Source organism: Semicossyphus pulcher, unplaced genomic scaffold (genome assembly GCF_022749685.1).
Source record: "Semicossyphus pulcher isolate SPU_LCO1_2020_fin unplaced genomic scaffold, fSemPul1.0.p SCAF_12, whole genome shotgun sequence".
In the NCBI taxonomy this organism is placed as follows: domain Eukaryota; kingdom Metazoa; phylum Chordata; class Actinopteri; order Labriformes; family Labridae; genus Semicossyphus; species Semicossyphus pulcher.
In genome coordinates this window covers 15,579,629-15,867,986 of record NW_027211626.1, presented here as the reverse complement: position 1 = coordinate 15,867,986, position 288,358 = coordinate 15,579,629, and the positions used below count along the sequence as shown (strand labels likewise).

Sequence of the window (288,358 nt, the reverse complement as noted above, 5' to 3'; positions counted from 1 at the left end):
AGGACGACATAATTCGCCATCACAAATCACTGTTAAATCTATGAATGTTGGGGCGCTGGTTTATTGGCTCAGTTGGTAGAGCAGTCTCCCCCTATACAGAGGCCACAGTCCTCGACGCAGTGGTCGCAGGCTGGACTCCCGGCCTCGGCCCTTTGCTGCATGTAATTCCCAGCTCTCTTCTCACCATGTTTCCTGTCTCTCCTTACCTGTCCTATGTAATAAAGGCACAATGACCAAAAAAAAAAAAATCTATGAAAGTGTTTTGTGATTCAACAAAGCAAATCGTCATGGTGAAAAGAAAAGCTGAACGTCGGTAAGAAACAGGAAACAAACTATGGTCTCTTGGTCACAATCTCTAGACCTGTTAGAAGGCTTTGTACACTTTCCATCAAAAAAATAATCCTTCTTAATACATTTTATAAGATCATCCATTTCTTCAGTTTAAGGTATATTTCATTCTTATTGAACATTACATCACTTAATCAACCTTTAAATGACAAGAAACATCTTCATGTTTTGCCTTCATTTAATGCTAAATTTAAAACTACATCTTAAAGTAAACGACCCGAAGGCCCTGTGACAAAGATAAGAAATCCACCTTCCACAAACAATCCCTCTTTCTACCTCCCAAACTGAAATCCTGGAACAAAATCAGAGAAATTCATTCAGCCGAGAGCGCCCTTTCCTCCAGCTCTTCCATCTCGATTTCAGTCTTTGTGTCTCACCATAATCACTCTACCCCCATCGCTTCACCTCGAGTGGCAGCTCTCACTCTCACCATAGCCTCTATTCAATCATCCCCTTATTCCTTATTCATATGCTAAACCCCTATAGCAGAGCCCCTTTGGCCAAGCGCACTGTGAGATAGATGTTAACATGTGTAATCCCCCATTAACGCATACGAGACAACCTATCCTCCGCGGACGCCCACTCTCCCTCTGGGATTAGCCCTCTGAGAGTGGAGGGGCTGATGGGTAATGGTTCAGAGAAGCTCCTCTCACTTTCAAAAGGCATCCTCCCTCCCGCCTCCTTCCCCTCCATCCCTGGAGTTTGGGCTGAGATCACTGAGGGTAAGTGTGTTTGCCTGAAGGATTGAACTGATTGTGAAGACTGATGGTATTTATACAGCATTCATTCATTTCTATCCAAAGCACTACAGGGGCTGCTTTGACTGTACTGATACAACAAATACAGCCAAACAAATGCTCCAGGTTAAAGAAAGCATCAAAAAAGACGCACATTGTTTTCCGTAGAGGCCCGCACATTGCCAGCATCAAGATACAGGTTACTCAAGAGTCTCTCCCTTTATCTCCTAAACCATAATCTTATATTAACTTTATTTTTCATAGCCACTACCTTTCCCGAATCTTCTGAATTTTAATGTAATTTTAAAACCTTGACAATGTTCCTGGTTTTTGCAGAACTATTTAATATTAACTGTCTTGACTGGCGATAGGGAGCCTGAAGTACATTCGAGTTAAACAAATCTGCTCTCTATAATGGCATTGTCAGACTACTTTGACAACTTAGGCAATTAGGCTACACATTTTTTTTCATGATGAGTGTAAAATTCTAAATTCTAAACTGAATTCTGTTCATGTAAGTAAGGGATAATGTACAGTGAGCAGGTTGTTACAGCGGAATGGAACCCCAACAGTGTGAGTAGGTCTTGTCTCACCCTGAAGGGGTTCCCCCACTTATTTAACGGCTATGTACTTGAATATTAATATTTTGATTTGAAACATTGATTTGGAAATGATTTTAATAATTTAACAATGATAACATTTCTGTTTTCTGTTTAAAAATAGTCCTAGCTGTTATTATTCACATTAAAATGAGCTAAGCTAGCTGTTATTACTCACATTAAAATAAGCTAACCTAGTTGTTATAACTCACAATAAAATAAGCTAACCTAGCTGTTATTACTCACATTAAAATAAGCTAAGCTAGCTGTTATTACTCACATTAAAATAAGCTAACCTAGCTGTTATTACTCACATTAAAATGAGCTAACCTAGCTGTTATTACTCACATTAAAATAAGCTAACCTAGCTGTTATTACTCACATTAAAATGAGCTAACCTAGCTGTTATTACTCACATTAAAATGAGCTAACCTAGCTGTTATTACTCACATTAAAATAAGCTAACCTAGCTGTTATTACTCACATTAAAATGAGCTAACCTAGTTGTTATTACTCACATTAAAATAAGCTAACCTAGCTGTATTTAGTCACATTAAATGGAAACATTCCCACTGATGGTGAAGTAAGACAATTTGAACCGGACCGCAGGAACCAGCTCAGCACCTGATTGAGGTTTACTGTCTCGTCACCGTCAGAGTGTGTTGCCATTTTCTTTTCCATTCACCGCTTTTAAACACTGCTGTATCCCGTACTGTGTTCCGTTCACTTCATGTTCACTTCATGTTCACTTCATGTGCCGTCTTTAGTTTTGTAGATCTCTCTGTCGCAGCCTTCAGTTTTTGCGTCTTTTAACTTTTATTGCTTTCTTTCCACTGTTTTCCTCTCTTTTCTTTTTTTGGTCTGTAAACAGGCCGACGTTAAATTAACCGGACTTCTTTCAGTGGATTGATATGATTACAGTTAATCCTCTGGATTGTGTGATTAGAGACAAATCCCTAGCAACAGTCTGTTCTTCATAACAACGGTCTGCTTAGAGAAATAGCAAACCTTAGAATGCCTTAAATTACCAATCAGAATCAAGTATTTAACACAGCCGTGTAATATAATGAAATAGCATGAAACAACAAAATAAGATTCTTGGTTTTCCTGCTTGTTTACAGTTGTAAGAGAACAAACCTTCATTATCTAATTCACAACAATTAAAATAAGGGGGTTATTGGCAACACACAACATTAGCAATGTTTTGGGTATGAAGTTACAGAACATGACCTCACCAAAAGTTGTGGTGTCCAAAAGCTAATTGCAGTTTACCTTTCATTACAAGCCAAGTTCTTCACACATGAGAGAATCTGCACCATCTTCAGTCAGAGACAGTTCAGCCCAAACAGCCGTTACATCATGTCTGTGGATGGAGACGGCCTGTTTGCGAATGGGACCTGCGAGCACACCTCATTGGGTTTCACATTATGTACCCTAATCCGTCCAAAGACTATCAAAGGAAACATTAGATGGAAGACCTTGAAAAGTTTTGCGACAGTGTAGGGCGCTGCTCCTCTTGGACTGGCTTCAAAGTGCAGGCCTGTTTCTGAGAGGAGGTGCTCATTTTCTGGCTGATGGGTCACTTTTGTCGTGCCGAAAGGAACTGGAAGTCAAGTCTCATGGTGGAGAAAGTTTAAGTATTATTTCTGTAAATTCAGCTTTTTGATATTCAATCTGATTTAATGACCTAAAGAAGCTCTGAGTGAATGCAAAGCAGGCTCTAAAAATGATACGGTGAAGAAGAAAAAAAGGGCCAAAAAAAATGATGACAGTTTTATTTTGTCATCGGAGAGCAGTTTTGGTTTGGTAGAAGAATTCTCAATTAAAATCCAACAATAACACATAAGAGATTATTTAAAAAGTGGTAGAGAAGTGCCTGAATCCTCAGAGGTTTTGTGGCGGAACCACCCTGAATCCTCCCAAATCCATCCAGAATGACATCAATATAAATATGAAAGTCTGAGGGTGTTACTCCCTCAAACTGCCAAATTCCCTCCCTCCCTTTATCTTTCCCTTACTCTCTCTGGAAATGTGAAATTAGCTGAAACATGAGGACAATTACAAGAAGGCCTAGCATAAAGACCGGGGGACTGGGAAAATAAACTGATCACAGACCCCTGAACAAATCTGGTTTACTTTACAAAGCCTCCTCTGAACTCCTGCCAACGTTTCTCCCCGTCTGGATAATTCCTCCCTGAGCAGTTTCATGTTTACACCTTGGAGTCGCTGGATGATCAAGCGGGAAGAGACTCGGACGCATTCCCTTCCTTTGTTCTGCCAGAGGACGCTCGGCTGAGCATCGCACCTCAAAAGTAACATTAGAAATATCTAATTGGGTAAAAATATGCAGGTCATCCTTTTGAAGTTTTTTTTCCCTTTGTGGTGTGTGCGCCCCCTCCCACTAACTGTAAATCTGTGGGAAAAAACCCCAGTAAGCTATCTCCTTTGGTGTCTCTCATTCAACACTGGATCTAGGTTTTTTCTTTTTTTTTTTCAGCAGCAAAGACCATCGAGGCGTTTTATAGCTTTTCTCATTACTGCATTTTCCAAACAGTGTGCAAGGACCAGTGGTGCATGGTTGAATTATTCAGGGGTACTGGGGATAACGGCGCAGGGCTGATATGTTATACTGCACTGCTGTAAAGGGTCCTGCGAGGGACATCAGAGGACTGCCATGTCAGATTGTAAACCGGCTTTTATAACATACTGAGAGATGGAAAAGAAACAATAAAGAGCTCCAGATAAAAGCTTTATTTAGTCAAACAGAAGCTGGAGAAAGCAGCTCTTGATCTATTCAGCCGAGCTGTTCTGAAATATTTCGTCTAAGCGAGCTGATGAAAGCGAGAAGCCGATAAATATGAGTTTTATGTGAGTTATGAGGCAGGTAAAGGTCAGCAGGAGAGATCAATGACGGCTAATATCATTACTGCTCCTATTGCCCAATCCGTCAACACTTTCATACCAATTGCGACCAATTTGACACGATTACTCAGGCTTCTCGTACAATACGCCGTTATTCTTGATGGTTTGAAGACCACCTGTCACTACTTGTAGCACCAGTAGGATGAACACTACTTGAGCTTCCCTGTTTCATCCTCAGGCAAAATTCTCAACTTTGCATACAAGATAAATCTTCAAACAACAGTGAGGTTTGAGATGAAGCAGCAGCAGTTACAGTTACACCTTCGCATTATGTACATATGCAAAAACAAACCCTCAAAGGTCAAAGTGTTTTTGGTTCGTCCCTCAAGCTCGGTAATGGAACATGAATAGCCTGCAGACACACGGTGCTTTGACGTGTGTGTGAGTTGGGGTGGCAGCATATGGCTTCAGTGCATCACAGTACCTACAGTGTACGCCATATGTGAGTGTATTTTGTATGCTCGGTGTATACAGCCTCAGAGCTTAATGGCTATAACAATTATACATACCTCCTCTGATCTTGTATCACAGAAGACTTGGTTTCACTCCAGCGTGATTCAATCAGCTGCAGCGTGTCTGCCGTCTCTGAAAAGACAGATTATGCCATTAGCGCTCTGAACAGGGGCTCTGTGCGCTCAGAAAACAGTGCAGCTACATTGGACTTTAAAGGAAATGTCACTAATTACCCACTTTTGTTTAGGATAATATTGTTAAGTCATTCATCATTGCAAATGGTGCCACTGCAGCTGAAGAGTTATGAATAGCCCTGTTTTTTTGCCTCGTGGCATTATACACCCTGGATATTTGCCCTCTGTTAAATTCCTTAAACTGAGGTTACACTCCACAATGAGACGCGCACCATCTGTAGAATCCAAAAGCTTCACTGACAAACGGCTATAACAGGAAATCTAATCCACCTTGTAATGTTATTGCATGCGTCGAGTGTTTTAACCTACTTTTCCTTTCAGCACCGTAACGTTTTATAGGCAGCTGTTCAAGTGCTCATTCTTTAAAATAAGATGCAGTATCAATTACAGAATTGGTATTTCAGCACAGTTTAGTAATGGCTGCTACAAACTGTTACAACTGCTCATTCATAAATACGTCGCGTCACTTTACATGGCTGTAAAAGCCGCTTTGCAACATTTTACTTCCCCCTTAGTGGTTGTGGATATCTCCCCTGACCGGGACTACTTTTTTCACACCCCTGCTCATTTCATTTTGATGCTAGCGTGTGATGGAGCCACAGCATGACAGCGCTCACATTTCCAATAAGGTTGGCACAATGTGGCTCTGGACTATTAATATCCAACAATGCCATGGCCGCAGTGGTGGCATCTGTCTTCTTGGGCCTCCCTCCCCCCTTTTCCTTCACCTCTCCTTCCTTTGCCGCCTGTCTCATGCTCCTCACCTCTTCTCATCCCCCACTCCTCTCCTCTGCTCTCCTCCTTCTTCATCCCGCTCAGATGGGCTGTGCAGCCTTGCAGTATGACGCACAGTTTGGTGAAAGGCAGTTGAATTGTTGCCAGCAGCCACATGCTGCTCTAGCTATTTCCATCTCTGCAGAGTAAATGAGCAGAAATTGCAGAATATATGTTAAATTCCTTCAAAATAAGAGCAGCTGGGAATCTGAAAACTTTTCTAAAAAAGAGGAAATGTGGCCAAAATGTTACCTGTTGCCTCCAATGGATGTAAACTGATATATATATTCATTAACTGAAGGTCAAAGCGTTTCCGGCTCACGCTACCCACCCAATTGTCCATCTTATTTGTGCATCATTTTTTGAGCGAAAAAATGTTGTTGGAAACATGTCATGAAATCATCAGGCAGCATATGACACGTTGCTGATTATAACTGTGATATAATTGTGGAATACATTAGCTTTCCCTTCAAACAAATACCCCTTTATATATCCCATCAACACCAGTGTTTTGTGTTCGAGCCAGCACTTCATACAAATGCCATCCTAGGACTCAGTTTGCATTTATTATGAGAAACATTGCGGACAACTGTCCGGCTGCTCATGCCACTCGCATTTCATTAGTTTCACTTGTGCTTTAATTGATCTTTATTTCCCTTGATTATGATCATAATTAAACACCAGAAAGCTGTTCAAGCTAGCAGCCATCTGCCAGGTTGGATGATGGGCACCATCAGTGTGGGTATATGGGTACAATGCCACCGTGGTGCACTCTGCCAAGACCAACGCCAAAAAATGCCCCCTTGAATGTGTCATCATAAACTCCACTGGATATTTAAATTTATCTTAACAGCAGTGCCATTTTATATTTTTCTGCAGGGGACCACCGGTGGTCCTGAAAATATGCAGTCATGCGTATGTATGTTTGTTTTTTGTGCGATTTCTTTGAAGGGAACGAGAGAGAATTATAGAAAGTTTGATTTGTCATGTACACAGCAGAACTGATGTACAGGTAAGTGCTTCATGTCATTACTTGGTATTGCAACTTTGCTTCTCGGTTAAATGACTGAACAAAGCGGTTTTCTAAATACAGAACACAAATTCCTGTAGCCCTCTACAATACTCATGGGCTGCACGGTGGTACAGTGGTTAGCACTGTTGCCTCACAGCTAGACGGTCCCTGGTTCAAATCCCAGTTCGGACGCAATGGGTGTGAGTTCAGTTTCCCAGTGCATACGTGGGTTCCCTCTGGCTTCAATTGCCCGTATGTGTGAATGTGATTGAGTCGGTCGTCTTTCAATCGGAAGGTTGATGGTTCAATCCCCGGCTCCCTCAGCTTGTTGAAGTGTCATTGGGTGGCATAGCCATCGGTGCATGAATGTGATGACTGATTGACAGTTGGGCACAGTTGGGTGAATGTGACATGTAGTGTAAGACTAGAAAAGAGCTATATAAGTGTAGTCTATTTACCATGTAATATTGACCATTATTTTCACTGTCTTTGAATGATTATTTTCTTATGATGACCAACATCCTCACCAGAACGTCCTTCTTCTTTATACTTCTCAGTCTCCATCTGCTTATCTGAATACTTTGGTTTCTTTAAAAGGCTTTGCAACATGGAGCATATTTATCTGAAATCCCTGGGCAGAATCATCGCCATCAACTCTTGACCTCTTTATTTGAATAAGTTGAGGCAGTCAGAGTCTCAAGGTTAGGTGAGCCTAATTTCAAGAATGGGGCTGCAATGCAAACATATGGCTTGGATAATGTTGAGAGGGTTGATATCACCCCCCTGAAAGCTCAAACAACCTGACTGATTACTTAGTTGGGTTTCACTGCCATGGATTTGAAAAGGATCCGATAAGAGCATGTGATCAGATGTGACCTAAAGTAACAGGATGTAAAACTGCACCACTAGTTTAAACTCCTCTTTCCAACCATCTAATGGAACCTGGTGGAAGCTGCCTGGTTGTGGATCAAAGATATCAATAGTCATCCAGCCAAAAGGCCATATTCTCATGATGAAAAAAGACGCCATTAAAAACATCTACTTTACATTTTGATTTTCTTCGGATTATGCCCTCGCATTAGATTTATACTCATTCCGATTTTTATTGTCGGCGCTCCACGCAGCTCAAATCGAGTTATGAACTTAATCAATCTGTGCTCTCCTGCATTGACTGTTTTATGATTGGCCGAGGTCGGCAGGTTTTATTGACCCGATAACCTTAGATGAAAATGGCTGTCCGTATTTGACTGGGAGCGGGAGAAATGGGCAGGGCAGGAATATAGAGCTGCACCAATCCGTCTCCTCTCAGTAGCGCCTACTAGTTAAACGCATCATAAATGAGAGCTGACGTGAACTAATTTCTTCCGGTGCGTTCTCTGATCCCTTCACTGTCGCAGGCTGACAGTGAAGAGCAGTCTATAAAGACAGTCGTATAGGATAGCTGCTGTGTAAATCTGGGCTGGGGCGCGGAGGCAGAGCCTGCATGAAGAGTGATGGATGAGGTAGGAATCCTGCCCTTTCTCGCTCTCTCACTCCCCATCTCTGCGGCCTATTCCATCTCCTTCCACGGGGATGAGGAGAGACATGCGTGCATTCCTGACCTCCATAAGGAAACAAGGCGCTGTTGCCACAGCTGCATGCTGAGCAGGCCCTCACCCTTTGGGAGCAGGCACGGCTCTGCGGCAGGCTTGGGGAGGTTCTGTATCGGCTGACACATCATCGAGCAGCCGCTTCATTTGGTGGATTGTGGAGGTGAAGAGGTGGAGGATAGGAGAGGCAGCATCTGCAAGATACAACAAATGAGTACATTAAGAGTAACTCAGATGAACTATCACATGAATAGATTTATAAGAATTAACAATGGATCTGGTTTGTAGTCTGAGGTTCATTTTAAAAAGAGAAACCTGAATTATAAAGTACAATATGTACCAAATATAAAGAATGACATGTGCTATATATCATTCCCGGGAACTAACTCGACACCTTGCTTATTCTGTATACCAAGATTTATCCCTTCTATGTTTGGGCAATAAATAAAACATTTGGGATTTTCCAATAAGTAAACAGCGAAAAGTCAGAATGTTTTAAAGGATACAATGATTCACCTCCATGCTTAACTTTTTGCTGCACTATAAGCAGGGTCGGATCCAGAGGGGGGGCCTGGGCCCCCTTTGAAATCTGTCCGGCCACCCCAGGTGCCACCCCAAAATTCTAAATTATGATTGGCTAATTGTCTTGTGAGAGGCGGGACTTATGTTAAAATCAACTCTTTGGGCTGTGTGACAACAGAATGTTGGTACATTTCCTTTTGTTAGTTCTTGTTACTCTGGACAAACATCTTCGCGGCACCCCTGTATAAGTCAGTGCCTGTGTTTGGCCACCCCATTCAAAGAAGTCTGGATCCACCCCTGACTATAAGGACCTAAAACTACTTCCTGCCTCGGAAATAAATGTTAACACATTTCACCAGGTTTAAAAAATCCCTTTGAATAGATATTTGAACTTCCTGGAAAAAGTGGTCCAGAATCCCGAGTTCAACCCTTGCTTCAGCTTTAGACATAAGACCAATCTGGCATAATCAATCTTTCCTAACCCTAACAACTATTTAGTTTGAATGTTAGAGAGTGAACATGAAAATAAGAAAAATGGTGGCATTGGATTTAAAACATTAGGTGGGGTTTTGGTGAATCAACGCTGCAGTTTTAGGATAATGCAGACTAAGGTGGATAATACTGTATGTATTAGGCGCTGCTCCCATGCTAGCCTCCATACTGCATAAGGACAGTGAGCCCATCATACAGTATTCTGCTCCACTGCTGCCACCACTGTAGCCCCTTCAGCATTAACACATATGGCTTTCCTTAGATCATTACTTCCATTAAGTCATTAAGCTCGGGCCTAAGCGAGGCCTGTTAGTTAGTCACATTAAAGAGTTAACACTTTCCGTCTCCACAACCCGATGGGCTGACACGTCTGCCGTAGCATCTGACACATCGCTCCATCCACATAATTAGGAAAATTGCTCTTAACAGGTCCACCGTTTAGTAATGGTCTCATTTCTTCCATCTCGCCCTGACGAGAGCAAACTGCAAGAAGATGTCCCCATTAACTCTTTGCACCGAGGCTAAACCCCTCCTGTGTCCATTCAACATGTCCTGATCCGTCACCGGCCCCCCAACACACACACACACTCACACATTATTGTAATGGTCTTAATGAGCCAACCCATGGCCTGTTCCCTTACAGATCTTTACCATATTTTTGGAGACCTTTGATCGAACAGCTATCATTTTAGACTTTTCGGGGGGAGTTAATGCTGTATGTGAGGAGGGGAGAGGGCAATTTGGGAAGAATGAAGGATGGTGAGACGATTCGGCGGAGAATAACACGCCAAGCTTTCATCTTGCCCCCCACCCCCGACCCCCTCCAACAAGCACCCAGTCCTCCATCCCTTCATCTCATCCCCCCATCCCTCCAACTCCCCCCCCCACTTCTCTGACCAAATTAAATTGAAACCAGATGGAGCAGGGCCTGGACTGTGCGTTGTGTCAGATTGTCATGGCGCATTAACCATGATTTCACATTGAGACGGTCTGCCTGGCCAGAAAAAAAAACGACGAGAGAGAGAGAGACAGAGGGAGAGAGGGAGGAAGATAGAGGGATGGAGAGGGAGAGAAGAGGAGCTTGAAAGACAGAGAAGAGAAAGAGAGAGAGAGAGGGGACTGATGAGTACGGTCGTGCTGCCAACAGATCAATCCCACTGATCGCACAGCTGGCACAGGCTGATGATATGAACACCATATGACAGGGAGACAGGCCTGCTACAGGGAGGCTCAGGATGGTGCCATACCTTTACAGATAGGGTTTAACATAAATCTGAATCCAAATCCAATATTCACTTCATTAACATCTGCACGTTAAAGTAAATCTCCTTTGGACTGAAGTTTTAATTTTTCTCTACTTGCTCACCTTTGGCTGAGGTTGTCTTGGAAATGAGGCTGTGTCACGGTCGTCAGGATTTGTGGTCTCTTTTGTTTGGCTTAAAACGGTGGCAACAGACTCAACAGAGATCAAGTATGCAGTTTATGAGTGCATATTAATTTCCCTTTAATTTTTAAAGGGAAAGCCATAAATCGAGTCACTACAGTTGTCTAGCTGTTTCTCAATGCTGCATCCTTTGAAGGACGCGGTCTACGGAAGATGCGTCATTTGCAGTCTGGAGGAGGATTTCCTGTTTGCGTCACCAGCTGTTCCCGCCCTTAACCTTGCGTCACCAAACGCTTCTCCTGTCACCTAGCAACAGGTAGCTCGCAGGCTAACTAGCTATCATAACTAGTATCACGTAAGTAACATTTAACATTTGTATTGCTAGCTATTTGATTTGAGTTGAAACCAAAAACTTTTACATTTATTCCTCGGCCACTTAAGAGTCCGCCATCTCGGTTGAATTGGTGCGCAATGAATCTTGGGATACGTTGGCCACAAAGGAAGCACCTGATGGATCATTCGTGGCCCGGGAAAAGGAGGACGCGTTGGTCGGCCGTATCTGAAGGGGCCTTCGAAATGGGACAGCTTTCGACGCACCGCTGTGATGCAATCGGCCTTCAAATAGTCGTTCGAAGGATGAAGCGGCTGAATTGGGACACAGCTTCGGAAACAAGAAGCCCAGAAATCATTGACCTCTGTGTTCACAGGTGTGGTAACCCCTTTTAAGTTTTGTTTTTTGAGTATTTTTACTCATAATGCTGTTGGAGGTAACCTTCAACAATTTAGAATTTCACTACATCATTAAGTTTGAAGACTCAAGAGGATTATGCAGAACATTCTTCAAGCTCATGTTTTTAGCTCAGACAGGGGTGTCTGGTCACTCTTCCATTCATACAGATTTCCATCAAAACTGCGAATTGAATAAGAAGTTTAATACAATAACTGTACGGACCGTTAACAGGGGCAGCAACAGTATAATATATGTTAACATCCAAGATGGCTGCAGCTGATGTGGAACGTTCTGAATCTGCTATTGCTTTAGTATTAAACAATCAGTTAATATTACATGCAAATGGTACGTTTTGGATACTAAATGAAGTTATGCCAAACATCCATGTATGATATTGGAATAGAGGCCATATTTCATGGACGACAGACCTAGCTACCCTGCCAAGCAGCCTACTGTTACATCACACTGTCATTGCTCTGATTGGTTATGGCGTTGAAAGGCATTTGGGTCTGTGCCGGTTTGATACACCCCTTTACAACTGAAAATGTAATGAGGTGCCAGATTGATACATATTTGCTTATCAGTCTCGCGATGTCAGGCTAGAATCAGGCCCCCAAAAATAATGGATCCTACACTTCCCATAATGCAACGGAATAGCATCTTTCACAGGACACTACTTTATGGTAGATGACCAAACACTTAAGTAAACACTGCAGTACGTCAGGCTAAAGTCCAATCCAAGACAACCCTGATGACATCACTATGACACAAAATAAAGATCATCAAGGCTTTTTGTGTGGGAATTTGGTTGAATATCTCCTCAAGAGAACTGGATAGTTGCAAAAATGACACAGACCTCCATTCTCACCACTTTGTTGAAACAGTTCCCAGCATTACTCTAAACTTCACTTTCATCTCCTTCTAACTTTCACCAACCGACACCAGCGTGCTCACAGTCTGAACCAGAGTGAAACATTCATCTTCAATTCGCCACCCGAGGATCAACACTCCACTTAACCTCTCAGGAGATGGAATTACAAGTTTGACTTCAACCAGCGATATCATCTCATTGCAGGTGTCATTACCCCAGCTTATAATTGACAGAAGCATTAACATGTCATTAACACATAAGCTTAGACTTATATTTGAACCTTTTAATGAGGCCATCATTCAACATTAATAGATTAGTTATCATGGGTAATGACTGAGGTGTCTTTGCCTGTCCCCACAGGTCGGCGTACAGGAAACTCAGCATAATGTTTTTAGATGGGGCTGGGGGGGTGCTCCCTCCGGAAATGAGAGGGGAGGTCGTTCAGGGCAAACGTAGAGAGACAAGAGTGGGTACTGTCGTCCATACTAAGGTCTTTAGGTGAGAGATAATGTGCACAGTAGGCTAAAGAAGTCGGGCAGAGACTCAAAGTTTTGTCCTTGTGCTGTTCACGACATGATCGAACGGGACACCTGCGCTGAGAAAATAGTTGCTGGCATGATCATAAGACCAGCAGTCCAATGTTCTGTCCTATGTTGAGCCCTTTACTAAGTGTCCATACGTAGAAGCTAACGTTGGGCCCAGCTTTGTTATGCTGAAATGAAATAGAGATTGGAATATGTGTACATGCCAAGACCAAGGTTTATATTTGGTAAAATATTTTCCCCACCCCAAAACAAATCAAGCCGTTTTCCTTACCTTCATGTTCAAGACACACTAGCTTAAATATTCCAAAGCTTGTACGCTTTTCCAAACACTTTGAGCAATTACTTAGCTGCGAGATAGATTGTAATTTCTAAGGGTGCGTTCACACCTGACAGCTTTGGTCTGGACTTTATTCGTTACTCATTTGGACAGGTGAGAACATGCGGTCCAACACGGTCCGTTTCCATGGTTCTGTTCAATTCAGGTGTGAGTAGAGTACAGGACAAACGTGGGAGGGTGACTTGTTGTAAGAACTTCAATTGTGCAATAACCCTAGCAAAGGGTAACATTTTTCTTGAATAACAATAGCCTACATCTTTGTTAAATCCAGTTTGGGATCTTATTTAAGATAAGATATGAGAAGATTATTTAGGGTTAGGCTGTAAATCTTATATCTAATTTAAAAAATAACAACAGGAGCAGACTGACAGTGTTTCAGTAGTTAAATCACTCTAATGTGGCCCTTAAATGTGCTTTTGTATCGTATCAGTAGTTTCCAGCTATTAGCTCATCTGCTCTCTAAGCCTCAAACTACAAAAACACCCACAACCCTCCTGTGCCACATACTAATCACACCGAGCGAGAGTCCTTCCTTGTTTACATCGGGCCTTGAATTAAAGACCACAATTAATCTCCCAGAATGCCTCCTCTCACCTCAGCCGCAGCCCATGATTGATTAAAGCTGCCTCTGACGTGGCAGCGGCTGAACCTGGCTAGAGTTTCACCAACAGGAGAAGCTGTGTGAATGGCTGGGTCCTTTCAGTGCCGGACTCGTGACCCCCCACCCAACCCCCCAAAACCTCAACCTCCCTCCCAAAACCTCTCTGATGTGAAAACCAGGTAGCCTCCATAACCCCCCAACCCGACTCTTCGGCCTCCTGTGTTTCCTCCTTGGCTCCCATTTCTGGGTCCTAACGGAGTTGGTGATGGATTGTATTTTGCTCCTCAGAAACACATTGTTTTCTTTAGCACAGCAGGGTATTCTATTTGCAAAGGTCTGGCCAGTGAAGTATTGTGGGTATCTATCACTGCAGAGGTGCCTCTGGTGAGCATGCTGCTTCCTTTAGGAGGAGGAGCAGTCGAGAGGAATGGACGGCTGGAGCTGTCTGGTCCCTGCAGTAATCCATATTGATACAAGGCTTAAAAAATTACTATTCAATGATACTAAAGCTGTCGGTCTGAGGAGGAACTACAGTCAGATAGAGATTTGTCAGCGTTTGATACAACCTTGTAGCAACTGAGATGATATCAAGCAAGTTTGCAAAACTTATAATTCTTCATGGGTAAAAAGGGGTCGTTGGAAATAACGGAAAGAAGACAGATGTGCTGAAAAAGGGAGCGTTTATCCGAAGCAGTCGGACCTTGAAACCACAAACTCATTCGAGTCTTAAGCTCATGTGAACCAGACTAGTGACAAAAACAAAAGTAGCTTATTGTTTACCGGAGAAAAGTTGCACGTCATTGATAGACAGGGCAGGGCAGTTGATCAAGAGGCAACAGATAAACTCATAACCCCAATCTGCGCTTAAGCATCAGTGTGTAACCAAAGCTCCTTTGTGTTTCTCTCAAGTAACCATATCACAATCACCCGAATGGACGCGTTCCAAAGAGGGATTACGCACTCTGACTCTCCTTTTAACACCTCCATGTGAAAGTCAAACAGAGGCGGCGTTTCAGAGACGGCGACAGATGACAACCTTGAACCCACACATAAGCGTACGTCGGGCAGCGCGTTGAAACGGTTTGAAAGGCGGGCTTGCCTCATGGCGTTTTCACCGCGCCGCTCACCTCGGGAGAGGCTGAATACATATACAGAGGTCCTGATATGTTTTACATGCTGTCCTCCGAGGGAAACCAGGGGGTATTTGTGACGGAGCGATTTCAGCAGAGCGATGATGTACACAGCACAGCCATGTTGAAATAGATTGGAGATGATGTGAAACGCAAACAGGACCACGGTCTCCGTGGAAAGTGAAATAAAATATAAACATAAAAGATTGTGCATCATAGATTTGTGTTTTAAAAAAGGGTTGTGGTAATCCAATATATGCTTGATTATTGCTATTAAATATCACACGCTTTCTTCAACACACACACACACACACACACAAAGGGGGAGGCCGGGGGTTCCTGTGTGACCAGCAGACGAGGGAGTTGAACTTGTGACCCCTCCCTGGGGCGTGAGGCCCCGGGGGGTGCAGTATCACAGGGCTGATCCACTCCAGCCTGCCTGCCTGGCTGGCTTGGCTTGGCTCGAGCTCACCGCCCACCCACTCCCACAGCTGGCACGTAACACACAGCACTCACTGTACGGCACAGCGCCTTGCAGCACAGCTCGAGCAGTGATGCAGCATTTATACCACTGAGTGAAATGTACTCAGAGGATTTGATATGAAACGGAAATTGGAAACTACATTCAGATGTTTTACTCAGAGGATGTGCTGCAAAAATGATGTCACTTTTTTTTGTTTTTTTGTACTACAAAAGTATTGATACTGCTGTTGATTATTATGGGATGCTTTCTAGTCTGCTTTCTTTTATGCTGTAATTGCTGCTGATTTCTAATAATTGCAGTATAATAGATATATATATATATCATCACACTGATTATATTTGTAACAGAACGCAGCTCTTATTGTGAAAGCGAATGTGTTCCAGTCGGCCTCTGATAAACTGACACACATCATCGCAACAGAGCTTAAACTGTGAATTTCACACATCAGAATAAATGCAGCTAATCTGTCACCTGACACAGAATTCACCTCAGAATTAACATTTTTAGATTAGCCCAAATTACTGCAGGAATATTAAAAATATGAGCACAGAAATATAAATTCCTCACATTTAAAAGGTTGTTTAAAATACTGAAACGACAGACGAACGCTTACCGATGTAATAACGTGAGGGGCATATGTATCGAGGCGAGCAGGAATCATTGTTAAAATGTAACATAAATCAATCACCACAAACTATAAACAATTAAATTATCAATAAAATGTGACTATATTTTTAACACAGAAATTTTAGATTTATTGCAGAAAGAAAACGGAAAAATTCCTGTTGTTTACTACGATTCAAAAACTAAATGTTAATGACACATTTGCTTTTCAGAGTTATAAATGAGAATCGAATTAGATGTATACTTTTCAAAATAAAAGCTTAACGTGAATCTACATTATTATTTTTGCTTCCAACACTATCATCCATCAGTTTCTATATCTCTGATTTACTGCAACAGTTTCAATTATCAGCGACATTAATCTTGTGTTATATCTTATTAAACGTCATGAAGGCTCCCTGGTTAAAATAATTCAGACCGCCGACGTGTCTCGCTCTCTGAAGCCTCGACTGGGTAATAATTAGAATATTAATTAGGGAATTATTGGTGGAACAGCAATCCTACTTTAATAATTAGGGCATTTCAGATGAATAATTATTATTTCATAATTAATGGAATGTTTCAGATGTGAATATGTGACCTGATATTTCGACTTATTAGCACATGCTGGCTGTGCAATACAGGAAACAACTTCTCAATTATATTATGACGTCTTAAATAAGCAGCTTTATTGTGAATGGGGAAGAGTGTGAGACATGACAATTAATAAATAAAGCAGATGAACATTATGCCAAATTCTGTCAGGAAAATTAAACAGAAATCCTGCATCAAATTAATGAAATCAGCTTCCACCTTCTTATTTATCCAAGTTTGGAATATTTGTTTATTAGAAGTTCATTAAAAAAAATGCTTTTTTTTCTTTCTTTCCCTATACCTCCGTGCTCTGTATAAACACTAAACACACTGCACTCAGTCTACACTATGACAACCCGACAAGCCTGAATATCCACAGATTCCCGGAGCCAGAAGAGAAGCTGTGGACCACAAGCCACACTCACAGAGGACGACGAAGAAGAGGAGGAGGAGGAGGAGGAGGGGAGTCAGCACATGGTTATCAGGGTGTCAGCACCCCCTGCTGGCTCCGGCGGCATGACTGGGACATCTGCCCTCCCCTGTTGTCGACCCCCTCACCCCAGGCTTTCACCAAATCCTCTCCTGCACACTGTTCTTCTTTATACACCTGCAGCACCGTGATGCAACTCTTTAAGGATGAAAATATTCAATGCAAAAAAGTGCAAAACACACAGTTCAGCTCTTATCTTCTCATTTGGTTGAATCTATTTACAAGTGTTTAATCTGTGTTCAGAATAAACAAGTTTCTGTGTCAATAACACACAAGTGCAGTCATGTTAATGTCAGTTTACAATGGTGCGTCTGCTCCCATTTATCACACTACATTTCTCTATATTGTGATAAGTGATGAGTAATCCAGTCTCTGTTTTGTGTCTTGGCGAAGGTCATGTTCGAGATAAGTTGTTTATTAATGCAGCTTTAGATCACATTTACACAGACGCCTTTCATCATTACAGAATACAGCGAATACAACCTGGGTGATAAAACTAACAGAATGTAAAATATGAGGGTTTATTCACATCAATATCCCAGAAAAGGTGTCGTATTGTCGGTTTAGTTTTACTGCTTCTCATAATTGGGAAATTAGTTTCGTCTGCGTCAGTGTCATGAAGAGAATTGGAAAACTAAACAACTATTTGATTGTGTAATTATTACAAAACTTGCGACGCTTTTAATACGTTCAATCATTAAGGTTTCCCTCAGGCTGCCTGTATAAAAATGTATTTGTTTTGCTTTTAAACAACAGAACTACAAAGAAGAGTTTAACCCAACTGGCTCAGGTGAACTCATGACTAAAGAGGAGTAAATGACGTCTGACAGCTAACAACAAAGGTTATCACATTTTGTGTCCTTCTGTGGAAGGAGAAATGAAGCTACACGTATCTAAACACAGAAATAACCACCTGGAAATAATTTAATGTGAAGCCAGAACTGATAAAGAAAAAAACTACCTGTGTATATCCACCGCATATCTCTCCGGCCTTTCCAGTGCTGTAAGCTCATATGACCATTGTTTGTTTTTATCTTTCTACCGAGTCTTAATTTGCCCCGAATACGTAACAAAGTGGTCTCGCTTGAAATAGTTAAAAACAGACTTGTGAGAAAGCAGTGACGTGGAGATCTGTCTGAAGGCTGTTCTGAAATCACAGTTTTTGTGTCTACAATGTCCACAATGAAAAAAAACACCTTCCACACACTTTAAAAAGAGAGAGCCAGGTGATCAGTCACAGTGAAGGGAATCATTAAAAGCTCTGTACACAAACACAGGTGTTTTTAGTTACACTGGATGATTAAACCGACTCTCAGAACCGTCTCTGAATATACTGTACGGACTGCGCCTGACTCTCCTGTGTTATCTTTGTTCACACATTAGAACCGGGCAGGTAACACCTCTTTGGTGTTTGATAACCTCCGTTAGCTTGAAGCATAGCCTAGCCAAAACTTTACGCTAGTTTCTTACCACATTGGATATTAAAAATGTGCTTTCTGAAGCGTAGCTCTGTTGGTAGTGCAGGCGCCCCGTGTTTAGAGGCCACAGTCCTGGTCGCACTGATCGCAGGATTGACTCCTGATCTGAAGATCATTTGGTGCATGTCACCCCCCACTCTCTCCTCCCCACGTTTCCTGTCTCTCTTCAGCTGGCCTATACAATAAAAGCAAAAGCAAAAAAAAAACACATTAAAAAAAGGGCTTTCTGTTAATCATGTGACACCCAAATGAGGAAATGAATGTCTCCACCATGAAAGAAAATCTTCAAAACTAACTACTAAGATTTTAGCTTCAGAATTTGAAACATTAAAGTCTGAGTTTATAAAAGCTGACCAACTAAATATTGTAAAAATTAATCCAATTGCTTCTGTCATGAATTGTAAATCTTCCGGGGGGAAATTGTGTCTTGATTTAGCCAAAGTTAAATGAGCTACAGCTCAAAATGACACCTCTATTGTCCTCTAATCTGCATATAAAAACTCTCACATCTAACTGTCCACTTGCTCTTCTTCCTCAATGGAAAGATTTACCAACCACAGGAATATCAAGGTCTCAAATCAAACCGAGGAATGTGAAAAAGGAGACTGGAACAGCGCATTACCGTGACACCGCCGTCTCCCATGTGGACGTACAGGAGAAGGGTGACACTACGGGGGGCTCTGGGTCTTGTCGTTAGCCAGCAACGAGCTGCTCTCTCTGGGTTATCAGGCTTCTCCCGTGACCCCCCGGTGGAGCAGCAGGGCTGTTCTGTTGTTTCATTATCACAGAGGTTCACGTAGCAGGGAGAGGCGCCATCATTATCCATCAGGCTTAATGAGACTATCTCGCTGCCGTAAAAGGTCAGGCAATTACTGCTGGTGCAGTTTTCAGCCCGGAGACGCGAGGAGGGTGGAGAGGGATGGAGGCGAAATAGATAGTACACACCGATCCACACGCACACAACGACAAACAAACACACATGAAGTCGGCTGGCGTGTTTTTTACGTAGTTCCAGCATTTTACAAAATCACTTTTTGGTCAAATTAAGTGGGTTCTACTTTTTTAAAAACTTTTTCACGAAAACCAATGTCTTGTATAAAAAAAATAGCTACTACTACAGCTTACTTGTTCATGAGGAGGAGCTCTGTAAAACAGCAGGTGACTTCACAGTAATCTGGATCATGTGCAGTATATGACCAGCCTGTAATTGGACCAAGCACCTAACCTTTGACCTGCGGCATATGACATCACCTAGAAGCTGTTTATATGTGTCTCCTACACTTCTAGCCAGAAGCAACCTTGGCGTCAAACAACAAGGTCTCAAAATAAACAGGACTGTACCAACAGTAACCGTCACCCATTTACAACCAGTGGATGAATGGAAATGGAGTTGTGTTACTGTTTTACATCCTCACAGAATTAGCAATGACGAATGATAACTCCTCCATTGCTGTCAAACCACTCCAGGTTTAAAAATGACCCCCTTCTATACTGCCTCTGTTTCACCGTCCAATAACTTTTACCCCAACTCATGTCACATCAATGAAAAGATACCTGCAGAAAATGCTGAAGAAAAATATCCCCCTACTTCGTCTCTGTGAGCGTTATCTTTGCTGTAGAGCCACAGGCGATCCTGGGACAGGTTTATGCTCCTCTCGCACAGAGTTTGAGCCACTGGTTACAGTGTTTTAACGGCTGGATTAATGGGGTGGCAAGAGGGGCCATAAATTGATAATATAACCACTGAACATACTTGCCAAGACAATTAAGATAATACAACTGGAAATAGAGGCCCCATGAATCGCCATGGTTAAGAGCAATGGCTGCCTTACGATGATGCGCACCCTTGAGGCCTTTGGCTGGGGACTGTCGTCTGTGTTCTTCCAGATGTGAGAAGCGATAAACTCCTTATGAGTATATCTGAATGCTGGAGAGTTTTAAAAAGTAAGAGATAAATTTAAGCAATTTGTTGCAGAGTTTTAGTTGTTAATATGTGATAATACCATTACAGGTATCATTGGACGCTTACATGTCAAAACAATCGAAAGCTTCAAACATCTCTTTTACGTTCCCTCCAGTAATTTCCTGTCAAAACACCATCTACAGGCATATCCATCGTTTATTACACGGGGGTTTGACATTTGAAATACTATAACATTGAGTAGAGTGTCCAAAGGTCAATGGTCTTGTCTGTCATTAACTGTGAGGCTACGTTAAGATGGAGAGCGTATGTGCTGAATGATATGAACACAGTTTGCTTAATACCGACGTCATTTCTATCAGGCTCGTTTTGAGCCTGAAAATACAAAACAGGTTGTGTCAATCCGTGTGAAAAGATGAGTACCCATCCATTGCCCCTCTTGGGCTGAGATAATAAGTACCGTATTAGTCTGAATATAAGACGATGTTTTTTCCCCTTGATCTACATCGGAAAAAGTGGGGGTCGTCTTTTATTCGGGGTCTAGACTTTTAAAGGCCAATATAGGTTCATATAATTAGGCGGCGCCACTTATTTGTAAAGTGAGTGTACCCCTCATGACTGAGGCCAGCCGTCACTCACAGTGCCAGGGAGATGAAAGATCGAGAGACACGCTGATCAAACTCAAAAGGACAAACTGGCTCAAAAGTAGGGCCAAGTTAACCAACAACTGAGGCGGAGTTATAATGCCAATTTTAAGATAACTGCTGTCACAGAGCGCAATTTCCAACAATGGCGAGCCCAAAAAGATCACGGCCATCGTAGCTCCGTGCCCAGCGGGCTTAGCCCGGCCCTCCACACATTGGTTAAGCTCCTGGGCAGGCCCATAAAAACGCTGCAACAGGCCGCCGTACCACCACATCTTAAAAATGCTAACAATCCTAGCTTACAGATGCTAACAGAGAAAATAGTACTGCGATCCTTAAAGTCGAGGTGAAATGAATAATGTCATTTCAATCCTTTTAGATCACATCCCCGGTAATATTGTGCATTTATCTGACAATATAGGCCAAATTTTTCTTATATCAAAATCCGATAATTTTTTCTTCCTGTAAAACAAAATATCACGTGTGCTTACGTAAGCTAGGACCAATCACTTTCAACCAACAATATCGTGACATCCACCTGTCAATCAATCTGCAACATTTAGCCGCAGAGCACCAAGAACGCTCGGTCAGTTAGCTAGCTACTGCACTGTGGAGAACGTCTACGCCCACTTCTCAACGATCAAATCAAATCCCTCTAATGATATGTCCCGCCTGCACGTCCTGTTTCACTCAGAAATACGTCACGATACGGAAGCTAGATACTCTTGAAATGCTGTTTCAGCTCGACTTTAAAGAGGCCGTTTCCTGGAGACTGACAGGAGTGTTTGAGATTATGTTACTGAATAAAATCATCCACCTGTTTCAAGACTGCTCTATAAATAGACTTCACTTCACTTTAATGATTAATGATTTATAGAAATTGTAAAAGGCATTTAATTTAATTTAAATGTGACTGTTTAAACTTAAAGATACTGAAAATGTCATTTTATTTAAAAGGTAAAATAAAATAGTTTTCTTTAAAAAACAAAGTTGGTCTTCAAAAAAATTTGTCTTGAAATGAGGAACGTCTTATATTCGGACCAATAGGGTAGTTTCAATGGCGTCATTATCAACATTTATTGACATTAAACATGAACAAAAAACAAATCAGCTGCCTTTAATCACAGAATGTCACAATCCTTGTAAAGTTTAAGGGGTCGATTCGAGAGCGTCCTTCCTGGATCGTTTTTCAACTCCAGTAAAAGACGGCCGTGTTTTTCTTCCAGCTCCTGTCGCCGTCGACCACCACCCCGCTGCATAACGAGCATGCGGCGACAGGAGGGTAACAAAAACAAAGGCGTAATAAGAGAGTGAAAAACGATGCGGAGCGGTTATAATGAAGATGAAAAGACTTGCTCTGATGCCTAATGAAGATACATGCCCGTATTTCTCCCACAAGGTACTAATTACAAGCTGGGGTTCCATTAATAGCTCATGAAATATTAAGTTCCATTAGCTAATAAAAGCAGACTTGACAAACTAACGCAGGCTTTTTGGAGCATTCTGAGGCAGGTGAGGAGATGCAGTGTGAGGTCTTTGGTTTTATTGCAGGGAGCAGAAACCAAGAAATGTTCCTCTTTATTATTACAACTTAACATCTCTCTCTTCTACAAACACATACATATCTGCGGTGTTAATAAAGATTCTTACTGTACTTGTACTGCAGCATTAAGCTCCTGTAGCCGCATTGAAAAAGCATGGTACCGCATCTCTATTAAGTCAGCTCACTTTAGCCAAGATAATACAGATACATCCTCATGCCTGCTCCTCTAGACCTGAATCCAAGAAGAAATTCAGGGACAATAAGGGAATTAATCATTAATGCTTGGCCGGTAATGATCCTGGGACTTGGCGTTATTGGTAAATTATAATGAATGGTCATAAAGAATGGCTTCGCCGAGGCCCCTTCAGCTCCAAGGCCCCTACAAATGAGAACAGAAAAGACCCGTAGTCGGTGAGTATGGGCTTGCCCTGCCAAGCGCCCGATTGATTTTCTTATTTTCGTGCCGGCAGCCTGGCTCTGAGGAATGAGTTTTAATTCTGGCAGTGCATGATTAAGTCTGCTTGTGCTTAACGCCGCGCTGCTCAACTGGAAAAGTGGATGCGGTAGGAAAAGCGAGAAAGAAAGTGGAGGTTGTGATAGTGAGGAATGTGTGTTGGCTTTATGTTTGTGTCTTAATGGATGCCTGTGTGTGTGTGTGTGTGCTCTTAAATGTGTGTGTGTGTGGGTGGTGGGAGCTGCGGTTGTTCAGAGGGCCTGAATGGCACCTGTCAGGCCTTTGATTAACGAGGCCCTCTGCCCTTCAATTCCCCAGCCTGTCACTCAGAGAGGATGCATTAATCTTCATCGCCCGCTTGTCAGGTCAGGGCCGGTCCAAGACACCCACCAGTGTGTGCGCAGATGTTTGCGCGCGTGTTTAATGCGTGTCTGTGCGTGTTTGGATGACGGTTGCATGTGTTTCAGTGTGTGTAAGTGCATGTATATTGCTTTGCTTGTGTGTGAGATTAAACGCATGTGTGTGTGTGTGAGATGGAGGAGGTAAAAGCAGGAGGGGGAGGTGTTTGGGAAGAGGAACATCAGGCTGGACTGAAGTACAATGACAGGACCACAAGGGTAAAGTGTCAGCAATAAGGAAACACTAAAAGACAGAAAATGCTTATAATTAATATTTGGCCCATCAACAGTAGGCATTTGCATAATTTATTAAGATTCACAGGAGCATGTGCAGTCTGTAACACCCACATCATTCCCCTGTGTGAGAGGTGAGAAGAAAGGCTGGGGTGATGGGGGAAGGTTGCTCATCACAAGTAAGAGTGTGTGTTTGTGTGTGTGTGTGAGGAGACAGATGGAGAGTGGAGCTGCCACTCCTGCCAGCCGACACTCGCACCCAGCCAGCCAGCCAACCAGCACCCCACCTCGAGACCTACGATACGCTCCATCCGACCAATCAGGCCAGCCGAGGCCCACAAGCGCCGTCCAATCAGAGAGCCAGCGGTTCAATTAGAGCATAATAAAGGGACATTCATCATTCAATTAGGCATCTGTCACCGCGCCACAAAGGGGGAGAAACTTGGAGATGCAGAGAGAGAGAGAGAGAGAGAAGGTGGGGTAGAAGAGAAGACAAAAAAGGAGAGAGGGAGAAAAGCAGAGAAAGGAAAATGGAAAAGAAGAAGAAACAGATAAATAAGCAGACCTCAGAAGAAAGGGACGGATAGAAAGAAAGATTGAGGGGGGAGATTAGTTGGAGGGGGAGAGACATAAAGAGAGAGTGAAAAATGTAAAGGGTGCAGAGAAAGACAACAAGGCGGGGATGCAAAATATTCATAATGTTAATTACAGTGCCATCGTAGTGACATTGTTATGACTAACAGCCGGCTCTGGTGTAATGATGAGCAGAGAAGGAAAACATATCAGGACATCAGAGACAAATCGGGGAGATGATGTGCTGCTGTGCGTGTTATCATGAAAACTTTTACCAGCGAGAAGTACTTCTGTAATCAGCCTCCAAAAAATGTGTTCAATTCTCATCCTTTTTAAATGTAGACAGAAATACATGCTGAAAATATAGCAGATTGCACAGTAAACATATGCTGCATAGGTTTCATGATATAGAAAATAACAGATAAGACCAAGACGACAGGAAGCTTCTTTACCACACTAGTGGTATGGTATAGTTTATGCTCATTAAAACCATCCCTAAGCTGAAAGGAGGACGTCTGTTCTTTAATCATACAGGAGACAATGAAACAGACCCTGGAAGCCTCAACAGTGTTTACTCTGGATGCATCCCAAACCTAATTTTGTTGTGATGTAACCCAGCATTTTTTTTTTTTAAAGCTCCTGTGAGGAACTTTAGGTCTGTGTTGATTTTGGCGACCCCTGTGGACAAAGCCATGCTGATTTGTGTCCTGTATAATAACTATATAAAAATCCTATCGCTGATGGTCTGGTTTGCTTTTGTAGCTCATATAGAGTAATCAGAATTATTTCTGTCTGTCTGTTTCATAGCCAGTGAAAAACTCCTCACAGGAGCTTTAAACCAACAGCCCACAATGTAAAGGCCTGTACTAGCAACAGGCTGTTCCTGGTGATCAGATTGATCGAATGAATGTGATCATAAATGATTGATATTAAGATATAAAACGTAGCTCCTTAATCAGCAATACAATAGAAGCTTCATTCATTTTGCGAGCATGACATTGTTTGATTTTGTCTATGGAAAGCTGAGAAGGACAATACACCTTAACATAGTTAATAATGATCAATCAAAGCACGTTAAGGCAGCCAGTCACATTCCTTTCTCTACATCTTGTATCATGCAGGTGTTATAGGCTCCATGGATTGATTAGCTGTTAGCTAGGTTATGTCAATATGCAGTTAACTGGTTGGTTAGTCATCTGAACAACAAGACGAACATGTTCATTGCTAGTAGTGCCTTAATAGTAAAGTCTGAGTATATTGTATAATATGTAAGCAGAAATTATTTTATTAGCCAAAAACACTTCTTAGACGTGACCTGCAGGGACTAGTGTTTCATGAATGGATTACTGTTAAAGATGCAGTTTCTCTTCTGCAGCCACACTTTGTGATTTTTATATATTTTTATATAAAATCGCCTGGTGCACCCTTAAATAAATACTTTCCTCCCTTAAAATCCTCGTCATTTCAAACATGCACATCACATTGTCTCCTTCTCCTCTCTCCTTCTCTCTCATGCCAGCTGTCTCCAAACCCCTGTGGTCCTCCCTCCCCTCTCCTCTCCTCTCCTCTCATTCCTCCTCCCCTCCGTCTCCCTCACCCCCAGTCCCCAACCAAGCAGGAAAATGATCCCTAGTAAATAATATATCAAGATAAATGATAATTGCTGCAATTTTTGTGTGTTGCCCGTCACTTAATGAGCGCCATAAATTAGCAATGAATACGGCTGACAGCGTTTGTCAGAACACAGTGGATGCAAATGCGGCTTGGCATCCCGGTGGTTAAAACTTCTTCTCTGTTTTTTCAGCCTTGAGACACATCTTAAGTACATGAAAGTTCATGCAACAGTTCATCACAGAGTTCACTTACTTGTGTTTTGCAGCAGCAATGAGTTGGCTGTTATCTTCTTCGCTGGATCCTCTGAGGATGCGGGCCGGGAGGAACTCTGAGAGTCGACAAAGAAAAATAGTTTGTGTTGAAAAGGTCTAAAGAACAAAGATTGACCTTTCATTAGAAATAAAGGAAACTAGATTTTGTTCATTAATAAAGCTCATTATTCCTCATTACTTTAATGAATAACTGAAAAATATGTGCAACGTTATGTCACTCTAACAGCCGCATACACACAGGCACATCCTGTACAGTAATTGCAAATTGGCCGTGGGTGAGCACCCGTGCTTCATCGCCTGTCCCTCCGTCCCTGTCAGACATCAAACGGGGGGCCTTGGCCACAGATCGCACACACAGCCGTCCCCAGAGAGCGCCTGATTGAAACCTGGCAACAGGACCAAACAGCTGCTTCAAACAAAAGACATCTGCATATTTCAGATTTGTTTTTCATAAATTAACACCGCAACCTGCCAAAAATCTGGGCGAGGGAGTCCGTCGGCTTGTGTATAATTAGATAAAGTTTACAAGCTTTGAAAGTTGGAAATTAGCATGAGGTAAAGGGGCGCTCACCGGGGAGAGGAGGGGGACCCGGCTTACAGGCATGTTCCTGGCTTTTGTATTGACAGGGAGATGGTGAGGGGATTTGGTAGATGTTCAGACTAAGGGAAAACATACAAACAACTCCTCTGGTGTCTGTTGGAGCCACAACACTAGCTTGTTCTCTTCAGGGATTTTCAGGTTGAAGTTTTAGCATGTCAGCAGTGTCCTGCCTGCAGCCAATTAAAAACTCTGTCCTTTTTTAAGGCGCCGCCTTTGACCTCACGACACCTACTGCGCCTTTGTGCGCACATGCATGTGGGTATCACTGTTCAGCTTTGATAAGGCCCCGTGTGTCGCCTTTATGGGGTCAGATAGCGAGCTGTTCCACTTGTAAAAACCCCCTTCAATTATTCAGTGAAGTCAAGTCTCCCCTTTATCTGCTGCTTGTCTCCTGGTGCGTTCGGGGACCGGAGGGAGAGAGTGTGCGAGAGCGAAGTAGAGGGATGGAGAGAAGAAGAAAAGGAGGGAGGGATGGATAGATGGATGGGTAGGAACGGATGTCTCCTCAAAAGCATTGCTGCCTAATTACTGGCTCATTTAGATCAGCAACCACAGTTATAAATAACCCAACAGCTGGCGCGATGAGACCAGACAACACCAAACACGGAAACGCAGCACAATATCGCAGTCAGCTGAAATGAGCGCTGGAATGATAATGGTGTCTGTGGTGCACGGAAAGAGACTGATGTGTCTCAACATGGTAGTGCTGTTTACAATGTGAAAACCCTGGAATTGGCTCAGGGTAAGGCTGAGGTTACGTTATAAGAATAGATGTTAAGCTCGAGTTTCGTTCCAAAGCGCTTCATCAAATAGGAAAATATGATGTAAGTGGACGTACAAATTCCCACATCCTCCTGCCTACTTTCTACATAACTCCTTCATACTACATTTTGGTTGTGATTAGGGATGCACGATATTGGATTTTTTCCCGATATCCGTTATGCCGATATTTTCCAACCCTTTTTGCCGATTTCGATACAGATATATTAGGCACATGTTTTGTTCCACCCAACTGCAGAGAACATCAAGTCTCCCCTGTAGTGGAATTGATATAATGCCTACTCCTACTGTAGTGGCAAAAAACTGCCAAACTGCAGAAATCTTGCACCCTTCTACGTTGTACAAAAGATCGGGTGTCTGATCTCCCGTTTCTGAGCGTACCTGAATGCAGCATCCCCCTGAAACACGGCAGTGAGGGAGACATGCCCGGACTTGTTTACTGCACCAACTACGGAGACATCAGTGATCGCTAACGGACTCTTTTTATCGTGTGTGCGTCCATGAATATGTAAGTTAGTTTTGCACTGATGTTTATGTTACTCTCTGTTAGCGTCAGCTTTGGCCGCGAGTGCATTTTCGGCGTGTTTGATGTTGTTAAGTCCGGTAAAATGAGAAACTGTGAGCTAACTTTTAGCTAGTTAAGAGTTGTGAAAGTTGTTTAACTTCTATTCATTGGCTCGAGTTTCTGTGACTTTTTAGTCTTCATTTGTACATTGTTGGTAACTTTGCGCAGGCTGTGCACACGCATACTCGCGCCAAGTTAATGTCGTAGCAGTACGTCGAGTTTTAATTAGCCTTGTTTTATCGCCAGAAAATATAGGCAGAAAAATGACATATCTGCCGATGCCGATGTCATTTTCAAGCTACTATCTGCAGATACCAATAACGTGCCGATAATATCGTACATCCCTGGTTGTGATAAAGTAGATTTCTTTTTTAATCTTGTATATGGAGCATGTCATGAACCCCCTCAAACCAGGCTAGGAAAGGGATCCGTACAATATGGCCGAACAGCAGCTCATATATTCCTGTGATTTTTTGTCCTCTGTGTGTCCCCGTGGCCAAGGAAAAGCTCTTCTCCGTTTGTGTCAAAGCTCCCACAAATGTAGGGCTTGCTTCTTCTGTTAAGTGATTATACAGACAACTTGGGAGTGATATAATTACCTCAAACATGGCAACCCTAGCGGTGGAGCTTGCGGAGGTGATAATATATGGTAATTACCGGTTTCTAGGGCTGAACAATCTGGAAAGAATGTATTTAAGATAAAAGCATGAAAACAACCCCGGCAGCGCTGTTACATGTACAGCATGGTGTTTGCACTGGAAGGGGAGACAATGGCTGTAAACATTTAAGAAATGATAATGAGATAAATGCTGTATCCCTTCTGGAGAACACGTGTATTTTTGTTCTTAGATGTAGTGTGTAACAGCCCTCACCAGGACAGGGTTTAACAATGGAGAGATTAAAATCTTTATTCCCAGAAACCAAGTGAGTAAAATGACTGTCTAGACGGTTTTAATGAGGTTTTAATTGTAATTAAAAGTTTATTATTCCACTACTTCATATTTGTCACTGGAGAGGACTGTAAAATCATTCATGTTTGTTTATTTCAGCCCAAAAATACTGTCATGTGTCCACAGCAAAAAGTAATCTCTTCAAATGAAATGTTTTTTGCCGTTAATTAAAGGTGTTTTTTCTCCCAATTAAGCCCTGAAATTTCATTATCCGTTCCGCGGCACCCGGAAACATCTATGTCCCGTTTACCTTCACAGGGGAAACACAACCCTCAGACTCAACCCTCCGCGAGCATCGGGGGAACTTCACTTTTCAAAAGGTATCCATTCAGTCGCCGCTCTTTCACCAAAAAGCCTGTGATACGGTGGATCTGCTTTGGTCGTTGTCTCTTGACGGACGTTTTGGCAGCACATGACGGCTCCTCGGTTCGACATGAGGAGCCCAAAAAGACTGCGGCTCTGTGTTAGCAAACAATGAGCAGGTTTCTGTTTCAGCAGAGTGAAAGAGCAGAGCGAGAAAGGCGATCTTCACGTCCCAGAACACACTCGCAGAAGTGAAAATCTGACGGTTAAATCCAGTTTCCACCTTAATATTAAAGATATTTAATATTGCAGTGTATCATATTTAAAGTGATGTGTCATCTGGTGGCTCACTTGGATGATCGGCTACATAGAACTTGGTTCGGAGGAAGAGGAGAGGTGGGTGAGATCGAGATATCAATTTACCACATTTATCTTTATGTTGCTCATTTTTCAGGCTCTCAGACACTCCCGTGTTTAAAAGCCTCCAGAGTATATTAAAGTAAAAAAACTTTGCCTTGTAAGCATCGCAGTCATAGCTACACCAGTGTAACCAATTTCCAACATCTCTAAACCCGGAGTGATGGAAGGACTCTGGGAATAGGAGATGTTAGGAGTGGGCGGTCCCTCCTGTTGTAGGAAACTCCGGTGAGGGGTGTTCGCCATATGCTCGCCGGGTTCCGAGGGAAAAGGGCTCAGAGGATAAAAGTGAGCGCGGCAGCAACGGCCCTCCATCAGTGTGTTCAAAGCCTCCATATGAAAATGACTGTGTACAAGACTTCTGCTGAGGCCAAATTTAGATCAAAGGCAACCCGGGCCAGGAGGGGAACAGAGGGAAGGAGGGAGGAGGCGGGAGTTGGTTTGGGGAAGACGGGGAGTTGTGTGTGAAATGGAAGTTTGTGCAATGTGATGAGCAAATCTGTGTGTGCGTGGGAATGTTAATAATAACAAGTGGGGGAAATTTGTCAATTTATTTTTCCCCTTTACACTGAGGATGTCAATACTAAATTGGAGCTGTTAACTTGTGAAGTGACTTCAAGCAGGGGAAAAGAGTTGTGTCTTTTTCAGGGCACCAAACTGGGACTTTTACTGTATAGAGTCTGTACGGGATGTTTTGAGAAGCATGTGCATGTATAATACATGTAACTTTGATATAACACTTCCCAGAGATGTCAGTCAAGCAGTGGGGATGGCTTTATAATGTGTGTTTATAAAGGTTAAGTCCAAACCAACAATGTATTCATCCATGTCTAAATACTTTTGTCTCTTATTGAAGATGTAAGTATTGAATATACGTATACGTGATATACACTCACCGGCCACTTCATTAGGTACACCTGTACAATCTAATGCAGCTCAATACAACAGCACTGTGTAAGTGTGTAAATTCAATGATGTTTGTTACTGAGGCTATAGTTAAAGGTGGTGTTGTACTGAACTCAATTATATTAAGATGTGTCTCTAATTTTTTGTCCTCCCTACCTACGTACATGAGGTGGACAGAGTATTAGAAACACCTCACAGCTGCAGTATAATGCAGCTCAGTACAGCCCCACCACCAATTATGACCTTGACACCTAAATGAACACCTCTATGACAGCTTAGAAAAAAGCCTGTACATTACAGGCGACATAAAGCAAATCTTACATCTTACAGTGTATTGGATTACATTAGATTTTTCAGGTGTATAATGCAATGGCCAGTGAGTGTAAATATTGCTATGAGAAATGTCTAAATATTGGGCATTGTTTAGTTTTTAACAATAATACTAAAACATAAGTAAACGGTGTGTTTATTAGGGACTATTTTCAGTTGTGGATGGATACGTATTTGGTGTATTATCGAGCATTTAGAGCACCAGGATGGTGTATGAGGGATTGACTCAAATAAATGTAGTGTTAATGGTAATAAAGGAATATGGTAGATGGGCCCAACTGTCAATCATATTTACACACCAATGGCTATGTCACTGGGAGCAATTGGGGTTCAGTGTCTTGCCCACACTTCGAATTGTACACTCAGGGAGCTGGGGATCGAACCACCATCTCTCTGAGTGACAACGGCTGACTCTACCACTGAGCCACAGCCACCCCTAATGTGTCTTCCTGTTTGTAAAGTTGCTTAACAGTGAGTTTTATGGTCAATAATGAAGCTGGACGACGCGCAGGAATAACAGGCTCTAACGCTACACGGTGAAATTTTTTCATGTCATTGGTCTTTTTATGGGAGTTGTTGACAATAAGAATTTTGAGTATTACCAGCGTCGTCGTATAACCTACATATTTTCTATTTCATCACTTCCTGCTCACCAGCAACTTATTTTCCCCCTGGAAGACCCATAAAACACTTGTTCAGGACAGCCCGTGTAAACGCTTTCAACAACTCCGTGCTGAATCACTGCGTTATATCATTCACAGATATAAAGCAGAACAGTGCAGAAATATTTAGATATAAAATGTTATTGACCTCTGCTTTAAAACAATATATAAATACCATAAATCACAAGCTTTAAGCTGCTGGTCTTACTGGTGGAACGAACGCTAACACTGATATATGAGAGGCTCAGTCGGCTCCGCTCCTCACATCTTTCTTCCATCTCTTCACCTCCTTTGCTTAAGCTCACGCGCCCCCTCCTCCTCCTCCACATCTTTTCCTCTCCCTCCTCTCCTCCTTGCTTCCTGTCTCTCCAGAGAGGAGGTCACATGCTGCAGACCTGCTCTGTGCCATCTGGCTGACTTCCTGTCATCCTTACCCCAGGAGAGAGTGGCTCAGCGGGGTATACGACTGGAGAAATCCCGCCATCCCCCCTCTGTTCTTCTACCTCCTCCTCTTCTTCCGCCTCTTCCTCCTCCTCCGAGCCCCCGCACACCTGAGCAGAAAGGGTGAGAAAAACACACAAGGAGAAAAACAGAGAGGGGAGAAAGACAAAGAATATGGCGGGAAAGAAAGAGATAGGGAGGGACATTAGAAAAGCGTGCCAACAATATAAAAAAGGGGAAAGTCTTTCTGTTAATCAAATAAATTTAAAACATTTGGTTTGAGATGAGAAAAAGGTCTCTACTATACGTTTGATAATCAAAATGAAGGGAAACAACGGCCACTCTTCCTTTAATCAGAGACGATCATGCATATTAAGTTCTGGAGCTCCACATTAACCGTGAAAACTAAGAAACATCATTAAAGCAACTGCCGTCGACTTCCAATCGAGGTCCTTCGTGAAAGCACACCCCGCTCTGTTCCGCTCGCCACCCTCTCACCTTCCTCTCACACGTCTCCTTCCAACACCAGAACATTAGGATCGGTTAAAAGTGCACGCGTGCCAGATTAATCTTACTTCTGTCCCACCCATGGTCTTGCATATTCATATAAATATAACATGACTGCCGCTCACATCTGAATTTATTGGTTTTCCTCCTCTGCAAATTAGGGGGCCTCCAATTGATGAATATTTTAGCACATGTGCACTCTGCGGGACATTTATCATCGGCTTTGCTATTATAAACAGAATAAATGAGCAGTCAAAGTAGGCTGCTGCCACAGCGTGCTGAACGCAGCCACACCGCCCCTCCGCGCTCTCTTGCTTTAGCCTTCCTCTGGAAAATGGCTTCCTCTTCGGCTTTCCTTTACATGTTCGACGGCGTCTTTAAGAACATATAGATACGGGTTTAGCATAATGCGGTATGTTGCGGGTTTTTTCCTTAAAAGTCGATGACAGAAAGGTCTTGCACCTAATCTGTAACAGAGCTGCAGTCGAGACAACCTTAGTTGAATCTATGTTAAGTGAAGCCCTAAGGGGGTCGAGACAGAGGTTAATTGGATATACTAAAATTATGTTATTTCATTACACATATTAGGTTTTGGAGGTTAGCCTAATAAAGAGGGTGAAATCGTTTAAATAAAGGTATCGCTTAACTCTTCTTCATTCTTGTTCCCATCCGTGTTGGCAAGCTAATCATCTCTGGAGATCATCTGTCAATCAAATAGTTTGGATAGTACGCTCGGTGTCTTTCGTATTCTGTTGGAGAAGTTTGAGTTTCCTTCTAAAAGTCACAGCTTCTGCTAAGAAACAGTAATGAATATCCAAGGTCAGTATAGCCTAACTCTACTGTGACGAATTATGCTCTTATTTTGAAATGTTGACATCCTACTCTGATCATACTCCCTGTGCCCGATCGTCCCATTCAAAACAACTTAGAACTGGTAAACGTGTTCAGTAAATGTTTGACTTGTTCATAGCCCTGAAATCAGGAACAGAATCCAAATGAGGCCACAAGTGTCCTGCTTTGATGTTCTCTCCTCATCTTTCTCCTCTTCATCTCAAACATCCACTGCCGATTGATAGCGCAGTTGGACGCCCTTTAGCACTTCCTTTTTCGCCCCATGCGACCGAATGGGGCTGCTGGGATTCTTTCAGACGGACGCCAAAACCACCTTAGGCTGCATCAAAGCGCCGCTGAGGCCCACTGGTCTGACAGTGCAGAAGCAGGCATTGTTTCAAATGCTTTCATTCACAGTCCCAGTCTTTGGCAGACACTGTGAAATGGGTGAAATCCCAGCTTGGTGAAGCTGGCACACAAACCCAGCATCCTGGATCCCTTCCACTTCAGAGAGCTCTGCCACATGCTAACTGTCATCCACGAGGCACCGCTAGCCCAAAGGGGGGTCTGGCAGAGCGGGTGAGGAAGAATGGGAGGTGGTATAAACAGTGGGATATACCCTTCACATACAAACACGGAAGAAAACATGGCCTCCTTGGAGATACAGCACCAGAGGCCATGAGAGGGGATCATTATTTATGCAGACGATATTCCGAGTTGAGCGTCAGATTCTCCGGCTCATCTCGCTCACCTGGCATCCGCCCAGTGCGATGCCATCGCTGGGATCCACAGCTATGATGATACCCTACCCCCCTACTTCACACACACACACAAGCAATCCTCCACGTCCTCATTGCTGTCTACGCCTGGTAGATCCCCTGGCATGTTCGCTCCTCCTTCATAAACACTAGCAGCTGCTTGGGCAATTAGCCATTAGCTCTTTACTTTTTACTATAATACCCGCTCCTCAGAAATCTCCACAATTAGCTCCTTAATTGCTTCTAAACAACCCAGGCGTAACCAATAAATAGAAGAAGGCGGTAGGTAGTTAGGTAAGGAGACAGGCTTCTGGGAGAGAATCAAGCTAGCTCAGAGATTTCAAGCTAAACTGCTCCTCTCTTCTCTTATGCAGCCTTTGGCCATTTTTTTTTGTCCCGTGACACGTCTTGGAAAGGCTTGTGGAGGAGGAAAGACGGAGCGGGTAAAAACACAAGGCAGCGGAGGGCTGATGCCTCATATTCAAATTGGAAGTGACACATCCATGCCCTTTATTCTGTGGTCTAACTATCACTTCAGAGAAATGCTAACATTCAGTGTGACAGAGGGTGTTACGGTGACTTTTAGACGGGCAGGAGACGGCGCCCCCCAGGCGTGGATTTGCGTGGCAGCGTGATATGACACAGCTCGCTTGACAGAGCAATGGGGATACCCTCAAGATTAGCTGAATGCATTAAAGGGAGGCATGAAACGTAGCTAACTGTTGATTAAACCGCTGCTACATCCAAACTGGCAGTTCCAGTTAACCTGTTTTACATTGACGACAGCTACGCCACTAACATAACAATGGCCTATGGGCCTAAATGTGCATCACAGCAGACGTGCTCGTCAAAGGACAGACATGGGGGATATGTCTTTTAAAGATGACAGGGCTAATGACCTTTTACTTGATAAGTCAAAAGATACATTTAATTGACAAAATAAAATAAAAATAATAAAAATATTTTTTATAAAAATGATGCTTTTCTCTGTTATTTTCCCTTTAACTAAACTTCCCTGATTTACAAGATGCTACTTTAAGTTTTCAGGACTATAAAACATAATTTATGACATTTTTTGATTGCAACACTTTTGACTGATTGAAAAAGAAATTATTAAATTTAAATATAGATTTGCTGAGAAAAACAACCAAGGTCATGGTGGGAAGACCGATGAACATTTCAACCACTACACTACTCTACTCTACACTGTTGATTTGTTGGCCTTGTGCTAAAAGTCGATCATGTAGTTTCTTTCTTTAACGATGAACACATCTATATCAACCTCGAGAATCTGGGCCTCCAAAATTCCTTCCCTGCGACATTAAATGAGCAAGATTTTGCCCAAAACATGACACAGCTGAGTGTCAGCTGACCTCTACTACCAAGCATTAACTATTGGCAGTGGCTAAATATCTGATAATGTTTGCTGATTAAACGAGAATCCTGCTTTAACCAGGGAAGCTGAAGCTCCGACTACCAGTCGTCTGTTCATAACTGTTTCTGGCGTTCAATCAAAGAAACACAGCTGATTGGCTTCCCCAAATCTGCACATTGATAAAGTGCTTCCAAATGAAAACAATCAAAGCAGAATCAAGTATAATCAAGGCTAGTAATTCACCGCAGCTTGTGTGCACGCGCGTGTGTGTTGTCGTCCCTTCTAGCAGCTTCAAAAATCCCTGTTCAGCTAGACTGACTTTACTTGCTTTAACTCTCTCTCTCTTACACACACACACACACACACACACACAAGCGCACACACACAATAGCAAGGAGGTATACAAGCACCATCTAGTGCTTTATTCTGGAAATTGCTCTGCAGAGTGTCAGAGAGGTGCTGAAGTCTTTTCAGTTTTGATTGTGATTTGATTTTACATCCCATAATAGACGATGCAGAGAGATGATACAAATAATTTTGCATCGTATAATGAGAGTAAGATAAAATCAGGACTAAACCCATCACATTTGAACAATCTTTTTATATGCACAGCTGAATTACATTTTGAATCTTTACTCGCTCTCCCTACCAGTCCAGGGTGTGACCCGACCTTCGCCCAATGACAGCTGGGATAGGCTCCAGCCCCCCGTGACCCTGAACAGGATAAGCGGTATAGATAAGATGGATGGATGGACTCGCTCTCCCTGACCCGGCTAGTGAGCTACATGTGTTTAACAAGGAATAAAGGCCTCGAATGCATAACAGCACTATTAACATGGGACATAATGACTGAATCTCCACAAATGTCTTGGTTCCACTTCAGGAGAAACAGTCTAAAACTTTGATTTACTGCAATCAAACAGCCTTCTTTCATTCTTGATAAACGAAGCCATAGAGTGCTTTCAGTGGAAACTCTGAATAAAGAACATCAACATCCGTCATGTGCCTCCTTCCCTCGGCTTTCACAGATAAGAGGATGACGATGGAGGAAACATGGACGAGGTTCAACTGCATAATCATCAGCTCACGTCACTAACCTGCTATGGCTGAAGCAATGATTCATCTAACTAAGACGCATGCACTCAAAAGGCCAAATTGTTCAACATTGACTCAGTGAAAATGTCAGTTGAGTCCAAAAAAAATCAACTCTCGTGATTCAGACTGAAGACCAAAATAGGGAATAAAGAGAGTTTATCCAAAGCAAAGTAACACACAAGACGTTTGTTAAGCATAGATGTAAAGTATATCTAAATGCAGCAGCTCTGAATTAACCTCAAGAAATATTTAACTTGGAGCACTTTTCTTTAACACACAAACATTAAGAAAACAAAGAGAAAAGTCTCAGGGGCGGCTGTGGTAGAGTCGGTCGTCTTTAAATCGGAAGGTTGGTGGTTCGATCCCCAGCTCCATCACATATTCTATATATCAAAGTGTCATTGGGCAAGACACTGATTCCAGAACTGCTCCAGGGGGGCATAGCCATCGGTGTGTTAATGTGATGACTGACAGTTGGGCACTTTACAAAGCAGCCTCTGCCATCAGTGTGTGAATGGGTGAATGTGACATGTACTGTAAAAGCAGCTTTGAGTGGTTGGAAGACAAGAAAAGCACTTTATAGCCAATTTACCTTTAAGGCCCAAAAAAGGTCTGAAGTCAGAGACTGTGATCAAACTACTCAAACTAAGTGTGTCTCATGTTTGACAGATGTGTTTTACTTACAAAAAATATATGAGATTAGTAGTCCAAACTGATCCCTGAACGCAGCAAAAACAAAAGATTAAAAGACCTCTCTGACAAACTCAAGTACAGTGTATTAATAGCTTCCTTGACCTTTGATCTAAAGGCTTCAAAGCAGGTATCACTTTAGATTAGATTGGTGGTTTTTAAAATATTCTTGCCTTAATATACGGTAGTGGCTTGCAGTCAAGACTCTGACATGTACCACTGATAGTGTATCTAGTGACCTCTTCAAAGTTGCAACACGTGGCTGTTTGACCTCGACTGTGCAGAGTGATGCCCGTGCACATATTTGTGTTAAAGGGAGAACAGTTTTTCTGCGCTCACTTTGAATTTGAGTGAAGTGTTTATGTTCAAGGATACTTTTATGTTGACATCCCAACAATTGGAATTTTGGTCAAATATGCAACAGACAAAATGTCAAACTTACAGCCTCCACAGCACAAACGCTGAGGGTGGACTTTGCAGTGAAGGAGGAAGCATCTTGTGTCAATCTGTAAAGCTTTTGAAATACACAAATATTTTTCAGCATTTTGCCACGAGGGAGAAAGCGCACATGGGAATTTAAAGACTTTTAACAAGGTGGTGGAAGTTTTTTTGTGGAAAAGAAATTATTATTCCAAACATAGAGCTTTTTGAAGCCCTCAATCATGTCTCAAGGGGATCCTTAAACAAAACAGACATTTTGAAGCCTGGATGTTTATGATAGAAGAACGCCAATAGCTGATTCTGTGTGCCAGTATTCTGCACACTTGAATGACAAAGATGACAATGGCAAGATGGAACAGGAATTTCAACTGAAGCAAATGAGAATCTTATGCTATAACAACTGTGAAGCACATGAGGTCATTTTCCTCACACACTTTCCATTCACACTCATTTGGGGGCGTTTCGCCTCGGTTTGACTACATTAAATTATATTTACAAAAGTAAAACATATTAGACCTTAGCGAGGACAGAAAGATAAAGTTGTGCATTGTTTCTGTTGTTTACAGTCCACCAATGTATGACATTCCACTGTGTTATATAAAATAAAAGGGAAAGAACTGTATTATACTTTTCAGTAAATTCATTAAATCACAGTCTATATTAGAAGTTGATTGTTATTGAAAGGAAAATATTGACTGAACATTGGAAATTGAACCTCACCAGTCTGATATTCATAAAGGGAAACCGGTTGCAGACAGTTATAGCCTTATTATTCAACATGCAATATGAATCGCGCCTATACATTTGTGTGCGCTTGATTTATTTGACACTAGGCATGCAAACCACACAAACAACATACTTCACAATAAGGCTCTTAAAATCAAGCAAGCTTCAACTTTATCATATTGAAAGACAGATTGCCTACAAGAATCCTACAGTAATACAATCTAAGAATTAATGACTGCAGAGCATTAAGTTAGTTGAGTAAAAAGTAGGCCTACAGTAAGCTATTCCTCTCTGCATTGTAGGGAAGTATAGGTATGAAGTAGCATAACTTTCAAATACACAAGTAAAGATACCACAGAATTGTACATCAAGGAAAGAACGGAAACTGTGTAGGCTTTTGGCTAGCTACTCTCCAACACTGCTATCATTTTGTGGGCAAATTTTCTGAACAAAGCTATGTGGTGTCCAGGAACTACCTTATACTCTAACATTATAAAGGTAGTAAACATCATTTTTTATCGCCAAAATTATTCAGCAACGGACAATGAAATTGTAATTTTGACTTTTTCTTTTGAACATACCAGCTCCAGCAGCTCGTTTTGCTTCTTGGAAACGTCTGGGCCAACCGCCGAATATCCTCCCCGGCATCCGTAGGTCGATGACGTTGCGAACAAACATGGCGGCTTGCTTCGAGTGAATGAGCGGCTGGTGAAACAACAACAACAAAAGTGTTTGCAAAAACATGAACAAAGTTTGAAAAGAAAGTATCATTTGTGCTCTTCCACGCCACGAAGCATCCGCGGAACCGTAAATGTAAACATGTTGAGCAGACGTTGCTCCGTAACTGCTGTTTTATGGAACAATGTCCGAGTCTTCAGCGAGCACACCTGAGTTCACTGAGCTGTGGAGGAGTGTTTCCAAACTTTGTCACAGCAAAATCCAGGACAAAAGCACAGGAAAACAGATGCCTGGGAATACAACATCACCGCTGCGTAAAGGTGAGGTCGCGGATTGATTAAAATTATCAACGATCTGCACACTGGACGTTTAGTAGACAAACGGAACAAACTGATGCTTTGGAAACATTAAAGGCTGCAGACGTGGAGGGAGCAGAGGGGAGGGGGGAGGCGGCCATTAGGCCATCAAACCGAATAAGTGATAGTGACAACATGCTAAATTACGTTATTTCTTTTTTACTTTGAACTAATTTCACTCTACACACCACTATTTTTTATAAACTACAAGTAGCCAAAAGATTTCCAGTATATTATCATTTGACATTGTGAGAAGGACGGAGATAACAGGCCTAGAAAAAAAACTGTGTCTGAGTTGCATTCGGCTTCCTTTGAGGCTGAAAGTTAGAACACTGCCGTCACGTATTACAGTTTTTCACAAGAAAAACAACAGAAAATAGAATCACAATCATATTCAGCACTTGCAAACCCAGAGGAAACTCTAAATGAAAAGCAAATTACAGTACACATTCACAAATGTTGTGCAACTGCAAAATCAAAGTCAATGAGGGAATCATTCATCCTCAGCATCATGTCTTTGTCCTGCTTCCCTCATTGTCATCCCATGAACAAGAACATGGTCGATGATAGCTGCTCGAATTACATCTAAAATGACTGTTCTTGATCTAACTCTTCCTCGTCCTCCTCCCCCTCCTCGTCCACCACCTGTAATACGTACTCCACCTCCTCTGCCTCTCAGATTGATTCCATCCATTGTTGGTATCAACATTAAATGCACTCTAAACTGGCTTATATGTATTCTGTACAATTGGTTTGATCACATCATTAGAAACAAGTGTGAGCAATTTTACCTGTTGTGTGTAAATCATGACATCTGTGTTGTAGTTGTGTTTAACCTTTGCCACCCATTTTGCAACACATGTGTATCACAGTGCAGAATGTGTTGAAGGTTTTGTCAAAAGAGTGGTCAGGCCACTGAGCATTTGGTTCAGAGAGTGAGGTTTAGTGTTTTAGCAATTGTGAAAAAATGTAAAAAATAGAAATTAAAAAATTAAAAAAAACTTGGGAGAATGTTAAGATTATGTTTTAGGATTACATTTTGCTGTCAATGTTATTAAATATTCTTTTAGAATTTATTATAATCTAACAGGACTGTACTATTTACTGAAGCTGCTAGAAGCTAATGCTATGTGCTTATTGCCAGAAGCCTTCAATCCACCATTTTCAGACATTAGAATAACTAAAAAGTGACTCTCTTCGACAGACATTAATGTCAACATACACAAACAGTATTTAAATCCTATTACACAGGAAGAGAACATACCAAATACAGGTTTTATCAATGGATCAAGATAAGCTAAAGACAATAATAGAACTTGACTGTGGATGTTTTCATTATCTGATATAATATGATCCTTTAAATCTGTGTGATGTTCAGATTTACAGAGTCCTACGCGCAGAGGCTTCAGCAAATACCACATCTTGAATAATGGGGACTCGCCGGGTGATGTGGAACCAACGCAAGACATCGTCTGGGATCCCACATCTCCCACTCCAGTTAATCCTGGTAAACACACTGACACGCAACAGATGAACCACATTTGAATGACAGTTTTTACACTAATGACACAATGCACATCTGCTGAGCATGCTACTTGTCCCTCTTCTTTGCTTTAGAAAAAAAAAATGAAAAAACTGCATTTAATGTTCGTAATACAATAAGTATTCTGTGTATCTGTTTCTGCCTCAGGGCTCAGGAACACCAGAGTTGTGGAAATATCCGACATTGTAAACCGGATTGCTCCAAAGGTCAGTTGTTTCTTCAGTCACATTGGACTAACCACTGAATCAACTAGCTCAGTTCAGATTTTAAAAGGAATATTTCAACTTTTTGCTTACACAGGATGTGAAACGGAAAGGAACTGAGTCTCCTCTGCTGCAGTGGATAGGTGACAGTGCTGTCCCTTGCACACCAGACATTCCAAAGCCCAGAATGAGGAAGAGGTCATCCCGGTGCGTAATTAATTTTTGACTCTAATTCTCTCTGGGGACTTGTGGTTTTATCCCTTACATTAGAGAACACTATATGCAAACATTATTGCTGATTTTTGGATCTGATGTTGTTTATTTATTATTGTTTTTTTTGTCTCCTCTCTGCAGGCAGAGCAGTGTGGAGGACCTCATGAAACTGGCCCGGCAGTTTGATGAAAACATGCAACAGGACAGGAAGGCTTCGGAACAGCTAAACATTTTCAACAACAACCGCAATGAACGTGTGAACACTTCCAAAACAAAACTGACAGAGACGTCATTCTCCAGTAATTTGAAGGACATAAAGTATCCGTCTTCGTCGGCCCAAGTGGAGGCGGAGCTGCACGCTCTCTTCGACTGCTCCACTCAGAAAGTCAGCGGCCGGCTGAGCCAGGGCTCCTCAGCATCAGCCTGCTCACAGGAAGTTAAAGTCCAACCTGCGACTTCAACTTCAGATGAATCCCGTCAATCAGAGCTCAAGTCATCTGACATGCCCGGCCCAGCTGCACATCCTGTTGAAGAAAAAGGCTCTTGTGGTTTTAGCGATGACTTTGATGACGACTGGGAGAATGATGACCTGCTGAATGACTCTCTTGTGCTGGCGTTGAGCCAGAATCCTGACCAGCAACATGACGCAAACCCTAAAACCACCTTGCAGTCTGACACTAAGACAAACACTAATCAGTTCACCTCTGTTTGCAAGCCTACTGAAGCAACAAGCTCTGGACATCAGCCTTTAAACGTGTGCTCCAAGCCAAGCAGCAGTGCACTGCAGGAGCTGTGTCCAAAACCAAAGACTACCAACCAAAGCACTTTCAGGTTAGAGTCCAACCCTCACTTCAAGCCCAAGATGGCTGCCAGTGAAGTTTCGAAGTCTAGCTTCACTGTTCTACAATCTAAATCAAAGATGTCTGACCAGAAACCTGCCTCCTTGAAGACTCTTTCTACCCCTCAGCCCAACAAGGTCTCTGTTAAAGACATTTCAGACAGCCTGTGGGATGACGGGGACGATGACGCGCTGCTCTTCCAGATCTGTGACAGCGTGGAGAGCATCTCCAACAGTCAGCCACAGCAAGTGAGCCCCAGCAACTGCCAAGAAAAACAACACATCGGTGTGGACAGACAGCGAAAAACCACAGCGCCTCTTTCAATCAACACAACCAGGTCCGTGAACGCCGATGCCAGCGCTAATAGAAAGTCTTCATGTGCTTTTGTTCGTTCTAACTCTCTACCGGGGACCAGCTGCCAAGCTGTGAACTACCAAGGATGGAACATTCCCATGAAAGGTGCCAACAACAAATCAGGGATGTCTCAGAGCCTCCCAGGAAGCCGTGTGAGTCTGGGCGCGTTTAGCAACTGTAAGGATTCCTCTGGAAGTTTCCAAGCCGGGAATGTGGATATGAAGCCACATACAGTGACAGCCAGGGCAACGCAGAACTCCAAGTCCCATCACACAGCCTTTAAGAGGAATGTATCCGACTCAGCAGTTACAAACAATAAAGGTAAGCTCTCTGAATTTTGGTGTTTGAACCTAGACTCTAATAAAGTATGATTTATATTAGTGGATCATGTTAATTACACCTTTTTTGACTGTAGATATCTGCCTGAAATGTAGAGAACAAGGAGAAGTCAGTGCATCTTTGCCGTTTGTGTATTCCATCTTCTGTCCTCAGTACTTTGCTATAAGACAGGATATTGAAGTGAAAGCTCTTAAGTAAAACAGATGTCACATGTTGTTCTTATAATCATAGACAGTTCGGTGCAGTGCACATGAACAATTCTCCCAAAAGCAAGTAAACACAGCGCCATGGCTTTAATTTGTAATGCTGTCAAGAGTCCAAACCTCAAGAAGCTCCATCGCCAATGAATTGCAGACTGATTTTCCTCTAAACATAAAAGGATCTCTGTTTTTTTTCTGCATATCACCATGGGTACCCACTGGTCCGAGTTATGGTAGCAACTTTTTTATGTTAACAAATTTGAAACTCAGATGTTGATGGTCGTAGAAACGACTCCCAGGTTCTGCTTTAGGTTGGAGTTCCCCTTTTGTCTTCAGGTCTCTGCGAAGTGTTTATTTCACTGTGTATTTAGTGTTTCATTCTTTTTTTCTGTCCTTTCCAGTTTTTGTCACAAGCCAGATGACAGGGAAGTGCTCTGCAGCTGAGATCGAGAGGAAGAAACAGGAAGCGTTGACCAGGAGGCGACTGCGAATGCAGAACGCTCAGAACCAAAGAGGAGCGCCACCATGACTGAAGGGATTTATTCTACTGTAATACACTCCTCATTCCATACCAGTGTATAAGCCACCTCTTTATCAGGAGGTTATCAGTGATGGTATCATGTTTGTGTTAAAAGTTCAGTATTTCATCACCAGGTTCTGGTAAATTAGCTTGACTCTTTGCACAGAAAGGACCTAGTGTCTGTGAAGGACAAGTGAATGCCTGTTGAAAAAGCTGCTGGAGGTTTTTTTTTTTGCTGCTTATGTAAAAATGTAAAAAGAAAAAAACTTTAAAAGAGATTTCCTAAACTTTTTAACATTTTTACAATGAAAAATTGTTTACAAACATATCGTTTAATATGTTAACATTTCAGACTGCAAAGACAATGTGTTTGACTTATTTTGGCTTTGGTTTAAAAGGAATTAGTTTCATGTCAGTGTTACTCTTCAAACCACAGATTGTTACTTTGTAATGCCACAGACAGAAATATGATGTTAGCAATCAGAAAGTTGTAGTAAACACGGGGACTGCTGTGTACTTAACTGTATGTGTTTGATAAGAGAGACTATGTGATTACAGCTACTACTGATGCGTACTTTTGTCTGTTTCCCTAACTGTTATCAAAATAACATGTATTTAGTTGGACTGAATTGAGACAGTGTTTTAGCACAATCAAAATCTTTTTGGGGGCCAAATTACTAATTTAATAGATGTTAAGATTTAATAGCTTTTGTTTTGTAAATGTTTCTTGTTTGTTCCGTTTCCGTTCACGTTTTTATCCTTTCAGTTTTGCACAGGTCAGATTGCAAAAAGGTTGCAAAGTCAAAGGCCTTCCTCTGTAGGCAGTTTATAGTAGTAGCCATGCTATGCACCTTTTTAAAAGTTGTTAAACAAACAATGTAATCACAACCATGGTAGTATAAGTTTGATTCCCACGGGGTTGAAATGAGGAAGATGGCATTATTAAAATTCCCACGGTCTCTGATCGGCTGTGTTATAAAAGTAGATTTGTGTTAAACAGGTGAGACAGCGATCTGATCTAGTGCCTTCGTGTCATGATCCATTTGACGCCGCCTATTGTAACTTTACAGCAACATGACTGACTTTGCATTCTCCTAATTTATTTTTTTATGATGTATCTGCCTTTCATAACACAAATAAATATCTGATCACAGTTGGCTGCTGAAGTACACTGTTCTGTTTCTTTGAACTGTAATGCAAGGCAAGTTTATTTATACAGCACATTTCATACACAAAGGCAATGTGCTTTAAGAGACATCCAAGGGAAGATATGAACAACATGATTAAACAAATAGAAGACTAAAACACAGAATAAAGAAATAAAGTACTCCACAATTACATAATTACTTTCAGTGCAATAACACCAAAAATAAACTACAGTATGGTAAGAATAAAGTGCAGGTTGTAGGGTTCTTTCATTCATTTAAAAATGTCGACATTTGGAGCACATCTAATCTCTAATGGCCGTTTGTTCCAGTTACAAGCAGCGCGGCGGCTAAACACTGCTTCACCTTGTTCAGTCAGGACTCTGGGCTGTACCAGCTGACCCGAGTCAACAGATCTAAGCTTACTTACATTTTAAACATGTCAGACATATATTCTGGGCCTAAACTGCTCAGTGTCTTGGAAACCATAGACTGGTAGAAACATTATTCTGTAGTTAACTGGAAGTCAGTGCAGAGATTTAAAGCCACAGTAATGTGCTCCATGTTTGTAGTCCTGGTCAGACTTCTAGCAGCAGCACTCTGAAGGAGCTGCAGATGTTTCATGGTCTTTTTAGGAAGTATGGTCAGAAGATCATAACAATAATCAACCCTACTGGAGATAAAAACTTGGACGAGCCTGTAGTTTACTGACTATTCTCCACATCTTAAGGTTGTTAATACTTGCTATGTGTGTCCTGTCGAACCCAAAATCAAAGGAATACCAATCTGTGACTTTTAATGAACTACTTTAATCATACTTGCGACGGACACACCTTAAACACACATTCAAGACCTTTAAGTGTTTTAAAATTTCAGGTCCTCTACGGTCAACAGTTACGTAAGAAATATATTTGTACATTTTTCCAAATACTTAAAACTTAAAATAGTTCAGAATACTAATTTTGCTTTGCTGTTTCTGTAGCCCTCACTACATGTTTAAAGCTGCCTTTCTGCACTGTCTGAACATGTGACTTCTGTGCTCAGACTGCAAGGTCACAACATGGTGCACAAAATAAATGTAAGCATGGAACTCTGGTGACCATTTCAATAAAGTTTATTGAAACAAGACAGCTGATTACTCAACATTGACATAAAAGAAAGCCAGCACTACTTTGTGCGATACTACTATGAAAGAAAAGTAAGAAATATGGAGGAACAGACACCTGAAAAGAAACAGACAGTGTGATCTGCTTAGTTTAGTTTTACATCTCTGCAGTCTTGACTACAATTTTAGCCAACACCTGTAAAATGCTAGTCTACCCCTAAATCATAAATAAGCTCAAAACAGTTGATGCTAAAAGATGATGGATTTTCTGACAGCAGACATTAGCTCCACTGAACCGCTCAAACTGTAGTTAAAATCCTTCTGATCGTCTAACAGCCAGACTGTTGAGCATTTACGTTACATTTTAACCTCTCCTAACTAAACATCATACAAAAAATGAGATGCAGAAATTCAGCCTGATTCTAAAAGGAGTTGTAGGCAACTATTTGTGTTAAAACTTGGCTTAATCTATACAGTATCTGCTGGGCTTTAAAGGTGCTCCGTAATAGGTCAAAATTCAAAATGTGTAGAGGCCAATGAATTCAGCATTTAGTTCCTATTGTTGTGTATTGGAAGAGAGGACAGTGGATAGAGCCGGAAACAGGGGAAGAGAGAGTGGGGACGACATGCGGCAAAGGGCCGAGGGCGGGGCCGCCGCACCGAGGACTACAGCCTCCACACATGGTTGCCAATCTAACCACCAACTGGTGCCTATTTAGTCCCTATTCTAACTTAAGTTTAAACTGGATCCTACATTTTCCATAATGCAACTGGGCAGATGACCTCTCCAGCCTCAGACCTGCCCCCTCTCTCAAACTGAAGCTGAGACAACACTGCTGACATCATCAGGGTTGTTTTTCAGACTTTGAAAAACTCCCCTCAGATCTGCAGAAGACAACAGGACCTTGTAGTTTTGTGTTGCATCATTCGCCCTGCTCTTATATCAAACAGCTGTTCCGGATTTTTTCAGTGTACACAGACTGCCTCCTTACTGCAGCTATTGGCACACATTACGCTAACCTCTGTGTATTTCAGGACTGCTGACAGGTCGAGCAGATATGACAGGTCCATTTCGCGAACACTCGAATCTGTTTTCAACACGTTTCAGACTAAAAGGACGACCATTGTGAAGGTGCAATAGCCTCAGTGTGGAGTGTATTATTGTTATTAGACATGAGGGATTATTTTAATATGACGGCTAATTTGTCCTCTGGCCTCTTATCACTCTACTCACCTGCTGTATGTGTGTGAGAGGAGGACAGTGCTCCTCTTTGTAGTCCCAAGAGAATTCCTCACTGTTCCTCCTTCAAGCCCATTACATGCCTGTGAGTTCCCAGGTGTGTGTGTGTGTGTGTGAGACGGGTGGTCTGCAGGTGTGTATATCTGAGTATTTATCCCATTCCGTACACGTAGAGGGCCTCATCCTCCTTCCTACCCTACCTGCTTCCCCTCCCCCACCCGGTCCGACTATAAATCAGCTGGCAAGGCAATTTGGCAACAGCATAAAGGCCCCTGGTTTTTATGACTATGATTATGGTTATGATGATGACTAGTATTTATTTCAACTATCTGATGAAACCCTGGGCTAAAGCTAACAGGTGTCGAGCAGGTACAATATCGTGCTCGCTGAAGGATCCCTGTAATGTCGCCATAGAGAGCGGAATATCGTCGGAGAAACAGAAGAATGGGCTGTTTCAGCGGCCACTCGTCACGCCGTACATGGAGCAATTTCTGATTATTGGATGGGAGTGGAGCGCCACAACGTCCTCTTTGTAGAGAGGGAATGATTTATGGCTGTTAGTCAGGCATAAGGCAGTAATTGCCTCAGTGACGATTATGTTACCATGGCACCTGTTTAAACTGTCTATTCTTATGTGAATGTTTTCATTTTTGGAAGAGGGGAATTTGCAGCTTGAAAGTGATGTGTGGAGACATTAATTGGCGTTGGGAAAGGGTCTGCGATGGTGTGGTAACTATTAAGGGGGAGAAGGGTAGCATGTGATGGACAGATTTGTGTTGTGTTATCTGATACTTTAGCGAAAGTTTGTTAGAAACCAAAACAACTCGGGTTGCTCAGTCCTTTGATCTGTTAAAATTAGGTAACTTGCATCACAGACATCATTACGTGAGATCAAGTCTGAATCAGCACAAGTAGTACAATCAAACAGATGTTTGGTTTTTTTAATAGATAAAAAACATGAACAAACTTTTCTCTTTAAATGTTTCATTTATTATTAAATCACTATTCCAGAAAATGTATTTAAAAGATCATTTAGAGATGGCAAAATAAATAAAGCTTAAAAATGACCCAGACTAAAAACAGAAATGAGAAATTACAAATATAGCCTGAATCAAAAGAAAGCCCCTTTTACACTGCCAGTTCAAGGAATTGGAGGTAGTAACAGATGTGAAACGGCGTCAGTGTAGTGCAGCCGGCAGGGAGTAACAACACTGTGTGTGTATGTGAAGCATGCGCTGTATGTTTACACCTCGCACACATTTTGCTTCCGTAACTCTATGTAAAAACACACTGGGGTGGCTTTATGCTAGTGTTGCTTGGTTTAGTGTAAAATGGCAAAGGCTGCATGACGGCGGAGCTTCGTAACGGCGCTGTGGCGGAACCGCAGTGTAAAACGGGCTTCAGAAAACAAAGCATCGGCATTGTTAAGAAAAGCCACAAGATTATGTCCAAAGCTTTCAGCTCATCGTCACAAATAGGCCTACATTACATCCTAAACCAAGTGTTTTTTTGTTTGGAGGTGTGTAACTTCTAACTGTCTCCTCTCCACTGGGAGGTCAGAGGTCAGCAACAGAACAGCAGATCTGGAATCGGAGGCCTGATCACATTCCTGCCACCATTACCTCACCTCACCTGCCACTCTTCTTCTGTTTGATCAGGTGTGTGGAGGGTTGCCACGTTAATGACTGTGCCAAGCTAATAAAAGCAAAGGAGAAAGTTGACTATGAAACCCTCTGGCATGAAGAGGGCTCCAGTATTGACTTGTGATTGTCAGCTACCCAGAAATGCAGAAAAAATCATGATCGGTTCGGTCTTGCTTGCATTCTGTATCTTAAATGGTTGAATGACTACAATGATCAAATAAAGTCCAATTTATTTTGATCTTACTAACCTCAAGTCTTCTTACTTCCAACTGCTCCAGAGAGAAAATCCCCTTTTCTTTAAATTGCGAAAGCAGAGACAAACGGTGTGAAAAGAGTGTTTTTCCAAGTATAGTTACTTCTTAAAATCATGTAATTTTGGCAATCTCCTGTATAAATCTAAGGTCATACTGTTTTAGGAACCAACGCTGGATTTCCACTAGATTTATCCCCCTTTTGTTGCGTCTCCTTGCCTACTCTCTACACTCTTCCCAGTGTGGGGCTGAAGTGGCGGAAGTGAGTAATGAGACCTGGAGGCATACTTGTGTGCTGGATTACCGATGCATTTGCAGTAGATTAATATGAGCCAAAATTTTCCAAGGGCATCCACTGTTCCGCAAAGCAGACTCCAAGAACAGCAAACATAAATTAAACGTCTTTAGAAATATGACCTGAGGCAGCTATTGCCTCCTTAACCCTCAGTGCAGAGCAGCCATCAGAGATAGCATCGCTAATCGCTTTCCCATGCTGTGAGGCTGTGCTGCAGAACGGCTAAACACAGCTACCTCGTACATACATCAGCTTCTTTTTTTCCACTTTTTCTTACTCTCTCTAGGTCTGGCTATCTTTCATCTGTTTGTATATCTGTCTATGTCTGACTCACACACACACACACACACACATAGAGGAGGAGGTGTGCAGCGCTGTGGCAGCAGCCTGTCAGCAGCGTAAATGACCTGTGAAGAGTTTCACGGTGCGTGTCATTAGGCAGCTTTAGATTTGTTTCAACAGCGCTTTACCTGAGGGCTCCATTCATGGGCCCCCAGGTATGACCGCCCTCCCCACCGGGAGGGAAGTCAAGTGGGGGGATATTGCCAAATTCCCCTGCTCTCTCCTCGGAGGACAGTGATGGAAAGCCCATGAGCATGATGGGGCAATGCTTGAGTGTAGAGTTCAGGGTATTTTGGGAGGAGAAAACAGCCGTTGTTTGATAGTTGTTTAGACACATTTTTGTTTCTCTGAAACTACTTTACTGTAAGTTTTTATTTTTATTACTTTAACATGTTCTACTCATAAATGACCGAATAGGAAAAGTGCCTCAAACATTTAAGTAAACGCCATACCGTCTGTGGTTTCAATGGTTCCTAAAAGACATTCTCTTTAGTTTTTATGTCTCTAAACATGAGATAAACAGTGTGAGCATTAATAATGGGATCTCAAAAGCTGCGTCCCAATTCAGGGGCTACATCCTTCGAAGGATGTATTTGAAGGCCACAATGGCGTGTCGAAGGCTGTCCCATTTCGAAGGCTCCTCCAGATGCGACTGACAAATGCATCCTCCTTTTCCCGGGCCACAAAGGATCCATCGGATGCATCGTTCGCGGACCCACGTATCCCAAGATTCATTGCGCGCCAGTTCAAACAAGATGGTGGACCTTCGAGCGGCTGAGGATGTAAAAGTTTTTGGTTTTAAACTCAATCGAATAGCTCGCGATATAAATGTTAAAAATAACGAAAGGGGCCTTGAAACAAATTATCTTTAAAATAATAGGTTGAGTTACATGATGTTAGTTATGCTAGCTAGTAAGCCCGCTAGCTACCTGTTGCTAGTCGACAGGAGCGGCATTTTGTGACGCAAGGTTAAGGGGCGGAAACATCTGGTGACGCATAAAGGAAATCCTGCATAGACTAGACCGTCTCATTTCAGCTCGGCCTTAGAGATTTACGCAGGCTATGAATGACTTATCCTCCATAGAACGCGTCCTCAGAAGGATGCAGCCCCTGAATTGAGAAACAGCTAATACATTGCTTTTGTATAAAAAAACGATTAATCTAAAGACTAAATGCATTTTTTTACCCTGAGGACGCTCGTGTCCATGAAATGTACAGCTAGTTAATCAGTAGAATATATTTTCAAGGAAAATGAGTCACGTCTAGGTCAAAGTCAACCAGATGTAATAGCGATAAGGAGTCTTGTTATTTTAATCTGAATCACTGCTTTGGAATGGAAGGAGTAACAGAAAAAACACCTCTTCTGAAGGATTTATTAGCACACTGAAAGCTCTGCAATCAACTTTTTTAGGCTCTGTCCCTCCCGGATTATCACAATGTTTTTTTTAAATCATCTCCATCCAAACAGATCCCATATTGATATCTCGGCATCGACACGCTTTATTAAGCGTGCTGATAAGGGTCTGCAGACTTACCCGTGTTTTGAGAAACGAGACTCTCTTGCACACAGCCAACAAATATCCCTGTTGCCACATTCCTCCGGCCTATATCTGCCAACACCTTTGCGCTACAATGGCTTTGGCCCTTTTTTCCCCCAGCCCGTAATAGTCAGCGTGGGCTGTAATGGTCTGTTGACAGGTTTAGGCTGAGGTAATTTTGTTGCTGGGCTTTACAGTGAGGTGCCAAATCTTCCCCTGAGGAAAAAAACGGAGCAGCAGATGCAGGGAAGCTAGCTATTAGCTTCCTGAAACGCACTTTGTTTTGATTGTAATGTAAAAGTTTGGGAGGAAAATGCCTGCAAGTCGTTTTTATATCGGTAACTTGTCAATATATATGCTCATCTTTAAGAAATCAGAGGTAATAGCGGGGGTAGTTGTTGCTTTGTTGTACTGTGAGAGTTAATATGTTAGCAGGGTGCTAAAATGTTAAGTGGTGCTAGCTTCTGTGAGTTGTGTGCTTTTGAGTTAAAACGGCCCCTGCTGTGCCGAGACACACTTCATTATTTGAAGCAGGACTGAATAAAGAGAGGCCAGCTGAGTGGAACTCCAGCTGCTGCGCTAACACACACACACACACACACACACACACACATACAATGTAACACACCATGGAAAATGCAAGGGAAAGCAAGACTGGTGAGGCCAAGGGGTTCCCTTAGCAATGTGCAAAGCAGATCTTCCGTACACACACACACACACACACACCAAGAATCCACAAGCACCTGCCAGCTGACCATCTCCTGTGGGATGGAGGTCCCAGGGTGCCACAGTGCTCCTACCCCGCACGACACACACACACCTTGGTCCTGCCTGCGCCTGCATGCTGATGGTGAGGCGCTAATGACGGTCCGTCTTTGTGCTGTTGCATCATCTACCTCTCATTTAAGATGGTGGCAGGGGGAAATCGAGGCCGAGCTGCAGCGTACAGAGAATCTGGATGTGTGTCTTCTGTTTGAAAGTTTTTCAACCAAAACAATTCAGAATACCGTGTTGCCTGCACAGATGAAATACTATTGTTGTATTGCTATGTTGCTAAATGACAATCTGCAAATTGTTACTGTTTGAGTCTTTTGATTTTCTATTCAAGGAGCTTGAGTTTCTCTCTGTCCCTTTTCTGTTTACTGCTCATGCTGACTAACTGCTCAGTCTTTCAAAACAAAATCCTGTTGTTGCCACACGTATCCTGTCCTGTGTGCCTGGAAACTCTTACCAGCAAAATGCTACATGGATACTGAAGCACAGTTGTATTTTTCTAACCTTTCGTCTAGTCCAATCTTGACCCCTAAAAATGACCTCTGACCTTAACAAGGCCCCTAGAGTGGCAGAAATCGTCCTTATTTTTCTTGTCTTATGAGGTCATTTTTCAGTATACGGATACAAGAAGAAACAAGAGCCAGAGCTTGGTCCAGGTCCAGAGCTCAGCGCGGTCTGCTCATTGACAGTAATTCCATTTCTGGCTCTGATGAAGTTTGACAGATAGAAGAGGTGTAAAGAGGCTCATATGGACAGAAGATCAACACGCTCACACAGTTATAAGACGATAACTCATTGTAATGTTCACTAATAAACACCCTTTTCCTATCTTACACTCACAAACACAACGTATGCCAAGTAGAGAGCAAAGGAAAGGAATGCCAGCGCACAGCAAACCAATGTTTGCAGCACAGTCTTCTCCTCAAAGGCAAATTGGGAGTCCCCAGTCAAATTACTCGAGCTGTTTCCAAATGCAAATATGTGTTATCAAATCAACAAAGCAACTAAAGATGCAAATCGAGAGATCCGAGCTGCTCGTTTAGCATCTGTTGGGAGGAAAAAGAAATGAAACATTTCCATCAAGGCTTTGCTCTGTGTTTTCTCCGCTGAGAGCGCAGAGAACAGATTTGTATGTTTTTGTTTGAACATTCGGTTTTGAAAGTCTTCACAAGGAAACCGGGGCCCTGTGGCAGCGTGGGAATTCACAGCGCGTTTAGTTTTCTGAAACAGGCCCGTTTTTGTTGGGTTAGCTCGTCGCCAAGTCTGCAGTTTGCAAAGAGAGGTTGGAAACAGTGGAGGCGTATGAGCCAAAATGGAGGGTTCATCCCTGCAGCTACAGTCAGCCCCGGAATTGAGGTTGATATTAAAAGTCTAGGGTGAGTATGACTTTGCATTTGAAGGTTTATGAAAGAGTGTGTTGCTTCCTTGCAAATACGCTTGGCTGCTTTTCTGTATTGTCCTCATATGAATCAAGGAAGAAGCTTTATTTATGAACCGTTCATTTACCCTAAGACAACGCTGACTGCAGTAATTGGTTGTAACTTTGAGGTTCTGTAATCTTTAATGTAATTACCTTGTCGTATGGTCAAATTAGTGTTGTGTTATTTTCTGGCTGCACAGTTTGGGGGTTGATGGAGAAGACAGAAGTGTCTGCAACAAATCCAACAAAGTCATGAATCAGTTGTGGCCCTACAGCATCGCAGACACACGAGAGGAGACAAGATTATTTACAGAGTGCTTTCAGGGGGATTATCTGTGAGATTTCTGTTTACTTTTATTTTTATTTTGGCCGCAATTTTGCCACTAATCATCGCAGCTGTGTTGTCTCTCCACTGGACATCTTGTTCTTAGATTTGAAGCTAAGGAAGTGAGACGGTGCTTTTTGCATTTGACGAGCGGATACCAACTTCCAACATGTTTTGTTTACCCCAAACAAGCTGCTGTTGCTGCTGCTGCCGGCAACTTCAAGGGCATCATTTCAAGAGCCTTAGAAATGTTTCCCAGGAAGGACTAGAGACGGAATTTGTTGTGCATTGAAAATTGTCACTTGTTCTTTGCAGAAATGGAGGGACACAGAAGAAAATCATGCTTCCAGCAAGGAAATATGGATGGATTTAAAGTAATCCCAGAAAAAAAGGAAGACACTCATTTAGGGTGAAATAATTTTACATTTGAGTTTTCTTCTACATACATTGAGGCCCTGTCCTTGCTTATCTGAATACTCTTCCCCACAACATGTGACCATGTCGCCTCGACGCTGCTTTTGTCTATCAATAGTGTCAAAACATGCCTGTCCTGTGTCACACATGCCACCTTGACATATAAGGCCTGTTTACATGCTGCTGCTAGCCCCCCCACACACACACACACTGCAACCAAACCGCCCACACACAACCCACACTAAAGGTTACCATGCCGGGATTTTAATCTACATGTGAAATGTGCTCTCCTACGCTTCTTCTTCTGTCTTGTCAGCAATCTGGCTATTGCCCCGTGATTCAGAGAGCCTCACTTTATTGATTGAATGGGTTTTAGTCTGGAACACACACACTGGAAAACATACATCCCTGCACGTACACACACACTGGTGACTTTGTTGCAAATGGAGGGAGGGAGAGGGATGAGTGTCAGGCCTAGCGTGATGGGCGAACATCAATCATTGCTTGTCAGCCTCGCCTTTTTTTCCCCACCCGCACCCCTCCTCCACCTCCTCTCACTTTTCTTCTGCTTCACTGATCAGCCTTTGTTTTGAATGGCAGTGTGTGTGTGTGTGTGTGTGTGTGTGTGGAGAATGCTGTCCGACCACATGGACAAGACGTTGGCTGTTCGCAGGTGTTATCGTTCTCAGCTGCCAATTAAGTCTTGTGTCGTTTACTTTCGTACCTCCAGGTCATGACAAATGCAATGAATTCTAATATGTTTTACATGTGATAGGTATTAGGCACCTGTTCAGTCCTAAAAGTAAAATGCAGTAGGCTACCTACTATTTGGTTAAACTCAGTTATAGCATGTGACTTTCTGACTTTCTTTGCTAATTCAAAAAGTTAAATAGCTTTTTGAATTAGCAGTATAACCACAAAACAGACCTAAAGACGAGTGCATTCTGGCTATGTGTACCTGCTGGCTGGATTCACTGATAAAAAGACAGCTATCTAGCTTAATTAAGACAGCTAGCGAATGTGAAGTAAAAGCTAGCTTGTGAGATGGCCCCAGCTAGCTAGCTTGAAGTAAAGTGTATTTCGATTTTCTCCTGGTTGTTTCCTGTAAATATTAAAATTTGATATAAACTTAAATTTTGCTTATTCAGTTTTTTATATCAACATTAAAGCCAGCAGGTAAATCAATTCAAGAAAGAGAAGAGATTGAAAAGCTAAACTCTTAAAGTTGTCAGTTGCCCCAGCTAGCATATGTCAGGATAAAGCTAGCTTGTGATATGGCCCCAGCTAGCTAGCTTGAAGTTAAGATAAGTTTGGTTATACACTTCCCCCTGGTTGTTTTGTGTAAATATTAAAAATTGATAATAATAAACTTAACTTAATAAACTGAAATTTTGCTCATTCAGTTTTTTAATCAACATAAATAAGCCAGCAGCTAAATCAATCATGACAGAGAAGAAATGAAAAAACTCAGTTCTTAGTTGCCACCATTTTTGACTCAAGTCAATTTAATGTTTCTTGGTCTGATTAAGGTACAATCATACTGTAAACTGTAATGTATAAACTATAAGTTACTCTCATAATTAATAGTATTAATAGTACTTGGACAGTTGTACTTTGAAAGAGCAAAGACACACCTAAAAGCACAAGAAAGCTAAAAGACATTGCCTCAAGTGGTGTAGTTCAAGACAGTGTCTGTTTGGGCTACAAGTTTGAAAATTAAAAAAATCTAGGGGTGTGTGTGGTTTATGAAAGAGGTAAGTTGCCAGACCTCTGTAGTCGCTAGAAATTTGAAATGTATTGTGCTGCATATCTATGGATTGTTCTTATTAGCCTGACAATGTATCCATGTGACCTTCTGTGTGCTTCATGCTTAAAATTTCAGAGAAACCAGAGGATAAAGAGACATCCGGAACTAATAGACTTTCCAAAGAGTCCAGCTCAGAATATGACGATTTATGAATCGACCCGGGACAAGAGCTGCGTCTGTTTGTCAGGGAAACATATATTTCTTCTTTTCCCTTTTTGGAAATATGGATTTGGCCGTCCACCAATCACTGGGAGCGTGTTCTCTTCATGTTCTGCCAAAAACTACAGCGTGCTTCTCTTTCTCTGCTGGTCCTTCTGACTCTATTTGTTATTATGCTTTGTTTTGTGTGGAGAAAGCCCCAGTGTGTCTTATTTGTAATGGGTGCCAGGGGCTGGGGGAGATGTGTTTTCAATTACCACTTGGTAGAATGACTGATGGTAAGACAATCAAGCACAGAACTGCAGCTCAGTGTGTGTGTGTGTGTGTGTGTGTGTTCATCCAGGCTATGCTTGTAGTTGCAAACGGCTTTGTGCATGTCTGTGTGGGCCTGCATCTGTGTTTTTATGTGATTTGTGCTCTGATTTTTCCCATATTCTGCTTTCATTCTGCATTGTTGGTTCAGCAAAGAAATTGCCACCACTGCTTCGAAAATATTGGAAAATAAGAACCAAACTTGCGGGATTCTTCCAGCCAAAACACAAAGCAAGAAGAAAGACCAATCCTTAAATTCAGCATTTCATCTATTCAATTCTCAAAAGATCCTCTGGGCTAGCTCAAATCGTTTTGTAGTTCTTTGGTCTTGTATCCAAATCTCATCCGAAACCAAAATCAGCAAAGACTTGATGAGGAATATGGAACTGAAACAAGTCCAATCATGTTGAATAGGTGGTCTAACACTGAAGGTTCGTACTCACAGAACTCAGAAATCTCCGTCTCTGTATCCACAGAGTGGAGCAAAGTAAATAAAGAAAGTGTCTTCTAGATTTTTTACACAATATTTGAGGCATATTTTTTGTGCCTGTCCTATACGTCCCTTACTTATGGACATGAAAAGTGTGTCCCGTTGTATTATAGAGCCCTGGAGTCTGCTGTTGACTGAAACGTCCTGGACACAGATGGAGCTATGAATGATTAATAACAGGTGATGTAGTTCACAGCCAAGCAGTCACAACTCCAAGGTAATAGGTAATGTGTGAATAATGAATTATGTCTATGATTTTATAAGAACTTTGTATGCAAAAAATGTATTTATATTTACAAAGGCACGCTGGATTTTCTTTAATTTTCTGCTTGATTAATGAGAAACACCCTGTTAGGATTAAATGCATCATCTTAAGCATAACACAGACGCAGACACAAGCACACACTCACATAAACACACACTGTGAGAGAGAAAGGACATATTAGAGCAGCGTGTTGTATATTTATGAGGCCACGTAATGCATTACATTTACTCCATATTCATGTAAAATATTAAAGACCTTCCTCTTCCCTTGCTGGCATGAAACCACAAAATGCGACCGCACAAGTTTTTGGGGTTGAAAATGGATGAAAATAAGAATGTAACGCACGTTGTCGAGGAGCAATACATAAGAAGAGATCATTTGTGAGACTAAGTTAATGGATTTACTCAACATTAGGCTCATCATGATTAAAAATGTCACATGCATACATTGTGTTTAATATGCAGACAAATATTATGTGGCAGCAACAACTGATAAAATGAAAGAATTTAGCGGAAAAAACTTAAAGCATGGCTCACATCCTCCCTTCTGTGTCTCTCCCTGTCTCTCCTCTGGAACGACAACAGTGACCTCTAGTGTGGCTGCTTCCCTGAAGACCTGAAAGAGAGGCTTATTCTGCAGCAGCACAGGCCCACAGCACAGTGAACATTATATATCTAAGTCAGTCACATGCACCTCAATGACAGAAACGTATCTTTTTGACAAACACATTGCAACTTTTGTGTAAAGACAGAGCGACGTGTTTAAACGGGATGCTGTGTTCAGTAGCTGCACGTGATTCTGCTGCAGCTCCACATGAGTCAGAATTTCAAAATAGTGTTCCATGTTTGTTTTACTCAACTTGCAAAACCAGATGGGTGGAGTTAAACACCGGCAATGAATACCAGGAAGTTTAGACAATGTTTGTAAGGTATTTTAAAACAAAACAGCTCGCAATTCAGCGTGTGGAACTTACCAGGCATTCAAAAAAACCAAGCAATTCAAAATAAAATACTGTTGAGGGTGCATACTATACAAGTTAGAATCAAGTTAGTTTTTTTAACGCATAAAAAAAGAGGGAAATATGCACTTAAGACAACAGACACATACACACTCTGCCTTTACCTGCAGTAAGAAATGTAGGAACTCCGATATCATCTCCTAAAGTATTTTGTGTATAATAGTGTTGAAGACTGAATTTCCTCCGAGGCAAATAACAGGTATCACAGTTAATAATAAATCTTGCAGGCTGGGTTTATTCACATATACACACATGCATTCATGCATACTGCAAACACCTGCACACATATATGCACGCACACCAACAACACCCATGTGACAACAAACTCCCCAACACTACAAATGTCAACCAACCCCAAATCACTGCATCTCAGAAACTCCCCTCTCTCTCTCTCTTTCTCTCTCTCACACACACACACACACAAACACACACACACACACACACACACAAACACACACACACACACACACACACACTTGTTCTCCACTAGCGAGGCCCTTTAGCCTCAGGCTCTCCACAATGAAATTTTCATGCAGCCATATGGAGGAGTATCGGTGATAGAGATTTACTGTCAGGGCTACACGTCCCGCTGGAGAAAACAAGGAAGCCAGAACATATTGGCTTCTGTAAATCAGAAGGAGAGAGGAGAGGAGAGGAGAGGAGAGGAGAGGGTTCTTGAGTCTCACCAATGCTACTGTTGACAAAAGAAGTCTTAGCAGTAAAGGAAGCCTTTTTCGTGCGTTTGTGTCAAAGTTCAGCTAAGCAGGTACAGGAGCCAAACCGTGCCAGTGCTGACCCCTATTCTCTCTTGTGATATTATGAAGGAAATAGAGGAAATGGAGCTCAGAGGCTTTAAATTGACCGTGAACTTTAGAAAAACAAGCCGCTGTGAGAGGAAAGGTCACTGTTATTGGAAGACAAAGAACGTTGAATGATTCCATGTTTGCAGTGATGCAATGCATTCTCTTTGGCTGTGTGTGTATCTGTGAGAGTGTGTGTGTTTGTGTACATTTTGTAGGCTATAGCAGGCGTAACTATCTCTGTGCAGTTATTAGCATTGAGTGAGATGAGGCAAGATACAGGCTGTTGGCACTGTAAGATTCTTGTCAATAAAGTTTAACTTTGACGATTTTTTCATCATTTCAGAAAAGTCCTTACCCTGATACATGGTTACTAGTCCAAACGACACTTAAAGATCACAATAGATAGTTTAAATATGCATCTTAGGTAATGATTTATTTCTCAACCTGTAACATGTGTACTCTGAATAGAATTTTTAATAAACTAGCAAAATGCCAACTTTGTTTTGGAAAAGTGTTCCTTTGATCCCTGAATGCATTCCAAGTTTGAACCCAAACGCTCCAAGTCGGGTCAGTAAGCAGCACAAACGTGATCCAGTTCACAGTTACATAGCCGGAATGTTAAAGGGAACTGTGGCACATGGGCATCCTTTCTGTTAGCCTTGTTAGCATGCATACGTTGGTTTAGAATAGATCAGAGTCATGTACACTCAAACTTTTATCACAAAGGCACCAATCACGCCTCCTTCTATCAGGAAAGTTGCAGGAATGTAGGCTGTATATCTGTATATGTCACTGTGATTGTAGTTCTGCCCTTGCGGTTAGCTTGCTAACAAATCAGGTCTTTCAGGCAAAAAGCGCCTGCATGGCATGGCTGTGCGTTTTTCTCTCTCCCACATCTGTCTGCTAAATTTTACAGCTATTGGCAACTCCAGTCAGCTTTGTTAAGCAGCTAGCATAGCATGGCGCTAGCAGCTGGCTGTAGCCACAAAGATCAGTGCATCATTTTGCGCATGCAAAGTTAATTAATATATTCAAATTGAGAAAAAAAGGAAACTTTGACAGATTTGTGGTAGGAGGAACAAAAAATAACTGTTGAGGTATTTTTCCACAAGCCACTGAACCCTCAAGATGCACATGTGCATTAGTGCACATGTATGCACAGGTTTCAAAATAATACAGACAAAGTTTCTTACACAGTTTATAATTTCTTAAACAATGCTCAGATTGATCAGTTCCATCGCTTCCTTGTCCAAATCGTCTGGTCTTCATGTCCAACACTAACAGTAAAGGGACAGTTGTTCCCTCTCTCTCTCTCTCCCTCTCTCTCTCGCTGAGTTAGACCTGAATCAGTGCCAGAGTCAGGAGAGCAGTGTAAACATCCAGGTCTCCGCTCAGGGCCCGCCGGTCCAGACCGCACGAGGCCCCCAGCCCTCAACCTCAGCCAGCACATTCCCCCCGCGTCACTCAAACACCACAACAATCCCGTCTTTGTCGGCCGGTGATTGATGACACACAGGAATTTCATTCACGACCGCCCCGTGTTTTTTGGGTTACCGTGACGACCAGGTGAAAACAGAGCACATCGGGGGTATTGAGTTTCCCGACCTTGATCACAGGGGAAGAGGTAAGAGGGGGGGAAAAGGAGAAGCGGGAGCGGAGAGGTCAGCGTGGAAGTTAAACAAACAGCCATAGTTGTTATCTTAGAAGATAAGCGCTGGGAATTATCTTGTTGATTGTTCACAGGTCCAGTCGATGCTAAGCTAACCATGTGACGGTCCACACAGGTGACGTGAAATGGAACATTTCAGCCTCGTGTTTCCTTTTTTCTGCCTTTTTTCTGTCACTGAAGTCAATGGAGATCATAAAGTTTGTTTAAGGTTGAACCATTTCCTCATTTTTGGTTGCGTCACGTTTACAAAATAAAAGCACACAAATGAGTTCATAGACCCAAGCACAGGGAAAGCCGAGCACACATCGACATAAATAAGGGCTCTGTCTTTACCCCCACGCATACACGCACCATCTCTCATGCACATACATTCACATAGAGCACGCTCATTTAATGGATATAGCTAGTTGGTAAAGTGCACCATTAAGAGAGACGAGAGCCTGAGCATAACAAAGCTCTGATGCAATATTCATGCCTCCTCATTCTGGCCTAATGCTGTTTTCCTCCATTCCAAAGCAATGGATTTGCACATAACATGTCCCTATAAAGAGTCTTAAAGTGTACACGGAGGAGACTTTTTTTCTCCCAGCGCTCCATCACTTTATTCCACAGAAGCTAATTAAGAATTTGTTTGCTCACGTAGCCGTCTGATAGACATGAACACTTTAAAGAAGAGAGGCCGGAACGGCGGAGAGCGAAGTTAAGTGGTCAGTTGTGATTCTCGAGGGCATTTTGCCAGAGATGGACACAATGGGAATCAAAGTTTAAAAAGCATCTTTAGTGCTTGTTGTAAAAGGAGGTATGGATTTACTTAAGTTAAGTCACTGCAATGACCGAATCACAAAGCCATGGACCGGACCGACTGTGGAGAGCAAGCATGTCATCCAAATGTAGTTAACTGTAGTTCAAGGTTAGCCTATGCAAACTCAAAGAACCAAACCAGTTGCATTTGCATGATAACTTGATTTGCACAAACATCCTGGTAAATAAGACAAAAACTGCCCCCTTAGTTCAAACACTGCATGCACGCAAATGAACAATCTAACACCACACTGCAATCTTACTAATTGTGGCACTTAGTGTCAAGTTCAGGAAGACTTGAGCAGAGCAAATTCTCATCATCATTGCTTCAGGAACCAGGGCCTTTATTTTGAAGGATGATCAAAGAGAGCATGACAGCAACAAGAAGCCCACCAGATATTGGAACATGACTCCATTTACCTCCAAACTGGAGCCTATCCCAGTCTGTGAAGGTTCTCAGTCATCCAGGTCATGGTAATTCTAAGCTGAATCCAAAAGGCAACTGGACTTGGTTGAAAGTCCCTATCCCAGCTGTCATTGACTGATCACCGGTCAATCACAGGGCTGATACATAGAGACAACCATTCATGATTACCTTCACACCTACGGGCAATTAAGAGTCACCAATGAACCTGACGAGCATATCTTTGGACTGTGGGAGGAAGCCGGATGGAACCTACACACGCTCGAGGAGAACATGCTAACTCCACACAGAAAGGACCACATTTTAAGAACCGAGATTCGAACCAGGAACCTTCTAGTTGTGAGGCAACAGCACTAACATTGCACCACAGTGCATGGCATACGACTATAATAGAAACTTATTCCCAAACAGAGTATATTCATAATAGATCATAGACAATATTCATCTTTCCCAGCATTATAGGACATTTCAAAGAGGTGCTGGGTATAAGACGATGATAGATATTTTGTTTGGTTAGTGTTTTGTTTTTAATTTAAGATATATCATAGTGGGATGATAATAAAGAAGAGTAATCCTAGCATTCACACCTGATCAGAACAAATAGATTGTGGCTGTGATCCAGGAAGACAAAGGAGAAGAAAAAAAGCCATCAAGCTGCCAAACTCACGGGAAACAAAGGCCTTTTAGTGACATAGATTTGCAGCTAATAAAGCACTCGAGCATATTTTAGCCTTCATCTGCCATGCAATAAATTCATATATAAAAAAGTGGCTGGATATCCTCATCCGAGCTCCCATCAGGATATAAATTATTCACCTCAGCATGGCTACTCCATTATGTGGCTGCATTAGGCCTCTCTCTCTCTCTCTCTCTCTCTAACACACACAGCTACATACAGTGCATGTGCACAGACACGCTCATACATCACTGACATCTGCATGCACGTAATAAAGTTTATTTATATTGATATAGCACATGAATAAAAATATGTGATGTAAATACAGTACACACGTGTGCGCAGAGGACGTCAGTGCATGCAGAATGATTCAGGCGTTTGATAAAAACCTTACCCAGAGTGTCTCTCTCTCATGCGCACACAGAATCCAAACAGTGTCCTCTTTATCTTTTGTCGGGATCATCTCCACTTTCCACAGAGTACACACTGTAACCTATCATTCTGAAAAACCCAAAGTGTCATTATCGACTTCCCTCTCAGTTTAGAACAGCTCTCCTTTATGTGGAGTTAGTTGTTATCAGTTGTTTGTTTTGCACACAAACCACAGGCAGCGCAGAGGGAGACGTGAGGAAGCGACCTCTGGCAGCACAGACTGATGATGACAGCTTTACAGCCCCTGATTGGAATACAACCATCAATTATGGCTCACTGTACGTAAAAGGAGCTGGAATCATGATCAAACTGCAAACTAGCCACACTGGCAAACAGTTGAGAATAGTAGACTATATATGCATGATATCTGCCTTTGCTTAGTGTTGGATTTCTGTGTATCTATGTGCAGCTACTTACAACAGGATGCATAAATATAACAAAATCTGCATCTATTCCCTCCGTTTTTCAAAGAGGGCCAAAACTTTCAAGACTAGCCCTTAAGTCAGTGATTAACTTTGCTTCCTTCTGCTGCAAGCCCAGCATGCCGTGAGTTCCAATAGCGCCGGCAGTGTGATACATTACACTGCGTTCTCATTATGGCTACCTAGGGTTTTCCAACAGCTTGCACGGTCCGCAGTGAGTCTGCTCTCCCGTAGCGCTCAGACGGTCGGGCACTGCTGCTAGCTAGCACCAGGTGTGAGGAGAAACTAGAGCTCCCTTCCCTCCTTCCTGTACCACCGCACGGATCTCCGAGCCAGAATCACTTTGTTTTCATCAGGTACAAATGCACGAGGAGCTAAACTGGGCATATGTACTTGCACCTGTGTAGGTAATGAGAACAAAAACTTCTGTAGCCTCGCTCCCTGAATGTGATTACTGTGCTAAAAATGCTGTCGTACATGGCCGATAAAGCAAGAAAGGAACTTTTGGCATCTTAGAGGGAGCTGTGGTTGTGATGATTGCTTTCCTTGGTCACTTGTAATGCAGCGTTGGTAATAAAGAAAGTTCATGTTGGACCAGAGTGAATGTTATTTAGCCAAAATATGAATGACTAAAAATAGAAAAGTGGCCCTATACTTCAATACAACACTTTAGGTACCCAACTGGGGCTCCACAGTCAAGTTAGCACTAATACCATGCCAGTTCACCTATATGGAGCCTGAATGTGATACCCAACTGGGGCCATACCAACTCTGTGTTTAGTTTCCATGGTGGCTCCACACGGGTATGCCACGATGAGTTGATAAAAGGCCCTTTGTGGGATACATACAGGGCCCATATGGGTAGAATGTATCCTACTTGGGTTACATCCATGTTTGCTGTCGATTACTAGCTTGTTTTTTGGGGTTCCCCATGAGGGCCCCAACACTTGGAGCACATGCCCAGTGGAAGCTCACCAGGTAAGGCCAATAAAGACCTCACTTGATTGAGTTGGCTGGGTAAATGTGCTAAATCTGTTTGAGAAACTTTTTCAAAATTTTGGATTTGCAGTGATGTTTCGTCATTCCATCCATTATCAATACGACTTATCCTGTTCAGGGTCGCAAGGGGCTATCCCAGCTGTCATTGGCCGAGAGGCGGGGTTACACCCTGGACTGATCGCCAGTCAATCACAGGGCTGACACACAGAGACAGACAACCTTTCACGGCCACATACACACCTATGGGCAATTTCACCAATTAAACAAACGATTATGTCTTTGGACAGTGGGAGGAAGCCGGAGTACCCGAAGGGAACCCACACATGCACGGGGAGAACATGCAAACTCCACACTGAAAGGCCCACTTCCTCCGACCATGATTCGAACCAGGAGCTTTCTAGCTATGAGGCACTAACCACTGCACCACCGTGCAGCCTATTTCATGATTACATAACAATAACAAAAAACGTGGTTAACATTAAGCTAGTGTTGCAGTTTGGTTATGATTCGAACAACTTCTAGGAAAGGTGTCAACATTGACCACTAGGTCAACATGGGAACAACCCCTAAGACTCGACTTCCTCCCTATGCAGACTTCTCTCTAAGGACTTTATTACTGGACTTCAACAACACATAAAACGTTATGCTTGATAAAAGAGTCCAGAAGTGACACTAGATGTGTGCCTACATGTCCATAGTTTGAAGTGTAAGGCCGCTAACCAGGCAGCCATATTTGATGAGATAGGATTGGGAACTGCTCCAACAGAAAGACTCTATTGGTAGGGTGTAACAAAAGTCAATTTAAATGAACCAAATGTTTTGTCTTGTTAATATATATGAATTCTTAACCCTTTAGATTTCCACTGCAAGCATACTAAGTGGAGTACTAAGTGTGAGCATTCCTTTACATTACACTTCACCTTTAAAGCAGGTTTGATTGTATCAGGAAAAGAGCCTGCAGAGGACACCGTACGTTTCGTGTGAGAGGGGAGCCATCGCCTCAATCCACAGCATCACCCCATGAAACATGCATGCAATCAACAAGGTCATAGCTCCAACGCCAGTTTCCAGCCAAACTCATCCATCACGGGGAAACTGGATCTGCAGGGGCCTCCATTCTGGCTCTGCACTGACCAACCGACCCACACAGAGCGCTCCATCAGCAGCAGGCTAACACTAACAGGGCTACAGAGCAGCCATACGATACATGATAAGCTTTCTCCTAACGGCTCTTGGACTGGTTTCAATACTTTTTTCATTGTTTTCACTCTTTCTTTTCACCCCCTGGTTTCAAACCAAAAGCATTACCTCAGCCGCGGTGAGGTGATGACTGAAATGTCAGTGGCTGTAACATTAACGTGACATGGCGTAAAAATTCTTAAATGAAAACCAAGGAATGGCAGTCGGTGGGCTGTAATGTTTCAACATGAAACCCGGCTCCCATTAATGTGGTCTGTGTTTTTGAAACGAAGAGAGCGGCTCATTTGATGTCCGGCTCTCTCGCTCGTTCGCTTTAAACGGGTGGAAATCAATTTTGAACAGTAACGCAGGCGAGTCGGTTCAGCCTTTGGAGGATTTTTTTTCAGGCCACCATTTCCCTGCGTTTCCATGTGGTCAAAGTCACAGCAAATAGTACGGTTGCTGATGATGGATTTTAAAAAAGTGATGGTGGTTTGTCATCTTTTCCTGCACGTAATGAGAACGTCTATTTGAGTTAAACTATATAAATGTTCTTAAAGTAAAAATGGGATCCATCTATCCGTGTTGCTCAGAACCAAAATCCTGCACTCTCCCACTTTAATTACATTCCCGTCTTTGATGCAGTGCGTATATCAATCTCCTCTTTTCCCCTCCGTCACTCTCCCTTCGACAGCTTTATTCGCCTTGTCGACGACCTCACATAATAAATTTGTGCCATCTACGCTTAATGTTTATTCTTTGTAAGAGAGCTCCCTGGGACGAACCAATAAAAGAACTAGATTTATTGTTGCTGAAAGCCACACGGAGGGTTATCACGAAATTCCAGCACCGCTTTCCCTCGCCCATCTATATGCAGTGGACGCGGACGCTGATGGTACACGCGGCGCACGGGGTAATACATTTCAATACGCCGGTTAATCCTCTTTTCCCCAGCATGGGAAATGGCCGAGACCTTAAATCAGCCACAACACTGGACTGAGTCGGAGGAAGAGGAGCTGCCGTATCCAATGCCCCTGGCTGACCCTCTTTAAATAGGATGTCTGGATGTGTTATGGGGGCTATTGTTTCCTATAAACATCTAGCACCGGGGCAATAACAATCGCATCAGGCCAAATGAAGTTATCTGAGAATGGAATTAAACTCGGTGTGACCCCGCTGTCTGCTCGGCTCACAGGCCCTCCATTAATAATGCCTAATCTAATCAAGGAGCTAAGATGGATGGATGGGAGGCCTGTTTGTGTGTGTGTGTGCATGAGAGTGTGTGCAGGGGGTTTGATGTCTGCACATATGCCTGTGTCTGCACTTTTATGCATGTTTGTGTTTCTAAGCGCTTGTATTTCTTCGATATGTTCGTGCTGGCGTGCCTGCAGCTTTTTGTGCGTGCGTGCATGCCTTGTGCATGTGTGTGTGTGTGTGTGTGTGTGTGTGTGTGTGTTAGAGAGGATCAGGGCCAATGCCAGGCTCCATGCCAGACCAGTGTTCTTCTGTTCAGGCCTAAACCAGACCCACGCCTGCTGCAATGGGCTAATGAACACAAACAGAAGACAGAGGGGGAAAAGAGGAGAATATGCGTGTGTGTTCGTGTGTGTGTGTGTGTGTGTGTGTGTGCATGCCCTTGCAAACGCGGGGGGAAATGGGGGCTGATAAGGAGGGATGAAGAACAGAGACCAGACAAAGAAAAGTGGAAGACAGACAGACAGAGAGAGTACCAGAGAAAGAGGACCACCACATGGTTTCATCCTCTGTTATCTCACTCTTGGCAAAGACGTGCCCTTGTAACTGATAGACAAATAACCCCACTGTGACTGATAAAGCCTGGTTACAGATGGAGAGAGGGAGGGAGGGTGAAGAAAGGAGAGAAGAGGAAATGAGGAGGGAGGGGAGGGAGAAATGGTGTGCAGGAGCAAACGGGGGAAGGAAAAGGTAAGAGTGAAGGAGAGAGAGGAGGGGAGGGGGCAGGGGGAGGGAGGGGGAAAAGATTGTGGGAGTGTGGAGGAAAGGAAGGAACAGAGCTGGGACGGGTGGTAGAGAAGGAAGGAGAAAAAAGGTAAGGAACAAGAGATGAAAAGAGAGATTTAAAGGACGAGTGAAGAAAACATAAACAGGAAGTCTTGGGAAAGGGAGAGAAAATGCATTAGCTTAAAGACAGAGAGAAGCAAAGAAGGGTTCAAAAGCTCCTGGAGAAATATTTCATTTTAATAATAATAATCTGCTTCCTGTTCTATTGATGGAGAGAAACATGATGATTCCCAACATCTGAGAGATCCAGACATGTGAATTTCTAAATGAGAGCCAGACCCTGCTCATGTAGTGTTTGCAAACACTAGTGATGGTTTGTTTTAACCCACTGTGTCTGCCAGATGGTGAGGTTTGCCACATAAGAGAAAGGAAGAACTCAACATGGTCCTCTTCCAGCTTGTTTCTGCCATTCAGTCAGTCTTGTTTCTGTTTTTTTTTTTGTTTCTTCTGTGAACAGTAGAATATACCCTCTGTGCTTATTCTGGGCACGCATTCCTTCTACCTGCAAACTATTTGGGGACCCACTGATGAAAGCATTGCTCGAAAGTGCCAGTAGTAGTCCAAATTGAACTATAAGGGTACCAGCTGATTTGAGTCACAGCACTTGATCCTTTAGGAATCCACTGTCCAAACACCAAATGTTCAGTTCTGGCTCCAACAACTTAAAAAGGGCAGCGGCCAAAAAACAAACATTAGGCTTGAAAATTGTACCACAAACCAATTGTGGTCATGTAGAGAAGCATATACACAGATCAGCCATGACCACCTGTCTAATATTGTGTCCCCCCCTTTTTGCTGCCAGAACAGCCCTGACCCGTCGAGGCATAGACTCCGCTAGACCTCTGAAGGTGTGCTGAGGTATCTGGCACCAAGACATTAGCAGCAGATCCTTTAAGTCCTGTAAGTTGCGAGGTCGGGCCTCCATGGATCGGACTTGTTTGTTCAGCACATCCCACAGATGCTCGACTGGATCGAGATCTGGGGAATTTGGAGGCCAAGTCAACACCTTGAACTCGTTGTCAAGATCCTCAAACCGTTGCTGAACCATGTTTGCAGTGTGGCAGGACGCATTATCCTGCTGAAAGAGGCCACTTAAGGAACATCATTTTCATGAAGGGATGTACTTGGTCTGCAACAATGTTTTGGTAGGTGGTACGTGTCAAAGTAACGTCCACATGAATGGCAGGACCCAAGGTTTCCCAGCAGAACATTGCCCAAAGCATCACACTGCCTCCGCCGGCTTGCCTTCTTCCCATAGTGCATCCTGGTGCCATGTCTTCCCCAGGTAAGTGACGCACACGCACCCAGCCATCCACATGATGTACAAGAAAACATGATTCATCAGACCAGGACACCTTCTTCCGTTGCTTCATGGTTCAGTTCTGATGCTCACGTACCCATTGTAGGCGCTTTCGGCAGTGGACAGGGGTCAGCATGGGCACCCTGACCGGTCTGCGGCTCTGCAGCCCCAGACCGTGTGTTCTGACACCTTTCAATCAGAACCAACATTGATCAATTTAGCTCTTCTGTTGGATCGGACCACAGGGGCCAGCCTTTACTCCCAACGCGCATCATGAGCCTTGGTTTCCCATGACCCTGTAGCCTCTTTTGGTAGGTACTGACCATTGCAGACTGGGAACACCCCACAAGAGCTGCAGTTATGGAGATGCTCTGACCCAGTCGTCTACCCATGACACTTTCCCATTTTTCCTGCTTCCAACTCATCACCTTCAAGGACAAAATGTTCACTTGCTGCCTAACATATCCCAAACACACAGACAGGTTCCATCGTAACGAGATAATCAATGTTATTCACTTCACCTTTCAGTGGTATTAATGTTATGGCTGAACAGAGCCCAATGAGCAACCACCCCAACATCTCCTAAGATGCTGGTGGTCTTGTTTGTCCAAATAAATACAATGTGGGGTCAGGTTGATCTGCAGCAGTAAGTCCACATGGTTACAGGACTGGGTGTCATGCATCATGATTATGTGATCATGATGCATGTGGGTTGAATATTGTTGGAGGAAGTGATGGCATTACAACACTATCCGTGTTTTGGAGATGAGAACAAAATCATATGTCAGTGTATACACCGAAGTGCCAGGTGTAAATATAATCCACCTACAGAACATCAGATCCAGACGCAGTCTGGATACAAGATTTTATTTTAGGTAGAACAGATGCCTCCAGCTCTCAGCCTGTTTATCTGTTGGCCTTAGACTTCATACCCATGTTTGTCTGTACTCTTATAAAGCTCTCCCTCCATTGTATTTCTCTCTCCCACTCCCGATATGACGCAACATCCAAAATGTTTTATGTGTACTGAAACTCAGTTACTGATAAAGATGAATTACAACTATTCGCATGGCTGGTTCCCATGCCTCCTTACAACATTACATACAGTTTGAAAAGCTGATTTGATGATGAATACGTCCTTTTATTTATATTTGCTTTATTAAAGATTATTTTTTGCTTGTTCATTCCTTTTCTTTGATTTGGTTTCATGAGAGAAAGAGTGTTTCAAATGTCCAAAATAAAAAGAACCAGGATAAGAAACTATATGCAGCCCTACTTACTTGCAACATTAGATATGGGCCGTGCAGCTGGAAGAGGTAATCCAGTGATGCTTACAACCGGGGCATGTATTGGTCATGACATAAAGAATCAGATGAGCTCACCAACTAGCTTACCTTGCTGTCCTGTGTCCTGCACTCAGCCTCGTCCTCCCCTCTCTGACATAAACAACTCTCTAATTTACGACCAATAATATCCTGATTCAATCACCCGATTGATTTTGGACTTGTGTCCCACTAATAAATCTCAGCTCTTCTTCTCTTATTGAGTCGTCCGTCGGATCTCCACACTCCACCCACACACACACATACATATATATGTAGTCTAATGGTATTAGAAAATCAAAGTCTCTCCTTCTGTCTCAGTATATCTGCAGGGCCTGGTTATAGATCTTGCTGTGCTTATATCCGGTGAGGGAAGGAGGAGGAGGATACAAAGTAGGGGAAGAAGTGGAATTAAGAGAAAGAAGATAAAGAGGACATAAAAAGGAGTAAAATGGAGAGTACAAGAGCAGCAGATATAGAAAGATAAGCAGGATGTGTGTGTTTGGACTGATTTTAATCTGGTCAGCAGCAGAGCGTCAGTAATACAGGCGTGGTCATAACATGTATTGCTTTTAGATAGGCCTTCATCTGCTGTGAATGGCCTTCTTAAAGCGAATATGATGTTAAAACAAGAGCTCATTTCAATTGTAACGTTTGGTGTCCTCTACGGCTTTAAGTCAATGGACACCTGAGCACAACACCCTCATGAGCTTGGGGTTGGAAACCACTTTGCTGGAATTACAGCGGACACTCTTCTGGGACGACTTTCCACTACATTTTGGAGTGTGTCTGTGGGAATTGGTGTCCAACTAGCCGAAAGAGCTTAGGTCAGGAAAACTTGTGGCTCCCAAGTTGAACTCTAGTAACGTGAAAAGGTGCACTCATTGGCCCCACTTTGAGTCTGCGTTGGCTGAGCTGTTGTTGCCCTTGCACTTCCAGTTCACAATAAATTGCACTCACAGTTGATCTATTGAGGAAAAACTTCCAGGCTCTGGCTTTTGGCAAAGGTGGCACATGACAGTGTCAAATTTAAAACCACTTAGCTCTTTAAAAATGGCAGTCCAGAAACCATTTTTAGCACCTGTTAGTGATGGGTAATGCTGAATAACCAGAACTCAAGTATGAGTAGGGTCGTCCACTTTTGGCCTTATACTTTATCATTTAAGGAAATTATAGGAGACAATAGAACATTCAAATATATAAAATTAAAGTGAGAAAATACAGAAACATGTTGTTAAAGTTAAACTATCATCGACAAAATAAGTGACCCACTGCAGTGATAGAAAGGCAACAACTATACCCATGAGAAATTTTTCAAGTATACACCAAGCAGCCATAACATTACGACCACTGATAGGTGAAGTAAATAACATTGTCTATCTTGTCACAATGGCAACAGGCGGTAGTGGGATATGTTAGGCCACAAGTGAACATTTTGTCCTTAAAGTTGATGTGTTGGAAGCAGGAAAAATGGGCCACCATAGGGATGTGAGCAACTTTGACAAGGACCAAATTCTGATGGCTAGGCGACAGAGCGTCTCCAAAGCTGCAGCTCTTGTTGGGTGTTCCCGCTCTGCAGTGGTCAGGACCTACCAAAAGTGGTCCAAAGAAGGAAAACCGGTGGACAATCAACAGGGTCATGGGCTGGGACAGGGTCAAGCTTCATTGATGCATGTTAGGAGCGAAGGCTAGCCCGTGTGGTCCGATCCAACAGAAGAGCTACTGAAGCTCAAATTGCTGAAAAAGTGAATGCTGGTTCTGACAGAAAGGTGTCAGAACACACGGTGCATCGCAGTTTGTTGTGTACGGGGCTGCGCAGCTGCAACCCAATCAGGGTGCCCATGCTGATCCCTGTCCACTGCCAAAAGCATCTACATTGGGCATGTGAGCATCAGAACTGGACCAAAGAGCAATGGAAGAAGGAGGCCTGGTCTGATTAATCCTGTTTTCTTTTACATCATGTAGATGGTGTTGCTTACCTGGGGGAAGACATGGCACCAGGATGCACTACTGGAAGAAGGCAAGCCGGCAGAGGCAGTGTGATGCTTTGGCCAATGTTCTGCTGGGAAACCTCGGGTCCTGCAATGCATGTGGATGTTTTCCAATCGAGCATCTGGACAAACAAGTCTGATCCATGAAGGCCCCACCTCGCAACTTACAGGACTCAAAGGATCTGCTGCTGACGTCTTGCCACCAGATACATCAGCAGACCTTCAGAGGTCTAGTGAAGTCCATGCCTTGATGGGTCAGGGCTGTAAACAGTGTGCCTTGTCAGAACAGAGGTCAATGGTCGTTACAAATCAGCAGCATTGTTGCACTTTTTTAACTTCACTGTTCTCTGAACTTAGTGATATCAATTATAAATTTTTAACATCAACATTTAACAGGGGCGGCTGTGGCTCAGTGGAAGAGTCGGTCGTCTTTCAATCGGAAGGTCGGAGTTTCGATCCCCAGCTCCCTCAGGCTACATGTCGAAGTGTCCTTGGGCAAGACACTGAACCCCAAATTGCTCCCGGTGGCATAGCCAACGGGTATGAATGTGATAACTGATTGACAGTTGGGCACTTAAGGTAGCAGCCTCTGCCATCAGTGTGTGAATGGGTGTGTGAATTGGTGAATGTGATATGTAGTGTAAAAGCAGCTTTGAGTGGTCGCAAAGACTAGAAAAGCGCTATATAAGTACAGTCCATTTACCATTTACCATTTCATATGACAACTAACTCTATAATCCTTTGTAGTCTATAGACTAACAGAAATGTTTACATTGTTCTACAGTGTGTGTGTGTGTGTGTGTGTGTGTGTAAAAACACGCATGCATGAGCACAGGCAGAGTCACATACGTGGCCTCACACACACATCACCAGTGTAATCACATCTGAGTTTACATCTGTGCACACGTTTGCCGATCCTCTTGTTGTGCACCTTGTGGCCTCCCCCCCATTAATATAATTAAATTCTCCTACAAACTTTCCCTTTGAAACAGATTAATTAAGATGCTATTATTTAGCCATTGAGAGGTTAATGACCACCATTAGCAGCAAAGGCTACATCCACCATCATCAGCCAAACTTGGTTATTTGGTCCATTTTGGTTGTTTAGTGAGGCTGAGATTGATGGCTGCTGATACTGCTAGTGACGCTAATTAGCTTTTAAAACATAACACACTCCATCACTGCTCAGGACCCTACAGCTACTAGAGAACAATCCCATCATGCTTTGCTAGAGGACAGTGAGGGAAATGTAATATTCAGAGGGCATTCAGTTCTGTATGTTTTATGTATATACATTAACTTTTAACGCATTGTGCTTTATTTCAAGGTTATTCTTTAGCAGCATTCAAGTATTTTAGTCTTTTTAATGCTTTTATGCCTTTTTTTTACGTTGCCTTTTTTTATTGTAATAATATTCAAACAATATTGCGGATATGTTTCTATAAATTATTTGATAGTAGATCTTTTTTTTTAATTATGGGAAGAGACATTAAAATTTAAAGCTGTTATGTTCCAGTGGAAATCTTCCAATTTTGGTGATTTCATGTTTAAGAGCACTTGCTTTTTTATGGTTGGAGGGAATACTACAAAATAAAAGCATCTCAAAACAAGTTTATAAAAATTAAAAAATATTGAGAATGAAATTTTCCAGCAAAAATATTTAGATGAACTAGTGTTTGTTCCTAATAAAAGCATATTTTTGTGATATGTGGGAAAGTCAATAACATGTTGAGTAATATTTTCAAAATAAAAGAGAGGCTTTTCTTTAGATAGCGGAGCTCCTTTTCACACCACATCCCTACCAGTCCCACACAGAGAGTATTATCGATGCACAGATTCAGTACCGCATTAAGCAAAGCAGCTAATCTACAGCAGCAGCAATCATCTCTGTTCTACAAACACAAACCATCCCACCCATAACATATTAAAGAGACAATAACATTTTCTCCCCCTCTGTGTCACACTTCACAAACTTAAATTAACAACCAGGCGTCATGATGTCATCCAAGCGACAGCCGGGGTCTGCTGGATGTTACACCCGGCCCCATCGGGTCGCCCGATTGGAGGACCCCGGAGCCGCAGCCAATGGGAGTGCTGGTTGAAATCGCAGAGAGGGCCGGATGAGTAATGGCCTCACCAGTAAAGGGCACTCAGATGACATTGTGGGGATAACAGAACTTATTGTCAAGCGTTTACACTGCGGGCGATTTACGGTCGCTCCATAAATGTTTATTAGCTTTTCCTCTATTTATAACTTCTGAAAATCAGGATGACTGCGCCCTTGTGTCTGTGCACTTTTATGATCTGGGAGAACACACCTTGACGAGCAGCACTGAGGGATCTTTGTGTGCATGTGTGTGTGTGTGTCCATAGGATTAATAGCACCTACAGTATATTTGTGTGCATGTATGTGTTTTAACAGGACTCCTATGTAAATGCCTTTTTGTCTGAAACACACACACACACACACACACACACACACGGCCTCTTTTCCCACACACGTGCAGCTGTTCTGTGGAGGCATGTGATTTAAGATGGATGGCTACGACAGGTTTTTATCTGCAAGTGTGTAAATCAGCACAACTTTACATCAGGAGGAAGTAGATGCTGTAAAACAACCTGAAAGTCAGAGTGCCAGAGGGGCTGCGATTCTAAAAGAAGAAGAAGACAAGCGGGAAAAACCTTCTCACACATGTCTGCGAGAACACTAACAGATTGTTCATCTTTCCATTTAATACTTATATCGAGCATCATTTCTTTTTACAGCTGGGAGTTTCTACTCTATGGTGAACTTATTTCTTATATTCCTGAGATCATATTTATGGTCTATTTAATTATATTATAAAATAAATCAATATTTTGCCACACAACATATTAACAGGTGTCTCTATAAGACAAAAACAAAATAACATTTGTATGTTTAAATGTTTAACAGCAAAGAAACTCCTGCTAAAATATAACGTTATAAATATAAGGCAAAAAAAACTAAAAAGTATAGAAAAATATTTCATGTGTAGTATTTAAATAAAATTCTAAAGCTTAAACACAACCTGAAAATTCATAATTTTTTTACTTCAAACCAGAGTGTCTACAGTGATTCATCACTGGGTGTTCAACCCCTGGGCACTGTTCATTTTTCATGCACTAGATTTGCATGCTGGTGTTTTCACTTGAATTTTAAATTCAAGCATGATAAATTTCAAGCTTCAAACTATTTCTGAAAAAAGAAAAAGTCAAAAAACAACAAGTCAAATATTATAAAAAGATGGTAAAGAAGGTAAAATGCAGTTGCCAATCTATAGCTGGACAACAATATCCAGCAGCACATGGAACATACTGCATTATGTAAAGGTTGATGTAAAAGGTCAAGGGTCAAAAGTGCAAATGCATTTAACAGCCTATAAACAAGTTAAACTGACCATCGTTGGGGTGCTGTTTTAGCTCAGTGGGTAGAGCAGGCGTCCCATGTACAGAAGCTACTGTCCTCGATGTCATCACCCACTCTCTTCTCCCAATATTTCCTGTCTCTTATCAGCTGTGTAAATAAAGGCAAAAATGGAACAAAAGTAATCTTAAAGAAAAAAAAAACAGCGTTATTGACCATAAATATTGCATACTTTTTTATGCAATAAAAAATACTCCACTCCACTATATAGAAGTTTAAGGACAGTATGTGTGATATGTACAGTCACATCTGTTGCTGTTGTTACGTATGGTGCAGCCTTTGGCTTTCAAAAAAAGAAAGAAAAAGGATTTGAAATTCCTTTCATAGATGAACTTTCATTATTCTTATTACCGATATGAGAAAAGTAATATTCTATGACCAATGTGTGGAGGGGACAACTATGGCTGCGAACATGTTCAATAACCATAAAAGAATCATTCAGTTTTAACCTCTGAGTTGTATGAAAGTTGTGAACATCAGTCACAGATAGGAAGACCTTTTCTTTGAATGAAATACGGAGTAATTAAATGATTTGCACAGGCACATGAGGGTAAAGTGTTCCTGCGTCTGACGCCCTCAGCCCCCCCTTGTCTACTTGTCATGCAGAAGGTACTTGTACAAATTGAGCTAGCTGTGCTATCCTCCCTGGCTGCCTGCCTGCGAACGTTAATCACTGGCTCGGGCTTTTAAGTGCGGGCCAACTGTGGTCATCTGTGACAGCAGAGGTGTAACTTTATGAAATAATTACTTCACAGGCCTTCCGAGTATGTGGAGGGCTGAAAATAAACAGCACTAGGGGAGAGGTGGGGAAGGATAGGAGGGGAAGGGAAGGCAGAACAGAGACAGCCAGCGAATGAAATGCTAACGCTAGCTGCTCCCTCTCGCTCCGGGACAGAGATTTATGGGAGATGTACATGACATGGCAGCAGCTCAGAAGATATCCCTCTCTCTCCTCTTCTCTCATCTATCTCTCTCTGTCTCTCTACCCCTCCCTTCATCCCATCGCAGCTGTTCCAGCCCTGGCCCACTTGCTGCACCTACCCAAAAAGGGCCTTGATCAAGGCTAGCAAGAACAAATCTAACAACTCTTAAAGGGATACTGCTACGCTTTAAAGCAGGAAGTCACTGTGATAAAAAGAAAATTGAAAAACTGGGATCCAATAATGTGGTCTTTTTGCGTTATACTGCTGTTAAACCCAGCCGGAGCATGCATGCTTAAAACCGTATGCCTATTTTCTCCCGTGCTATAAAATCCCCAAACAGGGAGAAGGGAGTCCCCAAATTTACAGCATCAACCTTTAGCCCTAAGTCACATGACTTCTCCGGGCTGTAACCACTCCTGGCGCAGTCCGTACAGAGGTCGTCTAGTGTTAGTCCCACAGTCTGGCCTTCCTGGTTGATTTATACGACGGAGAGGCCGGTGGAAATCATCACTGACTCCTCGTCCCAGACAGGAAATCAAAAGGAGAGAGACAGAATAATCAGAGGAGCAGCCTGACCTGGATACAGAGCTCTTAGAACCTTCATGGCAGAGAGCTGCTATCAACTCCGGCCTGGCCGGACTCTGAGATCAAAATTTACAGATGTGAATTACAGGAAAATGTCTCAGGAGATCAAGCGTGCATGCACAAGGAAGGCTAGTTGTGAGGCCTGTTTAAACCCACTTCCTTTCGGGCGACCCGATGCAGGCCCAGGTGTTACATCCTGCTTCGATGACATCACGACGCCTGGTTGTTAATTCAACTTTGTGAAGTGTGAAAGAAGAAGAATAAAAATGTTATTGTCTCTTTATTATGTTATGTTTTCTCTCTGCTATCACTGTAATAGATTCCCAGTAACTCATCACTGTTATTAATACAGGGAAACACACTGATAATTATGTATATGAAGGTGTCTGCTGGTAATGGTGAGTGCGTGGTCCTTCTCCACTTTGGCTGCATTAACTAAGAGTGATGACTGTATGTCTCATGAGTGTGTTTATGTTTGTGTTTCTATGCCTGTAAGTGCACACAAGTGTGTGTGTGATGTGGTCAATATGTGTGTGTGTGTGTGTATGCAAATGTGCCCGTGTGCTCATGTATCTTAGTGAGGAATGTGCCTCTAATTCTCGTTAGAGCTCTAATTCAGCCGTGAGCTGACGGACTGCCTCAGCCGGCCGCCGTGTGCATTAAAGTGACTGAGGGAAGATGAATGCACAGTACCCAGATTAAAGTGACAAATAGACCCTGCATGCAAAGTGGCAAAGGTAAATTGTGTTGCTAAATGCGAGGGGAGACAGTTTCTGTGACTGCAGCGCCCGGACTCGCGGTGATAAACGAGGGATAAGTGCTAAAGCACCCGAGTTAAAACCACTACATTTCACACTGCCCTCTGACCGCTTACTTCCCTCCAAAAACATTTGAGGCAAAGCAAGGCATCGCTGTAAATCAACTAAATGCACTGAAATGCAAAAATGCATGATGCTTTAAATGAACCTCTCTTTTTTTTTTTTTGCAGAGAACACATCTGTCATTAGGACTATTTTAGGGAGCACGCTGAGGCTCAAGGCGGCCATGATGACAGCTCAGGCAGCATTGGCTTCTCTCTGCCCTGCTGGAGAAAAATAAAACAGTGTCAATACCTTATAGATTTAAGAATTAACATGGCCATCAATCTTAAATTATTCTGTATCCTCTCACTGTATCAAAGGACGAGGGTCTGCTGTATCACTACCACGTATGTCACTCAGTGAAGTCCATACATGCTTCACCCAACAGTTGTCTTCATAGCCACACATTCGAGTATGACAGGCATGTTGTAACCTACATGATACTTGTGTAAGTTGCAATGCCGTGCACACCGTACACCCAAATCATGTCTGCATGTTTTCACTCTCGAATGACATGTCATGTAAAAACTGCCACGCCACAGCAGTGGTAGCAGCAACTATAATGGTAAGTCAGTATGAGTTGCCAGCAGAGACTGGGATGTGTGTGGCTGTTGTCGGGGAGCTTGAGCAGATAAATGTAACTGTAGGAGCAGATTTAACACGCAAGTAGTGATAAACAAGATCTCACACCAAGAAGGATGGCAGTTATTTTGCTGTAGCAGGCAAAGCATTCTTTTATATGCAAAGTTTTCACTGAGTATTTTGTAACTGCTTTCCAATAATACCACAAAACAGGGGGCGAGATGAGAGTGGCAAAAAAAATGCTGGATCCTACCTTTCCCATGATGCAATGTGATACTACTTTATGTTACATCCACATCTTAAGCTGTGTCCCAATTAGGGTGCTGCATCCTCCAAAGGACGTATTTGAAGGCCGATTGCGTCACTGTGGCGCTTCAATCCGCTCGATCCTTCAGATGCGGTTGACAAAAGTGCCCTCCTTTTGGCGGGCAACGAAGGATGCATAAGATGCATCCTTCGTGGCCCAACATATCCCGAGATTCATTTCGTGCCAATTCAAACGAGATGGTGGACTCTTAAACAGACACTTTTTAACGTAACAGTTTTTGGTTTCAACTCAATCGAATAGCTAGCGATACAAATGTTAAAAAATAGATAAGTTACGTGATGTTAGTTAAGCTAGTTAGCCTGCTAGCTGACGCAAGGTTAAAAGGCGGGAACGGCTGGTGACACAAACAGGAAATCCTCCGTAGAACTGACCGCCTCATTTCAGTTCAGCCTTAGCGTCTACACAGGCTACGAATAACTCATCCTATGTATAACACGTCCTTCGAAGGATGCAGCCCCTGAATTGAGACACAGCTTATGTAGCTGTATACCCAAAATCTTTAACTCAACCTTCCTGTTACAAGTCTTTAGTAGCTACCCCCTGTGACTTTATTTTGAGTTCCTCCTTAATGTTGAGCAACTATAAAACTTTTTACGTTACGAGAGGACGGGTCACATAACATCATTTACAGGAGGGATCTCTCTCGCACGTGATTGTCAGTTGGTTCTTCTGTCAGGTACCAGAGGTGAAGCAAGGAGAGATTGTCCACTAATAAATATTGGATGGCATCGTTCACTTTGATGAATAAAAAATTTAAATAAACCAGATATTAGAAGTTTCCTTCAGGCATTGCTGAGATGAAACATTCACAATAACGGGACGGGACATGAGGTCCCTGTGACCTCTAACCCCCAACATGTAATTGGTGTGTTCTCGAGTCCAAGTCCACATTTGAAGATAGTCGGTCCAGGCGTAAAAAATTGTGTTCAAGAGAATAATTGGCACAGAAGTTGAACTTTAACCTTTTTATAGAAAAATGTCAACAAGTCAGAAGCAAATCCTTGTGTTATGGTCACAGTGACCTTTGACCTTTGACAAACAAATCAACTGTGTACATCCTTGAGTCCAGTTGGTGTGATTATAACTAAAAATGTAATAAAATTCCATCCAGGTGTAGCTGAGATAATTGCGTTCACAAGAATGGGACGTATGTGAGGTTAGGTGACCTTTGACCTCTGACCACCAAAATTTAATCAGGTCGTCCTTGAGTCCAAGAGGAACTTTGTGCCAAATTTGAAGAAATTCCCCCAAAGCTTTCCTGAGATATCGAGGAACAAGAATGGGACAGACAGCCTGACTTTTCACACTTAAACTGGACTGTCTTTAGGTACAGTCTTGACAGTAACAGTTTGTAACAGTAGCAGTAGCGTTGGGATGATTACAGGTAAGCGTGTGTGAATAAGTGTTAGTCAGCGTGAAGACAGGTGGCTGATCACAGATAAGGGCACCGCAGGAAGTGTTGATTTATTGCTTCATTTGCATCTTTGTGTTGAAACAGATCTCCGTTCAGCTGCATGTGAGTCACCTCGACGCACCGTACTCCTCCTCTGCACCTGTGCCACACTCATTCACACTTACCAGAGAGAAAGAGAAAGAGACGTGTCCAAACATTATGTTGGCAAGAAAATGTTTACAAAGTTTTACATACGACAACAAGCGGTAAGGAGAGCTGTGCTGGTTTCCAGGCAGACGTTAAAGGTGGAGATGGAGGATTATTGATGATGAATTGTCTGGCTGTTCGGTTTAGGCACTGGCTGCCAAAGAATACAAAAGAACTGGATGAGCACAATTATCAGATACAGCAGATTAACATTAGGAATGTATGTTGAAAGGTGAACCAAGTGTCACGTTGGATTCGCTGCAGAAATTAACAAGTTTGGTGGAATGCTGGCAGATAGAAAGAGCCCTTTAAAACTGTCTTGAGTTGTTGCTTCTTATTAAATAAATGTTCAATATTAAACTTAGGAAATCTGTTGGATTGATACATAAAAGGCACTGCATAATGGTACTTTTAATGCTTCTCTTACTGTCATGATTCAATGTGTTTGCTTATGAAACACAATGTCGTAACTGAATGAATGAACGAAAGTGATTTTGTAGTTTCATTATTTTAGTTGATGAGGCCTGAACAATGCAATTTACAGTGGTAAGACAGTGTCTCCACAAAAATCCCCCCCAACATGTCCTCATACCTATACCTAAACAGAATAGTGTTACTGGAGGATACCTCTAGAAGGCACATCGGAGAGTTCAGGCTCTATGCAACTACCATATGTGCGGGATGTAAACAACAGACAAGGCGACACTCTAGGAGGTTACTATGCTAATTATGAGATCAGTGCAGAAACAGCGGCAGCTTTTGTGTGTTCGGTGGACAGAACACACCATCAGCACGTTGCGTAGTGTTAAGCCGACGCTCCAAACAGACACAGGGAACGTGCGGCAGCCATCATGCGGACACGCATGCGCAGTTAAAAGAAAGGACATCTCCGGCTTAAAGAATACACGTATATATGGGCAGAATGTGCTGCTTTCACAGTCAAGTACAGCTGTATATCCATGTATATTTTCTGACCCTACATTGCAAATTAAAGGGACTATTACAACCAAGATTCACAAATATTTAAATAAACACAAGTGAAGCCATCAAAGCAGTTGTTTTCAGAAATTAAGTCATGCTGTTCTTGCCTGGCAATGCAGTGACAGAGCAGTAAACACACTCACTCTGATGACATGACCCACACCTCACTTCTCTACTCGTGGTCAGTGTGTCCGTGTATGTCAAAGTGGATATGTGTGTGTGTTTGTGTAGAAGAACATTTGGGTCCGAGCATGGCCTGCTGTGTTTGCGCCTGAAGATGTGTGTTGTGTGTTGGCCCGAGAGTGTTTATATGTTTCGACACAGACCTGCCACTTTGGCCTTCGGGGCTGAAACATGAACCAACAGAGTGGAGTTTACGTCAGCACACAGCAATCACAGGAGCCAGCTTCCCAAAAGACTCGCCTCTGACCACATCAGTGTGGCCTTGGAAACATAAACACAGTTGATTTAAGCGCTGATACAGAAGTAAAAAAAACGTGGATGAACTTAGTTTTACATTTGCCCTTTTGGGCATGCGGCTAAAAAATCGTTTCCAGAGCGACGTTTGTTTGGAGTTTCTCTTAGTGATGACCGGAAGGCGAAAAGCCATCATGCTTTTATACTTTATGTTTTAATAAGCAACTTTGTAGTTTGATGGTTCTTAAAGGCAGCAGGAGATAACTGTTAGAACTGTGTGTGTTTAATACAATTTATTACTTTTAATTTACGACTTCGTACAGTGAATTAAATTACATCCAAATTTGGTGATTTCAATGTCTTGCTTTGTGCACAAACTTTGAATTACAACATCTCTTTGAGAGGGAAGAAGAAGCTCTTATCTGTTGAAGACACTTGAAGATTTAGGCATAAAATACTTTTTATACGCAATATGTGTTTTTCCATGAAACTTCATCACTCTTGTATCTGCTAAAACAAATATTATTATACTGCTAGCTAACGTCATCAACATTTATTCTAGCTTCAAATCAAGTAAACGGGGTCTCCCAAAGTGTAACTTTAACTCTTGGTGCTAAATAACTAATTGTAGCTCCAAATAAATTGCATACAAGCAGGAAAGATGTTTTAGGGTCCTGTACCTGTGCCTGAAGCCGCCTTATGGTGGAATCTTGAGATGTAGATTTTTGAGTGCATTGAAAGAGCAAAACAACTCCCTCCAGCTGCTGCTGGTCTAATCTGTTGGGAGATTTACAGCATAAACTAATGGATACGTTTTGAAGCAGGGAGAAAAGATCAGAAAAGAGGAGGGGATTTCATCTCCAGTATTTTTTTTCTTTTTGAGGAACTGTAATTTTCCCCCCACTTGTAGTTCAGGAAAATAGGAGGATGATATAAATCAAATGAAGGGCCTCCATCCTCGGGGCCCAGCAGAGCTGAAACCCAAACCAAGCCGAGGTTAATGGAAGTTCAGCTCAAGATTTATTTTAATTGTTCCATTGTAATTTCTGTAACTCAAACAGAGTGTCTCCTTTGTTGAAGTCACTCGTTAAATTATACCACATCTGAGGTGGAAAATATAAAGTGTCAAAAAGACTTCTCCCGGGTTATATCAACAGAGCGAGACAGTGTTTAACTCAGCAGAGTGGGAATACTGGAAGTCTGAAAGGAAATGAGAAAATATGATAAGAGGGTAAGGACAGACATTTCTTTTAGCTTTAGTGTGAATGAAATGAAACTATATTGAGCACTGCCTCCCAGTGGGACGCTCTAACACGGGCCAGTCTCACATCTTTCGTTAGCTGACAAGCAAATTAATTACCCAGCAAGAGTTCCTGTGGAGTTTCACTAACTTGTAACAGCAGAAATGGTTCTGTAGAACAAAGGGCCGGTCTGTAAATAACCATTAAACAGGTGCAACACTGTCATCACACAATGAAGGCTAACTTCTGCCCTTGATCAGCCTGCCAGTGTACGTCCTTGATCGCTGCCAGGGAACTCAAAGCACGGTTAGCATGTTAGCACCCAGGAAGACACCGCATGAAGCACGACAACTACACAAGCTAGCTTTGGTATGAGCGTTAGCCAACAGGAACTAGCTGGTAATCCGCTTCTCTCTCTATACCAGAAGCCCCAGCTGTGCAGGGGGCCTATTTTAGACACCCACCAAACTGCATGCTGGGATACACGGACGAGCCAAGAGCAGTGATAAGCAAGTGTTGCCATGAGGAAGTGTTTGTGTGTGTAGCAGGGGTGGGAGCTGATGATATTATTATTAATATTGAAATAACTTGCCACCTGTCTTTCTGCTGCCCGGTGCCAAAGCACAACACATAGTGATGAAACTGTTTAAGGGGCCTCTACAAAACAGACAGCTGGTGTGGCAAACTGATCGGCTCTACCTCTTTCTAGGGCTGTCACGGTAACCGCATGACCGCAATACTGCGGCGGTTATGTGACGCCAACCACGGGGTGGACCCAGTGAATGTCATTACCTCTATTTTTTTTTTTATCATAGACCAGTGTTGTTGCTAGGTACTTCGTCCAGCGTCTCTGACACATTAAAATATAAAGGGATGCAGTAAACTCACTATCCATGCTTCCCAGGGAAGCACCTCAACTTTCCCATACAGAACAATACATTGTGAACAACAAACTCATTTTAAAATCAGGAAAAGTAATCAGTAAAAGAAACCTGTCCGAGCACCGCTGTTTCAACCATTTGTGCATCCAATTGGTGCAGACGAGCCCGTGTGCAGTCTTGCGACAGGTAGCTCGTCTCCAACAGGTAGCTCGTCCTCGTAGATCCACAGACTCTGTACAAAAAATCCAACAACAATAAATGCACCTTGAAAGCCTCTTCCCACTTCAATTCAATACACAGATGTCCCAGCCCCTCCAATACAAAATAATAGGATAGGCCTATCAGCTGTCAATGAAAAACAGTGATGCTCGTGGCAAGTTTGTCACCGTCTAAACCTTACCAATCACAGCAATGTTGCAGCAACTTCCATCGACAGGTCGGGTCAATTATGCTGTACGCTAGTTGAGCTAAAGTGAGGAGTTTGGTGCTATTAACCTGTTTAGCCAGATCTATGATGGACAATGAAGGTGGCCACACTAAGAAGAAGCAGAAAACATACTATCTCCACGGGGAGTGAGAAAGCTAGTTTTAATTCACGAATGCGAAGGACAAGTGTGTGTGCCTCATCTGTGGTTTTAGTCGACAAAAGAATCAACATGGGCCACCACCAGCAATTACAGCGATATAATGCAAGTAGGTCTTTGGCCACTTTCATTTTTTCAAAGTAGTTCTCACATGAAAAAAGGTTGGAGACCCCTGTGCTACGAAAACAACTAGCCTGTCACCACGGATTTAATTTAAACAGTTATGGATACAAACCTAGTAGTGGTTAATAAACCCGCATTTCCACCGCTCACGCTTTGATCACTCATGTCGATGAAAATTTACCGTCTGGGGGACGCGCTAAATAACATGACGCACTCCGGCAGCAGGCTGGGGAAAAAGTACCGTGACAGCCCTACCTCTTTCAAAGCTAAAATGGCTGTTTGACAATATTAGTCACAACTTTTCCTTTATGCACCACTTGTCCCTCATATTTTCATTTTAAATATCATATAAGATTTTCTACATGTGCTTCTTTTGCTACAATTTGTCTTGTTTGTCAGCATGATGCTGAAGTCACGACAAAGCATTTTAAACACAATACTTTGTTTGTTCCTTTGTTCATACTCACCTTTGTGTGTTCCTTTATTTAGACCCACAATGCAGTCCTTTTGTTAGGAGAGGCCAGCCCAGCATTTCCTGATTTTTATGGTGTTGGTGACGTCTTTGCTGACATCACTGGGTCATACCACGTGGAGGGGTTTACTTTTCTGGAGAGTGTTTTCTTTTGTTCATGTCATGCATCCTGGAGTGATCTGCTAGAAATGACTTACCTGTCAAAGACCAATCAGCATCACTTGTGGCAAACCCTGTAGTTCTTGTAGCTTTTAAGCCTCGTTTCTGAAACTGTTTGAAATCCTGAAGTGACACCTGGAGGATGTTCATAAACTAAATTCTGTGTCACAAATCCATCTTGAGTCATCACCCTTGCCCCGGATCATTCTGCTCCTACTTACATCCAAATCCTCAGCCGCACTAAGTACCAGAGCTCATGTAACTCACGCCAGCACAGATCTGCCTTCCCTCTTTAACACCTCTTCCGACCAGCGAAAGCGCTGAGTTGGCAGAGCTGCGCTGACATGAGACCGCTTTTAATGTAGCAGAGTTTTAATCTCATAAATTGTGCGGGAAGGTTGATGAAGCATGGAACATTTATTAAATATTATATATAAAGAGTAGTCTCTGTCAGGAATTTTTCTTGTTTAGTTTCGTATTTCATTTGTTTCATTATTTAGATATTATTTCCTATTCTACTTTGTCTCTCATGATGTTTCAATTCCTGCCTTTGTGTGTTTTCCCGCTTGTTTGATTATGTGCCCTGCCCTTACTGTTTTCAACTGCTCCTTGATCGTCTCACCTGTGCTTGATTACCCTCGTCTCCCCAGTGGATTCAGTCCTTAGCTGTGCTTTAATTCAGGGGCTGCATCCTTCGAAGGACGCGGTCTACTGAGGATGAGTCATTCGTAGCCTGTGAGGAAGGTCGAACTGAAATGAGGCGGTCAGTTCTATGGAGGATTTCCTGTTTGCGTCAGCAGCTGTTCCCACCCTTAACCTTGCATCACCAAAATGCCGCTCTTGTCGCCTAGCAACAGGTAGCTAGCGGGCTAACTAGCTAACATTACTAACGTCACATCACTGTATCTACTATTTTAAAGATAATTTGTTTCAAGTCCCCTTTCGTTCAATTTTAACATTTGTATCGCTAACTATTCCACTGAGCTGAAACCAAAAACTTTTACGTTTAAAAGCGTATTCCTCGGCCGCTTGAGAGTCCGCCATCTTGTTTGAATTGGCACGTAATGAATCTCGAGATACGCTGGGCCACGAATGATGCACCCAGGAAAAGGAGGACGCATTTTGTCAGCCGCATCCGAAATGGAACAGCCTACAACGCACCGCTGTGATCAATCGGCCTTCAGATACGCCCTTCAAAGGATGCAGCTCCTGAATTGGGACACAGCTCTTGTCTTCCCCTGTCTATGTGCCAGTCTTTTATCAAACCCAGTCACATTTGTTTGTTCCTGTGGACTTAGTCAAGTCTGATACCTCTTGTGGATTCTCTTGTGGCTCCTTGTATTTTTCTCCCTTTTGTTGGATTTTTTAAGACCTGGACTCTTTAAGGGTAAGCTTTTGTGTTACCCTTAAAAAAAGAATCCTAGTCAATGATGGCAGACACATTTGCTTTTAAAAATAGATATGTGCAGGTATTTCTGGTACTTATTGCCTCTGATTGTCCTCCATGGATACTTTTTCAGTCCTTCCATTAAAACCTAAAAACACTGACCAGAATTGGATAATGGCGCCGTCATCAGCAAGACTTGCAAAATGGTTCTTTACCAGCCTGAGCAGTGTTTGTGTTGGGAGGTTCATTTCTTTAATACTGCTTAATTAGCTGGTGACCAGCTAAGAATATTTTTGCCATAAGTCTGATCTAGCAGTATGATTTACGACTTTACGACTCAGATGCATCTAAAGAGCAGCGGCCGGTTTTAGCTGCTCTCGGCCAGTTCGGCCCTCTGCAACAGCCCCAGCATGGTTAATCTAAGATTTGTGACTCAGATGCTTCTGTTATATGATCACTATTCTTGTTGTTCTCCTTTCCTGTTTTAGATATGTGCTCCATAAAGTTTTATTGATATTATTATTACTCCATTACTCATCACTTCTTCCATCCATTTTTTCCAGCCACAGTGCTGACCCTGCAGGCCCGCTGTTACGTCTGTCGCTGTGTCGCCTTTACAGCTCTGTGTGCTGGAAGACAAACGGGTATAAGTGTACTTGCTACACTTCCTGGTATGAGGGGACACAGTGCCAGGCATACCTGCCCGGACCACAACTAGACCACCACTCGCTTAAAAAAACAAGATGGCGGCGTTTAAGCAGAGCAAAGACTGAGACACCAATACTTCACACCGTCTTGATTTCCTCCCAGGCCACACGATGCCGGGCTGGCGGCCATGTTGGATCTGTAACTGCAGAGGGGGATAAGTGTCATGACTCCCAGGTTTCATTACCTCCCGCACAGCTTAGCACTGGATAGCATTAGCTGTTAATGGCCCTTCTAACTAAAAGGGGTGATTCAGACGGACAGCATTCGGCCCATAAAGCCACCACAGAGAGCATCCTGCTAAATAAGGACACACTCTTAAAACACAAGGTGTCGTTTTCAACACTCCCTGTGTCCACTTTCAGATAGCACGCATTTGTGTCACTTTTTAGTGTTATGTGTTTAACAGCTCATACTGATACAGCAAGTTATTAATGGTTGTTGAAAAGTAACACACGCAAGTTAAGTCTCAAGATAGATGGACGCGGACATATGCTGAAAGAGCCATTTATTAAGGCTCTGAAATGCTAAGAGCATTAGCATGCTAACAAGGAATACTTAAATTTGGGGATTTGTGTATAAAAATTATGATTTCAGCTTCACTTGTAGTCCTATAGGCAGAAATAAGCCATCAAGAAATAAACTAATATTAGCTTTAAGAGTTGCCTCGATGGTCATAAGATGAAAGCTGTACCTCGGCTCATCTACAAGTATGTAACAAGGTTAGCAGGATTCAATTACAAGGAGTCTAAATTTAGCTGAGCAACTCATCAAATCAAATAGGAAAAAAAAAAAGATGTACAATCAGAGTTTGGGGCTGCTAAGATCTATTATTTAATAAGAGAGCCCCGACGTAATCTAAAGTGTAGCCATGAAATTTGCTGCTGTGCACTGATGTTCCTGAAATTAGATCTGTCTTATTTGCTTTTTATTCATACGCCTAACGTGCATGTGTGTGAATAAATGTATGACATAATTTCATTGTTCTGCTTGACTCTGCTCAATTTGTGGCTGTAAAATGAAATGAAGATTGCTCGTGTGTTTGACCGTGTGCCAATGTAATGATTCTCAGCAGGGAACATGTGCAATACAACAGCGTAATGCACCTTTATTCCATTCGTTTTAACCGCATATAGTATGTCAGTGTGTAAATATGTGGTCATGCATTACAGAGAGGAAGAAAGAAAACATTCGATATCCTCACTGTGCCAATATTAAGGGAGTAAAAGCCCTAAATCTTCAATTGAGATGCTTAATAAGACTCCGACTTGGCCTTTTACAGGGACGTACAAGTATTATAAGCCAGTGTATGGGCTGCTGTATTCTGCCTGCGTATGGGCTGTATGGCTTAGTTTTCCATGCTGTTAACATGTGTATTAAAAGGTCAAGGGGCCGTTTGGGCATGTCGAGTGGATTTGGCAGCACATAACAGGCATCTTGTCTCTCTGATAGGTAATAAAAGCTAACAAATTAAAAGCCCTGTGCAGCTCCCAAGACCGGTGACATTTACACACTGATCAGCCTGTTTATGGCGATGGCGTTCGCCAAACACCGGCTGTTGTCTCGACATGTGTCACTGACCTATTTTTCTCCCAAATATAGTCGGTTATGTTGGCGTCTTTGCAATTGCGCGAGTGTGCAGCAGTGGTGGCGTTTACATCCGGAAAGGTCAGATGTATATTTGAAGTTATCTCTAAGGATCTGCAGTAAAACTAAGAGGGCAAAGACTGTTTTATTTAATTGCTCACATTAGTGTCAGTCAATTGCGGCCACAAATGTCTCCTTACTGCCCATGAAAAGTCATAAAACAAATGTTCAAAGTAAGATTTCTTAATGGTTTTTCTCCAAAATAATGAGCTTCCAACAACCCATTTTCCGTTAAAACAAGCATACCGTCACGTGACATTAGCTTCATACGCTCCCTTAACTCTCTGTTTCTTAAAGGAGGCTTCTGACGAGGCCTGATCTCACCCACTGCCATTCCATGCCTCTTTGATACGTTGATATACGACATACGCTCTGTAAATGTTAAAACATAGCATGTTGTCGGCAGGGGATACAGACTCAAAGACTGTTTGCGCGGGTTCACAATGTTCGGCGGCCCAATCATTCCAAGGCTAATCCAGCTTGTTCGTCCCTGGCCTCGCAAACGGCAGAGTCGGGTTTCCAGCCCTCCTCAGTCCACTCTGGGAGTGTGATGACAGCGGACAATCCCGTAATAGAGTTCAGCTCCTATTATCAACATGCTGTAAAAGCGTATGAAGGTGATTTTCATGGACTAACGTGGAACGTCGGCCCATTTATCACATGATTGATCTGACACGTGCTGTATAAACTGCCGTGCTGACAACGGTACGGTTTTATTCTTACGGTTCGTCTTATAATTAATTTGAGGTTTAAACAAATATTGGCCGTCGTTCACAATCAGTTGGAGTTAAAATCGATTGAGTTGTGAGGCCTCCTTCAAAAACGTGTCATCAAAGAGAAATCTTTGCTTCCTCAGATCATTAGCTTCTGCATCCTTCCCACTACCATCTTTGCATGGATGTATCAAAACTCGTATAAAAATCAAGATGCAATAAAAGTAAGTGTGTTGCCATGCTCACCCCAAAATAGTTTTCTGCCACCCTCATACAACACTTAGCCCCCCCCTCTGCCCAACACATTTGAGAAATCCTGGAGCCGCCACTCCTCATGGTCTCTTGCTGCCCTCTAGAGTACTATTACACCTCCCTCTTACACAAACACACACACTTACAGTCACAGTGGGGTTTCTGAGCACTTCCAAATTAGATCGGTGCAACGAGGACAGTCCAAATAAGTCAACCTTATTTGACTCGCAACCTTTAAAAGAGGATTACCACGCTTCACCTGGAACACAAACTGAAGGTGTCAGTCTACAGATTTGAAATGCATCCCCTTTCAGGGTAGCAAAATTAGCAGCAGTGGATGGATGAAAAAGTAAAGTAGTAATATTAGTTATATTATCTTAGCAGAAACAGTAGCAGTAGAACAAGTGGTAGAAGAAGAGGTAGCTGCAGTATAATAAAAATGTTGGTTGAGGTAGTAGAGGTCCACGAGTGCCTCTTCAGCTCTGTTTCAATAGTTAAACCAACTCTTAAAAACATGACGGTGCCTGCGGTGGGGGGATTCATCTCTCCCTTTGCATAGCTATGTGGTGATGTCTTTATCAGCGAGGCGTGTAGCGAGCTGCTGCCCTGATCCGTTTAGTGTCGGCAGAAGTCCTGCACGTCCCCTCAGGTAAGCCTCTGTCAGACTCCAGACAGATAAAGCAATATGAAGAATAACAAAGCGGCGGACGCTTCCCAGTGTTCCTGCTCGAGGCGATCGGGCAGTTTTGTTTTTGCCCGGGACCTGTCAAACTGTGAGGAAAGGCTTAAAAAGAGGGGAATAACCCCGGGAGATGAGCGAGAGGGCAAGACAAAAAGCAGACGTTTCAGTGGAAAAATGCACAATATGCTCTCACTAAACCCCTGACAAAAATATTCATCAATCAGTCTGTAAGTCAGTCCTCCTACTGATCTGGCAAACCAGTTATCAGACGGGAACTTTTGCAGTGATAATGACCTTGTTTCAAGTGGGATGGTGTTGACGGGGACACTGTGGACTGGCCTGTTTAATGCTTTTTTTCAACTGGCTGCTGAGTGTCCATCCAGGGCGGGCAAGGTGTCAGACGGCCTCTCGGGTCCTCAGGCCATCTGTTTGGGGTCCTACTTTAGCAGGGGGAGATGTGTGGCCGTTTTCTGCTTAATTAGGTCCAGTAAACAGGCACTCATCAAAAAGCAGCTGCTGACGTCCCCATTAAGACACAAACACACACAGATGCACACGCACGAGGACACAAAAACAGACGTGCCGTGGAGATAAAATCACACAAACACATCAGTAATGGCTGCGGTGATGATTACGGTCAGTTACGGGGGGTGAACTCTCTCACCTTGACCCACTCAGACGGATATTTGGCCATCCTGTGCGTCTTCTTGTTTGTTTTTTCTCGCCTGCAGTGAATGTGTGTGTTAAACATGTGTGTAAAAACTAAATAGTTGCCACATTATCACCTCAGAAATATTACAAGGAGCATGAGAGTGCAAACAATCAAACGCCTAATAGCACAATAATGGAAGCTGCGTGGATGGCCTCCAAACTAAAGCAAAACAAGCCAACAGGAGAAGCAGCAGCCGCATACCCACATCCAGCCTCCTTGTTTGTGATTTCACACAACAAAGTTGTAAACTGGAGGGAAATATACTTAACCACACTGGACGGTTGCCAAATTTCCATCGGGCATTAGCAACCAACTGGTGCAGGCTCATTAAAGAGCACAGAAACCTATAACCATTAAAAGACCATTAGGCAGCATGTAATTTTGTGGAACTAAATGGCGGAGAGTAATCAAAAGCACATGAAGCCCAGCTGGGCGACTGGGCAAACTGTTTCGATTAGGGAGGAATCCATCATCCACAATGGCAGCTTTTTGGGGGGTCAATTTTCCTGCGCGCTCCATTCTTCCCCTCTGTCACTTCCACTCTCTCTCTCTCTTCCTCTGTTTGCAGTTTTCATGCTCTTTGTCATTAGGATCATTATTACAGTTACAGTTAACGCTGCAATAGACTGTTTCTATGCACAAAATGCACCTGTATTGCCACACTAAATGAGAAAATGAGGCTGAAATTCCATCTGCCTATAATGTAGAGGTAATACATAACATTAGTTGCATTTACCTACATTAAATTCCCATATCCGACGTGGACGTTTTCTCCAGGAGGTATTTGGAATTTAGGAGAACAGTACAAACTTTTTTTAACAATCCAATACTGTCAAAAACTGTCCAATAAATGTATTAAATTCTCTAAACAACAAGGTACATTTGGTACATCGTGGAACACTGGCATTTCCTTAGGGCATATTTATTTCCTTCAATGTTTCTAAGAGATAAACTTTGTACTTTATTTTGAAGGCAGCACCTGCTGTGCATCTTTTCACTGATTATCAGACACAACATGAAAAGTGCTAAAATGAAAAACAAGAGTAATTTAAAAGCATTATATGTCTATCTTACTTCTTTCTCAGTAACTACACATCAGCCATACATGCCCCATTGACGGTTCACACTTAAAAAAGGCTTAATCATAAACTTCAGTGTCATTTTCACCCCAGGCAGAAGCAGTATAGTGAGAGCTAACTACCTTGAGTCTTGTAAAAGTCGAGTCAAACTGTCAGATACTACAGCTCCCTGTAGTGCTAAAAGGTGTCCAAGAGTAAGTTTATTACGTGTAAAATGTCATTAGGCCGGTCAAGGCACATATTTCTCATGCTGTTCTGGCTTTGCAGGCCATTGTGACAGGCCAGACTCTGATTAGTCAAAAAAGGTTGGAATTAGGGCTGACACGCCATTCAGGGGGGTTAAATCAAGTGCATACCACCTTGTTTCAATTAAACAGTCTTCACACTCAGAGCAGAACTTCAGGAACATTCAGTGTCTCTTTAGTGTTGTAAGGTTAGTGTTGAAAGAAATGCACCAGGTCACTTTTTTAACATTTGATATACTTTTACTAATTATACTTTAATACTACAGTGGAATATTAGTTTTTAATAATAAATACAAAAATATATATACACTCGCATTGTAACATATCATATGGTATCGCATTGTAAGGTATTGTATGGTATCGCATTATAACATATCGCATGGTATCGCATTGTAACGTATTGTATGGTATTGCATTGTATGGTGTGGTATGGTATCGCATTGTAACGTATCATATGGTATCTCATTGTAACATATGGCATGATATCACATTGTAACGTATTTTATGGTATCTCATTGTAACATATCACATGGTATCGCATTGTAACGTGTCGAATGATATCGCATTGTAACGTATTGTATGGTATCTCATTGTAACATATCACATGGTATCGCATTGTAACATATCGTATGGTATTGCATTGGAATGTATCGCATGGTATCGCATTGTAATGTGTCGAATGGTATCACATTGTAACGTATCGTATGTTATCGCATTGTAACATAGCGCATGGTATCGCGTTGTAACGTGTCACATTGTATTGCATTGTAATGTGTCATATGGTATCGCATTGTAACAAGTCGTATGTTATTGCATTGTTACATATCATATTGTATCGCATTGTAACATATCGCATGGTATTGCATTTTAATGTATCGCATGGTATCACATTGTAACATATCATTTGGTATCGCATTGTAGCATATCGCATGGTATCTCATTGTAACATATCGCATGGTATCACATTGTAACATATCATTTGGTACCGCATTGTAGCATATCATATGGTATCGCATTGTAACATATCGCATGGTATCGCATTGTAACGTATCGCATGGTATCGCATTGTAACGTATCGTATGATATCGCATTGTAACGTATCACATGTTATCGCATTGTAACATATAATATAATATCGCATTGTAACGTATAGCATGGTATCGCATTGTAACGTATCGCATGGTATCGCATTGTAACATATCGCATGGTATTGCATTGTAACGTGTCATATGGTATCGCATTGTAACCTCTCGTTTACAATACATGTCTATAAATTGTATTTAAAAGTAAAAAAGCTCAAAATGAATGAAGCCATTGTTAGGGTAATTCGCAAGCCCTTCATTTAAGTGGTCACAGTTTGGTAGACTATATAGACCTAATTTTAAAATCAAACACATTGGCCAAGTTGCTTCTAGTGTGTCAAAACAATACGAGCAAAGGAGAAAGGTATTAGAGATTGTGCATGACAGCAGGATCATCAAGTAGAAGAAGTAGAGGGAGGAAAGCAAAGGAGGATCTAATATGTCAGAGGTGGAAAGTAGAGGAGAGGGGGACATGAGGGGTTTCTTCTATCAACACCTCATTTACTACAGCTGCACATCTGTCTGTTTAACCAGTCTCAGCACATAGAAGCATTAGGGCTTCACACACTGTCCATCCTTCACAATCAAACTATGAAGGCTATGGTGGTGGAAGGGGAAAACCAAACCTTACTTTGGGTGATGAATTCACTCACTCATAGGTCTCTTGATGCACTCGATTTAAATGCATTGTTCAAGTTCCTCAACCTTTAATTTGAAAGAGTGAGCAGAATAATTAGTACAAATGCAGATTTACTCCAGCAGAGCTTTTTATTTGTTCATTTTGTAGAGGACAGATGTTGTGAATCCAACTCAATTTAGTTGATTTCATTTATTTTACAGAGTCATTGACATCAAGCCAACACTTTAACAGGCGGGCCAGTTAATCTGGGAAATGAAGGCGAGAAAGTGAATGGGTGTCTCGTAAAGGTAAAGCATGCCTTTGCAAAAGAAAGTAAAGTTGGAAAACAATTCATTACCCTCCATTTTACAGCCTTCTGAATTTACTGACAAAGCTTTTGTTTTTTGTATGAAGCACTCTTAAAAGTTTTTTATTTTTACAGGACTAAGTGCAGAGTGCCTCCCCCTTTATCCTTTGTTTCTCGTTTTCAGCCTTCAGTACTGCTTTCTTCACTAATAAATACAAAAAAAAAATTAATAGATAATACTAATAATGATAAATAATAATTAAGAACATCTTGTTCATATGAGGATAACTTAATAACTAATTTTATAATATGTCTTACTCCTTTATCAATGTGTATCAAAGTGCTGCAACATGTACAGATATTGTAATGTGCAGATTCTAACGCAGACGCCCCTTTTAATGCAACTACAATGCACTGTATTACATAATGACAGCCACGACTCATACAGTATGTCCTTTATCAGACCCTATCATTTTTAAAGAGAGGTGCAGGTTCACTATGACTGCGGGGCCCAATCAGGTGATGCAACCTCTCTCGCCTCTCTGATGAAAAGGCCGAGCTAATTATCTCTCATGTTCCACAGGTAATAAATAGTGGGGAGTCAGGTGAAAACGGCATCTCTAAGCTCATTAAGGACTCGGTGTTACACAGATTTTGGCACTTCAGACGCTTTCTGCCCATTTGAAGTTGGGGAGGAACGTGGTAAGATTTATTAATTCCTCGCAGGAGGAGAGACGACCTTTATGGAGGTGGATGAGTCAGAGGTAAAACTGAAGCGAGCACGACTCTTCACACAGGTAGCCAATTAAAAATGATCATGTTAGCTGCAGGATGTGTGTTAGTGCATGAGTTGTTAGCTATGATGTTAGCATGTCTTACAAAATACAAAATAGGCTTACACTGTCCAACCTTCTATCTGGATTGTAGTTTTAAGTGTAACAGGGCTATTAAATCCTTTTTATAGTAAAATGTAAAGGATCAATTAAATTAAGAATATAAATGAATATGTATTTGGCAATAGTTCACGATCTTAACTCGACATTCTGCATCCAGCCAGCTCTGAAGCACATTAATTTGCCCCCTCACTGTCTGAAGAGAAAATAATTTAAACATCATTACACTGATGAAGAGCTTTGGATCAGGGTCCAAAGTTATAACTCTCCAGCTGAAGCTAGCTAATGTCTGTGTCACTTTGACCCAGTACACCACCTGCAGCACATTAACAATGATAAGAAGAGTCATTATTTTGGCTCCCTTTTGTCTTAAAATATAGACTAACATGACAGAAAGGAACTCAAACTCAGACCTCCTCCTGTGTTAGGGAGTGGGATGATGTCCGACTTAGATATGCTTTAATCATTTCCTAGCTGACTTCATGCCCAGTAACACATGCAAAGGTTGCCATGTTTTAAATGTACCATGGATTAAATTAATGAATTCTTAATTACACTTCATAAAATGGGTATAAAGAGGTGAGGAAAACTTTTTATCGGAATGATTTCCTACAGCACTTTCAGTGCAACCTCTTAGCTTCGTCTGCGTATCTTTATTTACATATGTGCCAGACAGCCTTTGCTTACAACTCAAATTTAACAGCAAACAACAGATGGAACAATATTTTAAACTAAGAGAGGGGTATTTAAGCTATTACTTCTCAAGAATTGCCTTAAAATCGCTTATTGCTTATTGCTTATTGCGTGCTTATTGTAATGTCTGCAATTTGGTCACTTACAGGCAGCTATAAGCACACTGGGATAAGATAAAGAGTACATCTGTATTGAATAGATGTGCGTGTGTGCGCGCGTCTGTGTGTGTGTGTGTGTGTGTGTGTGTGTGTGTGTGTGTGTGTGTGTGTGTGTGTGTGTGTGTGTGTGTGTGTGTGTGTGTAATGTCTCTAAACCTTCACAGCATATAAAACTACCTCCAATTTCCTTATTCTCCAGACTTTCATTTATTCAGTGTTACTGTAACCTTGACAGCTGCTATGATCTCACTTGTCATCATTTGGAGAGTCCATCCATACACTAGGCCACCATGCCACCTGCACATACATGAACTCATTTATAAGGGCGTAGTCACATCCCATATAAACATTACAATACATATTTAATATGTTGCAGTATTAAGAACAATTTTTTTTTTTCCTCCATATATTAATTGTATATTTTACTTTGTAATAGAAAAACTATCGTTTCGGTCCCTAAAGTACAGGGCGAACATCAGTCAGGTTCCTCTGTTTATATTGGGTCAGTACTTTTTTCTCAATCTGAACAGTTATTTTTTTGATGACGATATTTAAGCAAAAATGCTTTGGTAGCCAATGGAAATCTGGTTGAGTTTTCATCTTACACTGCACCCCTGAGCAGGGTCAGTGTGGTTAAAAAAAAACCCTCAGGTTTTTCCTCGTGTTGCTTCCCTTCGCCCACCCCCAAAGTCTGACTGGTGTGTCCCTCGGCTGTGTCAGCCACTTAAGCCCCTGACACGTCTGATTTACAGGGATGAAAAAGGGGAGTTAAGATGTTAGTGGATGAACTACAGCTATGCTAGCTCTCAGCGCTGTCCTCACTCCACTTTAATAGTATTTTACCGCCCAACAAATCTACCGCTGCATCTAGCTTGGAGGCTCGTCATGTGGGGGAGCTGCAGGCGAAGACGGAGCGAAGCCAACAAACACAGACGGGCAGTGCAGACACAACTAACAGCACACAGACGAAGCAAACAATTTGCATCTGACATGAACCAGAGCTGTGATGTTTTTGTGTGTTTTTAACAAGTTGTTTAACAAGTAACAAGCTTCCATTTTCATTGTAACTCCTGAGGGCCAGACTAATACCTGAAAAAGTAATTACCATCCCATAGTGTTCTAAAGAAATGGCATTATTTAGTACTCCAGGAAATCTCCAGGAACAACTTGGCATTAGGAGATATTTCTAGTCCACAGTGCAGCTCATGGACCACCTTGACTCAGCTATTAGCAAGAAAGCTAACGGTATATGCTAGCAGGATTCAAGGAATAACATTGTGTGTAGCTGACATAGAGAAAATATAACTGGACTGTATGTTTAAAAACACGACTAGCTAGCTAACCAGCAGTTTCATTCAACTCATTTACAGGTAAGACCAACTGCTAACATTAGCTGCGAAGAAATCCAGTTAAAAATGTTAGCTACGCTGTTGTCTTCTACTACCACTGAAAAATAGTGACTCTGGTGATGGCCATGGCCGGGATGGTGTGGGTAAAAACACAAGCCCCAGAGTGGAATACGTATAGCGGTTTGAGTGTGGATAGCATACTTAACAAAGTACATTTAAATGTGCATAATTAATTTAAACAGGCACTTGCACATTACAAAAGTAATTAAACTTATTTTCTCTTGTCTTTATTTGCAGATTTTGTGTTGAAGTAATCCAAAAGTAGCTGAAAGTAATCAGCAATCTCAAAATAATCCTCCCAACCCTGCTCATAGATGTCCAATTGTCAGGATTTATTTGACACCCAGCAGCCAATCAGAATCCAGTTTTCAACCAGGCTATAGTTAAAGGTTTAAGCATCAGTTAAAGTGATCTCTGTTCTTCTATATTAAAGGTTACGCACACAAATGTTCTGTAAAAACACGTTACGTTCTACATGACGTATCGTTGCTACAATAGCATCTCCCTGCTGAGTCCACCCAGCATCACCACAGATTTATCCCATATTTCCACACAGACCTCACCCTGCGATGAATGTCTAGCACACTGAAAGGCGCCACTATGCACCCGTACTCACACTCACTACATCATATCTGGAGCTAAGAACACAGTAACCCAATATCTGCAGTTTCTCCTCGGTTTGCTGGAGTTCCCATCCACCCCTGAGGTCCACCCTTGGCTTCAGCCCCATGATTCACTGAGGACAGGAAAGGCTGAGTGGAGACATGTAATCCATTACTAGAGGGAGATGGAGGAGGAAGAGGAGGGGAAAGAAGGTGTGGGGGTGGAAGAGGAGTGGACAGGAGGAATGGAGATGGAGTGAGATGGAGTAGTGGAGGAAAAAGGGGATTTTGCTGGTTGCTGGTCTTGGACAGTTTATAACAGGACTCCCACAGGCAGGGAGGAGATGCTGGGGCGAGTTAAGGCGGAGCAAAGAGTAAAATATGTCTTTAATTCTTCGAAGGAATCATTTCTCAGCACAAAAAAAAGTGAATTACGCAATGCAGCTTCTTGAAACAGTGATCTGAGGTGCTTCCTCTTCCTAGTTTCTGCATGCAAGCATTCCTGTTTTCTTTTTACTTGTTTTCTAGCAATCACATGTGGCACTGTCACGTAGGTTGAGACAGGAAATGTGCAAATAATGACAAAAAACAGAGCTATAAAAACAGACACAAGACACCAGCAGATCTAGCCAATAAGATTAGTTTAAAATGAAGTTCTTGTGACACAGAAACTGTCTGGCTGCTGGTTTTGTAACTCTCAAGCCCTTGATATTGTCCAAACATGCATTTGGTCCTTGTTTGCTTTGGATCTGTGTTTCTCTTACACATACACAAATCATCTTGATCTATTTTTCTCTGTTAAAGTGATGCTGCCCTGCAAAACAGGATTCTGTTTAATGTTTGTAAAGGAAGGGTTTACTTTTTCTTCGAGAGGCGGGTTACACCCTGGACTGATGGCCAGTCGATCACAGGGCTGACACATAGAGACAGACAACCCTTTCACGCCTACAGGCGATATCAGAGTCACCAGTGAACCTAACGAGCATGTCTTCGGACTGTGGGTTGAAGCCACAGCACCTGGAGAACATGCAAACTCCAAACAGAAAGGCCCAATACAGAAAGGCTAACCACTGCATCTCTGCGCCACCCCCTGCCTACACAGCTGCTCCTAATCATAATCAGTATTTAGAGTGAGCAGCGAACAATCTGGCAACCTTGCCTTCAAATCATAGTATCCCTGTGGTTTAATACCAGCCAGCCAATTTGTTTGCCTGGTTTTTAATCTGATAACTAAGTTCTGAATACAAAACAAACTACCACTTAGAGTATTTGCCAATGCCGCACGTGTGGTTTATGCTTTTAGAACCATAATCATACCCAGCAAACAAAACCTCAGTATCATGAACATCATGTCTATGTTTGAATTAAATGAAACCACATTTTGTTAGACTTCAGGAAGCAAAGAAGTTACAAGTATATCTAATGGTTTAAAGTAGTGGATTGTGTGGATACTTTAAGTTCATGATAACAGTGTGATTTCCCACATTAAACTAAATTTGAGTAAAAATGTCTAATCAGAACGACTTGCACCTCCTTGTCTTCAAGTGTCCTCACATAACCACCGAGATTCTCAAACCGACACCCTGCAAGACCTGCAATGTCACCCAAAATGTGTCTCCTCTGCTCCAGAGGACCCCTGCTGCTGTGTGGTGAGTTGTCTGTTTTTATTTATATCGACAGGGAGGAGAGGTGGAGAAAGCTGAGCTGATGAGGAGGAGGGATACCACCCACCCACCCAGCACATACTAGGACACGGCACTCCAGAGACGTCCTGCACCTGCTGCGGCCCCTGGCACGCAAAGGCTCATCTCCACAAACACCTCATATATTATAGACACACATGCACAGCTACAGACACACACACGGCAAACTTTATTCTATCCTTGTCTATGTTCATTTCTTTACTTTCTCTCTTGTGTCTTTATTCCCAGTCTTCATCTAGCACATACACTATGTCTGCACTGTTCTACTTTAAGTCACGATTGTTTGTAAGGTAATTTTGTGTCTTTTCTTATTCAGAAAATCTCACTGAGATTAGGATCGGTTTGGAATAGAGAGCCGAGAAAAGGGAAGCAAGATGCCGAGGAGAATCCACTCAGATGTTAAAGAAAAGTAGGTCCTAAAGACCCAGTAAAAGAATAATGTTGTCATGAGGTCCTGTCCTGTCTTAAAGACCCCCTCTAGTGAAAATCAAGTGTTTAACCTTGTAAACATCTCCATGTGGTGTTCTTCATGCGCTACAAGACATATCGGGGACAACATAAGCAGTCATCTCCACGGCTGGGCCTGTCTGCTTTTAAACTGCAGTGTACCAAGGACAGGCTGAACAACACGTTTTCAGATTGGCAGGGTTTGTGATGTCACAAACCTAAGGAGCCAATCCCGTTAATGGACGGGGTGACGCTATGCGTATCATTATGTGCAACCTATGGCAACCGCATTGGCGATGAGCGAGCCAGCTGTAACCGTCATCATTACTTTTGCAAACTCACTGACTACTAACGTTAACATTACTACTACTAATTACTACATTTCAAGCTAGCTAAGTTGCCACTAAACGATGGCAGAGACGCGTTTTGTTTTCGCGATGGAGGAGCTGGTTGGAAATTTGCATAGAGGGCGGGGTCTATGCAGATCGGGGAATTTTCAATGAGAGAGAAAGGAGGAATTGTACAAGGTAATTACAAGTTTTTTGCCGAAAAAAACCAATTCGGACACAATTTATTCTTCCAAGCAGCGCATTTTATATGTCTTAAAATATGACTGGCACTGGTCTTTAAGACATTATGGTAATGATAATTTTAAGCAGCACCTCAATCGGCCTGTGCTATGTTTTAACACTGAACAACACTGGACCCAGACGGTTGCACCAGAGGCTCCATCGCCATCGCTGCTGTAATGCTGACAGCTTTATCTTGAATCTCAGATTCAAATGATGCCACATCCTATTTTAGTTCCGCCCCTGTCATATAACCAGTCCACAGCTGCCCGCATTACAAATAAAAACCAAATGGACTATGATAAGGATCTATGTCCACATGCTGGATTTGGTTACATGGCTAAAACAGAGATTTTTTTAATTCATGTATTTCTTTTTCTGGCCTTGGCATGTGGTCATTTATGTGGTAATTACCTGTCTGGAAAGCTCCAGCCCCTGAGCAGGATCGGGCCAATTCAGTGGGATTGAGGCTGCAGAGACGGGGGGATTGTTTATTTATCATACAGGGTTATTACCTCTGTCAGGCCCCCCCTTTGAAATCCCAGCCTTTTAAATCACTGATGGCCATGTAAAAGCGAAAGTGTTTTCTTAGTCAATTTAAGCCTCAAAAAACTCAAACAATAAACAATCTGCTCGGAAAGCTAATATTTTCTGAATCATATATTTATTTAAAAGGCAACAGTTGGACGAGCTGCGGATTATTTGTGTGATCAAAAAGCACTTTTTCGCTGCTCGGCCCCGCAGAGCTTTCAAGTCGGACCACGTTCAAATAAATATGGAAAACGGCCTGAAGTTTAAAATCACACACAGATGATGAGGCCTGATGTGTGCAGTCACACGCCGTGGGAGCCCCATGTGCTCACTGCGGGAATATAAATGGAGTTTTTAATTGTTTCTGACTCAGGTCTGTGGGCTGGGTCTGCGTAAAGCCAATTAGGGGAGTGGAGGAAACAGTGAAGGATTGTCTGCGGAAAAAGGCTGTGACTCTCTGGTAGGCAGGCAGACAGTGTATGCAGTCTGTCTGTGTGCACTGTATGTGAGAATACTGGAGCATACTTTGTTTCTGCGTCCGTATGAGTCTGTCTGTCTGTGTGTGTGCGTTTGAGAGAAAGTGCCCTTTGAGTTTGTGGAAGAAAATGTCATATGGCATATCTGATTACGTGTTGCAATGTTTTTTGTGCGGTATTTAGCTTTTTTTCCCCCTCCAGAAACTGAAAGCCCAGGCCACTGCGAAAGTATCTGGAGATTGAAATCAGACCCAGAACTCTGGTCAGACTTGGAACCAAAACAGAGAGAAAGAGCAATGCCGAGAAACCAGCTCTTCGGTTTTATGTGACTTATGTGGTGCTTGAATTTCACCCATTGTTTTGCATAGTCAAAACAGTGTTTCAGGATGAAGAGGAAAGCGGTCAGTGAAATTTACAGTGCAGTTCACCGATGTGAAACTTCATACAGTATGTGAGGTTGACTTTCCTTGTAGCATGTGTATCACTGGGTACTTTGTCACTGAGACGTGTTCCTGTAGTTTTATTGTATTTGGCATTTCAAGTAATTCTAAATCTGAAGTACAACACTCGAGAGGCAGACAGAAACAGGCAGTAAAAAAAAAACATGCTGCCTTCATGGTCAGCAGCAAAAACACATTTCTTTTTGTTCAACTCATGTTATGAATTATATGTTCCCCTTCCTCTCTGTTCCCACTAAACAGCCTTTTATACTTCTCCATGTGAATATGTGGTAGCAAAACCTGTGATTTACCATAAATTGACTCGCAAACTAGCTTAATTTGCTTTTTCCATAATCCCGAGAAAGAAAATTATTCCGCATCTCATGTGACACTCCAGCCTATGACAAAAAAAAACTATTTTTTAAAACATTATAACTTAAAGTTACTCTTGATAATGGTGCTGAAAAATGTTAAAATGCTGCTCCACTAAAAGCTGCAGAGCTGCTTGTTTTATTGAATTTCCAATACCTATTTATACCTCATATTTTTTACAATGCAGTGTTATTATAAATAATTAGGTCCCTAAGGTTTGCATGCTGACAGTGTGGTAGTTGTTACCAGCTACCATTTAGCCACACTGAAGTCCCTGGTGGCTTTTAGACTCCGAGAAAGAGAGCACTACAGTACCACACTCAGTCCACCACTGCTCAAAAAGCATAATATCCACACAGGTGAAGTATGTGAGTATAGGTATGTTTGGTATATACAATGCATTTCTGTAAGTGCAGACTATGGGTGTTGTTTACGTGTGTTTCTATGAGTACTCCTGTGTGCTTCGTGTTAATGATTGTGTACGCCTGAGGATGGGAGCAAGTTTGCATATATGTGTGTGTTTGCCACGCATAGATTTATATATAGGTGTGTGTATGTGTGTGTGAAGAGGCAGATGAGCTGATTCTATTATCATCTGATCCACAAAAGAGGTAATGTGTGTAAGACAATCAATATTTCAGACGATTGGTTTAACTGCTCTCTTTGCATTTTCCGTCTACCCATAACGTGCCACTGCTTACCTCCTCTTATCGCCGCCTTCTGCGGATCCCTCTGATTACAGACATTTTAACTCCATCTCTTAGCCTCCATTACTATCAAAGATTTCAAATATTAAAAAATATAACTCTTGTTATAGACAAAATGGACCACAATGTCTTTTTTAGGGATCCCCCAGGGGTCTATTCTGGGTCCCCTTTTATTTAGTATATATGTGCTACCAATGTAGAAAAATAATGTATTGGGAGCCCCCTAATTATATTGCTATGAGATGATATAAAACTGTACGTTCTGCTAAAGCCTGGTACCACTGATGTGTCTTTTATTTATTAATACTAATGTTGAGTATTAACATATACCATACACAAAATATATCTTTATCTTTCAGGACCACAGCCCACTCTCCTGTTTGTTCTTTTTCAGATTAGCTTTCTCTCTCACCTCACATATCCAGGCCAAAGATGACCCCTCCCCTTATTTCCACTCTGCTGTGCGCATCTGGCCGTGGGCTCGCTCTGGTCTGACTCTGGGCGAGGCCGGTCTGCCTGGGGCTCTTTGGAGAGGAAGCTTCTGCTCACCTGCTGCTGCCTAGGTAGGATGAGACCAGTAGAGGCAGAGCAAAAGAAAGAAGCTTTAAAGACAGAGCACAGCCCGACACTTTGAGTACCACTTATTGTTATAGTTAATGTCAGTAGCTAAGTCTCAGACAAATAAAAACTAAAACAGAGATCCGAGTATAGAGAGAAATTAGGCTATACCCAGTCACGTAATTACCTGCCATGCTATTCTTAATCAAAAAGAGACCGATATGGGATGTTGTAAGTAAAATGTCATACAATGTACCAAGTACCATGTTCCTGATAAGCTGTGACCGCAGAGAACAAATACAAATCCCTGTACTTTTGATGTTAAGTGAAGTATGAGAATATAAGAAAGTCAGGACACACACCAAGAATAAAATAGATGAACTGCATGCACCCACCCAAAGACCCCAGCGTTGTCGACTTTTACGACAAAATGGAAACTCCACTTTTGCTTTGATTTATTGCCTGAAGTGCAACACTTCTCTCCTCCTCTCTCTTTCGTTCACGTTCCCAGTTTTAATCTAATTTGTTGTGGTCAAGTTGCCGACCATAAACAAAGCACGCAGCAGAGATGATGATGAAGCAAAGGCACACCCTCCCTGCCTATTGTGTGATCATTTTTTTTGCAAAGCCATGAATCATCAGTGAGTTACGCAAGCGATGCAGCAGTGGTAGGATTTTCCCGAGCAGAGAAAGGTAGGTTTGTACTTGGTTTCATAGAGAGCAGTGGGAACTGATGAAAAGTCCTTGGGAGGTGTTTGATGATGTGATGGCAAAGGTAAATGTCAATGCATTCATGGGACACACACTCACACACACACACACAACATAAAAGGCCTCTCATAAACTACGATCAAAAACAATATAACCACGAGTGTATAGAGAGTAAATACGCATATCCATATGTGCCAATAAAGAACTTACTCGTAAAACACACAGACTAAACTCTAAACCACTTTCTTTGTCCCTGAAACATCCAATGCTGTGGTAGACCCACTGAATGACAACACACGCCAGGGATTGCTGACCTTCACCACCACAGACACAAACATCACTTCATCAGCCACCTTAAACTCGCCGCAGGCCGGCTGGAAGGTTGAGGGAGCTGCAGACAGACAGAAAGCCAGCACAGTAATTTTGCTAACCATAACCTGAGAAAGGCAAGGTATTGTTAGCATTGTAAAGTAAAAACCAATATAGTCAGTGCATCAGTTGTGTAACTTGTGTCCCTCTTTTTTCTTTTGTGTGTGTGTGTGTGTGTGTGTGTGTGTGTGTGTGTGTGTGTGTGTGTGTGTGTGTGTGTGTGTGTGTGTGTGTGTGTGTGTGTGTGTGTGTGTGTGTGTGTGTGTGTGTGTGTGTGTGTGTGTGAGAGTGAGGTTTTTTTGTGCGAGCTGGATTTCGGGCCCTTTGGATTACTACTCAAAAGAAGGATATCATTTAGCACCATTGATGCAAAGGAACCTGATCAAAAAAAACCTTGGCCAACCAGAAACATAAATTTGACATAAACTTCTCACCTCAAGGTCTTACAGTAATGGGATTTACGCAATTTTTTCAATGTTGATTTAAAAACTGACGTTCATTCTCTTCCGGTTTCATATTAAACCATTCCGGTGAGGACCCAGAAGCAGACTTAGATATGAGGTTTAATTAAATAAAAGGCAAAATTGCACAAACAAAATCTAAACTCCAACAAAAGACAAAAAAGGAAAATCAAAAGACACAGCAAAAAACTTACAAACAAAACCAGGAAACAGGTAATCCAAGGAGCCACAAGGAAATCAGGGGAGGCACGAAGATAATCCAAAGTAGACACGAGTAACAAAATCACAGAAGGAAGGTCAAAGACAGACTCAACTCCACAAGATGGAGGACAATGAACTGGCACAGAAGGGTAGGAACACAGAGACTAAATACACACAGGGTAATCAGGGACAGGTGAGACTAATTAACACAGGTGAACACAATGAGGGCAGGGCACACAATCTGAAAAGTGGGAAACAGAACAAAGGAGGGAAGTAAAACAAGACATGACATACAAGGGGCAAGGACTACAAAATAAAACAGGAAACACTAGAAACCAAATGCAGGACTACAAAGTAAAACAGGAAATTCTCTAAATGAAATGCACAACTAAACCAAACTAATACAAAGACAGGAACACAATATACAAACTAAACAACAAGAACTCATGACAACAAGAGACAAAGTGACTAAAGAAAACAGGAAATAATATCTGAACACCAAAATACAAAACAACATAACTAAACTAGAATGACTCATGACACATTCTTAACCTTAAAGCTCCTGTGAGGAACTTAAGGGTTTGTGTCGATTCTGGCGCCCCCTGTGGACAAAGCTGTACCTCTTATCCCTGCTGATTTTGTCTCGTACATGCTTAAGTGGTGGTTTTAACAAAAATCTCATCCTGCTTTCTTTAACAGTCATATGTATGACTCACTTAAAAATTTTTCCCTGGAAAATGTAAACAAAGGCAGCGTGCAGTTAATCGCTTCATCTGACTCCTACCCCCCACCAGCAGTTTCAGCCATTAAAAATTACTATATAGAAATAATCAATCTTGTCGCTGATAGTCTGGTTTGCTTTTGTAGGTCATAGAGCGATCAGAATTAATTTCAGTCAGTTTAATAACCAGTGATCTCAGTGACTCATCACAGGAGCTTTAAAAAAGAGCAGAAATGAAAAAAAAAAAAGTTGCTGTTAAGAAGATTGTCGTCATAGTTTAAAAAAAGCTAATATTAAGAGTTAGTCTGAGAAAAGATACTTACTCCAGGTTGCTGGCTTCACAATAACATGGTCTTGGTCTCTTCACCATGGTACTTAAACACACTTCCATATACTTTCTGCATTGTCATTAAACTCTGGCTTTCACCAAATTCTCACGGTTTTCCTCTGACATTATGCTCAGGATGGGAAGCTCAGACGCTGATGTTGTACTGCTGTATTCTAGGTTTGAAAATCACATAAGCATAGGAAATCACACAAATAGCTATGATTTGGCCACTTCTCCATTGATCAGCTATACAGACAAAATAAAGGTACAGATAGTAAAAATTGGGCCATATATTTCAAGGTAAAACGACAAAGTTAAGCTAACGTTAGCAAACGACCAATTCCGAGCTAACAATACTAACAAAACTGTTAGCTAGCACAGTACTTTTAGCTCGCTAACATTACTTCTAGCTAGGAATGTTTGCCTTTCCTATCATTTCTTGTAACACTTTTATACAGTATAGCTTAGCAAATGTAAGCCATCAACCAATTCCTAGCTAACAATAGCCTACTGGTAGCTAACAAAACTGGTAGCTAGCAGGGTACTTAAAGCTAGCTAACATTACCATTAGCTAGGAATTTAAGCATTTCCTATCATTACTTGTAACACTTTCTAACAGTATTAGCTAAGAAGTGGTTGATTAACATTATTACATTAATGGTGACTAATGGTATCATATATGTTTTCACTTGAAATATAGCCTGATCAGTCCATTCTCTTTCTACAACCACAGCACAACATCGTAAAATCATTTGAGATTTCCACCCAACGTGTCAGAGGAAAATGGCCGCTGTGTGGATATGTTGAATTGCATGTTAATCTACAGAAGTCATTAGAGACTTTGCAGTCCCCTTTTAACACCTTTTTTAATGTATTGTAGCTACCTACAATCTGAAAAGGTTCAGACACCAGAATGGAAGCAACCTTCAAAAACGTTTTGTTTAAACGCTGCAACCGTCCTGCTTTCTAGACTTTTAAAGCCTCTTGCTCTGTGCTCATACTTTCCACCTTCACAAACTATAAAAGCCACAGTAAAAATGCTCCACATATGGCTGCTGAAAGTCACCCTAAATTATCAACAGAAGTAGAAGTAAACAATGTTGATTTACAGGGAGGGAGCTAAATTAAAGCACGTCATCACAAAATAACTTCTTGAATGCGTTGACCATCACAGATTGATGATGCAGAATAAACTGTGGCGGTATTATAGAGTGTCTATAAAGCCCTTATGGGTGGTTTAACACCCAACTGGGATCTCTGTGTTTAATAATCACAATGTCCTTTAGTAAAATCCAACTGTGATTGTGGATAAAGCGGTCAAAGCAATGTTATGGACATATTGGTGCGTCTTTCCCTGTATTAATTGCATGCTGGTCAATTACAGGAAATTACATAAACATGGTCTTTCTCTGTACTAAATAACACTGTATGCAAAAACAAAGTAATAACTTCATGTTATTTTTTTACATGTGTTGTTTGCGATGTTACAGCCTCCTGGACTGACCGTGATGCAGATGACCTTGTGATTATTTGATGGAAATCCAATTATTCTGTGTGTATTTTCTTGTTAAGAATCCAACTGGTATCATACTGACACTAATGGATCACTTGACCTTTCATATCTACAGCAGCTGCATTCTCACACACACACGTACACACACACACACACACACACACACACACCACAGTGTAGGGGTGGACTGTCTGGTTCTCCAGGGGGCCATTTTGCTGGTCACGCCTTTCCCTCTGTGCCACTGAGGCCATGCCACTGTCTGTTTCACATTTAGCATGCCCCCCAGCCCCTTGAACACACACACACACACACACACACACACACACACGTAAATGCTTACACTGACATTGCCTGTTTCACATTACAAACACATGCATGTGCATGCATAAACACGTACATTCATCCAATATTAACTGACAAGCATGCAGAAAGACACACACACATGTACGCACACACACACACATGCACACACAATGCCTCTGTCCCTGTCTGTTTGACATTACAGTGTGTGAATCCCTCTGCACCAGAAGGCAGTTGTTTATGTAGATATAAACTATTGCTCTAATTACCCCATATGTAGTCCTCCAAAAACAATGACACTCTGATGAATATTTAACGACTGAAATCATACACACACATATGCATAATAACGATATGTGTGCATGCCATCAAACACTGCCTGATTAAAGTTTATCACAGGCAATCAATATAAAATCTCTCATTGTCTTTTCTCCTCCAGTGATCCCAAAACATCCCTCTTCTCAAACTTCCCAATCAGGCATTTACTGGATGTACCTGCCGACCGTTATTTCTGATGAAGTGACAGGCAGCATATTATGTTTCCTTACCCAGCAGAAACCAGTGTGACATGGTTAATAAGGAGACCTTACAGAAGTGTAACCCAATGATTGGGGACTGATATTTTAGAGGATTCTTGCAAGCTGCTCAGTCAGTAATTAGCGAGCATCAAAGAGGCAGATGACAGCTTCCTGTGGAGAGGGGAGAAGATAGGTTTCAGTCAGACGTGGTAAGTATGGGTCAAGATATGCTAGATTTACTCCTGTGCGTGCAGACACATCAACGCACACACAGATAGACAGGGATGCATACTCAGGTGCTTTAGTACGATGGAGTATTAGGGCCACATTGAGGGACAAAAGATTCGAGATCGAGATTTCGAGAATAAAGTCATAATATTACCAGAATAAAGTCGTAATTTTAGGCCATGGTTAGCCTGTATCTTATTTTGAAGGGTAATATCAGAAGAGCAGCCAGCCGCCTGCGCTAAACTGACTAAGATCACGAGTCATTTTCAAATACAATCACTTTTCAGAGTCCTGACAGTTATGACAAAGTGGTGCTGATGTTCCGAAATATTAAGTATTTCGTAATTGTGAACCCTATGCTTATGTATTGATATATAGCTGTTTAGTGTGCTTGCGCATTACTAGGCAGGAGATCTCGCATGTTCTCGCAAGGTACATGTATGCTATGCTTCCATGCTAGCGGGTTTGTTCAATAAATACAATGCAATCATTTACAAGCAGAACTTCACAAGATGTTCACAAGATGTTCACTGTGAGGTTATACTTCACACGTTCCACATTATAGTGCAGGCGGCTGGCTGCTGTTCTGATATTTATAATATTTAGGCTAACAATAGTCTAAAAGTACGACTTCATTCTCGTAATATAACGACTTTATTCTCCTATGACTTTATTTTCGTAGAATTACGACTTTATTTTCGTAATATTACTTCTTTTTTCTCTAATCTCTAATCTCTATTTTTCTTTTCTTTAAAGTGGCCCTAATACTCTGTCATACTTTAGTGTATGAATACCACCTGCAAAATAAAGCTAGAGATTTTGTCATTTTGTAAAGTTACTTCTTAAAGTCACATTTCATTAGAAATCTCAACATATGTTGTTTTATGACACACTAAAGACAGAAAATGTGGCAGACTGTTCTTACAAATAAAACACTACTTTTCTTTAGTTATTATTTAGAGTTCACTTTAAGCTAACTCAGGATTATAGCATTGGCCTTATCAGTGGGTTTTCAATTATTCTCCTTGCTCCCCAAAACAACAAAGAGTGTGAGATTGTATCACACCCCTTCCTGACATACAGCCACCGAGAGAACTACGGTAAATGGATTGATGAAAATTCATTAAGATATGAGAAATATTGTAGCCTTCGGGGGTATTGAAATCGTTTTGGCATGCTTTTGGTTTATCTCTGTGTAAATGTAATTCAGGTTGCAAAAACTTACAGAAATAAAACTACAGCAAGGACAAGCAACAGGACACTCTGCCTGCTCACGGATATATTCTGTTTTTGTTCATTAAATACACCAAATGTGTTGATGTTATAAGCAGGATAATGTTCAAATATAAGAAAATAGTCCCTATGAACTCAATCTTTGATGTTGTAACTGAGGTTGTGGCACAGGAAGGAAAATCAGAAACCTAAGGGAAAAGAAAGTGAAAACCTTGAAAACAAATGTTGTACATGTGCTTTGATGAGGAAAATCTGTCAGCCTGGACGCTCTACAAAGCTGTGATATAACACTCGCAATGTGGCAAAATGTAAACCTGTGTACTCTGCTCACACAAATATGAATGCACATTCCGACACAAACGCTCGTATTTCAAGGCATACTTACAAACCCATGTTTATAAACAAGCACATGGCGTTGGTCAAACATACTTTTATGTAAGTAACATGTATTTTCCGTTCACCAGGACACATGATCCACAAGTGTTTGTCTGAACCGGTTAAGGGGTCAAAGAGGCCGAAATATTATAGCTGCAATCTCTCTCCTGCCGGGATAAATCAGCTCTAATCAGAGCGCAGAGAAGAGAAAATAAACTCCCTTTTGTATACGATGAGTGAAGGAGAAGGGGAGAGATAAGTCATGCTTTTAACTTTGTAATTGGTTTAAGATTAATCACTTTAAATATGTGGGAAAATGTACGTGTGCCTGCTCATACATTGTGTACACATATACATTAACAGTTTTAAACTAACATGCACTCATATTCTTGCACACAACTGGTCACAACACCAAACAAAAATGCATAGAAACACAATCATCATGTTTTTATTCACCAAACTTAAAGCTACTTTGAGGAACTTTTGGTTTGTATCAATTTTGGCGCCCCCTGTGGACAAAGGTGCTTACCTAGACTGAAGTCAAGTATTACAGTAATGTAATGGAAATGACAAACATGCACTGTGGAGCACAAGTAAATCTGCCTCTTCCCTGTTACAGAAAGTGCGTTAACCAGGGTCAGAACCACTAAGAGAGAGAAATGGGAATCGGAGTATTTTATTCATCAAACTGGAATTTGTCATGACAACTGTTGTAGCGATAGTGTTATCGTAATCTATAGAGAGAGACAGCCACACAGTGACTGAATCACGGCCGAATGACTTCAGCTGAGCCCTCCAGGTAGCAGTCAGTCTTTTGTGGTTATGATATTGCTTCTGGATGAAATTCAATAAGAGGAACGACCCTGAATTGGTCTGCTGGAACTGAGCCAGGCCTACACTAAAACAAAAAATGTTAAGAGCCTAAGAGGAATAAGAAAAAGGCACCTCATGTTTTACTGTAAAAGTATCTAACACAGTTAAAAAATAAGTTAAAGAATGATGCATTTGACTTTAACCTAGCAAATGAACCTTTAGCTTTAGCTTATGTCATGCTAACAGTTGTTACGATTGTTAGCAAGACTTTATTTAGCTTATTGTTAAGCAGGTCTAAGTTTACACTAACTAGTAGCTAGCTAACTGACCGAGCGTTCTTGGTGCTCTGTGGCTAAATGTTGCAGATTGTTTGTTGAATTTGGTTGGTTCTAGCCTACGTAAGCACTCGAAATATTTTTTTTTACAGGAAGAAAAAATGATCGAATTTTGATATAAGAATACGAAGAAATTGATTTTCTGTATTTTTTTTGGCCTATATTGTCAAATAGATGCACAATATTACCGAGGATGTGATCCAAAAGGATTAAAATGACATTTTTCATTTCACCTCGACTTTAAACAAAAACTAGAATTCAAGTCTTTATGCATTCAGTTGCAGAACAGTTTTTTTTAGGTAAGATAGGTAAGGTAAGTACGATTTAAGGCCTCCTTGCTCATAATTTTTTTTGTAATTTGCTTTGTGTAAACCTGAAAATTAATGAGTGGGCAAAAGATTTCTTTTGGTTCAAAGGGAGAAAGCACAGGAGACATTTCATTTACATGCTAGCTTAGTTTTTCCAGCAGGTGCAGAGGTAAAGGAATATTCAACGTTACACAGAGGCCCTCATCCTTGCCAATAAAGCACAATCACACAGAGGCCACTGATAGTGTAAAACGATAGTGAGACAGTGAAATCCACAGAGCGGAAGGACTAAAGAAACCCTTCACAGACCTATTGCTCTGATCCGTCACCTTGTAACCCAGTTCCAACAACACTACAGAGCACTGACACGGCTCCTCCGGTGTGCCACCTCAGGCGTAGAGGCGCTACGGTCTTGGTGGATTTGTAAAGAAGGAGAAGACATGCTGTATTGAGTGAAGTCTGGCCCAGAGGGAATAACAGGCCTGCCCTCCCCCTGCACCTCCACCTCCCCTGTGACCTTTCACGGAATACAGTACAGGCAGATATTAAAGCTCAGCTCCTATCTCACCAGGCTCTTAAAGGATCAAATAAGCCCTGGACCTGGAACACACAGACTCACAACATGTGCTTGTACAGATACACATACTAGTATTACCCGTGTGCATGTATACACAAGCCACTGCTGACACTTGCATGTATAAACTAGCATAATGTTTAAGCAAATGCAAAAAATACTAATCTATACCTCTGTATACACAAAACATCTTTGCAACTGCACACATACACATGAGTAAAGTAAAAGAGGCCCCCACACACCACACACAGGCAACTTATGCTCCCTCACACACCTGCACAGACACAAAATCACTCCAATTACACGGCTTCTTTGTTTTACCGCTCTCCCTCAGTGCAGTCCTGAGGGGCAGAAGATGGGAGCGATAGAGAAGAAGACGAGGATAAGAGGATGAGAAGGGTGCCTGGAGCCAAAAACGAGTTGGTTTTCAAGAACAGAGTCATCTAAGCTGCCAGTCCCTGTCTGTTCTTTTGGAACAAAGTTAATCCCCATCCCTCTCCCAGCAGATATGATCCCTCGTCTGCAGGAAACGACCTGCATGAATAGAGGCAGGTGAACTGTCTGGGGATTCTATCACAAGAGGAGCGATTGGATTCCACAATACAGAGATGAGCCTCTTTTTTTTCACGGGCGAGCAGAGCTATCCTTTCCAAAGCCGGTCCAGTGATCACAAACGTACCTCTGGTTGTACCGCTGTAATGTTTGTGCCAGGGTGAAATGTGAGCAGAAGAACATCTGTGTGTGTGTGTGCTCGCTTGTTATAAGCTTACAGATTACAAAGCTATTCTTTGCTATGTTAAGTAGGCTGTAGGAGTGAGCCAGCCACTACTTTTACATGCGTTTATAATGGATAATATGCTTGATGCAAATAGCCCCGCCTGTGCGCAACTAGTAACCAAAGGAGTGAGCTGAAATGCTTTGTTAATACTGACTCAGCGTATTTAGCTTACGGCCATTGACAAGGCGTGTATTCTCTAATAATGTTATAATGATACTTGATATATTTGATATAATACATGGTCATTTTTTACAAATTTTCCCAAATATTGTTTAGCAGGTTAACAAATAGGTCATGATGTTTACAGAGCTTAGATTTCTTCTTTATTGTTTTAGAACAAAGAAAGTTGTACTTCTTGAATTCCTTGAGGTTCCCAAACAGCCCTTCACATAACAGACATAATCATTTCTGACAAACAAAGTTCTGGGGACTTCCTGAGAAGAGCTGCCGACAGGAGAGCTCCCCCAGGAGCTACTTACGTTCCAGGGCGTTTTTCTTCTTATGTTGGCAACACCAATTGGTAGGCTGAAGTTGCGAAATCCGACTGGTTGGGATAATAAGACTAGGTCAAAACCTAGTATGTGGCTGACCGCATCAGGTCAGTCTGCGCTTTTGTGGGCAATGTGTTACCAAGACTGTCCTTATGAGGCCGATGACAACGTGTTTGAAAACAGGGGTAGGGGAGGACAGCGGACGAGCAGCAGAGAAGCAGCCCCGCCTACTCCCCGAACAAAGCATCCAGAGCTGTATGGACAGAGAGTCGTGTCAGTGGAGGTCCAACATGCTCCATGACCTGCCATTGCGATGTCGCAACTCTCTCTCTCTCTAACGCTGTGACAGTACCGTCACTCAGTCCGTCAGACACTCACTCAGTCGCTCAGTCAGTCACGCACAGACCCATGTGTAGGGCTGACTCCGGCCATCAGCCAATAATGTCTGGACAAATCAACGTACACTACGTCGCTTATTACATCCATAAGTGATACAATGAGGAAGGTACAACTATTCCGGTCATGGTTTAGTCTCAGTTTAGGGATCCTTGACATAAAAACTTAGAGAACCACTGCATTACATCACTCATGGTTCCTCTTGTGCTGGGCGAATGCTCTACTTTGGTGCACCTGAGCAGCTTACTTTGTGGCACAGTCAAGGCTGACTAGTACCACAGTGACACAAGTTTGATCCCCCCTCTTTTCTGTAGCTCTTCAGTTGTCTGTACTCAATAAAGCACAAAACAGGGCGCCGGTTTAGCGCAGCAGTAACATCATGCTTCCCATGTAGAGAGGCCACAGTCCTCAATGCTGCGGCCCATGGGTTCGACTCCCACCCTTGGTCCTTTGTGCCGTGCCATCCCCACTCTCTCTTCCCCTGTTTCCAACACGATCCAATGTTCTCTCTCAATAAAATTAAATGTAAAAATAAATATATAAATAAATGAAGCACAAAATGAAACTTAAAAAGAAGGAAGGAAAAAGAGAAAAATCTACCCCAAAGTAGGAGCTAAAAAAAGTCCCTCTAAACGGCATCAGAAGAACAATGACGTTGGTTTCCAGTTCTTGCAGTGCAAACACATCAAAGAGTTGTTCTCCAACTGATGTCATACTATGAAAAAGATCCATAGCAGGAAATGCATTGGTGTGGTTAATAAGAATAACAAGTTTATTGATTCCATGGCCAGACACTGGCAGGGCATTTGTCCACTGAAATGCAACAGGACCATAATAAATGATCATTAACTACACTTGGGCTGTGATAAGTCAAAATGTGCACCGAACATTTCCACCACACATACTTACATATTCCAGCTGCTCAGTGTTGGGAGATGGAGCCACAGCTAACTAACATCACAACACATTTAAAATAAACTGTAAATATCTGTTCACTGTGGTGTACAAGTAACCGCCCTGTTTGTGTTACAGGTTACTCACTGCTACTACTGTTACAACAAGCACAGGTGCATATATGTGTGTGTGAGTGTGGGCATGTTTAAAAATATATACTTGTATCAGCACATATGATCATGGTCAGCAGCTGTGGCGGGGGCCTCAGTGTTTGGGAGGTCTCACACCCTCGTACATAAATTATGACCCCATACCCTCCTGCTTGCTGCTCTTGTGTGTGTTAGGGTTTGTTTAACACGCTTTGATTGAGCTTCCACGTCACATAACCTACTACCCTGGTTGGGTTGAATAAGGTTTTTCCTGATTCAGATTTTGTTACTCCAGTTCTAAATCTGTTTATTGATTGTGGTTGTAATTAAACGGTTGCTTTAATTTAAGATTAAGGCCTTAAACAGTTGTTGTGTAAATAAATTGAATTGAATTGTTATTTTAGTTGTTTTTCTTTAGTTAAAAAAAGGGACCTGTTATCTTAAAATTAGCTATTTTTGAATCTGTCTTCCTGTGAATTGTATTTTATTGCAAATCTTCTCGTTTGTTTGGTGGCAATTACTCAAATAAATCTGGAACAAAATTGACTTGGTCAATAAAGTTTAATGCAGTGAGACATCATTGCACTCCGCATTGCAATTGTGCTGCGTTATTTTGTACACATAATTAGCAAAAAAGTACTTTTATCCGCGCATAAAGCTGCGAGTTGTTGTCAGACTTTGTGTCTCTGACTGACACTTGAGACGACAAAGAAAACACATGCTGGAGTAAAGCACACAAACAAACCGCCACATGCTACTTAAAACATAATTCACTGCATATTTTGCTGGCGTTTAATCTTTCCCGTAAGTATTAAAATTGCTGTTATTATCTTTGGCTATTATATCTAATTGTTGCCATAGCTCTTATAATCAGAGGCCAGAATCTGTGCGTGTTTTGAAGGGTTTGTGTGTTTCTCTGTGCGTGTGTGTGCACTAAATAAACATGCTAATAACTGTGCATACACTCATATCTATGTGTGCGAGCATGTGTGGGCCTATTTTTGTTCATGCATAAGTCTGTGTGTGTGGATATGCATGGTGTGTCTGCATGTGCATGTGACTTAAACAAACAGAGCATGTTGGGGAGGAATGTGGTGTGTCTGGAGATTGCAGGTCTGTGAGAACACAGCGCACTGGTGCACTTAACATAGTTGTTCATCAGCAGCAGCGTGATAGGCGGCTCTATTTGCAACATGCACAGGTGTCACATACACAAACACACAACCGCGCAGTCTGACATTTCCATTAGGACACACTGTGAAGGGTTAACTGGTGTGTTTAGGAGACAGTCGCACTACCACAATTGTCATTTGAAACCTCCCAACGGAGTTGACTGATGACTCTGCAAACCAGTATTAAAAACCTTCTGTCATCATCAATCACTGTCACATTCTTTTAAAAACTGTTTTCTAGCCAACTTCTGCTAAAAGCCACAGAGTGCTTCACTGAGAAAGACAAAATAACAGATAAAACAAAGATGTGCAGTGAAAACAAGTAAGAGTAGACATTTGACAAACCTCACCGAAGCTAATTTCCCGGTCACGGCTAACCGCATGCTAACTCAAGTTAGCCCGCTCACATGATAAAAACAATGACTCTTTGAGCGGCTTTTACCGCCGTTTCTCATGAGCTGACATCAATTGTTTTGACTCCGTCTGAAATCGAATGGAACCGTGCTTTTGGCGTCTCGCTAAGGTTAACGCCGCAGCTTCGGGGCCAATTCAAAACATGGCTCTCCACCAAGAGGTCCGCCGCGCTGCTGAGTGTTATCAAATTCCCAGCGACACTTCCCTCACCGCTTCGTACGCAGAGAGAGATTGGAAGTAATACGCTCAGCTGTGTTGAGCAGAGATCAGTTTGATACTGCGAAAAGATTGGGAAAGCACAGGGGACGCACAAAAAGACTCTTAGATTGTATAACTTAATCAAGCATGAAAGAAGGCGATGCAGAAACATTCAGGCTGATTCAAAAACACTGGACTTTTTTTCCCTCTCTTTGCTAACCCTGTCCAAGTTCTGAGCCTCATTGGGAGTGATAGCAATGTGATGAAGCCAAGTTTTTTATGAGCTTTGGTCCGTCATATTTATGGTAGCATCCCTTTATAGCAGAATGGCTTGTTTTTCGCTAACGACGTCTGATTGCTTTAGCGTTAGCATGCTAACCTATAGCAGAGGGGAACAGATAGATACTTTGAATCTTCTTGGTTTGAAAGCGACTGTGTTACAAGAAAATTAAATAACTATAATAATCCGTCAGACATCATTGAATCACAGCAGAAAGAGAGAATCACTCCTCGTGCTTGTTTTCAAACCCCCGTCTCAGGGAACAGATGTTGCTCATTCTGCTCGGCTGTGCTGAGGAAGAGCAACCAAATCGTGCTGTTTTCAACCCAAATAGCTCATGCACAATTACTCTGCCGGGGATCTGTGTGTGTTGGCATGTCGCTGCAGTCTCCCCCTTTGTTTTCTTAATAATTAGCTTGTGTTTTCACAGGGGGTTTATATGTGTGTGGAAGCTAGCCGAGGCAAGGCTACTTAATGCACTCCCTTAGTCTGTCTCCCTTCCTCGATCTCCTACACACAGCTCTCCTCTCCCGTCTTACCTTCTTCTCTGTGTCTCTCTCCCATTGCCCAGGGCTTGCATGATAAATAGCTGAGAGTTCAGGTGTTTTTGGCTGCAGCTCATATTTGATCTGAGGAGCAAAGGAAAATGATGAAAAGTGGCACCATTTTTGCGTCATTGGTCTTCTCTTCCTGGAAGGTCTGTGAGTTATAGAGAGGATCAGAGCCGCAGTCATGCAGACTGTTAGGTGACATAAAGGCTGTTATCACTACTGAATTTACTTGTAAAAAGTTCTCACAATGTAAAATATTACCTAATTTTAATAACGGACAACTTAAAAACACATATCCGGCTCCAGAACATCTTTAAAGACAACAGAAGTCGTTATCTTTTAACTTTGTACCACTTCTCTGTCTGAATCTGTACCTAACGTGTGTTCAACATGATCTCCACTGTTAAACACACTTCCGCTGTAAACATGTCAATCAATAGTGCCTGTGTTTGAACAGTGGTCGATATGCTCCATGTGAGCCAATCTCATCGATTTTCCACCTGCTCGGCCGCTTCGATCACCTTGACCCTGTGGGATCTTTTCAAATGGCCTCTGTTAATTAAACTGGGCCGAGGACGCGCATTTGACAAAGCACACAGACACGGATAAAGACACAGTCACTTACACAGACTGGAGAGCACAGCTGGAGTCAGCTGGCTTAAACAAACACACACACATCCGCACGGACACGTTTTAGATACAGAAGAAGCACTGTGACTGGGGCAAAATGTGGGTAGGGAAGGTGAATGAGTAACACCGCCATTAACAGCGGCTGCACAAGTTCCCTTAAGAAAATCATTTGCTGGACAAATGTTGTCTGGATTAGCATTAGTTAATGATTAAAAATAAAAAGTTAAAGTAATATATTTCTGCTGGTTTAAAAGATCAACATGAGGTCCAAGTTACACAATAGGAGTTGCACTCAACAGCCAAGTTTTCGTTGACTTTTCGGCCTAATGACGGCCGTGGTGCATGGATCTGATTCATCGAATAAAACAATGCCTGTGAAAGCCAGGTGGCTCAAAACCAACTGCTCCCGTAGAGCTGCTCAGTGTCTGACAGCATGAGGCTGTGCAGAGCACGGCCCAGGTGTGAATGCATAAGACTGTGTGGATGTGGTGTTTACAGAAAAGGCTGTGCAGACTTAGTTGACTTTCAATGTCAAAACATAAACTATTATTCTCTTTCTCTCTCTCTCTCTCTCTCTCTAACACACACACACACACACACACACACACACCACACATACATAATAAAATGAGTCAGATCAAAAGCAATGCTAAAGACCCTATTGTACAGCTGAAAACATGCTGAGGTGCCTGTATGTTGCTTACTCAGTCAGGTTGAACATTCCTGTTTTCACTGAATCCAAGATATATTTGATGGAAACTTACGTCACTGGCAAAGACTCCATTCCTCCATAATCTCTCAGCTCTCTACACTTCATTGTAATTCATGACGCTTAAGTAGTAAAACATGGGACTGTAAAGTAGGTAAGAATTGTTTAACTAAACATACCTATGGAAGCTCTCAGCGGACATTTTTTCTGTGTCTTCCCGGTTGTTTTCTCAAGATCTCGACTTTATCACATTATCTCCAGATAACAACGCTGCACCACCGTAACGTAAGATGATCTTAACTGGTATCCCCATGAGTTGCAAAATCACAAAACAAACATAGAAACAGGTGTAACGTACCTCATTAGTGTGGGCAATGACAGCGTCGAGTCCTGGTCTGTGACATCGCAGTGACCGGCCTGTTGTTTTATTTTCTAGATCGATGGAAAATGATCCTGTTATCTCGAGATATTGAGATAAATTCATCTGTTATAATGGGAAAAACCAGCTTTGTTATCCCAAGATAACAAGAAAAATACACCAAGATAATATCGTTGTAAAGGAAAATGGAGTAAATTAAATGTATGGATGCATGTCCGCTTAGGGCTTCCGTACATTATATGCCTGTTTGGGTTGATGACGAATTTGTGTCCCTCCTGCATATCAAAAACATGGGTGCATCCACACGTGTGACTAAAGAATTAGAGATATTAATAATAATCCAACATGATGAGATGATGTGAGTAGAAATGAGTAGAAGCCAGGGACTGTGTGGAGATCTATTACTCGACTCGTTTCAACCTGAAAAACGATCTAACAATTAGCAAACTTATTTTCTGATGTCATTTCTTTTTGGTTGCGTAACATCCAAACGTTTGTATCTGACAAACATTTATGTTGATATGTGATATGTGTGAGCAGAGTGAGCGTATTGTTGCTGTTAAAGGTGTACTGGTTGAATGGCATGCACAAAAACACACACATGCGTGCACACACACACAGGAATACTATTTCCACCCTGGCCCGGGCTGTGGTGATGAGGCTGTGGGAATGGGGTCACACCTGCAGTGGCTGGCAGGGGTGATAAACGATGTTGCTTTAAACTTTCGAGACCGTCATTTTTGGGAGCCGCTGTTTACCCTCCATTGAAGTATAATGGGGGCCTTTGAAGGCAGGAGCGCCGGGGACAGAGGCTGCCCTCTGTCTGCTGTTTTGAAAGGAGGAGAAACTAGCCCTCGATTAGCTAATGACACATTCGGCTTCGATTTGCCGTAATAGGACTGAGCAGGCCTCTGACATTAGGACTGGCATTTCCTACTCTGGTTGCGTTGGAAAGTTTCTCACAGCTTTCACCGGTCAGATCAAATAAATCAGTGCAACGTGGTCTTTGCAGATTTCTTGCTCTTTTATGATGCATATTTTAACAGACGTACATGTTTACGAGATGTCTTAAAAAGTGTAAACGCACGTGTAAAAGCCCTCTGACCTTTCTCCGTACGACACCAACATGCACGTGTGTGCACGTATCTCATACACTCGAATCCGGACAGCTCGCGCTCTTCAGTCGTCACCTGCCCAAAAAACCCTCTGACAGAGCTCGCAGTATCACGACACCAGAGCTGCCTTTTCATGCTAGTTTGGAGAAGTCATCAGTAGATCCTCTTACCACCTCTCTTATCAGATGAGGCTGCATATCTGGGTGCTCCTCCGTATTTGTCTTTTAGGCCCCGGAGCGATAAAGTGACGCGAGAATGACAGTCTAGACTGCAGCTGTCTCAGCGTGAAGCGTTCCAAGGCTTCACTGAAAAGCACTGTAATCTCACACACACACACGAAACATGAGCAAAAACATGCATTCAAACACATACGTACACACACACACAATTATATGGTCATGCACACAGCCACATGCACAGAAAAACAGCCAACTGATGTTAATCCAAGCATGCAGTGGCTGTGTATTAGATCATGATTAGCCCGTACTGCCTGCAGCAAGCAGAACGCAAAACATCCCTTTTTTTTGTTGTGGGATTTATGCAGCTAATAATAGCAGCAACTTTTATTGAAAGTCTTATATCAACTGTCATTCAGCTTTTCAGTTTCAACTAAATGCATTTTGATTGTGCTTTTCATGCAGCTTTACAGCCATGAATAGACAATTTAGGATGAAGTAGAATATTGAATGGGGTAGCTTATGTCCTGTAAATACACTTAGATTAAAGTCGCACATGATTCTTTTAGGATCTGTATTTTTTAGGGGGAATTATTGGATTTTTCCTGGTATAAATTAACACTTAATGTATGTGTATGGCAGCATCAACACATGCTGTTGACTTTCACACACACCCCACTCTTTCATTTTTTACCTTTCATCAACTTTTTTTTCTTCATTCTAAAAACTCTCTCCTTCCACCTCCTCTTTGACATCAACTCACTTTCCTCAGCTAAACAACCCCAGAGGAAAAAGTTGCACCCATAACAAATGGGTTTAAATAACAACCATGCAGCAACAATCTCCTCACAGCGCGGCGCATTGCGGTCGTCATTCATCACGCCACCGCAGCATAACGTGGGACTTCCACAACAATTACTTCTGTCATTAAACTCCCAGTATTGTTGTCGTTTTCTCGTGTGATAAGGGTGATTACCGGCCAAGCGAGGGCTAATCTTCTCCAATCTGCTCTGCGGTAGGAAGAAAAAGCAAACCTCAGCTTGCCACTCAAGCCTGACCGGAGAAGAGGACTGTACTGCTGTGTTGGACTGCCCCCCTGTGGCCGAGAGGAGGAACTTCTGGTTGTACTTTGACCCTCTGTATCGTGTTACACTGAAGGCTGAATTAAAAACGTTTAGAACTCTAAAGAGGTTTTGCCTGTATACACACTTATTCCTTGAATGTAGTAAATTAGTAGTAAAATTATTAGGGACTATACAGCCTGTGAATAATATGGAAAGATGCATGTTTTTCCACTGATATTGCTATGTAGTTCCTATAAGGTCCTAATATTAGCATGAATCCTAATGAGGCATTTGCTTAATTTAAATACGCTCTTTTATTATATATATATATTTTAAAGTAAAAGGTTTGTGACACTATTTTTTTTTAGTAGATCAACAGTGCGTTAATTTGTCGATCATGTCCAACTTCTCGAGCCCGTCTGTGGCTCCCAACTCCAAGCCTAAAGTATTCATCGTGACTGACGACATGAATCTTCAGCATCAGTTTAAAAGAATACATAGTTGCTTTAATTTTTTTTTTTTGAAAGGATAAATTATTTCCCAAAAAGCTGAAGTTTTTAAAAATAGTTTTTTATTTACTCAAAGAGTGTAAAGAGTGTATTTATATGGGACTATTTTCAGCTGCGGATTAATAAACACTATTCAGGAAGTATTCATGGCAACAGTGTGCATTAACTCAAAATACACTACATTGTGTGCTCATTCTAATGAACGGACATGTCACCCAGTGCAACAGCGTGGCTCATTATTGATTTTTAATAGTATTTGGACAAGAATGTTATATTACTCCCTCTGAGTGTCTGACACTAAAACACGTATTCTCAACTGTGCACTGAACACTGTACATAGCCTGGATAACAACTTGTGCCAGAATCCGACTGTGCAATAACTCATCTGTGCAATAATCTTTATACTGTTAATTTAACAATGTTGTGTTTCTGTACTTAACTAGTTAACTGTGTTTACTCTTATTCTGGCAATTATATTTAATTCTTCTGCATTTAAATCACCATAGAGCCAGTTTCTCAGCATTTTCATATTGTATCTTTATTTCTTATTTTATTGTATATATACTGTACATACTGTTCTTACTTTTGTTTATATTTCCTATATTTCTTCATGCTTCTCTCTGTCAGAGCAACTGTAACGCCCAAATTTTCCCCCGGGGATAAATAAAGTATTTCTGATTCTGATTCAAGTCATATCTACTGTGTTGTTTACACAGTCAATATGTGCAGTTGGGATTTATGGTTGTAAAAAATGTAAAATAACACTTAGCTTATCCATTAATCTGAACACATGAAGAACACTGACAATGTTCCCTAAATGTGTAGTTTTATCATCATCAGTTCAGAGTCATGAGTGTTATTAGATCAGCTTTTGTTGACTGATAAGTGAAACATTAAAGTCAGTATAGCTCAATAGTTTGATTACCTCTGATGGATTTCTATAAAACAGGAATGATGATGTTTTAAACCTCATTGGCTCCTTTTAATGTAGCTAATTCCTAAATTTACTTGAGGTTGTTACAGCTGTATAATTTGGCTTAGAAGCATCTGCACAGGTCTTAAAGTGGGCGTAAATATTAAGTAGCAGGGGCGTATAATCCATCCAGTTCCCCTGCAGTCCAGTCATGTACAGTATATGGACACACCGCTGCTCTCACAAGCTCTTTTACTCTCTCAGGCTACATCATTCACATCATCGTAAAAAAAGCAGAGGCCCTTCATCACTTTACAGTACCCAGCGCTACCGTTAGCCCAGGGCTCTCACATCAAGGCCCGCAAGCCTTCCGCCCCCACGCTAGCTGTAAACCTGGGCTCTGAATGGGAAAGGAAAGAGGGATGAGAGGGGTTATTGATGCGCCGTAAACCCCGTTATTTTATTGAGGAGGAGAGGGGAACTAGGTGTGCGGTGAGGAGAAGGAGGCAGTGAAGCTGTCCATTTCTAGCAGGTGTGTCTCTTTTGAGGAAAACTGAGGGAGTGTTGTTCGGTTGTTTGTTTTTTCTCAAGCGCCTCGTAAGCTGCAACAAGCAGGAAATTCAATTTGGACAAACATGTGAATATTTCCCCAGTGATTTAAATTATTTGATTCAGATCAGCCACTAACCCTCTGTTCATGTTGGTATTGTACCCATGAAAGCTGAACACGCTACGCTTAAGCTGTAGCAAATATCCATGTAGCCTTGCATTATGTACAAATGAAGACATATAATCCAGGGACATGTATGATTGAGACTTTCCCTTCATAAAGCAATATCTGAATGCAACCTAACCTACCTCAAATATTCCTATAAACTCGCACACTCGTATGCTAACATGAGTCCTGCATTAGCTACTGCTACAACAGTGAGATTCAGACTTATGTTTTATGAGACCTGGACAGCTGTCCTCATCTTCTTCCACAGCTGCTCTTCCTGATACAACAGAGGAGGATCCAACCCAGTCTGCACGCTATTTCAACCTGCAACACACACACACACGCAAACACACCCGTAATCACTTCCTGCACAGGTAGGTACACACAGACTTGTGCAACGTAGAAACAGATTCATGCATCCAGTGACCTTCTGCATGCCTGCACAAGAAACATCTCTCACACAAACACACACACACAGCAGTCCTTAGGGCGATCATTTGTCATCTGGAGAGGAATTTACAGTCATGCTCTTTATGCTGAAGGCTCGGACTTAAGGCATTCCTCTGAAAATTTATGTCCAAACAGCTGTGGTCTCATCCGCCTCTGTGTGGACCTTGAAGACAACGCTGTCCCAGGAATTATGAGGGGGATCCAATCCATTACACACCTCAAGCCCGCTGTGGGCTGCGCGTACACGCATGTGCCTGTACGTCTTTCAGCATGTGTAACGGTGAGCGTTTTCCTGCTTTCAAAGTGCGCTTGCAGCTGCCTAACTCCCTGTGTTTGTGTGTGTGTAGAGGATTGAGGGATGGTTTTGCGTTCAGCTCTTTGATGGCTGAACGGTTATCCTGCGGCTTTATGCATCGGAAGCTCATAGTTTAAAAGGGGGGAAGCCCTGATTTCACATTGCAGCCATATGGACTGGTATGTTTCCCTCTCAAAGTGAGGTCAACATTAGAGGTAAACACCGGGCCACAGTAATAGATGAGGTCTTTAAATGGCCACAGATTTAGCAACAGAGTGACATCATCATAAAGCTGGTCTGCACATGGAGAAGGACGATGAATAATCCCTGTTTAATATGGGTAATTTCCAAGGCCGCATTCATCCATTGAAGTGGAAATTTCCTACTTGAATCTCAGACACAATCAACAAGAACGGCAGCCATTCCCTGGATTTCAACCTATAACCCTCCACATTTACTGTTTTTATTCCTAATAGTTCGTTTGATAGATGGAAGGCCAACCCCAGCTCATTCAGCGAGCAGTATTTCTGCGCTGTTATTTCTTCCCTCTGTAGATTGGACACACTGGCAGGAGGAAGGTAACGTAAAGGATGGAAACTCAATAAAGTGTGATGATGATGTGATGTGTTTAGCAAGGAGGGTTCAAGGCCTCGCTCGCTGCGTCTTTGCAGCATGTCGTCATTTTCTTATACCGCCAAACCCCAGTGGGATGTACAGTATGTGGGGGAGACGGGAAAGGGAGAGAAAATATGAAAGGTGCAGGAGGACCTCGTGTTCTTTCTGACTGCTGCTGCGTTTGCTGCTGATTGTTGAGGACTTTGTCAAATCTCCACGGAGTAAAGGAGAGAAAATCAACACTGATGGATTAAACAAAAGAAAAGAGGGGACAATAAGCTGGCAGAGAAGGTCTGAAAACAAATGAAACTACAACAGCAAGATTTAAAGAGTTAGGAAGAAGAAGAAAAAGGGGATCCAAGCCCAGTTTCCGTTGGACACCCTGGTGGTCCGACCTTGAGTCTCACCTGCTGACTCTTTACAAAACCAATTTGTGTCTGCGCAGGGAGGTGAGGGCTAAAATAAAAGGAAAACATTGTTATCATGATTAATCAGCGGCTCTGTCAGCGGGGCCGAGGTGAATAGAAAGCGGCACAAATGACTGCATGGAATTTTTCTGGTGTGTCAGACAGAATAAAGCTGCAACGTCCGTCCTTCACTCACTCTCAATTTCACCCACTTATTCAGAGCAGAAATTGTTCCACTGGGCTTTTATAATGGGGGGGATGCACTTCAGGGTTTGTAAATCATAAAAGATCTCCCAGTTTCAGGATTACCGGCTATAAATAGGATGTTGAATTTAGTTTTTCCAGACTGCTCAAGTGTTTTGGACAAAGGAGAGGGGAAACTGTCGAACTCTGAAAGGTTTTCATTAAAGGGGACGTATTCAATCAATGTTCTATTATTCTAAAGTGCTTTTTAATCACGTTGGTAAAGTTTGTCTACATATTTTAATTTAATCATTTTTTCTGAGTCTCTCCTGAAACGAACAAGCCGTTTTGCCATTCAAAGGTCAGACCTTAGCCACGATTGGCTGACAGTATTTGGAGTGACCGCATAGCCCCTCCCCAACGTGTGTGATCCCACGTGGGGGAGCAGCCGCACTGCACTGTCAGTCCAAACTTGTACAAAACATCTGTACTTATATGTACGAGCCAGAATCGCCAGGAGGTATCGGAATGGTACGTTGAAATCTTGACGATGACTTGACTACAAGCTGGTGCGAGAAGGCAGCCTGAGGTTAACGACGGTGAATGACGATTGGTCAGTTTCAGCGAAAGCAAGGCTACCTTTTTCAAAAATGTAATTCTGGAAAAACACGGAACAATGCAGTTTTCACTTTTTTACTGTGAACAATTAACACGCAAAAATGTGAAACCCATGTGAAATATGAGAATATCCATTTAAAAGATATGGCCCCTTTAAAGCGACGTTCTGACCTCTAAGACGTTTGTCAAAAACGTTAACACTGTTCCTCTGTTGTCTGACTGCTTCTCCTTTTCCAAAGGGATTAGAAAAAACATAAATTGGAACATTTACAATTCCTGACAACTCGTTCAAAGTCTTTTGAATTTTCTTCATTTAAAAAGAGTTTTGCTGCAGGAGTTTTCCATTTCTTACCTGGAACACCAGCATGACCTTAAACACTTACCAGTGCTTCTTCCTGATTCTTAAGCCGCTTTCCCCCTGGTCAAAAAACCTACTTACACCAAACTTTTTGGCTTAATGGGAAAGGTTACAATCGGCATTCATACCCAGGTCTAATGACTCTGAAGTAGACCCCGGTAATTATCGCCTCGGCTCCGATCGCCATTGATGGGAACGCCAAACCTGTGTCGACGCGCCATCTCCGCCCCCTCTCCGCCCCCTCTCCGTCGGTAACTTCTGCGACTCCATCTCGGCTACAAATTCAACCCGTCTCCGTCCAAGCAGCGCTCGAACATCGTACTAAATTTATCAGCACCAAGTTAAATAAACAGACTGAATGAGAAATAGATACAGTAAAGACCTAACCACCGTAACATCTTCACTGTTTACTAACCCAGCTTCAGGCATGTTTGTGACGTCAGACGGTGACGCAGCAGAAAAGAGACCGACAGGAGTATACTTCACTGGCAATGGGAAAAGAGACAATCGGCATCTATAAGCGGGTCTTCTCGGGTCTGAAAAACCCACGTCAGCGCGCTAAATTTAGGTGGGAAAGGGGTATATCTTAGCGCTTTGGTTTTCCCTACAAATGGATAACTACTTCCTGATTGTATGTGATGGGAGTACAGAGCTCCAGGAACTACTGGCAGTAACACGATGGATGAAAAGCCTCTTCAGTGACTAAATACTTTTAATACCCTTGCATTTTAGCATGCTGTGAGTATAGTATACAATGGCAACAAATATTTGAAAGTGCCGTAAAACTGTATTCTACTTTTCATTATCAGGTTCCCCACGTTTGTTGACAGCATCTACTTCGTGCAAACTTACATCAAACTATCCAGTACTCAAAGCAAGTAATGCAGTCTGTTACCAGCACCCAGCATCTTTCTGAGATAAAGGAGTGTGGAAAGACGGCTGCTTCTACCTCCAGTGTGCCTGGGGAGGTCATTTGGTCTGATGCCTTTCACTCCATGTAATATAAACTTCCTCACCACAACTCTGCTCACAAACAGCATAAATAAACAACCGCGGGACAAACCCGGGCTTGGAGCTTGTTAGGGCGCACAATTTCAACATGAGTTTGTTTGTTCAAATTTGCTCGCGCAGTGACCTAACTCCTTTATACTGAGCACATGTGGGGAGGAGGGCGGAGGAAGGCGAACATTACAGAGAGGGGAGGGAAAAAAAGTGGAAAAATCCATATTTTTCCAATATGCAGACGGGGCTGTTCATCAGGCGGAGTTTGACACATGTCTTTGAACAGTTAGAAACAACAACTTGGCAGAAGAATGCATGGAGTCGAGCGGTTTGGCTAAACAAATGTCATTTTTGGACGCTGCTGCAGGGAGGATGAGAAAAGGCAAGATGATGAAAAGAATGAAAAGATACATTCCTGAGAATCTAACTCACGGCCTCGCTGTTTCCTGGGCTTGATTAGAGGGATGCAGCGACTTGCGGGTACATTAAGATTAAGATCTCGGCTGTCCTGAAGGAATCACAGAAAGGAAGGAATATGGATGTCTTTATCAAAAGTGACATTGGCTTTTATAAAAGGAAGTCTCATTACTGCCTATGCTTACACTGTGCAGCCATGCAGCCACAGCACGGTTTGTGATAGTTACAAAGGGCTATGTTGTAATCAAAAGGTCGCATGTTTGACCCACAATGAGTTAAGTAATGCTCTGCATGATTTGTATTTAGTTCATTAGGGCAACTTCTCAACTTTTGTGAACTTCTTGTATATGTACTACATTTTTTATAATTCAGTAACATAAGTTTTACATTATTTCCTCCTCTGACCACTGAAAGCGCTGCACGCACGCACGCACGCACGCAGCTAAAAAGTGTCCCAATTCAGATTTTTTCCCCCCTATGTGACACAGATCGTATTTTTCCAAATCAATGTGAACAGCAAAGATACATGACGCATTTTTTCAATTCAGAACTGAGCTACTTGAATATGTGGTAGTAAATTGAAATCCAAAACATGCAACCTGCATGCGACTTGTATTGGAACACTCAAATTGGAATTGGTCCGTGTTGCCTTGGTAATACACAATGTTTCCAGGCGTGATTCTAAAAAAGAAGACAACTTTCTTTTTCTGCTTGACCATGGAGAACGACACGCAGCAGTGGAGGGACAAGAAATAGCAGATTTAATTGCTATTTGGGGAGATGCCGAAGTGAGTTTGAAAATATTTTGCCGCTCTTGTCTGTTTTGGCCGTCTCTGATAAAGACGTCGCTTACTTGCACAAAAGTTCATGCACACCCCAACGCCTGAGAGCCATCTATGTTTACGGAAAATGAATGTCAGTAGATGTGACGTCTTTTGTCATTGTTTGTGCACGAGTGTCTTTTTTAAAATCATTTTAATTCATAAATGATTTTTAAATCATTTTCTGTTTACATCGATATCTTACCTGAGTCACATTCTAAAATAGACATGAACAGTGAACTCCAAAATTCTGATATGAGCCCCAAATTGGAATTGAGCATGAAGGCAGTATGAATGCAGCCTTTGACATGTGGACGTGAGGAGCCGGAATAAAATAAAGGCACAGTTGCCCAGACTAATCACTTCAGAGAAATAATAAACTCAATCTCATCACATAAGCAGAACAGACGCACTCTTAAGGATAATAACATTTAGTAAGTCTATTACTCATGAAGTCATTTACAACTCTTTGTACTGTACTTGGTGCTGGATGGGAGGTCACGTAAGTATATCAGGATACTGCAGAGAAATAACTCTTAAGCACATCCCTCTGCAAAGGGATTTGGTAACAACGCTGTTGAATAAGTCACAAAAGGAAAAGCATGTGTTACTATTAATATTATCCTGTTACAGATTCAACTAAGTATAATTCAGTCTTTGTGTATTTTGTAACCTACACCTGTGCTTTTTCTACTGTTACATGTCTAAAAAGGCCTACAGAGGAAAGTCAGACACTTATATCAAAGTGATCTGTGTTGATCGCAACACAATGTAAACAGACAATAAAAACGCAAACATCATGTCTAGTATAGTATTTTTTATAAAGGAGACAACTGTAAATTCCACATATCCGCACAAACCTTTTATCGATACAATTTTTAACACATTGAATGTGTGTAAAAACATGCAAACTGCAAAAAAGTTTGATTCACAGAATCATTTTCAAAGTAGAGAGACAGAATCTCTCATATTTAACTATAAAAACAGTCTCCATAAAATAAAACACATTTCATGACCTGGATGGACTCAAACCACTTTTACTGACAGATTTACAAAATAACTTCACCACGAAGTGAAATTAAAAAATGGATCATATCAAAGTCTAAAGCAGTTGCCGGAATCCAACCCAAATAAATGGTGGTGTATATTTTGCTGTGTGAAATGTCGTAACTCAAACTTATAACATACTTTGTTGCCTTGTGAGCAAAAAGTGTTTGTTGTCCTTTAAAGTTGTTCAAATTGCTGTGTGACCCGACTTTGAAGCTCCTCTTTTACCTCAGCTCTGCTTTGCACGCTTTGTCTGTGGGCCGCCAGATGTTGTGTCAGCTGCTTTCTTGGATGCTACTTTTTTCCTCGACTCTTTTTCGTCCGGTTCATAGAGAGCATTCCTGAGAAAGCGTGCAGCAGCCCCCTTATCAAGACGAGAGGCTTTCTTCTTGTCTGTGATCTCTTTCACTTTGTTCATGTAAGTCCTTATTCGCTCCTAAGGATCAGACCACAGCAACAGAGGAATAAAAAAATAAGGTTGTATGTATATGAAGAGCAAAAATATAAATTGCAGTAAGGAAAAAACAACAACACACACGTACCAATTCCTGTTTGATTCCATGTTCCCTGGGATTTACTCCTTGTGTTACCAGGTACACTGTAAACAAGAACACCCCAGGTTATGACATTGTATGTGCAGTCATTAAAACCAAAAAATGCTTTTAAATTGTCTGATTATATATGTGAATGTGTTAGTAAGTAGATAAAAAGTGATAGAAGTCCATAATAAAATACATTTTTTTCTACTGCAGGTGAAATTTACTGTTGGCTTTTCTATCATAAAAGAGACATAGGTTTGACAGGTCTCCTTGGAAACCCACCACATATGAAGACAGCATTACAAATATGATGGAGAATATTAACTAGCAAACCCTGGGTCATTTTGAAAAACACTCAAAGAACATTGTTAAATTAGTTTTGTCATACTACCTGTCTTTCATTTATAATACTCAATCACACAAAATAATCCCAATGGATACACAAAAACTTACTCCAGAATAATGAATTAAGGGTGTAGGCTGACATCAGATCCAGCTTTGCTTGATCCAAAGGGTCCAGCTGTCGATAAACATGATTGACAAAATAGAAGTCAAGATTGAGTTTATGTGCAAAAAAGCCCTCAATTGATCAGAGGATACTGGGGATACCGGATCAAGTATCATATTTGTATTATGAGATTAATGCATGTACAATGTAAGTCTTCAAAGTAACTGGCAAATGCAGGTGCGAAAGGTTGTCTGTCCAAATATATGCTAGCCCTTTGACGGACTGGTGATGTGGGATACAGGCAAGCCTTGAAAAGGGTAGGTACAGTTTGAGTCATGGATGAAAAAGATACTATTTTCCTATGATGTTAGCAGTAGCAGAAACTACGTCTTACGAAAGTAAATATACGTGTCTTTGATACCTTCTGCCTCTGCTTTACACAAAGGTAACAGGTAACATTCGGACATGGCAGGTGGATTATTGCTTGTCTTTATTCAATCTCCGTATTTGACAAGTCGCAATGTCCGCAGGGAAAAAAAGCTTTTAAAACGAACGTTACCTTTTGAGTCAGCTCGTTCCTGGGCATCGACATGAGCTTCTCCAGCATGGTTTTGACAGAAGAAACTGAAGAGTCGAAGCCTGTGAGCTGTTCGTCTATCTCGTGAGGGTAGTCCTCAGTCCTGCCGTCACCTGCCATTTTTCCTGTTAATAAATATTCATACAATGTTATATAGCTCTATTGTAACATGATTACACAATAAATGGCATAACGCTCCCATTCAAATGTGTACCGTTAGCTAGGCAACTAGTAAGATAGCTAGCACATGCTGCTAACAGGATAACTGGCGGACGTGTACATGAGAAGAAATAGGGTGATACCTATACATATTATTAGTTAAGCATTTTTTAATTACTTAAAAGGCAAAACATGCTCACCCGAGACCGAATCTGGTGTTATTTAGCGTTAGATATTAAGCCCTACTTTACTTGTTTTAGCATGAAACACGCTTTAGCCGACCGGAAGTGACGTTGAACAACAAATTCTTCTTCGTCCCCTACTGCTTCTTTCCACTCTACTGCCGTCTGCCGTTTGGAAGAGCGACAGGAGATGCTGCTTATTGCATTTTAACTTATAACTGTCTGTATTCGTTGAAGCAAACACAAGTTTCAGAGTTTTTTTTGTTGGTCATGAAGCATTATAACGACTTTTTTATCTCACAGAAATTTGTTTTTAAATACCAAACTGCTAATAACACTGAGGAAGCTAGTCCTCAGTTAGCTCGGAAGTGTTCTCGTTACCATGGTAACCAGGGGCGGCAGTGCGGTTAATTAGGCTGAGTGTGCGACTAGGATGTCAGACAACAGTTTAAATGCGTTTAGGACTTGGACCGTACACAGCAGGTGAACCCAGTCGTGAAGGAGGTTTAAGACATGGACAACTGTGATTTGGAGAAGCTCTCTGTCTCTGTTGGGAAGCTACATCCAGCGTTCACACCAGAAGTATCAGACTACCAAGTGACAGTGGAAAGCAATGTAGACAAAGTAACTCTGGACCTGATCACTAGTGACTGTGGGGCCTCATACAGTATTGTGAGTACTCTCATGCAAGTTGTATGACATTTTTACCCTTTTAAAGACTTCACTTAGAACTTAAAGTTTTTGTTTTTTTTTATATTTCAGCACTTTGGTGATGGTTCCAGCATCATTAAACTAAATGATGGCTTAAACAGAGTGGAGATAGAAGTGGTAGCTGAGGATGGTACCATAAAGAAATACTGTGTAGAAATCACCAAGCTGTCTGCAAAGATTGCAGAGCTCAGTCATCTCGCCTTGGAAGGAGATATAATAATGTATCCTGCCTTTTGTTCAAAAATCTATGAATACAATGGTGAGTAGAGACTTCACATGACAAAGTATGTAATATAGCCTGACTGTGGGTCAGCTGTACTGAAGTTACAATTTGTAACATTAGTTATTATGCAGGGTATTTTCTGTATTATGGCATATAAAATACTTTGTTTGCTTGGTGTTTTTGATCCCTGTCCCTCCTTCTGCCCACTCTTTGTTTGCAGGTATTGTTCTTTTTCATTGTAATGTTGTGATGCTGCTTGCCGAGGTGCCAGACAAAAATATTAAAGTTAAAGTAAATGGAGGAGACAGCACACAACCAGTGCCTCTGAATTTTGGAGACACAGTGGTGGAGATCTCAGTCTGTTCAGCAGATGGCAGTAATTCACAGGTAGGGTGAGACATGAGAAGTGGACTTGCCGATTTTAATCACAGCTTTTGATCTGTTTTTGTCATTATAGTAAATCATGTTATAAAATATAACACATTTCCAATTTATCTCATCTTAACTTATAACTTCCCTGGTAACTTAAAGTAATTACATTTCAATAAAGTTTCATTCATAGCAGTTGTAGCTCCATGTTCCTCATTAGGTGTATATGTATAAATCAGAGTAAAGTTTGTGTCCTTTTCCGTCTTCGTAATGCTGTGTCACACTTTTTTTCTCACCTCTAACTCTGCCAGGTGTACACAGTGTTGGTGACTCGTGAGCTAATTCCCATGGCTGTGACCTTCACTGATGAGAAAGAGCAGCTGGACTATGAATGCCCAGTATCTCTGACTGCTTTTTATAGACCTGTGTCCATCAACCACAGGTAAGACTTGCATAGGAAGATACTTACTTTTGCAAAAATATATTCAAAGTAATTTTAAAATATTTCTTGCAACAATAAAACACGTATTAAGTATATTATCATTATTATCATATAAAAGGCTATCAGTATCAGAGTACACAATCTCAGTTAGCCATCCAAAAATGTCTCATACCTTGATTAAGGTAATCAATTGCCCTGGTCAATTATAACCATTAAAGCCAATCATCTTGGACTTTTTCTTTAATCTAAATATTTAAAAAAAGCAAACACTGTTAAGGTCAAACTGGTTCTCCTCTTATTTTTCAGTGACCCAAAGCACATCTTCTCAAGGCCTTACATCGAGATGCTGGCACGCAGATCAAAAGTAGACCCGCTCAGCGATTGTCCTCTGGGAGACGCCTGGAAGGCTGTAGAGCTGGACCTCGACAAAAAGATATCAGCTGCTCCGGTCAAATGTTTCTTTACTTACCGAGGTGACGCTTGGAGTCCAAGCTCCTCAAATTGATTTGTGTGAAGCAGAGCTGCTGTAAAGCAGAAGCTCTTATTGGTTGAGTTAAAGGTCAGTCGGTTGAATGATAAAGCCACCATTATTTCTACTTAAAGCAGAGCAAAAACAAGTCTATAATGGAGGACGGCAATGGTTTTCTAACCTCCTAAGATCATGAATGTCATATTAAACAAGAGAATAAAAAGGAAGTGATTGCCATTAAATAGTTCCTTAGTATTGTTTTGGCATTGTATGTTCTTACCTGCACTTGGAGTAAAGCAGCTATACCTCTAAGAAATGCTTATTAACTACATTGTAAATATGCCAGGTACATCCTACCTGACCTCGCAGCTGTCCTGATTACACTACCTATAGTATCACGTAACATGATGTTACTGTAGACAACAACTATGTTGGTGTAATGAGGGGGATAGTGTTACTTAACTAAGGCTTCATGTATCTAGCTGCTGTGGGCTGAAGGCTGCTTTTTATGCCAGGCCTCCTTTGAGTCCTGCAGGATTTCCCCAATACTCGGTTAGATGAGTAGGTCAGGGTAGCTCTGGAGAATTATACAGTGCAGAAATGGCACCGGGACATTTAATAGGCTTCTTTACATAATAGTTGAATGCATTTATTTAAACCAAAAAAAGACATAATTACTCCCTTACACTGGTTCCCAATGTGTGATTGAAATGGACCATTCTATTCACTACTCTCTACAACCTTCCTGTCCACTGCTGTTGTGTGATTTATTGCATCTTTGATTTTTTTTGACAAAGGATGTGACACTGTGATGAAACTGTCCGAGCTGGGGTCACACTCCCTGGACTGTCCACACAAGCCCACAGGAGACCTGGATGCAAAGGTCAGTGTGAAAGATTAAAGAGTGGCCTGCATTGCCAGAATCACTGCTATCGACCTTGACTCTGCTCATCCTTTATTTACAAGACAGTGCTCCCTTTAACAGTGACAAAGTGCCGGTCCATCTGGCACAGTACAAGTACATCAATTTTCGTGCATGTGTTTTGGAAACACAGATTTGTGAGCAGTTTATAGAGGGTGAGGTTTAGATGTGTGTCTGCATATGATTAAAATGCAGACACAAACCTAAAGTTCCTCACAGGAGCTTTAAAGAACTCTGGCTCTTTATATAAACAGATTGACTAAGTCAATCCAGTTGAAAGCTTTGATCTTTTATTGATTGACTCTGTTAAATTCCTTTCCCCTGTGCTTATGTTCATTTTCAGGATGTCACAGAGACAAACTGGTATAAGCAGCACTTTGCATCATCGGGTTGTTTGGAGGTAGAGACAAAACACAGTTTGGAGGTAAGAACCTTTATTTTACTTTGTTTTATTCGTGTACAAGTCTTAAATTAAACTGCATTACAACCAAAATCCTCACAATTCATTCAACTTAAAAGGCATTTTTTAAGGGTTATTTATATTTATTTACTGATTCTCATAATCCTCTATGTTACAGACAAAACACTTTAATTAAATCACTAATTTGCCTTAAGGATTCTGATACTGTTAGACACCCACGTCAGTGTTACATAACACACATGGTACTGATTTTATGTGTTAAAAAAAGTGAATAAAGTTATTGATCAAATTGAAATAAAATTATACTGCAGAATACACTGTCCCAGGCAGTGGTTAGCGCTGTTACCTCACAGCTAGAAAGTTCCTCATTCGAATCCCAGGTCAGACGAAGTGGGCCTTTCTGTGTGGAGTTTGCATGTTCTCCATGTGCATGCTTGGGTTCCCTCCAGGTACTCCGGCTTCCTCCCACAGTCCAAAGACATGCTTGTTTGGTTCATTGGTGACTCTGAATTGCCCGTAGGTGTGAGTGTGAGCATTAAAGGTTGTCTGTCTCTGAGTCAGCCCTGTGATTGACTGGTGATCAGTCCAGTGTGTACCCGCCTCTCATCCAGTGACAGCTGGGATAGGCTCCAGCCCCCCGCGACCCTGCACAGGATAAGCGATATAGATAATAAATGGATGGATGTCTCGTTTCATATATTCTTTACATTCCTTTTATACCAGATCATAAAGTGAATGATTTGCTTTGCTGCTTGGCCTGTTGTACTTTAGTGCTGGATGATTCTTTTCTTTGTCTACCACAGCTGCGTAACTGGGAGGAAAGACTACAAATGACAGCTGGAGAAGACAACGTGGACAAACTGTGTGCCTTAGCCCAGGATCACCTGAAACACTACAGGCAGAACCTGCCGAAGCCAGGTGTGTAGCACTTTGTAGAGCGTAGAACAAGAAATGAAAGGGAAGTGAGCTTTTACCTTACTTACCATCCAGTTTGACATGGACTTTCAGAACTTTGTTATGTATTCCACAGCTAGTTAGATAACAGATCAGTCTGCTGAGTATTTAAATGCACTTCTTGCCTGTGGAGAGACGAGTCATTTTCCCTGCCCTGCCTTGGCACAGCAGCTCAGGCTTCAGCCATTAAAAAATACATGAAAATGAGTAAGCAGTGTCCTCTGGAGCTTCCTGCTTTATCTAACCTGCCAGGCACTCAAGTTACTTCTCATCTTTTCTCAGCTACTTGTGCCTGGCTAATTGTTTGATGACTCTGAGAGGTGACATTTGAGACCGATCCCAGAGGACTGAATTAAAGTCAGTGAAACTGAACCGAATAGTAAGAGAGAGCGAGAGAGAGAGAGAGAGAGGAAGAGGGAGATTTGATATGAAATAGGGAGTGAAAGAAATGTAATAAAATGAATAAAGAAGTTAAATAGCTGCTGATGTTTTAGGAGGAGACATGTTTTGTGATTCTTTCTAGAATAAAAGAAGCTGTGACGTCGGTGCAATCTGACAGAAAATGGGCACTCATGCCAGAGGAAGCTGCACTCTATGAATATTTTATGCAAAGTGCACATGCAATCATTCGCAGTTGAAAGGGAGAAGGTGGTTAAATGTGAGATGCTTTTCATCCTCATTATGCAGTGAACTGTGATGTGTTTGTGCCTGAATGAAGGTGGGACACAGTTTCAGAGGAAGACTTTTCCATGAGAACAGAAGAGTTGAAGGTTTTGTGGATTGTGAAGCTGCTATTTGTCTACTCTGATGGTCACTTAGAATAAAAGTCAAACTGTGGTCAACCTGTTAATTAAAATAAAATACTTATGTTTTGTGGCCATACTACATATCAAAAATATATATCTAAATACCCTCTGGCCTTGTTATCTAATGTGTGCATACCAAACACCACAGTATATGTTTTTCTTATTTCTACAGGGGACATGTTGCAGTATGAGGACGGTCAGTCACCTCTGCTCAGCCTGGAGGAGGCTGCTGTTCACTATGCGTCAGCTATCAGACTCAGCTCCAGAGATGCCAGACTTCACTTCCTGCTGGGTGTCGTTCTGGAGGAGCAGCATCTCGCCAAGGCGATGTACGGCCTCCAGAGGAAGGTTGTAACAGGAAATGTTGTGAGCAAAGATAAACTCGGGCCTTTCCATTCTAACAGTTTAACATTCAACACTACTTTTATTACGTTGGTAAGAAAATAAATTAATGTGAAAACGTTTGAATTGACACTGCAACGTCCCATCTTTTTATTTATCCATCTCCAGTCTGGGAGAAACAGAGATGAATTAAGCAATGCCAAATCAACAGCACGTCAGGACGACATCCTGGCGGTCTGTAAACTCCACGGTTTCCAAGGCACACCCACGGTCCAGAATCAACTGCAGGCCTTGGATAAAGAGTTTCAGCAGCTCAAAGAGCAGGGACAGTCCAGCAAGGCAGACTATGTTCAGACACTCTACATCTGGCTCTCCAAGAAAACTGGAAAGGTACTTATTTAAGAAGTGACCTCAAAAGTTGCTGACAAGAGAAACAATTTGGTTTTTAGTTTTAGTTTATAAAGCTGAAAAGGGGTCGAAAAGTTGCTCTCTACTTCTCTTACCGCAGAGGATTAAACCACAACTTAACTACACAACTGCTTTTTAAAGCTGTTCGTTTAAGAGCCCACACTTCCTTGATGGTGTTGCAGGATAGCAGTGCATCAGTGCGGGATGAAGACAGCTGCATCCATCGGGCCCTGGTGAAGTACCTGGACGCCTGGTCTCTGAGCCCTGACAGCTGGCAGTACAACCTCCATGTAGGGAGGCTGCTGCTGCTGCTGCAGGGGAGGAGCAGGGAGGCCCTCCGGCACCTGCAGAGCGGCCTGGCGCTGCGCCCCCTGCATCCTGCACTCAGGTCTGGTCTGGTCATATAAGAACTGTCGGTCAAGGAAGCAGAAATGGTTTTGTGTAATAATGATCTGAAATAAAACCTGTTTCTGTTATTCATCCAGATTCTTCACAGGGTTGGCTCTGGTGCAGCAGGAACAGAAAGCGTCTGAGGACACAGAGAAGGAGGCCGCTCTGTTCTTACAACAGGGACTGGAGCACTTTGTCAGCCAGCGCTGCAGGAAGAGGTGTGTGTGTTTGGTGGAGGCGGATTCATTCAGCAAGTGTCAGTGTCACAGACAGTGTGAGGGTGTGACAGGTTCAGTAATGTACCAGGATGTTCTGTTTAAGACTGCAGTAGGGGAACAGGATAGTGGAAAAAGACTGTCACAGTCACAGTGCAGACATTGACAAATGATCTGCTGTGTCTCCCATACATTACATAAGTCTTTTTAAAGTCTAGATTTCTGTTACTTGAGCCAGAAACCTCAAAACATGTTTAAAAGATTTAGAATTTAAAGTTGAGAAAGTTTGGGTGAAGACCGATTCTTTACTAATCTAAAATTTTGGGGTTTCATGATCACTTTGGATTGTCTGTTTTGTCTCTCATGTTTTATGTTTTCCTCTACAGCCTGGTGGAGCAGGATCCTTCAGACCCCCTGTCCAGCTGCAGCACACAGTTCCTGCGAGGCCTTCTCACTCTGGGTCGGCTGCAGCAGAGAAACACGCTGTCTGGTAGAGCCATGAGTGCAGAACAAGTCTATCACATGTATGTTACAATCAAGGGGTTTTGTTAAAGTAAACATTTGAAAGATTTTCAAATTTGCTTTCTACTTGTGGTACATTTCCAGTTAGCTGTCTCACTCGTCTCAATCATGAAGGTGTTATTCAAAGAAAAAGACAACATTCACACCAGTGTGACCCACTTTAAGACGCACTTCATAAAAACCCGTGTCTGCTTGTCTCTGTGCTGGAATGCTTCAGCGTTGCAGTGCTGGCTGCCCAGAGTGTGAGTCAGTGTGTGTGTCGTGGCGAGGCGAGCGGGCAGCTGGAGTGGGTGCTCCTGGATGCTCACTTTGCCCTGCTGCAGAGGCTCATCCAGCAGGGTGAGTGCCAGGCCAAAGCTGGCGTAGAGAGGAAGTCTCTGGTGGCAAAGAGATGCCAGGCCCTGACTGCTCTCATACGTGTCACAACTATCACCCCCTGCCAGGAGCTGCTGGACATGCAGGAGAAGGTAAAGTGTTCAGGAAATATAAACTACATGTTGTAATTTAACACTCGATTTTTAACACTTGTTTTGGACTACCTCCTCTGCTGCTGTGTACAGGTATGCCAGCTAGCAGTAGTGACCACGCCGCGGGACAGCCACGCCTTGTGTCTCTTGGGTCTGGCACAATTGGCTCAATATGACAACAACCCAAATTCAGACATGTCCAAAGAAGCGCTGACTGATGCCTGCCTCAGCTTCCAGTCCAGCATCGAGCTGGAACACAAGACTCAGAGTGGAGCAGCTCCTGAACAGCTGAGCAGTGAGTCTGTTTAGTGTATTTACTGTGTTTGATCTCACTCCGAATCAGAGCTGGCTAGCAGATCATTATGTAACAAACACATTACATTAAAGAATTATGAAAGCCTTTTTCGGAATGAAGTCGTCAACCTTTCCCCGTTTGCTCAGAACAAAAGTGGTGGCAGGAGCGACAAGAGGCTGAAAACCCAAGAGCTGCCAAGCAATCCATCACCAAAGCAGCAGGAGGGAAGGCACCTTCTGTGGCTAACAGTGGAGCTAAGCAAGGCAGGGGAGGGCCTGGTCCAGGCCGGGTGGCAGCAGCTGTAACTAAAGCTCCTGCTCGTACACCTCCAGCAACCATCAGGGGAGGGAAAGCTGCCCGGCCTCCAGCTAAAACCCCCGCAGCCAGGTAGGTCATGCTTGCAGCCTGAGCGAAGCGTTTGGACGATCTTTTATGTCTGTCGATGTTTTTGGAATTTATTTATTCCAACTAGCATCCTACTTGTAGCTGTGGCTGCTTACTTTCCCACTTATGTCCTGCTTCATATTCATTCTTTAACTGTTTGTCAATCCTGGCAGCTTCACTGGAACTGTACATTTCGTTTTGCAAGTTTGCTCTGCACACAAGCCGATCCCAGCTGTCATGGAGCGAGAGGCGTGGCACACCAACCCTGGACTGGTCACCTGTCAATCACAGGGCTCTTTAAGGGGAACAGAATTATCTAATTTTGTACTTCATTTCATGCTTTTGTATTATATTTTCTCTCCTGTAGAGGGAGAGCTGGAGCAGTAGCCAGACCTGAGAGATCAGCTAAACCCTCCAACAACTGTAGTAAACCCCAGGTCTCCGCCAACAAGTCTAAACAGGAATGTTCCCCCACTACTGTTGAGACAGCAGAGGGTAAGGCATGACGGAAGCATCCAGAGTGACATGCACAGTGAGGGGTGGAACTTTCTTCTTTATAGTTTTTAGTTTGTTTTAGCTATCCTTTATTTTATGTTGCATGTCCCAACTTAAAAAAAACCCCAATCCTAATAACTGTTCAAATGTAGGTATGTGACACACTGCATCATCACTGCTTCTGATGCAGAAACTTTCTTTACATCTTTTGGCAAGAATTTTCCAACATCAAGGACTTTTGATAGTATGAATAACATGTTGCAGTTCCACGTAAAGGACCAACTGTGTCATTGTGAGGCCTAATATATAACACGCCATTAAATAAAAAAGCAGCTGACTTATTTCTCTTCTTTGTTAAAAGAGGTGATTCTACTTAAAGTGTGTATTAATGGTTGTTTCAGAGCCTCCTGTGGCAGACACAGTGGGTGGATCTGGTCCAGTGAACCGCACGTCTCATATCTCACGGCTGGGTCTGGCCCGCGCCCTGTCTCGCTCTGCAGACACACAGGAGCAGGCAAAGCAGCTCTACCAGGACGTCATCTCCATGGCACCAGGGGTCAGTTGTTATCTCTTATCTCAAGCATTGTTGCAGTGCTTTTACAATGCAGCTCATATAGGATAACGCAACAAAACTACCCTCAAAACCTATTCTGTACACGGTAGAATATGTGCTAATCAATCAACACAGGAAAGCAGTTCCTGGATGGTTGACCTCTGACGGACAAGAACTTGGCAGACGTCTGGGGTTGATTTGGTTCATAATTACCTGACCCTCTAGGTCCACGATGCCTACATTGAGCTCGTGCAGCTGCTGGAGCCATCAGATCCTCGGGCTGCGGTGGAGGTTTACCGCAGATTCCCTCTGAAGCCGGTGGCAGAGCAAAGCTTCGATGATGCCTTCATCACGGGAGAGATTGTCCGCATGCTGATGTCACTGGAGCAGTTCGACCATCCGCAGCTGGGCCCCAGCCTCGTAGCATACGGCAAAGTCATGGGCCTAAGTGATTACTGCTACTACTATTTGAAATACCATTGACATAGTGACATAAGTCTTTGAAGGTTGTCAGGTACAGAAACATATGAAACCGACTATCATGTTCTTCTTTTTAATATATATGTATATTTAATTATTTTACTTTGATTATATTTAACAATTGTGCAAATAGTGTTGTATTGGAATCATGCAGTCGGATCCATGTGACATGCCATGGCGTTCTATTAATAGAGATGTATTACATTCAAGTAGTGCCATGCCCAGATAGATGGCATGTTACATAGAGGACATACATGATCTCAGATGACTGACCGACTCTGGAAAGGGAAAGTCACGTTAAATATCAACTTTGATGTAGTAATATGTGGTTGTGTTTTCTAGGTTGCATAGAAAAATTCATCGACGTCCTTGATCAAAAGGGCATGACCAAGCTGCTGAGGAGTGTGTACGCAAAGATCCACGACCGAGAGGAGGACGATCAGGACCTGCAGGATTTCTTCAGGTTCAAGTGTTGGTTATGATAATGCTTGTAATCCTTTAACAAATACCTGTATTTATGTTTCTAAATCATAAAGTGAATCAGAGTTTGGTTACTGTATCCCTTAACTGTACTTACACGTGTTATAAATACAGATAAAAAAATTCATCTTTTTTCCAAATGCACCTTTAATTTCTCAGAGTTTGCAATAAAAATGACATATCAAAGTGACAACTTCAACAATAGACAAAACTCCAGTAAAACAATGTTCACCAATAGTGCAACAAAAGACGATTGTTTCAGTGAGCATCCTACAAAAATGGAAATAGATAAAGAAAATAAATGTTGATCCCAATGTGTTATTCCGAACCAGAGGCTGTATGACTAATTTCTTCATGTGTATCCTGGTGTTGAAGGGGGGTTTCTGTGCACTGCAGGACATCAAGAACTATATATTTGTCAGGGGTCATTTACGAAGACCAATCAACATAACAAAGTCAGTTTCCTCATTGTATTCAGATAAATGGATTTCTGGCGAGATTAAAGTCTAAAGATGAATATCAAATGTTAAAAACGCCAGCTGCCAAGACTAGAAAACTGTTGCCTGTAAAAATTCAGCCTCACAAAAGGGCAGTGATTTACACAATACTGGTGCGTCTCTGCAGTTGTGACTCATTTCCTCTCAGGCTGCACAGCTCGTCATCAGCAGTCTCTGTTGTGGTTTACTTTTTCACACCACGTTGAGTTTGGTGACAATGAGCACTCGGACAGACTGGTCGAAGCCCGAGCACACACACAGGCCCTGCTTGTCGGGGCTCCAGTCCAGGCTGGCGATGGGCTGAGTGGACAGAGTGACATTCTGTAAGAGGTTGACGGAGCCGGCTACGCCGACATCCCCGTCATCCGAGTCCTTCTTGCTTCTCTGAGCAGGATACTCGCTGGAAAGGACAATGAACATATGTCAATGCATTAGTTTATAGAAAAGTAGGAAATTTGATTGTTACAAAATAACAACCTTCAAGATGAGAATTTATGTATCTGTTGTACCTACAAATGCATTACTTACTATTTCCATAGATGGAGGCTGCCTGCTCCCCCTGCAGTCATAAAGATATCTCTGTTTTGAGGCAAATGCTTCACCTGCCAGACGGTCGACTTATGAGCCTAAAATAAAGAATAGGCGTCATTCACCTGCCGAAACAAGTAAATTAGTCATGGCAACATTCACTGCACACATTGTTAACCTGTGTGAAAACCTCTCCTGCACTTTCATATGCTGAGGGTCAAACAGTGCGGCCTTAATGTGTAATTTTTTCCAACATTTAAACAGTCTTGACTATTACTGTATGTTGACTTAAATACTAAGCTCTGTTTAAAGTTACATCACAGATGGAAGAGTTTTTTTCTTGTGTAAACTGGCCACACTGCATTTAGGAAAGCAATTACTTTATTTATAAAAAAGCTATATTCATTTATTAATTATTAACGAGTCTTGCTTCATAAAACAATGTGTTAATGCAATACCTTAATATACAGAAAGGAAAAGCAAACTATATCCTAATTAACAAAAACAGCAAATGGTGCCTTCAGGATCCACTAGCCAGTAGTTCGTACAGTTTGACACTTATTGTGACAGAAAATGTTCATCTACAGTTTCAACACGTTAAAGTTATAATCTCGAAGATCTCAGCTTCGTTCTCTTTGGCGGCACCTATGGTGATAATCGGTAATTGCGGGAGCACACTTCCCAGATATCCAGACAGTGTTTTATGTGTGATGTCCTCCGTTGGCTCCGGTTGTAACTCTTGATTTTCCTCGCTGACAGTCGCTTTCCTTTTTAGACTGTTTGCTTCATCTGAGCATCGAATTTGTTACTTTTTCTTTGGATTTTAACTTATTTTTGAAGTTGTATCTGTAGTCAGCGATCTTTTCTTTGTTTGTTCAGCCATAGTAGATTACTGTTTACTCGCAATGCTTGCAGAGACCGGAAAAGCAGCCGCTTAGCTCCACCTACCCTCTCTGGCAGACCAACCACTGCTGGGTGATGGAAAACACGTCACTAACTGGGCGCCACTTGTAATTTTTTCCGTGAAAGTTGCGCCAGACACCCAGACCATAATAATGCTGTAGACTGCAAATACAAAGGCTTTCATCAGTGGGCCATAGGCTCAGTCACCATAGTGTTACCTCATTCGGCGATAGATAGCGACTTTACAGACATTTATTTAAATAAAAATCTTCGACTACTTTAATATTATAATAATATAATTAAAACAATCTAAAGTATACCTTGTATATAGAGCTATACTAATATCTGATTTTGGACTAAAATATCTGGTGGGACTCTGATGTGGCAGCTGTTGATGTTTCAGAAGAACTGGACAAATATTTAAAAAAACCGAGGCCTCTGATCTCCCAGACCCTGCAAACACTTGGCGAGGCGGCCTGTGCGCTAAAGCAGATTTAAGTATGTTTTTCTAAGATTTTCCCCCCAAAAGCCACACTTCTCTCTCCTCACCAGCCCAGTGTCATTTTTGGCCAATGTCACAAAGCCACAGAAAATGTTAGACAAACACGACCCCAAACATTTCCAGCTGTGAAAATGGTCAAAACGACGTGCATCCCATTTCCCTCTGTACCATACAAATGTAATAATAACAATAATAATAATAACCTTTTGACATTTTTCCCATACATAGGAGCCAAACTTCCGTCTGTCTCGCTCCACCCAGGTCAATTACCTTTTCGGAAACGGAGGCGAAGCCCATGGTGGGGTGCTGTGTTCTCATGTCAAAGACGTGGAATTTTCCCTCCAGTGAGGTGGCCACCAGTTTGTTCATGTTGATGTCTTTCCTGTCGAACTCCACAGCACATACCTGGCAATGATGTCAGAAAAAATAACAGTCACACCCTGGATTTTTCACATGGGACGGCTCCACCACACAATATTTCCCACACACCGTAAATGTGTTGAAATGGACATAATGACCCCTGGCTGGCATATCTACATTCAAAAGGTGACGAATTAGAGATGACTGTGTATAAAATCAGTGAAGTGCTTTTTATATGGTGTGTGAAGGGAACCTCAGACTTCCCCTGTGGTTTTATGTGCAGTTTAAATGATGCTGGGAAGTCATTTCCAGCTCCAGTCCCTGTTTTTTATACGTTCTGAGTCAAGTACAGGTTCAGTGCAAAAATAAATAGTAGAAGTTTGGACATTTTGTCCTAAAAAAAACATCAGTTCTACATTCAATCCTGGTCAGTTTGATTTCCCATTTTCTTCCAAAATGTTTGTAATATTATTTCTGCGGTTCCACACAAGCTATATGAAATATTAAACATCATTAACTTCACAAATATCCCATGGGACCACAGAAGCTGCTGTAACCACTTCTTTGCATATGGTTTTCATGTTGTTTTACCATTTCAAAGAGTTCACCTTACCCCATTTTTAATGTTGGTTTCCCAACGTAGAGACATATTCCGCAGGTCGAAGAGTTTGATGTCCCCGTTGTCATAGCCAGCACACACACAGCGGTCCTGATCGTTGAAGGCATGACCTGTAGTGAAAGGAGCAAAGGAAAATGAACACTGTTATATTTTGAAAAGGAAGAGTTTAAAGGAAGGTAGCATTTTTAAAACAGGCATGATAACTTTCAAACTAAATATTTTACACACCAAATGCAACAGTCCAGCAGTCCCTCTTGGTTTCTCCCTCCACAGGCTCCATATTGGCTACAGGTGAATCCTTCTGTCTGGGATCCCACACCTTTACTGTCCCTGAAACACCCAAGGGGATATAGTGTTTAATTGAACTTCTTCTTGCACTTTATTTTCTTCAAGTAATTACTTTTAAACTAAATTTAACTGTATTAATGTTCTTACCATCTCTGCTTCCAGTGACTATCTCAGGAGCGCCATCACCAATCCCCAGACCACCGACACCATCTATACCATTCACAATCTCTTTGTGGGCTTTTACAGTGTACACAGGTACTTCAGGCATCTCCAGATTCCTGTGGACAAAAAAGAATTTGCACTCAACGAACCCCAGTAAACACTAACAGGGTCAGAGTGAACTCTCAATTCAGTCCCACATACTTTCATCTTGAAATTATTGAATACATTTTCCATTAAAGCCTTTAGAATTAAAACAGCTTTCAATCTAGGTACTTCAGTTAGCAAATATGTGGTTTGTGATTAAAGTCTTGCATTTAATTTCATACCATTACTGGCTAGACATAAATGTAGACATTGTGGATGAAGATAAATTACCATATATTAAGATTTCCGTCAAAATCCCCAGTTGCTATGTGTCTTTGTTGAAGAGAGGTGGCCCCAAACGTCCCACACTTTATGGGTTTAGGTTTCTCAACCTGAAACACGAGAGATAAGGGAAAAGGAAAATACAAGTAGTGAAACAGCAATTACCGTACCATACATAAAAACCATACATTTGTTTTTTGGTTTAAACTTCAGCGGTGCATTGATGACAAAAAGTGGAATGAGAGATGCTTGTGAATGTTTCTTAAACAAATATTGACCCACTTATCAAACATGTATATGTGATACACATTTAATCTGACATGATTTAATATGTTTTGTTGCAAGTATGACACAGTGCAGACAAACACTTAAAGCTTTGTGATGTTTTTCACTGAGACAGGTGTAAGACTCATCCTGCACTGCCTTTTTTAACCCCACTGGTGACAGCCCGTTTTACCATAGGGCCATTAGTCTGAGTACTGAAGGGCTTCGTTGTTGTTGTTACCTTGTAGGTCTATCACTGCGTTATTAGGAACAGGTGCAATAGTCAGGTCAAGAAGTGAAAGCTGTTTAAAGAAAGCCCCTTTTTTGTAACACTTCCAACATCATCTTTAATTAAAAGAAAGCAAAATTAATCCAACTATAGATAAGGGTTTTTCCAAAAACTTTCATTTGAGTTCATTGTCTTAATGTTGCCTGTTGCTATGGAGACAACTTAGCGAGGCTTTTCTAGAACAATTGGATGAGCTAACCAAGCTAACCCTAAGACAAGCAGTTTACAAAATGAATTTCTAAGAAAAAAAAGGACGAGTGCAAACAAAATGATATAATGTTTACATGTTATCTACCTCCTTGATAAGCTGAGCCTCCCCGTGCTGCACCTCGTATATTTGCATTACTCCAGTTCCTCTAGGAAAGTTCCCCAGGCAGACAAACTTTGCGCTGCAAGGAATCCATTTACTGTCAAAGACTGTGTAGTTCAATCCCTTCTGAATATGCGCAATAATCTGAGGCTTTGCTAGTGGCGATGACATATTTGCTGTTTGTAGGTTAATATGTAAAACCGACGGATTCTTATGAAAGTAACAACAGAACTGTGCAATGTAGCTTGCTGCCAAAACAAACCACGTCGAGTCCCTCCTACAGCTGAGCTGAGCGTGCTGCTGCCCGCAGAGATGCCTGACAAAATTAAAAATTGTGATGTCAATATTTTACGCATTTGACATACACAGACATTTTTAAGGGTATCTTGCCATTTCACTTTAACTCTGGTAACTCAAGAAAATAATATAGTCAATTTACACACGAGTATTCATTATTTTTTCTCTACAGGCTTCGGCGATGTGGCTGCATGGGTCCTTTTCGTTGCACGAGGACACCCTCATGCCCAAGTCGCCGTCGTCTGCCTCAGTTTTGACTGTTTAATTGGATATAAAACTATTTCCCAGGATGGACAGTGATAAAAATACAACACCAGAAGCTGGCTCAACTACGGAGAGTACAAATGACACAGATTCTTTCACAAAGGTGAAGTCTAAAAAGACTCAGAAACGAAAACGTGAGCAAGATGCGGCGGACATGGACACAGAAGAGCCCGTGGCAAGCAAGCGGCCGCAGTTTCCTCCAATTTCAGGCGACAAACTAAAGGTAAAGGTCTCTATGTGAACATTTTGGCTGTGATTTGACTCGATTGTATCATATATAAATTGTAATATGTTTATTTATTGTTATATGTGTATGTCACAAATTAGCCAGTCCCCTCCGTTGAAGGGAACTTTTTGCGCATGTGCAGTAAAGTATAGTGGCAACGCTAAGTAAAGCTACTGTCTTTTAAAGCTCATGATTGAGAAAAACACTTTGTTACTGTAATATAAATTTTTTTGTGGTTATTTTCTTGGGTATTTTTTTTTTATTAACACAACACACAGCAGAATTATGTAAAAGCTGCCACCAGGAGCTAATTTGCAGAATAAGTGTTCGAATGCAAAACATTTGATAAGCTAAATACCTAACTTTTATGTCTACCCAGCAGTATAGGAATTCGTTGGCCCACGCACAACTGCATACCGGTATTACAACTTGTGTTAAAGTCCTTTTAAAAAGGACAATCAGTCACAAGTTTTTATTTCTAATGACATTGTTACATTACATCATTATACCACTAGTTTGTTATGGTTTTAACACAGTGAGATGATAGTTGTTTCTTGTGTGTTTCAGGGACCAGATGAGATGCGCAAAGTTGCTGTCCCTGCTAACAGATACACGCCGCTGAAGGATAACTGGCTCAAGATTTTCACCCCAATTGTAGAGAACTTACATCTTCAAGTTAGATTTAACCTCAAAACTAGGAATGTCGAAATCAAGGTAAGTTACAACAGGAATGTTGATATGATTTAGCCTTTTTGAAATAATGTACACATGCAGATGTGTATACAGATAAGAAGATAATCCTTTATTGATCCCCAGGGGGGAAATCCAGGTGTTTCAGCAGTAACAAGACAAAGTAGCAAATGTATTTAATTTGTGTTATTTTACCTTCTTTCAGACTTGCAAAGAAACACAGGACATCGGCTCACTCACAAAAGCAACAGATTTTGTTAGAGCGTTTGTTCTGGGATTCCAGGTCGAAGTAAGTAAACAAATAAAAGGTTTAGACTACAGTTTATAGAGCTGACAGATATACGTGTGGTCATATTTGACCTTTAATGGACAGACATGTAAATCTAAGTGTTTGATTTTGGACAGTGATTCACACACCCTCACTTTCTCTTTCCAGGATGCCTTGGCTCTAATCAGATTAGACGAACTCTTCCTTGAGAGCTTTGATGTCACAGACGGTAAGAGGTCACGGACCTGGTACTTCTGTCTGTTCTGAAACTTTTTTTTGTCCCTGCTGCAAAAGAAACTGCATCATATCTGACTAAACATGCTCTCTTTTGTCCGTCTTGGCAGTGAAACCTCTAAAGGGAGACCACTTATCGAGAGCCATTGGAAGAATAGCAGGGAAGGGAGGAAAAACCAAGTTCACCATTGAAAATGTCACAAAGACTCGCATTGTGCTTGCAGACACGTGAGTACCCAATAAGTAATCATGATAACTTTGGTGTTAGTTATTTAGTGTTTGTGAATAACAAGCATTCAAACCTCCTTCTTCTGTCTTTTAACAGGAAAGTTCACATTTTAGGATCTTTCCAGAATATCAAGATGGCCCGGACAGCGATATGTAACTTAATCCTAGGTAAGAAATATATTGTTTCATTACAACAGCACAGCAATCATGATCAGATGGTGGATCTCATATTTGGAACAGGACTCTTTGAAACCATGTTGAGCTGAGAGATGACCTTTAAACACCTTTTTGCCCCTACAGGAAGTCCACCTTCAAAGGTCTATGGAAACATCAGGGTGGTGGCTAGCCGAACAGCCGAGAGATTCTGAAGTCTCATTGGCTGCTGTGTGTATTTATCCCTTCCCCAGCTTTGCTCTGTGGTGATGAGATGGGACTGTTTTGGACACCTCAGGATCCTCTGTTATGGCCTCATGGTTTAAGCTGTCAGCTGGTTTCATGGTAACACGTTTTTGGATCAGGGGACCCTAAAACATAAAGCAAAGTCACGATACTTGCATGAACAGAGTGTAATTAACTGTAAGGATGAGTTTTTGTAAATAAATCATTTCAATTCACATTGAGGAAAGACTTCAATTTTTGTCACTGACGTGTAAAATAGAGGTGCTTTTCGACAGCAGGAACCTTTTTAGGAACTTACCCCCTGAAAAGTCCCTGCTCGGGGGTAGTACTTTCCATAAGTCCAGGAACATTCAGGGCAGGGCCTGCAGTGTTGATCGTTTCCGATTGGTCAAGTACTCGCAGCATTTTATTCACCCGCCATGTTTAAAAGACTGCACCTGCAAGCTCACTGTTTTGTCATCATGCTTGGAGATCGTCGGTCGTGCTTTGAGATGGAGTCAGATGAAAGCCTATGCAGATGGTCCGACGACAAGGTGCAGGCCTTGCTGAGCGTTTATGCGGAAGAGGACATCCAGAGGGAATTGGAAACGGCGACCAGCAACAAGAAAGTGTAGGCCAGGATAGCTCTACGGTTGTCCGAGCCCAACATTGTCCACACAGCCGAGCAAGTCTGAGAGAAGCCGAAACAGGACTACAAAAAAATAAAGGACCACAACAACCGGAGGACCAGGAACTAATTAATATTTAAAGAAGACATTGCAAAAAAGTGATGAGAAATGTATTACTTTCAACATTTCAAAGTTTATTTAAATTTTATTTAATTTTCATACAGTATCAAGTTTCCAACAGTCCCACAGCATAAGATGCAGCATGCAGAAAAAGAAAAAAAAAAAAAAAAAGGTTCTCAAACTTAAATCTTTTCAGATCTCCCCACACAAACTAAGAAGAACCCAAGTCCCTCAGAGAAAAGAAGCACTTACAAACTAAAGCGCGGTCTGAACTATACAGAGAACAGAGAGCCAGAACTGCATTTAACAAATACTTATATACAAAAGAAAGAAAAAAACATCCAATTTTCCCCTTTAAGCTGAGTACAGTGTGTGGCAGTTTGAGACAGGATCAGATATGCAACTCTTACTGGAATAGAAGCATCTGGCTGACCCGGGTTAAATACAAAAAGTTACATGTAGTTCAGTTCATTTGGATTACCTCTCATAATATGTGTACATTTACCAAAGTTTGGCAACATCCATATTGTATACCATTAAATTCTTAAATATATTAACATCACCATCCATGTGTAAACAAGAGGATTATTTCAAAAAATTGTTCTACATGCACAACAAAAAAATATATTTCCATGTCATGCAAGCACAGGGAGGCCCAAGCCGTGCAGAGCTTTGGGATAAGGGACGGCGGAGCGCTCCAGAGTCACGTCTCTGTCTAACAACTCCTGTTCGAGCCAGCAGTCGGCCTCCAAAGCAAAACAAAAAGCTTTCCCGGTGCTGCTCATGGTAGGAAGCATGTTTCCCTTAAAAATTTGGTTGAATTTGAGTTTTTCTCCCCGTTGGTAAATGTTGGTGTGAGGGGGAGAAAATAAGGTGATAGTGACAGAAATAAAAAAAAAAGTGGGAGAAGAAGCCAACTTTTGAAATGTACACTTTCAAAAAATAAACTACAATTTACAGCCTATCCCATTGCACACTGATCATGCCAACGTGTTAAGATTTTAAGTGTTGCGTTAGAGAAAACTCTGACCCGTCCTGCGCTGTACTGAGAAAGGTAAGTATTCATGTGAAGCAGAGGCAAAGCCTTTCTCCTCCGGCTGTTAGAGAGGATGAGCACACATTGATTACCTAATATACACATATTGGTTACAAAAAAACGCTGCCTGCAGATAAGTCTCTTTAATTGCTATACACTAGCACAAACGGTGTATAATCTCACCATTATTCACTCTCAAACTATCCCCCTTAGTTCTTAGCCAAGTCCATCCAGCCTCTGTTCTTCAGATTCAACAAAAGTCTTGAAATTAATTCACCATCTTCTATTTGTCCTTGCGAGCGCAGAGCTATTCTGTGCATTACAGATTGTCTGTCTTATGGATGCACACTGAAATGCAAGATGCTTCATCAAGAGTAAACCACGTATCAGTTTGCAACCACAGATTCTTTTGGAAAGACATTTTCTTGGCATTTATTTATCTAACTAGAATTTCATGACAGGAAAAACAAGGATAATCTCGAACAATATAAACACATTCTTAAGTATGAATAAAACTAGCAACCTTATCACAAAAAAACAAAACAAAAGAAAAGCATGAGTTAGCGAACTTAGCGAAGAATGACCGAAGCTTCACTGGTGTATTCCAAAACAAGTTGCATGGAAGCTAAAACAGGACAGAGTGTTAGAAAATCTGAATTTTGTTTGCAGTTGGAAGCGTCACAGGCCGGTTTGTCTGGCGTGATTGACAGCGGTGATGATAGGTAATAACTCGGACTGGTTTCTGGATATGTTCTGGTTGGCACTTCATACCCTACTTTCTAGTTGTACTGTAAGTCAAGTGTTAAAATACTATACACTTCCCCTCACGAGACAACCAAAGATATACTTGTATTTTTTCTTCTTTATAAAAGACAAGAACAAAAAATAAATATCAAAAATAACAATTACCAAAAAAAAAAAGAGGATGAAATATGAACAAGCCAACCAGGCTCTTCACCGCGCCCCCTTTCCCCGACCGTCCTCCCCCCTCATCCACAATCGGAGATGCTCTTGCCAATGACAAACAGATGTCCTTCAGTCTCTTAAAGTGCTACGACCGGGTTACTGAGAGGATTTACAGTTCGATAACACTTCAAAGTTGGCTTCGCGAGGCCCGTGGTTTTTTGTAAAGAAAAAGTGGCTTCACAGAAAGAGAGAGAGATAAAAGAGAGAGAGAGAATACTTCCATTGAGTTACACAGAGAGCGTTTTGCCGGACGTCTTGAGCAGATCTTCAGAGACGGTGGAGAAAGCGAGTGTCGAGGAGGAAGGGAGGGAGTCAGCGAGCGGAGAGGCGCTCACACGTCCACCACCATCTTTTTGTGTATATCGAGACCACCGACCACCTGGAGGGAGAGGAGACACACATTCATTCATGTTATAGGGAGCTGTTAAAGGAAGCAATGGGATATGTGGGTGAAAAGTACATTGCCAAATCGCTAAAATCCAGCAAGGTGCTTCAGTGTCAATGCCATGGAATGCACCTTTTTTTACAGTAAGAATTTTGCCTCGTCATAGCAGGAAAAGGTGGTAGTGACAACATAATGATGGCTCAGTTCCATTAAGTGTCCCCGTAGACCATGACAGGCACCAGCATGCACAATATTGGGGCCCTGAAGCTACTAATCTACATGTAATGCACTTGTTATTATTGTGTATATACCTGTGTTTTTCCTACTATGAGAAGTCAAAATGTCTTGATGATAAGCGTCAGGACCCACCACCACATCCTTACTGACAAATCAGCACCCATATTTCTTAACATTTTTAACCACTTATACATGGAGTGTGAATAAACTACACTACTGCTACACGGACGTCATAGGAAACCCATAAAATAAAAGCGCAGCATTGACCTTATGCCACAACTTTCTTTTTTTCAAGCACTCATCAGCGACACACTGAAAACAGCTCTGCGACCCACTTTTGGGTCCCGACCCACCAGCTGAGAACCCCTGTCTTATACCCCTTTCCCGCCTAAATTTAGCACGTTGACGCAGGTTTTTCAGACCTGGGAAGACCTGCCTATAGATGAAGATTGTCTGTTTTCCCATTGCCAGTGAAGTATACTCCTTTTGGTCTCTTTCCTGCTGCGTCACCGTCTGACGTCAACAAATGCGCCGGAGACAGGGTTAGTAAACAGTGAAGATGTTATGGTGGTTAGGGCTTTATAGTCTGTTTATTAAAATCGGCATGACAAATTTGGAACGATGTTCGAGTGTTAGTGGCGGAATTTGTAGCTGAGACAACAAGGAGTCGCAGCGACGGAGCATAGTATCGTGCCAGTAAGGGGGCGGAGATTAGCATGTCAACCTGGGTGTTCCCATCAATGCCGATCAGAGCCGGGGTGATAATTACCCGGGTCTACTGCAGAATAATTTGACCCGGGTCTGAATGCTGATTGTAGCCTTTCCCACTAAGCAAAAAGCCGGATGTTAGCGGGTGTTTTTGACCAGTGAGTGACTTTAGGGTCACTTTATTCAAATTTTGCAAAGATCCTCCAGAGCCACAACAACACATTCGACCGTTTCCCGTTTTTAACAGGCAGAGCAGTTCTCACTCTTTAACTTAGCCAAGGTAGCTTCAGCATCCAGCGTCTGTTCTTAACATCAAATAACAAGTGAATGAGTCTTTGTGTGTAAACTGCACAACAGTTACATTTAGACGCCAACATGTGGTGTTATACTAGTGAAACTTGCCGTAGCTCTGGAGGTGTAAAAACACTTTCCTTTTTTTACTGCAACCCTATTACAAAATCTGTTTTTACATCCATTCATTGTGTTATTTTTACACCTTCTTTGTTTCAGTCTCTCTTAAACTGCTCAGAACAGAACCAGCCAGACTGAAATCATATCCCACAGTCTCTCTTCCCTGAACCTCGAAGTGTTTGAGCGGCGCCACATTGTTAAAATCAGAATCCGATATTCTCCTGCACCGCCCGGGAAATACACCCCCACAAGGACGAGAGCCTTTTTAGTCCCGGGCTCCAGAGAGACAGCCGTCAAATGTGGGCCTTGTGTCTGTCAGAGAGAGAGAGTGGGTGCCATTCATTTCACAAAATGTCTCTGAGCAGAGCCGGTTCCTCTGGGGTCCAACAAGACACGAGTTATGTCGCTGATGTTTCGACAAGCACCTGTGTGATTAGATTATTATTCAATCAGATAATTAAGGTGTACTTTTGGTTAAATCAATATGACAAAGAAAAATGCTGTCACAGATCAGCAAAATCTTTGTCCTCAGTAAAAGACTTTAAAGAGCTCATCTTTTGGTGATGTGCAAAAGATAAGCTTTGTCTTAAATTACCTTAACACCCTTAGCTACTAATTACTCATCCAGAAATGCAGCGTCTTGGCTCCTAGCAGGAAAGTATCACTCTGCTCCTTCTATCCTTTGGCTGCCTCTTTTATCCGCTGTAGATCACACAATTATTACAAAGCTTTGAACAGTCTTCTACCTCAGTCTGATGGTTCTTTCGATCCTTTGCTAACCAAGTCCAACAAGCAAGGATCTTATTCCTGTAGATATTTAGGGACGTATTCTCTTAATGTCCGCCCAGTCACCTGGATGTCAAATAAGGAGAACTTCACAACAGAACTGTGAAGGTTCCTGGTCCCTCTCACTGCAGAAATCAAGCAAATATGAATCTTTCTAACCCCTTGTCACTCACATATACTCCACCTGTTCTTATCTTCTCTTGTTCTTACAAAGCAAACCTCTACGTCCGAGCCTTTATGTCCCATTTTGCTCTCCTTATATTAGTATTCACATGATCCAAGGTTTTAAGACAGATGTAAAGGCGGTATGCACTTTGACGCCGATTCCAGCATGAAACAGAAACCCAGTGCATCCAGCCTTTGCAAAAAGCTGTTGTGTTCTTCCCGATGTCTTTTGCCCTTTTGACATTTGCCTTCACCATAACAAGCTGCATCAGCAGAAATGTCACCGCCCCCATAACATCCCACCAGGGCTTGTACTTACTGCACAGAACTCTTCGAAGGATATCCTGCCGTCTCCGTCCTTGTCTGCGTTGATAATAGTCTTGTCCACGATCTGCTGGAGCTGCGTGTCCTTCAGGTTGTTTCCTACCATCATCTTCAGCACCTGGAAGAGCTCGCCGTTGGAGATGTAGCCGTCTTTGTCCATGTCGTAGATCCTGAAAGCGACTGAAAGCCAAGCAGGAGACGGGAGTGTCCATCAGTCGACACAACAACACCATGACAGCACCAAATGTAAGGAGAGTTGTCTTTGATAAATTCATGTCTGACAGTTGACTGTGCACAGTGCTCAACATTTACGGTTTATTACCCAGGGGAGTTTTGGCTGCAGCAGAACGGCAGGGTGACACAAACAGAACAAGGGACACACAGGAGACCAAACCTCAGATGATTTTAGTCCCAAAGCAGCAGAACAAGCAGACCTTGAACCAGCAGTGCTAACTAAGAAAGAGGTACACTCACATCGAAGCTTCTGTTCCTTATCTCCCTTCACGCTGAACTGTGAGACTCCCTCGATGAACTCTGGGAGAGGACAAGGAGAACAATGATCAGTCTGTGAAATCCACAAACATGCATCTAAAACCAGGTAAGAATATATCAGTGTATTAGAACTCATTTCCCAACGTTTATTTAATGCTACGACACTGCGCTTAGTGTGTTCTTGCATGGAGGCTTATGGGGTGGAGGTTTTTTTTGCATACCTTTAAAGTCCACCTCTCCGTTCCCGTCCGTGTCGAATATGTCGATAACCCTCTGCACCAGCGGGTTCTGTTGCAGCTCGGGCAGCGACATGAACTCCTCCACGCTGAGCGAGCCGGAGTTATCTAGGTCGAGTTTCTTAAACCTCTTCCCTAGCCTCTTAATCTCATCAGCATCGACTGGACAGAGAAGAATAAACAGAGAGAGAGGGGGAGAAGATATGAATGAGACATTCATGATTTCTTTTGCGGACATTCAGCTGATGTTGTCGTGCATCTCCTCGATCATGAAAATGGGATGAAACAAATCAGGGGGTCAGATACACGGCACCGCAACCTATTAAACTTAATTCAGCTGATTAACTACTATGCAGGATCAAAGATGTTTACGCAAACACTTGCTTGAAAATGATAAATTTAAGCAGCCACCATGTGCAACTAGGTCAAGGACAAGTTTTGGGCTGCACAGTAGTTAGCTAACCGCTCGCAGCTGCAGACCTACAGTAACCATATTGTTCCAGAGAGACCTGAAATGGGTTCAACTATTGCAAAAGCTCAAATTGGATTAAAGACTGCAAACACTACATGCAGCCTGGTGCTGCCCTCATAGCACAGCTGTGAGAAGAAGCAACAGAGGAATGAGCAGCTTTGTACAAACTCACAGTTTTTGTTGCCTATCGGTGCTTTTTTATCAGACGGCCTCTGGATCTTTCGCTGCCCTGCCATCACACACAGCCCTAAATATCTCCCTGCCTCTCCCCTGAGCGATCGCATGGAGTAATCCATAAGCAATAACAAGGCCAGTTGTTAATTACTATATAAGCTCATTCACACATGGTCATGTGATCACACCGGCCAATCGCAAACTACTACCTGCCTGCTTAAATCTGGGGTCCTAAATGACATGCGCCACCTATTCATCTCAATACAAAGCTCACAGAAAGAAGAAGAGAAGAGATGATGATGTATCCCACTCAGTTAATACATGTGGATATTTGAATGTCTGCATTCCTAGTTGAAGTGGGTTTTGTTTTGGGTTTTCAACATTCAGACACACTGTCCTACATCCGTTCCATGACTAATCAGAGAGCTATCCAGGTGGAGGAGCAGAAGAGGAATGAGAGAGAGAGAGAGGAAGACAGTTCAAGAGAGAAAAAGTTGCTCCAAACACAACCACAGCAGCACACTGCTGGGTTGGTCACAACTAGAGAACTTATAAGAACAGTATGCCTCTGTAAGTTGTGCTTGAGTTCCTGTCGGTGTACACTCTGTTCAGTCAACACCAACGTTCCTGTCCTTGTCCTTGCCACAGAGCACAGACATGATGTAATGCTTATCCAGTGGAAAGTTTGACAAATAAAAAAACAATAAAACTCTCAAATATTAAAGCTGAGTTGAATTTGATAAAAGGTGCTTTAAATGAATGAGGGTGCACAAATCAAACAGCTACAAAATTAGATGCAGTAAACGTTTCAACCCGAGGTTTTGAACTCAGTAACCTCCTCGAGCCGACAGTGGAGGTCTAGAAGAGGAGTGAGAATGCTAGCTTGTTCACTTGTTTAAGGAAATCTGAAATAAAGATGTACCATATGTCAAACTTCCCAGGAAAAAAACAAACATGTATATTTACATGTCAAATACGCGGGAAAACAAAGTCATGTTATAATATAAAAATGTACTGATCAGTTAGTAGACTTCATCAGGAATCACTTTAATAATCTTTGAAGAAATACATTTTTCTTAAATGTGATAATTTGCTGAGTTTTTTGTTTTCAATGAGAGTAAATACTGTATCTTTGTTTTTAAACAGAAATTTGAAGATATAACATTAGATCCGAGGCTGCACGGTGGTGCAGTGGTTAGTGCTGTCGCCTCACAGCTAGAAGGTTCCTAGCTGTGTGGAGTTCATTCATTTTATGCTCGTTAGGTTCATTGGTGACTCTTAAATTGCCCTTAGGTGTGAGAGTGAGCGTGAAAGGTTGTCTGTCTATGTGTCAGCTCTGTGATTGACTGGCAATCAGTCCAGGGTGTACCCCGCCTCTCGCCCAATGACAGCTGGGATAGGCTCCAGCACCCCCGTGACCCTGAACATGACAAGCGGTATAGATAATGGCTGGACATTCAGTCTGTGGTAGACATTTTAACCTAGTGTCAAAGTTTTTAAAATCAGCATTTACTGTGTAAATTGTGGTCAGAATAAGCGGACTTTTAGCACAACGTTAAAAGGAGAATCTGATTTTCCAGCACATTGATCGTTAGATCTTGATTGCAGTTCTGACTCATGCCCTGCTGGTCCCTGATGGATAATGCTCTCAATCATGTTCTGCATTAATATCAGCCAATTGTAAATAGTGTCTGTGTGATGAGCTGCACCTAGTAAATTTAATTTGTTCCACAAAAGCCAGTCAGCATGTTGATTAATAAGCAGTTTGTTGCATCAGAAGGAAACAGCCCTTCATCAGTATTCTCTGTCTCATATCCATGATCTCTGCAGGTAGAGTAGTAGATGTTGCGCTGGTTTACAAGTTTGTTTATATGCTCCTGACAACTCCCGATACACGATGAATCTGCACAAAGTCTGATATTTGCCACAGGGTTTATGTGTCCACAAGGTGTGAGCTATCAGAGCCGAGCGTCCGGCTGTCCTCTGACACAAAACACTTCCTTATCAGCAGCCTCCTGTTTCCTGTTCAGAGCGCACGGCACCAGCTGGGCTCGTAGCGGTTTCAGCTATGCAATGGGGCATCAATGCTCCAGATAATCAGCATACAGGTTTAACTGCGCTGTGGGACCTCCTTAAATCAAAGCCCTTGAATCAATGCAGCCTGTGGTGCAGATAGATAAGGATTTTTTGGTTAGGTGTTGTTGTAGATGTACTTGGGTTCAGCTTCTTCCTGTAGAAAACACACACACACCCGACATTCTGCAAGTGGGTGCAAGACCAACGACAGAAAACGACAGAGAAAGCAGCTCTCCCTTTTTGTTCGACAATGACTTCTTAATTTAAAAAACACTTGTCAGCAAATGATAGGATGGAAAAGTCTTGTAAGTCTTTAAAACTGGCCCCCTGTCACAGTTTAACTTTTGCTTCTACACTTTCAGGTCAGGAAATAAGATGTCAAGTTGAAATTCAGATTGAGTGCTGTCGCTGAACCGGAATCACCTGAACACTCCTGCCCGGATCCCTTCTTGATGTCTGGAGCTGCCAAGTGAGTACATACATGTACATAGTATTTAAGTCCCGGTCTGCCAGCTTCACAGGCAGTGTTGGCGCTGAACTAAAAGTAGAGATAGACCGATATGGTTTTTTCAGGGCCGATACCGATTATTAGTAGTCAAGGAGGCCGATAACTGATATTTGAAGCCGATATTCATTTGTGGTAAAAGTGAAAATATTGGCGTCAAAATTTTGAATAATACAAACTCCAACACTTAACTTTGTTTAAATGCCTTTAAGCATATGCATCAGAGCCAAATTAACCCAGTTTTAAATTGATCTCTTATCGGCCGTCAAAAAAAAAAAAAAAAAAAGCCGAATATCGGCGCCCATAATCGGCCCGGCCGATAACTGGTCTATCCCTAACTAAAAGCTTAATAAAACTCATGATTAAGACTTTTACCACTGCAGTTTGTTTAACTGACTTATCCGACACAAAGCTTGTTCTGTTAAATCTGTCACGGCAAAGAGGCAGAGAGGTTCATGAAAAGCAAACAGTGAACTATTGACCTGCTCTGATTTATCTCTCATTTTCTCATGCTCCTATAAAAACTCCCTGCAGTAAAATAAGCTTCATTTTTCGACATCAACAGCTTTACAAACACCAAATGCCATCCTCCATTTATGGCAGCCAAAACCTCCAAAATGCAGTGTGATGACAGGCGCCGAAACAGTCGAAAAAATAAGCTAATAGCGAGGATGGTTTGCTTACAAGAGGAGAAACGGCAGAAACAAAGTGTTGCTGCATTTACAGGACAGTGTTCCCCTGAAGTGACCGTGCTTGGTGGAGAAGTGTCAGGCGCAAATATGAGAGCCAGGGAGGCTCTGCAACAATACAATTACAGAGAGGAGGGGAAATTACTGTTACACAAGTATATAGTGTGTTAGTTCCCTGCCTGGTTTATGTTTTTGCACATCTTCCTGGTTTCCACATAAAAAAAAACAAGATATTTAATAGGGGTTTAGTAGGAAAGCTGTAAAACAGAATCTGCAAAATGAACCCTGCTCCTGCCGATCACAATCCCTGCAGAGGAGGAGGAGATGAATGTGTTTTTAACCTCAGCGCCGGGCCATGGCCTTTATGTTTGAGTCTGTGGCAGCAGAGACAGCTGCGATGGAGTGGGCGATGCTGCAAACTGACACTCAAATGCACACCTCTGTCCCCCGGTGCTAGTTAGAATATAGATGGAAGGTACAGTTGAGCTGCAGGTTCATCCATCTGGATATACTGGATCTCCATTAAACCTATAGGAACATTTTGTATGCAGTCCGCCCTTGAGTGCAGGATGATTCAGCAGAATAGAGGAGGATGAGGTTTAATATAATAATACAGAAGCTCCTGCTTTTGTGTTACTTTTGTTTGCTATACAACAATAATAAATCTAGGGATAGATTTTTTTTTAAAAGAGCATCCAAGGGAACATTTTTTAACAGTTTTGTGCGAGGACTGCACAGTCATAGAGGCTCCTCACACCGCTATGCTAATGAGACGCTCTGAGGGAGACCCAGTGTAACTGTGAGATGATTATGATAATCTCATATACTCCACAGCAGAGCACAACACACACTTTCATAAACGCTGCATGCACCCTCAACTGTGTTACTAGGCAACTGGAACCCGTTAGCCCCCCAAAGTTGCCCACACAAACAGACAGACCCGCACAAAGACACGGACACAAAGACGCGGAAGGAAGGAGGAGGAATATTAAAACAATTGTTCGTGAGGCGGACACATAGAAACGCATGCATATGTATGTCATCAGGTTGTGAGCGCACACAGGAGGCTGTCACACACACATAATAATTAATTAACATAAAAATACTGTGATTGTGGCTAAATTGCCTTCCTTCCTGGTGCTTGGTCCACAGTCTGGCATGCTCTCCGGTGCTGTTTGTGTTGTCCTTGATGTCTGTATAATCCTGTGTGTGCGTCAAACACTGACGTTGAATTATTATAACGGTTTAAATCATCAAAATATATCTGCCTTTTTGGACTTAGCCATTTTAAAAGCAGGGCTTTCCTCCCTTTGTGTAAATGTCACATCGTCGCTGAAACCTTGGCTTCATGCAGCCAAAAGTAACAGTGATGGTTTAAAAGAAATTGGATGAGTTCAGCCAAACAGAGTGGAGATAGGTCTGTTAATACAAGACTACAAACTATGATGTATGATATTGGATTTTTTGGCAATATCAAATATGCCGATATTTTCCAACCCTTGCCGATTTCGATACCGATATATTAAGCATGTTTTTTTTCCACCTAATTGCAGAGAACATCAAGTCTCCCCTGTCGTAGTATGGATATCATGCCTGCTCTTATTGTAGTGGCCAAAAACTGACATAAAGCAGACATCTTGCACCCTTCTTCACACTTGACAGAAGAGGCGTTGTACAAAATGTCTGATCACTCACATTTCTGAGTGCACCTGAATGCAGCATCTGCCCCCAAACACGGCAGTGAGGGAGACATGCCCGGACTTGTTTACTGATCCTACTACAGAGACATCAGTGATCGCTGACAGACTCTCTTTATCGTGTGTGCGCCCATGAATATGCAAGTTAGTTTTGCACTGATGTTTATGTTACACTGTTTAACTTCTATTCATTGGATAGAGTTTGTGACTTTTATAGTCTTCATTTGTATATTGTTGATAACTTTGCGCAGGCGGTGCGCTCTTACTCATATCTGCCGATGCAGATGCAATTTTGTTACAGCATGTCATCATGACAAATTCCTGGTCAAATACAGCTGAAAGGACGATGAAATAATACTGATTCTGGTTGAACTTAAGCCAGAGTTGCTACATTTATTTCATGTATCAATATTGTAATTATTGCAAGCTGTAAACATCCCATTTTTCGGGTAGCATCTCTGACCGCACATTAAAATGTTCTGCCTGAACCTGCAGCTGTACTGATACCACGGTGAACAGCCAGATAGCTTAACCTATCCATTAACCACCAGCCCAGCTTTGTGAACAGAAAATCTGCTAAGTGCCACTGGCTTTTCCCTCCCCATTTCTGTTTAATTATAAAAAACACAATGTTCCCAAAACGTCATTAATGAATCTGTCCTCCTGAGCACGCTCAGCCCTGCACATTAATGGAGACATGTGACTGCATTAACACAGAGAGCCAGAGCTGAGACGCGCAGGGGAGGAGGGGAGGGATACACGGAGAGAAACTCGGCTGGCATGTTACTGATAATTATAGCCGAGACCCCGCTGTTCATCGCCCCCCATAACACACATGATAAGGTGTGAGGGTTGGTAAACATGAGAAGGTTACATGGCGGCTCAGTGATTACATGAGTTTGACACATGACACTGTGCTGTTAGCATAATGGGGATGTAGTGAGCCTGTGAGGGTGGAGTGTCGTCTCGGCAAAGCATCAGAGAACAACAGCTTATCGTATCTTCTGCTGCTCTGTAGAGTCTAACAAAGAGACATTAGCCAATATTTAAGCATGCTTATGGATCATTACAGCGCTCTAAACTCTGCAAAGGTACATTTTTAACTGCCGTTTTCTTCGCTAAGAAACAGCAGCTCTTTTTTACACATGGGAAAAGTCACAGCGAGAGAGTAAATCTGCTAAAATTGTGCCTAGGTCATGTCTAGGACTGAAAAAAAGAGGTGCTTGCATTATCACACAGACACACAAACTCTGTCTCTCACACACCGGCCTCAGCCTTATCTCATTTAGCCTACTGGCAGGGGAGAGTGTATGTACTACAGAGGAGAGCTCTAGCACTCGGTGCATTAGTCCGATTGCTCTGGCTGCTCTGATAATGTACAGTTTGCCCACATTGACTACACACCGAGGACGAAGCAGGCCAGCGCACTGGCGGTGCGTATTTATAGCGGTGCCGTCATGAGAAAACCCCCAACTCAACCCACCGAGAGAGGCCCTGGCTCCCGCCCTCAGGGAAACCCCATAGCAACAAGGAACTCCAGCGAGCCGCCCGCCGTTTATTTTTGGCGGCTGCAGACAGGCCTGCGACGGTTTCAGGATCACGGCTGAGTTTCTGTGAGAGCGTGATGCGTTGGGGGGGCTGTATGTGTGTGTGCGTGCAAGTGTGTGTGTGGGGTGAAGAAAGTGGTGGAACAGAGTGCATTTGCTAAAGTGCAAAATGCACTCTGAATGGAGGTAAATGTGGCGCGGTGTGTGGTTTTCGTGTGCAATTGTGCACACTCCCACAAGTTGGCCGTTCATTTTAGCCTGAACTGAGCCCAGCTAAGGATACAGGTCTCTCATCCTCAAGTAGAGCATAAAGAACTCGGGTCACAATCCATCTTAACAAAGTGTTTCTAGGTGATAAACTCCTCAAACAAGTCGTTCAGACGTCAGCAAACAGAGTGCAGGAGTGTGTGGAGGCAGGTGCAGGTGAGTGGGTGTCAGACTGTGTGGGTTGAACAGGGCAGTAAGGTTAAGGTGCAGCAGGCTGAGTCTATCTGGCCGGCAGGCCAAAGCTAATTTCTTCACAGCTAATGCTGCCTGCCTGTCCAAGCACTTGATGAGCTGAACAGCTGCTGTCAGTGGAGGGTGAGGGAGACAGAGGGAGGACACCAAATAGAGTTCAAGTCGGAGAGAAAATTAAATCAATGACAGAGAAACTAGGAGACAGAGGAGGGGAGAGTACGAGCACTTTCTGCTCATTTCTCATTTATTTGTCTCAATTTAGTGGCCGATAAGTTTGACTTTGTTTTATATTTTCTGCCTTTATTTGATTACATCAAGTTATTTGATGGTTTCTGACATGTCTTACATGTCTTTAAAAATAAAAAGCAATCAGGACAGATCAGACAGGCAGTCAGAGAGGGGAGAAAAAGACAGACACACAGACAGCGGTGAATAAGGCAAAGCAGCTACAGAGACCGAGAGTGAGAGAGACACAGGCAGAGAAATAGAAAGACTGTAAATATCCCAGACTGAATGCAGAGGTCCTTGATGGGTTCAGTTTAGGGTCATGCATCGTCCAAAACCACCTCCCCTCACCAGGGTGGCATAGTCCTGGGGGAGGGAATGCCTGGCAGGCCTGGCAGGCCAAGGTCCTGTCCCCCTCGTGATGTTACAATTGTGCAATCTAAGTATGGCCGAGCCTCAGTCCTGCCCTCTGTAACATTTTCAATATGTTTGTGGAAGTGTGTCAGTGTCTTGGTTGGGTTACTTTGTAGCACTATGTGGCAACACAAGGACACAGGTCACATTATGCTTTAAAGAGCGCAAGTATGCAACAAGCAAGTCCTCTGGTGTTGCACAGTCCCTGTAAGCTACAATGCATATCAATGATTGACAGGAAAAGCAGGTTTTCATTTGTAAGAGGATGCTTTAGAGAAATTCCTCTTTACCGAGTCTTAAAAAAAAAAGCGACATGGTCCCTGAATGACACCTACAGTAAAGAGGGACCTGTCGCTGTCTCATTTCTCATGTAACACAAGCAGCAGTGAAACCATTCTGGGCTGCTTCCTAACAACCGTGCGGCGCACAATTTTGCACCAAAGCAAGTGAGAAATCTGCATCTCTGAGGACGTTAACAACACAGTGCTTAGATATCATGTTGATGTATCAGCAGGTAGGGAGGGTGATGGAGATGGACAAAAAAGAAAAGTGAGTCATATCTCCTCCTCCTGAGAGCTGAAAGATGTCTTCAGGGCAGACATCTTGTAAACATGACCATGGACATAATAACAGTATGATTCCAAGATGAAACCTTCACGATTCCAGAAACACATCACTTACAGATGAATAACAAAATAGCACACAAAATGAGTGAAAGCAAATACACTTTATAAGAATGTAATCTTATTAGCCTGATTGAGATTTAATAGAGATAGATGGTCTTATTCTTTGAACAAAATCGAGCTTCGTGCAAGTAGAGAAAGCAAAGATTTAAAATACTTACAATGTGAGCACATCTCCAGGGGGTAACTGGCTTCATTTCCCTGCAGAAAGAGAGAAATGCAGGAGTCAGTTTATGTTGAAATATATCAGTTTCGTTCTCTTTGGTGGCACCTATGGTGACAAACGGTAAATGCGGGAGCACACTCCCCAGATGTACAGACAGTGTCGCATGTGTGACGTCCACAGTTGGCTCCGGTTGTAACTCTTGATTTTCATCGCTGACTTTCCTTTTCAGACCGTTTGCCTTCATCTGAGCGTCGAATTTGTTTCTTTTTCTTTGGATTTTCACTTATTGTTGAAGTTGTATCTGTAGTCATCCATCTTTTCTTTGTTTGTTCAATCATAGTAGATTACTTTTTACTCGCAACACATGCAGAGACCGGAAAAGCAGCCGCTTAGCTCCGCCTACCCTCTCTGGCAGACCAACCACTGATGGAAAACACGTCACTAACTGGGCGCCATGGTGATTTTTTTTTCCGCGAAAGCCACAGACACCCAGTCTGTAATACTGCAAATGTACAGCCTTTCATCAGTGGGCCATTGGCTCAATCACCATTGTGTTACCTCATTTGGCAATAGCTAGTGACTTAATAAACATTTATTTAAATGAAAATCTTCGAGAGTATGACATTAAATATAAGCGACAAATTTGGAGGTTTTAGCGAAGAAAAAATCTGTTGACTTGATTTAAGATATTTAGTGATTAAAAACCAAAATGAAACTAAATGTTAACCCTTCACACATCAACTCTTTAACGGGTTAAAACTGGGACAAAAGGACAGACATATTTTTTTAGATGAATATCTTTAGAACCCACAGTTGTTTCCTTGTTCGTCAGACAAACAATGACACCTACTAGCAAAGGTAAAAGATGATCCTAGTGATCTGTGGTGGTGAGCACTGCATTTATCTCATACCACATATTTCTAAACAACAGGAATAATACAGACAATACAGAGCAAACAGGCTGATATAAAAGAAGGCAAAGGAAACTATATATGTGTTTTTCTTAAATTACCAGGAGATTACATCCTGCCAACCTTCTGCCAATGTGTTTAGTTTTACATGTTGAAATGTTGTACGGTACATTTCCTGCTTTAAGTCATGGTCCTCTGGTTGTCTTTGCTCATGTGGCAGCAGGTATGCGCAAGGACGTCGCAGTGCTGGTGTTATAGAAACAAAACACTTAAGCTGAGTCACGCTAAGCCTTTTTGAGACTCCGTGTGAAACTTCAATGTGAGACTTCTTTGTTTTTCAAGGTAAAACATCACGATTGTTTCCGAGCTGTGGATGTGAATTCCTCACATAGCCTGCACGCAAAAGTGTCCTGCAGCACCTTTCAACACAGGCAACAATTCATCATTTATTTCTATGCTTTACTATGATATTAGACTTTTGATTTTCCACTGTTTTCGCTTACAAAAAGTTTATTATGGCATATTTGAACACTTTTTTTCTGTGTTTACTTGCATAAATTAAGGGGAAAAAGTTTATTCAGTGCTTTAAAGCGTGGCAGCAAAACAACACAAATAAAAAGTTATTTGAAACATGCAAATTTGTTCACCACAGATTGCACACTTTCTGTGAACTCGAACCCCTTGAGGCTGCACATGTGCTGCCTCTTTCAAATCACGCATCATGTAATGCACGGCATCAAATCTTCAACAAACGCAAAGGCTCTTTAAACGAACAACACTACCCAGAAACACTGCATGGTCGTGTGTGTGTATGTGCGGTATTGGCTAATGTTCAGCAGTCACATCCGCATATCTCATCCCGTCCAGCACTGCGGTGTTCACTGAGCCGGAGTCTGATTGCTGGCAGGGAGAGGCTGAGCGCCCACATGGAGCCAGGGAGGAGTCCCTGCATGCAGAGGGGTGGGGATGACGGAGGACAGGATGGGGATCCTGCAACTGAGAGGGAGAGAGAGGCCCCGGGCCAGTTAGCAATCGACCGGAAATGTTCTGTAGCTCCATCGAGGAATACCAAAGTGTGACTGTACTAGAAAAACTCCCCACGCAAACTGGCCTCTCGGTTAATGTGTCCAGAGATGGGACACATACAGAGCAGAGCCTAAGGACTGCAGCTGCTAACTTGCATGGCTCATAATAAAATCTCCCCTAAACAAACTACAATACATCATGTGCATCAAGTGCTTGTTTATGGTGTGAATGCAACAAAAACAACCTCCCTGCAGAGTTTAAGACCACAGAGGAAGCAAAAGCCACAGCACGAGAGCAATATTAGTAACGCATTATGACAGTGACACACAAATACACTACACACACTGAACCGTATTGCTCCAGTGATGTCATCCAAGGGCTTACCTCTGTGCTGCTGCACAACAGCAGACTTACATCAGAGAAGTAGTGGTATTTTAAGAGCAGTGAGGAGAAAGAGGTGACAGGATTAGCCAGGAGAGCGACTTAGCATTTGACACCCTATCAGGAGAGCAAAGGCGGCGTGCGAGTGCAGTGATCGGTGATGTTTTTTCTGTGGAACAACAGGTTGATAGTGAGCGCTCTGACGCTCAGTGCCGAGCACATGACTTCAGAATGAGGGGTTGGGTGTCCCATTGACTGTGACATTGTAATACTTTATCGATCCCTCTAGGGAAAAGTCCTTTTGTTAGCCTTCCCACAGAGCTAACTCTGCTACAGAGCAACATAGCAGGAGAACTCACCAGGGTTTTATTCAAGGCCTTGAGCCAGTATTCTTAAGTTCAAGGACAGGCTCTCAGTGCACTGTAAGCGTACTATGTGGAATTATAGTTTCCCTGAGTCAGGATCAACAAAGAAACAATGATTCATTTTAGTCCATTTAGGTTCCATGGTGACTTTTTGCAAAGGAGCCAAAGTTATGAGCATTAAATCATGAACACAGGTGTGGTCAGTGCTTCACATGTAGCACACTTCATTGCATTTGAGTTTTATTTATCTTGGCTGGCTGCCAAGGTGAGGTCAGCAGAAAGAGCTGATTCAATGACACGGCACAAGCCCATACTGTAACTGCACCTTAACTTCAGCTGTCATAAAGTAAGTCACACAGCTAGAAACAGAGGAAAAGGCCACTAGGAGTGTTGATTTTTATCTATAGCGCTTATCCTGTTCATGGTCGCAGGAGGGCTGGAGCCTATCCCAGCTGTCATTGGGTGAGAAGCAGGGGTACACCCTGGACTGATCGCCAGTCAATCACAGGGCTGACACATAGAGACAGACAACCTTTCACGCTCACACTCACACCTACGGGCAATTTAGAGTCACCAATGAACCTAACCAGCATGTCTTAGGATGATGGGAGGAAGCCGGAGTACCCGGAGGGAACCCACGCGTGCACGGGAAGAACATGCAAACTCCACACAGAAAGGCCCACTGGGTTCGAAGCGGGAACTTTCTAGCTGTGAGGTAACAGCGCTAACACACTGCACCACCGTGCAGCCGGTCATGTGTCATAACCATGTCAAAGAGGGTTAATTTAAACTACACCAAACACAGCTTTAGGTCTGATTACAGCCGTATGGTAATCAATGAAAATAAGTGTGTATTGTTTTTTTTAATACATTGTTTTTGGGAAACTACGACATGAGCTTAAATAGAAAAGAAAGCTCAAATTGAGCTAATCATGTAATGACTCAAATACACCAATCACAAGAACTAACCACTGACAGACAAAGTACTGAGTGTAATGACTCATGATCATGTATTTTCTCAAAAGAATAATAGGCAGCAGGTGATACGTAGTACAGAAGATGTGGGTTTTAAAAACCCAAAGCAGCCAAAGTAATAATCAGACGACACCTTCATGAATAACTGTGAATGTTGAGGCAGCCTTAGAGGCAACGTCCCTGTTTCGTATTTTCATTTATACCCAAAGTAACAGATTTATGAAACAATAGCAGAAGCAGTAATATTGGAAAATCCAAAAATATTAATCAAACTGGAAAAAAAGAGGAGGAAGGAGTAAAAAGGGTCCATATGGATGGATGGACATCTAAAAGAACGTGTGGATTAATTTATTTTAGCTTACAAAGGTACATAAAATAAGTATATTAATAAATACATGTTGGGTAATGTGTGGGGGCATGGGTAATGTCTGTTACATCTCTGACATACACGGTTGTTTATGTTGTTGTAGGGTCCCTGGAGGTAAAGAGACTTACAGCAAAGCAGATTTGGTGTTGAGGATTACAGGTTTACTGACTAAGGCCTGCTTTAGGTCACTGTGTGGCTAACGTGGGGTCAGAGGTAACTCTTTGTCATGTCTTCTGGAACAACCCACTTCCTGTAGCTGCCCCCGACGCTAATCATAACAGATGGTTTAATAATAAAAAGGGGTGAACAAAGTGAAAGAGCATCTTACATGCACAGAGAGGAATACAAGCAGAAAAAAGCAGAGAAGAGAGAGGGGAGGGAGGGAGAGAGAGAGGCTCGTGTTGGCTCATCAATAATGTATGCTTCATTCAGAATCAATTAGGCCTTAGCACACAAAACACGTTTTGCATAATGACAAGTCTGGCACCGTCGCTGGTTCAGCAGCCACGCTACGGCCGACCCAAAAACCCGGCTAATTTTAGACCTGCAGAACCCCGTCATAACATGAGAGACAGGGAGGTGCAGAGCACGGGGCTGCAGAGTCCGAGGACTTTTCTGAGGTGTCTTTAGAAGGTCATGAGACCGTATCTTGTGTTCACTGAAAAAAATAGCTAAATCAAACGGCAGCAAATTAACATTTAGTTAGTAGTAAGTGATCCATCTATCGTAAATTGCTCACTACACCGGAGATAACAGTTTAAATCCTCATCTCTTTCCATTTCCTGTTTGTAGAACATTAGAGTCTATCGCAGATAAAAGCTCATCAGACAAATGTTTTTAATGGACCAACTTAAGTTTTCAAAGCTGCACTGACACACTGCTTTGCTTACTTTCAGACCGCTGCACTTTGGCACAGTTTACTCACTCGTTATACGGAAAGACTTGAAGTTTGAAACAAAAAAGTGCAACAAAATCTGACATTCAAGATACTTCACATAATGTGGATATTGCAATACTATGGCGCCCTCTGAGAGCAGTCAATGCAACCTGGAACATTCTGGGATGGATCAATGACTTGCATATATTCCCTAAAATAATAACAGCAGCGTCAGAACCATAGACTGTATAAAAAGATGGACGACATGACAGCTCCCATTTCGAGCGCCCCCTGCTGACTGGCTGCAGTATAGCTCATAAAGCCCGCCTCCTCCATGTTAACAGACGGGACACAAAATCAAAATACATACCAAATAAAGGTTTCTCAAACATGGTTTCTGATATCACAGTTAGTTATTATGATGCTGATTTACGTCCAAGTGTTCATTTTTCTGACAAATTTATTTTTAATTAGTTATTTGATGCTGTCAAAAGGATGATTGACAGCTCTGTTGTCAAATACGGCTCCTGCAGACCAACATAAAGAGGGATCTTTGCCGTTTTAGCGGTGTGTTTTGGTTAGCGGAAGGGGCGGCTCCACCTGCCGATCTCTGTGGCTCCAAAGGCGCAGGATGGCAGCGCTTGACTTTTGTAACAAGAGGAGATAGAGACGTGTCGTCCAGCTTTACATACAGTCATTGGTCAGAACAAGTAGAATATGCACAGTGTAATGGAGCAATCGATGGACTGTCCGTATTCCCTACCTTGATTTCATCATGAAGACAAAGTTGGCAGAGTGTTTATTCATTGTCTCGCTGTGCACAGTAGCTATCTAAAACCCTGTTATGACTATACTTAGCATGGACTCTTACACTACAATATGTCTCGGCACCAATGCCAAAAAGTCCAGTTGGCATGTCTATCCTACTCGAGTATTAAAAGAAATATGTGAAATCAATACAAAACCTGCTGCTCAGACACAGCTGAAGGTGTGAGGCGTCGATAATGTTTTATATGATTGTATGAAGGCCAAAAACTCTCCCTCACAGTTCTTGCCAAACGTACAATTGGAAGCACATTATAGGCCTGTTCAGTCATAACGGCTCATTCAGCTGCTCGCTCGACTCAGACTTTTGGCAGCGAGCGAGATGGGCAGAAAACGTTCAAAAAGCTGTTGCTTTATGGCTGAAATTGCATTTTTAACCTTAATAAATCTCTGCAATCACTACAGGAAACCTCAGACAGTATAAAGAGTAGTGGACAAGTACGCAAGTCCTTCGAAAGAGAGAGTATAGAAAGAATTTCTAAAGGTTTCTTAGGAGCAAGTACAAGGCCACATAAAAAGCAGAGAGCGCTGGTGTGTGTATGCGTGTGCCATTTCTAACACACGTCTGCGTCTAGCTCGGCATGTTGACACATTAGGGAAAAAGTATGATATGTGTGTGTTTTCTCCCTGCTTGATGTCAGGTTCAGGGGTCACAACACTCCCCTCCTCCACACAGTATCAGGCTCGCCATATAGACGGGCTTTATGATAAACACACTCAAACCCCCAGAGTCACAGCAGAGTGCAAAGCTGAGCTGTGCTTTCAAATTGGTCTTTAAATAGAATTCAGGGCTTCATTTTCAGCCTAACACTGTATGGCAAACAAAAGCCAGGGTATAACGGCCAACACAATATCACTAATAACCTATTACATTATTACACAGATGAGAGGCCACGGAGAATATGTGTGAGGATTTAAATAAGCTGCTTTAACATGGCAGTCAGCTTTCTCCTTGCACAGCCATCAGTGTCTCTTCTTTCTTTCCTCAAAGCATCATCTCTTACGAGTTATGTCTCTTCCGTAATATTGCCTGTATAGGTGTGCGTGCATGTGTACTTGCTTCACTCGTAATCTGAGCAGTCCCGTGTGGATGTGTGTGTGTCAAGGATCTGAGCCAGATTAAGGAGTCAAGTGCAAATATGAAAATAATTACCAAAATCTTTGCAGCCTGAAGGAACTCTGGCAGAGCTAATCCTCTCAGCCATTTCTATCCCCGACTCTGGCTTACCTATAAAGGGTTTTTCAGGCCCCATAATGCTATGTAAACTTACAATGCCTAATCGTCTTATGCATTAACCCAGTGGTGATAGGGCTATACTGTATAGCAAGTGCTGAGAACATGAGAAATTCTGATCTGATCTTCATCTAGGTGTCACTTCTGCAGGAACACTCTGATTAATGCAGTGATATAAGAAAGTCCCAGCAGAGGGAGAACTGAGGTTAAGCACAGTTCAAACAGCAAGTGGGTTTTATGTATAATTTAAGGATGCTCTGAACCTCAGGTCAAGACTGTCAAACATCCCAAAGACTGGCAACGTTTATTGAGAATGTGGCTGGAATAAGTTTAATAACACTTCTTCTATGTGGATTTATGCAAAAGGTTGCAGCTGTGGGTGCATGTGTTGAAACAGGAAGATTAATGAGGGCAAAAGATGCCCAAGTTTTAGGGGTACAATGCTGATCACTACATGCATCATCAGTACAATGCAGAATTATTTTCAACAGTTATTTACATCATGTTTATATATTTATTTTTAAAGATCACTACAGCTGATTTGCTTCATTCTGTGTAAGACACTGCAGGCTCAGGCCATCAGCTAAAGGAGCAATACGCTGCTTGCAAATACTACTGTCAGTCAAAGCTGGTGTTCTCTGTAATCGATAGAAGCAATAATATTTGAAATTGGTGCCATAGCTGTGGAGAAAGTCGTACAAACAGCTCGCGGTTTTGCCAATTCTACATTCCTAAAACACCCAGCGGGCATTGCGCCGCTCCCTCCGAAAGGAACAGCCCAGTGAGAGACGCTGGAGTGAAATACTACCATTTTCCAGTAACGCGCATCGACCGCTGCAGGCAACGGCTCAGAGCGGTACAGAATCCGAAAGACGACAAGAATATACCGGTGGATTGTCTAAAAAGTCTTCAGGTCTGCAGTCTACATTTCAAACCTGACGATTTTGAACGAGACATGACACCGGAGGCGGGCGTCCTAGATTGAGGAAGTGTAGTTTAGCGAGCTCCCTGGCCTCCGCCAGGTGATGTGTTTTGCGTAGTCTGGCGGAGGTTTTCCAGGACCCATTGGAGAAGCGGATAGCGTCCTCCAAAGGCACAGAGCCAAATTGCATTTTTTTCCTACCATAATGGCATTAGCTCCTCATAATAGCATGATAGGACTCAGGTTGAAAATCGGCGAACTGGCCCTTTAATAAGGCCCAATATCATTGCTTCGATTGCAGCTAGAGCTGCACAATAGAGCTGCACAATCAATCGTCAGTGGGATATGGACATGCACATTACATACATTGCATAAGACACACTGAAATGCAATGAATGTATACAACTATTCAAACTGCAAATGCCATGCATTCCCACTCAACATTTTACCCATCAGACGGAGCCCCGGATACTTGGGCCACGAATTTAAACCATTTGCCAACCTGATGAAGTCCCAGTAAGCCGTCAGCTAGCCTCACATTAATTTGTGTCAATTTGTTGGCAACTGCTAGGTTGACTGGCACAATGGCTGAGGACGGAGATAAGAGAGAGGAAAGCGTGGTTGCCAAAAACATCTCGTCTTGAACAGAACATCACAACTAAACACAGGTACTGTGTTACATGGGACAAACAGCAGGAAGACAAATAAACTCTGAGTTACAGCTACCAGGCACACATTATAGTTTACTGATTTATCACACATCATATTGTCCTCTCAATAGTGAGTTATGTTAGAGCAAATAGCCAGTCTTCCTCATTTTATCCAGGCATAATTGCAAGTGTGCAGAACAGGCTTTTAGAGGTTATTTATATGCAGCACATTTGATGCATTGAATGCTGAGGAGGCAGAATTACAAAGTGATTTATTTTGCAGATTTAAATTGAAAAAGAAGTCAGTCAGATTCTCCTTTTTGCCAACAAGTGATGTATTTGTCCTAGAATTGACAAACCAAGACAAAAAACAACCACTTCCTTCTACATCAATGTGATCGGCTACAATCCGTTGCATATGTTCATCCACTATGACCTTTTTAACTTCTGTGCACTACTGAACAGTCTCTCATGCATAATATCCCCTGAACATCCTGTTCCAGCCAGTAATTACAATAACAAGCTCCCCTCAGCTTGCCATTTGAGTGTGAAACTTTTCTAGTCACTGCTCACAGACGCTGACACACCAGAGAAATAGACGCTTAATGACAAAATTGACAAGAGTTTGGCCTGTGCCAGTGACTGACTGCTGGCTCCAGCGCGAGCCAAGCGCCGCGGCGGTGTGCGATGGCCAGTGAGGGGGAATAAATCCAGATTGAGTGGGCTGCACGGTGGTTGGAAGTGCAGCGTGGATCACCGAGTGTTGATCATCACTCCTGCTGGTGGTTGGCCGTGGCTTTTATCTCTTTTACATTAGCTCCGGCTCGATCCTTATGTGGGTGGCGCTTGATTGCTAGGCAGCATATGGTCCCCTTAGCATCAGATCATTCCACTACATGCTTAAGCAACTGTGCGTCCCTGCCCCCAACCTCCCCCTGCAGCTGAGAAGAATACATTCTGACAGGCCAGAAGTTGGCACACTGTCTGTATGACATGCATGCCCTGAGTGTCTGCCCTCTGGCTGAGAGTTGGGACTGCAGGGCAAATGTAACAAGGTGGTCTGAGCAGTGTTAGCCTACCTGTAAGTAGTCAATGTATTGTTAAAGGACAGCAAGAAGCAACTTTTACTTGTATTTTGTTACGCTGCTCCTGATTCTTGGCCTTTGTATCACTTTGTATTGACAGAAGCACTTTATACAAACCAGAATACACACCCTAAGGGACAGTAACCTTGATTCACAATGAGCACCTGTTGTAGCAGTTAACCAACCAAGAAGGTTTAGCTTTACCGAGCAAATATGTCCAGATGTCGCAGTAAACTTCTTAAAACAAGACCACAGGTGGGCTGACCTGCTGTTTTAAGAGCTTTTTTGAAAAGCTGATTCTTGTGGACATTTGTGATTACACTTTAGTCCTGGATAGATTGAAGATTGATGTTTGTAAGGTTAGAAAATGTCCACTATACACGATACAGATATCGATTCTAGAGCATATGATTAATACGGCAGGTGATATGAATCAAAATGCCTAGATTGCGCCTCAATATGACTATGCAAAGATACCCAGAAGGATCCTTTTTTAGGCAAATTACTATGATAAAAGAATATTTAACATCTTTATAAATTGTCAGATGTGCAGAACACCCTCTGCTCAGCTGTGACGCTCAGCTATATGTGATGACATCATTATTAAAGTGATTCAAGCATTGTTTTCTACATTATAATGTTCTGTAAAAGAACATTTTCAGTATCAGCACATATCTGACAAGCATAAACACTAAAACAATACATCTATAAAAAGTCCATAGCGACCCAAAATATCAGATGAAGAATATTTCGGTCGAGCTCTAAAGCAGACAGCTTGACAAATGAAATAAACGTATCACTGTTTCCTCAAGATGACACAGCAACTACGGTTTTAACTCCAAAAAGCTGACACAAAGTTTAAAATATGGCCTTTAATTATAGTCCAGACAACAAATGTGCAGATTTTAGACATCGGACTGCTAGTTAACAAATGTCTGCTCCTGCTGCTGTATGCTGGACATCAATAACTGATCTGAAAATTGATGTGTGGAGGTGTGTTCAATCTATGGTTGAATAGAAAGGAATTGTGGGTATTAAGCGGACAGTGTGGGGAAGGATAAGAAGCTCCTGTGTTCATAACCTAGAATTCCCAGCTACGCCCTTACTGTCAACATGTCACTTTTAAACCTCCTTCAAGTTAAGTATGGATCCAGGCTTGGACAGTGCTGACCGGCCAGGTCCACTCCTATTGGCCAATACATAGATGCTTAACGGTTACGAAGCAACTCCCACTTATATATAGATAAATAAATATAATGTCAACTGACCAGTTAATTAGGACAGCACGAGCTAACCCTGTGGCCTGCTATGGCAGCCTCTTTTACAACCGCTGTAAATAGACAGAAATGTCGCCTCGGACTGTTCATCAAAGCTTCTGAGCTCGAATGAAACAATGTTGCAACTATCAACACACTGACATGCTAGCTACAAAACATAATGCAAAGAGTGTACAAGTGCAAACTTGAGCAGACGTTACATTTTCCTGCCCTGTGTGTAAAATGTGCCACATTCAGTCGCACGCCTGGGCCGAGTAGGCGTGTATTTTTGTCATGAAAACTAATTTGCACAGGCCTCGTTGCTAATAAGAGTACCGAGAAGGGATAAGAAATATCTGGGCCACAGGCTTCAGGCTACTGTCAGCCCCGGGGTGTTGCACAGAGCGCGCGACAGGGAGCCAAAAGTGGGTGAGAAAAGCGTTTCCTTCTTTACGGAGCTCTGCGCTGTCGACTGTGAACTCACAGCAAAGCGCTCGCCGCGAAAAACAACCTGTCCAAACGCAACATTATTCGACACATTGAAGCGCAGGCCTGACCACTGGTGTGTTTACCAGTCGGCGGAGGGTGAAATTAGGAGCTGTGGCTGCTTACCATCTTGCAGGTCGGATGATGAAATCCAGGCGAAGTGAGCGGAAAGGAGGTTCAACAGGGGGGAAAGTCGGTAGGCCGCCCGAACTGTGGCGAGAAATACAAAAAATATAAAATATAGTTGTGGTGCTCTCAGAGGTCTCGTCCTGGCTTTACACCCAGCTTCAGGCTCTCTTCTCCGTCTCTCTCTCTCCTTTACAGAGGCTTTCACTGCAGTGGCAAAGGGAGGGAGACCCGCTGGGAGGGGACAGTGCGCGGAGGAGGAGGCTCGGTTTGACAAGCAGGCGGTGGCGGAGGGAGGAGAGAAGAGGCGAAGGGGGGAGGTGCAGAAAATACTGTACATCCGGGACCTACAGGTTACACTTATTTATTTATATTTATACTACTGGATAGGTTTGTACTTGTGCTCCACCTACTGGTGGTGTGGCTGCACTACAGGAAGTCTCCACCCAGGCCTTTTACAGTATGTTCTGACTGTACACCCTGAACCTAACTGAACACAACCGGCAGATGGACTTCATTTTATGTAATCTCTATGGCTCTAAGTCGATTCAACAATAGTACAGACTTTTCCTCATGGTTCTAAATCCACTCTAAGCACTGTAAACCATTGTGAGATCTGAAGGGGTTTTAGAGGCCCAGTAGAGCTGTACTGGAAAAAAGCAAATTTCCTGAAACAAAATGTTTGGACTGGAGCAACATATTTCTACTGACACTGTTAAAAAACTGCTTTAATGTATTACCAGTTTTAGTAACGGTCTGTTTAAATACATTTTTAATAATTTTGCAGCCATAGTGGCAAGTCTAGTCTATGGCCCATAACAGAAATATATGGTATATTTAAGGGGTGAAATGTCTGGATTAAACCTAAAGTAAAGTTGATAAGTAAAATATTTTTAGACATATAGGGAATTCGGTTTAACTTCATTTCAATAATTATATTTCAACAGGCTCTGCAAACAAACATAAAAGCTTCCAACATTATATTAAAAAAAGAATAACTTTGGCAGGATAAACAAAACATACAGTATAGGGCCTTCAAGTAATTTGGAGCACTTTGCAGGTTGATACCCTCATACAATATTAGCCAACTCCTCCTTGATATTATATTTAGCAGGATTTACTAAGAGCATTATCTAAAAGTTCATCCTATTTTATCATGCTTCCTGCAGGACCTCATTTGTGGGTAAACAGACAAGATACCATAACAAACAGCAGCTTTGTGAGGGACACAATGTTCAGTTATTGTTAGGAATGTCAACTTGAATGCTCATTATTATATGCGGTAGTTTAGACTGTTTATGTTCTGTTCGGTGTTTTGTCAATGTGCTAAAAAAGCTAATTCAGGACTCTGTAAGATATGCTGTGAGTATGAACTTGATATGATACATTTATGTTTCATTTGTAACAGTTACCTTCAAAGTAGTTACTCAAGTTGAATGCGTTTAAAAATCTTCATAGTTTACAGTAGGTGTAGAATAAATTAGTAAAATAGAAACATTCACCACAAACCACAAATTTTTCAATTTTATTTACTTAATAAACAAACAACATTTTGACAAAAAGGTCTCAATGCTAAGTACATTTCACCAGAATATTGCACCATTTCATTGTTCTTTTGTTGCTCTGATTTATTGCATAGTTAAATTTAGAATTGCAATAAAAATATCTAGCAAAATACTCACGAGAAAACAATTTAAATTCACTGTACAAAAATACTTTACTTTTAAAATAGTTTAATTTACCACAAGAAACTGAAAATAAAGTTTTATATGTCCAGTGTAAGTTCTGAATGTTCCAAATGCATACTTTTTCTTTCATAAACAAACATATAAATGGATTGGTCCTTTAGAAGAGGTAGTAAAAAACAAACTGTAAATAGGGTCACAACTTTACCCACACACAAAATCACTACTTCCATAACTGCATTGTACTGTACACAAAATGGTACCACAATAAAACACTCATACACACAGCTACACAGAGTTTCAGTACAAAACATATGGGCCACTTTTTGCTAATCCAGGAGCAGGCAGTGGTGGAGGTTTACTTAACCTTGACAACGGGATTATGGGTAATTTCATGGATTAGAGGTACTGACACAGAAGAGATGCTGACATGGTTCAGTTTATGAGGCTTCAAGCTAAATCTCTCACAACTAAAAGCTGCGGCAACTAGGCTGGAAGAAGTGCTGTGAGTTAGTGCACTTGTTGACGCAGCTAATATAAAACGACTTTTATAGAATATATATGCAACAGTTTTATAGTTTTGAATCTATTTGATTTAGTTTGTGTGGAGATTTTATTTGGCAATGTTGCCCTGCTCTGTTGCATCCTGTGACATTACACCCGTAATTTTAGAGGCTGTGGTAAATTTCAAAACAAGGACAGATGAGAAAATTCTGCCTGGGGCAAATTACATAATAATCTCCCTACTTCAAGAACACTGGCCTTGGTTTAAAAATGGGTAAAAACCACATTCATGACAGCAATAGCTTTCTAAGAATTGCTTTGACATGCATTTCTTAAAAAGGGTTGATTGTCATTTTAGAATAAAAGCCTTCACACAAAGACATTGCTTCAAAGTACATCAGCACATCTGTAAAAGCACCATTTGTAAAGCACACACACTAACACACACATACTGTAGCTAAACACACAGACAGATGTGCAATCACACACATACAGCACTGTACATAGACGTCTGAACACACTTGAGGGTTACCAGATGCCACAATTGAACTGCACATGAAACATTTGAGCTTACTCTTTCATAAGTATACATAATATTATTAAAACAATTTTAATGTTAAATTTAGCTGCAATAAAATGTGCCAAATTAACTTCAACACATTTGTATAATCACCATAAACTAACCGTGAAAACACTGGCAACATTTTTTATGTTCTGCCATATGATCCTATTTGGCAGTAAATCTGATGCTTTTTATGCAACGAAAAGGAGAGAAAAAGTGTCTTTTTCTTAAAGACAACATTTTCGAACATTGGTAGATATTAATGGAAAGTTAGTAGGTATAATAGGTAGTCTAAAATAAATCTTAAGTAAGGTGTAGGTGTGGTTGATTGACAGTAGATAGGGGAAAAGAGGACAAAAACAGACATGACAGGAAACAATAAAAAAGAGTCTGTGATGTCTTATTTTCATCATAACATACTGCTGGTTAGACAGCTTGAACGCCGTGTTATTGCAGAGCACACGTTGTGTTTCTCCATCAGAGAAACATCTCCTTGTTGACCCACATGAGCGTGCGCGTGTCGTTGGGTTTGCACTCGTACTCGATGCTGTTGAAGCTGTTTCCCCACTGGCAGTGGTCCCTCTTGTTGTAGTTGTAGAACTTCACCTGCCACACGGTTTCAAAAGACCCCGCCGCTGTGAACTGAAGGAGACGCACGCAGTATATCAGCATGTGAAAAGATTATTTGAAGATGAAATGGAGAGGAAGCAGACTGACGGGGCAGATGGACACATGCACACGCAAACATGCAAACGCACGGCATATCATCCCAGAGGCCCTGGGGAGTGAACTGGGCAGATGGGAGGGACACAAACGTACACAAATATTCATGTCGAGGAAGATTGGATTATATGTGCAGGAATATTTCCGATCATCAGTGTATTGCTGCGAGCTGAAATGACTCCACCACTGAACTATTTTTCTGGTTGATCTCATGTTGGAAGATTAATTGATTTGACAGTGGTATGGCTGGAACTACTTTTTCAGTCCACTGTTAATTATCCTGCTTGTTACTTGCTCAATAAGGAAACAATTCATTTAAATACATGAAGATGAGAGTTGAAATGAGCAAAAAAATTATTTTACAACAGGACTGATTATCCTACAGTTGAAGAACACAGTTGATTATACTGATTTTATACAACCGTTAGTTCAAGCATTCTGATTGGACAAGAGGCATTCCATGAGCGCTGATGTAGAGAACAACATCACTGGGACTTTTCACTCTGTGTATCACACCGCCTCAGCCAGGTGTTCTGAATACTGTTAATTAACATTACAGCTGATCTGTGGTGACCTGTACGCACAGAGTGCAGGAGAATGTTTGGGTTGCTTGGCAACAAAAGTCCTGTTTCCGCTCAAGTGGTTCTCTCGATAAGCTCAGTTTAGCTCTCTTTGGCGGTGGGGTTGATGAAGCAAAAAAGTAAACTTTTATTTATTGTTACTTTTTACTACTATTTGTCGATTGTTTGACTGTTCTATTGGCCCGTTGTGTAGGCCTCTAGCTCGACCAAATCACAGCTGTGATGATATTCAGCATAACATCACTCCCTCTCGTGTGACATTGCTTAAAAATTGCGAATTTTTAATAATTTCTGGCATTTTATTGAGCAAACTACTTTTTATATAAATCACTGAGGAACATCATCCTTATCAGCCTAAAAATGTTACATTTAATCAAATATCTTACGCCGTATTTTACTGCAGATTTCACTCAAACTGGAGTAAAAAGTACATTAGTCCGGGAATACTTTCAGCCACAGTGTGAGTGTTTTCTGTGAGCTCTATGGCACAGAGGAATAAGACGTGATGGATTTTACTCCAAAAATAATACTTTTTTAGAACCAATTTACCCTCAGTTTTGACTTTCTCAAAGAATCTGTTATATTTAAATCTATTTATTTGGTAAGCGGCGACATACAAATGAAGCCTTTGAGAATAAGTGCCTCAGGACTCAGTCCAGTGTCCCACCATGCACAAGTCTCACAAGGCTTGAACATGAAGTAACATTAAGTTCCAAACCAATTAGGACAGAGAAGGAGAGGAGAGCATGAGCATAATAAACGAGTAAGTATTCCTGGTAGGCATTCAAGTAAATTAAGTCATGTGACTAGCTGATGTCAAGCAAGAGTAATATCTGTATACCAAAGCTCTCCTCTGATCCTGACTGTAAAATAATTTCTCTAATGTTTACCTACCCATACCTGTATGTTGATCTGAACAGGTTGCCTCTCTCCACTCTTCGTGTGTGCCACTCCTTCTGTGTCATACTGGCCAGAGTACACGACTGACTGGGGGTCTTTAGACTGCTGCTCCAGAGGGAAGGTCACCCCTCCCACGCTCATCGATCTGCAGACAGGTACACGACAGATTCATCAATAAACATTTGAAAATGATGCTCAGGAAACACAGAAATAGTGTGAAGACAAGAAAAGAAAATGTAGAAAATGCAATTTAAACGCACTAATTATTAGATAAAATCAATGATTCCTCGTGATAGAGGGGCCAGTAAAATGCTCAAAACATGGATCCTGCTATAGTGAAACTCTAAGCTTCATGCTCACTAAACCATTTTTGTTCCATCCAGCAATTCATGTTGACAGATCATTTAGTGAATTGGGTCCACAGCTGTGTCTCATGCCCTAAATTCAATACACCTCCTATGAATCATCTCATGTGTGACCTATTTTTATACCAGGCTGCTCATTCAGGCATGTTCGACAGCCTGTTATCTAGGTATATGCAAAGCTAATCCTTATTTGGACATGGAAGTACAACATGTATTACATAATCATGAAGTGTAGAACAAATCACAAGAGGGCGGTGACACAAAAGCCAAGCTTTGAATCCTAATCTGTGAAGGATTTGACATGCAGCCAATTGGGGTTTACGCTGCCTTCACGTGTTTCTCGTAAAATCCTATTTCGAGTGCTAGCTTCTCTTACAAATAGGACCTTAAACGTTCACAAGCACAGGACTTTTGAGTATAAATTCCCAAAGGAGTGCAACGATATTTCAGTGTGTTATTTATGTAAAAAAACAAAAAAAACACGTAAGAGTGATTTATAAGTGATGTTGTGTTTTCTCTGCTGTCTGCTTTTTTAAACTTTATATCTTCTACCATATTCCCTACTGTCTATGAATACAGCCTGAGAAATCGGAACTTGTCTTCTACGGATGCCTGCGAGGAAGGAACATAATCATTGATTCTCTTATTAACCGTCAAGACGTTTATTTGTGTTATTAAGAGTAACACTGTAGGGCAACTATAAAAAGAAATTCATAGCAGAGCGGGATATAGGTTCCCGTTGTGCAGTAGCCTTGTTGTAGCCTAAAGAAAATATATTTTACAGCAGCATTTTAAAGGTTACGTTTGACCAATTTAAAAACAGCCCAAATTATTATATTCAACCTCTACCGAGAAGAAGGGACATTATGTATGGGTTGTCAACATTTTGATTTTTTTTAAAAATACAGTATATCTCCATTACTTGAAGGACAACATGCCATGTGCCTTTCTATTTGGAGAAAAAATAACATATTTCAGCTACATTTACCTCACAGACAATAAATGTATCGCTCATTAGGGCATAAAGGCGTTTTACAGAAGGAGTTGATATAATGCCTCTGCCCTAATATTTGTCTAAGTATTAAGAGGTTTAACATTTAGGCTAGCAATTTTTGTAATGGCATGTCAGGATAATCCACGCCTGTAATAAAAATCAAAGGGGCTACCTACGTGGCCTCGACCGCTCCTGGTTTAACAACCACCTCGATTTTGTACTTGGACCCGGTCAGCAGCTTGATGGTCCGGGTCTGCCCGAACCTCGCGCCGTCAGACTTGAAGTACACCGCGCTGTTGTTGGGAAGCATCTTCAAAGAAATCCCAATTTTGACGAGCTGAGGGACGTCGGCCATGTTTCCATAAAGCTTGTATCTCACAAGGATCAGTGGGATTGCGGGGTGTTGGTGATAGGTCGCAGATGTCTAACAGTTCAGGCAGACGGACAAATGCCGTGCGTACAAGTCCATAGCAGAAGCGCACAGCACAGAGAGCTGCGCCGCGCTGCGCTCCGTAATCCCGTCCAACCTGCAGCACAAACCTAATCCCGACCAATGCTCTCTCTCTCTCTCTCTCTCTCTCTCTCTCTGTGTGTGTGTGTCTCTGTGAAAATCTGTCACTCCCTCACACTAGCCTCTTTCCAGCTCTCCCCACCCACCCTAACCCTTGCTCTCTTTTCGCTTGTTCCCCTTTTAAGTTCTTCATTGATAGTTCAGCTCTCTTGTTGCATTTCTGTCCATGTTGTCGCTGTCCAAAAATCTGTCATAAAGACTCCGTGGATTACATGGGATTGGAATTATTTCCAAATCCTATAATTATGAGCCTATAAGAAATGTAACACAGCCCATACTTACCTAAAACAGACAGCAGGATTACAATAAAGAAAATTAGACAATAGGGAAAAATACAAATGATAATATATAGAAATGTTTATAAACACACAGCATTAAGTCAAGGGGTCATGAAAGGTGAAAACCTCCATATGTGGAGGGTTCTTTGATCTTATTTAAAGGTTCTTTGATCGTATTTATTCGATGGTGAGTGATAGAATAAGGTTTTAAAGTGGCTGGCTACTAACTAGGGCCTAACTGGTTAAGTAGTTGTATATTTTCCACTGATTGCAATTTAAAACCACAAATAATAATCACATTTTACCAATAAAGATAAACAATGAGCAGCAATGTGACAGAAGTGTGACCTCCAGCTCCCCTTGATGTACATGTTTTACATTGTTGGGTAATTTAACTACAAAACTGATTAGCCTATGTGCTTTCTCAAGAACATTAAACGTTTAACATTAGGCTAAGCATGAACCAGTAATCCAGCATTCAATCTGCTATCCTCATGTCTATCCTGGTTGACAGATCGCTTCTATACACAATCTGACATATTGTTTGTACCCAGTGGAGTCGCCCCCTGCTGGCCATTAAAACAAGGTTTAAGGCATTTCTAACTTCTGTTTTTAAACCAAGTGTCAATGTGCACTTCTAACAAAGTCTATGACCCTGAGTTACAATAAATGGAAATATGGAAAAACATTTTTCCACTCAATGAGCCCCTTGTTGCCATTTCCCCTCCTGCTGCCTGCCTGCACCTGCCCCTGCACACCTAAAAGCCTCTGCAGTATATAAATTGGACTCTGCAATTCAATTCAGCCTTTGCTTCATCGTTCAGTATATTTAACGTCAAAGCCAAAATAATCTGTAGTTGAACATTAATCCTTCGTGCTTGACACCTGTGTAATCCTGTTTACCTCTGTCTCTCTGTCTGTCTGCCTTGTGCAGCATCCTGCCTGTCTTTCCTCCAGCTGTCAGTTCTGTTCACCCAGCCCCGCCCCTCATACTAACAACGGCTCTGCTCTTCATCCCAAACCATAGTTCCTAATCTATATTGAACTGTTGCAAGTCTTTGGTTGCTCTTTGACAACAGGAACGTTCCCCAGGAAAAAGGAACCTTTTTGAGGAACTCTGTGCGTTTCGATAGCAGGGACCAGAGTCTAAATTTAGTTCTAGGGTAATTGATTTACCTCCTGAAAAGTCTCTGCTTGGGAGGGTATTACTTTCCAAAGGTACAGGAACTTTCAGGGCGGGGCCTATAGTGCTGATCGTTCCTGATTGGTCGAGTACTTGCAGCGTTTTATTTTGCCCGCCATGTAAAAAAAAAAAAAAATGCAGTTTACCGCTTCGTCTGACACCTACCCCCCGCCAGCAGTTTCAGGCATTAACAATAACTATATAGAAATAATAAATCTGATGGTTTGGTTTGCTTTTGTAGGTCATATAGAGTCATCGGAATTAATTTCAGTCTGTTTCATGATCAATGAAAAACTCCTCACAGGAGCTTTAAATCTTAAAAGAAGCCAAAGTTAGCCAATGTCAGCATTATTGTGTATAAAACTTGGCTGTCTTGTCTTATTTTTGGTGGTAATCCTGAGTGGGGTCACGCTTCAGAGGGTTGTAGTTGGCTGTATCAAAGGTCTCCTGTGATGCACTGAGTTCAGCGTTTAAAGTCGCCTCGAGCTCAGCAAGCCACCGAAGACTAAAGGTAAGTTAGACACTTCGGTAGGCAGATAGGGGTTGGGGTGTCTCACTACAGCTTGTTTCCCAACTTTATACAGTTTTGCAAAGCAGCATGGTTGTTTGTCTCAGTTTGTTTGTGAGAAGACTGCCTTTTTGTTTGGTCACTCTGTGTGGCTGCAGTTAATACTTTTGTGTGCAGTAAGTTGTTTTCTGTGGTGGTAAATGGCTGCACTCCACATCCGATGGGTCGCTTGTGAGCTGCTGCTTAGGCGTAAGTTAGCAACATTAGTGTTGATTACAGTGTTTCCATTATGTGCCGTGGTTGTTGCAGTCCCGTTTTGGTGTGGTCACTAGTGTGAGTGTGTTACTGCTTTTGTGTATTAAATTGTAGCAAGTTAGTTGTGTTGTGACTCTTTTGATACTGGGATGGAGTCACTCCACACCACTTGGATAAGGCCTGTTTTGATACCCTTTCCTACATAGGCTAAAAAAATGCAGCCACTGGTCAATAATAAACTAATGAATAGGCTACTTGTACTTCCACATTTTCTTTAATGTATTTTTTAAGGAAGTGAAGGCAATATCTCACTCTCTCATACTTATCTGGGGTTATAACCCTTTAATTCATCTAGTTTTGTTTAACATTTCTTGAATCTTGATTAAGTCTTAATTGCTGTTTTTGGTCCTGTAAAGGAACCCTAAGTAACCTGGCAGGGAGAACAGTTTGAGTAGAAATTATGAATGTTGTCTCAGAATACAATAGCAACATCCAATTGGACATTGAAACTGCAGACAATCCTGTAATCATACAGTCCTAATACACATGGACTTTTGTCTATTTAGGAAGTTAAAATGTTAACATGTTTAATCGACCAATTGCAGAGAACTTTTTCTGCCCTCTGTATTGTCGACGTGTGACCACTAGAGGTCAGGCTTTGATCACAACAGGAAAAAAAAACATAACACGTCGTCGTCACAAAAAAAAGTTCAGTAGGGCAGTGATGTACGTGATGGCGTCATATTGCTGACATCACCGTGGATTTGGGTAAAATCGAAGTGGAAAAATTCAAATCCCAAAATAGTAAACCTCATCTAAAATTACTTTCAGATGAGGTCTACAACAAAACAGAGGCACGACACGTACACCGTGGGAATATTAGACATTTTTAATGATTTAGTTCTTCAGTGGTTTCAAAAGAAGGAGGACCAAACTAACATATTTCCATCATTTCTGAGACTATCCTTCATGCTGCCTCCAGGCCTGCATTTGCAAATACAGGCCTAAAACAAATCAATGAAAGTCACACTTTTTAAACACACTTTGTCTCAAAGCAAAGTGCTTCACTGGACATGCATATTTATTTATGTTTTGGTAGTTGGAAAGAAAGCCGGGGAAAAAACTGCTCGTCATGGGTCACATGATCGGTCAGTAGGGAAGAGGGTGACGCAGCTGTTATCAATACGATCACAAAGCGTGCGCGCGAGTGTGAGACCGAGTTGACGAACATCCAAATCTCTGCACCGAAGTATGATTCTCTAGATATGAGTTATCTCGAACTGTTCAATCTCGAACTGCTATGGTGATGAATGTTAAGTTTACAAAGGTAATCATACAGTGTGAAACCAGCTTCATGCTAGCAACTCCGTGTCCAACACAGTCAAGTCTCAGTTTACACTGAAAAGAAGTAGAAGAAGAGACTTTCTTTCTGTTAAAAGTATTTGAACTCAGAAATGTATAGTTGCTAAATGTAAACATCACATGTTCGCCTTGACATAAAATCAAAACGGTCACGCTAGTTGTTTTGGGGCATTGGGCAACTGGTCTGCGTAAAACCTGCGTCATCAGTGCATTGGTGTTTTCTGACGTTTCTACGATAAATATTCATTATTAAAATTAGAACTAATATATCCATTCAAAGCTGTCGATATCATCCACAACTCCAGTGGTTCCGGTGTTTCTGGCCGTGCCTGGTCCCTCTCTGCCCTGTGCGTAAAAGTGAACCATGCTTTAAGGCAGCACCGGCAAGCTACAAACACTTTGACAGAGAAAAGCAAGACGGCAAGTGAGAGTGAGTAGGGGGAGAAACAGAGTGTGGGAGGGTGGGAGAGCCCTCCCCCCGCTAAATGTCTCGATGGGATCCACTCCTTCATAACCCAACTCTTCTCCAGCCTCGCGCAGATGGCTAAAGTGTCCAAGCCGGACTGTGAATCTGCTCCAAAGGCCACAGAATGACAAGATGAGAGCAGATTAGAAATTTAACTATTCACCATTTTATCTAATTTATTTAGTGTTAAGTGAAAATCAAAGAGGCTAAACACCCTTAGGCTAGAGAGCACTTGGCTACATGTGAATGTCTGCCGGTCTCCCAGCGCACTGCGCTGATGATGCCATGCCGCGAAGTCACACCGGCGAGGAGAGCGGCAGCACCGGGCTCTGGCTGAAGACTTCAACGGGACGCCGGGTGCAGGACTACGCGCTGAAAGATGTGGAGTCCGGGCGGAGGACGATGAACAACGCGGTGCGAGTCGGGGACGGGTTCCTGTCTCCCGCCTCGGCAGGTGCGGTGGGAGCGGAGAGGAAGCAGGGTGCCCGGCTCAGCCTGCTGGGGAAGCCGCTGATCTACAGCGCGCAGAGCGGCCGCAGGAACGCGCGCTACCGGCGACTCCAGAACTACCTCTACAACGTGCTGGAGAGACCGAGGGAGTGGGCTTTCGTCTACCACGCTTTCGTGTGAGTAATTAAACTTTTTATTGTCACTACAAGCTACTTTAAATCTTTTTCTGTTTATTCATTTTTTTCTCTTTACTAGTAGCAAAACATTTATTTTTATTTAAGTAAGACTGCAGTGAACACATGACACTGCCTTTTATAACTATAACACATTTTTTATTATATTGCCTTTTGTTTAGCTGATAATGACCAGCTGATGTCATGGTGCACACACACATCATCATATCATACGAGATGTATGGACATGTATCCAACATTTTCTTCTACTCTTTCACATATTAATCCCTTCATACTCCATGCATACACGATCATACACATGAGCACACACATTATTGCACAAAGACACAAACAAACTCTGGCTGTGTTCTCTATCTTCTATTTCTCTCTCCTGGTTTTATGATGTAGAAAATGTCCTGGCAGTGACCTGCATGCACCTGATGATTGAGTTATCGCTCCATCACTGTCTGACTGTACAGGATCTCTTTTGCATGTGATCACCTGTTGCTCCAGCCACAGAGTGCAGAAAAAGCCAGACTCTTGAAATGATTCTAAAATTGGGCTGCAGATGTTTGCATGTGCTGTGAAAGTATTTTAAAACTTGCATGTGAGATTGCAAACCTGACTGCAAAAACTGCGAATAGAGTTATTGAATCAGACAAGGTATATTCGGGCCGGTGTCCTTCCTGTCTTGCGTAACACTGGAAGCTCCAACACATTCTGGGCTCTTTAAAAAGGCCACCATGCTGTCAGCTGAAAATGTTAAATTGAATTTATTTCCGTACATGATTTTTCTGCCTGTCATCACTGGTCTGGACAGAGTGACTCTGGGAAAAGTCCTGATTGGACACTTTTAAAGCTGACATGTTTCATTCTTCAATTCAAAACAGCCTCCAGCTGACCACAGCTTGTTCTGGTGTTAAAAAGCTCCGTCATGGCCAAAATCTCCAGTTTTGGAGATTATTGTTCACATTCATGATTCTCTCTGGCTTGTGTGAGCCTGAATGAACAGGATTTGTTGTCTTATTGCTTGTGGTTATAGCTTCAGAGATAGTTGCTTGATTAGCAGAATACACTTGTAATCTGTGAGATCCTTTTGTGGTTTGGACATTTTGCTGTGTTGTTGCAGCTTCTGTGGCACTGTTTTCTGTGAACGCTAAGCCTTGGAAGCAGTGGATGCTCTTGTTATTTGAAACACCTGGCAATGCAAAACCCATCATATCCTGTGTGGCTGAAAACACTCTCACACGCGAGTGTTCCCTGTAGAAATTCACACGTTCTGTCCTTTTTCTCACAGTCTACAGATCTATCTGTGTATATACATTATATATCAATGCAACACATACATATGCATTAATCTGTGCATACATCTATCTCACACACATACACCAGCACGGCCATCATCTGCAGCATTGGTTCGGGTGATGAAACCACATCCCCTCCCGCTCCAACGGTCTTGTTGGAAGAAGAAGCGCTGTGAGAAGGAGGAAGTGGAGCTGTCAGAGGAGGGGCTGTGAAGCCGGATGTTGACGTTTTATTTGCTCAGGCGGGACAGCTGAGGTCGCAGGGGTTAAATTGTTACATCTGCTCACAACCACAGTCCTACGCAAACTGTTTAAAGACAGAAGAAACCTCAGTGAGATTAGGAGGATAATCCCACTTTGAGGGAATATTGACAGAAAACATGAGTCTCTTTTAATGCCTTTGGATGCAGAACTAGAAATGGAACTGTTTTTACTGTACCATAGCTACGTCTCAGTGCAGCTTGACTTTTGTTGTGTTCCCTATTTACAAGTTACTTTGACGTCCCCTAAGGGGCAGCAGGAGATAACTGTGAAAATGACTTAATTCCCAAACATCCACTTGGTAAAAGCAGGTGCAAAGGCAAATCTAAATATGTTCACTCAGTGAATGTGCGGCATCTTGATAAGAAACGTTTGGACGCTTTGTTTTGCTGCAGACATCTTGACCCAGACTTATAATTCAGACTGATTCAGAGATAACGGAGGCATGTTTATATGAGCGCAGATTGCATTGCTGATCACAGAAAAGTATGTTGCACTTACGTTTGCATACTTTCCACTGATTTTTCCGATTGTTTGGCGCTTCACATTTTCACGTGTGTTCCTGTTCATTCTTATGGGTTAAAGTCTTGGAATCACAGATCACGATGCCAAAAACAATCTGCAAAAATAGACTATGGCAGTGTCTGTATGAATTAGTGTCCAAGTGCATTAGTGATCATGTACGTCTCTAGCCTGTTGAAGGATAATTAACTTCAGAGTCCTGAGGGATTTGTATTCGTGGTTTCAATTTGCAATGGTTCTTTAGTGCTGAATTTTGATTTTTGATCACTTATGGCAAATAAAAACCTCCCTGCAAATTGACCGTACAATAAGAACCTAAGCATTCGTTTCAACCAGTGTTTTTTTCGCCTAAGTGCAAGAGCCGGGATGTTGATCCTCGGAGGGAGCAACTAAGAAACGTATCGCAAACAAGAGAGTAACTTAATTCAATGTTAATATGTTAAAGGTCTAAACTTCTGAAGATCTCAGTTTCGTTCTCTTTGGCGGCACCTCTGGTGATAAACAGTAATTGCGGGAGCACACTTCCCAGATATCCAGACAGTGTTGCATGTGTGACGTCCACGCTTGGCTCCAGTTGTAACTCCCTGACGGTCGCTTTTCTTTTTGCCTGTTTGCCTTCATCTGAGCGTTGAATTTGTTTCTCTTTCTTTAGATTTTCACTTATTTTTGAAGTTGTATCTGTAGTCATCGATCTTTTCTTTGTTTGTTCAGCCATAGTAGATTACTGTTTACTCGCAACACTTGCAGAGACCGGAAAAGCAGCCGCTTAGCTCCGCCTACCCTCTCTGGCAGACCAACCACTGCTGGCTGATGGAAAACACGTCACTAACTGGGCGCCGCTTGTGATTTTTTCTGTGAAAGTCGCCACAGACACCCAGTCTGTAATACTGCAAGTGCAAAGGCTTTCATCAGTGGGCCATAGGCTCAATCACCATTGTGTTCCCTCATTCGACGATAGATAGTGACTTAACAGACATTTATTTAAATGAAAATCTTCGAGAATATTACTTTAATCATTGCTTTATTTAGGATGTCCACTGAGCGCCACCTTCTGTAACAGTATCTGCAGAAGAGTTTGTCTAAAGTTTTTAACTTGTGTCACACCAAGAAACCTTTGAAAGTTCACATATAAAACTTAAGTGACTGATCTTAGCTGAATTTGTAAAATAATCGTCCTGTCGGCCTGCAGTCAAACTTTGAAGCTTAGATTTAATTGGCATAGTGGCTCACATCTCTTCTGCAATTACTTTTAATGGGGACAGTTTTGATCCAGATCCAGATTGCAAATCAAAGCAAGTCAGTAAATGCAGCATCCAAATGCAGTCTCCACTGTTAATAACTACGGTGAGTGATTATAGTGGCTGCTCTATATTAGCTGCTGATTAATTTCTAATTATTTTAGTTTGTCGGATGACATTTAAATGGATGAATTATTTTCATGCTCCCTCAGTCAGTGCGGTGTGTGTTATTAGAGATGGCAGAGTTAACCAGCATATAGAGACGTGCACGTATAGTTGCTTATATAGATACATGCAGCCAGAGGTTAGAGCCTAATACACAAACATTCAAAGATACATAAATATATAATACTTTCTTGCAGATACTGTAACACACGCTGGCTGTGCAGTTGTAGATAGGGCCACGCATACACACAGTCACATGGCTACACAAACACCTGCTCCACACAAACACATCACACGTGGTCGGAGATAAACAAACAAAGAAAGATCTTGATTTATAAAAGAAATGTTTCCTTTGATCGTCTAATTAGTGAGCTGTTATGTTAGAGCAGATGCTGCTGTCTGTGTGTGTGTGCGCGCGTGTGTGTGCGTGTGTGGATCCGTGCTATCCAAACATGTCTAGGAAAATATTGATAGTGTCCGTGTTGATATTTGAAATGTAAGTATGTAAACTCCTCAATATTCCCCCTGTATAGGAATCCCTGATGTGCTGTGTTATGAATCAAGACAGTGATAAGCATCTGCGCCTGCTTCCTGCCAAATAGTGCTCTGAAACACTGCTGGCATTAAGATTCAATCTCCAAATGAGATGGCGTGTGTTGGGCTAATCACATTTACTGAAATGGGTTCCAGCCACAGTGTGCATTAGTGTGCTATACTCGGAAGATGATTCCTGTGTGTGCGTGTGTTTGTGTGTGTGTGGGTGAGAGGAATGTTTCACCCAGTTTTTAATCTGTTTACTTTTTTTTCCTTTTGTGCAGGTGTGAAGATGATTTATTCATTTTCCACTCATTTAATCTGTTTGTTTCTGAGTTGTGAAAGGAAAGCCATTTTCCCACTGGTCAAAACACACGCTAACACCCGGCTCTTTTTGCTTAGTGGGAAAGGCTACAATCGGCATTCAGACTCGGGTCAAATGACTCTGCAGTAGACCCAGGTAATTATCGCCTCGGCTCTAATTGGCATTGATGAGAACACAAAACCCGGGTCGACACGCTAATCTCCGCCCCCTTTCTGCTGCGATGCTATGCTCCGTCGGTAACTTCTGCGACTTCTTTTCATCTCAGCTACAATTCAACCCGTCTCCGTCCTAACAGCGCTCGAACATCGTTCCAAATTTGTCAGCGCCGAGTTTAATAAACAGACTGAATGAGTAATAGCATCTTCACTGTTTCGGGCGTGTTCGTGACGTCAGACGGTGACGCAGCAGAAAAGAGGCCGAAAGGAGTATACTTCACTGGCAATGGGAAAAGAGACAATCGGCATCTATAAGCGGGTCTTCCCTGGGTCTGAAAAACCTGCGTCAACGCGCTAATTTCGTGGGTGTATCTGCTTTTATGTGTGTGAATGAGTTAGTATTAGGTAGAACATCAACCCGTTCTGATGGTTTGCCACGAGGCGGATACACCCCTCGTTCTCACTTCGAGCCTTTAGCCACACATATTTCTGCAAAGTCTGCGATACATTAACTGTCCACTTCAGGAGGCTTATTAAAGGGAATGACACTTTATTTCAATTTGAAGGGCTGCAGAGCTTTCAAACACAATGTGTCTCACAACACTTGCATCTTTGATTTCCACAAATTGAAACCCTGAAACCTGACACACTAGAGGAGGCTGTTGCACCCCGAGATAACTCAAACTGCAGGTGCATTGATCCAAAAGACAAAAAGCCTGAAGAACATCAAAGGCACTCTGAAGAGACTGCACTTTGTTTCCTGAGAACCTGGCGACATTCGAGACACCTGAGCACACAAAAGAGCGTCTGTGTTTAGCTTCAGAGCTACAGCAGGTAAGGAGGGAGGATGTTGGCGAGCGCCCAGTGGAAAATGTTAAGGACCCATCAGATTAGGATGAATAGAAAGAGGGATGCGTGTGTGTATCTGTGTATAAATACTGTCACGATGTGTTCCGGTGTTTGGCTGAATAGGTACAGAGTTGGTACCCTATTAAAGGCTGTGTGTGTCTCTGCTTCTTCACTGGTGTGTGAGACAGCACAGACAACGTGTGGATTTGTGAGCTCAGGTCACTTTTGGTTGGCATGATGTCATCGAGGGGAGATGAGAAGGATTGATGGAGATGAAGCAGGAAAGGACTAAAACTTGGGGGAACGAAAGAGGTGAACAGTTATAAAATTGTGGTGGAGGGAAAAAAAATTAAACAGCAAAAAATAAAAAGCACACATTTGTGAGTTAGACCCCAAAGATGCTGTACAAGGAGACCTTTTTTTCTACTGCTACACTTTAGGCCTCAGGGCTGCTCTAGGCACTTTGGTGCCTAAGGCAACTGTAACTGTTAGTCATAGCTGAATAGTTGCACATGCACATAAAATGTTAAAGAGGGGGTATTATGCTGTTTCACATTTTAAGATGTATATATAATGTTACAATGTTGGATGTCCGGACTAAATGTGGGTGAAGTTTCAAATCTGTAGGTGAAAGTGTGTTGGAGTAATCCTCAGGCTTCTCGGCTCATTCTGCAGGCTGCTGTGAACACCAGGTTTCACAGTTTTTTCTACACGCTGCAATTTGTGACGTCACAAATTCAGCAGGCTTCGGACAGCTGGCCAATCAGAAGAAAGTGCTCTTGTAGGGGCGGGGTTTCTTAAAGAGACAGAGCTGACTGAGTCGTTTCAGGCAGAGGCTGTATGAGGGCCTGCACAGAGCACCAGTGTGAGAAAATTTGTTTTTTAACTGTAAATGATGCTAAGCTACTCCACAGGTATCACAGATAGATACCAAATATGAAGCTTGAAATCAGCACCTCCCCTTTAAGAATCATACCCTCTTAAGGTAAAATAGTTTGTCGCACTGTGCCTTTATTGTATTGCAGGCCATTCAGCAAAACAGTTATCCATTACAGAGCTCCTTTACTGATTTGGTGTGCAATATACATCTAGCCTAGTATGTGGATTTGATGGGCTGTTTCTGGGGGCTTTGTAGGAGGATCCAGGAGATCCTCGCCTGGTAAATATTTTATATAAACAACCATTTAACCATTTTTTTTGCCTTTGTATGCCTTTATTGAGATAGAGGACTTGGATAATGTCTGAAATTGGGGAAAGGAGAGTGGGGATGTCACGTTGCAAAGGGCTGAGGGTGGGAGTCAAATCAGGGGCCACCACATCAATGACTGCAGCCTCTGTAGATGGGATTTAAGGGCCGAGCTAAACCGGCACCCCGCAACAACCTCGCTATTTTAACATTCTTGGCGCCTTAATTACAGTCAAATACACGTCTTAATCATTGCATATGTGAAAAAAGTACCTCAAAAAGTTGCTACATTTAAAGAAGTTGGTAAAACTTTAGACACAGCTAACGAGTCAGTTCTCACCATCTGCTGCTGTCTTTCTCCATCATTTGTTTCTGACTGTTAGGCCTCTGCGCAGCATAGTGGAGTTTACACCTCACTGTATAATAAGAAACAGTTCAACTACATACTCCACAATCATGCGCTTCAATCAGCACCTCTCTCAAACACGTTTTGCAAAAACCGAAGGATTCAATAGCACCCAGTAGCATTCCTAAATCCCCAGATTACCCGCCAATTAACTGCTGGTGTTTGAAGCTCAAGCTGTCAGCAGTGAGCTATATTTTGGGAGGATGGATTGTAGTTTATAATGTACAAAATAAACGAACAGAAAACCCCTCTTTCTCCCAAACACTGTATTTGTGTGCGGTTTTCACCCTCTTTCCAGCAAACAAGGAATACCACTGCAAAGATCCCAGTGAGCATTTGGTTTCGTCGCACCCGCTTCATATTCTCCTAAATCTTCCTGTGACGCGTACACTCGCGAAACTTACGAAAGGAGCTAATGTCGTGCGTCAGAGTGGAGAGATTTAACGTGCGATCGGAGCAGCGATGATGTCGGTTTCGTCGGAGAACCAGGTGGCTTCGTCGGTCAGAGCTCACTGGTGAGAAGGTGCAAGATCAGAGCGGACTGAAGTGACAAATATACTGTGACATTCGAGGGAGCTCACACAGGAAGTGTGTGAGTGTGTGTGTGTGGAAGGGTTTGAGAGAGTGAGCAAGACATTGTGTTTTCAGAGCGAATACTTGCATGTTTATGAGTGTGTGTGTGTGTGTGTGTGTGTGTGTTTGAGTTGTAAGAATTGACGTGAACAATAATGTGCGTATTTCTTGATTGGTTATGTGTATCTTTTACAAGTATTGAGCGCACACACACACACACTTCTGCACAGGGTTTCCTACTAGTGAATGACTGCGTTAGGGTTCCACCGCCCTGTGTGTGTGTGTGTGTGTGTGTGTGTGTGTGTCTGTGTCAGCGTTGGTGTGTGTCTTCTCGTTAGTCATCCGGCGGTCCTCTCGTACATCAGCCGAGGTGCCAGTTTGCTGAGCGGGCTTCAGTGCTGATGGATGGAGACGGGCTGAGCTCGTCTGTCCTCCTGCCCACACACAATGCTCCGCTGCCGGGTTCCACGTCACACCGGCCTCCCCTGCCCCGCTGCATACACCGCAGATGTCAGCTCGCTAAACGTGACCGTACCTCAACAGCACACATTCACAGAATGCCTTATACACGCCCACAGTTATTAACACACATGGACACACATTTGCTCTTACTTAGCACATTCACACTCTCACACATGTTCGGTGGCGTAGCTGCACTCCAGATCTGTAGTTTGTGGATTGTACTTCACCCTATGGCTATTGTTTAGACCAATATTATAGCCTCCCCCTCAATTAACAATCATAGTAAGTGTTTAGTTATGTCTGGATCTTTACCTGTATTTTCTTCTCACTCTCAGTTCTGTGTGTCAATAATTGTGCAGTGGTGTTTAGCTCACAGTCTGTAGGTTGGGATGAACCAGAGACCAGGTGACAGCGCTGTCTTGCTGCTCTGCTCTCTCTCCGTCTGCAACAGACGCTAACGTAACTTTTGCATCTTTATTAGACCCCAAAAGAACTTTAAAAACCTTTTTACTTTACTTTTCTGTGTCGGTGCTGTATAAGAGCTGCAGGTGACAGAGGCCGGAGCAGACAGGCACACACAGTCGGCAGTAGGGCTGGGCAATATGACAATATATATCGAAACAATATGAAAATGTCTATCGTCTGTGTTATTCTATATCGTCTCTATTGTGATGTCACAAAACCAGCGGCTGAACTGCTTTATGGCAACGTTCATTTTGACAACGCTCGACGTTCCAATCCTTGCACGTGGGTGTGAACCGTAGAGGGGGCTGGTGTTTATTAACACGGACATTAACATGCAGAAAAGGACTCGAGTGAAAACAGAAACTCTGCATTTGTCAAGTATTTAATTCACACAGGATTACACAAAAACAGGCTTTACCATGCATGTGGTTATTTCATATAGACTAATTATTTGTTAAACTACCAGAAATATATATTGTGATATATATCGCCTAAGTCCTATATCATGATATAGAAGTTTGGCCATATTGCCCAGCCCTAGTCGACAGATGACGCGCGACATCGGCCTCTAAATATAACATCCTGTACCCTCCTGTAGGGTTGTACAAAGGTGTAGGCGTGTACGTTTGTTTTGTAGAGTGTGAAACAATCAGAAAATCTTCTTTCTCTGTTTCACTGCTTTATGTCCATTAATGGCGCCCACTTGCTTACTTCATGTCTATGTCACTCGACCACCGCTCTCTCTCTCTCTCTCTCTCTCACTTGCAGCAGATTTGGGTTGAAAACTGATCGTAAATGTTTGTTGTTTTTTTCAAAGCCTCGGTACCTTTTGGCGCTATTGTGCGTGAAAATAACAGAGATTGTATCGTTTCAAACACGTGATAGTACCGGAAACTTTGACAACCTTATCTATCTTATAACAACGTTATTAGAGTAAGAGGATAATATCTCCCTCTGAAGTAGGAAAAGCAGCATAAAATGGAAATACCCGAGTAAAGTACGGAAACTTAAATTCAGTGAATGTATTTTGTTACACACACGCTCGGCACACTTGTTGCTCTTACTGTATTTTTTACCCCGCGGACTTATTATTCACTCTCCCCCACACACACACACACGCACACACACACACACACACACACAGCTCTCCATGCATTCCTCTTGAGTCACTCTCTTCTCCATAGCCCCCTGCAAAATCCTCAGATATTCAAATATAGCTAGAATTATGAGCTGTGTGTAGCGGCATAGCTTAACCACCTGGGGTGAGATTGTGAATATATCACTAGGTAAAACAGCTCTGTGCACTCTTTATGAACACACACTGACATATCATAGCAAAAACATACAACCGCACACACATTGTGAATAATTCATCGTGGTTAGTCATACACATTTCTCCCAGGTGAGACGCTGGTTCAGCCGGAGCAGCAGCCGCTCACCCACGCTGACAAGCTTCTCTCACAGAATTCTGTACCAACAGGTGTTTTCTCCCTCTGACATGTTTTCTTTAGTGGAGGAACTGGGGGAACGTCATTTGTCATGCCTGTCGAATAATTGGAAAATTGAGAAGCGGTGAGAGATGCGGGAGATGGAGGGAGAGAGAGAGGGAGAGAGGGAGGGTGAGGGAAGAGGAGGTGAGATGAGATTACAGAAAGTGTGCTTTCCAAATAGTGATGTTTCGCTCTACAGCAGAGAGCTGACAGTCTGCTGTCTCTGAGACGCTGACACACACAGAAACACACATTACACGTAAAGACACAAACACACACACTGACACACATTTGATTAAAACTGGACTATTCAGAAACAATGTTGACAGTTGAGGTCGTTTATCAAATAGTCGTTCTTTTGCGGCGTCTTTTCTAATTGTCTCTTTGGTTTATCACAAAACAAATAACGTGGAGCTGCATCGTTGGCTGACTGCAGCAGTGGCGAGATTGAAAAGTGGCAGATGGCATGTGCCACTGCCTGTGCCGGTAATTCAGAGACATGTGCCGTTGCCAAAGGCATGCCCCTAGGGGGCCAGCGGCATGTGCCGATCGTTAGACTGGCCGATCCACTCAGTAGATGCCACCAGTGTTGCCAACTCAGTTACGTTCTTGCGGCGACTTATTTTCAAAAAAGCGATTATAATTAATTCCCATGTATGCTGCTCAGAGTAATCACAGTTCACGGCTCCTTTGCCAACAGCTCTGAGTCGCTCTCTCTCCTCTCTCCTCCTCTCCCGTGCGCAGCAGCACTGCGCAGGCAGTCAGAGGGCCGGTGCGGGCCTGGGGCAGCGGGCAGCTTTTGCTCACAACCACAAAGCGTTATGCAAATGAATATGTGATGACGCCACCAATATGCAAATGGGCGTATGATGTCATCGGCGACTACTAGCGACGTTTGGAGCTAGTGCTAGCTACTTTCATTGGAAAACAGTTGGCAGCACTGGATGCCACTCGTCTTCCAAAGGCAGGTGGTGCTCGAAAGTGGAAGCCCTCTATCAGACTGCCACACCAGTATTTTTATTTATGTATCTATTTGACAGAGACAGTGCACAGCTTCTTAGCTGTACCAGAGTTAGCTATAAGCTAATTTGCAGCTGCTGTTCCTGAGCAGGAAACAAAGAATAAAACAATTAAATTACAAGTAAAATTCACTACACAACAAGATTTCACAACATGACATTACTGCCCATGTTCCGCCCCCATGATGCATATTAACATGTACAGTGCTCTTGCTTTACAGCATTTACTGCTGTAAATACATTTTCTTTCTTAACACAAGTGCAACATGTAAATAAAGGAATGTATACGTTGCTTTTGTCTATCTTTTATGTGTATTGAAAGTATGGTTGCTTGCTACCTATGACAGAAATTAATTTCATAGCATTAGCCTTTTCTTTCATAATTATGACTGGCATAAATGTTGGGCTGCGTGTGTTAATTACACCTGATTTTGTTTTACTGTAAGATCTGGAGCAGTAGCGGCACGTCGGTAGGGAACATGTCACTTCTGATCCAGCGGCATGCCGTTTCTTTTCTGGTTCATACAGCTGAAGTAAGCCAGAGTGCAGCCTCTGTGTAACCTACTATATACAGTGAAACTGAGACTCACCACAAACAGATGAATGGGCGCTCCTCCGGGGGATTTAATGAACCAAGAAATTACACTGTTTATTTTGCAGACATATCAGAAGGGGCGAATTTCGCTTCAGGTTTGATCTGAACACACGGCCGCTTCTCAAGTTACTGACTGTAAACAAAGCAGCACATTGAAAAGGAAGTCTTGGCTGGAAGTCCGTATGGCTGCGTGAGTGCACATTGTCGAGCGTCCAACATCCGTCCTTGTAATTTGAATTAAACACTAGAAACTTGTGCCCTTATGATAAGGATAAGTGTGAAGAGCACCATAAAAGCACCATTGTTATTTTTGTCTGACTGCCGGGGTCAGCCCTACAGATGGGTCTGTATGTGACTGACTGACTGAGTGAGTGACTATACTTCCAGAGCCGTAGAGAGAGAGAGAGAGAGTTGCAACATCTCCAGGGCGGATCATGGAGCATATTTGACCTCCACTGACGCAGCTCTCTGTCTATACGGCTGTGGATACTTTGTTCAGGGGAGTAGGCAGGGCTGCTCCTCCGCTGCTCGTCCGCTGTCCTCACCTACGTCCGCAGCGCGCACCTGCTTTCAAACACGTTGTCATCGGCCTCATAAGGACAGTCCTTGTAACACATTGCTCACAAAAGCGCACACTGACCTGATGCGGTCAGCCACATATGAGGTTTTGACCTGTTATTTTGCATTGTGACAGAAGTAGAAAGTCATTTAACAGCAGGGAGCAAACCATTTCAATATTTATGTCATTAAATGTCAGAAGGACAGCTGTCCTTTAAAATGCCTCAGGCTTAAGAATAGACATAATCATATGCTGTATAATGGGCCTTTTATGCAAATTACATCAATTTAGCATCAGCATCCCTCCTACCTGAGACCGCAGAGGAGAGAGGGAGAAAGGAGGGGTTGAGATGTAACAGGATGACAGTAAAATTAGAACAAGATAAAGTTAACAAACTGTTTTCCTCATTTTCCGCACCTCATTTCATCTGTCTGTCTCGCTAATATGAAACTAATGTGTGAAGGCGTGTGAGATGGCTCCGCTCAGAGTGTGAACTCATTACAATTCCTCTGATGGAGGTACAAACAGCAGGAGGGCACAAATCAGACGGGAACAATCTGTCAGCTCCGTCGTCGTCTCGTACAGTCTGTAAAAAAAAATATTTATTTTGGTGTTTCTTCAGATGTTTGCCTTCCCGAGGAGACGCTTTTATGGCAGCTATTAAAAAAACTTGAGCAACATTTTGATTTAGAGGGTGAAATCTCCTTCTTCCTCGCTCTGTGTGTATCTTTTGTGAATCACTGTTCCTTTATTGCCCTTACAGACGGCTCTTTTGTTGCGTAGGCGCAACACCATCGCTGTCCTTTTTGAAGCGCTGTAAATGAAGAATCTTAAGCATGTGTAGAAGAGTTTAATAAAACTGACTGAAGAAAGCTACCTTCCTTTTCCACGTTGTATTAAAAGCTATCGGGAGCCGGGGATAGCGTTCCCCTGAGGAGTGCTGTCCGTCATCTGTTGCTCTTTGTTTGCTCTGAGCGGAGGCTTTATTGCGCGCCGCTGTGAGATCCAGAGGTTTCTCTTTGTTTGTTTCACTGTCGGGTCTTGATATAAACTTGAGAGAAGGATGCTGCTCTCCTGCATCCTCAAAGGGACGCTGAACGTGGCGGCACAGGTTGAAACGAGTGCGTCACATGTACGCTGCCGCAATGTTGACTTGTGCCTTGATTCATGTGAAGAAAGACGACAATAAAACTGACGTCAGTTGTGTCTAAGCTCTCTCCCTCTCCTTACATACGGCTCCTTTGCGGCTGATATAGATTCATGTTGACACTCGATAGAGCCCAGGCACTAACGTACACACGTACAGCTTTACTTGTACGTTTGTTTTCCTCGCTGCTCACTTCACCAACCGTTTGAGAAATCAATGCCACTCAGCTAACTCTAACCTGGAATTGATTATGATGTAAAGAATGCAGACGTTACTTATCTATGGCTTTGAGACTCTCACCTCGTCACTACTAAAAAGATACTTCAAGGTCAGCACGGCAGGTATTGAAGAGTGACCATAATGATTTCCTAACCGGGAACTTAAAGACGTCAGCAGAAGGGTTCAGTGGGCGGTGATTGCTTCAGTGCACTGTTCTATATTTTAAAAGGTATGTTGAATATACAGTTTGTAGGCGTAATTAGAGTGGCCTTCTGTCTGAACTAGCTCACATGCTTTGCTTTACGTATGGCAACTGTCTTTTTGAAACAATTAGAAAAGACTCTGTTCAGAGCGGCAGATAAATGGTACAATCTCAGATCCCATCGGCTTTAGTCAGAGAGGGTATAGCCTCTGGGGACACCTGTCAGATCGATCTGATGCATTCGAAGAAGTCAGGGAAAATCTGAACGCTGAACGGCTTTCGTGACACAGCGCAAAGGGAATTCATCTCAAGATACATTTTAGATCTTTTAGATGTTAGCTGTTAGCATGCAGATGTCTGTTTATAGACATTAATAAGAAGGCAGATTATGTTACCTGCCTGCATACGCCACAGCCTGCTGATACGTGATTGGTCAATATTACTCGGACTATAAGCGTAGTTCAGATGGAAACCAGAAGACTTGCCTTCCTGGAAATCCACGTCCCTGCCTACAGATTCTACTATGTAGACTATTCTACGGTGTAGAATCTGTAAATAGAGATTAATGGTAGAATAATGAGACACTAGAATTTGTTGTGTGGTCAGAGAATTGGTTTCCGGATGGGAAACAGCTCCTTTAGGACACAGAGGTAATTAAAAGTCCTTTAATGTGTACACGCCACAGTATAGTTCACCTGCCTTGAATCACAGCTCCAGGCTTGAAGTTTATTAATACACCCAGGGGTGCCATGATTTCCTTTTGTAAATTGAAAATTGGTCGAAATGAGCTTTCAATTTCAATTAGCGAAATCAAAAGCAGGACAAATGATTCTGTTAGTGTTTCTTTTCTCTGACCCCCCCACCAGCCTGCAGCTTAACAGCTGGAGCCTATCCCTGCTGTCATTGGGCAAGAGGCGGGGTTACACCCTGGACTGGTCGCCAGTCAATCACAGGGCTAACACACAGAGACTGATAACCTTTCACGCTCACACCTACGGGCAATTTTAGAGTCGCCAGTGAACCTTACGAGCATGTCTTTGGACTGTGGGAGGAAGCTGGAGTACCCGGAGGGAACCCACGTATACACGGGGAGAACATGCACGCCACCTGCCGTGAAATTGAATTGTCGACTTGAAATCAAAAGTCAGATCTGTACATTGATTTAGAAAACTGACACCCCCTGATTACACCCCTTTTTTCATTGTGAAGGTCTTTAATACCTTTGGCTTTTATTTCTCACTTTTACCATTATAATTGAATATGTGCAGACAAATACATAAACGCACAGGGGAGAGGAGGAAGTCAGATCTTCTTTGATTGTTGTTGCAGTTCCTTCTGGGCACCAGTAGAGGTTGATTGAGGTCATGGATTGAACTGTTTCCTGTCATGTGGCTTCACTAGACGGAGTCTCACTAAAGTTTATGCAAAGCACAGGTGATGAAGAGGATGATGCCATATAGGACAAGCTGAAGGTTAGGTGTTTGTGCGTGCATTAAAACACTTAATGACTCCCCGATCGACATGCATTTGCTGCCCCTGGTAACCAGAGCTTGGCCAAGAATCAGCTCATGTTACACTGCATGAAAATCCTGTGTATGTGTGTGTGCGTTATGTGTGTGTGCATGGGTGTGAGAGGGAATGAGGCAAGAGGAGAGAGAATGTCCCTGTGAAGGCGTGTGTGTGAAACTTTCTCTGCCATGTAGAGAGCGTGAGAGGAAGTGTGTGTGTGTGTAGCCGCTTGGCGCAGTTCATTGACGGGAGTCAGTCTAATGTAGAGTGAGTCTCTGTTTTCTCTAAGTAAGCCTTCTCCCAGGCCTGCAGCCAACGGAGCAACCAGCCTGACACAACAAGACAGCTGGCTGTTTGGATAACATCACACCTTCTTACTGTGTGTGTGTGTGTGTGTGTGTGTGTGTGTGTGTGTGTGTAACAAGAGAACGAGAGAGGCTCTACACATCTGATTTAACTAAAGTGCACCAAGTTACCTCATTAGCACAGTGGTACATAGATGTGTGTATGTTCTGTGTATAGAGGTTTTATTTAGTTGCTATCATGCATGAGGGATTCACAGGAAAGAGGCGCGTGTGTAATCCAGTGTTAATGATTGTAATTATGTCTCTTTAATATGAGCCTGATCAGAACACTCACTCTCCCACAGCCATGTCAGAGCTATATTAAACTACTGTTACTAACTTTACATTAAAGGTATTATAATGGAAACAAATCCCTATATATAAAGTCCACACAATGTAATTGTCCATGTGTTTCAAACCATCCAATCAGCTCCTCCCTCATTCCCTTCTGTAAGCCCTGGCAGCACATTATTCTCACCCTCAACCACCTTCACTGGCTCCAGGACAGGTCCTGAATCACACACAATGCAATTGCCCTACAGTATTAATTAGACTCATGGTTCTCAACTGGTGGATCGGGACCCAAAAGTGGGTCATGGATGTGTGCTTGAAAAAAAAAAGAGTTGTCGCAAAAGGTGCGCTTTTATTTTGAAGGACGTGGGTTTCCTATGACGTGCGTGCAGCTGTAGTGGAATTTAGTCACACTCTGTTCACTGATTGGGTAATCCCAGCTACAGTTACATTCTTGTACCTTGATGAGCCCTTCAGTAGTTTCATTTATGTTATATGCATATTTCTGTAAAGGGGATATTTTCCTCTTATGCACTGCCACCGTTTTTGGTTGACTATTACACTGTTGTCTTTTGTGATGTTGATGTTTTGCTTGGTCTCAGGTCCAAACGGCACCATTTTTCATTAAATATATTCGAGCGGTTGAATAAATGTAGGTCGCGATTTGTTATTAAGGAGGTGGTGGTGGGTCCTGAGGCGAGACCAGTTGAGAACCTGCATCCCTACACCAACTCCCTGAATTTGCAGCCATCTGACGTGGGCTTGCGCACCACAAAAAACAATAAAAAAACATACTTTTTCACCAAGGTCAATGGCCTTGAATGTCCCTTGAAAGGTACTATAAAAATGTAAGTCATTATTAATATTTTTTAATCACTCTATTGGTTTTAAATGTGGCAAAGTAGAAAGGAATAGAAGAAGCAGCCGCAATGTTTGACTCATGGCACGAAGGAAAAAGGCATTGAAACACCACAGGTTTGATTGGCTGTGATGGACGGACAGACACACTGGCAGAAAGAAGCTGCTCAAGGTGTGTTTTTGTAGTACACTGCACTTTCTTATACAACCAGAAACTACTCGTGCATAAAGATCAATCAGGACTGAAATCTTGAGGAACAGCTTTAAGGTTATGGCTAAGTCTCAGAGGAATGATTATGAGTCACAGCGATTTCTTCCAAAGTGATAAAAACTACTTAAAAGTGTGACACGATGTGTGTGAGAAATTTATGTTGCTGTTAATTTAAAATTGATGTTTCCCATCAGTGTTTTTGGTGGGAAAAAGAGACAGAAAGTTATGATAATGAAAGAGTGATTAAGCTGCACAAACAACAGAGACATTTCAACGCTATTAAATATTAAAACATGTTCCGAACCAACTCACTCACTCAGGCACAAGTCTGCTTGGTGAGACAGACGGAGTGCGAGAGAGGATGAGTGTGGGAGCAGAGATGGGGAGGATGTTTGTGCGCCTGTGTTGTACACTTGCTAAATGTCAACTCCATCCAATTCTGCATGGAGCTGTTTATAAGGAGACCAAAGGCTAAAGATGATACCCTCCACTTCCCGGCTCTAATCTAATTCTCTCTCTCCCTCTTCCGACAGCAGACTATTTGTATTGCCCAGAACACACACTTCTTCATATAAATCACCACCACGCTTTACAACACACCCACCCCTGCTCGATGAGTCTGAAAATTAAAAAGGCATTAGAGTTGAGACCATTTCCTACAGCAGAATGTGCTCCGTGTGATAGTCGTGCTTTGTCAGATATGAATAGATTCTGCAAAGGGGCAACCAGGGTTGGAAACTAATGGATTTATAAATGCACTCACCAGTTTTTATGTTCCATTAGACAGTTCCCCCTTTTTCTGCAGAAATGTGGATCACTCTGTGCGGGTTAGGAAGCAAATGCCATCATTAGAAAGGTGTCCTGCAATTACCCTGCAGGTGTTTTCTCTTGCTTACCGTAAGTACTGCTAATGCACATCAGCTGTTAACTCTGACTGATTTTCTGTGTGAGGAACTGCAACTGTGTTCAAAGGTGAACTGCATGTCAAAGAGGATTCAAGGACCCCCATCCTCTAACCACAGAAAGGGTTTTCCCCAACCAATCGCAGGCAACACTTCCTTACGCCTACCAGTGTCCGAACACAAACAGATATCTGCATATGAATTCTGAATCTGTAGGGACTCTTGGTGTTGGAAGCATTCATGTTTCCATTTGGACTCAGTGTTGTACAAGTAGTATTGTCCAATGTTACTTCATTGGGCTTTGGTTACATGCTGGAAAGACATCCGTGTGTGGAGCAACACAAGAGACTGCTTGGGCTGTATTGCAATCTCATAACTCATGAGCTGGGACTCTAAACAATTAAGTCTCGGTCTTGCAAGTTCCAGCTGGCTTCACCAGAAGCCCCCCCAAAAATTGTCAGTTGTCCCAGAGGATTTATCGTTGTCAGACGATGGCCGATGCGTTGGAAATGTGTAGCAGACAAACACTTGGAACGCATGGTTAACAATGTGAAAATGACGCTGTTTGGTTGGGTTTCGGTACCAAAACTTATTGGTGAGGTTTCAAAAATTGATTTTGTAATGCTTTAAAATAGTATGTGGGTTTTAATAGGGGGTGGTAATCGCAGGGTAACTCACGATACAATATGCGATACGTGGCCCACAATAACGATAATATCATGATACAGCGATTCTGCGATATTTGATATATATCCCACCCCTATATTACATGGCATAAGTGTTGTTATGTAGGAAAGTGTTATGCACGTTATTTAAACGACGTCAACATTGACTTTAGAGTGGCTCCTTAAAGCGTGGTTCCTCCCGCTTGTGATACATCAATGTAGTTTTACCAATGGAACATGTTTTTATTATTATTACCACCTGTAACCATGGATGCCAACAAACAGTGTCGGGTAACGTTAACGTCAGTGACAACAATACAACACAGGCTCTTAGTCCCACCAGTGTTGTGGAGCTGCATTAAGCTGCAGATGCTTCTTCAACTTTGAAGTCGAGCTCTTCACAGTTGATGAGAACTTACCCCCCTAGCACAGCTTACATTTCACCACGATGTTGCTCATGTCCCTTTCGTCCAAAAATTCAAAATAATGTGAATATTTCCACAATGTAAACGCTGTCCTCTCTGCCATCTCGCAATGCATATGCACTGACACAGCTGTGTTTACCTTCCTCTGGTACACAGCTACCTGCCAAGAAGAAGGAGAGAAACAGAAACAGTGCTTTTGTGGCGACAAAAGGAAAAGGGAAATATGGCAATTTTTTTCCAGTAACAGATTACTTTTTAGGACAAAGTAACTAAGTAATGGATTACTTGAATTGCAGAAGTAACGTGCTACGTTACTCGTTACAACAAAAAAGACTTCTGTCTGTTGAAGTCACTGTAGGTAATACTTGGAGTCCTTTCTAGAGCTTTATAACATCCTTGTGTGTTTTAGGTGATAAAAATATAACAGTTTGCAGCCTGAAACGGTAGGAAACGCCACACACATGGCAAAATGTGAAACAGGCAGTCCAGTTAAAGAGTCAACAGCGGGGAGTGGAGGACGGACTGGTGAGCGACAATGAAAGAAAAATGGCTCCATCCCTTTTTGTGAGGCCGGCTGCCAGTTTCCAACTGTGGGAAAGAAATTAAAACATATTTGGTGGTAGAAATCAAGTGTTTATTTGCCAAAACACAATAGCCATGAATTATTTAAAAAATGACTTCCTGAAAAGGCCCTAACGCCGCAGAAGATCACAGCATGGAGACAAACTGTGAACTCTGGAAAACAAAAGACAGTTTCTTAGCCTTGCATTAAATAAAACTAAACCTGGAACCGCATCAGTTAGGATCGTTTAACCAAACAATTTCCATTGCTGAATAACCAGTGATATACAGCTGCGACAGATCTGTGGAAACTTAGCTAATATACTGAGCTAATTTATGTTGTCTGGGCTTAGTTCTGGTTTTCAAGGAGGAGTTACTGTTCCTAGCACTTCAAAAGCCTCCTATGTCAGGCTGTTGCTGCAGAATGAAGGCTCCTCTTATGGTGTAATGTTTTCTATAAAGTTTATTATTCAGGCCCCCTTTCACAGCTTCTCAGCACACCCTTTGCTGCAGGCATGATAGAGAAAGCAAACCTGGTGCTTAGAGACTCACAGAGCCCATTCACCTTGAAGCTCAACCATGTATGAATACATAAAATACTCAAAAGCTGATGCATGCACACATGAATACCAACAAGTGATCACACTGCCTCAAATAATGCCATATATACTAAACTGAGTGCACTCACACTCTAGCAGACACACAACGGCCCAAAATGAGCTCGTCTTTAGCTCCCAACCCCGTATATATTTTCCATACTTGCTGACGCAGAAACACAAACAGTGACGGAGGCTGCAGCTTCTCCAACACAACAGCCAAGAGACAAACATCTTCTCCCCTCTGCGAGTCCTGACCTTGTTGAGTAAAGAAAGGAGGGGCGGAGTTGGGGAAGATATTTTAGAGAGGCCGGCGGGTAAATTACGGCCAGGGTTTCTGAGGTAAATGGTGCATTGAGAGCAGCCACATGAATGATATAAGGACAGGCACTGAACACGAGACCAGTTCCAGACCTGGCCCTGCTCCAACCGCATGATATATAGTCGGTCCAAGCCATCACTTTAGGGGCCTGATTAATCAAAGCCAGCGTAGAAAGAGTTCTAAATATGTGTAGGAACTGTTCGTAAGAACAAGAAAGCTGGTACTTGTCAAACGACTGCTGAGATTCATAATGAATGAAGCTGTGCGCACAGTTCTACATCCATCAGCCTGTGTACGTACAGGCTCATTTACATGCTGAAATGCTTCCAGAAGGCCAAATACGGTCGACTGGACGTGTGGGAAATGTTCTAAGCATGCATTCAGGCAATGGACTTGGACACAAGTCTCATTTGGAAAAGTGATAGATGACTCGGAATAAAATGATTTGAAAGCTCAAGAAGGCAATTTATTTAAGATGTATTTGCTTTACATCCCAACAGCAATCCATAAATGAAATCCTTTCTGCCGTATAAAACCATCTCATGCCTGTAATGATAATATAATAATAATTGTACTACGTTTTTTCTGATGGATACACAGTCTTGCTTAATTCTCCAAGGTTGCATACCCAAGTTTTAAAGGAGCAAATCCACAAAAATCATTTCAGCACTAAATAATCCCTAAGATCTGAAAACCAGCTTTAGTTAGCCATACAGAGGCTATAATGGAGTTAAAAGATTAGCCATTATTTTGGCGTTGTTTTAGCTCAGTCGGAGCAGGTGCCCCATGTACAGAAGCTGCACTGATCGCAGGTTCGACTCCTGGTCTGCCGATCATTTGGTGCATGTCCCTCCCCCACTCTGTCCTCCCCACATTTCCTTTCTCTCTTCAGCTGTCTGATCGAATAAAGGCAAAAGCCCCCCAAAAAAAATCCTTTAAAAAGATGACCCATCATCACACAATAGTGTCATGGCCACTTGCAGCGTAATCCACTTCCAAAAGGTTGATCCATAAACTCAGTAGGTTTATAACAATGCTCACCAGTATGATGGAGCGATGAGGGGCAATATTTCATGCGACATGGAATACTCTTGATGAACACACCTACAGTAGTTTGACCATGACCCAGTTCAATACTATAATAAATGGGGCCCGGTCTTGTTTAAATCTGGTGTTTCAGGTCAGATTTTGTAACCGCAATCAATATTATTTTCACTCCCAAAGTTTAAAACTCCAGCCAAAGTTAAGGCCTAGTTTGAGCCAGTTTTAATAACCTCGTAATGTTGCCTAGAGAAAGCTAATATTGACTGTATATGAGAAACAAAGAAGAAAAGAAAGTAAGGTTCATGGGATTGTCACATTGACAGAGCAGGCAGGGTTTGCACTCCTTTTATTTATGAGAGTTCACTGGAAAAAAACAATATGGCAGACGATGGAAGTCTTACCATAACTGTTACCACAACAGTGACACAGATTTTCCCCTATGCAATGACAAGGCTCAGTGCAGCCTTTAGATAAACTGTGTGTGTGATTGTCTTTGTAACACAGTGGGAGGTCGCGTGCGTGTCTTCTTGTAATGTGTTTCTCAGCGTCCTCGTGCTGGAGAGGCTGAAGAGCCGAACAATGACTAAAGTATTTGGAAACATTAGCAGAAATAAGAAAAACATTTTTATTCCATCAATCATGAAGTAATTTCTGAACAACAACTTTTGCCGGCCAAGAAATGTCCTTTTAACTCGGCGTCTCTGGCAGCCACTGTGTCAGAGCTTGACTCAGTTTTCTCTGTGCATGTGAAGTTGTTATACTTTTTCCATTATGAATCACTTTTATTATTCATAATTAAGAAAAGCAGTGAGCCTATTACTACAAAGCGAAACAAAAACACCCCCGTTCAATAATACAGCTGGTCCATAATCCCGTTCTCTAATTGGAAGTGAGCGGAGGAGATCAAAACGTCCATGTTGGCGGGGTGGAGGGAGGCTGGGAGGAGCCGGGGCTCTATTTTATTGTAAACGCACCACGTGCTTCGAGGAATCTGTCCCCTGTTTTATACAAATAATTTGCAGTAACAAATCCGTTTCCTATGGGAACATAATGCGGGCCAGATTACATTGTTATGAACATATGAAGCCTCTATATTGAACAATTATGCAGCCTTCTGTCACTGACAATGTGTCTTTCATTTGTTTCCTGCTCTGTATCTGCTCTGGGCTGATAAAGCCTGAATAACGGCTATGCTGAGGCAGCTCGGAGAAAACATTTCTACACGAAGTTTTGATAAATAATTTGATAAAAGTGTGTAGGGCTGAACAATTAATTGAAATATTATCAAAATCCTCAGAGCATCTCCAAAACTGCAGCTCTTGTGGGGTGTCCTAGTCTGCAGTGGTCAGTACCTACGAAAAGTGGTAGGTACTGACCAAGGCTGCCAAGGCTCATTGGCCCTGCCACACTGCAGAAATGGTTCAGGAATGATTTGAGGAACACAACAATGGGTTCAAGGTGTCTCCAAATTCCCCTGATCTCAATCCAGTCGAGCATCTGTAGGATGTGCTGGACAAACAAGTCCGATCCATGGAGGCCCCACCTCGCAGCTTACAGGACTTAAAGGATCTGCTGCTAACGTCTTGGTGCCAGATACCACAGCACACCTTCAGAGGTTCGGGGCTGTTTTGGTGGGTCCTACACAATATTAGGCAGGTGGGCATAATGTTATGGCTCATCGGTGTATGGCCAAATGCACTTTCCATCTGCAGATTTTGATGAAGGTAAAACGTTTGACAAAGCAGAATTGGTTAGCTCAATGGAAAGAATGCTTGCTCTATGTATCAAAGACTATGTAACAAATACTTTCACTTTCCCAATTCCAGAGCAATCATTTAACATTACAATTATGTAGAACTATATTCATTTCAAAACTCTAAAATATCCCTTTAAGGATAGCTCAAAGGCTAGAGTACTTGCTCTATGTTTCATTGATTGGTTTGAGTCCAACCTCTTGCAAAATATCAATCAAATTTTCTGAATTCCCCAATCCAGCTTTTTATTAAAGTTTCTTATTGGCCTTTTATGTCTTTATTGAGAGAGAGGACGGTGGAGAGAATCAGAAACAGGGGAAGAGAGAGTGGGGACAAAACGTGGAAAAGGGCCAAGGGTGGGAGTCGAACCAGAGGCTGCCGCATTGACTCTGAGCCACTGTACATGGGATGTGTGATTTGACCGGCGCCCTGAGTAAATTAATTTTATATAACAATTATGCAAAACTATAATAATTTCCAAACTCTAAAAGACCTTCTGGAAGCACATTCAGTTAGCTCAACTGATAGCACTCGTTCCTTATATTAAAGAATATATTCCCACCTTGGTTCGATTCCAACCTCGGCCAAAACATCGATCCGATTGCCCAAATTCCCAATTCAAGCAATTTATTTTCCATTCCATTCCAGTAATGCAAAACAATATAAATGTAAACCTCTAAAGGATCCCCTTAACGTCAAAGCATGACGTACTGTAGTGCTGCACAGATGTCCTGGCCTGTAGGAAATTTTTTTCAGTGAAAATTAAAATTGTGTTGCAAAAACGTTTATTCCCACAAATGGTGTATCAAATGCTCTTTCATAAGATACTTGACTATGATCTGTTTTCATTGTAAAGCACGGACCAAACACTTGATTTATTACCCATTTCAACTGAGTGAAAAATGTATCAAATCTGACTTTTGAGAAACTTTATCCCACTTGTGGTCTTATTGAGTGTTCGACTCTCTAATAGACTGTCTTTTCATGCACTATTGATCATGATGATCCCGAGGAGTCCTCCATCATGATTGCTGCTGTGGTTAATTACAGCCGCTGTTGAGGGTCCGCTCCTGCCTGCTCTGCTCAGACACTGTAGAGCTGAACTGGTTTATTGAGAATGACCCGCTCGGGTGTGTGCTGCAGTCATTACCGGCACGGTTTCCGCTCAATCACAAACGCCGCCCCCCCCCCCCCCAACCCCTCCAACACCCAATTTCAAGCACGCGCTGTCCCAGCCGTTTCCATGGCAACGCCCGGCCCTTTGTTAGCACACACTTTCTTCCTAATTCGAGAGGGGGGAACTCGATTGATTACCGCTTGGTTTGCTGGGTGCGATCTGTGTTTTTGGCTCTTGAAAACGGAGCAAACAAACAAATAGATCAATGCAGGAGCCGATAAGGAAACAAGGGGTCGTGTTTGTGCACTTTTTTAAGGACTTTTTGGTAGTTGGTGTCAAGTGACTTTTATATTCACAGTAAACCAAACATCATATAGAGTCTTAAAGTGATTTGACTCTTTTTAACTATTGGGGAAACTGCTTTACTTTCATTAATGAAACATTTTAATTAATCCAAAACCAACATCCATTGCAGGTTAATATTTCCAGGGTTGATGGCGGTGGAGGGGCCAACGGTTTAAACAGTCAATCAACACTAAAGTAAAATGTGTGCCATCCGAAAAACCCTCAATTCAACTTGCCAGCAGAGCTGATGACACCAGCAAATCCATATCTATTTTTCCTTCCTCCTTCACTTTAAAGCCTGATGCTTTTTGCTCCGTAAGCCAATATGGGCGGCCACCAGTTTGGAGCTGCCAAGTCGATAAAAGCAATTAGATATGAAATCACTTCGCAGAGCAGATGATTTCTTACTGGAAATCTGCTGATCTGTGCCCCAGCTGGGCCCGCCTGGCCAAATACAACCACAGGCCGTGAACAGCTTGATTGATGGGAGGAAACAATGACGAGACAAAAGCTATATTCTTTGGCAGCTCTCAGGGAGACGCAGGGTTATTAACGAGGAGGAGGAACTTGTGTTGTACTTGTGGATGTCAGGGAACGTGAGAAAAAGGATGCATATGGAGAAGAGTCAGTGGAAGCGAAAGGTATGTTAAACATGCCAGAGAGAGGGAGAGTTGCAACCTGGACTGAAGGTGTTGGTATTAGCTTGAACCAAGTGAGCTACGTGCTAAGTGGCTAGGCCCATACAGTGTGCTCAAGCAGATCAGAGAAATCCCAGAGACAGAGGGAGAAGTGGAGGAGACGGATGAGGCTGAGTTTTTTCTTTAACCTCTTTTTCTCTCTTAACCTCTCTGCTTTCAGTTAACTTATCACACTTCACTTTATACTAGAATTACACATGTTACTTAAAGGCATTTATTGGCTATTTTGACACTCACAGCAATTTTGTTACACAGTTAAACAAATCACCCTGACGGCTCCATGAGGCTTCATAGCAGAGTTTTGTGCTAACATGCTACCAAAGACGATGCTAACATGCTGATGTTGAGCATTATACAAAAGTTAGTTCCGACCAAGTGATCTGATTGGACAAGAGGCAATAACTGCTGATATAGAGAACAAAATCACTGGGACTCTTCACTCTGTGTATCACTCCGCCTCAGCCGTTCTGAATACTGTTAATTAACATTACAGCAGAGCGTTAGCTGGTACCTCTGAATCACACAGCAGACTCTTATTTCACTGGTTGATAATACATTTAAAAATACAGATAAATGTATATAAAGTAGCTGATCTGTGGTAACCTGTAGACACAGACTGCAGGAGAATGTTTGGGTTGCTTGGCAACAAAAGTCCAGTTCAGTTAAGTTGAGGAACTAGTTGAGTTGGTGGAGCAAAAAATGATCTGTTGTTGATTATTACTTTTTACTACTATTTGCTGCTTGTATTACTTGTCTTAAAGCAATTTCACACTTGAGGTCACGATGTACAGAATATCAGCACGGTATACAGTACAACATCACTCCCTCTCATGTGATACTGCTTAAGTATAATGCTTTCCATGCACGTTTAAAGGATGCTAATATTTGCTAATAAGCATTAGCATTTTGATCTGATGATGATGCAAGATGAAGAGTTATCACTTAGTTAACAGTTTCTCCTGAGGTGCGAGGGGACAGAGGCAATTAGTTGTCAAATAGTTGTTTCACATTTCACTATTGAAACCATTGTAAACCTCATGGTGGTGCTAGATGAAAAGTCAGCGAATTATCAGAGTCTTATAGATTCACCTCATGGGGAATCTCGGTTCCCATCAGCTATAGTCTGACGACGATGAACGGTGAACATGCCAGGCGTGTAGCCAGCAGTTAGCGATGAACAACTTCCAGTCAAGTTTTCCTTTTCCGCGTGCTGCATTTTTTTTTTTTACTGATAAAGAAACCGTTTTTCTTGTGATTTACTTTAATTAATGGATCTTAAGTTTGCCGAGATTTCAACATCATGATGTGGATTTGTAAAAAGTAAGCTTTGTCAGCTCTGTCCTCAAGAGGAGAAGAAAACAACTTTTAAAATGCTCCTTGCCTCATGGGTAACATAAATATCTGTACCAAACATTATGAAAACCCATCCAATAGTTGTTGAAATAATGGGCAACAAACGAACAAAACAAAGCTGCCGGTGGATGAACTTTTTAAAATCTATTTCCAGTTGGTTGACATTTATCCATCTTCCTCTGCCAGTAAACTATAAAAAAAGCTTTAAAATAAAACTACAAAACATCTATTGTAAGTATGCATTATCTTCAACATATATAATAGATGTTCTTTCTTCATATGTTGTTGTGTTGGATCAAACGAGACGCATTGCCTTTAAATGCATAAAAACAAAAGACAGATACCACCCACGTACTGCACCTCGGCACTTGGCTGCATGTTGTTTATGTCTGCAGTATATTTCCACAGACTTGCCAGACTTGATCTGATAAATCCCTGTTATATTGGATAGGAGATTTAGCCCGGGGGTGTGAGTGAATTAATTTATCTATAGTTTGATCCATGCTGCTGCCGTAAAGGCCTGACCTGGCATACAGTGTATGTCCTCATGACTCGGCCTCCTGCGTCAGTCAAACACTGTAGAAGCCCTGTAATGCTGCTTTTTGTTGCTGTTCATTTTAATATAAACTCATCCATTTGACTACTTTTTAAATACATTCTTGGTTAAACTGCTTATGTGACTTTTACAGCAGACATTTGCCCCGCTGACCCACTTAGTGGTTTATTACGTGGACTTCTTGGTCTGACAGTGAAGATCAACAGGGACACACCACTCGATGGACGTGAGGTGTGTTTCTTTGTGTGTGTGTGTGTGTGTGTGTGCGTGTGTGTGTGTGCGTGTGTGTGTGTGTGTGTGTGTGTGTGTGTGTGTGTGTGTGTGTGGACTCAAAGACAGTGCGAACCAGTGAAGTGTGCTGGTCATTTCTCAGCTCATAACACTGAATTTCCGCCTCTCGACCATCAACTGGAAAAACTACTGTGTTACCTTGACGCTTTCATCTTCTAATAACTGACTCATACAGGCGCACTCATTGCTCCAAATGCTCTCTATCTCTCTGTGGGTTTAAAGGTCACAAGGTCACCAAAACAGGTATATAAGGCCTTACTTTTTTCATATGAAGATGAAGCTAGTTTTTTTTATTTTAGATACAGGAAATATGTCCATTACGAGCACAAAAAAAAGAACCAAAAGTCCGGTCACAAACTTTGTTTCAGAAAAGGTAATGTAACTCCTGCGAATGTTCTCGTATCGTAAGTTAAACTAGATGTAACATCACTTTTTGTGTGTGATAAATCAAGCATTAAACTAAATCTACAAAGTATAATCAGTCGTATTTAGAGAACCATTTCTCACTTAGTAAACGAAAGTAATAAATTCTCGATGACTCATTTCTCATTAGCTCGGTAATTCCTTTGAGCCTCATGTATGCAAAAACTTATGAGATGCATCTTTATCACTTCCGACCAACATGGAGTTTTACATTTTCACAAACAATGAGTCAAGACCCCCAAAGACCAACTCTAAGTGAGGAATCTATCAACCTGCCACACAGTGCCAGTGGCTGGGTCGCACTATTTAACACTTTTGACAGCTATAAAGAAGAACACTTACAACAAACAACCGTCTGTTTGTTCTCATTTTTTCTCCTATTTATTCCCCGGCACACACAGCGAAGAGGGATAGAGCAAATATAGAACCAAAGGATGTGCAGACTCAATAACAGCGAGGTGATTTGTTCCCTCCAACTGCTCTGCTTATTGGGTTACACTTCCTGTCCTCCAGCTGCTTTAACAAATGCCTTGCAATTCTCTTCCTCCCTGTGTCTGTGTCTCTGTCAGTCCACATAGAATCAACTCTACACTGCAGATTGAGTTATACCTCTTTTCTCATGGTTACTAAACACATGCAGAGTGTGTGAAAGTAGAGAGTCTATTAAGGTATAAATGACACGGTATGGATGCAGTCTGTTTACAACAAGAGAAGAAGGTGACGATACAGCAACCTGGGATCTAATTCAGTTTTTTCTGTCAGTTTGTATGTTGCTATTCTGCACGTCGCAGGTTTGATATACGTTTTCTCTAATCTATTGGAAACTGTAAGGGTTGAAAAAGTAGATCCTCTAGTTTGTATTTTGTCTCCGTGAGAAAACCTTCCGTTCTTACACGGACGCTAAGCTATGCACCGCTGTAGATTGGGCCACTAGTACCACGTACTTTAGCCACTTTAAAGATTACATATAAACAAACATTTCAGTCTAAGTGTATGCTGTATTTTAGCTTCACATTGATGTCCGACGGTCCTTTCCCTCTACACTATGTCTCAATCTGCAAAAAGGCCCTGTATACCTTCACATGCAGCGCATGGTATCACAACAACTCTTCAGGTCGGCGGTTTGTAGAAGAGACAACAAATAAAAGAAAATACACAGTTAAGGAAACGACTAAAAGCTGAACTATCCCTTAAAGTTAAGTTAAATGTGCTTTATTTCAATGAATGGGTACAAAGACAGAGTTAAGAAAATGATACGAACATAAACGCCGATTATTAAATGATAAACTAATATGTAATTGAAACAGTAAAACATCAAATTATAACACACATAAAAACTGTATAAACAGGGAACGCATACACATAATGCTAATATAAATGGACTGCACTTATATAGCGCTTTTCTAGTCTTTACAACCATTCAAAGCTGCCCTTACACTACATGTCACATTCACCCATTCACACACACTGATGGCAGAGGCTGCTACGCAAAGTGCCCAACTGTCAATCAGTCATCACATTCATACCCGTTGGCTATGCAACCGGGAGAAATTTGGGGTTTAGTGTCTTGCCCAAGGACATTTCAACATGTAGCCTGAGGGAGCTGGGGATCGAACCTCCGACCTTCCGATTGAAAGACGACTGACTAATATACTCACACATAACGTGTACACACTGTACAGCTGTATAATTTCAAGCTGCAACTAACATTTTTCCTTCATTCTCGAGTGAACTGTTAATAAAAAATTTTAATCTGTTAAGTTCTAATACATTAGAAATATCATATTGCTTGTTTTATCTGACCAACAATCTAAAAACAGAATATAGATAACTTGTAACTGTGACATCAGTCGGTCCTTCCTTTTATTTGCTTGACTGGAAACAGCAAGTTTTTCATGGCTAAATGTCAAACTTGAATAATTGATTATTAAAAGGTTGAGGGATTCTTTTTATTGTTGTATAAATACTTAATAACTGTAAACGCATTCATGGGCTCAGCACTGAAATATTAAGTATCTTTCATTGGGTATAGATGTAGAAAATCACATCTTAAGTACATAAACACTGAGTGACATTACTGTAAGTTCAGTTCTTACAAATACAGTATGACAAACGTGTGAGGCCGCTCCCATGGGCCTGTGCGCTCTCCTGTCACTCATTAAATCAGGTGCACACCTGTCATCTGACCTTTGCAGTCCCTCGTTTAAATGTTAATTAAGTATTTCACATTTGCTACACTGTTCTGCCTCATAGCCCCGCAGCGTGTGCTGAATTAACTACTGTTACCTTTCAAAGGTGTCATGCCTTAAGCTCTCTGAATTTGTAATCATAAAACACATGCAAACAAACCTTAAATTAGACTTAACGGGCCAGTTCGCTGATTTTCAACCTCAGTCCTATCATATTATTATGAGGAGCTAATGCTGAAACGCTGCCTGCTCTCCTCTTTCCCTCTCAGACACATCCACAGTTTTTTTATAGACGAGCCACCGGTATATTCTCGTCGTATTTTGGATTCTGTGCCGCTCTGAGCCATTGCCTGCAGCGATCAATGTCCTTGACTGGAAAACAGTAGTTTCACTCCAGCGTCTCTCGCTGGGCCGTTCCTTTCAGAGGGAGGGGTGCAATGCATGCTGGGTGTTGTAGGAAAGTAGAATGGGCGAAACCGTGAGCTGTTCATACAACTTTCTCCACAGCTATGGCGCCAATTTCAAATATTATTGCTTCTATCGATAACAGAGAACACCAGCTCTGACTGACAGTCGCTTTTTCCAGGGGCAAGTTGCACCTTTAAAGAGACACAGTGACAATTTCCTTTTCTTAGATTGTGCATTTAATGACCCAATATTAGTTGTTAAATATCAGTTGTATTGAATCCTTATGCGTTTCTACCTCTCTCAGTTTGCATATTTGTAACTGCAGCAGCAATAAGCAGTTTTGCAATGCAGGATTTAAGTTTTAACATTCATTCATGCACATATACACATACATTTTTAACTTCAACATTCAATTATTGTTTAAAATGTCTAATGACTCCCTTCCTCAGTAGCCTTAAAATAACATTTCCCACTTATATGTAAACTGCATTGGATGCCACATGCATAAATGCACTGATAAAAACACACTCATACAATCACAAGCATAATAGAGCAAAACCAAGGCCGACAACAAAGATGAATGGGCTTTTCAACAGCGGAGGCACTTTCACTGCTGCAGTGTTTCATTTAGTCCAGACCAAAGAAATAAATGATAAATTACTGCCCCTTAGTTCTTGTCTGTTGTGTGTTCACACTCTCTGTGATTTGTCATTCTTAACCATCTGCAAAACATGGACCCGCTAAAATTCACAATTTAAGACACAAGCTCAAATGTGTTTGATTGCGCCTGACTGGTAGGAGTGTAACGGTTTGGATGGTTTCACGGTAAATTTTCTTCATTTCTTGACATTGCTACTATTTCAATAACTCATTTAAGTATAGGAGAACTCCCCATATTATTGAAGTGCTTTTTTATCACATCAAGAGTCCAAGACCCTGTAATATAAAACGTTAATTTTCATACCTGTATCTGTGTGCCCCATCTCAGAACATAAACAATTACAAACACTAAACATAAATCCTTCTTTGGTGCACTACAATTGTGCTGTAATAATAATAATCACCTTTATTTATAGAGCACTTCTCAAAATCCAAGCTACAAAGGTCTTCATAAAGGCAACATAAAACAGGCAGGTCATTAAATCAAATCCTAATCTACAAATATATATTTTTTACATCAGTGTGTCTGCAGTGAACACAGAACATATGCACACCGTTCATAGAGTTAAATTCTACACTTGAAAAGCGATCTCTGTGCCGCTGATGCGCTCTTAGCTGCACCTCTTTTCACTGCTCTCGTGCTAAGAGAAGCACTGCTGTGAAGCTAGCGTTGCAGCAGCTGCTAGGCGAACGTTTTTTTCTTGCTTCCAACTGCATCGATGAGTTATCATCAGCGTCCACATCAAGCTACATCCAAGCAAGTCCACGCCTCTAATCGTTGTACATCAGAGTCAAACACATCTCGTTGGGTTGTCTCTTTTCACTGTAACTCTGCACAGGGATTAAACAGAAGTAAAACTGGATTTCACACCATGATGTTAAACTCGTGTCAATCCAAGTATCACCTGTGTGCAGAACAATGGAGAGTCCATTAAATCACATTAGAATACAACCACAAACGAGTTCATCACGTGTTCAGACTCCTGATGCAGCAGACATTTAAAGCCTGCCTCCCCATTATCTCCCCCAGGCATTTGTGTTGGTGAATTTAGTGTCTTAATATGCAGTTAATCTGGCTGACATTACAGCTGACCAGTACTGGATGTGCTTCTACAAATGTCAATGCAGCCTGCGCTCTGTCATTGTGACAGTTTGTGCTCCAGCTAAGACACAGACTGTGGTGTTTGTGGTCGGGGAACATGGTGGGCACATTTTGGCTTAAAAAATCCAAATGATTGTATTCAGTCTGAAATATCAAAACAGGAAATAATGGTTTGGCATAGTTGTAACTTGGCACTCACTTGGCATCAAAAGCAACAAGTAAAAAAGGGCCAGTGACTCTTTGTCAGAATTGTAGCCCAGAAAGTTTTCCAACTCTATTAGACACTATGAGCAGTTCTGATTGGCTGATAGACCTAATGAGTTACATATGGCCGTTTACCATGTGCTCGGATGTACTGTGGATATCTGTGCGAGGACTTTATTGTGAAAGAAGGTCAAGAAAGGGAGATAAACTTTGTTTTCTTAGCATGAAAGTCAACAGACTACACAAACTTGACCTCCACAACATTACTTTCCTTTGCACTGCATTTATGGCTCACGATTAATTGCATTACACATCCCAATTTGAATGTAATTTCTTGGTTAGTGCGTTGGATGTCGATGACAGGAGAATGCAGGTAAATGGAGCGAAATCACCCTTTTTAAATTGTTATGTTTAGCTATCTATACTTTTCAATCTCCTAAGTGATTCTTTGTGGTTTGGGGTTTTCCACTGCCGTATCGGAGCAGTATCTGCTGTGTCAAGTGGCTGCTGATGCTGTCTGAACATTGCCTGCTGCTGCATCACACTGGGAAACAATTCAGAGGCTTTAATGTGAAGAAGAGGGTGGACTGGTTGAGACGCTGACACAGACGCTCTACACACATCAACATGTCAGCTACGTTAACAGCTTTCAACTGTTATCTTGTCCTATGTTAATTTTTGTCTGTATATTGAAAGTTTTCTCCGTGATGTGAGCCAGGGTTGTTGCCCTTTTTAAAGATGAGAGAAACTGAAAGTTTCCCTTGTTTTTGTTGAAGCAGGGAGTCTCAGACTCAATAGCGGTAATACCTGAGAGGCCAGCAGGATGACATAGCACGTAAAGATCGTTTATATCCCCCTCTCTCACCGTCTCTATAGACCCATTGGCCGCTCCTAATGAGGCTGTACATATTTCATACCACAAGTTGCCTGCCACCCTTTAATATTGCAGTCGCCGGGGAGAGAGAGCTGACTGATAGGGAGTCCAGAAATAGTCGTCCCGTCTCCATGGGTTTCTCTCGGCCAGCCCTTTTCATCCGCACTATATGGAGCTGCCGGCTATTGATCGACACACTGTTGGCTGAGTATGTGTGTGTGTATTTTCATGCAGCAGAATCAGTCATGTGTGGCAGTCTATACCTGTAAATATCATTATATCCAGTTTGGTGGCAGTGGAAACACAGAGTAGGCTAATTTGGCTCCTCTGTTACGTTTTCCCAGCAGACAAGCCAACGCTCCCGGCAACAGCCCGTGAAGTCTCATTTTCATGCCACTGCTTTCATCTGCTCTGATGCTTTAAATACATTTTATTCTCTCCTTTCGTTCTTTTTTCGGCTCACGTTTTCTATCCTTCCTTTCTTTTCCACCTGTAGGAGCGTGACGCATGTGTTTAGCAGTATGTGTGGCAGTGTGTGTGTGTTTGCACGCTCCCTGTGTTAGTATACGTACACCTTTGCGTCATTCCTCTCCACTTGAGCTTTATACAGTCATGATCCCTCTTTTTATCTCCATGTTTAGAATGTGTAATTTTGTACTTGTACCATTCATCTCAGGCATCCGTAGATTGCACGCTGTGAGAAATCGTAGTCTTTAATTTTCTCTCTCTTGTCTTCATCGCTACTCCTTTCTTCTCCTCTTTTTAACAGTGGAAACAAAATCTGGACTGAAGTGTGTAAAAATTCTTAGAGGCTTGTAAATTTCTTTAACTAGAGTTTTACACCTCTTCAAACTCACTGCCAAAGTGTCTGATTCTTACTGAGTTTTACAATAGCTTGGAGTTGTGGGTATTGTAGTGTTGTTTACAAGCAGGATAGGTGTTAATCTTTTCTGTGTTTGTGTGTGTGTTTGGTCTCCGCCAACGCAAAGTAGAAACCGTTGATTAGACGGCTTATCTTTGGGTCCTTCTTAGAAAACTAATCACACAAACTGTCACACACACAAGAGATATTTATGATTAGCATAATGGAGTGGAACCAAGTGAACCAATGAACAAAGTCCAAGTAATGTCACAGGCCTCAAGACTACATCCAATGTATCAAATGATACTTAAAAGCTATGGTAGTGAACATGTTAAAACCAAGGCTACGCCCACCTACGTCCAACTCTCATTACAGAGCAGACAATGTTTACCATGTCACCATTTTTTGTTTTAGCGTGCTATCATGATAATAAGCACTACAAACACAGTGCAGCTTAGGCAATTTAGTTAAACATGACAATTTGAGGTCACCATATTAAAAGTTACGGGATCAAATTTTATCCCAGAATAATTCATCCAGAGTGGAACCTGAATCTTGGGAACACATTTCATCCAATGGTCATTGGGAATGGCTTCGAACCACACATGCCAACTCTGTGGTGTTAGAGGAAAAGTCAGGTGATCAATTAACCTCATGAGAACACATCTTCTGGAAACCACAAATATATGTACCAATATTTGTGCCATTCCATCAGGTAGTTCTTGCGATATTCAATCTTGACCAAAGTGATGGACTGGTGAGCAACATTCCCATCCATACCGCCCCACAGCTAGCTTAGCAAAAACCTGTATATTACTACTACTAGCCAATTGTTTTCTGATGTTACAAAAGTTAAAAGTAGATTTAAAATTATTACAACATCACAAAAACCCACCCACAATGACATCTGAAACTATCTCTAGGACTTGTATCAATGTTTTCCATTCATCACATTTCTCCACAGACTCTCCACACATGACACAGACAGACACACTCAGAGTAGGTCTCGCAGACAGGATTCGTTTGTGTGAATGGGCTGAGGTTAGTGGTCTGACTGGTGTGGTCACAGGCTTGTGATAGCTGCGAGATGAGGCGAGCTAATCCTTTAGTAGCCCGAGGACATTACCTGGCACATGGCATCACACACACACACTGATACACATTTATACCCCACAAACCTGACTTGTGCCAAATAATTTGGAGCGTCTTGGTCATTCTTCAAGCTTAAAAATATGAATGCTGACAAAGCCTCTTGAAGTGACTCTAATTTGGATTAGAGCTGAACCTAAATCAAATCACTAAAACATGTTGTGATCCCAAATCGGATCAGATATTTCTGTTAAACCATTTATGTGGTTTACCTGTCACAGCTTGCATAGGCAGACCATATGGCATTCCTGTCAAACCCCAATTATCTTCATCTCTAACTAACTTCACTCGTCATTATCTCATTCTTGCAGAGGTAATATGAGAATTATAAGAACCACAACTTTAGCCAGATGAAGCCAATGGGAGCTGGAATAGGCTTCAGCCTCTGTGGCTCTGCAAAGAATAAGCTGGTATAGACAATAGTTAGTGGGACGGAAGTGATGAGAAATTAAGAGTAAAGCTGCTTCACAAATGACACATGGTTTAAAGGGACGCTAAGTTCACATAGTTTATAAAAAAAGCCATACCACTGACACTCAGAAATGTCTGCAGACACTTACAGTTAGCACACTCATTAGCTTCCAGAGATATGCTTCTCTCTTTTATAATGATTCTGCATGAAGCATATTACAGTCCAGAGACCAGAGGGAGTAAATCATGACTCCTAGTGGTAGCGCTTATGACATGAATGAGAGTAATCTGAACGGAAATTAATTGGCAGAAGAAGTTGATCAGATATTGTGATGTATCATTATACGATAGTCTTGAAATATACCAATTATTGCAGAATCACTGTATCGTGATATTATCGTTATCGTCGACCACGTATCGCTAACGTATTGTGAGCTACCCTGTGATTCCCACCCTTAATTAGCATGTTAGCGGTTAGCTTGCAAGCTACAGTACCTTCTTGAACTGTGAGTTGTTACTACGTCGCTCAGCTACTAGAACAATATTACGCAAAACAAACAAGTGAATTTCACTGTGCCACAGATGTAACTGACCTTAAATGAGGCTCAACATTGTGACTGGAAGTACAGAACCCGCTGATTTAGAGTGGATCTAATGTGATGTAGTGTGGTGACCTTACGCTTGGGGCTTCATTGTCTTTCTCACGAGTCTTTGGCAGGACATATTACTGGAATACTGTTTGGACTAAAACTGTAACTGGTCACTTTATTTACAAGGCCCCTTTGTTTCTGGAATTAGCTTTTTTTAACACTGTGAGAATACATTTCTTATCTTTATTCCATCTTTGTTACATCAACAATACTTGAGTATATTTGATCCTGGAGTCTGCAAATGTTTCCAGTGGAGGGATGAGCCAAACAAGGTGTCAAATAAAGAAAAACATTTAGCTGATATAAAGTATGTAGAAGTGTGTTTCATCTTTGACACCCAGCTTCTGCACTCCAGGGTAAAGAAAGCAACAGAGGACAGTGAGGAGATGGATGGAAGGTGATGAGAAGCAAAGGGAAACAGTCACACAGAGCTGTAATTGATGTCTCTGTGCTGCATCACTAAGCCTCTCCTAATCCCACCAGGATCATGCATGTTTAGAGATGTTTCAGAAATGAACAAGCGATGTCAGATATCAGGCACGACCTCTGACTGATGACATTCAGGTTTGTTTTGGCCAGCGCTCAGAGCACGCACGCCATCAATTCTGATCCAGCGATGAAACAGGGCTTTATATTCTTGTACTGTAGGTACAGTATTGTGTGAATCTATTAATATACGTATTTGTATTATAATCTGGCTGCGTGTATTTTTACTCGTTGCTATGAACTGGTGTGTGTGTGTGTGTGTGTGTGTGTGTGTGTGTGTGTGTGTGTGTGTGTGTGTGTGTGTGTGTGTGTGAGAAAGAGAGCATGACGTTTTGTAAGAGAAAACTAAAGTTAGCACACTGTTGCATTTAATCTTTAAATATAACATGATTAAATCCTCAATAAAGCACATTTTGTTCCATGTACTGCAGTCTTATGTTAGTGCATGCAGCAAAGTTACTTATCATTTGCAGGTAAAACACTATGTAGCCTCGCTTGAAGTGGCCATAGATAGTTTTGTAATATTTCAAGCACAGAGAAATGTTGGAAATTTGATTAGATTAAAGTTCAATTATCAATTTTTTGAAGAAACAAAGAATATCTTTGCAGAAAACAAACACGCATTAGGTGGGAGAATTGGTACCGACAGTTCTGCTGCCGTGTACTGAAGTCCTCTCTTTGATAGGTAGACAAAACTCAAGGGTGTAAGTCCCTACTTGAAATGTGTTTGCACTCCTTCTTGTCATTTTAAAAAGCCCATGTTCAGTAATATTATAGGAAAACACCTTTAAAAGTAAAATGTACTGTTTTATTTTTATTTTTCAAAAGGATGAGAAGCAGACGTCCTCACTTGGTCAGTGTAGAACAGAAGTCCACAGTTTGCATTGTAGGAAAGAATGTGTGTGTCCATAATGACGGGTATGACACATTTATAGGCCAAGCCACATAAACTATCAGCACTATAACAATACCCAGAAATGAATGTAGTAAACTAGAGTTTTGTTGTTGATTAAACCTGTAGCTTTGTATGCTTAGTGCTCAAGGTTTGGTTAATAGCAACCAGTAACCTGGATGCCATCGTCATCAGCTCGGGACATTTCACCACAAGCTGGAGAGCTGATTCCAAAAGCGTGTCAATCCACATGTATGGAGGAGGCTGCTGCATGTAACTAGATCATGACTGATCATGACTGTCACATCCAGAGCTGGACTCTGACAGGAGACCCAGACGGGCTATAAATACATCCAGGAGGGAAAATCCACTGTAGGATGAAGGGCAGAGAATACATAGGGGGAGGGAAGACAGGGAAGAGGAAGAATTTCAGGAAAACCTGACAGCAAACATTTTGTTCCCCCAAAAAAGCCCCCTCGGATTTCTTGTTGAAATATTTCTTATCCAAGATTTCATCAAAAGTTTTATCAGTAGTGACTGAGAGTGCATGCTAGACAGATGGTATCAAAATCGGGCTGCCAATCAATATAGGCCAAAATGTTTTCTGGTGTTATTCTGTTTTTTTAACAATAAAATGGCTGAAAATAGTAGCTGGTTCAATCACTCTCACCATGCAGTTTAAAATATATTGGTTTCTATGCAGCTTTGGTACAAATCAATGCCACAATCAGAGGGTCCCTGTAGCTCACGAGGTAAAAGGTATCATTTACTGTTACTGAGCTCGTATCGCAGCGGCCCACGTTTGAGTATATTGTCAAGTTTTTCTTTGTGTGCATGTACAAGTGTGCAAGTTTACTCTTTTAAATATATTATACATATATTTATTGTGTGTGTTTGTGTGTGTGTGTGTGATACTGAATGGGATTCTTGGAGGAGGAAGAGCTCTTTAATTTCACAAAGAAATGGTCACATTACAGGTTATTATACTTATCAATTTACATAGGGATCATCCTTTACATTGTGTGTGTGTGTGTGTGTGTGTTTACATGTATCTGCAAACACAGACACATGTAGACACGCCTTAAGCCTCTTCATTCAAGTACATTCTCTGCATCCATGTGTGTTTATATTATCGTCACTATATTGTGTGTTTGTGTGTGTCCCAGTGTACTGTTGGACGAGCTTCCCTTAAGTGCGTGTGTGTGTGTGTGTGTGTGTGTGTGTGTGTGTGTTTTGTGCATGTGTGTTTGTGTTGAGGGCTGAAGCCTGAGAGCAGCTGTTGCCATGAATCCTTCGCCATGAGTCAGTTAGCAACAAGTTGGGCATAAGAGACATACTGTAGCTGTAAGCTAACAAAACCTACACATAAATGCAAGCCATTTAATTATTTGATGTTTTAATAGGTTCTTACTATAAGCTTTAAAAAAGGGAAAGTTTTAAGCCTACTCTTAAAATTAGAGAGGGTGTCTGCCTCCTGGACCCTGACGATTCCAGAGGCGGGGGGCCTGAAAATTGAAGGCTCTACCTTCCAAAGTACTTTGAGTCTCAAGGTACCGCAAGCAGGCCTGCATCCTGAGAGCGTAATGTTCTAGAGGGGTAATAATAGGGTACTATGAGCCCAGCAGAAAATTGCTGGTCATCCAGATCTTTATGTCCTCAAAGCATGCTTCCAGTTTAGTTAACGGATTGGTTTCATCTGGCTTCATTGATCAGTATAATTGAGTATCGTCTGCATAACAATGGAAATTTATGGAGGGTTTCCTGATGGTATAACCTAGAGGAGGCAAGAAGTCCTCGTTTGTTGCTTCTGTTGAGTGCATCAAAAAACAAGCTTTGCAAGTTCTCAGTCCTCCTGAATCACAAAGTTTGAGGAAAGCACTTTTGTCAGTTCAGTTATATGTAATAATTGACTTAAGCTTCCTCCCTCTGCCCTTCCCTGGCAGACGTCTCCACTCTTCTCACTGCTGGCGTTAAAGTTTAATGAGCCCAATCTGCAAAACTGTACAAACAAACAGCCTTGTTGACGAGACAAACCTTTGCAATTAGCGGTCCACTTGCCAGAGGGGTTACTTTGAGTTCGGTGGAAACCATGGCTAGAAATGGAGTCAGTATAAGACAGAAAATAGAACCAAGAAAAACCTCAAACCTCTGCCCTGTACCCTGGATACAGGTTGTTTGGAAACAGATCAACAGCTGCAGCAGGGTAACCTCAGAGTGCTTCAGTTGGTTACACCCTGATAGCTTTGGGTGGCTGCTGTTTTCAGGCAAGACAGACTAACTACGTTTTTGATATAACAATTTCTGTAGTTCATAATTTACCCCATCCGTCCGTCTGTCCGTTAAACTGCTTTTCCACTAGCAATAGATGGAGGATAGCCCTGCACATATTGGCCTGGGTTTTGCTACTCTATTAAACAGGTTGCCAATATCACAGAGCTTCAGTTGACAACTTTAAATATATACCGGTAATGTATGTATCATTTTTATAATAAAGGATTTTATTTCTGTCAACATGGTCCTACTTGGCCTTCTTTGAAAGAAACCACAGATTCCTTTAACCGGCAGAAAAGGCAGACTTAATCTACATCACACCAATACTTCCTGCTTATTCAGTACTAAGTGAGTTGTTGACCATCTTTAGTGTGGAAGTATATATGGATGGCGTCTAGAAGTTTGATGCAACTCTAATATAAAGTAATGTTATGTAATCACTCTAAAACTTGGTGTGCTTCATTGATCTGTTTCATTTCACTGTTAGGTGAAGCTGCGACCTAGAGTGACCTACAGTGGCTGCAATTGTAAGAGGGATTTAAACTTCAAGTTGTTTAGGTTTTTGCACATTTCTAGTGCTAGCAGCGTCCGTCCAGCAAATGAGCCAGTCATTTAATCTGTAATACAAACCCTTATGCTGGCATCAAGCCACAATGCTCATTCGGCTCATCGTCATAACAAACAGTTGATGTTTCTTTTATACGACAGGTCTACAAGCAGCATTTAGCAGTAAAAAGTAACGAGATTTAATTTTTCTTTTATTCAATCATTCATTTGGCTCTGCAAACACAAATAGTCTGCAACTTGAATGGACTGATGCCAAGAGTTATCTGTTTATAACCTTTAATCAGCAGCCAGTGAACTAAGATGTCGACAGCAGCTTTGGTGGTGTTCTTGATGCAGATGTACCAGCTCGATCACTCTAGAGCTCTTATCCAATCACATTACTCAACTTAATTATGTATCTGTTGTATTATATTGTATAAACACGATATGTAAAATAGTAGTCTTTCACTGGAAAATTCCCGTCCTCCTAAATCCTCCTACAAGAGGTAAAACACACTCTCCCAGACTGAGTCAGGACCTGCAGACAAGCTGAACACAATAAATCAGCAACATGCTGCAGCATACGGTCAGCAGCACTAAGCGTAAATGTATGCAATATTACCCAGCTCTGACGTGCACTGTTTAACTAAACACACTGACTTAGAGCCTATGTGTCTGCTCTCCAGACTGTTCCACTATCATGTCATACACCCCGCCCTCAACCTCTGTCTGCTCTTTTAAATTTTCCCATGGTAACCATTACCAAAGACTTATGATGTTTACACCACGTTACAAGTGTCTTTAAAGTCTTCCACTGTGCACTAACAAGTGTTTTGGCATCACTGAAAACAAGCCTTGTGGCTTTTCTGGGAGTTGTAGTTCCACTTTATATCCATTTACTTACAGCACAAAGTCTCGTTAGCAGAATTTAGCTCATCTTCTGTCGTTTACTGCTCGCATTATGGCCTGTATTCCAACAAAATAAGGGAGGGGGAAAGATTAATAAGATCTGACATTAGTGTTTATCACCTTATTGACAAGTAGAAATGCTTTCCAAGCCTCCACTTTACATCACACTCTGAACACCTGCGATGAGAAAACAAGGAGCACAGTGACCGCATTCTAACCTGGCACCCCAAAAGCTCCCGAGTGTCATATTTCTCCTATACCCCTCCCTTCACCCTTTCTGGCCATTAAGGCGGGTAAATAGGGCCACGACCCCGACCAGCAAGCCTGTTAATGGGTGCATCTGTGGGGGCACAGCTTGGCCGACTGCTCCCCCGAGCGGGGCCTCTCTTGCAGGGGCTTTTAAATGCGCAGAGCTGGGGGCCGGGAGCTCCATAGATGTCCATGCATCCTGCCGGTGATGGCTCTACCATAAACGGTGGTGAAGTGGGAATACGTTCCAGATGCTGTGGGGGGAAACGAGCGCACACACACACACACGCACACACACACACACACACACACATAACCATGAACATTCAACCATATAGGAAACACACACACACACACACACACTTACACGCTACAGTCTACCAGTGTGGGCCCCGGGGAAGAGGAGCTCTGAGCCTGCATGGAGACGAAGGTTCAAGGGTCAAAGACCACATGAGACCGTCCGGTCATTACTCAAATACAGACAGCATTGTGCGCGTGTGTGTTTGTGTGTGTGTGTCTGTGTACAGAGGGAATGTAGGGCAGTTAAAAAGGGAAGGTGTATCCTTTACACCACCACACCCCGCCTGTTACAGACACTGAGTGGGAAGAGACTGATACTCTGCCGCCGTGCTGATACCTTCGAAGCAGCTGCTGAGATGCTGTTGAAGCCAGGTGATTATAACATTTTAATAAAAGGGGGCTCACATAGTTCTGCTGTTTGTCGCCCTATGATTATTAAACACCTCTATCTATAGACATCATCTGTATCCTCTGACCCCAAACTACCCCAGCAGTGTTTTTTTATTCACACAATGTTGCATTCACTTGCCTCAGCATGGTCCGAATTAAACAGTGGTTGAAACATCTAGTGTAAACAGCTACTGCAGATGCTAAAAAAAGTATCAGGATGTTTTTTGCCCTAAAATGTAACCTGAGTGTAAAAGTAACTCTCGACATGTATATCATCTTGCAGGACAAGGTCCCTACTGTAACAGAAAACCAAAGCGCAGAGTAAATAGGTTTTAAATAGGGTCCTTACACACTGCAATATGCTTCCAACATTCTCGACTACTTTTATTAGACACATTTGTCTGATGGAGAACAAGTGGTATCTTAAAGCGTAGGTACTGAGTATACCTGAATATTTACATCCAAGCCTTATATATGTCAGAGGCCATCGTGCATCTCATACAGACTACATGTACAAAGTGCTGTGGCATGAAGGTGAAGGAAATGCGAAAGAAAACATAAACGGCCTGCAGCACAAACTGGGTACAAGCAAATATAAAAACACTGTCAGAAAGAAAACATATAACCCTTTAATTTATTTATATGATAAACTGCACAAGCAGAGAAAGTATAAAACACAACGTCTGTATTAAAAAATGACCCAAACAGCTCCATATTTTGCAACAGCGTGACGTCCTGCATGGCTCCATTTTAGCACCCTAGTTATCCTGAGATTGTGCGTAGTGCATGCGTGTTTGAGTGAGTGAGTGCTCACAGATCATGTTTTAAGTCAAGGTCAGGAGGCTAAATTTGACATATTTTCTGTCAGGAGTGTATGAAGCCAAAGAGAGTGTGCTCATATATTGGATCAGTGGTGGCTTATTAATCAGGAACTTAGGGCCTAATTCTTAGGGCCTGTGTCCACCAACGGTGTTTTTTGCGCTGGCAGCACCCTACACCTCAATTTCAGAGCGCTTGTAATCGTTGCTTACTGTTGCTAGGTTACAAAAGTTGTTAAGTCTGTTTTAAATCGCTCTGTATTCTTAATATTTGCTTCTGTTCAAGGAAAATTCTACAAAGAAAACATAAAAACAATGAAAGGAATTGTGTCCTGGCATTAGCAGCAGCTCAAGGATTAGCTTCTCGTACGCCATTGTTGTTGACAAAGTTGGTATCTTAAGTCCCGCCCCTTCTTGATAATGATTGGTTAGTGAGGAATAAGTGACATTGATGAGTGCGGTGGTGTTCCACAAGTTCAACTACTTTCAACTGACAGCGCTGTGAGCAATAAAACAACTGAGGCCAAGGGTGTTGTTGCACTGAGGACGATGGTTTTGAAAAGAAAATAGGTGCTGCCGCCACAAAAAATATGCTGTTAGTGGACACAGGCCTTTATGCTACTTCTGAATCTTCTTCTAGATAACGAAAAATAAATTATACATTTATAAAAATACATCAACAGTTATTTGATATTCTAAGTTCCCTTTAATATAGAAGTAGAGTATCACTTAAAGTATTCTTGTTTGGGTGTCAGAATATGTTGCATATCAATCCTTTCCTGTTCCTCACCTCTTCTTTCCATCTCCAAATCAAGTGTAACAGATCTAAGAAACTCTAAACCCCTCTGAGCCAAATGTATGTGATTCTGGACCCTATAAGACTCTTAACTTCTCTCTCTAAGAATGTAACATACACTTGTACGGTGTAACACGGCCGCCGTCTCCTCTTGGTATCAGTGTGTGTGTGTGATTGTGTGTCTTTTGAAGACGAGTGTAAATTGTATGTAACCCAGACAGCGCAGTGTTGACCACAGCCTGTGATGCTTTCCAGAGCACAGGCAGCTCGCAGACATCACTACTGTGTGTGTGTGTGTGTGTGTGTGTGTGTGTTCCAACCAGAGATGAAACAGAGCTACAGTAGTAAGCCAGACACGAGACCCACTAATATTCCATTACGTAGTGCTCTTTTCCGCAACAAGGCCGCTGCAGGGCAGGCTGCACACAGTCATGATTCAACATTTACTCTGTAGATTAGTGGCTTACAGTGAGGTCACAGATACATTTACTTTACATTTAGGAACATTACTTTACAGACAGACTTCTAATATCACTACGACTGTACTCATTTAAGTTGTTTATTTTGGAAGAAGTACATTTCAACACAAGAGGCACCAAATACTCACAGAGACGCCTCAAAATGTCTGTGACCTTCTCTTGTGTTTCGAAATGCAAGGCCTTCTGGGTCTCTTCAGCACAGCAGGTATATGTGAAAGAATCAGAAGGTTGTTAGAAGGTATAGTTCAGTATAGGTACAGTATCAGTTCTGTGTAAGGCACACCTGCGGTTTGAAAAGCGGACGAGAGCAGTCACACAGAGCAAAGTGAAGCCAACAATAACAGGACTTTGGATATCTGTCAGGAAGCCTCAAAAATCCCTTTTAAGATGAACTTAAGCAAGGCAGTGAGTGAAAGTGTGCTGTAAGAACAGACTGCTGATCTGTTGTACTAATGGTTTCTTCTCTTCTGTTTTCTTTCTCTGTGCGTCTGTTTCTTCTCCGTGTGGGTTCGCTGCTGCACGACGAGCAGGTGAGTAACTTCAGCTGCTTTTGTGTTATTGGTCTTTTCCCACACGTGTGACGCATCAGGCAAAATGTTTTACTGTTCAATTAGTGTATTTACGAAATTTGGTTGTAAGTCCATGGATGTCAGAGTGATTTGTAGGCCTTCAAAAGTGTGTGAGTGCGGCAACCTTAATGGATGGAAAATCTCTTTGCACACTCCAACAGAATTAAACCATCTCTTGCTCTTACTCACACTCATATAATACACAAACACACACACACACATTGTTCATAAACATATCCCCTCTTTCCTTTCTTTTTCTTCTCACTCTCTCTTCCTGTGACTGTAACTTACTTTAACTGTGATTGAACACACACACACACACACACACACAAATCTGTTTCCGTCTCTGTCTCTTGCTTCTTTTGCCGATCTCAAAGAGCGTGCGCCTCACTCAGTGTTGGTTTTGTTTCCCTCTCAGTCAGACACTCCGGCCTGGAGCTTGTGTCGTGTAAGATTAGCTTTCTAATTGCTGAACACAAATAAAATGGCAAGAGATGATAAGTTCAGCTAATGTCATCCCTTTGTGTTCCTCTGAAATTGAAAAAGTTAAAGTAATAATCTTGGAGTTTCAATTTCAGAGGAAGAGCTTTTCATTTAAATAAATGTCTGTTAAGTCACTGGCTATTGCTGAATGAGGTAACACAATGGTGATTGAGCCTTTGGCCCACTGATGAAAGCCTTTGCATTTGCAGTATATTGTATTATTAAGGACAAAAAAACACAAGTGGCGCCCAGCTAGTGACGCGTTTTCCATCACCCAGCAGTGGTTGGTCTGCCAGAGAGGGTAGGCAGAGCTAAGCGGGTGCTTTTCCAGTCTATGCAAATGTTGCGAGTAAACAGTAATCTACTATGGCTGAACAAACAAAGAAAAGATCGATGACTACAGATACAACTTCTAAAATAAGTGAAAATCCAAAGAAAAAGAAACAAATTGCACGGTCAGATGAAGTCAAGCAGTCTAAAGAGGAAAGCGACTGTCGCCAAGGAAAATCAAGAGTTACAACCGGAGCCAACCGTGGACGTCACACATGCGACACTGTTTGGATTTCTGGTGCTCCCATAATTACTGTTTATCGGCATATGTGCCGCCAAAGAGAACAAAACTGAGATCTTTGAGATTATAACTTTAAAAACTCAGTTGATTTCTTATCTTCTCTGTTATACTCAAATATCATCTCTCACATTACTGATATTCTAGTTGGTGTTTCTTTCAAAATTATATTTAAAATAATGCTAAGAAAACAAAGCAACCCCCACTAAAATCCCAAAACACAAATATCTACCTTCAAACAAAAATGTGCAAAAACAGCATTGTGGTGCAGATCATTCTCTTAACAAAAAACAGCAACTATTGTGTTGTCCTTCTCAACACAAACCTCACACTCAGTCAAACCTTTTACAGAGAGATACTTAACGAGTAGATTAGACTTTAATGGGACTCAGTGGATGACGGGACGATGGAAAATCAATTAAAAACCTCTTCAGATTTGAGTATCGCTCTAAAAAGCTTTCATAACTACGTTTTAGTCAATAGAAAGATGATTGAATGGAATGAGGTTGTGTTTCCCTCCATTATGTGGCCCACTGCAACACAACACATGTACGACGGTAGCAATTAGATAATGATGGAGCAGAAACAAAGCTGCCTTTACCTGTGTTGACTGCAAACAGTGTACCTCTGTCTTTCACAATTGCACAATAGAACAACACATAATCCCAATACACACACACAAGAGGGGACATCAAAAATGTCCCCTGTTGGATGTGAAGTCCCCTCTTGGTGAGTGTGTAACGATGCCCAGGTCCACTATTGGATAGGTACGCGAGTGCACACACACAGATACGGTGAAAGTACTAATTTCTGCAGAACAGGAGTCCGTATTTAAACGTCTGTCTTTTCGTTAACATTTGGAAAACGCAGAGAAAAGCAGCTGCACTTGCTACACAACAGACAGCTCAGGAAATAGCTCTCAGTCCTGCGCACGCACACACACACACACACACACACACTGCTGTAGTTGTGTCACTGTGCAGCAGCTGGGCACGGCTTCAGTCAGAGAGTGTGAAGGCATGCGGCCACAGGGCTCTTCAGTGCTTCTGTGCGTGTGTTTGCGCGGAGCTGCAGCATGTGTCTGATGACGCTCTAATGAGGCACATTTACAGTAAAGCTGTGTTTGTTTGCTGTCTGAGTAATGATCAAAAAGCACAATGTAACCTTTATGCTGGGATCTTATGACTTTTGTAGACTCGAGTTCTTCATGTCAGTCAGTCAAAATTCTGTCACAGGGAGCTAAAGTCGTGTGAGGATGTAGCCATGTTACATCTTTATGTATGCGGCTCTTGCTGCAGTGCAAAGAGAGGAAGTGCTCGTAAACGTCAATCGTTATACCTTTTCAACCTTTTCAATCATCTCAAGGTGTTTTATGGGATCGATCAGAGCTTCGTGTTCAGGTTAATCAACGTGGCTATTTCAGCCACAGGTGAATGATAGGAAGCTGCGTGATTTTAAGAAAGAGTCATCGAAGCGCCGATGCTAACTCACTTAGCTTCAGGGCTTAAAAATGTTACCACTGTAGCACCATTCACATTTTTCTCTCTTAAATACTTCATCGATCAAGGGCGGCTCTTTCCGGGTGGCTGTCATTCATCAGACTTTAAATTCCATCCCTCTTTTGTGTTTGTTTTCCACTGGGCTTGTTGCTTCTAATTGACAAAAATTGTGCCCGTAAATCGTGCCAAAGTCTGTCAGCCATTCCTGCGTTCCATTAAGAAGACAAAACATAAGGAAAAAGTGCTTGACAGGTAAAATATAGGCATACAGGAAGCCTGTAGGGAGAGCAACAAAAGCTGTAAGGTATATAGAAAGATAAAAGAAGCAGCAGGACAAGTGATGGATGGGAGAAGACACATACTGAAGACATTGCAGTGCATGGTGGATGGTGTTAATCAGGGCGGGGGAAGAGCCTCGCAGGCTGGTCTTGATGGGAATCGGCGTGTAATCAGCTGGAATAATGTTTGGGCTGCGACAGAGCCATGTGGGACTGGGTGGGAGGTGTGTGCCTGCATGTGTGTGTGTGTGTGTGTGTGTGTGTGTGTGTGTGGTAAGATACTGGGGGACAAAGCAGCACACTCAGCAGCCCCCCAAAAAAGGGTTTAATCAGAGACCTGCTGCTTCTGTCTCCTGCTTTCACATTCACTATTAAAGTTTCAGTTCTTTGAGGATGAACGCCACAAGAATCCAGACGGTAGTGAGGAATAAAAGGTCAGAGCCACAACATCCCTTTAATATAGAAAAATATTAATGTGAGGTTTCAGGTACTGTTAAAAGTACCAATGAGCATGTTATTAAATACTGAGTCCACCTAAACTACTGTGAGCTTGACGTTACTGTCGCCGGGCTGGTCATGCAGATTAAATTGAACACTGTTAGAACTGTTAAATGACATGTTGTATAAGTAACTGAACTGTCTGCCACACGTCTTGTTTGTATTTATTTTATAAAGGAAAGTGTTGATCCTCCTGCTCTCTCTACTTTATCATGCGTGTCAAAGTCTCTGAACCAAGTGTGGTAAAAATAGGACGAGGATTTTGGTTTTGTTAGTTGTAGCCTCCTGAGACCCGAGCTTTTGTTTGGTATGCATTTTTAATTTCTCCTACCTTTTGGGGATTAATAGGACCTTATAAGTATAAAACCTAAGAATTGTCTTTGTGTTACATTGAAAAAGTCCCAAGTCCTCATGTGAGTACCTTGTCGTAACGGTGTTGTAGCTTGTTGCTATTGATAAAATTAGTTAGTAAATTTTCTGCCATATCAAGCTACAACTGTTAATACGCATTAAATAGACAAGTTTCATTAATAAAATCTGAAGAGGTTTTGTACCTGGTTGAGTTTTCTGTAGAGACAGACTGTAACACATTTTGGTCGGGATCACGGCCATCTTGAATGTACACTGATCAGTGTAATTTGCTTTTGTGACAACAGAGTGGTGGACAAAGTGTCCATGAATGTTTTCGCAGAATTAAATATTATGGTGCTGTGAAGCCAAAATGTAATGTCCCCGTATGAGGATGCAGGGTCTCAGGAGGTTAAAGTCCCAAATAATAAAGTGATTGTTAATTGTACATTTTGTATTCATAGAAATAAAGATCGCAGAAAATATTTGTCAGTATATGTATGCACATGAACAGAGTCTCCCATGTTGTAAATCGAGCGAGCTTTTTGCACAATAATGGCAGAGACAGGAAGTTGGATACTGTTAAAAAAGAATGGGCTGCTCTCTTCCCAAGATGTCATCCTGCATCAGTAGTTAAGAGGAAGTGCACGTAGCTGGTTTCTCCACGGTTGCCTCCCCCATCACTAAGGTGGGAAATACAGTTTTTAAAGCAAACTTACATTGATAGATATGATTGAACTCTAAATGTTAGTGTATTTAGTGCCCGTCCTTTACACTTCTTGTAATATACAAGTGTGAATTTGCTTACATCTGTTCGTTTGGAAGGTGAGAGCAGCACTGAGATTTTCTCAGCAAAGCAAGAGACCAGTGTCGGGGGCTGCATTGCATTCTGGTCCATCAAGTCCACTGCAGGTGTACAAACAGGGCTGGCCATCTTAACTGTGATGGGCGACTTTTAAACTTTTATTGCAACAGTTTTAAATTGAACTTTTCTGCTGTCGAAGTGTTTCAGCTCGGCAGTTAATATCCTCTGGAGAATGAGAGGTTAAAAGACTTAGACCAGCTGATCACGATAAACAGCTTTATCAGCTTATTAAAGTATAAATACATTTAATCGATAATAAAGTAGATGTGATGCGTTCATGCACACAGATGTCCTTACCACACACGGAGACGGGATGGTAACAGATGCTGCACATGCGTCACACATATGCACACACATTGTGCACATCTCACTGATGCGCGCCTTCAATCATAAACAAGTTTGTTACACACATTATACCCATTAGCTTACCCACAGTTTACCCTCCAATCAGACATCAAACAGCAGTTAGCGTTTGATCTGGTGAAATGGGTGTCATTGGGGCACACGTTTCTCCCATCTCTCTCCATCAGCACACAGCCATTTGTCCCTATTGCTCATTATCCGTCTTATCTGGAGGCCATCAGTTTGGCTGATTGGGACATTCCCAAAATTCCATCTTTTCCTCGCTGTTGGAATGTCTGCAATTCTGCAGCTCGTTAAAACACTGGCTCAAACTGCACACGCTTTCCTGTAAACTCTTTTGTTTTCATTCACATCTTTAGGGCCCATGTATGGTGGCCCTGAAGGTCAAAACTCAACAGTATTTCACATAGAACACAAAAGTGTTGCAATACAATAGGTTTGTAACTGCACTGTACATGTTCAGACCTAATCTCACCTGCTCACGTTTAATAGACGTCCTGACCTGAAAACACCTACAGGCCACTATTCATCCAGTCATTTGTTGATGTACTACAACTACCTGGTTGAAGTGATCCACCTCGAATGGGGTCAGACAGCTTTAAGTCCTTGCTTTGTTGAGAAGTCTGTGAGTGTTGCCCTGTTGACATAATGCATTTTTCATGCGTCATGCACGAAACAGTGTATTCTTTAGTTGTTGTAACTAAAGAATACACTCCCCAATCTGCCCCAAACTTCACATGTCATAAGAGCCCAGTATGAGGACATCTATATGCCAACATTCAGTCAAAGGGATAGATCATCTGGGCTCAGCCTTAAGCCGCTTTCCCACTGATTATAAAACCCGCCTTTTTTGCTTTGTGGGAAAGGCTACGATCGGCATTCAGACCTGGGTCAAAGAACTCTGCAGTAGACCCGGGTAATTATCGCCTCGGCTCTGATCGGCATTGATGGAAACACAAATCCCGTATCGACACACTAATCTCCGCCCCCTCTCCGGCACGATGCTATGCTCCATCGGTAACTTCTGCGACTCCTTGTCCTCTCAGCTACTAATTCTAAATTTGACGCCGCAGAGTTACATAATAGTAAAAGACCTAACCACCGTAACATCTTCACTGTTTACTTACCCTGTTTTGGGCGCGGTTGTGACGTCAGACGTGACGCAGCAGAAAAGAGATCGACAGGAGTATGCTTCAATGGCAATCGGCATAAGCGGGTCTTCCCTGGTCTGAAACACCCAAGTCAATGCGCCAGTTTCGGTGGGACAGGGGTTTATGAGATAGGGATTCGGAGCTCAGACATTAGGAGGGAGCTCAGAATAGAGCCAGGTTCGAGCATCTGATTAGGATGCCTCCTGGGTGAGAGGCCCTTTGGAAGTTTTCCGGGCACGTCCAACCTGGAGGAGACTGGGCCGACCCAGAGCCCACTGGAAGCATTATACATCCTATCTGGCCTGGGAACGCCTCGGGATCCCCCAGGAGGAGCTGGTAAACGTGGCTGGGAAGAGGGACGTCTGGGTCAACTTGCTTAGATCTGCTGCCACAGCGACCCGGATAAGCGGAAGAAAATGGATGGATGGATGGTACAGAGCATGCATTATTTTTGCTTGTTCACCGAGGAGGAGGTTACATTTTACTCCTTCCTACAGTTTCCAAAACACGTGACAATTCTTCTCCAGGTCCTAAGTTTGATCCCATAAGCATTCAAATGATCCATCACGCGAAGCTGTAATCACTTTGCCTTACATTCACCAGGTCGATTCATGTGTCTGTGTCTGTATGTGTGCATGCTTTCTGCACATGCTTTCTCACATGTCCTGCATTATTTTTGTTCTATTTTATTCATCCTTTATGTTACCATAAAGGCTCCCTTTGACATACAATCTCTCTTCTGCCGGAGAGTCCTGAGTCAATTACTGTTCTAACTGCGAGTCTTCAGCTGAGTGGTGAAAGCGGTCGTGTTTTACCCCTCGGTGCTAACCGCAACGATCCCATGCGGCGCAGAGTCACGCCGTCAGCACGACCTGCCAGCCTGTAATTCACCGCCTAGCCAATAGCAACACAGATACAGGGATCCCAAAGTGAGTCCAGTGTGCGCGCTCAGGAAACAGAGTGCTATATTTTCCTCCAATTACACATCATTCCTCTTTAGTCTGCCACTCATGTCACTAAGAATCAGCATGGCAGCTTTTCCTGCACCTCCACTCCACATCGGTTCTTCCACTTTACATTCTAAGTGTGACTTGAATTCTGCCAGAAAGGCGCAGAAGAGCTCGGGGAAATTTAACACCAGGAAGTGTTTTTCTCCTGCATTAAATTTAAAGGTTAAGGACTCTTCTACTTTGATCCCGTCTGAGTGGCTTTACTCCATCCTAGTTAGGGTGCTCTTCAGGCTTTCTAGACGAATTTTAGACAGATATTTGGTTTACTGCAATAACAGCTGGACTTATAACTTCTAGAAACCTCAGTGTTTGCTGCTGAGCACGTCTGCAGTAAACACAACGATCACTCTTTATGAAATATCAGCAGCTGTGACGTAAAACTCTCCACGTTCCTCATCCTCCCAGAGGCCCAAAAAGTAATTGTAAGGTGTATATTTTTTTATGTGGCTCTCTCAGACACATACAGCTCTCTTGGTGTCTTCTGTTTTTGTTTGTTCAGGAAATAGAGAGAGAAAGAAGGGAGGCTATAAAAGGAGGCATCGCTGATTTCTTTCTTGCCTGCAGGCCGACTGCGTCCCATTTCCACCAGACTGGAAACGGAGAAAATCGTCTCTTTCGTTTGTGTCTGACGTTTACTCCTCTTTGATATTTCTCTCTTTTCTTCCCTCCTTATTAAGAACTCCCATCTTTTTTCAGAGCATCAAGTCACACACCTTTTAGAAAATCTAAATCCGTACAGAGAGGTTTAAGTTAAGATTGTATGATAGCACATTATTGCTATGGTAACGTGCAATGGTGTAACATCTACCTGGTTTTTATTTGGACTGTGTGCTCCTGAGAGTTTCTAATTAAAGCTGAATGAAAAGCGGTTTTATTTATCCCGTTTTGAAGATCCTCTGGAGCACATGCTGCGTTTGTCATTGCCAGCAGCGACAACAACAATAACAGGTAATTTGAAATGAATTTCATTTGGTATAAAATCAGAGCAGTTTCTGTGCAAAGTAACACAGCACAGTGGAGCTGAGCACATAAGATGAAGACATCCACGGTCCGAGTCATGCAGCTTCCCTGTTATAGATCGAGCTCCTAATAGACTTCGTACGACAGCAGCCATCTTTCATCGCCGGCTCGGTTGAGACAGGTGGATCCCTGCTGGGGTCCTGCTCAGCGCTTGGTATGTGTGTGATCCCCATTTAATGATGCAGTGAGTGCATGCAGAGCTGTCTTATGATGCAGTAAGCATCGGATACACAGCAGGCCTACTCGTAAAGAAACAACTTGATGTATTACATTTAAAGGAGAAGGTCCGAAAGAGAGTCTCTCATAGAAAGCATTGTACAAACCGTGCCCGACCTCACATCACAATAATTGCAGGAATTTTTTTAAAGGGGTCATGTGACTTGACTGTGGATTACAGAGATTATTGGGTTTTTTTTTTTAAATCAAACCATCAATAGGGGCCGTCTATCGCACATTTAGTGTGATTACACATTATAGATTCTTTTTAATGTAACTCAAAAGGTGCGATGACAGGCTGGATGTTTTTTAAGGACCATTATATTTGGGGCAGGTCGTTTTCTGTCACAACATTAATCTGCAAACCAGCGAAAGTGTGCCAACACGTTTAATTGACCACTTTGTAGTCACATAGAAATGGACCTTCCTCTTAAGTTTTTCCGGCAACCAGTTTCAACTTTTCACCCAGCTCTGATAGAGCCATTAAGATATTTTCACCTCTCAGCGAAGCTCTGCAAACACAAACCAGTCTGAAATATGCCTCGTCCTGTTCCTTTTACTTTGGCGAGCGACTTTTCTCTTTACTTGTATTTCTCTGTTTGTTTGCTTTAACCGCATCGTTTGGACTTTGAACCTTTAAAAATCCACCTCCTTTTCTGTATCTTGTTTAAAACTTGTAACCTGTCATGGCGCGGGAAGCAGCAGAACAGATGGTTTGTGTGGGTCGATAACATGTGTTGACGCACTTGATTGCTGCTTGGACTGAGTATATAATAATATGCATATTTATGCGCACACATACGCTCCACAGGCAAAAAGCCATGTGCAGCACATATATATTTAGTGTAGACTCACACACTTGTGCTGCGCTGAGTCAGCCTCTCTCCTGTTAAGTTGCCCCGTCTCTGTGCAATGGGAACCAGTCAGCCATCTGTTGGCCTAATGAGCTGACTGTACTCCACCAAAGCACTTCGGCAGCCTCACCCCTCTAATTCCCTCATTCAGAGCTCCACAGTGTGTGTGAGCCTCTCCTGCTCCACAGCAGCAGGGCTTCACACAAAGGTCTTGACTTTTTTGAGTGTTTTTGAGTTAACTTGTTTGACGTTTGTAAATGAGTCTCAATTTAAAAGATTTAAGAGAATTACTGAATTAATTTGTAGTTTGAGTTCATTTGAAGGCCAACTGAAATGTAGAAATGGAAATAACATGCATGACCCGCGACATCGGACTAACAAGGCTGGGGGTCTGCTGTCTCTCCTCTCATTCCACAGTGAAACATTCTTCTCTACATTAACAGCATCTGTTTTAAAGGGGGGGTATATCACTCTGTGATACCTGTGGAGTAGCTTAGCATAATTTACAGTTAAAAAAACTCATACATTCCCTCACACTGGTGCTCTGCGCCGGCCCTCATAGGCAAACGACTATCTCCCTTAAAGAAACCCCACCCCTACAAGACCGCTTTCTTCTGATTGGCCAGCTGTCCGAAGCAATTTAGGACTGCAGTCCAATAATTTGATCAAAGTCACAGCTTAAAAATGGATCAAAATTAAAAAGTAAGAAGACTCAGATATGTATATTTTTCCACACATCCTTCCTCTTTTTCAAAATCTGTTCACTACATTACCAACAATGCATCTCAACCGTCAGTAGTTCAGTCAGAGATTTTGGTGCTTTATGCTAGCAGCATCTAATGTAGCCTTGAACTGTTAGCTTGTCCCGGGACCTGTAAACAGACCTTGCTGCATGACATAGATCCAGTTCCTCTTTAATTTCCCAGCATGAAAGAAGGATATTCTTCAATTAAATATAGATACAATTGCCAGTGCTGTCTCTTTGGGCAAAATGATGCTTTCAAATGCCAATGGTCAAATATGTAACATGCACATACTCAGATTAAACACATATTTTATGCGTCTCCAATCAGACTACTCACAATATAAACCAAACCTAGCGCAACTTAAAGAGTTTTGTTTCCATGGTCTGGAAATGACTACTTTTGTGGAGGTAATGAGTCTATTTAACACCCCCCGAAGCTTTTTCAAAGATGCTTCAGAGAACCTCCTGCCTCCCAAAATACAAACAAATTGCAATGAAAGATTTCTTACAGCGCACATTTTGATCTCGCTTTTAAAGGGCTCCGTTAGCTGCACAGGCATTGTACTCGTTCAATCATAACCCTCCTTGGATTGTACCGGTGGGTCTGAGTAATGAGTCTCCATTCACATGCTGCTAGCTCCGAGTTAAGTGGCATTAATCAAGGCTGCCCGCGAAGCCCCGTGGGTTTCCTGAGACACAAAAGGTGTAAGGCCGTCTGCCATAATGGGTACAATATTGCTGGTTTAGCTAAGCGTAGAACGGCTCTGTTTGGACCCCAGCGAGAGGAAGTTTAGGAAAGTGTAAGTGCTCCATTTATACAGCCAGCACAGAGTGTATTGTAACATGGATAAAAGAAAGAGGGCTTCTAATTTCCTTTAGAGGTTTGATTTGGATGAGACTTTGTTTATGCATACTTTTATTTCTCAGAAATCAAATGACAAAGCGTTTGAAGGACAAAGCTTGAACCCCCTCCCCTCCGCCACTCTGTCACACTGAATAAAAAGCAATAAAGATTTAAATTTTGAATTCGAAATACATTTCTGTCACATCTCCTGCTCTCTATTTTTGTCTTTCCTCTCACTTATTCTCCGTCTGACATCTGCTGAACAGCGCTCTGCACAGGAGTGGTATTAGTGCTGCGATGAGTGCTGATAGGAATCTGATGCTCGAGTGTGTGTACGTGTGTGTGCCCGTAAGCCTCTGTTTCTGTGAACCCTGTTCGCTGTTGGCTTTCTTCAACAGTATGTCAGTCTGTGTCTAGTTAGTAAGAACACACACACACAGACACACACACATACACACACACACACACACACACACACACACAGAAACACGCACAAACACTAAAAGCTTTCCGTTTCTTCTCACACCCGTCACCCGTCCTCGGCGCATCCCACATCATGGAAAGTTGGCGCCTCTCCGGCTCTTTCTTTTGTCTCTCTTCACCTCTCTCCTGAAACTTTACTATCTCTCTCTCTTTCTCTCTGTGCTGCGATCACATGGCTTCGATGTGGGGCGAGAAACCAAACAGCTGCTTCTTATGGTGGTACCGGTGAGCCTCATGCTCAGTCATGCGGTCAGCTGATGTTGTAGGTTTGAGTCCCTCTCTGCTGCTCTGTATAGGTGTTTTTTGGACATTTTACGCACACATACACGTAACTTATGACACTTTATAATGTAGGGAAATGCCACATGGACTTGAACCAGCCGGCCTCCAGTCCCCAAGTCAAGTCCAGACGGACTGAGCCGCTACCACCCCTGTATGATATATTTTTAGATTTTAGCATAGCTGCATATTGCCCCATGCTAGCTACAAGACATCATCTCCGTCAGATATTCACTGATGCTCCACAAAAGCAACATGGTTACTGCTGCCCAAACTTGGACTTCTTGATAACAATCCAATTGCTAATGTCAACATGTTGTTGCAATGAATATAGCCTTAACCCCAATTTCAAGGCATTTCATTAGCTCATCCTGTATACGCTTCCTTATGCCAAACATTGATTTCCCTCAACTTCCATCTGACCAAACTTCTTGAACTTTCTCGGATAAATCTAAAGGTTGATTATTATTATAGTGTAACGTTCCTGTTGATAAAAGAGAACAACCTTCAGAAGTAAGCAGAGAGGTCTGGCCCGTGCAGCGCGGTGTCCTTGGCCCGGCTCTGTTTGGTCAAGTAGTTGCTTAGAAATAAAACCTGATGTTTTATTGCTGCCATCATCAGGTAAGATACTGCTCCAGACTGGATAAACACAAGGATTAACTAATAGATGGTTGGCAAGGAGTCTTGCTGGCTGCATCACTCGTTCTCACTGCTTCCCTCTCCGTCCCCCTTTCTCTCATCTTGCGTCATGTTATTCTTACCAAACTAAAAGATGTTGAAAAGACTTTAATCTGAAACCATGTCAAATCGAATATGAGACATATGTTTTCTTCTGATGGAAATTTAAAAAAAGGAAGCGCACAGTGGAGCAGAAACAGAAGCAACTTTTGCTTACTGCACCTTGTATGTGAAGTGGTTAGCTTTATCTGCAGTGATCAGTGCCGTAAAGTTAGCTAGATTAGCATTAGAAGCTAGCAGGCTACGAGCAATGCATTTTCTTCTACTCTTTTACGTCTTACCATTGACTGTATAAAAAGAGGGACGACATGACAGCTCCCTAAAAGTGAAGCCAAAACATTTCGGGCGCCCCCTGCTGACTGGCTGCAGTATAGGTCATAAAGCCCGCCTCCTCCTTGTTAACAGATGGGACATGAGTCGAACTATAAAATCAAAATACACGTCTGATAAATGTTTCTAAAACATGGTTTCTGTCATTATAGCTAGTTGTTATCACGCTGATTTACATCCAAGGGTAAATTTTTCTGACAAGTGTATTTTTATTTAGTTATTTGATGCTGTCAAAATGATGATTGACAGCTCTGTTGACAAATTTCAGCTCCTGCAGCCAATCATTTCAGGGTGAGCAGAGCGGAGAGCGATCCACCAGTGGAAACGTAACTAAAACAATCACTACAGTCATTGAAGTTTCCATACCTGTGAACGTTAACCTCAGTCCAACACAGAGAAGCTGTTCTGCTGTTAAACACGCCGGTCGCGGCCTTGCCGTTTTTTCGTTAAGTTAAGTGTGTGTTTGGGTTAGCGGAAGTGGCTACGGCCGCTTCATTCACCAATCTCTACAGCGCAGACTCTGTCTCCGTATGACGTCACCATCGCAAGATGGCAGCGCCTATCACAGGGGCTATTTTGGCATCAATTATGTACAATGGGAGCAGACGGAGACGCGTTGTCCATCTATATATAGTCATTGCGTCTTACTTACACTAGGTCATTGTAGCTAAGAACTACCACGCTAACACTGTGCGCTAACAGCATGCTAGTTTCCTGCTATTGCTTCACATACATTTAGGACACAGTGACATAACTTTTTATTAATATCTGTTAACATATCTACAAGTGCAGCTAACTACCAGCTCTTAAAAGTGGTCTCCCAACTCCAAGACTGTAAACAACGACAAGCGCACGGAAAAGGAAGTCCTTAAAAGCTAACCACCACTGCTAGCTACACCGTAAGCCCGTAAAATTGGTCATCACTCACAGAGGCTATATCATCAGCACATGATATCCAAACGGTTCCAGGATTGCTGTCGACCTAGTTTGATGCTTGCTGTTGGAGATAGTGTAGTGAATGGTGGTTGACAATTTTCATGTTATTGAACTTCACTATTTGGGTGTACCAAAACTACGGAAGCCCTAAGCGGACATGCATACATACATTTTATTTACTCCGCTTTCCTGTGATAGAGTTCATTTCATGTTTTCTTGAGATCTTAACTTATCTCCTTATCTTTAGGTAAGCCTGGTTTTCCCATTATAACAGATTCATTTATCTCGTTATCTTAAGATAACAAAGCTTGTTTTCTTGTGATAGCTGGATAATTTTCTGGCGAGAAAACAAACGCGTTATGATCATCTGACGTTGCGATGGTGCAGCGTTGTTATCTCAAAATACCGAGATAAATAAGTCGAGTTGTCGAGAAAACAACCCGAAATTACTCGTCATGATGGGAAAACGGTAGGGGCTTCAGTACAAAACTACAAACTTTGATGATATTAAACACGTTAAATTTTATCTGAGTGTCAACATGAGATGAAGACTTTATCGACTACCTTACACTCAACTGCAGCTAAACTTTCATGGTTTGATTCCAACCTTAGAAATGTATTTAACAGTCACATGGTATAAGTCTGGCATTAAGCGTAAGAACAGGTATTGATTACAATAAAAACATGATGAACACAGCGATGGTTGACATGGTGAGATTTATAAATAGACTGACTGTGCTCACTCTGTTCCCTCAGCTTGTCATCTCTTCCTAATCTCTCTCTTTGTTTTATTCCTGATGTACAGATCTACCGGGCCATTAATAGAAGGAGAAAAGTTATTTATAGCTAAGCTCATCTTTATCTTCCCATCGCAGCCTCGGCTAGCCCCGCTGCTCTCATCCTGGAGAACCTGCTGAACCCACTCCTCCTGAGTTCAGACTTATTATTTCATAGGATTCAGCGTTTTCTCTCTTTCTCTCATTCTGTTTTCGTTCCCTCCCTCCCGTCTTGATTGAAAGGGTATGCACGGTTGGCACAGAAAGAAAGAAGGAAATAGATAATGATACCAGACCGTATTGTGTGGAAAAACCCTGACCTCTCACGTACCCAATCCGTCACACACTTTCTCTCCTTCCCGTTCTCAGATGTATATTTCATATGAACATACAGGCAAACATGTGCACCCTTTTAAAGTGTTCCCCCTCTATATCATACTTGTTCATATGTAGATGTTACACACACATAATACACACGGATCAATTTATGAGCCTCATCAGAGGATTTACATTCGCACGCGCTCAGACTCGCTCTCTGCTTAGTCTGTTTGAGGTTTTTAAATCTTCTCCCACTTAGATGTGTCATCTGAGGGGAAATTTATGATCAACATGAAAAAGTAAAGTCAAAGAAGTTGTGTGTGTGGTGTGTACTTAGCTGTGTGTGTGCGCGTATTAATTTACTTATTATACATGTCGGCGCAAACAAAGAGTAAGCACACAGCTGGGCTGCCGTTAACGAGCTGTTTGAGCACATATTGTATTTCCTGTGAAGACGGTATTTTCAGCAGCACAACATTGGCCATCTGTGTGTGTCTGTGTGTGTGTGTGTGTGTGTGTGTGTGTGTTTTAAGATCCCTGGATGTGTATTGACTTCAATTGTCAATGTTTCTCTTTTGTTTTATTGCTGCAGTTCCTCTTTATTACAGTGAAACAGTAGGTTCTATCTCTGTCATTTTTCCCAAATTCGCCCTATTCGCACGGGACTTGGCATTACTTGGGGACCTCATGTGATTTGAATGACCCCCTTGCGTCTGTGTATCATGCGGCGCATTCGCACAGGATAAGCAGAGTCTGTATTTTACTACAGTTTACACATTATCACCTTGAATATGATTGAAAATGTCAAGGCTTCGCGTGTCATCTGCTTAAAGACTTAAGCCTGTTCAATCAATCAATCAATCAAATTTTATTTGTATAGCACCAAATCATAACCAGAGTTATCTCGAGACACTTTACAAACAGAGCAGGTCTAGACCGACCCTTTGTTATATTATTTAAAGAGAGGCCCAACATGAATCACCATGAGTAGCACTAGGCAACATTCGGAACATTGGCGAGGAAAAACTTCCTTTAACAGGCAGAAACCTCGAGCAGAACCAGACTCATGTTGAACAGCCATCTGCCTCGACTGGATGGGCCGAAAGTGGGATAGAAGGAGATGCAGGATAGAGACAGGCAAAGAGAGAAACCACAACATATGTTCTTATTACATGAACAACAACAGGTAATACGTACATAAGGTTACAATGCCAATAATAGTGGTACACTAGTAAAAAGATTAGCAAAAAATAGTCTGCTGAAAGATAGAAAAAGGTTCCTTACCGCACGTTGTCCTGCATACCATCCATCTCATCATCTTTCGAGATTTTGCTCTCGTGTTGGATTTGAGTTTGCTCTTTCTGCGAATGGGTTCCCGTGCTGCGTAGCAACATGAGCCTCCTGAATTTGCACCCAAATTGCTGTCAAAACTTTCGTTTATTATTTCCACCGCAGCCTCCATCAGTCTCGACCGGGAGAGAGGCAGGAAAAAAGGCGCAAAGAAAACAAAATCATTGCAGAAATTATTATTTTTTTAAATTCAACCCCAAATTACAGAGATGCTGATTCACACGGGACTAACATTATCAGATGACCTGATATTTGTTGAAATACAGTCGGTAATTTATGCTGGAATTTTACTTTACAAATGACGGACATGGTCGTTTCGCATAGATCACAGTCGACCTCAGCAATTATTACAAATAACTACAGGTCCCCAGGTAATACTCGTCCCGTGCAAATAGGGCTCAAATTTCCTTTCATCCACTACCGTTGCAAATATTGGAAGTTGAATGCATCGTTAAGTGTTCAGTCAGAACAGTGTAGCTGCAGAACATTGTTTGAGTTTGCCGTCTAGGCTCCGGCCTCATCACTCCCCACAGACTCATCATACATACAGAAACATGCACAACGCCGGTGCAGGGCAGCGGTGGCACTGACAGAGCAGAGGGTGAGATGGGAAATCTTGCAGCTTAAATCGACCGCCTAGTTGAGAGGGTGCATTTTACATGTGATTGTGGAAATGTGACATCAGCTGGAGTTGGCAGCCTGAACAGTTAAAGCAGGTGCATTACTTTGTTGAATGTTTAAGTCCTATATAAGTAACATCTTTAAAATTTTGATTTGGAAGGATAATGTGTGACTTGCAACCACTTATTTTTTTCAGTATCTCGTCCATCTGCAAATCTACCGGGACCTGATTACGCACACACACAAACAAACACACACCTCGCTTCTCCTCAGGCTTTTCAGGCACTTTGTCAGCATGTAGAGGAGTGGTGCCGGTTCTCAGCTGTATATGGCTTCGTCTGTTGTCAAACTTATGTAAACATACATTATTAAAAGGAAAATTTACACGAATGGCCTCACGCACCAATCATTTGCAATCAAGGCCACACAGACGCCTGATGACGGATCAATGTGTCAGTGTTATCGATTGCAGGTGTCGTCGTCCTCCCATCATTCAATAGCAGCTTCATCTGTGTGCACCTAGTGAATAATTAGATCATCAATGATATACAGGAAGAGGTGTCACTCGGATACAGAACACAAGTGATATTGACAGTATGCCTGATACAGCTAGGAGTTATGTAAAAAAGATACCAATCTAATCATGATTAGTGTGTCAGAGTTCACACGGTAATTATTTCCTTGTTTACACGCCTTTCACAATCTGACGTCGGTGAAGATTCAAGGACCATCTGGCTTCATCGGGAGGGAAAATGTCGCTTTTATAAATAAGGTTTTGACGTGTGGAAGCCACCATCAGAGAAAGATTTAAAGTTGTACCTGCAGACGCTTTTCAATGTCATATAATAGACTGCTTTTGTTGAACCAAGGTCTCTGAAAATAGAAAAAAATGCTGCATTTTCCTTGTATTCACTCGAGGCCTTGAAGTTGTGCAATGTGAAAAGAGATGGGAGAACACAGAAACATGAGGATGTTTTAGTTTTAAGTAACCGTTGTTAATGTGATTTATTGATGTTTAATTTCACAATTGTGCGTGTGTACACTGCCATTCATCTCAGCCTTTTATTACACTACTTTATCACCGTTTGTTGGGCTGAAATCAAAGGTCAGCAAATTTAATTTTCCTGCCACAGTCACTTCATAAACGAATTTAGAGCCCAAAGAGTTTTCTAAATCATTATTAACCCAACACTGTCAGGGTCTGCTGTCTGAAGTGGTGACTGGGACACAGACAGACAGCTGAGTCTTTTGTTCCATTTCTACAGAAATGTGCAAAAGTATGTTTTTTAATGTTAACTTTTCTTGTATTTCGAGACAGCACTGCATGTATAATACATAATTGTTCATTTATTTGCCTCTCAGTGTAGCCGTTTATTCGCACACAGCATGATGATATATGACCGTGCACAAATACACGCCGACTTCAATCATCTTTCTCCAAAATGCATCATTTAAAAGCCTCTTTCCAAACGCACCGTACACATGCAGAGAAACTATCTGTAACTCTGAAAGGTTTCTGATTGAAACACCGACCTGATCAGCTGACACACGGGAGTCTCACGGCCAACCTCTGAGATAACACCTTCGAGGTTTGATGAAAGAGGAGGAGGAGAAGGAGAAATCTTGCTCTGAAATCTCTAACTCGCTTTTCTACGCTCCGGTAACATCTCACCACCCGCGAGATTTCAGAGCGAGACTTCTCCTTGAGCGAGACTTCTGTTTCTTGTTACGCAAAAAGGATCTTACTCTTTAAAAAAAGGACGATCTTTGTAGTGATCATTTCTGTAATGTTGTCAGACACCTGGAGTAAACATTTGTGACTGTCAGTGGCAAAAACAAGCACTTTTAGTGGACGTACTTTGATCAGGCGCAATTGCCCCAGGGGATTATGTTGCAGCCAACAGCGGAGGACATCTACTGGACTGATTCCAAACGTTTTTGTTCCTATGAGGCATTTCAAATTTTGAAAAAAAAAAAATAGGGCCCAGGTTTAAAAATATTGAACTTCTCCTTCAACACACAAGTGGAAAAGTCGAGGTGCATTTACTTGCTTGCTGCAGAAATTTGCACCATAAATGCGCTTCTGTCAGGACACAAAAACCAACACCGACAGCCATCAGTTACAATAACTGCTGTATTCATACATTACACACATGCATATACACCTCCCTTTTCATATTCCTTGTGGATCCCAATGAAAAGAAATAACAGCATTACTCATACTGAACATCCAGGAGAGGAAAAACAACAAATAAGATTGTGAAGCAGTCCAGAGAGAGAGACGGGAGATGGAGAAGGGAGGTGATGAAGAAGGCAAGGTGGAAGGAAAAACAAAGAGCATGAAAGATTAAAGACAAAACAAACAGAGAGGGGAACACGCCGGGAACATCCTCTGTACACAGAAACACACACATTCAGAGATCTGTCGAGATGAGAAGACGTATCAGAAAGACAGATGGCTTCTTTAAAAACAGAGAGAGCAGCAGGCGAGGGCTGCTAGCCGGTGCATATGTTGCCTTGAAGCTAACGTTAGAATTTTAATTTGTATTTGCTCATTAACCAAGTTAACATACGACTTACAAGGGACTGAGTGGTTTCCTTGTGGGCAGCAGAGGAGGAGTACTTTGGGTCAGTCAGGCAGCAAGGAGGGCACTGATTGAACTTATTAAACTGAAGGCCTGTGCAGTCACGTTGTAACTGCAAAGAGTAAATCAGCTCCAAATTAAACCTTTGATGCTGCAGCTTTAGCTTTCATGCAGGTAATTTAAACATGATTTACACGATATATATTTCATTCACATCCGTGGGTGTCTAACAACAAGAGTTTGGGTTTGATGTTCCTTGGATTTGACATATTAGCGCTAATATGTCTTCACACTGATACAGTGGTGATGGATGGAGTTTTGTTTTGAGGCTCATCCATCATGTATGCTGCTTCAGGGTGGCAGGGGGGCTGGAGCCTATCTCAGCTGTCATTAGGTGAGAGGCGGGGTACACCCTGGACTGATCCCCAGTCAATCAATCACATTTTAGTGTCACCAATGAACCTAACGAGCATGTCTTTGGACTGTGGGAGGAAGCCGGAGGAAACCAACGCATGCACGGGAGAACGTGCAAATGAACTGGAATTCGAAGTATGAACCTTCTAGCTGTGATGTCACAGTGCTTACTACTGCACCACCATGCAGCCCAGTTTTTGGGCTCACGGAAGTGAAGAAATACAGTAATGCGTTTTTCAACAAATGAAGGGACTATTTTCTCGGTAGACTTACAAAGAACTGTTACAGCAAGGATGTTGATTCTGGAAACACATGTTTTTAACGCTCTGAGCATTACGAACAAGTTCCCTTCAACTCACTTGTGTTACTTTTGTTCTTTGATATCTAAAATACTTGGTGAATACAACTAAAACTGTATGTGTAGATAGATTCTACTCGAGGTATGTGTGACAATATGTTTTTCAATTTAAGTGAACTAACCCTATGGGATTCGTTCGAGCTTCATTTTCAGTCCAAATGTTTTTGAATCGGGCTGCCGGTTTGGCTCAGCAGTTAAATGGCCTCCCATGTAGAGAGGCTCAGTCTTCTATGTGGCGCTCTGGGCTCCACTTCCCCACCCTCGGCCCTTTGTCCTGTGTTATCCCCACTCTCTCCTAACCCTGTTTCTGACAGTGTCCACTGTTGTCTCTTTCCATACAGGTGTAAAAGGCCAAAAACGTCATCTTTGTGGTGGCTTACAGAAGTAAAAAAAATTGAATATAAATATAATGTTATGTATTTAAGCATTTAGAGTACTTTGTGGTAAGTAAACTGAAATGCTAGCAGCAATAGCCACCACAGCCTTTAACAGAAACATAAAGAAAACCAACTTTGGAGATGGTTGTAAATCAGTTTGTATCAACAGGTTACTTTCTGTTCATAGAGACGGTGATCCTTGAAAAATGCAACAAACCTAAACGTTGGTGGCAATAATTCTGGGTTGCTTTGGAAGAAATATTGTGCAAAGTCGTCCTAATGTAATGTGTAAAAACCCTAATGTACAGTTAAAAAACATTACAGTACGATGCTGTCAAAACCTTCAGATAAGAGGAATAATTCTTCCCTCTCCAGCTTTGCGTGAACAGCTGCAGTACAAAGACACACACACGGCGCTATCATAGCCTGCAGCACTGTGTCAACTGCTTGTTAGGCGGCTAATGTTACTGTGAAAGGGATTAGTTTGTCTGTAGCCCATTGATACAGTAAGTGAACAGGCAGAATGGCCACAGGGACACAATAAACCTAGTAAAGCTTTAACAGAGCTTCTCCTGGTCCTAATAATGCTTTAAATGGTTCAAATCCTGCTTAATGGAGCCTGTCGGAGGGGAAATAATCCATTCACTCTGTGGCTTAGGTGAACATTACCTGAGCTAATGAGCCAAAACCCGTGCTTATTTACTGATTACATTGTATTTATGAGGCTTAACTGATGTGTGTTTGTCTCCACAGGTTCATCCTGGTGTTTGGATGTCTGGTCCTTTCTGTGTTCTCCACCATCCCTGCTCACCAGGAATTCTCCTCACACTGCCTGCTCATCCTGGTAACACACACACATGCACACACACAAACACACACACACACACTCAGGATGTGTCGCCCAGGGAGAGCTTACCGAGTGCATATTTTTCTATTCTGATTAATTAGGAAAGTGTCACACAGTTTGATTAACAGTATTGAATGTGTGTGTTTCTCCCTCTCTCTCTCTTGAGTGATGCTCATGTCTGCGTTAGGAGGCCTCATTGCGCACTCTCAGCACTATAATGAAGTGTAATGATCGCTCCCTGGCGACACACGATCAAAGTCACGCTGTTAAAATTGAATTTAAGTTAAGCGTCAGATGTGATTAAGCAGAAAGCCATCAGTCAGAGCAGGTAGGGGACAAAACAACTGTGTAGCACAAACACACTGGATGCAGGGCTGGAGGAGGGAACAGCAGGGTAGGAGCACTGACTTTCTTACTTCTAGGAGAAGTTGGAGTTGTCATTTGACATGATTCATGGTTCATTTCTATAGCACTTTTCAATACAGGCAACAAAGTGCGTCACAGCAGACAATAAAGGCAGACAGTAGACAGAATCTTAAACCCAACCAGCAGGCAGCCGCAGTAGAGATGCTAGAATATGAGCACATTTGTTTGACCTCGATAAAAGCCGTGCTGCAGCATTTTGGACTGTCTGTAGGCAGTGGATTGATTTTTGATTGAGACAGGTGTACAGTGAGTTGCAGTAGTCGAGGCGGTAGGAAATAAAAGTGTGGATGAGCTTCTCCATGTCTTTGACTGAGATAAGAGACTTGACCTTTGCTATGTGTCAACCCTCTTCACCTGTGGCTCAAAACACAAGTCCTTATCGAACCAAAGTTTTATGCTGAGGGTTTAATATGTCTGAATATCTGCCTGTAAGATGGAGGGAAAGTGTCTTATTTAAGGAACTCGAAACAATTTAAAAAATAGCATTTAAAAATGTTTAAAGTGAAATAATCCACAGAACGCACAGTGAAACTTTTATAGCCTATTTTTAGTATAAAGTATTTCCAATGTAAACTAGCAAAGGCTTTAGATTATCAGGTCTCATGAAGGTTTTCTCTGTTTTTGTTTTCCTGTAATTTGGGTGAGCCCAGCCTTTAGGGCCTGTGTCCACTAACGGTGTTTTCGTACTGACAGTGCCCGCAACCTCAATTTCAGAACGTTTCTCACCGGCGCGGACTGTTATAGGTCACAAAAATTGAGGCACTTCCGCTTCCGATAGTGATCGTTAAGTCTGTGTTAATTGCTCCGTGCGCTTAATATTTTATTTTATTTAAGGAGATTTTACAAAGAAAACAAAAACAGTGGAAAGGAATCATGTCTTGGCATTAGCAGCAGCTCTACACCTGGAAATTGTACCCTCGAAAAAACGAAAGAATTAGCTTCTCCTCCACTATTGTTTTTGACAAAGTTGATATCTGTATACCCGCCCCTTCTTGATTTTGATTGGTCAGTGAGGAAAAAGTGACATTGATGAGCGTGGCGGTGTTCCAAAAACTGTTGTTAGTGGACACAGGCCCTAAAAAAGCGTTGGTAAAAGCATTTATTCAAATGTTTGTTGGCAGTAACATGAGGGGCTGTATTTAAATCTCGTCAGTGACCTGTTCAAAGTACTGGTTATTCCACTGATGAGTTAAGGGCAAGTATGACAGTAACAGCGAATTAAATCTGCTTATACTTTAGAAATCATTAATTAAGTTGTCCAAATAACCGCTTCAATCCAGCACAGTTTCAGATGTCATTATGCTGTAATAACGTCAATCATTGTCACATAATTTTGTAACATGTGACACAACAACATTTGCATCTTAAAAATAAAACATGAAATGCCACTTTGGCTTTACAGAAAGTTGGGAAGGAGGCAGTGACGCACAGGATTGGTGAGTCACTCAACAGCATACAGAGCGATGCTGGCTGTAGCTTCATAATAAACAAACAGACATTATTTTTATGACTAATAGTAACCAGGTTAGTTAAGCCTTTCATATGGCAGACATCTGGAACTAATATCAGCTCTGCTCCACTGATCATAGTAAGTCTTGCTTCGGTCAGCGTGTGTAAAAAAAATGGCCCTGGATCAGGCTGTCTAAACAGAACACAGCCTTTATTAGGTTATTAATTACACTTATGCTTTCACGCCAGGACATTACCTTACCTTACCTTCTATTCCTAAGTTTATGCGTGTGGGTTTGTGCGTGTGTGTTTTGCAGGAGTTTGTGATGATCGTGGTGTTTGGTCTGGAGTACATCATCAGGATATGGAGCGCTGGCTGCTGCTGCCGCTACCGAGGCTGGCAGGGACGCCTCCGCTTCGCCAGGAAGCCGTTCTGTGTCATAGGTAGGTCTGTGTGCGTCAGTGTGAAGCCTTACAGTATTTCTTAAGGAAAATAAGAGAACGACAAGATATGGGACAAAGTAATTCCAAAAAAATCTCACAATGTCAGCCACATATCTCTAAGATGGCTGGCCTAATCCCTGTTGGCCTTAATAGGGATCTTTATCAATGAAGCCATTTGATACATTAACTGTACTTACATCTTATACAGTGATTCAGAGAGATTATCCTCAGGTATTACTTTTTTTACAGGATGGATACTTGCTGATTTAAAAACAATTCCCTCTTCAGTTTCCAGTCTATATAACTGCTATCAAAAGAGCGTGAAAAGGCATCCATCCAGGGCAAAGTGGCTCTCCAGACAGTCTGCTGGGAAATAAGAGAACGAGTGTGTTATTTTAGTGTTGTAGACAAAATGACAGAGGAAGAGTTATAGAGACTGAAACCGAAACAAACAGCTTGTAGAGAATCAATAGTTATTTTAAAGGTGATGGATGGGCAGGCGGACGGATGGGTCCAGAAGCTAGGTGAGTCAAACCCAGCTCCTGCTGCTTATATCGTGGAACCTGTGACCTTTAATTTCCTCTCCTCTCCTCCCCAGACATCATCGTACTCATCGCCTCGGTTGCTGTGGTTTCAGCCGGTAGCCAGGGAAACATCTTTGCCACCTCTGCGCTGCGTAGCCTCCGTTTCCTTCAGATCCTGCGCATGGTGCGTATGGACCGCAGGGGAGGGACCTGGAAGCTGCTGGGATCTGTAGTTTATGCGCATAGTAAGGTATGATATCTAGAACTGTGTCTGCTTTGTCTCAACTTTATGGTTCATACGTGCAAAGTGATAATCCACCAGTGTTGTAATGTTTCTGCTCCTCTCATCATACAGATCAGCTGTCAATCAAACAGTGATTGGTTTGGTTAATCTGCATTATATTTGTAGGACCTTCAGTCTATTAGGTCACGCTGTTTACCCAGGTCTTATGACTATCAGTGCACAAGGAGAGACACTATTAATCATAACAATTAACTTTATTTAAACAGTTTTCAAGAAACGGAAAAGACAAAAGTGTTTGCCAGGAAACTGGTCTGTTTGTCCACAATAAGGTGACAGTAAGGATAAAGGTACACTATCAGCTTTAAGTGAGAATTAATAAGTAAGAGGGACATAATATTGTTATTTTTCCACTTATCAAATTTAATGCAACACATGAGCCTGTTTAAAAATGTAATGAGTAAGTTCAGGTGTAAATTTCAACACTAACTACATCTGTTAAATCAGTCAAATCTAGGTTTATATTCTGATCAGACATGTGTGACCAAGTGTGAATATTTTTAAATGACTCAAATATGTTCGTAGTATACAGCTGCTTATGCATATATTTTGATATTGTTGAATTATTAATCGTTGAATGAAAGCTGGTTAAATTGTTGCTAGTTTTTAGCCACCATAGCCACATGTGCATCACATTCTGCTCTTGTTTTGTTTGCACTACATACGCTGCCATTATTTGCTCTATATACGTGTTACATTTGCTAGTATGTACGTTTTTTTTCTCTTACAAATAATTAAGTTTAAAAAAATGAATTACAATATATCATAAGAAAACTGAGAAAGAAGGCGTCATACACAAAAAGCCTCCAATGCACACCAGATTTAATTTCAAACAGTGTATGATACAGCATACTGTGTATCTTTTAATGTTATTAACTGTAATGTTTTCTGTGCATCTTGTAGGAGCTGGTCACTGCCTGGTATATCGGGTTCCTGGTGCTAATCTTCTCCTCCTTCTTGGTCTATTTGGTGGAGAAAGAATTCAACAAGGAGTTCGCCACCTACGCTGACGCTCTGTGGTGGGGCACGGTGAGCACACACGTCATACACATATACATTAAACACCTCTTAGACCCTTTAATCTACCTTTGAATCAAATCAGATTGTACTCGTTTGAACTGCTCTTTAATCCCAGAGTAAATCTAAGAAAGCAAGAAATTTTGCGTCATGCTATTTTTATCTGACAACAGTGATATATATCCATTTGCACTTCCTGTGTGACCTTAATGAGACCTCAGTACAAAAACCAACAGCACAGGCCTTTAAAGTCACACTTGGCTGGCTGTACCGCACTGTTTCCTCCTACATCTAAAACCCATTACACTTTGAGGACGTGGAAACAGACAACGCATGCACTAGAAATGGCCCGATCAATACATCCAATTTTCTCCTGCTGCCAGGTGAGACGGACCTGTTTCGGGCTTTTGGGAGTGACACTCAGAGACTCTGTGTTCCCACGTGGAAGCATCTCTCTCTTTCTGGTTGACACTAAAAGCTGTTATATAATTTTGGTGCAGAGGTGAAGTTAAGTTGAATAAACTTTGAAGATGTACGAGTCAACTCAAACACTGGTAAAAGAAATCTAAGAGCCATTTGGTGCAGCATCTAAAGTAGTAATCCATCTTTGTGTTTTTATCTAATTACCTAAACACCATGTGCATATTTCCTTGATGCAAAAATAACACTCATGTGACACTATATCTGCCAGTGATGACGCAAAATCACGATCCATAATCACAATTAACTCAATGTAGACACAATTTGTAACAGAGAATGGATGAGTGAGTGACAAAGCTTGTGTTGACCTCTGACCCCTCAGATCACCCTCACCACCATCGGCTACGGTGACAAGACCCCGCAGACGTGGACAGGGCGGTTATTATCAGCTGGTTTTGCTCTGCTGGGGATCTCCTTCTTCGCCCTGCCTGCTGTGAGTCAAACACACACATTATAACAGCATGACTGGTTACATGTATGTCCTCACAGCTCCTTAAAGCTAATGCTAACAGGTGTAGCTTGTAGAGTTCTGCGTTGTATTTGTTATGTAAGCTTTGCAAATTAAGTTCATTCATATCTATTTGAGTGCAGTTGTGAGTGAAATATGTTTACAAATATTTGCAGTGAACTATTTACATATTTAATCTTTGTATATTTTCTGCAGCATCTTTAGAACTGTAACAGTGACGTGTTGAATCTGCCTCTGTGGTTTCCTTTACGTTTACTTTGAGCTAAGTCATCCTATCCTTTGATTGGTTAGTTCAGTGATGTGATTAATGACAAGGAAGTGTCGTTGTGAAGCTGACGAAGTGTGGTGTGAAGTAAAGTGTCACTTTAGAAAGTCGCCATCTGGCGACTTTTTGTTATGAGAGTTGTCCAGCCACCTCACATTGAACCCTCACGTTACAGATGGAAAGGATAGATGCTTTAAGCTAGCAGCAATTATTTTTCAGTGCCAGTGCACTGAAACATTATATAAACAGGTTGGGATCAATCACATAAAGATGGATGATGCGTCTCCAACTCCCCTCGTGAAGCCAAACTACCTCCTGGAGCGGGAGCTGCCATCTTGCGCATTTGTGTATCTGCAGTTAGGATTGGCTGGTGGAGCTGCGGTATTGCCGTAGCGCCCCTTCCGCTAACCAAGACATACATTTAACTACATGATCCTTAATGTTGGCACATTCAACAGCAGAACATCTTCTTGTGTTAGCCTGAAGCAGATTCACAGTTATGGAAACTGGAGACTGTAGTGTTAGAGTTAGCTAGCGTTAGAGTTAGCTGCGTCTCGCTGTTCCTCCTCCACTCTGCTCCCTGGGAACAGATCGGCTTCAGGAGCCGTATTTGTCGATAGAGCTGTCAATCATGATGTTACACCACGTTTTTACAGCATCAAATAACTACTTCATCAAAAACTTGATGATAACTAGATTTAATGGTAGACACTACGTCTAAGAAAAATGTATTAGACGTGTATTTTTAATTTCATAGTTTGACCCATGTCCCATCTGTTAACATGGAGGAGGCGGGCTTTATGACCTGCTACATTGGCACAGGGTTTAAACACTGCACGCTCCCTGTGTGTGTTTCTGTCTGTAGGGCATCCTCGGGTCAGGTTTTGCCCTGAAGGTGCAAGAGCAGCATCGACAGAAGCACTTTGAAAAAAGGAGGAATCCAGCTGCCAGCCTCATCCAGGTACACACACACACAAAACACGCACACACTTCTCTACTTTTTTTTTGCAGCAGCTGATCCCTGACTATCGAGAACTTTCCCCTCTTTTGAGTTTGTTTTGACCGTCTCTAAGCCTGTCACTGTGTCTCTGTGTCACAATAAAAGCATGCATGCGTGTGTGTGTGTGTGTCGGCTCTTTACCCTTTGACGAGTGTGTGTGTGTGTGTGTGTGTGTGTGTGTGTGTGTGTGTAACATATTGAAGTGCGTGTCTGGCTGATTTCATCACCTTTCCTCCTATCAGAGTGAAGGTGTTTCATTAACTATTTAATATGAACGTGCACATGTGGATGTGTGTTCTGCCCTTCTCTGGGCTGTCAGGGTTTGTAGCGGATGATGACTTACGGTGTGTGAGGCAAGCTGTCGTCTCTCAGGTCCAACAGCAACACACACACACACACAAACACTGCTAGGATTTATGAGCCGTTTCCATGGCGATCATCCCCTGGGCAGACGCTACCTCCAAACCGTCAGTCATTGTAATGGACAAGACCAGCTGCATTACTTTGTAATGAACAATAAATATCTGCTGCCGAGTGTGAGAGTGTGCGTTATTGCGTGAAGTGTGCAGGTGTATACGTGTGTTTCTCTATGTTTGCATGCATGTGTGTCTGACGGTGTCTAGTTTCTTTGTGTGTGTATGTTTTCTTTTGTCTACCTTCCTCTACCTTGACCTACTTTTTCAAAATGTCCCTCCAAAATAAGAGCCTGCTATCGTATACTTTTTACACTTTTTTATACTCCTTTTTTAAAATCTACGTTTCTGCAATCTGAGCCGGATTCTTCTTCTTGACTTATTTTAAAATCGAATTATAGGGATCTAATAACGTTGAAATTAAATTGATGTTCTTTTTTCATACATATTTATGTAAATTAAAAACTCAACCGTTACATTGCCTGTTATTAATATGTATCAGTTGTAGCTGCTGATGCCTGTTGCTTGACAAAAACCAGTCGGAGCACAATTGATCCTAAATAACACACTTAGGGAGCCATTAATCCAACGAGTGTTGATCTTGTTTCTGTTTATTGGCCTTGAATCAAGCACCTGGTCTCTGTCTGTTGTCTGCCATGCTCAAAACATTTTCCTCAACAGGTGAAAGGAAACTTGGAAGCAGCTTTGATGTGTTAAATATATGGATGACATTATTATCCTGTCTGCCACTTCACTCCCCCATCTCACAGCTCCCCCTGCTTTAACCCACTGCGTGTGTACGTGTGTTGTGTGTGTGTCTGTCTGCATGCAGGACAGGAAATTAACACTATATCAAAGCCTCAGCAGCTGGTCAATTCTAAATTTCACCTGTATTTTTAGACCAAGATTGAAACTCCAAATGACTATAAAGTGGCCCCAAGAGAAGTATAACAACCTACAGCCAACATTGACCAGCATTTGGCAGATGGCTGCTGTTAATTTCCCACCCTGTCTGTGTAAAGTGTTTATATGGAGGCTTTCCAGTGGTGTCACAAATCTTGTTTCCACACCTGGTGCCATTGAGGAGGTTCAGTCAGCTGCAAGTGAAAACTGGTTTAATATTTAAAGAAGAAAAGGAAAAAATTAAGCTGCAGAAAAACCTGTAAAAAGGATTGTGCCGGGCATAAGTCATTCTGACAGAATGGCTGCTCCATTTTTTTTCCCAATGAGAGTCACTGTTGAGCCTGAATTATCCAAATCTGTGCAGCTGAAAGGACCCATGTGAAATTCAGCCCAAAAATCTACGACCACGCGGACTGTAAAAATCCATATTACACATCCCTTGTATCCAATCATATACTTTCCATACAGGAAGTTGCTTCTTATCTCAGCTTATACCTAACAATATTTACAGTTTAACCAAGTTTTACCCCACGACTTCAGCCATTATTTAACTTACAAACAGATTTTTACTAGTTTTAAAAAGTTGCTATAATAGTGAGAAGGCCTTTCCAATTAAGTTGTTAGTTATTGCATCCCACAGCACGCTACATGAGTGTCTGATCTCACACATTACCTGCAGAAGAAATAGTTAAGCATTGTCAAGGTGTAGGCACAAAAAACGAATGAATGCCAATGCTGAGAAATGTTGGGAAAGATCATTGTCACAGTTAAATAACACTACCAGTGACTGTGGGTATACAATGCGGTTTGGGTAGAAACACAATTATGGCCTGTGTCCACAAATGACGTTTTTTTCGTTGGCAGCGCCCACAACCTCAGTTTCAGAGCACTTCTCAGCGGAGCTAAATGTTGCTAAGTTACAAAACTTGTCTGGCGGCACTTCCCTTGTTAGTGACCATTCAGTTACATAAAACATAAAAACAATGGAAAGGAATGGAAAGCTGGCGTTAGCAGCAGCTCTACACTTGGAAATTGTACCCTCAAAAAAACAAAAGGATTAGCTTCACCTCCGCCATTGCTGTTGACAAAGTTGATATCTGAAGTCCCGCCCCTTCGTGATTTTGATTGCTTGGTGGTAGCGCTGAGGACGCTGAACTGCATTTGTTTGTACAGAAAACAGGCGCTTCCTGCACAAAAAACACCGTTCGTGGACACAGGCCCTTAATCCTCACGGCCGCTTTCAGGACCTCCAATATGGCCGCCAGCTGGTCACATCTAAGACGCCCTGTGAATGTTACCTGTTCACATATATCTCAGTCTCCTTTCTCATCACCATATTTGTGCCATTTTGTGTCATGTTTGTGTGTGTGTTTGTGTATATGTGGATGTGTGTGTGTGTCCTGTCCATCTCTGCTCCCTCCCCCACCCAGGCGGCTTGGCGTCTGTACTCCACTGACGGCGCTCGTCCCTACCTCAGAGCCACCTGGCACCACTACCAAAGCGCCCTCCCCCCCCTCAGGCATGTATCCCCACCACCACCACCACCACCTCCACCAGCACATCCACCATCACCACCCCCAACCTCCCCGCGACAACCCCCAACCACAACGCATCAACATTCCCCCCAAAACACTAATCAGCTGTTTCTTTTTTTCCCCTCCTCACCTTCCTTCTGTCACTTTCTACCCAACTTATACGTTCCTCCCCCACCCCGTTTTTCCTCCCCAACTCGATTGTTTCATTTACCATTATTTTATTTATCCTGTCGACTCTGCACGTAGTGTGTCTGGCGTAGTTATGCTGCTGATGAGAACTCGGTTTCCATTGCTACCTGGAAGCCTCATTTGAAGGCGTTGCATACCTGCAGTCCCGCCAAGTAGGTAACAACTTACAGACTTAGAAACATGGCCGCTGCTGCTTCTTCCTCCTCATCTCTTCCTCCTCAGCTGGTGTCTGCTCATCGTCATCCATGTATCCCCAACTCTTTATCCATTGAATGACTCAGTGTTTGCTGCATTGCAATCATTTGTTCATAATTGTTCTTGAATTAACCCTTTTTTTCCCCAATCAGGGATGGTTTGCTTGACATGCATGATCTTTAACAGACATTTAAATACTGGGCTGACTGGCCAGTGAAATTTGCTGGGATCCTTAAGCTGTTCACATGCCAATAAGGTTCTTACCATAGACTGTATAAAAAGATGGACGACATGACAGCTCCCTGAAAGTGAAGCCAAAACATCTCTATCGCCCCCTGCTGACTGGCTGCAGTATAGGTCATAAAGCCTGCCTCCTCCATGTTAACAGATGAGACATGAGTCAAACTATAAAATCAAAATACACGCCAAATACATTTTTCTCAGACATGGTTTCTGTCATTATAGCTAGTTGTTATCATACTGATTCAAGTCCAAGTGTTAATTTTTCAGACAAGATTATTTTTAGTTAGTTATTTGATGCTGTCAAAATGATGATTGACAGCTCTGTTGACAAATACGGCTCCGGCAGCCGATCTGAGTAGCAGAGTAGAGGACGAACAGCGAGAGGAAACATAACTTAAACAATCACTACAATCATTGAAGCTTCCATATTTGTGAATGTTAACCTCAGACCAACACAAAGAAGCTGTTCTCTGTTCTCCTTGCTGTTTTTTTCGGTTAGCGGAGGTGGCTACAGCAGCTCCACCCTACGATCTCTAATGCGCAGCTCTAGCTCCAAATGATGTAACCATCGCAAAATGGCAGCGCCAATCAAGGGGGCTATTTTGCCTTCAATTTCATACAATGAGAGCAAGTGGAGATGTGTTGTCCATCTATATATACAGTCTTACGGACAGAAATGTGCAGTCAGAAGCCTTTAGACATTAAAGGAAGTGATAGATTTTAATGTTTTGATAGTGGAAAAAAACACTTGACATGATAGATTATGGTTTAGTCTGTTATAATCAAATAATCTGTTTTGAGCTATGAGGTTCCAAACTACATTTGGGCATTTATACATTTCCCCAATTACACTTACTTTACTTTAGTTTTCTTACATTCTTTGAGAGTGAAAAAGCCAGATTAGCATTCATGCTTTTACACAAACACACACACACACACACACACAGATATAAATCAATACATTTCTGATCTCCATGTCTGCCTTTCTGCCTAATGCATAACCCTTACAGTGCATGGCCATAGCTTGCATGCGCTTGATAATGATCGATTCTTTCTTTTCTTTCCCTTTTGTTGCTTGATGCCTCCCATATCCATCAGAGGAATCGTCTGTGTTCTCATATTTAAATCTGCTGGAAAACTGATTTTCTCTCCCGTTGTCTCTTCTGCTTTATCCCACTAACACCTGAAGGAAAGAGCAGGGCGAGACCACTTACAGGTTTGTATGACTCTCGGCTCATTCCTCCAAAAAACACAAACACAAACGCTCAACGTGCCATTCAGATATAATTAACACCTTTCAATATCTCCTCTTACCTGGTATGTTTCATTTTGCAGTTAATGTCTTGCTTAATTACGGACTTACATTTGTGTATTTATTTATTGACATTTGGTGAATCGTTTGCAAAAGGGTGTGTGATATTGAAGAAGTGGTTGGTTGAGGTTTATTGATTGATTGAGTCAGTGATTGACTGAACCCTTTAGAATACATTTTAAGGTAACTGGTTGGAGGTAATTACTGGAGAAAACGTAGGCAGTTGTGGCGTCGCTTTGACTTTTATGTATCACAAACTGGAGGACACGATTGAAGGTACAAGAAAAAAAGGTTAGAAATGTCGAAGGAGATACAGCGATAGACGCTGTTGTGCTTTTACATCAGTTTGATTTCTTCCTTTCCTTATTCACATCTCACCTTCATCTTTTTCTTCACACTGTCTGCATCTTCGTCTCTCACTACTTTCTCTGCACTTGACTCTCATGCAGGGAAGAGTGATGGGCTTCTCTGTCTTTGTTTGACTGTGTGTCTGTGTGTGTGTGTAAGTATGCATGCACACACGCCTTCAAAGACAGGAGTCTGTACCATGTCTGTACCATGACGCACTTTTTCCATTGGGATGGTATTTATATAACTCATCAAACACAAGTCTAGGGGAGACAGAGCGAAGTAGAAAAAGAGGGGGGAGGAGAGGAGAGGAGCGGGGGAGGGGAGATCGGGGGGATTTCAGAGAGGGGAAGAAGACAGAGAGAGATTTGTGAGTTTAATTATGCTAGTATAGTTTTTACAGTGCAGCACGTCTTTGGAAACATTCGGGGGCCTTATATTGAGGCAGCTTCATAGCCACACACAAACACACAGTCACACACACGCACGTAAAAAGAATAAGTTTATACTCTCAGTCAAGCACACGCACTTCTCATCCTAAAATGAAACATTTCATCAGGCTTTGTAGCATCCATAGCAACAATCATTCAGAAATCCTTCTATTTAAAGGGCCGGCGTTCAATTATGCTTTCCTTTCTTAGAAACATTTGTAGCAAAAGTCCAATTTGCACTTGTGAAATCATAATTACGCACACTTTTACGACGCTGTTTCTTGTACCCGGAGAACACACAGCGCTGGTTGTTGTTAGTGGTTTCACAGTCTGTCGGCTGCTCGGCGGCGGTAGGTGCTGGTGGTTTTAGTTTAAGCAGACTTGTAAACACCAGCAGTAGTAAAACATTAGGCGCACCACAAAGTGCTGCAGCGGACAACATGCTGAGCGTAAGTGTGCTGGATATTGGCAGTAAGAGCAACATGGAGTAGAGGATAATGGGAGTTTAATCAGGAGTTTATGTGTGTAGGCAGGTGTGCCTGGATGGGTGTGTGTTTGTACCTCTGAGTACACAGACGTTTAATTCACTCTTTAGTGGTAAAAAGAGGAAAAAAGGACGCAGACATACACAAACGATTAATATTTTTTCTCCTGGACGCATTTTACTACAATTCAACAGTTAAACTTGTCGCGCTCATAGTTTTATTCCAAACTGCAGAATGCCGTTCGGTTTGGTCCAAAACAGGACTAAGATAACAGCATCCTGGCAAGCACACCCAATTTCATTTCAACCCCAAATTGAATGTTAAAACAGCATGGTTTCTAGTTTATTTTTTTGTTGACAAGACCAGTGTTATCCCCACACTGCAGGCCAACAAAACAGAACAATTTTTTCAGTTTAGAAGATGATTTAGGTTCTTTTTTTTGGTCAGTTTGGAGCTTTGCTACATGATCAAGGAGCAAAACCAAGGCAAGCAAATATAAGCAGCTTGTCACCAAAGCATCTGGTGAGATTTGGTCAAATGTGGTGTGAAAAAGAACATGCTAAAAAAAAGGTTTTATCTTTAAAGGGGGGGTATTGTGCTAATTTCAAGCTTCATATTTCACTCTGTGATACCTGTTGATTAGCTTAGCAGAATTTACAGTTAAAGAAACTCCTCATATTTCTCACACTGGTGCTCTGTGCAGGCCCTCAGACAGCCTCTGCCTGAAACGACTCAGTCAACTCTGTCCCTTTAAGAAACCCCGCCCCTACAAGCCCGCTTTCTTCTGATTGGCCAGCTCTCCAAAGCCTGCTGAGGCTGCACTTTGTGATGTCACAAAGAAAAAACAGTGTGAAACCTGGCATTCACAGCAGTCTGCAGACTGAGCTGAGAAGCCTGGGGATTACTCCAACACACTTTTACCTACAGATTTGAAACTTCACCCACGTTTAGTCTGGACATCCAACATTGTAACATTATATGTCTTAAAATGTGAAACAGCATAATACCCCCTCTTTAAACTTTGATAACATCAGAATGACACAAATATATTTTTCATCCCAAAACGATTGAAAAGTACTTTCAGGTGTGTTTACCTTCCATACATCCCTGTTCACTCAGCCCATCCTCCTCCTCCTGTATATATGTCCTCTGCTCTTTCTCAGTGTGTTGACTTTACATCAATATTGACAGCAGAGAAATTTCTCTCCTCCTTCCACTGCTGAACTCCACTTTTAATCTCCTTCCTCTTTTATCTCTCCATGCCCGTCTGTCTCTCCCTCCTTCGCTCTAGTAAGGGTCTAAGTAATGGAAGGTTCTTCAGAAGGTATACTCGGAAGTATAGGAGGTACCTACGGTATTACCCAGCATCCTCTCTGCCCTGCCCTGCCCTGCCTTTAGCCCAAAAACCTGTGCGAATGACTGACTAACAGCACCTCTAACCCTTTTATCCCAGTAAAGATTTTGTTTGAGACGACCATGCTGCCTGCTGCCCGTCGAATGCAAAAGAGGAATTATCATGTTACAAATTAAAGGGGAATTACACTTGGATGGATCTTTATATTATAACACTCCAGGTTTTAGCCAATCTGGGGTATTATTTTACTTTCTTAGTTAAAACTCAAGGGTAAACAATAACAATCGAGGCATAAATTCCCCTTTATTTGATATATTTTTGTCCAGATAGGCCTTCAGCAGATCTAAAATGTCCCTATCAACCATAGAAACTATTCCCGAGTCCAGCCACATGAGCATTATTTGTTTCATTCATATATTCTGCCATCAATTTCTAGATTCTTCGGTCGAGAATGACTTTTTTGAGAACTTAAAACATTGTGAAATTAATAAAATGGTCCCGTGATTAATTAATAAGAGGGAGTGGAAATAAAAAGTAGCAATTCATGGGGCTGGACTTAGTAAACTGTATATAATCCCCCCTAAACATGTTATTTCAGTGGACAGATTTTGGTATTAGCTGTTCTTTGTTTCACTGCATGCCTTCTGCATTACTGCTGCACTTCCCTCTTGAGTTATTTTTATGCATCAGAGTTACAAAGAAGTAGGCCACTCATTAAAGATATATTCAGCATCATTTACCCAATTTAGGACAGAATCTTTGGTTGTTGTTTAGACTGTATCATCACGAGCTGTTAAGTGCTCCTACACTAAAAAGCGGTAACGTGTGAAACGTGTGAAAAAAAAAGTCTTCAAAGGTTTTGGAATATGCAAGCTATAAAAATCTGATTAAAACACCGTGAACAGGTGAGACACTGACGTCTGAAAAAAAGTGAAATTATAGCATGGAAAATGTGCTGGAACCCTGCATCTCTCTCTCTTTCATTGGTCTGCTGCATTGCATGCTGGTCTATTCGCCTTGGCAACAATATAGTCTACTGCAGTGAGTCTCATTGACTGCAGCCCCACCAACCCTTAAAGAGTTACCAAACATCTGACTATCATGTGGATACAATCATTTATATTTTTATGAAGTAGCTGATGTTATGTGTTATTTAAATGGAAAAAATAAACGGATATAATAAAGATTAATAATTATATGATTTGTAAAATAAGTGCCTAAATATAGAGGTACACATATATTGTAAGTTTCTTTACATAGGATATTAACCATAAGTTTATCATTGACGATATTCACAGGTCGGCCATTTTCCTCTCATTCTCAAGATGGGAAGTTCAAATGCTCATACAATGACGTACTGCTGTGTTTCAGGTTTTAAGTTATAAATCGGTCAAATCATTTTAATTTCACTTCTTTCAGACTGTTAAAAAAATGACCTCCGCAGTGAAACTGGGCCATATTTCAAGTTAAAACAACATATTTGATCAACTATTAGCTACCCTCTGACAACAGCTAACTTTAGCGCTCAGCCACTTCTTAGCTAACATTCATGTCAGGTTGAAAGTGGCTTAATGCTAACTTTGCAGTTAATTAATGTTATATGTTGCTATAAGAAAGGCATAGGCTAACGTTAATTTCTCGCTAACAGTAATTTGAGCTAACCGGAATGTTAGCTAGGTAGTGGTTGAATGCTAACATTCCCTGTTGTCAGACAGCTAACAGGTTTTCAAATATGCTGTTTTACCTTCAAATATGGCCCATTGTCCCTCTGGACTGTTGTCTTTTCAGACAGCTGATTATTTGGGAAAAGGTAAAATGATAAAAACTTGCCAGACTCTTTATCTGACTTACAACCTGGGACACAGCAGTACAACATTAAAACAGTATATGAGCTTCTAACCCTGAGCATGATGTCAGAGGAAAATGGCCACCATGTGAATATGGTGATACCGTGGTGTAACTTAAGTAAACAATTGAGATCAAATCAGATTTTCACTTAATACAATATCATCAGGTGAGACTTAAACCAACTTTTGGGCAGTGTTGCAACAGGCTGCTAGTAGCTTTCTTTACATTTCACTGAAGCAAATTTTTGTTAATACTTTAAACTGTGAGTTTTGGAGATAGCCTACATCTTTTTTTGATATTAACCTATACAAAATAAGGTAACATCTGTGTGATTCCTAGTAGTAGATATGATTAGTGGAGCCATAAATGTTAAATATATGCTATTCAGACGTGTGTGACCACATACTGCATTCCACCCCTGCATAAGGCTGTTGGGCCACCCCAGTCCAAAGTCTGGACACGCCCCTGCTGATTCTGCCTGTTGGATCTTTCATTGTTTGGATCAGGTCAGGTGAGAATTTCAGCACTTCAGGCTCGAACCCTGTGGGTCTGTTTCGGTGGCTTGGCGGGCAGTCTGGCTGTGCTCTGGTGTTTTGGGCATGTCAGCTGGATGGATGATGTTTGGGCTGAAGGAAAAGACAGAACGCTGCCCTGTGTCTGCGCTCTGAACTCTTCTCACTCTCTGAGGGGAAATAGATGTTGACAGAATCTCTTTTTTTCTCTCTCTTTGTGTCTCTTTATCAACCCCGACCTCTGCCACACACTCTCCTCTATCACCTCCATCTTTACCTCACTCCCCAATTCCCTTCACCTTGTCTCCCTTCTTAAATCTTCCTCCTACGTTCTCCATCCTTCTCTATCCTCCTCTTCCTCTCTGTTCTACCCTCCCCCTCACCTGCAGTCAGAAGCTGAGTTTTAAGGAGCGGGTCCGGATGGCGAGTCCTCGGGGTCAGAGCATGAAGAGCAGGCAGACCTCCATCAACGACCGCCAACGCTGTTCCCCCGGCAACGAGGTGGGGGGCGGATCCGAGATGATGGGTGGCAGCCCGGCTAAAGTGCAGAAGAGCTGGAGCTTCAACGATCGGACCCGGTTCAGGCCGTCGCTGAGGTTGAAGAGCCAGACTCGCAATGCTGTCCCAGATGGTAAGTGGGATTATCGATATGTGTACGGCCATGTAACTGTAAATGGAAACCAAGTGACCAAATAAACATCTGACATTTGCCCTTTTTAGAACAGTATGGCAACTTAATTTCCTCCTTTTAGAGGGAGGGTCACAATGCACGCTGGGAGTTGTAGGAATGTAGAATGGGCGAAACCACAAGCTGTTTGTACAACTTTCTCCACAGCTATGGCGTGAATTTCAAATATTATTGCTTCTATCGATTACAGAGAACACCAGCTTTAACTGACGGTGGCTTTTGCAAGCAGCAAATTGCTCCTTTAATAAAAGAACATTTACACTTAGACTACAAAAACACAATCTGTGTTCTAGAAAATAACATGCTTTAACAACCATCAACCAGGCATCAACAAAAAATCATAAAAACCATCACAAATGCTGCAATATTCTTCAGATATTAAAGCTTTAAAGCCACTGAACATTTTAATTCAAATATTAACAGCACCCTTGAATATCCAGTGGTAAATATGCACCGATCAAAATGTAAATGTATCATCCGTATTTATCTTATTTATTAAGAGTCAAACGGTGAATTTGCTTCAGCAGGTCTGTGTATGTGTGGTCTGATCAGATTTTTACTGACTGAAACAACCAAACAACTACAGTCACATTGAAGTCCTAGAGAATCTTGATTGACTTTGGACAAGATAATCTAGTATATGGCAACATTAGCTCTTCTGGTTGAGCTCTTTGCTTGTGTTTATATTTGACACTCCCACAAAACCTCTTCCAAAACATACAGTAGATTTTTGGATGACTTTGACTTTGATAGTGATACATCAGCTTAAAGACCTGTTAGAGTTTGCTTGGGAAAACCCTTGATAGTGACCTTAATGACACATTTACTGACTACCTTTAGGTTTTTAATTGATGCATGGTACTAACACTAAACTGACGTCTGCTTAGCTTTGGAAAATGTCCCACAATAATCAAAACTGAGCTCAATACACATTGTGTAGAAACTCCCATGCTTCATTAACAAATAAAATTGCTGACTGTTGTAATAGCTCTTCTGTTTCCCCACTATCATTTATTTGAACTAACCTATATCCTTGTTCATTCTCTTTCCACCCTTTTCCCTCTGCTTTTCTCCTCCTCTTCCTTTTTCCTTGTGTCTTCCACTCTTGTAATTATTGGCAGTATTAAGGATATATATATATATGCCCTCTTCTCTCACCTTACATAGCTGAGCTGGCAAAACGCTGTCCGTTCTTAAAGATCCAATCCAAGCAGGGCATAAATTTTCACCTCCTGAAAGCCAAAATAGTTTCACTTTGAAACATTCTTGGCGACTCCTGTCAGCCCGGCTATGATGAAGTAGTTTTATGACTTTTAAGACTGGAAATGATTATCACTGGTCTACATTTATTGATGTATCTGCGGTGTGTCTCTCTCAGTGGACGCCGGCATGAGCACAGAGGATTCCTTTGATGAGCGAGGCTGCCATTGTGATATCACAGTGGAGGATCTGTCTGCTCCCCTCAAGGCTGTCATCAGAGCGGTCAGGTGAGCTCCTGCTACACTACACTTTTGTCTGACAAAAATCTAACCAAGATATTTCATATTGTGCAAGCGCTCTGCCAACCACAACCAACGCAGGGCGGATTTTCCACAGCAGTTACTTAAATTTCTTGTAAAGTGGTTTGACATTTTGGAAAGAGATTTTCTGTCTTTGAAATTGGATGGGAAGAGTGATGTGACCCTCAGGTCTGTGTGGTAAATGTGAAGCTGCTGCCAGCATAAAGACAGAAAACTGGAGAACACATGGCTTCCCGACTTCCTCAAAATACCTGCTGATTACCTGGCAACCTCCTCGTCATAACACGTGTCCAAGGAGTTACAGTGAAAAACAATACTCTGAGATTATTACTTTAACACATTATACTGTATATGGGTTGTTTATTCTGTTTAAACTAAATAGTTTCCAAAGATTTTCATTTAAATAATATTCCCATCAATATCTACCGCCGAATGAGGTTACACAATGATGATTGAGCGTATGGCCCACTGATGAAAGCATTTGCATTTGCATAATTACAGACTGGGTATCTGGTGAGACATTTGCGATAAAAATCACAAGCGGCGCCCAGTTAGTGACGCGTTTTCCATCACTCAGCAGTGGTTGGTCTGCCAGAGAGGGTAGGCGGAACTAAGCGGCTTAGTGTTGCGAGAAAACTGTAATCTACTATGGCTGAACAAACAAAGACAAGATTGATGACTACAGATACAACTTCAAAAATAAGTGAAAATCCAAAGAAGAAGAAACAAATTCGACGCTCAGATGAAGGCAAACAGTCTCAAAAGTAAAGCGACTGTCAGCGAGGAAAATTAAGAGTTACAGCTGGAGCCAGCCGTGGACGTCACACATGCGACACTGTCTGGATATCTGGAAAGAAACCACATCTGGATACACCAGACCACTTAACCCTCTGGCTAGTAGCTGTAGTTGTATCGTACTGTGAGTGTGGCAGTGCTTGGTTAAGGCTTTTCCCTTTTCAAGCAGGAATGGTCACAAACCCTCAAGACAAGAACAGCCGTAACCGGGGCCGGCGCATGACGGACTATAGCCTCAGTACATGGGTTGCCGATTTAACCGCTGGGGCCAGTTTCACAAAGATGTTTTTCGACTGGTCAATAGTGTCAGGCCGGTCTTAATTTTGCTCAAAGATTAGTCTAAGGCAAGTAAAACCGTTTCACAAAATTAAAGACTAATTTTAAGCCCAAAAAAATTAGACACCTAACCCCCACTCTAAGCTCTAAGACCCATGCTACCATGGTAACAATCAGTTGCTGACCAGTAGCACCAAATTTTGAACGTCATTGATGGTCCTTTCAACGGTCGGATAAACACCTTTTACTGTTGCTGCAAATGACACAAAATACACTATTCGCTTAGTAAAATAAAAAGCCCTTATTACCTCCAATAGACAAACATTTTCTGCTGGGGTAAATGAACTTGAGCGCTTAGATGCGGTTACTTGGTTGGCCAATTTTTTTGTTCTGAAAAAAGTCTTAATTTACCCAGAATTCAATGCACCATAGTACTGCTAAAGATAGTCAAGAACTAAACTGCTTTCTGAAAGAGATGAATTTGTACGTCGATCTGAAGTCTATTTGTCATATCTAAGTAATAGTCAAAGTCTAACTCTGTGAAACCGGCCTGAGTTAAACCAACACCCTGCAGTGAGAGAATCTTCATTCATGTTTGATCAGAGCTGCCAAATTTGACAGTTTGATCTGAGCTTAATGAGGTGGTTCGTCCTGGTTTGTTGTGCAAAATAGACATTTGCATCACGCTATGTACGGCTTTCCATTGGAAAAGAATCAGATCTCTCGTATGCATGTACAGTACATCAACTGTGTCCAGTTTATCCAGATTGGCCGTTAATTATCAGCGGTAGCGGCATGTTGATTATCTGTTGATCCTGAAACCATGCAGCAATGTGTGATGGCTTCCTCTTGGTCTGTTGGGACATTGAAGCCTTCCTGCTTATCTGATGTATTATATACAATATTTCTATGTATTTCGTGGCTAATTGGAAATGATAAAGGTCGTCTTATTGATTAGTCTTATTGATTTAAATTCCTCCTTTGGGGCTTTTTTAACTCAGCTGTGTCCATTGAGCCTGAAACCACAGTGACGGCTCACTGGACCTCAGAGTCACCAGTCAATCAGTGATGTCACTGAGCTGCATCCTGCATCAATGATTGGCTGGCTGCTGGTCGTATGCATCCTACCTTTCTGTAACTGAGCTTATGTTGAAGTTAGGTCACGTTTGCTATTGATTAATTGACCCTATGCCTTTCTTTGGAGGCTGTTTATGATCTGTAACTATTGATCAGATACTTCATGAATGATTCAGTGTGCAGGACCTGAATGGAAATAAAAATAACACATGCAAACACACAAAGAGTATAAGGAGCCAAGCAAACCAGTCACACTTTAGCACAAATTATGGCTGTTGAAGGAGGCAATAAACATGTTTTATTATATATTTATGATTGTTTAGGTTCAAACCCTCTATGCTTATATATCCTCTCACAGTGTTATAGCCTCTTGGGAGTGAATTGAATCCATAATACAACCCAGCAACACAGACGCCTGCTTTCTTCCCTCCACTACACATGTAACTCTGGATGGGGGAGACGTGCATACATTCACACATGAGTGCAGGGGTACAGAGGGTGTTTGGTTCCCTAAAGCAAAGATTTCTTTGAATGTGTTTCTTTTCTTTTCTGCTCCATGTTTCTCTTTTTATCTGTATAAGCTTCTGCTGGGAGTGAGGGTTTGCCTGCAGGGGGTTTTAAGCAGAGTTTCTTGGTGTGTGTGTGTGTGTGCGCTCTCTTACACTGGCACCGGCACCCTGCAAGCAAATGTTTATCTAACTGGCGCCAACTGATTCTCTCACTCCACCGCCTCTTCTCACCCTCTTAGTATTTTTTCATTGTAAAAATGTCCACTTTCACCACCTAATAAAGCACGGTTTCTATTTAAATAAACCACAGGTTGGTGAGTTAATAGACTTCTAGTACATTTAGCCGTGATAATTTTACTATAATGAGAATTGCTTTCCTGCTTTTCTGCATTCAAACCGCTTTCATGTAACACAGAGACGGATAGGATCCTGTTTTACTCCAATAACACTTTTGTGCATGTATTTGATCATAAAACAGAACATTAGATGCTGTACTCTAGAACACAATCTTTCCCAAATATATGCTCTCCTGTTAGTGAATAGCTTAAAAAATACATTTGCCCATCTGTTTCTTAACAATACATTTTTTCAATAACACATTGGGTCTTTATCAACCTATCAACTATTTCGATTGCTAATAATTCTCAGTAATGTCCTGTTATTAGCTTTATTGATATCTAGAGCAGCAATGATTAGTTTTTTAATCAATTAGTGTCAACTACAAAGTTAATCGCCAGCTAACAACCCTAACTCAGCTATTTTGATCATTGATCTTTTTTTAAGTCCAAATTTTCTGATTTCAGCTTCTCAAATATGAATATTTTGTGTGTAAATGGTATATCTTTGGGTTTGGGACAAAATGTGAGGACATCAGAGAGCTTTTTTTACTTTTTTTTATTTTATTTTTATGGACAAGACACTCATCAATTTATTGAGAAAATGATCAAAAGGTCAATTAATAATGGAAATAATCGTTAGTTGCAGCCCTATTGGCACATTCAGTGCTCTAGTTGTTCAGTAACATTTGTAAAACTCACAGGCAGAAGGCTGTCAGGTGAGTTTTGAACTGTTCGTTTTTTATCTGTGCGAGCGAGAGCATCACGCACGCACCAGCATGTTTCGGTTTCTGGTGGAATCTTTTCCAAATGGACATTTGAAACTAATCTACATTAACTAATGTACATTATACTATATTATAATATCATGCTATATAATACTGTATTAATGCAATTTTCGCTTTTATATTACATTTTTACTATTCACTTAATATTCCATATCACACTACATTATATACACATGCATATCATATAATATACCATATTGCACCATGTATAATATATAATATATGTATACCTTATACCTCATATAATACTGTATTATCTCATACTGCTAAAATGTTGCTGCTATTACCCATACATGTCACTCTCATATCTCATAACTTATCACTTTATCGTGTCACCTATTCCTATTTTATACCAGTTGTACTGTATACCTCTTGTTTTATTACATTCATTTTATCCAGTCTTACTTTTATATTGTATTTACATACTTGCTATTTTGTCTTTGTGCTGCTGCAATACCTGAATTCCCCCTTCAGGATAAATAAAGGATTATCTTATCTTGATCAAATCAAGGGAGCATAATTTGCAATGTGGCAGTGGTATTACTTAATGATTAATGACTGTGTAAAAATATCCTGTAAGTCATAACTTGAATCGTCCTTTAATTTTGTCATATTTACATACATAGAAAGATATTAATCCCAGGACTTTATCCTGCTTTTGTTTTCTACTGAACTGGTGTCAGTCAAAGTCCCTTTATCACAAGCCTCCCTGTTTCTGTACACTCACAGACACACAGTGTACCACCCAACCCCAGCCAGCCTGCCCACCCAGCAGGCCTCCTCCATGGGCAGCCGGAGCCCAGGGCTTTCCCAGGGTGTCGGGTTGAGGGCTGGACACCCCCTCCCCGGTCAGGACTGTTATTACAGAGGGTCATCTGTCAGCGTTGTCTCCATTTAGACAGTGAGAAAAACAGGCAACTGGAGAAAAGCAGAAGCCACGGGGGAATCCAAATGCACCTAGTACATAGATCCGCTTACCTGTATCAATATTATTCACACAGCGGTGGTTCTGTTCAGCAAATAGCAGGAGATAGACGAGTACACTCCAGTTTCAAAGTCATTCATTTTGCTTGTTATGGATCTGACAAAAGAAGCAGGGAGCTTTGATTTCCCGTTAGACACTCTTTCAGGTATTTGATCTTTTAATAATGTTTTCTTTTTTTACACCCCAAAAAGATCAACAAGTGGAACCTTACACAGGTTCTCTGGTGGCTTTTCCAATGCTGCTGCTGCCATCTAGTGGCTGGATGTAGTAATTACACCCTTGTAACTTTCTTCAGCATCCCTCTTCCTCTCAGTTTCTCTCTGTTAAATGATTGTGTGTTTGTATTTGTGTGTTTGTGTGTCTCTGTGCGTGTGTAGGATCATGAAGTTCCACGTGGCCAAAAAGAAGTTTAAGGAGACATTGCGTCCGTATGATGTGAAGGATGTTATAGAGCAGTACTCTGCAGGACACCTGGACATGCTCTGTCGCATCAAGAGCCTTCAGACCAGGTCAGAACACACTGGACACACACACACAAACACACAAACACACAGATACACACTTAAATTGAGAATGTTTTTATGAAATTTCTCTGATTTTGTTAACTACTTTTATTGATATCTGTTTGTTCTGCTTAATATGAGTTGTATTCTTTAGAGGGAGTTGCATAGGTGGATGTTGCTGACACTGTTCCTGCAAAAGTGTCACTTTAAATATTAAACCTTTAAATGAAACTAACCTACTTTCACCTTGATCTAGCTGTACTATTTGCATATATGTTCTGTACATGTACATGTGTGTCCCCTCTCTCTCCCAGACTAGACACTGTAGTGGGTCCCCCTCCGAGGACTTTCAGCAGCCGCAACAAGACCTTTTCCTCCCCCTCTCTGCATTTATATTACAGCCAGGCCCGGAAGAAACAGTCTTCATCGGGGTTAGACCATACCCCGACCTGATTTGCTTGCCAACTGTTTCCCTGCTAACAAAACCAAACCATGATGATGTCACACCTGAGTCAAGATAGGTGCTTTTGCATCTCACAGAAAATGACCTTACACATGAATTGACCATGAAGGTTGAGGAGAGTCACAAATTATTTGGTTTATTCAGTTTATTTTGTTTTAATTAAGATATAAGTTAAACTTAACTAAGCGGTCAGAATTGGATTTCTGTGTCCACTTTCTCACAAACCTGGTTAGCTCTCTCTGCTCTTTATTCTGGAGAATCTCTTTTGAAACATTGTTAGCAGAGCACTGACAAACAGACAGAGATTGGAGAGATAGGTAGAGTTTACTGAATCTGAAATTAATGTGCTCCTTACAGCAGAAACTTTTGACAAATTGGTTGTTTGATCCACGTCTGTCTGAGCTCAAACATCGGTAATATGGATGTTTTACCTGGGGAAAAAAATCACTTAAAACATCTCACGTTTTAAAAATTTGTTATTAACAAGTAATCTTAGTTATAAAAAAAACGTATTCACGTCACAAGGGTAACTGCGATAGTCCTGATTTGGGCACCTTGAGGACCTCATCTAACTGGAACATATACCTCCATTTAAACTCGATGTACCGTGTTAGATGAATGAGTACGTAGTATACTATTAATCATCATCACTCATCACTCAATCAAGAATACAAATGTTTTAATTTAGTGCCTTTCTCCTTTTTCATCTTCAAGCTATGAGAGCTTTCAGCCCTTGTATCACAAGTTCTTCAGCAGGGGGCGCTATAATACAGTTATGGCGCCTGACTTTTACATTAACAAAACACATTTGGAAGGAAGTTTATTCCAAGCTCTTGGTACTGACTCTCATCGGGTGTTTGGTTTTGTTGAATGAATTGCAGTAATTGCTGCCAGTGTTGTTAGTAGTACTGGGGAATAGTGCTTGTTGTCTGTATCTGAGGGCTTGGATGAAGTGTGTGTTTTGCTAAAGGCTGTAGATAAACACAGACTAGTCTTTGATTTTTGTCATATTTATGAATATTTTTGCAGGTTTACTCTGTGAGGGCGATTAAAACAGCAGGATGTAAACCTTTAAGTGGCCAACATCATGACAAGCATAAGGACATGTCCGTTGCTGTGTTGCCTCCCACATAAAAACTACATAAACCAGTGCCTATCATAGTTTTGGTAAGGCAATAAACTTGCCTGGATTTTCTTTTTCTAAATACTTGGTCAAACTAAAAATTGTTTATCATTTAATTACAAAATGATCATCAGAAAATGTCAGTATCAAAATCAGCCTTTAAAAAAAACCTTTACCTGTCTCAACCTCTGTGTTTATCTACATGCCTTTCTTACTATTGTCATCTGCGTGTGTGTGTGTGTGTGTGTGTGTGTGTGTGTGTGTGTGTGTGTATGTGTGCGTGTGTGCGTGTGTGCGTGTGAGAGAGAGAGAGGTGTATCTGACCCAGTGTTTCTCCTGTCTCCAGACTGGCCAGTGCAGCGGGCTCTGGTCCCAGCCTGAGTAGCCGACCCCGGAACATGTCCTCTCCTGCTCTGCACTATTATTACAGCAACAGCAAGAAGAAGCTCCCTGGCTCAGGGTTGATTTAACTTTTACCTACCTTAGAATCCCATTAGTTGTATCTCTGGGGACCTTTAGTACCTAAACCATGATTATTCTAATGCATTTAACTCGCCAATTTGGTACATTTTTAATAACCGGATCTGACACACGAAAACCGTGTACTAACATGAATACACACACAAGCCCAAATGTATCTCACCTGTTGCTTCATTAGATCCCATTCGTTGTTCTGTAATAGTTTTCCTATAACCGGAAAGATGTGACTGTTGCTAACTTGTGTGCAGTAGTTTGAAAGGGTTTTCTAATCACGTCATGAGTCCTGTGGTTTAGAGAAAACAAATCAGTGTGTGTGATAAGTCCTGGGTTCTTGTCTGACTGAGATCAATGCATGTTTGAGATGTAAAGACTTTATTAACTTCACTAATCAAACATTATTGCAGTGTCAAAGAACTTTATTGAGATTAAGCATCTCATGTGGTTTTTATTGTTTTAAAGGTAGTTAAAATAGCTCCCCCCTTTTCTGTGAATCGAAAGTGAAATAAACAGCCGGTGTTGAACGTGACACACCTCATGTTGTTGTGGAAAATATCCTTGATACGTCAGCGTTAGGAAGGATAACCTTATACGGCCAGTGAGCGTTTACTGAACAAAGAATTGCCAAGTTTACGATACCACGTTTTTACCCAACAGCGGCAAAAAGATCGTTCAAATTTTGAGATATAGAGCTCATAACTTGTTTTTATTCCTTTGTGAATTAAATCCAATCTGAAAATGTTGTTTTTCTTTACCCTCTGGAAAAACAGACCATATTTGAGATACAGTGTTTTCATACGAGAGCAGTGATACAGCCATGCCATGTGTGTTGTGTGTTACACTAACCCTAATCTAAACATCCTACTGCTGCTTTAGGTGTGTTGCCTGACTTTGGGATAACCTGGAATGAAGCTTGGGTGCCTTCTCACATTACAACATCAGTATTAACGGCAGTATTTATGTGTGTATTTGTGTGTCAGGGTGGATCAGATTCTGGGAAAAGGCCAGATTCCCGTGGATAAGAAAATGAGGGACAAGCTGCACCCAGATGGAGATTCCCTGGAGGGCATGAGCATGCTGGGGCGAGTGTGTAAGGTGGAGAGACAGGTGAGAAAAGACATCAGCATTAAAAGAAATGCTCTTGCCCAATAACTTTAATTAAATATCTTAAAGTAGGTAATAATGGCTGCTAGTCAACACCATTGACACACATTGAAGTACTGTAGATTACAGAGATGCAGATACAAACTGATGGACTAAAATTCACCTCTCTTTGTCTCAGGTAACTTCCATTGAATCAAAGTTGGACTCTTTGCTGGACGTTTACCGCCAAGTCCTACAGAAAGGCCCGTCAGCACTGACCCTCTCCACCCTGCCCCTGTTCGAGCTGGACAACCACCAGCGCCGCACCTCGGACTACCAGACATCCATCATTGGCAGGGATCTCCCCTCTCCCCAAGAAGGAGATCCAGTCAGAGGCGGAGGAGAAAACAACAGTGGTATACGCCGTTCTCTTAGCGCTAACCCGAGAGGCCTGCGGCTAATCCTGGCGCCTGCCGACGATGACGTCCCCCCAGACTCGGCCCCTCCATCCTACCCCCCGTCCACAGCCTCACTCTCCCCCTCACCCCTGCTGCCTCCAGATAGCCCTTACCCAACCTTAGTCACGCCTAATGGCACCTCCAAGAAGGCACACTTCCCTGACCTGCCGCCCCCACCTCCCTCAACAGGGAGTTTCACCCTCCGTCTGCCCCCCGTGGTGCACCCCTCCCACCTCAGATGCCCCACTGAACCCGTCCCAGGTGATATGTCGGATGAAGTGGTGGTGGACGAGGGGAGCCTGGGTCCGTCTGTTGTTGTGGGATCCAGTGCAAATGCTGACCAGGAAGGGGACACTGAGTCAGGCTCGGTGAAGCTGCGGGAGAAGCCTGGCTTGCAATCTGAGGGGGTCTGGAAGAGACACATGAGCCTGGAGGTTAACCCCCTGCTGCTGCTCTCGTCCAGCCCAGACGGGACGCCTTCAGACTGGGGAGGCGGTCTCGGGAAATCCCTTTCCGTGCACAATCTCAGCCAGCCTTTGACCAGCTGTGCCCCCGGTCTGTCATCAGCGCTCAACAACAGCAGCAGCAGCAGCAACGGTAGTGAAAGTGGCAACGCTCACAGGGACCTAAGCAGCTGGGACGGAGCAGAACTCTTCTTCAGCGAGTGCAAACTCGAGCCAGAGGAAGAACATTTAGACTTCCTGTCTCAGGGGCCCAGCAGCAGCCCCACAGACCTTTTACAGACCGTAGAGGAGGCTGCACCTCACCCGGAGTTTCTCAGTCAGTCCCCGCACATACAGCTGGCATAACCATGAACACATACACACACTGACACACACCATAGTTGGGGAAGCCACTTTTAAACTTTGTTTCTTTTATAGGACAGGAAACTATTGAGGTTATATTGAAAATGTCCAATGAATGCCTTGTTTATGGACATACAATGTTTCTATAGTTTGTCTAACATTATTTGGTCAGCTTGACCAGTACACACAGGTACACACGCACACACACAAACTGTCTTTACACACAGAAACGCCGACAGCTGCCACTGAGAATCCTGAAAAGAGCCAACTAAACAAAGAAGTGAGACTGACTAATGTCTTATTTTTTCATACAAGTGCTTGTATTCAGACTCTTTATAAGAAGAAGAGGAGACTCACTCACTCTCCTTTCTTAATGTAAAATGTCATCTTTTACTGGCGCTTTCATACATATCACTGCATGGACTGTTTCCAAAAACAATTGAGTGAAAGGAGAATAATGGAAAAGGCCTGGTTTGATGAGAAGAGCTGAATTATAAAAAGAGTTAAAGGTCAAACCCTTAGCATGTTTCAGACCATGAGCATCTCGTTCTCTTTATTTTATACGACAACAGAAATATTAACGTTTAAATGGTGGCTTAGTTTCATCTGTCAGCATGTTGTCATTTAATTGGATTGCAGCAAAACTATTGGGGTAAATGGCCTAACAGCAATCACTTAAGACAAGTGTTGGACCACTTGGTTTGGATGGTAGCCTTTGAGTGAGTTGGTTGCTGATGGTCTGAATGCTGAACTGCCATTGGCTTATAAAGGGGGATTTTCCAGCCAAGCATGAGGAACTGCATGTTGAAGCTGTTGCGATAAGTCAAGAGCAGTCACTCACTCGCTGGATGTACTTCTGCATGTTAAAGTAATGTTTCCTTAAAGCCTTTATCAAAAAGGTAGGAGCAAAGTGAGCCTATATGAACGTTATTATAATCTAATTTGAACTCATTTGAATGTAGTTTAAACTTGTACTGCCAATTATATGGATAACCCACTTACAATGAAATTTTGCATACAAGCTTTAAAGGGGTATTATGCTGTTTCACATTCTAAGCTTATGTTACAATGTTGGATGTCCATACTAAACGTGGGTGAAGTTTCAAATCTGTAGTAAAAAGTATGTTGGGGTAATCTCCAGTCTGCTGCGAACGCCAGGTTTCACACAGTTTTTTCTACATGCAGCACTTTGTGATGTCACAAAGTGCTGCCTCAGCAGGCTTCGGAGAGCTGGCCAACAGATGAGAGCAGCCACACATCACTTCCTATTCGCCAGAAGGACCACGCCCCCTTTTTGGGTGAAAACAAGCGCTGTTAAAATACTAGCGGTAGATTGGAAATCACTTGTAGCCCCATGCCTTTAAGCTTCTGCATCGAATTTTGTGTCTCAAACAGTGAAAAAAACGTATTACTTAAACTTATTTAGGAGGGTAAAAGATGTGAGCCCTGTAGCTTCAGGCTGCCTGAAAGTGGTAAACTGTGGGACCCAGTGTTGTGTTTCCTGCTGGTATGCCTAAACCAGCGATCCTTGTGTTTACAACTGCAGGAGCTGTTGTCTGCCTATGTCACCAGATTCTTCTTCTTTGATGCGGTGAAAATCATTGTATAGGTGAGAACTAAATGTAAAAAAATTCTTTGGATCTAAAACGACTGTTACACTGAGCTTATGTAAGATAATACTCGATAATATTATAATTTTTATCCCGTTAGTACGGCTATATTACCCACTACATTGTAGCCTACATTAGTACACTATGCATTATTACAAATGAATATTTTTTGAACAGTGACAATCTAACTCAGGTAACACAGTTTAATAACACAGTAGTGTATGTGATGCCAGTTTACGACACCTCCGCTCAAAAGATGGGGACATTCATCATTTATGATGAATGCAGACATGAGATGGCACTCATGTTGGCTTATAACCTTAATTATTTTAATGTCACGACGCCGATCATTGATCAGAAAAGTCTTAATACATCTGTTTGCCTGACTGGCTATTGGATAGTTATTAAATCATCAAAGTCCCCAGGATTCCTATTTACCACCATTCATATTAGAGGGACTGTTTTCACCCAAAAGGGGGCGGGGCCACAGCTTTTGAGCAAAGTACCCAGATGGGTTGCTCCCATCCATCAGAAGAAAGTGGACTTGTAGGGGTGGGGTTTCTTAAAGGGTCAGAGCTGACTGAGTCGTTTCAAGAGGCTGTATGAGGGCCTGCACAGAGCACCAGTGTAGGAAAATGGAGTGAAATATGAAGCTAGAAATTAGCATAATACCCCCCCTTTAAAGGTAACTTAATGTGTTATTGACAAACCCTATCTGTTAAAGGGTGCTAGTTGCACCATGTGCATCAATAATTATGGAACCCATGATAACTATATCCTCTACATGCACTCTTGTTGTTCCAGTAAGCATGTTGAAAGAGGGAATTGGGTGAGAAGGATTTTCATTGCTCAAGGGGACTTTGGCAGAAGTCTAACTAGGCAAACTCGAATGTCATCTGAGATTAAAATGTGGTTTATGTGTGGTTCCTTTAGAAGGCTTAAAAATGACTCAAATGGACACAATTATATTTTGGTGCATTAAGTCCAGATTAAAAATTTGTATGTTTTCAGGTGTATTAAAAATTGTGTGTTGCAATCGTCTTAAATGACACTGTCCTAACACTACACTTGATATCAATGTTTTTAACTGTCATCGTTATAGCACATGGATTGCCTGCTCTTAAATGAGGATTATGTAGAAAACTATGTCCATCTTAATTTTTTGCCATTTTTGATTCGTTTTTGTAATGTTTTCGTCTTAAGGGAAATGCAGTCACAGCAGTCTTAGAGATGTATTTTAATGTATCAATGTCCACCTTTATTCATCATTACTTTCCAGTTTACGTCCCCATTGTTCCAAATGGTGAGTAAGGGCATTAATTAGCAAATTAACACTTTTTAGTGGATTATAATAAGTATTATTCTCTAACAACTAGCAATTGAAAACACTAATAGATTGATGTTGAAATATTCAACAGCCCATGCAGGAATTGTTATGGTCCGGTGAAATATATTAACAAAATGAAAGCACAGTTTTTTTGGTGAGTTTGAGGAGCCTGAAAATGTGACATGGTAGTTTAATGCTTATATTGCAATAGACTTCTTGTAGTTGTTTGAGTTTTTCTACATAGAAAAAGAGGCCAACCAAAACTGTAGGTTACTTTGGAGCAAGATATCTGTCATCCTGAATAAAAAGGAAAGTCAATGAATTTTGGATGTGTTATACCCTCATAAAAACATGCTCATTTTTGCAATCTGTAAATTGCTTCAGGGTGCCTTCCTTGCATTTGACAACGTTTCCTTTTTTTCCACAGGGCTATAAAGGTCCTAGTATACTGTATAGTGGAAATCAAACTGCTCATTTTTGGTTGGGCATCCATTTCACTTAAGTCATGTAGCTTTAGCCACAGACTTTATATGGCTTTGATGGCTATAATACCATTTCTCTACTGCTTGAACAGTAATTTATTACACAACAGGCCTTAAAGCTTGATAATGTTAACATTAATATTTCTTTGAAATTAATTTATTAAAGTGCACATTATGTTCTCTGGATGAGAAATGAAAAAAAAATAATTTTATTATTCATTAATAAAGAACAAATTAACTAAACTGCTTTGTTTTTGTGTCTTATTTTAGATTTCAAAATGTTATATCAGCAGCCAAGTAGAGTAAGGATGGGGAAAAAGTCACACAAGATCATGTTGCATTTTTGACAATTAGG

At 41.9% G+C, this 288,358-nt stretch overlaps 7 protein-coding genes across 8 annotated transcripts; 3 read left to right on the top strand and 4 right to left on the bottom strand.

Moving 5' to 3' along the window:
- Nucleotides 1-39,782: 39,782 nt before the first annotated feature.
- etaa1b (ETAA1 activator of ATR kinase b) lies at nt 39,783-44,193 on the top strand. Its single transcript, XM_069659062.1, has 7 exons — nt 39,783-39,918; nt 41,333-41,461; nt 41,645-41,703; nt 41,798-41,907; nt 42,055-43,000; nt 43,052-43,427; nt 44,047-44,193. The coding sequence occupies exons 1-7, from the start codon at nt 39,783-39,785 to the stop codon at nt 44,172-44,174; spliced, it is 1,884 nt and encodes a 627-aa protein (XP_069515163.1). The 3' UTR covers nt 44,175-44,193.
- An 87,234-nt stretch (nt 44,194-131,427) lies between these two features.
- c1d (C1D nuclear receptor corepressor) lies at nt 131,428-133,681 on the bottom strand. Its single transcript, XM_069659055.1, has 5 exons — nt 133,596-133,681; nt 133,219-133,361; nt 132,665-132,731; nt 132,215-132,270; nt 131,428-132,108 (listed from the first exon to the last, which is right to left on the bottom strand). The coding sequence occupies exons 2-5, from the start codon at nt 133,354-133,356 to the stop codon at nt 131,902-131,904; spliced, it is 468 nt and encodes a 155-aa protein (XP_069515156.1). The 5' UTR covers nt 133,357-133,361; nt 133,596-133,681; the 3' UTR covers nt 131,428-131,901.
- Nucleotides 133,682-144,034: 10,353 nt separating this feature from the next.
- On the bottom strand, nt 144,035-149,251 carry dnaaf10 (dynein axonemal assembly factor 10). The gene is made up of 8 exons (XM_069658980.1): nt 148,999-149,251; nt 148,160-148,260; nt 147,770-147,900; nt 147,563-147,664; nt 147,329-147,444; nt 146,626-146,760; nt 144,951-145,048; nt 144,035-144,822 (listed from the first exon to the last, which is right to left on the bottom strand). Exons 1-8 carry the CDS (start codon nt 149,182-149,184, stop codon nt 144,615-144,617), a joined length of 1,077 nt encoding a protein of 358 aa, XP_069515081.1. The 5' UTR covers nt 149,185-149,251; the 3' UTR covers nt 144,035-144,614.
- Nucleotides 149,252-149,526: 275 nt separating this feature from the next.
- On the top strand, nt 149,527-152,400 carry pno1 (partner of NOB1 homolog). Its single transcript, XM_069658407.1, has 7 exons — nt 149,527-149,797; nt 150,368-150,514; nt 150,696-150,779; nt 150,927-150,987; nt 151,103-151,220; nt 151,318-151,388; nt 151,521-152,400. The coding sequence occupies exons 1-7, from the start codon at nt 149,600-149,602 to the stop codon at nt 151,586-151,588; spliced, it is 747 nt and encodes a 248-aa protein (XP_069514508.1). The 5' UTR covers nt 149,527-149,599; the 3' UTR covers nt 151,589-152,400.
- LOC138588343 (calcineurin subunit B type 1) lies at nt 152,401-178,942 on the bottom strand. 2 transcript variants are annotated; one of them, XM_069658408.1, is made up of 7 exons: nt 178,687-178,942; nt 167,196-167,235; nt 158,079-158,255; nt 157,840-157,899; nt 157,688-157,702; nt 157,361-157,545; nt 152,401-154,728 (listed from the first exon to the last, which is right to left on the bottom strand). In XM_069658408.1, the coding sequence occupies exons 1-7, from the start codon at nt 178,687-178,689 to the stop codon at nt 154,681-154,683; spliced, it is 528 nt and encodes a 175-aa protein (XP_069514509.1). In that variant the 5' UTR covers nt 178,690-178,942; the 3' UTR covers nt 152,401-154,680. The 2 variants fall into 2 exon arrangements, with proteins under 2 accessions (XP_069514509.1, XP_069514510.1); XM_069658409.1 differs by lacking the exon at nt 157,688-157,702.
- Nucleotides 178,943-180,203: 1,261 nt separating this feature from the next.
- Nucleotides 180,204-185,380, bottom strand: cnrip1b (cannabinoid receptor interacting protein 1b). Its single transcript, XM_069658940.1, has 3 exons — nt 185,177-185,380; nt 183,642-183,786; nt 180,204-182,079 (listed from the first exon to the last, which is right to left on the bottom strand). The coding sequence occupies exons 1-3, from the start codon at nt 185,353-185,355 to the stop codon at nt 181,915-181,917; spliced, it is 489 nt and encodes a 162-aa protein (XP_069515041.1). The 5' UTR covers nt 185,356-185,380; the 3' UTR covers nt 180,204-181,914.
- A 4,489-nt stretch (nt 185,381-189,869) lies between these two features.
- kcnq5a (potassium voltage-gated channel, KQT-like subfamily, member 5a) lies at nt 189,870-286,000 on the top strand. The gene is made up of 17 exons (XM_069658360.1): nt 189,870-190,249; nt 256,462-256,552; nt 258,748-258,874; nt 259,473-259,648; nt 260,603-260,728; nt 261,519-261,629; nt 262,796-262,891; nt 266,028-266,122; nt 267,598-267,624; nt 270,276-270,329; nt 273,088-273,329; nt 274,765-274,873; nt 280,049-280,180; nt 280,489-280,605; nt 282,107-282,220; nt 283,218-283,344; nt 283,520-286,000. The coding sequence occupies exons 1-17, from the start codon at nt 189,870-189,872 to the stop codon at nt 284,585-284,587; spliced, it is 3,192 nt and encodes a 1,063-aa protein (XP_069514461.1). The 3' UTR covers nt 284,588-286,000.
- Nucleotides 286,001-288,358: the final 2,358 nt, after the last annotated feature.

Excerpts from the sequence above, each read along its gene's own strand:
- LOC138588343 (XM_069658408.1), bottom strand. Across the intron at positions 157,900-158,078 it reads CGGAGAGGTGGACTTTAAAG|AGTTCATCGAGGGAGTCTCA; the intron begins GTATGCAAAAAA and ends GTCCTCTCCCAG. Across the intron at positions 154,729-157,360 it reads CCTTCGAAGAGTTCTGTGCA|GTGGTCGGTGGTCTCGATAT; the intron begins GTAAGTACAAGC and ends CTCTCCCTCCAG.
- etaa1b (XM_069659062.1), top strand. The coding sequence starts at position 39,783 with ATGTCCGAGTCTTCAGCGAGCACACCTGAGTTCACTGAGCTGTGGAGG. Across the intron at positions 39,919-41,332 it reads AACATCACCGCTGCGTAAAG|ATTTACAGAGTCCTACGCGC; the intron begins GTGAGGTCGCGG and ends TGTGATGTTCAG. Across the intron at positions 43,428-44,046 it reads AGCAGTTACAAACAATAAAG|TTTTTGTCACAAGCCAGATG; the intron begins GTAAGCTCTCTG and ends TGTCCTTTCCAG.
- pno1 (XM_069658407.1), top strand. The coding sequence starts at position 149,600 with ATGGACAGTGATAAAAATACAACACCAGAAGCTGGCTCAACTACGGAG. Across the intron at positions 150,515-150,695 it reads CTAGGAATGTCGAAATCAAG|ACTTGCAAAGAAACACAGGA; the intron begins GTAAGTTACAAC and ends ACCTTCTTTCAG. Across the intron at positions 151,389-151,520 it reads GATATGTAACTTAATCCTAG|GAAGTCCACCTTCAAAGGTC; the intron begins GTAAGAAATATA and ends TTGCCCCTACAG.
- dnaaf10 (XM_069658980.1), bottom strand. The coding sequence starts at position 149,184 with ATGTCATCGCCACTAGCAAAGCCTCAGATTATTGCGCATATTCAGAAG. Across the intron at positions 147,665-147,769 it reads AGTCACTGGAAGCAGAGATG|GGACAGTAAAGGTGTGGGAT; the intron begins GTAAGAACATTA and ends TGGGTGTTTCAG. Across the intron at positions 144,823-144,950 it reads AGCCTCCATCTATGGAAATA|CGAGTATCCTGCTCAGAGAA; the intron begins GTAAGTAATGCA and ends TGTCCTTTCCAG.
- c1d (XM_069659055.1), bottom strand. The coding sequence starts at position 133,356 with ATGGCAGGTGACGGCAGGACTGAGGACTACCCTCACGAGATAGACGAA. Across the intron at positions 132,271-132,664 it reads CCTTAATTCATTATTCTGGA|TGTACCTGGTAACACAAGGA; the intron begins GTAAGTTTTTGT and ends TCTTGTTTACAG. Across the intron at positions 132,109-132,214 it reads ATGGAATCAAACAGGAATTG|GAGCGAATAAGGACTTACAT; the intron begins GTACGTGTGTGT and ends TCTGATCCTTAG.
- kcnq5a (XM_069658360.1), top strand. The coding sequence starts at position 189,870 with ATGTCTGCCGGTCTCCCAGCGCACTGCGCTGATGATGCCATGCCGCGA. Across the intron at positions 256,553-258,747 it reads CACACTGCCTGCTCATCCTG|GAGTTTGTGATGATCGTGGT; the intron begins GTAACACACACA and ends TGTGTTTTGCAG. Across the intron at positions 260,729-261,518 it reads ACGCTCTGTGGTGGGGCACG|ATCACCCTCACCACCATCGG; the intron begins GTGAGCACACAC and ends CTGACCCCTCAG.
- cnrip1b (XM_069658940.1), bottom strand. The coding sequence starts at position 185,355 with ATGGCCGACGTCCCTCAGCTCGTCAAAATTGGGATTTCTTTGAAGATG. Across the intron at positions 183,787-185,176 it reads CCAGGAGCGGTCGAGGCCAC|ATCGATGAGCGTGGGAGGGG; the intron begins GTAGGTAGCCCC and ends ACCTGTCTGCAG. Across the intron at positions 182,080-183,641 it reads CTGTTCAGATCAACATACAG|TTCACAGCGGCGGGGTCTTT; the intron begins GTATGGGTAGGT and ends CGTCTCCTTCAG.